General features: G+C 42.6%; 4 protein-coding genes across 14 annotated transcripts; 3 read left to right on the top strand and 1 right to left on the bottom strand.

Moving 5' to 3' along the window:
- Positions 1-5,095: 5,095 nt before the first annotated feature.
- Positions 5,096-41,963, top strand: SLC9A2 (solute carrier family 9 member A2). Its single transcript, XM_048857358.2, has 12 exons — positions 5,096-5,482; positions 13,640-14,103; positions 16,756-17,006; positions 25,427-25,644; positions 27,282-27,484; positions 28,363-28,452; positions 29,750-29,820; positions 30,851-31,012; positions 31,850-31,949; positions 32,847-32,978; positions 35,021-35,111; positions 40,431-41,963. Exons 1-12 carry the CDS (start codon positions 5,218-5,220, stop codon positions 40,799-40,801), a joined length of 2,418 nt encoding a protein of 805 aa, XP_048713315.2. The 5' UTR covers positions 5,096-5,217; the 3' UTR covers positions 40,802-41,963.
- SLC67A2 (solute carrier family 67 member 2) lies at positions 37,546-62,485 on the bottom strand. Of its 8 annotated transcripts, none has more exons than XM_048857418.2 (8): positions 62,348-62,485; positions 57,656-57,743; positions 53,370-53,413; positions 51,743-51,872; positions 49,529-49,738; positions 48,848-48,954; positions 47,943-48,094; positions 37,546-38,640 (listed from the first exon to the last, which is right to left on the bottom strand). In XM_048857418.2, exons 1-8 carry the CDS (start codon positions 62,459-62,461, stop codon positions 38,634-38,636), a joined length of 852 nt encoding a protein of 283 aa, XP_048713375.2. In that variant the 5' UTR covers positions 62,462-62,485; the 3' UTR covers positions 37,546-38,633. The 8 variants fall into 8 exon arrangements, with proteins under 8 accessions (XP_048713375.2, XP_048713397.2, XP_048713358.2 ...); XM_048857440.2 differs by having other exon boundaries at positions 47,949-48,094; XM_048857401.2 differs by lacking the exon at positions 37,546-38,640 and adding an exon at positions 42,067-44,556.
- Positions 62,486-62,736: 251 nt separating this feature from the next.
- TMEM182 (transmembrane protein 182) lies at positions 62,737-116,013 on the top strand. 4 transcript variants are annotated; one of them, XM_048857351.2, is made up of 7 exons: positions 62,737-62,818; positions 66,612-66,696; positions 73,707-74,181; positions 79,299-79,398; positions 79,876-79,974; positions 93,004-93,141; positions 114,260-116,013. In XM_048857351.2, exons 3-7 carry the CDS (start codon positions 74,173-74,175, stop codon positions 114,493-114,495), a joined length of 582 nt encoding a protein of 193 aa, XP_048713308.1. In that variant the 5' UTR covers positions 62,737-62,818; positions 66,612-66,696; positions 73,707-74,172; the 3' UTR covers positions 114,496-116,013. The 4 variants fall into 4 exon arrangements, with proteins under 4 accessions (XP_048713308.1, XP_048713305.1, XP_048713300.1 ...); XM_048857348.2 differs by having other exon boundaries at positions 66,612-66,733; XM_048857343.2 differs by lacking the exons at positions 62,737-62,818; positions 66,612-66,696; positions 73,707-74,181 and adding an exon at positions 74,199-75,359.
- A 23,086-nt stretch (positions 116,014-139,099) lies between these two features.
- LOC125629022 (uncharacterized) lies at positions 139,100-169,422 on the top strand. Its single transcript, XM_048834309.2, has 4 exons — positions 139,100-139,489; positions 165,289-165,496; positions 165,965-166,957; positions 169,379-169,422. Coding segments are annotated over exons 2-4 (1,038 nt in total). The 5' UTR covers positions 139,100-139,489; positions 165,289-165,495.
- The last annotated feature ends 76,264 nt before the right edge of the window (positions 169,423-245,686 follow it).

Raw genomic sequence — 245,686 nt, 5'->3', positions numbered from 1 at the left:
GAGGGACATTGCAAATGTACTATTGAAACATACACAACGATGTTGTCCAGACAAATGCTTTAAGGTCAGGAGAAAATTATACATGCAAATAAAATTGCAGATCACGTGGTTTTAGGGTCTCTCTGAAAATATGACTGAATTCTACAATATTGTGAGGATTCTCTCTTTTTAAATGTTTATCTTTTTCCACTGTGGAAAAAGAGTGAGCACAATGTTAACAAGTGAATATCTTTTTCCATTGTAAAGATAAAGTCAGCATGATAATAATCCACCCTTTTAAATCAAAACCTCTATCTATACTAAAGAAATGTATTGTTGCAAAGGTATGACTGAACTATCGTAACTTGTTCAGAATCTTTGCATTAACCATCGTGGCCAGTGCAAACCTATTAATCATGCCCAGAACCAGCACTCCCTCATATTCACCACTGCAATATCAATGCATTGTGGGTATCCTGCACAATTCTCTATAACTGAGGTAGCAATCAATATTTGTTTTTTTTTTAAACTGAAATGTAGGAATGACTACATATTTTGTAAAATTAAATGCCATTTAGTATTGCATTTTTTTAAACAAGGAAAGCCTGAAGATTTCTGTATTGTACCTTATAAAACAGACAATTTTTATGTATAAAATGACAGCTACTCGAAGCATGAAAATAATCAGAAACACAGGAGGTATTGCACGGCATGGCCAAAGGAGCGTGTGCAGGAGTACTGTGGCACTGTGCTGGAAGGGCCATTTGCAGTAGCACGGCAATGGTGCAGTGACCCAAGGCAAGATACCATAGCGGTCAGCCTTGCTCTAAAAGCAAATACGAATGCAGTGCTTGTGCACGGTTACACGTGCTTTTACGTGTGGACACAAGGACCCTTATGTCCGGAACCCCATAGACCTCAGGGGGCTCTGGAAGGGTGCAGAGTTCCACCCACACAAATCCAGTCACAGAACTGGAGGCAACATGGACGACCAGAATGATAGGTAATTACAACAGAGCAAGTCTCTAATGTTCAGAGGCTGTAGGAAGAGAGAAAGCACCATCCCATTTATCTCAGTAAACTGTGAGCATCAAAGCCTAACTGGGATTATCTAAATGCCACCATTATTACACAAAACATGCAATTGCTGTTCCTAAAAAACAAATGCAGGAAATATTTATATAGAGATTTCAATGCAACAATAAACGTAAACATAGCCATTTCCATTAATTCCCTTGTCGCCAGCTCCAATTTCAGTGCCTTTCCCTTTTTCTCACCTTTGGCTTGTAGCAATATGTTTCTTTATCACTTCCCCTCTTATCAGCCAGGTAAATCACTGGTCCCAGGACTTATGACAACACCTCCCGCTCCATGCACTGTCTTCCTCTCTCCTTTATACCAATTTCCATTCTTATCTGCTCCTCAGTTATATTTACATTAACTCAGTATGGGACCTTTGGGTCCTAATAGTTCTGAGAAATAGTTTAACTCACAAGATCATCTTTTTATAGAGAGAGTTCTACGACACTCAGGTAGCTAGTCCAGTAGTACACACTTGTAGGCATTCGTACGTTCCTCTCCGTATTTTCTTCTCTGTACTCTGGCACACCAACAGGCGGCTGATATTTTTCAAAACTTTGAAGAAAAGAAAATGTCAACAAAATAGGTCACACGCAAATGTGGCCATTTCTTTTAGCCAGCTCTACTTGTATCTAAGAGAAAGAATGGTCCAGTGCTTTGGGTGCTAGTGTGGTACTCAGAATTGGAGGGTCCCAGACTCTACTTTGCCACGTGACCTTGGGAAAGTCATTTAGGTTTTCTGTGCCTCACTTCCCCATTGGGGAATGATAGTACTGTACTACCACACAGGAGTGTGCTGAGGATACAATAAAGATTGAACCCCCCCCGCCCCCTGATGCTATGTGAATAGGGTTACCATTGATAGGTAGGGGTGGACGCCATCTCCTTACTACAGCTTTTTCAGGGAAGTTTGTTAAAATACTGCTCCAACTGGTGTAATGTCCTGAAGCCACAGAAACATAGATCCATCTGGCCTGGTAATGTCGCTTGGGTGTAGCAAGCTTCATTTGTAGGCTGCCCTTTCTTCCTACAAATGGCCAATGGATAGAGGTAATTTACTGGCATTGCACAATCTTTTCTTTCTGTATCTGTGTCTCCGTCCACGGAGAGTTCCTTAGTATGAACAGTACTCAGCAGTCCCTCTCTTAATTCAGGGAACTTAATACAAGAATCAAAAGCAACATTGCAGAAGGTTACCAAACCCAACCCAATAGTTGGAACATTTGTAGACTGGCTAAAAATTCAGACCTATTTTTTCCTTCTGTTTGATTTTCTAGATGATACATAGCTTTCTTCTAAAAAACCTTGGTTTTGATACATCATGGCCAAAAAATTCAAATTTGGGTACCTAGTGATATGCTCTTAAATCTATTAGAAACTTAAGTACAATGGCCAAACTTTGAAAGATGTTGAAATCAACGAAAGCTGCAAGGATTCAATTCTGCTTTTTATTAAAAGAATATTAGAGTTGGAAGAGACCTCAGGAGGTTATCTAGTCCAATCCCCTGCTCAGAGCTGGGCCTTAAAAACCTCTAAGGATGGAAATTCCACCACCTCCCAAGATAACCCATTCCAGTGCTTCACCACTCTCCTAGTGAAATAGTGTTTCCTAATATCCAACCTCGACCTCCTGCACTGTAACTTAAGACCATAGCTCCTTGCTCTATCATCTGCCACCACTGAGAGCAGCCAAGCTCCATCCTCTTTGGAACCCCCCTTCAGGTAGTCACTCTTCTCTTCTGTAGACTAAATAACCCCAGTTCTCTCAGCCTTTCCTCGTAAGTCATGTGCCCCAGCCTCCTAATAATTTTTGTTGCCCTTTGCTGGCCTCTCTCCAATTTGTCCACATCCCTTCTGTAGTGGGGGGACCAAAACTGGATGCAGTACTGCAGGTGTGGCCTCACCAGTGCTGACTAGAGGAGAATAATCACTTCCCTCGATCTGCTGACAATGCTCCTACTAATACAGCCCAATATGCTGTTGGCCTTCTTGGCAACAAGGGCACGCTGCTGACTCATATCCAGCTTCTCATCCACTGTAATCCCTAGGTCCTTTTCTGAAGAACTGCCGCTTAGCCAGTTGGTCCCCAGCCTATATTGGTGCATGGGATGCTTCTGTCCTAAGTGCAGGACTCTGCACTATTCCTTGCTGAACCTCATCAGATTTCTTTTGGCCCAATCCTCCAATTTGTCTAGGTCACTCTGGACCCTATCCCTACCCTCCAGCATATCTACCTCTCCCTACACCTTAGTGTCATATGCGAACTTGCTGAGGGTGCAATTAATCCCATCATCCAGATCACTAATGAAGATGTTGAACAAAACCAGCCCCAGGACTGACCCCTGGGGCACTCTGCTTGATACCCGCTGCCAACTAGACATGGAGCCATCGATCACTACCCGTTGAGCCCGACAATCTAGCCAGCTTTCTATCCACCTTATAGTCCATTCATCCAATCCATACTTTTTAAACTTGCTGGCAAGAATACTGTGGGAGACCATATCAAAAGCTTTGCTAAAGTCAAGATATATCACATAAACTGCTTTCCCCATATCCACAGTGCCAGTTGCCTCATTATGGCTTCACTCCATCTCCCCCAGATCCTATAAAAAACAAAGTATTTAAACACGGCAAAAGTAATTTTCCCCATCACTGTTGGAAGAAAAGAACTGTTACTGCTGTCTTTGTTAGTATTTGCATTGAACTGCTATTAAGAGCAAGAGAATGCCCGGTGAAGTTTCTATTGGTCTGAGTTTTGGAATACTGCATTACTCATTAGTGGGGAAGCCAGGAGAAAGTTATGCTGATTATCCCAATAAGTCTCAGTAAAAAATGTATTCCATAATATTGGGGTAAATCCTGGCCACTTTGAAGTCAATGGCAAATATCTTTGAAGTTAATGGCCTTCAGTGAGGACCAGATTTCCCTGTCATGTGCTCTGTATAACCGATTCACATTTTAAAATCTATTTAAATATATTGTAGTGAGTTACAAGAATACATTGGGACTGCTTTTGTAGCTAACCACCTGTAAAGCTCAATGTCTTAGGTCCCCACCCTGCAAACGCATATGTATGTGCTTTACTTTAAGCACAGGAGTAGTTAAAGTTATGTTACAGTTCAGCACATGCATACATGTCTGCAGCATCAGGCCCAGTTACCAGGAGCCAGGCTATAGGGGACTCAGACATAGGCAAACCTCTAAAATAGCCGCGGGTAGCTTGTTTTTCACAGATAAGGCATGCATATCACTGTCTTAAGATCTGTTAGCCTGGGACCTTCCGGGGCTAGGATCAAATGGCAGGTGTTCTGCTAGGAGGCTAGAAATCTCTCCTTTCAAGCATTGTGGGGGGCCAGGAGACATCACCAAGGGTGGAGGGGCATAACTGAGTACCTTCTGTCCCCGGCCTTGGGTCAGTGTATTTATAGATATTGGGGTGCGGGTGGGGGAGTTCCACATTTCCCTGGCTGGTTGATTTCTCAGAGTCAGCACTGGCAGATGAGGGAGGGTTGGGAGAAGCTGGGAGCGCTGGGAGAAGTGGGAGGAGGCCTAGTGGGCAGAGTGCAGGTGAGGTGGTCCCAGGAGGAGGAATCAGTGGCAGGATCCTGGGGCAGGTGGCAGAAGGCTGCCGTAACTGCAGCGGCCGGGGTGGGGCTCTGCCATGCGGCGCGCACAGATCGGGCTGCCTAGCGGCTCCCCCTTTCCCCACTTGTCCCCAACCCCAGCTTTTGGGCGGGGTCCTTCCTGCCCAGCCAGATCCGGAGAGCCGGGGCTGACTATTTCCTGGGCCCAGCCGCACCTCGCTCGCTGCCGCGCCGGGAGCGGGCTGGCCCCTGGGAGCCGGCGGCAGGTGCGCGGTGGCAGCCAGCGCCCCGGTGCCCGGGGCGGCCGCCGAGGGGCGTTGCCGGGGCGAGCGCAGGGCTGGCCCTCGGGCAGAAGCAGGCGGCCGGGGCAGGAAGGGGCGAGCAGGGGCGTTGCGCGGGGCGAGCAGCAAGGGGGCAGAGGGAGCGGGCGCCTCTGCGTCGCCCCGGGGCGGGGCGCATCCAGCCGGCTCCTCCAGAGCCCGGGGAGCGAGGCAGCAGCGGCCGCGGGTGCCCGGCCCGGCAGAGGGGGGCTCATGCTCTGAGTGGCAGGGCGGGACCCTGACCAGCCGCCCCCATGGGCTGCCGCTGCCCCCGGCTCCCTGCCGGGCCCCTGGTCCTCCTCCTCGCCTGGCTCCTGGAGCCCGCCGCGGTCTCTGCCTTCTCCGAAGCGGCGATGGGCATCGCCAGCTCCGACCCCGGCAGCTCAGGGACTCCGCAGCCGCCGAGCGGGACCCCCTTCGAGGAGACCCGGGTCCACATCTTCACCCTGGACTATCCGCACGTGCAGATCCCCTTCGAGATCACCCTCTGGATCCTGCTGGCTTCCCTGGCCAAGATCGGTGAGTGACCCCGGCCCGGCCCGCGAGCCTTGGGGCTGGCACCGATGGGGAGGCTGAGGCTGGGCGACTGCCCCGAGTCCTGTGTGAGCCAAAGGGAGCTTGGGTGGGAGCCCGGTCGGCGGGCGGGTGGGGGCAGTGCCCAGTGCACTTCACCGGCGGGGGAAAGCTGCCTGCAGGAAGCTTTACCAGTGTGGCAAAGGGCGAGCCTTGCAATGCACGCTTTGCCTGTCTATTTCGCTGTTAAAAACAGGCAAATATATGGGTAGATAATGTGGCTCTCCCTGTCTGTTTATACGCTGAGGGCTAGTGAGAATGCAAACACATAAGGCTACTGCTCACTCAGAGTCCCAGTACTGTTCAGAAACCCCTGAAAAGCAGAGAAAGTCCCCACGATATGGCTTCATTTATATATGCATTCCCTGATTGTTCATTTGGCAAACACCCACCTAGAGTCTAGATTTTAACTTAACCGTGGCTTTCACTTTGACCCTGCTGGTTTTTTAAGAGGAACAGTGAACAACACTGATTTACTAAAACAAATGCAAGTCACTGTGAATTACCTTTCAGTGTGACAAGTTCAGTGAAAACTGCTCAGATGAAAGATAAGGTGGATGAGATAATACATTTTATTGAACCAGCTTCTATTGGTGAAAGAGACAAGTTTTGTAGCTCTTCTTCGGGTCTGGGAAAGGGCTCAGTGTCACAGGTAAATACAAGGTGAAACAACAGATTGTTTAGCATATTTAAGGAACTTTTCCAAGTGAAGTGTCCCTTTTACACCCCTTCATGGGGAGAATGGAAAAGAGACAGGGAAGGCAGCTTGTGGGGGGTTGTTAGTGAGTTATACATTGTTGCAATTAACTGTAAATCCAGCATCTCTGTTCAGTCCTTGATTTGTAGTGTCTCGCAAAGTTATGAATTAAGCTCCCAGGCTAGTCTTTTGAAGATGTTGTGAAGATTTCCTTTGAAAATGAGGACTGATAGGTCAGGTACAGAGTGGTAGCTGACTTTTAGAGTTACTGACAAGTGACCATTAGATTTTCTTCTATTGCTTAGTGATGTAATTTGAAGCCTTTGGCATGATTTGGCTGACCGTTTTTTTGCTTCTTCGAGAGAACCAGTATGAAGGAGAACATTAGATTAAACTACCCTTAGAAAATGTCCCTCATAATAGGGCTCAACAAAACGTAAAGCTTAAAACATTTGGTTGCAAAATATTAAAAATGTAGCACTAAAAAAACGAATAGTTTCATTCATCCTTCTGTGTATACATGAAACACATTCCCTAGAGTCTCTAGATACATATTTACAAGAAGTCTATGAACACTGTATTCCTTTCCACAAAATATTACACTAGGTAATGGTAGGCAATTATATAATTTATCTTTAATAAAGAATTTCAGCGAAAGAAAATCGATGGCAAGGGACTGATGGAAAGCACACAAAAATGTTAATCAGTGTGGATTAAGCCTCCCCTTAGAATTTTTTTTTTTACCACTCAGCTGTGTCCAGGGAATAGTCTCTGAAAGATGAGGAGCACTGAGTGGTTAGAAAGGTCATTCATTCTCTGATGTGGGAAAAGTTTGTATTGCATAGTTTCACGGTGTTGTCTTCTGTTTATTCGGGAAATATATTTTTGTTTTTAAATTAACTGTTTTATTTCTTGTTACAATAAAATATGAATTTAAACTAGTAACAGAGTGATCTGGAAAACAAAGGATTTTAGGAACTGTGTAAAAATCAGTAAGACCATGTATAAATGATGACATTCTTTTAACTAGGTCTCTTTCTAAGCAGTCCTTGAGAATCTTAGCTTCGAAGAACCTCCTTTGAGGAATAAATGGGAAAACATAACATTACCATGTTTGTTTGACTTCAAATGCCTTTTTTTTGTATCACACATTTCACTGAAAACTATGAATACATTCATGTGGATAACTACTTATTGAGCCAAATTAGCTATCATTTACTTGTCAAACTTTAGTCTTCTACTTGTGAAATCTAGATATACAGAGCCACATTGTGCTTAGTAGCCATATAGCTCTGCTCCTGCAAACACTCTTAAGGCATGTGCTTAACTTTAAGAATAGTCTCCTTGACTTCAACAGAGCTACTACAATTTACACCCTTCCAATGGGACTACTTATATGGTTAACCTCAAGCATGTACATAAAGGTTTGCAGGTTCAGGGCCTATATATTTAATTTTGATATATAGAGCACCAATGTATTACAACTAATCACCTGATATAAACACATGCCATTCATTTTGTATCTATCTCTCCTCATTTAAAAGAGTACTGTAAAGTTGATTTAGGCCAAAATTTAGGTTTTGTAATAAAAAGCCTTGCAGAAGCTAAGACCAATGGAAATATTTTGGTGATTATTTTTATAATTCCAATTATGTCATTTAAAAACATAAATATTCTGGTGGACTGTTTGCGATCCAAATATTGCAGTACTTTGCTAATGCTTAAGAGTCCAGAAGGTGAAAAAGACTAGTCTAATTTTATTTTCTAAGATGAATGCAATGCAAAAAGTAAACAAACAGCATAAACTATGAGAAGTAAATTAGATTTTAAAAACTCTTTCAGATACAATAATCAAAAGCTTTATCAGTAATACAGAACATTGCTTTATTAAAAAATGCACTAAACAGTAAGACCCTTTCAAAAGTTACTCAGGCTCATAGGATATGACCAGATTTTATAACCTCTCATTGCACATGAACAGAACTTCATGAACCTGAAGGCCAAGTATATTTAAATGTGGTGTTATTACTAGAGCTGGTCAGAATATTTTTGACTTAATGTAGTGTTGTCAAAATATGCAGTTTTGTTGAAGCCAAAATGTTACGCAGAGAACTTGTCGATCTCATCAGTGTTTTCATCTGGAAGGTTTCAGAGGGTGGGGGTGGCTTGTGGTTACTGCAAATCAGAGAGAGTAAGAGAACCCAGAATCTAAAACCTGAGCTTTCTGAGTGAAAAATGGGCATTTTGACACAATGCAGTTTCACAAAAGGTTTTGTTTTGTTTCAACACAGAATGAAAACAATGGCTTTTTTCAAAATGATTTTTAAACTATTTACGTTACCAAAATGTTTGTTTTTATGAGCAATTCCATGCATTTAAAAAAATCAGATTTTTTAAAATAAAAAAAGTTATTGAAATGATTTTCAAAAGTTTTAATTTTAGAGAGTCTATTTCAATAAGGCATTTGATACTTTTTCTGATAAGCATTTTGAAAAATTCCAGAAGAAAATTCATGACAAATTAAAAAAAACCAAAACAAAACAGAAAAAATGGGTACACTTTGAACTCTTGGCAATGAAAACAACTTTAATGTTTCAGTTTTTTCTGAAATTAGCTTTTTCATGTCCCACCAGCTTTACTTTGTATTAATAATAACTATGGGGTTTGGCCTAGGGGGTAAAATTTCCAAAAGGGGGCCAGAGAAAGTGTGAGAATGACTCTGTAGCCTAGTGGTCAGTGCGCTCACCTGGGAGAGCAGGTTCCAGGTCCCTGCTCCAATGAATATTTAAATATTTTATACAAAGTGGGCCTATGCAGTCATTCTTACTCTCTCTGGCCCAAAGGATACTTAATTATTTATACCCAGTGAAACAGCTTCTGGAGGAGAAATTGATAGAGTACCATCCCAAATAGCTCTATAGGCCAGTGATTAAGGCATTTCTGGGGGAGATCTGGCTTCAGACCTCTGCTTCAAATTAGACAGGGGGGGATTTGAACTCCCACATCCTGCTTGAGTGTTCTAACCACTAATAGAGCCTCCTTCTGGATGTCTTTTGTGTGGTGTAGGTGTGCTCTGAGAATGCCTACCAGATTGGACCCCCCTGGCAGGATAGACAGGGGAATGCTTAGTTTGAGAATCTGCCAGAATTAAGCTGCTGAGCAGATTTGCAGTGTCAGGACTTGGGTGGCTTTGCACATTTGCACCAGCAGAAATTCAGGCACCTCCAAGGCTAAGTAGCTGAGCAGGGGTTTTGAAGATCTAAATTTTGTACTTGGGCATCTGAAGTGGCAGTTAGGCACCTCAGTCCCTTTTTGGATCTAGCCTATCACTTTTGGAAATGGCCTTTAGGCTCCTAAATCACATGGGCACTTTTGTAAATGTTACCCCAAATCTCATATAACCAGCTTTCAATATTTTAAGTGGCAGTAATAGCAGTATGACTACGACTTGGAATTTTCATTAATTAAAGTCTTTCTTTTCAGAGCTGACATACTGAGGTGCAGTTTCCATTGTCTTCTGCTAGTTTCAGTAAACCTTGCCCAATGTCTTTGCATACCCATACTATATAGTTCCACTTACCGTGCCATCCTGTGAAAATACAGATGCACAATAAAAGGTAATTCATGAAAGCTAGGAGTTGCCAGCTCTCCACCCTGATGCAATAAAAGGCATAGTTATGGTTTTATATTACCTGTGCAGAATCCAGGTGTCAGAAAGAAAAATTTTGATTCAGTTGACCACAACAAGCACGCAGGGCTATAACTAGCAGGAAAAATTGGAATCCTTCTGGGAGGAGCAAGCCCCAGAAACCTGTGAAACTTGACTCCAGGGGTCCGGTGGGATTTCACTCTCTTTATTGGAAAGTTTGGTCTTCTATCATGGCAGAAACCAGTGCGAAGCATGACAATTCAACATGGAACTGATTGGAAGGTGCAAAACACCACCTACGGTCCCCAATGGCTCGTTCTCATGTCCCTTAAAGCCCTTACCGGTGGTGACCAGGCAGCAAACTGGAGGTGTCCTAGTGCAGGTGGTACTGAGTGAGTTTGGCAGCTCTTCCACATTCACTCAGATTCTTATTCTTGAAATAAAAAAAAAAAATCTGAATTTACGTGCGCTAGATATATTTTGGAGGGCAAACTTGCTATATCGGCGCCCTGTAATAGAAAAAATAACTATGCTTGTGCCCTTTTAGTTTAAAAATATCTTTATGGTGTATAATAAAAAAGGCCTGAAAGGTTTTTGTTTGCAGTTTTTTTCTGTTTGCTTTTTACACAAGAAATTCAGACATGGGGCTTGTCTAGACGCACAGTTAATATTGTTTGAAATGGGAGTAGATCAGAGCGCACTAGGGAACTTTTAGTGCACGGTACCAAGATCCACACAGACGGGTAGTTTGTAGCATGCTAGCATGACTTAGATTTACAGCCCATCTTGCCACACACTCGCTGTTCATCAACCCATGCCCTTTGTCTACCCTAGAAGACTCTATGGTGAGCAGAAAACTAGTGAAATATGGTGTTATAAGATCAAAAGCTGGGCAACTGATGCCTGGTGTGCACAAAGGTTTTGTATCAAATTAACTATATTGTTTGTGGGTGTGAGTTTTACTGAAATAGTTAAATCAGTACCATCTGGAGTAGAGATGCAGTTATGTCTCTATAAAGGCATCTAAGGCCTGGTGTACACTAGGAAATTAGGTCGGTATAACTGTGTTGCTCAGGGGTATGAAAATTCCATACCCCGAGTGATGCAGTTAAACCAACCTAACATGTGGTGTAGACAGTGCTAGGTTGATGGGAGAATTCTCCTGTTGACCTAGCTGCCACCTCTTGGGGAGGTGGATTCCCTATGCTGATGGGAGAACCCACCCTGTTAGCATAGGTAGCGTCTTCACTGAAGTCGTTAGACAAGTTTAGACAAGACCTTATACTGGTTTAGCTTATTCCCCTTCCTGTATGGGAATAGCTATAGAAATATAGGGCCCTTTATCCCAGTGTAACTATACCCACAGTAGGGGGATTGTACTGGTTTAACTATACTAATATAGTGAAATTGGTACAATTTGTGTGTGTAGATAGCGCTGAGACGGGAAGGGATTGAAAGTCAGGCTGTTTAAAAAATGGTGTGTATGTTAACAGCCATTAAACTTCAGGGACTGAAGAACACTTTCTGGTTGTATTTGTTAAAGGTTCAACTTCTCCATCTCTTGCATTAAAAATGAGAGGGGCTACTAAAGAGTTCCCAACAGATCCTTCAGCGAAGCCAAGTCTGATCAGACTTGACATTCTTGATATTTTGGAGGAAAAATGAAACAGAAGAAACACACTTGCAAGGGGGAAAAAAACCTATTTTCTAAATACGAGTCATAAGCACTGACTCCGTGGGTGCTCTGGGGCTGGAGCATCCATAGAAAAAAAATAGTGGGTTCTCAGCACCCACCAGCAGCCCCATGGATCAGCTCCTCCCCCTCCCCCAGCACCTCCCACCTGCTGCGATCAGCTGTTCAGCGGGGTGCAGGAGGCACTGGGGAGAGGGGGAGGAGCGGGGGCAGGAAGAAGTGGGGCTGGGGCAGAGCGGGGGCAGGAAGAGGCAGGGCGGGAATGGAGGTTTGGAGGAAGGGGTGGAGTGGGTGTGGGGCCTGGGGTGGAGTAGGGGTGGGAAGAGGCAGGGTGGGGGTGGGGACTTGGTGGGAGAGGTGGAGTGGGGGCAGGGCCTGGGGCACAGTAGGGGTTGAGCACCCCCCTGGGAACTGAGGAAGTCGGCGTCTATGGAATGAATTCACAAAATGTAACATGAGGTGTCAGAGGCTCATTAAACCCTGATCTAGAGCCCATTGAAGAGAATAGGAGCCCTGCCATTGACTTCAGTGGGTTTCAGTTGGGACCTAAATCGGTTTATATTACCATATGTTCTAAGTGTGGGGAGTCAGATGATGTTTACTACCACATTCAAAGTTTACTATATTTATGAATGGCAAAACCAATTTAAAACCATTACAATGCTTTCCAGTTAGCCAAGAATTGTAGACCTTATGGGTGGGCTTGTTTGCTCTTGATTTTCAACAAGCCCTATTTTCCATTCATAAATAATTACAGGCATTAAATATAGCTAAGGGTGGTATGGAAAAGACTGGCATCTGCCGAACCTGAAATGTATCCTTGGTGTGTAGGAGGTACATTCATGTCAAATCCTAAAAGCAAAACTGAACTGTCTGGATGCCTCAGACAGGGCCGGATTAACTCTCCTGTGGGCCCGGGACTGTTAGATTTTGTGGTGTCCCTGTATACAAGTCTTTTTCCTGGGAGGAAGTTTGGTGCAGGAGGGGGCTGGGGCAGGGGATTGGGGTGCAGGATGGGGTGCGGGGTCTGGGAGGGAGTTTGGGTGCAGGAGGGGATTCTGACCTGGGGCAAGGGGTTGGGGTGCAGGATGGGATGCATGGTGCAGGCTCCAGTGGGGAGGCGCTTACCACAGGTAGCTCCTGAACGGCGGCTGGTGGCGCAGCAGGGCTCAGGCTGCCTGCCTGCCTGCCATAGCCCCACACCACTCCCGAAAGCGGCTGGCTGCTGGCACGTCTCTGCAGCCCCTGTGGGGAGGGGGGCAGGGGGTCGCTGTGCACTGCCTGCGCCCACAAGTACTGTCCCCACAGCTCAGCTGCGGAGCCGTCTCCCCACTGCCAGGGGCCGCAGAGATATGCCAGCAGCCAGCCACTTCCAGGAGTGGTGTGGGGCCGCGGCATGCAGACAGCCTGCCTGACAGCCCCTTTTAGCGGCCTGGAGATCACTGCCTGTGATTTATTTTTGCAGGGCCCACTTGAGTTGGGGCCCTGGTCTGCAGCCCCTAAAGCCCCTGCCTTAATCTGGCCCGGGCCTATAGGTTATGAAACCTTTATGTCACCACTGAAAGTCTCTTCCAAGAATTTTTCTATGTATTTGTACAGCAGACAGCACACTGGGCATTCAATAGAATTGTGAAATAATGAGGCACTAAGGCCCAGATTTTAAGAATTGCGAATGCAAAATGTTAAGTGGCTTCTTGCCTAATTAGAGTGCACAGTTACCACAACTGGTAAACTTATGCACAAATGTCAAGTCAGATCTCTTTCTGCTCATTTACATGTGTATTTACTGCATGGTCTGGATTTGCCTGGTGAATGGGTGGGTTGGGAGATGGCTATCAAATCTACATATCTGCCGAACAGGGCCAGTATTCTATCTCCACCTCTTGCTGCACAACAAGATTATGTGTGTTTGTTTTCTGCTTCCCTGAACATTTCTTTGAAGTGAAAATAAAGTTATCATGTGATTATTATTTCTTTAGTATAAAGAAGAAAATAACATGATATGCTCGTAGATTCTGGAGAAGTAACTATTTTACTTTCTTGTGTTTTGAACTCCCCTTGAAGGCTTTCATCTCTATCACAAGTTGCCCTCGGTCGTGCCTGAGAGCTGCCTCCTTATTCTGGTTGGATTACTGCTGGGTGGAATTATTTTTGGAGCCAAGGAAAAGTCCCCACCTGCAATAAAGAGTGATATTTTTTTCTTGTATCTCCTTCCACCGATTGTACTCGATGCCGGATATTTCATGCCAACTCGCCTTTTCTTTGAGAACTTTGGTACTATATTCTGGTATGCGGTAGTGGGAACACTCTGGAATTCTATTGGCATTGGGCTTTCCCTCTTTGGAATTTGCCAGATTGAAATATTTGGCTTGACTGATATCACTTTGCTGCAGAGTCTGCTCTTTGGAAGCTTAATTTCAGCTGTGGATCCTGTGGCAGTGCTGGCTGTTTTTGAAAATATTCATGTCAATGAACAGCTTTACATCCTAGTGTTTGGAGAGTCTCTGTTGAATGATGCCGTAACTGTGGTAAGTTACTATATAAACAATTACTGTTGCTGCTACATGACCACATGGCACCATCATGCCATATGTCTTTCTATCTAGTTGCCATTATCTACCGAGAGCCAAAGCCAGTTTATCAAATTCGTTCTTTACACTAGACCTACATGTTAATATTTAATGGAGGCATATAAATTTTTCATAGATTTTAATGTATGAAGTTTTTAGGTATTTATCATTGAATTTTTAATAAAAATTCAGAGGTTTTCCCCTGATGCAGAAATGTCTGTGTGGGAGGGGAGGAGAGAAGAGGTGCTCAGTATGAATTTTCATGGATACACCCAGAAAGAGTGCAAATCACATGGAGACTACAAGCACAGTTTCCAATTAGTGCTAATTTGATTTGGGCGCCTGCCCAGTTAGAGCTGCACTGAGATCACCAAATTATTTCCTATAGGACACCAAGTAGCTATCAGATGTCTAATGATTAACCAGCTGAGCTGAATTTCTTGTGTTGACCTAGAGATGAAAGTCTGCAGAGTCCATTACCCTTTCCCTGAGCCATCCACTTCCCCATGTGTAAATCCGCTGTCACTGTATTTCAAATATTACTGGCATTTATTCTTACCTGTCCTTATCTTTCCTGAAATCCTTACCCATGCATAAATAATCTCCTGTTATCATTCCTGTAATGTCCTGTTTTATGATCAATGTAACTCCAGTTTTCCACATGTCACAAGGACCAGACAGCTCCATGAATTGGAACCATCTCTCTCTCTTTTCTCCATTACTGGCTTCTTAATCATCTCATGCATGCATCCCATGAAGTGAGCTGTAGCTCACAAAAGCTTATGCTCAAATAAATTTGTTAGTCTCTAAGGTGCCACAAGTCCTCCATTTCTTTTTGCGGATACAGACTAACACGGCTGCTACTCTGAAACCTATTCATCTCCTAATTCAACAAAGAGTTGTCTTCCCGATTTTTAAACTTTGAAAGGATTTTCTCCAGTCTAGGTCACTGACCTCATCTCCCCCATCCACTCTATCTGATCCTTCAGTATTGGCCATTTTTCTTTCCCTTCCCATGATCCTCCATAGTTGGATCACTTACGCTTCCCAATCTACCTGATGTTATGTCCTTCCAAGCCACTGACTCACATCCTGTCTTTAAAGCTTTTCTTAAAGCCTGACTTTTCTTCTTAGTTTATAGCTGAGGCTCTCTATCCATGCCTATGATGTTATTAGGCTTGGCCAAACACAGTACTGCAAAAACAGCGCAGGCAAATATTAATTCCAATTCCAAATGGCTGTTTGGTTCAGACATGTCTATGCCTGTCTTTATTTACTCTTAACAATCATTCATGCAAAGACATTTCTGTTTGCATGAATATTTGGGGAATGGCTGTTCTCCGTGTTTATATGGAGCCTTCTCATTGTGTAATTGTTTTTATTGAAAACAATCACTCTTCAGCATCTAACCTAAACACAAATGAGCACACTTTGCCAAAAAGCCCACTGTTTCTGAGGCCTGAAATACGTGTGCCATGATCAAAATGACACTGACTTCCACCCACCATTCTGTGCATACACAGTGGTGGTGCTGTAACCAGACTGCAGATCTTTGATACAGTCTTCATGTTTGCCTACCTGCTGCTAAAGAGAATCATTTATCACAGAGGTTTTGAGCCTGTAGGGGTCAGATATAGAGGACACAATTTATGGACCTACCGAATGAGGCCAACAGACCTCATTCAGCAGATGAACCAACCATGCTAACAACTTCACCTTGCAGCTCCTTTGAGGTCTCTTGTTGGTCGTTTTTAGACATTGTTTGGGCTTCTATTTTTATCCAGAAATGTTTCAGAGTCAGAATACCTGCGGTCAATGGGAGTTTATAATCAATTCAGTTCCGCTTTCGAGCCCGTGAGAGTTTAAAGATATCTGAATGACTGTTAGAAGGCCCAGTATCTTGGCACTGGGCCTACTTATGGCTTCTGGTCATGATTTTGCACAACTCTAATCAGTTGATTGTATTCAAAATATAACCCAGGTGATCACATTCCATATTGTTCTAAACAGAAGTTGGCAGGAGCGGCATTGTGGCCATTTAGGGTTTGCATCTGTCACAGTTCGGCTGAGCAGATATGTTGTTTTCAGACCTGTTGTCCCACAGCCTCAAATGTCTAATGAAATTACTTGATTTGACTGGTGATCAAACAAATCGTTCTTTTTTTTTTTTGTCCCCGCGAAAATGTGAGTCTGGAAAATATTGCCTCAGGCAGGGAACATGTGAAATTAGGAAATCTGAAAATGATTGGCAGCATAGATGGGACACAGGAATTTCCATCAATCTGGAGAACTTGGTTTTACTCTTGGTGTGGCCACTGACCTGCTGAGTGACTTTGATCGAGTCAGATGGCCTTTCTGTACCTCAGTGTCTGCAAAATTAATCTGCAAAACAGGAATTTTGATATTTACACCTCTTTGTAAAGTACTTTGAGATCTATGGATAAAAATAATATATAAATATATATTATAAGTATATAAGTAGCATATTTTTAAAGTGAATTCAAGGTAAAGACAAAAATACAAAGTCTTCCATTAGAATGCAGGACTACAGTGCCACTGAGAGGAAATGGGAAGGCTTTTGAAAAGTAATGTGCTTTCTTTTCTCCGTAGGTCCTGTACAATTTGTTCAAGACTTTCTGCCAGATGCACACAATTGAGACCATTGATGTATTTGCTGGAATTGCTAAATTCGTTGTAGTTGGGATTGGTGGAGTGTTGATTGGAATCTTTTTGGGATTTGTGGCAGCATTTACAACCCGTTTCACCCATAAAATCCGAGTGATTGAGCCACTTTTTGTCTTCCTCTACAGTTACTTGTCATATATAACAGCTGAAATGTTTCACTTCTCAGGCATTATGGCGTAAGTACACAAAAAAGGTACTTTAGTAATAATAGTACCAAATGGCAACGCAAAATGAGACATCAGTGAGGGGGCTAGATTCTGCAGCCTGTACCTCACAACGAGTAGTAAGTTATTTGAATAAGTACTGTTGAATGGAGACAATGCTGTTCCATTAATGTTAAATGAAAAAACTTTCATTTACTAAATTGGGAGTAAGATTAGGACCAATGGGAGTAAGAATTTCAGAATCTTGTTCTAAAGTGATCTTATAATAACTGTTGATCTTTGCTTCTTGGGGCTAGATCAGTGGTCGGCAACCTGCGGCCCGCAGGCCGCATGTGGCTCATCAGGGTAATCTGATTGTGGGCTGCGAGACATTTTGCTGACGTTGACCATCCACAGGCACGGCCCCCCACAGCTCCCAGTGGCCATGGTTTGCCATTCCCGGCCAATGGGAGCTGAAGGAAGTGGCGGCTGGCACATCCCTGTGGCCTGCTGCTTCCCACAGCTCCCACTGGCCAGGAACAGCGAACCGCGGCCACTGGGAGCTGCGGAGGGCCATGCTTGCAGACGGCCAATGTCAGCAAAATGTCTCACGACCCACAATCAGATTACCCTGATGGGCCGCATTTATCCTGCGGGCCGCAGGCTGCCCACCACTGGGCTAGATTCATAAAAAAACGTAGGCGTGTTGACATTGAGGGTACGACTACACTGCGATAAAAACCCGGGTCAGCTGATGTGGGCTTGTGGGGCTCAGGCTGTGGGGCTATAAAATTGCATTGTAGATGTTCAGGCTCTGGCTGGAGCCCAGGAGCTGAGACCTTCCCTCCTTGCGGGCTCTTAAAGCCTGGTCTTCATCTGAGCCCAAATGTCTACACTGCAGTTTTAAAGCCCTCCAACCTGAGCCCCATAAGCCACAGCCAGCTAACTTGGGCCAGCTGGGGCTGTGATGTGGGTCTTTTATTGCAGTGTAGACATACCTTGAGCATCAAAATGCCTACTTTTAGGTGCCTAGAAAAATCATTGGAATTTTCCAAGCCAGAGTTTGCCACCTAGGCTCCCTATATAACTGGCATGGGGCTGCAGTGCACATGCAGAAACATAGGCACCTAGGGAACTTTTACTGCAAAAAATTAGGTGCTCAGCTTGTTTAAATGCCTACAGGGCTTGGAGGCAGCTGAGCAGGGGCCTTGTGAATCCCAGTGGCCATGTTTCTTGAATTTAGACACCTCTAGTGGCAGTTAGGCTCCTAAGTCATTTTGTGAGTCTAGCCCTTGGGGGGGTGGGGTGTAATTACATATAAAAATAATATTTTCTGTGTTATTTCTGACAGATAAAAGTATTGTTGTACTCCCCTATAGCACTTCACTAGGAAGAGCTAAGTCACCCTCTCTGTACTGCATAAAATGACCTGTAATGACCTCAGTTTTAGAAAAGACCATCATGACATCAAATAAATTAAAACAGTTTATTGTAATTCCAAGCAATATTGTGTAAAGAACAATCTTCTTTCACCACTTAAGTTTTGCATTGTTCTTGTGACAACCATGAGGCAGTCAGGTTTTAGAAGTGATAACATTTTATGAAACTTAAAAGTTACTACTTAGTATCTCTAATACTTGGTGAAATTGTTGTTGTTTTTAGAACCTTTTCTAGTATCTGATTGAAGACAGAATTGTTTATTTATCACTGGTGTGGTAATTTAAGTTTTTCCAGGGCCAAGAAGCAATTAAATGGGGAAAACAACTCTAATTATTTAAGTACTATAAACATAGAAATATTCTCCCCATCCCCAAAAAGAAGAAGAGAAAGCAGCGGGAGGCAGACTAATGGACGTAAGGAACTGAAGGGTGCATGTGTTTCTTTGTCAGATATGAACCGAAATAAAGTAATATACGAATCCAATTTGACCTAGTTCTGAAATGACCCATCTCTTCCACTGGTTGCTATTCATAGCATTTGTGTGGTTTCCAGTTTCCTTCTGTTCTTAGTGAAATGTCATTGACAGCATGTACTTAAAGGGCTTCCATATCAAAAAGGGTAGTGAAGCATTATATAAAAAAGTCATAATAGTTTGCATGAAAATGCTGAACTGGACATTGTGAGCCTAATATAAAACTAATTACAGTGCATGTCTCCTAATGTATAAATGGAATAAGCACATGGGGGAAGAATAATACTGAAAGTATACAGCTGTATCGATAAATATTCATTACTATGACAGCCTTAGTGTCAGCATGTGATTGGTCCCTGCGTGGGTATGAAAGATGGAGGCAGTGGTAGGTAGTATTATTACTATTCCAACTATGTGACCACAATATATTTATCATCAAAGGTATCTTGAATGTGTTTTTACTCTGAACTTGTTTCATATTGTTAAATATTTTACTCCTAGCCATAACATGCCATATCCACAATACTGTGCTCAGTCATTTCTGGAATAGATTAATAATGATCATTCATAGCCTGACCTGTGGGCCCATTTGGGGAGCAAGTTCCCTTCCCCCTTTATTCTTCTGTGGTGTCTACTTGAGCCTTCCGGTTGTGGATAGGGTAAGCAGACACTGTGCATCTATTTTTCCTCTCTCCCCCTTGAGAATATGGACAGAGGGTCTCTGGGGGCAGTGCAGTTATGCATTGCCCCATACACTGGGCAGAGGGCAAAAGCATATTCTACCTCTTAATTTAATAAAGCACAAAAAGCATATAGTGTATGGCATTGAAATAAAAAATGTACTAGCAGGTCCAGGTTTTCCTCTGTCATCTATTTAGTCATCCTGAACAGCAAAGACTAGAAGGTGTGGGTTCAGTCCCACATCAGGACTTGGGCTCCACAGTGAGTGCTGACCCTGCAGTGCAGTACTTGGAGAAGACAGCACTGCCAGACGTTTCATCATTTGTAGAAGACTTTAAACCCGGCCACTTTTGTCTATTTGCTGTCTAGACAGAAGTTATGAAATATCAGAACAGTCCTATAGTGTATTATTTAGAAAATCAGAATATTCTCTGTTTTGAAAATGAGGTTGAAAGTGGTGTTTACTCTATCATTCAGGTAGAAGTCTTGGATCCTTACATTGTGGGGAAAGGTGGTTGACATGTCTGAAGCATACATGATAGCTGCAGGTGCCAGAGATGATTGAACAGTGAATCACTGTACCAATGCAGATGGAAGGCTGTGTACATTTAATTTAAAACATGCTGCTTCAAAGATTAATTTCAGATTATTTTCAAAGACATTCTTCTCCCCGCCCCCCAGCTGTAGGTTTTCATATATCACAGCCACTTAGCCCTGAACTTCTAAAATCCAGATTCCATTTACCTGAATGGAAGAAGAAAAGGAGTACTTGTGGCACCTTAGAGACTAACAAATGTATTAGAGCATAAGCTTTCGTGGGCTACAGCCCACTTCATCGGATGCATAGAATGGAACATAATTTTTTTCTCCTGCTGATAATAGCTCATCTTAATTAATTAGCCTCTTACAGTTTGTATGGCAATATATATATATATATATATATCTTCTTACTATATGTTCCATTCTATGCATCCAGTGAAGTGGCTGTAGCCCACGAAAGCTTGTGCTCAGATAAATTGGTTAGTCTCTAAGGTGCCACAAGTCCTCCTGTTCTTTTTGCGGATACAGACTAACAGGGCTGCTACTCTGAAACTTGAATGGAAGAAACACTGAAACTGACATATTAAAGTTGTGGCACTGGTAAATTACTGGAAAGGAAAATGCAGCATTATCAAATAAATAATATCTATTGACCCTGTCTCCTCACCTGTGTGCAGCTGTGAAACTGATTGCAGTCAGAGGAAAAGAGGAAAAAAAGGAGTTAATGCCTTTTCCTTTTAACCAAAATATCCCATGCAACATACTTGTCATGGGGACAAGTGATTCTTGAAACAGCCATTTATAACTCCTGGCCAGATGACTCATCAAAAATAGTTGGTTGTAATGGATTAATCATCTCCTAGATAGTCCCGATTAGAGTGTTCTCCTCTGAAGGTGAGGACATGTATTACGCTGTAATTAGAGCTGGGCCTGAATCAAAACCATGAACGAGAAAAAGTCGCTGTGGAGCTGAACTTTTCAGGCTAGTGCCACCTCAAGTTATACGGCTACATTTTCTATTTATAATTTTTAGAAGGGCTGTGAAACAGCAGAACTATTAATGTGTTTCTTTTTTTGCAACAATGAATGAACAGCCTACAAGAAACACGCACTGAAACGACCGTTAAGTTTAGTACGTCAAAGAAACTTGAGGATTTAATACAGAGCTCTAGTTTATTCCAGCCACAACAAAACCTGCACTGTTAGTGCAAGTGGTTTTACATTCGTCAAAGGGAGACAAAATACAGTTTGATGGTAATCAGTCCTTTATTCTTTTCCTGATTTTAACATGGCAGAGTCAACAGTCTGAGGGCAAAGAATGCAGGAGCTACATGTAAATTGGATGTGAACAGGAAGTACAAAACAAAATGAAGAGAACACCCAGGCTTTCCCACTTGCAGATTATGTTGATGATATTAACCTCCATTGGAAAGAAAATATTAAAATAATATTTGTACTTTGCACCTTTTAGAAGTTTGGTAGCTATCTTGTAATTTCATTTTGCCAAATGAAGAAACTCACATAGGATTTTTTTGTTCAAACAGAAGTAACTAATCTAAAGAGCTATCAAATGCAAAATTACACATTGACTAATTGTAGCATATTCATCATTTGAAGATTAATGAAGATTTTTAGCACGACTCAATCCCTGTACATTACTGCATTAAGTCAGTTACTGACATTCAATAAGCGAAAGTAATATTGTATTGGAAAAAAATATAAAAAATGAGGATGCTGTCCCTTTAAATTTTAGTGGTTAAAAATATGAGATGTATTAAGTTACAGAGGGACAAATTAATCTGGTGACAGATTCTTTTCAGACATCCGCACACAGAGTCTCCATTAGCTCAGGATCCAAAAACAAACTGCTCCAGAACTGGCTGACTCACCCTGGAGTTGCAGGGCTTTCCTACATGTCTGTAATCATGATAAAAATTAAGTTTAAGAGGGTAATCAATAGAATCTAACACTTCATTTCATTTTCTATTTAGTTTGTACACTGTGATGGCCAGGCTTCCAATAAATCAGAAAGCCAGGAAGGTTTCAGAGTAGCAGCCGTGTTAGTCTGTATTCACAAAAAGAAAAGGAGTACTTGTGGCACCTTAGAGACTAACCAATTTATTTGAGCATAAGCTTTCGTGAGCTAGGAAGGTGAAATATTATATTGCTTAGACACCCTTCTTCACATAGCCTTCTGGGATTTGTCTCAGGCTAACCTTAGTGAGTCCTGGCAAAAGACAATGGCTACATTATCATGGACAATACATTCAAGCTAAACCAAAGGTGTTGAGGGGGGAAGAATGAGATCTTCACCCATTCTTCTCTGACAGGTCCTGGACTGTCATGACGAGCTCCTCTTTCCAAAGAGTCCCTCTGTAGGGACCCAGAGGACTACATCCTAGTTTCAGTTTTACTCAACACTGCATAAAAGCACTGGGGAGACAATGAGGAGATATTGACACAATCCTCACCAATGTCAAACTCATGCTCAGCACAGATGAGGGCCAGGGGATGCAAAGGTAACTCTAAACCAGCTTTATTCCTCCTCCATCCTAAACTTGTCCAGGGACAGGGACAGGCCTCAAAGCACATTAGAGGAGCCAAATGGCTGCTCCAGATTGCACTGACTGGTCTCTGTTTCATTAGCAATAAGTGAGCCTGCAGGAAGACAGCATTGTAGGAAAGAGATTGTTATTAAGCATGCTGGGGCCAGTATTGCACAATGAGGATCTGCTGTGTAAGTGGTAATGGCCTAGCCTAGCCCTAGCCCCACCCAACTTGCATTTTTGGGCACCTGTTTCTTCACCAAACTCATTCCCTCCTAAAACCTGACCCTCTTTTCCCAGTTCCACTCATCATACTGCACTCTCTTGGGGACCATTCCGCTAGTCAGGGATCAGCAGAGCACACAGCTCCAGCCCTGCCTGCCAGAAGGAGAGGGAAGAGTTGGATTCCCCCCCGACTGGGGTAAGACTCATCAGTCACTGATGGCTCTGGCTGTGCCAAGGGATCCTAGAAGAGTCAAGGACTTAATATAATCAGCTATTAGTTTTTCTCATCCAGAGCAAACAACACTGTCTCCCAGTATCTGAAGGAAATTGGAACCTGGACAAAAGATCGAGCTAAATCAGGAAATGATAGAAGCAGTTTTAGTAGGAGACGGTAACATTTTGAGAAAGTGTCAGCAACTACAACCTCAACTTCTCCCATTGTCATCTTCCCACAGCTGCTCAAAGTAGTGCATTATTCTGAAGTCACTTTGGACTCACTGCTGACTTTGGATGCACAAATAGGATCTATCACCAGAAATGCCTTCTTCCCTCTTTGGTGTTCAAGGACATTTAGTTTGCTCTTTCCACGAGAAGACAGTCCTAGTCCTGGTTATCCTGTAGTGCCACCTCCAGACTGGACGACTGCAGCATACTATGGAGCACATACTGTCTCATTGTGTTTGTACCTTGCATTGGCTCTCCTTTCAATTTTGGATGTGTATAACAATGCTGATTCAGATCTCTAGAGCCCTCAATGGGTTTGGCCTGACCTTTCTCTATGAGTGCCACTTCTTCCGTGCCCCAGAGGGGCGGTTATGACTGACAGGGATGATAAGGCTGTCTCAAAGGTGGGACTCTGTGACGAGGGGCTGAACATTCTCAGCTGAGTGCCCTCTGCCCTGAAAGTCTCCAACAGACAGACAAGAGGCATCATCCTACTGGAGAACAGAAAACCATGTCCCAAATACCAGAAGAGTATAGGTCCAAGTTTAGCCTGAATTTTCTGTGACTCTGAGTGTTGTAACACACATGTCAAACATATAAGGAATTGAATTATGGTCGCATGCTGGGATGTGCAGCTTTAGTACAGGCTATTTTTCAGGGTCCACATGCAGAAAGGCAAAATGGATACATGTCTTTCCATCTCTATCTGCAAACCACTGGGCTTCATGTGCTTTGACCAAAAACTCTTATGCAGGTTTATATGAAGCCAGTTTTTAATTGGGAAATCAGCAAAGAGCTGTATTGGTGGTAGAATATCCCCTTAAGCACAGTGGGGACAGCTGTTTGACAATCTCAGCTAGGGATCATGCTCTCAGCACACACACTTGAGGTAAATTCTTAGTCACTTAGCTTCCTACACTTATGTCCATCTATTTGGACATCACTGTGCCTGCTCATAAATTGGTTGCAATATTCCATTATGACATAAGTGCTGTGCGACTAAAGGTTTAGTTGAGCAGCCTGCTGAATACTGAAGGGACAGTACCATCTGAAAACTGGAAGACACCAGGGATACATCTACACAGCAAACAACACCCTGCATCAGCCAGTCTCAGAGCGTGGATCAGCTTACTTGGTCTCACGGGGCTTGTGCTGCAGCACTAAAAATAATAGTTTTCAGAGTAGCAGCCTTGTTAGTCTGTATTCGCAAAAAGAAAAGGAGGACTTGTGGCACCTTAGAGGCTAACAAATTTATTTGAGCATAAGCTTTCTTGAGCTACAGCTCACTTCATCACTTCACTTCAGTTTTTCCACTGCATGCATCCGATGAAGTGGGCTGTAGCTCACGAAAGCTTATGCTCAAATAAATTTGTTATTCTCTAAGGTACCACAAGTACTCCTTTTCTTTTTGCAAAGACAGACTAACATGGCTGCTATTCTGAAACGTTAAGATCTTTTTGAGATTTTTACCCAAGGCCCCTGTTTCAGAGTCAGTCCATGAACAGAAATAGATTATTATACTGAGTTATGACCATCATGGACAAGGACATAGAAATACCTGTTATCAGAGGACACGGAGGAATAAGGGAGAAATACGGATGTTGTTCTTTAATAGAGAGAAACTACTAGGTCCTTGGCTCTTGCTGTCTATGTCTGTCTTAGTAAGCTTTGCTTCCTCCCTCATATGTTGGATGGTTGTGATGAGCATCCCCATTTCAGTCACTCATGCTGGCAACATACGTATGCTGAAGGACAGGTGTGATGTCTTGCTTTGTGTTTCTTTGAAGGGGTTGTTTTGAAAACTCACCATTAGAATCTTGAGTGACCCTGCAGAGGGCCTTTCATTTTAGCTGTGTGGATCAGCCTGTGAGAAAAGATTCTCCAAACTAATACTTCTTTAGAAAACACATCTCTGTGAAAAAAAACCCTCGATAAATACATTCTACATATATAATTGAAAATAGGTAATTGGTAGAATTAATTATGCTTTTTATTTAAGAGACGACCAATATCGAAGGGAGTCCTTCCTAGCTGAACATTGCAATAGGGTTCTCTTTAGATGAGTGGGTTTAAAAAATAAACTAAATGCTAGTTTAACTTTGCAGGATAACAGCTTGTGCCATGACCATGAATAAGTATGTGGAGGAGAATGTTTCCCAGAAGTCCTACACAACCATAAAGTATTTCATGAAGATGCTGAGCAGTGTCAGTGAGACCCTGATCTTTATTTTCATGGGAGTGTCCACGGTTGGAAAAAACCATGAATGGAATTGGGCCTTTGTTAGCTTCACCCTCCTCTTCTGTTTGATCTGGCGTGCACTGGGTAAGAAAGTCTTGACATGCAACTTTGTTCTTGAGCATTCTTTACAAGTGAAACGTGCATTTAGGCACCTAAATCTCAGAATCAGGCCCTACCGGGATTCACAAGCCCCACCCCCCTCAGCTGCCACCAAACCCTATAGGTGTCAAACTTGCTCAGTGCCTGCGTTTTTGCATTAAAAGTTCTGTAGACACCCATGTTTCCACCTCTGCACATGCGCACTGCAGCCTCACGTTAGGTGTCTGTATGCCTAAACTCCGGAGTAATGCACAAACCAGAGGAGGATAGGTGCTTCTCCACCTAACTCTCCTGCAGGCCCAATCCGGTCTGCTTACTGAATCGGGCCTCACACAAAATGGGGGGAGGAGGAAAAGGAGGAGAAGCTCCCTCATAACCTTTAGCCCAGTGGCTAGGGTACTCATCTGGGATGTGGGAGATGTCCAGCTTAAGTCCCCTCTGTCCCTGAGAGGAGAAGGGATTAGAACAGGGATCCCCTGGCTCTCAGGGGAGTGTTCTAACCACTGGCTGTGGGGTATTCTGATGTGGGGCTTAGTTTCTCCTGTTGAAGCTGTTCCACTGTGGATAAATAGTTAAAGGGTCATTGGGCCAGAGAGAGTGAAAGCACAAGAGCTGACAATTGCTCAGTTATAGTCTGGTGTTTAGGACACCTAGTGTCCACCAGGGACGGGGGAGACCCAAGGTCCTCTCCTTCTCCTTCAGTACCTCTTTAATGATATGGAACAGTGGAACAGCTTCAACAGAAGAGTGAGGGAACCCCCGTATCAGAATGTCCCATAGCCCAGTGACTAGGGTACTCACCTGAGAAGTGGCAGATCCCCTTTTCCCCCTCAAGGGGAGGGAGGACTTGAAACAGGGGTCTTGCACATCCCAGGTGAGTATTGTGCCACTGAACTAAAAGCTACGTGGGAGCTCCTCTTTCTTCTCCCCTCTGGCTTCTTGCAGAAAACAACATAGGAATTTAATTTCAAGGGAGTTCACAGCTGAGAATCCAAAGCAGAGGGAGGTTCCTCTATCCAATGTGGATTTAGGTGTCTAACTCTTTGAGCTTGAGAAGGGTGGGGTTTAGGACACAACCCTCTCCTCAGCATCTCCCACAGGCTAGCTTGGCTGGGGAACTGACTGTGAATGCTGGTGATTTCTAGTTGTCTAACAGTTAGGTGTTGTGACACACAGCACCACTATGGCTAAGTTCCTTTGTGAATCTAGCTCTTAGGAGTTTAACTGAGCTCCCATAGACTCCCATAGGTGGGAATTAGGCACCTAACCAGCTTTCATGCTTATATAAATTTCACCGGGTGGACCTAGGTGCCTAAATAGTTTTGTAAATCTGGTCCTTAGGAGCTAAAGCCCATTCATTTTCAATGAGACTTAGCCACCGGAGTGCTTAAGTCACTTTTGAAGATAGGACTTGGGCTCCTAAGTCTCTTAGGAACTTTTGAAAATGTTACCAACATTTTAAATTAAAAATCTCTCAATCTGGTAAACAGACATTTCCTTTCTTAAAAAAAACAAAACAAAAACAAATAAACTCTGTGTCATAAAAATAAACATCAGTAATGATGAGGCTTTGCATGTCACCTCAATTTTCCCTAAGACTATTGTCTTCATCCTTTCCTCAGGTGTTTTTGTTTTGACTCAGATCATTAACGTGTTCCGGACAATTCCTCTAACTTTTAAGGACCAGTTCATTATTGCCTATGGAGGTCTCCGAGGAGCCATCTGTTTTTCTCTTGTCTTTCTGCTTCCTGCTGCTGTGATCCCCAGAAAGAAATTGTTCATTACTGCTACTATTGTGGTGATATTCTTTACCGTTTTCATTCAGGTGAGAACTCTCCTCCTGTCAGGTTTTGTTTCCCAGATGTTTTGTGAAGAAGCATTTGAGAAGAAAATCAAAATGTTTAATCTGCCTGAATGAGCCTTTTTCGGAGGGTTTTGTCACATGACCATACCTAAAAATGCAGTGTAGCCAGCAGCTAGGCAGCAAAGGTGTGTCAGGTATTTATTAACAGCTTATGTTAATGTGTAAGTAGCATTAATATAAAAAGAAGACATTTCCTCCATAAGTAAATGTTAAAAGCCAACACAGCATGTTGGGCAAGTCAGAAGTTGGTGCCTTCTCTTAAAATAACCAACTGAGGATAAATACTAACCAGAAATTCCACTGTCACCTACTCTTGGATATTAATTTCCATATTACTATTTAGTCAGCCCTGAATTTTAATTTCTAAAACAATAGCTGATGGAGAATGTAACAAATCTGTGTTTGAATTATGAAAGATTTGCTTCTGGTTTCAAAAGCTGATTGTTTTTCTTCATCGCGGAATTCTTGAAAAACTTTTACTGGAAAAAAATGGTTGCCGTTAGCAAGTGCCATGTCACTAATAGGATTTGTCAGATGAATGCATCCTTTTTTTATGGACATCAATCCTAGTTTGGAGATTCCCTTCATTTCTGATTTGCTAGTGGGGACTGTGTTATGTGAGAGAGCACTTTGCCGACTAAATGCAACACTTGCTAATTACAGGGGTGAATTCATATTTGAAACTACTGTACCATACTTGTCTTTGAGGAGCCATGAGGACCCTCAGGCTGGTTGTCACAGTTTTGACTGAAAAAAAAGAAGGCATATGATTGAAATGTATGTCTCTATTCCTTTATGTCTATGAGTAAACAAGGATTTTTTTTCTGTTTTCTGTACAGGGAATAACAATTCGCCCACTGGTGGAGTTTCTTGATGTTAAAAGATCGAATAAAAAGCAGCCAGCTGTCAGTGAAGAAATTTACAGTCGGGTATGCCATAACTTCAGCATTATAGGGTGAAATCCTGGCTCTATTGCAGGCAATTGCAAAGCTCCCATTGACTTCAGTAGGACCAGATTTGACCTGTAATAAGCCTGTGCCACAAGGAGATAAACTTTCTTTTATATATATATTAGCCTTTGGATTGTTCATTTTCTAAATTGTTGATCTGCTGTGCTAAAATTACATTCCTTTTACTCTTTATATATGAATTTGCTGCAGTTTTAGGACTTGCCTATGCTAGAACAGTGGCACATGTTTAACTAAACTGATATTAACTTCAACTAGTGAAACCAGTGCAAACCCTAATGTAGATACACTTAAACACGTTTAACCCTACCTTACATCAATTTCTCTCTGAATCTAAGATACATACTCCCATAGTTAGGTGCCTAAATACATTTGTGAATCCCACGCTGGCTGCATCACAATTTGTAACGTATTTACCCACAGCACACCTCGGAGCAGTAGAGAAGTGCTATTATCTCCATTTTACAGATGGAAAACTGAAGCACAGAGTGATGAAGGCTCAGATCCTCAAAGGTGTTCAGGTACCTAACTCCAGTTGATTTCAGTGGAATTCAGGAGCCTAATGCTTTTAAGGGCCTAAGCCTGATGATATGTCTACACTGCATCTAGGAGCGAGCCTCTGAGCCCAAGTCCACAGACCTGTGTTAGCGGGGATCACATTAGTATACTAAAATAGCCGTGTAGACTTTGCTGCTGGGGCTGGAGCTCAGGCTCTTAAGCCTCTCCCACACACCCCAGTTTGAGAGCCCAAGTTACAACATCAAAGCAACGTCTACACCGTTATTTTTATATACGCTAGCATGAATCCCGCTAACAAAAATCTGTGCCCCTGGGCTGTGAGGCTTGCTCCCAGATGCAATGTAGATGTACCTTAAGTGACTTGCCCCAAGGTCACACAGGAAGTTTGTGGTGGAGTAGGACATTGAAGCCAGGTCTCCTGAGTCCTAGGCCAGTGCCCGAAGCACTCGACAATCCTTCCAGTCAACCTAAAGCAATTTCAACACAGACTAAATTGGTTTAAGTGCATCTATTAACCCTTGCAGTCCCTTCTAACCCTGTGGTTCTATGATTCTACTTTACAGATTTGCACTGTTTTAACTCGATTGACTTTTGAATTGATTGAGTTAAACTGGTGCAACTTTTCTAATATAGACAAGACTTCAGTGATTTAACTAAGCTATTGTTAAAATGTCATATCTAAGAGCAAGCTAAATGATGTCTGTGGGAATTCATAATGAATCTGTATTTTTGCCTTTAGTTCTTTGATCATGTGAAGACGGGAATTGAAGATGTGTGCGGACACTGGGGTCACAACTTTTGGAAAGATAAGTAAGAATGTTATTTAAAACTCTTCACTGTAGAAGGGAGACTAAGTTGACTGAGTGGATGAGCTGGCCCACCAACTGCAAAAGCAGCCAGTCAGGCAGCAGATTGACGCCTCAGGGTTTTACTCCTGTTTGCTTTGGTTTTAGCATGCGTGGGTTACACCCTGAGACAAAACAGTTTTACAAAACTACAGGAAAACAGAACAAAACCCTAAGGCAAGGTAAAAAACCCAGCCCTCTGACCCATGGCTGTGGAATTCCATCACCTCACACTTTTCGTTCCCCATTTCTGGCTGTTTTTGCAATGTTTTCTGTATGGTTTTTGAGAGTCTGTCTAAACCTGTAGTCCCCAGCCTGCTTTGCTATTCCAGCCTGTATGGCTTTGTAATGTTGAAGCACAGGGTTAGCTCCTTGCTTGGTGGAAACCAGTCAGAATCCTTTGGCTCTTATCACAGGAAGACTCAGGAACTAGTTGACTTTGAGGTGCCTGAAAGAGTTGAATATCTGAACAGCGGATTGTCTGTTGCCCGGTTCTGGATGGTTTTATTTCAAACTTAGTAAGGAGAAGGAGGATCAATAGTGGTTCAGTAAGCATCCAATTGCTGCACTAGAGGCAAGAACTTCTAACAAATTTGAATGTTCTTTTTCAGGGGGCCATTAAAAGTTCAGAGCATGAAAGGCAGTGAGTTCAAGCCAAGGCCTTTTTGTAGCTATTACAGTAATATTTACTGCTCCCTTTGTCTTTTAGGCAAATGGCTAATTAAAAATAATAATTGTCAATAAGCCAACACAATTAAAAGCTAAAGGTCACTGTTAGAGGATGAATGTATGAGCCCAAACATAGGCCAGTCCCAGCAAAAAGAAAGATTTACTTGATCCTTGATTACCTCATTCAATGATATTTGATAGACATGCCAGAAATCCATCCTGCAGGGAGTAACCTCCATCCCCATCGCTGCAGCCATGGAATATTTGCTTTCCCAAACTATTTGTAACAGAATCTAACTGGTCGGGTTGGTTTGCCTCCCCCACAGGTTTAAAAAATTTGACAATAAGTTCCTGCGGAGACTTCTAATCCGGGAGAACCAGCCCAAATCAAGCATTGTTTCCCTGTATAAGAAGCTGGAAATCAAACACGCCATTGAGATGGCAGAAAGTGGGATGATAAGTACAGTCCCATCCTCAGATTCTCTCAAGTGAGTAAAGCCAGTGTGGATAAACCTCCATGTAGGTGTGTGGGTTTATTATACTACACCATTTGTGTACAGGGATCATCTCTTCTTTAAGGCTGGTATCCTAGTGTTGCCTGACACTGACTGTGCAATTACCATTTTCCCCACAATGAATCTGAAATGAATACTATCAGCGAGAGAGATGGCTGTAGCTTTGGGGTCGCTTGGGCACTGCCCCACTAAGAGAAGTGAAGGGATTCATTGTTGCTCAGTTTCACCTTCAGCCCACAGAGACTGAAGGTGACCTTTGCTCTTTCAGGTTGGAGAGCCTTATGGCACAAGTATCCCAGAGTGCAGCACATTCCCATAGGGAGCTGAGTCTAACTTTTGGGACAGTGCCTGGTCTTCTGAAAGCAGCTGGTACAGCCATGGCCGGATTTAGGGGCAGGCGACCACCCGGGGTGCTGGGCTTGGGGGCGCTGGGCTCAGGTTGCTGTAAGTTATTCAGAAGTTTAACAAATTGGGGTGGGTGGGTGTGTGTGGGGTCCATTTAGTCTAGGGCCAGCCCTGGGTACAGCAGCTGGAAAGGAGGTTTCGGGGCACTTTGAAAAGTACCTCAATCAAATCTGTAGTTTAATCCAACCTGTATAGAATTTTGAGAGAGCATGACATTTTTGGGTGAGTTTTGAACTTTGAGTCAGGATTACACCTTCATCTTGTAAAAAAAAAAAAAAAAAATCCCCCCTCCCATGTAAAATGTTATTTTTATCTCTAAGGAAGAAAATTGGTAATTTTAATTTGTATGATCAGGTATTAAGCATTTCTCTCTCTCGCTCTCTTTTTTTTTCTACTTTGCAACAGTGACTATCTGTTGGAAGATAAAGTAAGGCCGCTTTCCCCTGCTGAAATGGATAATATGCGAGAAATATTAACAAAGAATCTCTATCAAATACGACATCGAGTAAGGGTGAAGTTATACTTAATAGAATGTCCCACATCAGTTTTGAATGTAAAAGTTATCTGTAAAATCCATTCTCAGACCAGATTCTCAGCTGATGAAAATCAGTGGAGCTCCATTTGGATTTATGCCACTTGAGGATCTGTCTCTTTTATGTTCACAATAAGCCATAAGGGCTTTACTGGTGTTTATACCTTTGTATGGCTGCTAAATATTATTGTTACATTACATCCAGCTTATTTACTTTACTTTTGAAGGGTCATGTGCACATAGCCCCATGAAACCAAACTCCAGTTTTGTCCCAGTTCTGTCATGCCAGTGTTTTGGTCAGCTCTTGATGTGAGACTGCTCTGCTCATTTTCAGTGGTTGTGCGGTTGTTTCTATTGAGAGTACGAATTGATGAGCTGAGAAAGTCGTGAACTAAAAGCAAAAAGGACACGGTACTTACACCCTCCTGTGGCTAAAATGGCTCCTGTGTCTGTGTTTTTGGAAGGTGTTCAAATGAGGAGCTGGCTGGAGCTGAAAATATTCTCCCCCTTTGGTGACTGATCTTATCACCTTCAAACGAGTGTCCTCAATTGACACATTGAATGAGCTAGTGTGAGTCTGGCATAAACACTGTATGAAGCCATTTCCCCCCAATTCTTTTTCATGATAAATATTGGCAGATTTAACAAAGGCAGGTGCCGAACAGAACGCCTGCGGAACAGATGACTAAAGAAACATTGACCTAATCACTCAGATTGTTCTTAATCAATGTTTAATGTGATTTGGTTTGCAAGATATTTGTGACACTTAATAGAACATTAAAGCAAAGAGTGCACTTTGTGCTGTTTGTAAATCTTCAATGCATTTGCCATTGTGCTTCTGAAAATGTTACCACTGCCTTTATTTTTCAGACAATGTCATATAACAGACACAGCCTGGCTGCAGATGCAAGTGAAAAACAGGCCAAAGAAATTCTTATCCGTCGCCGGCACAGCCTGAGGGAGAGTGTAAAGAAAACCTGCAGCCTGTCTAGGGACAAACCGGTATTTGCATTTTAGTATGTTTGTAGAAAAGAACTCGTCATAGCTAAATATCATGCAAAATGTCCCCCTGAAACACAGGAAAATTTGAATGTGTAAGGGAACATGTAAAAATCAGTCATTTGTAATACTGACACTTAGGCTCTGATCTTGCACCTTGTTCTGTGCACGAGCCCTGGAGCTTGTGCGAAGCCCCATTTACCTCCACAGAGTGCCATGCAGTTGCATCTGGGTGGAACATGTTGTAGGGTGAGGTTCTATTGCAGCTGTCATCTGAAATGTCCACAAAAAGAACTTCACAAACTTCATACACATAGCATGACAGACACACAGCTGTATGCTAATAGAGCCTGCTTGGCTGAGATAGACAGTGGCACTGAGGCAGAAAATCTGTCCATAGGATGCTCTGCAACAATGTAAAGAGGAGAAATTTTGACCAAGCTCAGCAGACCAACCCCCTCATTTGAAAAGTGCCAGGCGTTCTGCAATATCCACAGAGGGCATATAAAACCTCCAGCTTTGAGGAGGCACATAAAGGACCCCTCTCCCCACCAAGTAAATTGCATGGTATGCAATTTATTCTGCTTCAAATGATGTGAAGGGCTGAGTCAACCTGTACTGAAATAATCACAAACTTCCGGTCATATCTGAAAGACTAGGGGGAAAGGGTCTTCCAGCAGAGGCCACACTGGTAGCTGCTTTGAAATCAATCCATCTACCCACTTTAGGAGAATGGAAAATTAACCATTCTTTGAATATTTATTGTTGCATTCCATGGTTACTTTGTAATTACTGTACTCATTGTTACAGCTGAGATCAGAGTGACATCTGCGAGAATCACTGTATTTGGTTATCATTATTGAGGCTACCATGGCATTTCGTGTAATACTGGATCTTGTTCTGGAATCACAGTATTTTTCTGTCCCTGCAGCCATGGCTACACATTGCCTTGATCATGCAAATAACTGATTTACTAGTCAGGGATGCCAGAGAGAAATACAGGACAAAGAAATTTTGTGGGTGGGAAAAGGAACAGGGGGTCCGAGTCAGATTGTCAAAATGCACAGACAGTAAATTTTAAAATAATTTTTCTTAAATAATGCTGGATTTTTTTACTTAACCAATATGCCTTCAGCTCAGTGCTCATGCGTAGCATTGCAGTATCCAGAGGACAAATGTCTGATAGGAAACGGATTTCAATTTCAAGTTTCTTTTGGGTACACGAGTGGGATGGGTAGATAGGAAAAGGGGGCAGATTTTAAAAGTTATATAAAAAATTCTCTTGACAGTGATTCACAAACTGGATTCACTTGAGAAATTGTAGATAAAAAATTAAGAGTCCTATGCAGTAAGCTACCTACCACCAGTTGCTGAGTGTCTTCAACTCCACATGATTTTAATGGCTCAGCACCTTGCAGGAGCTAGGTCTTTAGGCCCTCCTCTTGTAAACACTTACATGTGTTTAACTCTATGCAATGAGTTGCCCCATGACCTCACTGGGATTACTCACATGTATCAAGTTACTCAGATATATAGGTGATTACAGGATCAGGGCCTAGATTTATTCCTGCTCTGAGAGTTTGTAAGCCAACTTTCAACTTTGAGCTAATTTTAATAACTAAGTAATAAAGTTCTGAACAGGGATTGTGTATAGAAAGACTTTGGGTTTTCCTACATTAGCAAAAGTGGTTAAGGAAAGGTTGGGATTAATGAACATGTAACTAACTCTGACCTATCCAGACCTTTTCTCTAGTATAGATGCATATTAATATATTTTATTTCAATTTAGCTGGCTGACATTAACCTTAGGCTTCTCATTGGGTAGGGCAGGCCTCAGCCAGCTAAACTGAGGCAAAAGATTAACCCGGGTCTGTGGTGGGAAAAGATCATGATCAACTATCATGTGTTTGCTAACCTCAGCCTAACCTTCAGCTCTTTTCCTAAAGTAGACAAACTCTTTCAGACATCTCCCTTGTGTTTCTGGTGTTCATTATGTGATATTTCACTCTACTATAATTTAACACTTCCTGCATTTATTTATACAGGCTCTCTCCAAAGCAACACGGTTTCTGTCCCTGCCTAAAGACGCTAAACTGCCAGAGAAATTACGAATAAGGAATAAAACATCTTTTAGAGGTAATGCAACATGTTCTGATACCAATGGCAGCACGGCCTACTATATGGCATATTTGGGATGGACAGACTCCCCAGATAGGGCCACATTTACCCATATGAGTAATCCTTACACGTGCAAGCCATAGCGTTCACATCAACGTGATTACTCACATGAGTAAGGACTACTTGCTTGGGTGAGGATTTGCAGGATTGTGCCCATATCCTTGCTCCTAAACTACAGATTTAGTAACTTCTTCAGTTGTTTTTGAGACCTCAGCACTATTCAGCTGAAGAGGAAGTATTTTTGTAATGTCACCTTAGAGCAGTGGTGCCCATATTTTTCCTGTCACTTTCCCCCCCAGCCAATGTTCCCTCTAATTTTTGACACGTTATTTTGTGTGCGCAAAAAATTTCTTCTGTGCAAATTTTTGAAGCTTAGAAGGAACAGTGCCCCCAACCCCCTTACCAGGAATAGAATCTGTTCACACCAACCCCCCCATTACTGCACAGTAGTCTCAGCGGAGGAGCTTGGGCTGAAGGTGGTGCTGGGGGCTGAACTGGGGGTGGAGAAGGAATAAGGGCAAAGCTGGGCGTGGAGTGGAGCTGCAGCTGGGGGCGGAGTTGGGCTGGGAGCAGCATGGGCCTGGATGGCACTCCCTTCCTGCCCCCTGTGGAAGCTGGCCCAGACCCCGCTGCATGCCCCCCTGAATGTTCCTCCGCGACTGTCTAGGTGGGGCGTGCCCCACAATTTGGGGACCACTGCCTAAGATGGTATTGTGTTACTTTGCCATTGCAAATACTGCTCTTATGGGGCTATTAAGACATGCCAGTGCTAATTACAAATTAAGATGAAATAAGTTATTGATAATTAGCTGAATTAAAGTGGCTTTTTTGCTCCAATAAAGTTTGGTGGTGGCAGAATATATTTAATTTGGGGCGAGCTAGGGGGGAATGGTGAGAACAAGAGCCTGGACCCTGTGGGTGAAATCCTGGCCCTGTGGAAGCCAGTGGGAGTTCTGCCATTGACTGCAGTGAGCCCAGGATTCCACTCTCTATATTCAGTGGGTGGGAGGAAGAGAAAAGTGGTCACATCATTTGAAAAGGGAGTCAGAAGAAACAACACAAATAAGTAAATCAGGGCAACAAAGATTTGAAAAGCAAAATATTTAGGCCTCGATTCACATGTCTTCAAAATACAAACACCTTTCCCCCATGATTCCCTTTTTCTTAATACCAAGGGATATCTGCATTTAAGGCCCAATCCTGCAAACCCTTACTCATGAGAGTAGTCCTTACATAACTACTCCCATAAAAGTGAATGAGATTTCGCATGGTAGCAGTTCTGTACCACTGAAATCAGTAAGAGATTATGATTTAGTTCAGTGGGAACAGGCACATATGAGTCAAGCCTAGTCCTGTGAGTGAAGGTTTGTAGGATCAGGCCCCTGTTGTGTTTCGGTGTCTATGACTTTCTCTGTTTATATGTTCACCATAGGGATTATCCCCTTTAAAGATTCCCCCATAAAGATGAGGTTAGATGCTAACATCTGGCCTGCTTCTCCTTTCACCCCAAACTTTGATGCTAAAAAATGAGTATCTTCTCTGCATTACAACCCATACACAGCAGATCAGAGTCATTGTCACAGGCATTAGAAAGAATGAAATCTTAGATCCACAGACTATTGTCCAAAGAGAACAACTAGTCCAAACCAGGTGAACAGTAGCCATAACCAGCGGCTAGGTCATTGAACATCTGGCAGGAGTTGGGAATAGACTGTGAGTGTCCTAACTTTGCCACTGACCTTGGGCATATCAATGTGTCTTTCTGTGCCTCAGTTTCTCAATCTGCAAAATGGGGATACTACTTACTCTCTTTTGCAAAGTGCTTTTTGTGCTATAAATGAAGCACTATTAACAAGCTGAGTGTTACTATGGCAACTGGCTCAGAATGCTGGTCAGTGAATGAATTTGACTCCCTCTGGGTGATGTGTCTTTCTGGACATTGTAGTGTATTTCTGTCAAGGTTCCTCCCCCACTCTGAACTCTAGGGTACAGATGTGGGGACCTGCATGAAAAAACCTCCTAAGCTTATCTTTACCAGCTTAGGTCAAAACTTCCCCAAGGTACAAAATATTCCCCCCCGTTGTCCTTGGACTGGCCGCTACCACCACCAAACTAATACTGGTTACTGGGGAAGAGCTGTTTGGACGCGTCTTTCCCCCCAAAATACTTCCCAAAACCCTGCACCCCACTTCCTGGACAAGGTTTGGTAAAAAGCCTCACCAATTTGCCTAGGTGACTACAGACCCAGACCCTTGGATCTTAAGAACAATGAACAATCCTCCCAACACTTGCACCCCCCCTTTCCTGGGAAATGTTGGATAAAAAGCCTCACCAATTTGCATAGGTGACCACAGACCCAAACCCTTGGATCTGAGAACAATGAAAAAGCATTCAGTTTTTTACAAGACGACTTTTAATAAAAAATAGAAGTAAATAGAAATAAAGAAATCCCCCCTGTAAAATCAGGATGGTAGATATCTTACAGGGTAATTAGATTCAAAAACATAGAGAACCCCTCTAGGCAAAACCTTAAGTTACAAAAAAGATACACAGACAGAAATAGTTATTCTATTCAGCACAATGCTTTTCTCAGCCATTTAAAGAAATCATAATCTAACACATACCTAGCTAGATTACTTACTAAAAGTTCTAAGACTCCATTCCTGGTCTATCCCCGGCCAAGACGACTACAGACAGACACAGACCCTTTGTTTCTCTCCCTCCTCCCAGCTTTTGAAAGTATCTTGTCTCCTCATTGGTCATTTTGGTCAGGTGCCAGCGAGGTTACCTTTAGCTTCTTAACCCTTTACAGGTGAGAGGAGTTTTCCCCTGGCCAGGAGGGATTTCAAAGGGGTTTACCCTTCCCTTTATATTTATGACAATTTCACTCCCCAAATATCTCAGTGTTTGCCAAACCGGTGTTTAGGCATTTGGTTTCTCACCAAAATTTTTTTAATATTCCATGGAAAGTAGACAGCCTTTGTGAAAAATTTCGTTTTGTTGAAATCTGAGTTTTCCATAGAAAAATGGTTTCAATGGAACATCTCTGGCTTGCCCTCTATATTATTTTTATTATAATTTATAAGTAGATAGAATGAGCTCCATCTGATTCTCTCCCACGTAAAGTAACAATCAGGAGCTACCCCTGGGAAGATGCAATACATTTAGATTAAAAAGGAGTACTTATGGCACCTTAGAGACTAACAAATTTATTCGAGCATGTCTCTAAGGTGCCACAAGTACTCCTTTTCTTTTTATGGATACAGACTAACACGGCTGCTACTCTGAAACCTACATTTAGATTCAGTGACATTTCCAGACCATACTGCCCACCATAATTAGTGGAATATGACCCCCCCACAAGTTTAGCGATGGACCATGTCCTTGCAAGTTGGTAATTATGTCTTTGCTCTCCTGGAGTGTAGTGATGCCTTTTATTCTGTAGCTCTGTCTACAGAGGTCATCCACTGTCACCTAAAATTAAACACTGAAAAGGAAATGTGCCTCAAGATTATTCAATTGTCAAAAAATATATAATTTGACACATTTAGAAAAAAAAGAAATAAGCCTGCCACCAGAGATGGAGAAAGGTTTTCTTTCTGTGAAATTATGTGGGTGGATGGACAATTATATGAGGATATATTTTGTTGACCTCTTCCTCCTTTATGCAAGAGAAATGCTGTGAAGAGTACTAATGGGAACCATTCCTATGACAGTCCCACAATGTACTCCTCTTAAATACTATTAAAAATAGATTTAAAGCACCATAACTGACTTAAGTATAGAAAATACCACAATTCATTTGTAAATAGTAAATGCTATAAAATATGGAAGTATTAAAATTATGGAAAGTATGCAAATATTGAGGAAAATATTAAGAAATTTAAAGGAATGCTGCTAAACGGAAAATCATTTTGATCTATATCTATCTTCAGGAATATTATCAACTTAAACTACCAGACAGTGACCATTTAAGATTATTTGTTGATAAATTACCACAGCTTTCATTGAGACAATTTGTACTCTTCCCTGGGGAGACCAATGAGAAGGGGTCTGAGGGGTTGGAAACTGTAAGATTTACTACATGGTATTTCCTTGACATTGTCCCTTCTGGTGGTGTAGAGAGGAGGAGACATGACCTACCACCTCCACAGATCCCTAGGGAAGATCCTTTGTCTGGTGGAGGGTTGGTCCCTTCGTGCTGCTTCTCTGGACCTCCTCCACCCTGGGCCATGCAGTTCCTTCAGGAAGAAGTGTGCATGCACAGAGGCTGACTTTATAGTGATTTGAGTACTATTTACTTAGGCAAGGATGCCCAGTGTAATAACGGCTGCACAGAGAGGGCAAAACATCGCAAAGAGCAGCTCATCCACCCCTCTTGCCCATACAAACCCTACCAAAGCAATATCTGTGGAACATTCCCAGTGGGAGTTCTTCAGGGCTGGGGAGGGAGTAAATGCAGCAGACCTGACACTTTCCCAGTACGGACATTGCTACACTTTGAGCTGGAGGTATAAATTCCAGCTTGAGGAGACATACCCTCCAAGCTAGCTAGTGTGCTAAAAACAGAAATGTAGCCGTGGCGCTGTGGGAGGGGCTAGTTGCCCAAGTACACGCCTGGTATTTCAGATGGGATTGTACCGGAGCAGCTAGCTCATCCCACTGCTCACACTACTATTTTTAGCGACGCTATTTTTAGTGCATTAGCTCAATCAGAACTAGTGCGGGTATGTCTCCCCGAGTTGGGAATTACACCTCCAGCTCGAAGTGTAGATGTAACCTATGGATGCATCTACACTGCAATAAAAAACCCGGGTCACTGAGTCTAAGGGCCTGGGTCAGTTGGGCTCTGAGACCCCCCCCCCCCCATCACAGGTTTCAGAGCCTAGGCTCCAGTCTGAGCCTGAATGTCTACGCTGCAATATTTAGCCCTATGGTCCAAGCCCTGCGACCCCAAGTGCCCTAGAAGCCCCATCCATATGTCTGCATTCCCTTTCCCTCGTGTAAGTGGAAGGGAGCACATGGGACTGCTGTCTAGAATAACTGGAAATGTCACAAATGCTTGTGAAAAATTCAGCCAACTGAGCACAAGTGCAAAATTCTATCTGTGCAAATTTCTGGGAAAACAGGCAAAATGGCTGTGAATTTCAAAATACAGATAAGCATTTTTATTTCTTGTGGTTGATACTGTGCATGGCTCAATTATTTTGTTTTACAGCACTGTGTAGACAGTGATATTCTTCAACTAACATTTTATTTTTGTTTTAAAATTAACAGTAGGGGGTGCTGACAGCAGTGACTCTGAATTGGAGCTTCCTACCACAGTGCTCAATTTAAAACCCAGAGCACGAAAAATTTTGCGAGACCAGAGCCAGCACCAGCCACTGCGGCAATTTAGAATGGAGTGGAGAAACGAAGTTAATGGAGACCAGGATGGAAGGGTAGATCGCAGAGAAACGGACAATGAAGCTCAAGCATCCGGAGGGTTCAGGCAACCACTGCTATCGAGACCAAGATTTGGAACAGTGAGTGAAGAAAATTTGACTGAAGATGTTAGATCAACAAGACCAATGCCACCACCGCGAATAGTCAGGTGGGCATCAGAAGCTGAAAGGCATAAAAATACATCTCCAAATCAGCCATACTGAAAACAGCTGAAGTAGAACTATCAATAATAAACTACAGATTTAAATTAATATTCTAAACCATCTGACTGGACAATGGGATCTATTTTAAAAACTTGGTGTGGATCCTTTGGGTTGCATGCCCATATAATTAACTGGATGAAATACTACAGCAAATACTAAACCCAAGATGCAAAAGAAAACATCTTTTATGAACAACTTTTAGCAATGCTCTGACAATTATGTTCTTTTTACTACTAAGGGGAAAATGTGCCTTTTATCATCATCAGCTCTGGAACCATCAGCTCTGGAACCAAATAGCCCAAGTTTGATATTTAATTATCCAACTAAGAATGTTTTAAAAACCTCATACAATGAAGAGAATGTTTAAAAATATTCTAGTACATTTAAGATGTTATTTATGATTGAATTTTGCTTGTCTAGATCAGATTTTTAATGTGAATAGCACTGAAAATTGCACTATGCCCCTGTCCCATAGACCTTGCAAGACAAATACATTAATCAATGCAGATTATTGTTAGAATGGCCAGGATAGTAGGATGCGGTTAGGGGTTGTGAAGGCTGGAACAGGATCAGAAAAGGAAGACCTAGCTACAGAAGCAGATTCTGAAACACATTCAGTTCATGGAAAATGGGCAGTAAAGATAGGTGAAGGACACTAGCTCCAGAGTAATCCTATCAGCATTTTTCCCCCAGCATATAACCAGTGAAAGGTGCTGAGCACCTTCAGTGCAATGAATGCCCGCAACTTTCATTCATCTCAATGGGAGTAGATAGGTGCTGAGTGTTATCAGGATCGGGCCCTCAGAGGAGTTGATGCCTCCTCTGTCTCAGTTTGTGGCTGCTGTGGAAATGCAGCAGAACTGTTATAACACTCATCACAGGCTGAGGGCGGATGGTGTCACGGTGAGGCATGGAGTCGGATTCAGGAAATCTGTGTCCAGTTCTCAACACTGCTTGTGACTTTGGGTGGCTCATTTGGTCTCATTGTATCCCCTCAGTAAAATGGGGATATTAGTCCTTCCTTTGTCTGTTTTGTCTTTTCCTAGATTGTAAGCTCTGTGGGACAGGAACCATCTCTTGTTTTTGTTTGTACAGCATGTTGCACAATGGGGCATCAGTTGGAGTCACTAGATACTACCATAAAATAAATAAATTACTATTACTGCTGCTAAAACACCCATGTCTTTCTCATCTCAGTTTAGAGCTGGCCGTTTTAGTTTTATTTATGTTTGAGGGATGTTTTGGGGGTTTTTTTGGATGGCTCAAACTTTCCTAAATTTTGCTGCAGTTACTGTAATCCTTTTCTACTGTTCAGGTTATGTGGAGTTCTCGCGTCTGTCAAATGCAAATTCTCAATTGTATGCAGATGGAAAGATGATCTTTTTAAAGTCTCAGTCAAAGGCCCACGTCAAGATAATTTCTCTACTGTGAGACGTTGATTTTTGCAAAAAGAACTGTGGCCATGTTTAGTTATTGTGGGAATCAGTCATCTGTGCATGGCCATCTTTTTCTCTTTGGCTTATGATGGAGTGAGGTGATGCTACAATGTTAATTTATACAAATAATTTTGAATTCATTTTTCAACAGCATCTTGGTTTTTTTCCCTTTTACATCTATTTGAATGATCAGCATATACTCCCTCACTCTCGTCATATCCGAATTAGAAATGAGCCTGTGCTGGAATTTTCACATTTGAATCCGGGTCCAAATTTTCCCCATCATGAGATTATGATTTGGGGGTTTGCATTAAGTTTGAATTGTGACTTTAAAAAAAGGCGATAACATTATGCATGTAGAAGGTTAGTTTGGTTTACTCACTCTCTCTTTCCTTTGCTGATAAGGACTAAATCAGCGACTTTTAACTGAGCAAGTCACTTAGGGTCAAATTTCCAAAAGTGGCCCCTGATTTCTCACAACTCCTGAGAACCTGCATGTTCCACTGACTTCAGCTGGCATAGTGGGTACTCAGTCTGACTGAAAAGACAGCCCCAAGTGTTTAAATTGCATACCCCAAAACTGAGGCACCTAAAATTAAGGGCCATTTTTTGGAAACTTGGGTCTTAACCTCTTTGTACTTCAATTACTTAATTTATAAAACAGGATGATGCTTATTTTTAAATGCATTTTGAGATCTATGAATGAAAAGCAGTAAGTAAACGCATACCATACAGTTACAGACTCACAATATTTTGAAGTATGTTTCTTACTACCTTTTTCCCTACAGAGAGAAAGTAAATTGGAACATTATCTTTAAGACTTTCTAATCAGCACCTTCAGCTACAGCCTATAATGTGAATTTTGTCTTTTGTTATCCCATGTCAAAGAAAGTTCATGGGTGTTGGGAAATTAGAAGCCAAATAAATGTCTGTCGCCTAGCACCATCTATTGGCGGAAATGATGTATAGACTATAGACATGGTTTTCATTCCCTTCAAGAAAAACAAGTCTGCAATGACAGAATAATTTCTGTAACACAGAAGCAAAGGGAGAAATTTAGGGAGACAGAATTAAACTGAAGTTTGGCCAGGATGATGAAATTAACATACTTGTCCTTGTGAAAAATATTGTGGGATCTATAGTGATAGTGATCAGCACTTTGTTTACCTAACAAAGAGAATACTTCTTGCAGGTTAGCACAGATCCTCTAATAGGACATCACATTGGGGCATTAAATCCTTGGTCTAGTCCAGAGACAACTGGGACCTGAGTTCTGTCAGGTTAAGTAGTGGGGGCATATTTCAAAGATTGGAGACTGAAATTGAAGGGCTGGGGGAGATTAGCCATCTGGTTATAATGAAACTTTAAAATATTATCACTCAATTCACGAAGTACTTTCTGGAAGGCAAGCTGTTGTAATTCTACAGGATGTGATAGTGGGTTGGAGTAAATTCATACACAGAGAACACAAAAAATAAAATCTGGTTGAACTTGAAAGCTTATAGCAGTATCCTTTCACATGTATGCAACATTCAGCTACATGGAATAAAAACATTAGCTTGATATTTCTGTGAAGTGAAATATTGTGTGTTGCTATTTATAATATGATCAATAATTTCTGACTTAATATCCGATTGAATGTGTTCATGCCACTGGCTTCGAGCCATTGTTTCAACCTTAACTGCAGGCCTATTGAGTCAAAGCTGTGCTGTCTTAAGTTCAGAAAGCTCTCTTTACAGTCATATGGACTAGAAATAATGATTAAACATGGAAGCTTCAAGAGGTGAATTGCAAAGCCAAAAAACCCCCCAAGACAAGACTCCAGGCAGAAGAAAAGCAGTGAGGTGTGACTCATGGGATGGTAATAGTGAGAATGGCAAGATGCCAAGCTTATTTTCCTAGGCACTGGAAATCGTGGCTCTGACGCCCAGTCTCAGAACTTGCATTCCAGCTCTTTCCCCTCTCTTTCTTTGTTTCTCTTTTATCCATTGATGGCCCCTGCCTTCCTGGGTGAAGTAGAGATCAAATCCCATTTGCCATTAAGTGAAAGCTGGCATCTCCAAAGATAGCATTTAGCAGCAACTACCTTCCGCAGAGGGGAATCCAAACCTTGCAGATGCAGGCACTGCCAGGAACAACATGGAAATTGGGAGAAGAGTGTAGGAGCAGCCCCTAGTAATAACATCCTCCTGTGTAAAAGGGTGTGGTCAGGTCAGGGAGGTGCATAGACTGGAGCCAGAAAACAGAGGAGAGCTGTAGAGCAGGACTGGCAGGGGAAGCTGGTGACAGGGCGGGAGACATTACGTTCATCTCTGGGGACTACAGGAATAAGAGAACAAGAAGGTATTACCAGCAGTTCCTAAGGAATAGAGAACCCTCTTGCACTCCCTTCAGCTACCATATGCAACTGAACTGCCTTCTCAGCCCCATTCCCCAATTCCTTCTGCTCTTAGACCCAACTCAGGAAAGCACTCATGTTTAACTTTAAGTACATGCAGAAGGCAGTGGGATGTACATATGCATTTCAAGTTAAGCACATGCTTAAATGATGTCCTGAATAGAGATGTTTTCCTGAATGGGTGCCTAGCTGATCAGGCAGCAAGAGGTCAACTGGACCCAAGAAGTCAATCAGGCAGAGGAAGACTAAAGAACTGAAAGAAGGCAGTCACGGAAACTAAATACTGCATTGGATGTGCATCCCATCCAACTCCATTGACTTGGCCACCTGTCTTCTCAAGTGCATTACAAGGAACAATATATAAAGTTAACAGAAGACAATGACTGAAACATTAATAAAAATGGAATGTCATTTCACTTTATTGCTTTTTAAAAGAAAGAATTTTAGTGCAATTTTTGTAACTAACACTACAGAGAGTAATCCTTTCTAAAGTACTTCAAAATCACATTATATTATAAATACAGCCACTTTGTCCAGTAGCATCAGCTACAGTATGTCCCTGAGACCACATCTTCCACAGGCTTCTCACTCCAAATATTAATTTTCCATAATACAGATTTAGACAGTAAGAAAAATACAATATATCTTCCAAACCAAAAATCAATGTTAAATAAAAAAAATAAAAAAAAGGTTGTGGAAAGCACAAAGTGCTTCAGCTTGTGCATAAACATAAAAAGTGAAGTGTTGAGTCCTATCACCCCAAAGAGTGGTATGCAGACAATTGTTAAATCTAGTGTAAACTAATTTCATGGTGCATTTGGTCTAAGAAAGCCCCACACTTTTGTTATCAGTGTCACAAATTAGGATGACTTTCTATCTGTTGATTGTCGGGCAAGACGACCACCAAAGGTGTTAAATCCTTTATACCAAATACCAGTTCACTATGCTTTATTTCCACTTCATTCCAAGTGGCAGTAGCAAAGTGCGCCATTGCTGCCAAGAAGTCTAACAGCACACTGGGCTGCATTAGTAGAAGCACTGCCAGATCGAGGCAAGTGATTATTCCCCTCTATTCGCCACTGGTGAGACCACATCTAGAGTACTGCATCCAGTTTGGGGCTCCTGACTACAGAAAGGATGTGGACAAATTGGAGAGAGTCCAGTGGAGGGCAACGAAAATGATTAGGGGGCTGGGGCACATGACTTATGAGAAGAGACTGAGGGAACTGGGCTTATTTAGTCTGCAGAAGAGAAGAGTGAGGGTGGGATTTGATAGCAGCCTTCAGCTACCTGAAGAGGGGTTCCAAAGAGGCTATTCTCAGTGGTGGCAGATGACAGAACAAGGAGCAATGGTCTCAAGTTGCAGTGGGGGAGGTCTAGGATGGATATTAGGAAAAACTATTTCACTAGGAGGATGGTGAAGCACTGGAATGGGTTACCTCTGGAAGTGGTGGAATCTCCATCCTCAGAGGTTTTTAAGGCCCGGCTTGACAAAGCCCTGGCTGGGATGATTTAGTTGGGTTGGTCCTGCTTTGAGCAGAGGGTCGGACTAGATGACCTCCTGAGGTCTCTTCCAACCCTAATCTCCTATGATTCTATGGTAAAGGTCCCTGTTCTGGGGAATTATGTTTCTTTCCTTAGTGGAGGGAAAAAGGGCAAGGAATTAGTGAGGGCGATATTTTGAGGCTCTTGCTTAAATGGTCACCAGAGATAAAATTATCAAAAGTGACTTAGGTGCCTAAGTCTCAATTGAAAGTCAATAGGCACTTAGGAGCCCAAGTCCTAAGTCACATAGCAAAACTTTATCCAGGGCACAATTAAAAAAAAGATGAAATCTACAGTACATTAAAAATGAGAAGATTCCATTTTTTGCATGAAGCTTAACTCTCACACAGAAATCAAGGGTACCTCCCGAAAACAAGCACATATATAGACTAGTCTCATTGTGTCCGCCTATAAAATTTAAAGTTATTAAAATATATATATGTGCTCCCATGGTGCTCTTACTGAGATCAAAGAGATTTTGTCAGTGATTTCAAACAGGAGCAGGCACTCTGTAAGAGAAGAGACTTTAAGAAGGAGAAAAGTTGATTTAAAAACAAAATTACAAAATGCCATCTGTGACAGCTCTGACGTAAGATTTAAAGTTGCACGTGCACATCATATATGCTAAATTCAATTAAAAAAATCTGCAGAGCGGCTTTGTATACTACATCAAATAATTTAACGGGAAGTGCTATGAAACTTTCAGATAAAAGGCACTATAAGAACAAACTTTTTTTAAAAACAGTGGCTCAAACGTAATGCTCAAAAACGTGATGGGCTAGTAACGCTGACTTGAACCTTGTATAGTATCGGTCAGCGCTATGGAAACCATCTCCATAAATCTGTCAATGCATTTCAATCTTTACCCGCATCAACCTCCATTAGCTTTGGCCTGCTAAAATGCATGCAGACAAACGAAGATTAAGCTGCCAAACACACATTTTCCCTGATTACCTGAATTGGGATTTAAATTTATGTCTTCAAAGATGAAAAATAGTGGATTAATCCTACGTGGAACAAACACTTTAGAACATCACTAGATTTTCCAAAAAGTATCTTAAACAACCATTTAAAGAACAAGAAAGAGTGGTTATTCTTAAAATGAAGATGGAACAAAATTGCACAGGAAGTTCTGGGAGTTCCTTCAAATACTCACTTATGAGAGAAGGTTGCCAGATGGAGGTGTTCACTAGTCCAGGTACCACTAGTGCAAATTTCACTGTAATTTACATGGTCTCATCTTCAATCACCCTAACTCTGCACGATGGCATTTTCTCTTAAAATACCCCTTATATAGTATATATAAAAGAAAAATAAGCGCTAGAGCACACACAGCCCTATTTACCAGAAATATTGGGACAGAGGAGTGAAAGCAGAATGTCAGCTAGCCAGTTGGGAATGGCTAATTATGCTGCATGGGAAAGCTTCTAGGCAGAGCATGTGTCACAAGTTATATATGCAACCTCTGATTTATCAACAAGCCATTGTCACAGGAGGCCAATGGTTTATACAGGTCAGCCTTAATGTCTCATACTGATAAGTGCACATAACAAATTGTACATGTCTAAATAAAAAACTTCACTAGTCTGTCTCTCTCAGTCAAAGAGCCTCTCATTCTAACCGTCATGCTTCAATGTGGGGCTGCAAACTGGATTATTCATCAGCCATTTATATACTCAGAATCATTTTTCTTGAAGGGATTTCAACCTTATTAGCACAAAGAAAATACAATTCTCAATTTACGAAAGTTTTTAAATGATACCTGCACCTCTGAAAGATAATTTCTCTCTGAACTACAGCTCTGAGCATTCCTGTCTTGAGGTATGATCCTGCAGCAGATAAGTCTGTATGAATCTGAGGGCTCAGGCAGGCTGGCCTCCCCTTGAACTTGTACCATTCCTTTGAGAAAACAGCCTGTTGGTACAATACAGGTTTTTAGTGCTTTGCATTTTATTGATGATGCACCAGCCTGTCCAAAATAAGCTGCTATTCACTTTTTAATTTAGCAGTTCTACCGCTGCAATATCGTGGTGTGTTCACAAGCATTATCAAAATAGCTACCAGCGCCAGCCCCACACCAAGACTTGGAGGGCCACAGGGACTGAACTCCTGTGCAATTCCTGAGAGAAGAGGGGCAATTATGCGTCCCACAGATGTCACAGACTGACCAACTCCTATGAGCGTGCCACTGGCCTGATTCCCACCCAGGGTCAACTCAAGATCAGTGATGCAAGTGCGTCCTACAGTGGTTGAAAACGCTAAAAATGTTGACGATAAAATGACCGTCCATATGCTGAGTGCTGTGGAATATAGCATTATCAACACACAGGTGAGAACAGTGGAATGTAATAAAAGTGCATAAGTGTTATGTTGATAAAGTCTAGTTATTGGTCCAAGTAGAAAACCAGCAAGTGCTCCAAGGGTGCTACTATAGCTTATGAGGTACCCTGTGAGCTTAGGTTTCACCCCAAATCTCTCTTCAATTGCCAGAACAAAATTGCTATAATACAGCATTACAGCTACAGACATTAGTAGCCGTACTAAAAATACATCCCACAGATCAGAGCATGCAATGCTCTTAATCCTCTTCAGCACTGACCCAACTGGAATCCATAGGGACTGGAGGGGAGTATCATATTTCATTGCTCCATTAACTAGTGATTTAACCTGCAGGTCACAGTTTGCCTTTGCTGTCACTTTGCTGTTACTGGTGGTCTGTTCATTTTCATTACTATCTGTGTGTTCCTCACTCCATGGTAACATCCAGACCAGGCCTGTAGAGGTAATGAAATACGATCAGTTAATTGTAGACAGGTACACTCTTTACCCCATGCTCAAACATGTAAGTTACTGTTATGTTTTAATGGTGTCTCTAACTGTATAAATCAAAGACAAATGAAAGTATTTTGCACTTTGTTGGCAACATTTCATCTTAAAATAATCACAAAACAGTTTACAAAAATTAAGCACAACATAACCCATGTAGTTACTATTGGTTTCCCCATATTTAAAATGGGGCTCTATAATAAGAGAGAAAAAGGTTAAGTGACTTGCTCATGCAGCATATACATAGCAGATCTGAGAACTGAACCCAGGATTCAGACTCCCACTCTCCAGCTCTAGACACAAAAATAACACTCCATCTCTTGTATCTGGATATAAAAAAGAAATAAAGAGGGGGAAGGCTGTCTTAAATGAACTATTTTCAAAACGTGAGAAGTACTTCACATTGAAAGAGCAGTCTGAATGCACAGAACAGAAAGGGATTACAGTCAAATTACTGTACAAACAACACGAACACAAATCTCTTGAAAAAGCCTGAAGTGCAAAATACTACATACAACTTACCAGCGTTCAGAATGAAGATGAAAGAACAGACGAAAGATGTCAGGTAAAAGCCACTTTCTAGCTCTGTAAAGTAGCCACCAACCACAGGACCCAGGATGAAACCAACACTAGAGGCTGCATTGAAATGTCCTATTACAAGAGGGCGCTCTTTCTCAGAAACCAAGTCAGAAAGAAGAGCTTTTGATATGGAGAGAGTGTGTTTGAAAATACCTGAAAGTTAACATAAAAACATATAGGAAAACGATATCATATTTATTTAGCATAGGATATAATTTATAAGGTTGTGTTTAATTATTGTTTGAAAATTCCATAAGCTACAAATCGTCCAATGCCTGAGCTATAGGGGTTGTGTCATGGAAGTGGTGAGCTGGACGTGTGACGAGTTTGGCAGCAACCACTCCCTTGGCTAGTGGAATCATGTTAAACAGACATCTGCGTCAAGTGAGCACAACAGCTCAAATAGGATAGAAGCAGCACCTCTGATTGGTGGATCCCAGTGGAGGTGAGGCAACTACCAGAGACATCGCATCTTGTGGTCAGTGCTGGGGAAAGAATGATACAGCTGGCTACAGACACTTGCAATTGGTACAGTACAATCCCAGGTTGTTAACCAGTAGGTGTTGGTAGGCTGAGAAACAGCAACAATTAATATGAATTCTGGGCCATTCTAAAAATGCCACACGTGTACAATAAAATCTCTTTCTCTGCTCTTTCCTCACAAAAGGATTACCTTACACCACCACAGTCCACAACCACTGGCAATATAGGAGCATTACAAAAACTCTAAAGAGGTAGTTAAAATTTTAAAGATTTATCAAACAAACCACTGAAGTTTCTTTATCATACAAAAAAAGAACCAAAACCAACCCACTGCCTCCTCTATCAAGGAAACAAAAAAGTTTTCTTTGGAATGAGGCTAGATAGTCAGAATTTTAAAAACCTGTTATGAGAGTTTTATCAGACAGAGACGTTAATCATAGAATATCAGGGTTGGAAGGGACCTCAGGAGGTCATCTAGTCCAACCCCCTGCTCAAAGCAGGACCGATCCCCAATTAAATCATCCCAGCCAGGGCTTTGTCAACCCTGACCTTAAAAACTTCTAAGGAAGGAGATTCCACCACCTCTCTAGGTAACGCATTCCACCACCCTCCTAGTGAAAAAGTTTTTCCTAATATCCAACCTAAACCTCCCCCACTGCAACTTGAGACCATTACTCCTTGTTCTGTCATCAGCTACCACTGAGAACAGTCTAGAGCTATCCTCTTTGGAACCCTCCTTCAAGTAGCTGAAAGCAGCTATCATATCCCCCCTCATTCTTCTCTTCCGTAGACTAAACATCCCCAGTTCCCTCAGCCTCTCCTCATAACTCATGTGTTCCAGTCCCCTAATCATTTTTGTTGCTCTCCGCTGGACGCTTTCCAATTTTTCCACATCTTTCTTGTAGTGTGGGGCCCAAAACTGGACACAGTACTCCAGATGAGGCCTCACCAGTTTCAAATAGAGAGGAACGATCACGTCCCTCGATCTGCTGGCAATGCCCCTACGTATACATTCCAAAATGCCATTGGCCTTCTTGGCAACAAGGGCACACTGTTGACTCATATCCAGCTTCTCGTCCACTGTAACCCCTAGGTCCGTTGATGGAAACTTTGTGTTAGTGGCACTAACAAATATGCTTTTACACAACATACACATTCTGTTAAGCAGTGAGCTAAGCTTTTAGATGATATCCTATTTGGAAATATATGTTCAGTATGACAAAAATGTATTGAAGATCTTATATCATGTTATGTCGTGCACACAGACTAACTTTTTTAGAAGTTACTAGCGACTTTGCATGCTCGACTTGAGAAACGTTAAAGTGGCTGATTTTCAGGAAGTGATAAGCACCCACCCTTTGAAAAAACAGTCCCTGCACTGAAGTGTCTCAGAAGTTGTTTACCCCCTCCCACACCCTCAAAAAAACCCAAGCCCTGAAAAATCACTGGTCACATGGCTCATTAAAAAAAAAAATAGTAAAAAGATCAACTTAGAGGTCTTTTCAAAGCTGGGGTTCCATAGGTGCCAAAGAACCATTGTACCTGTGATAAGTAAAACTGTTCAAAGCTGCTATCTAGCTTGTCCCCACATCTAAATACCATGATTTCCCCAGCAATAATTCTCAAACCAACGTTGGACTAAATATAAATCCAAGTATCAAGTCAATTACTCACCTACAGGTACCCTAGCAATGGCAAATAACCACACACTGGTGGACATGCCAAGCAGCAAATAACCCACTGCACTGAAGAGGATACAGGCAATCAGGGAATACTGTCTTCCTATTACATCACTCCAGCAGCCCTGGTAAGACAATAAATGAGTGTTTTTTATAGTATTGAACTACCCATTGTGAACGATATGCATGTCTGAATTAAATCGATTACTTCTTTTCTCAAAAGAGAGGTCCCTGAGGGACCATCAGTGGAAACCTTCATAAACAGTTTAGATAATATTCATAATAGTATTGTGTCTAGATGCCAGAGGCTGGACATGATGGACTAAATTCAACCCTAAAGTCAATCGGAGAAGCACCTGCTTCCACCATGAATTAATTTTACTAGATGAGGTATGAAAGCCAAGCTTAATTTAATTTAATGTCTCATCTTAGTTTTATGTAAACCCATGACAATTTAGTGAAATATCATGGGCGACAGTCTAATGAAAATGTCATCACACCAACACTGACCATTATTATTTATATATGATAGCAACTACTGTGTGCTAGATGCCTGCCAAACACTCAAAGAGGGCAGTCCTGGCTTGAGGGAGCTATCAGTCTGAGGGCAGACAAACAGAAAGAGGTCACAAGAAGGGGAAAATTAAAAGATAACCTATATAAAATAAGTCAACTTAATTCACCACATGCAGCATGGCAGAAGAGGGTCTTTAAGTAGGAAGGGTAGGAGCCTTACACATAAGTTCAGGGAAGCTGCAACAGACAGAGGAAAAGGTGACTGTGTGCAAAATGTGTGGATGAAACCTAGGAGCACTGGCTCCAAAGTACAGATTTGAATGTTGGCAGGTACAGTATGCATTCCTGACCTATGGCATTGGGTTGTGTCCTTGTGCCAATTTGTTTTGGGAAAGGAGGGGAAAAAGCATACCCTATGGGGAAAAAATAAAGTTTGAGAGACATTGCATGAACTAAGGCCAATGGCAAATTACAATAGACTCCATATTAATCGGAGAATATAACAATTTCAGAGATCTGGCCTATGATACTATTTCTTGTATGGAGGCTACCGCGTTAAAGAAAACTGCTCTAATAACAACACAACATTAAACAGAATGTTACATGCCTGACACATAGTAATATTTGACTGCTTAAACTACTACTTTCAAATCTAGGCAGAGATTTGGTTTTCAGCTAAAAATTTCAACTTGTGTACTAGGATTTGATTAGTCCCTATAACTGAAACAAAAAGTCCACATAGAGTAAGAGCAGTTCCTCCAACCTCAAAGGCTTGTGTAAACACTAGTGTAACGCCGACAGACCCTGGTAGTCGAGGGCAGGATCAAACGAGGAACCTCTGGAGCTTAGAGCATGAGCCTCTACCACATGAACTAAAAGACAACCAGCTGTTACCTAAGGCTGTAGAGCAGACTCAGACTCAATCAATCTCTCTCTCTCTCAGTGGTCTCAGTACCACTAGATGTGACAGAACAGGAGGTGTGTGGGCTATGCTAGCAAATGTACAGTTTCACATTCTCCAAAATATTACCATTAATGTTTTTAATTTTCCTGCAAAGTTAATAGAAACACCAATATATATTTAAGATCCAGTATTCAAAACTTACCACAAATGTGCTGGAAAAGAGCTGCAGTAAACCATAAAGAGATCCTAAAATAAAAATAGTGAAAAAAGACACTGAGAATTAAGCATGAACAGACTTGTGAAACTGGCTTTAAAATGGTTCTGCAAAGTGGGAAAATTAACAAAATAATTAATTAGAAGTACAGGAAGAGGCAATAGGGAAAAGCAGAGGTGGAGTCCAGCATGAACAAGATTTTCACCACTTTGATGGATGAATTTTCCTCTTTTTCTGAGTGTCTGAAAATTGCAACACTATTCAACGGAGAAGAGTGAAAGCAGCAGTATGCTGCTTTGCCAGGGAAAATAACTGAAACTGGGACAGCTGGCACCCAACACCAAACATTATGACAGGGCACTGTAGCAGCAGGCCTGGAAGAAATTGCAAATCCTACCCTTCAAAATGAAGGGTAAGAACCTAGCAGCAATTGGCAGTAGGAGAGAAGGAACAGAAAGAAAACAACAATTCCAGCATGGAGTCAACAGTACAATATTTGTCAGCCTCTTTTACTGATTAAAGGACACCCCAGCTCCCTGGCTTTTTGAACGCTTAAGTCAATGCAAAGTGTAGAGATGATAATGTACTGTACACTAAAGTCACTGCATAAACAACATTTCTGTCAACCAAACTCAGAAATAGGATTAACATCAGAAGGAGTTCTAGTCCATGCAAACTGAAAAGGCAGGATATTAAAAATCTGGATATAAAGAAGACATTTATATCATCATTACGATTTCTAAACTGTGCACTAGACCTGTATTTGTGTTATAAGCCAGTACCCCAGTATCACTTTAATGGAGGAGAGGAAGCTACAGAATCCAAAAAGGTCATCATTTGGAACCACCATATAGTAGCTTCTGAAGACAACTATGAAGAAATTCAATGACTTAATAGTGGGACAATCATGATTATAAAGGGGAAGAATCAGCTGCAGAAAAATGTCTATCTTGCTTAGAGCTTGCCATTGTTTTCCACTGTGTGGCTACTGAAGGTTAGTTATGATACATACAGTAACTCCTTACTTAAAGTTGTCCTGGTTAACATTGTTACGTTGATGATCAATTAGGGAACATGCTCATTTGAAGTTGCACAATGCTCCCTTATGACGTTGTTTGCAGCCACCAGCTTTGTTCACTGCTTGCAGGAAGAGCAGCCCGTTGTAGCTAGCTGATCGAGGCTTGGGACCAGGGTGGACCGGCAGCCCCGCATCAGCTCCCCGCTCCCCTAAGTTCCCTGTGCAGCAGCCACCCAGCAGGCTATCAATTGCCTATCAATTGCCCTCAGTTCAGCTGTCCCTCCCCTCACTGCCATGTGCTGCTCCTGCCTCCTGCTTGCTGGGGGAGGGGGGGGGGAAAGAGGGGGACTAATGTCAGGGTGTCCCCCTCCCCCCTGCTCCTGCCCCCCCACTTACTCCTTCTCCATATAGAGCGGGGGGGGGGGGGGCGGGAGGACAACTGGGCTCAGGACAAAGAGAGCTTGCTGGCCACAGCTGCTGTCTAAACTTCCTGATATACTTAAAAAGGCAATGTACTTAGAGTGGGGTCAGAGTTCTTAAAGGGGAAATAGAAAAGGAGTACTTGTGGAACCTTAGAGACTAACCAATTTATTTGAGCATGAGCTTTCGTGAGCTACAGCTCACTTCATCGGATGCATACCGTGGAAACTGCAGCAGATATTATATACACACAGAGATCATGAAACAATACCTCCTCCCACCCCACTGCCCTGCTGGTAATAGCTTATCTAAAGTGATCATCAAGTTGGGCCATTTCCAGCACAAATCCAGGTTTTCTCACCCTCCACCCCCCTACACACAAACTCACTCTCCTGCTGGTAATAGCCCATCCAAAGTGACAACTCTCTTCACAATGTGCATGATAATCAAGGTGGGCCATTTCCTGCACAAATCCAGGCTCTCTCACCCCCCCTTCCCCCCCCCTCCCGGGACACACACACACACACAAACTCACTCTCCTGCTGGCAATAGCTCATCCAAACTGACCACTCTCCAAGTTTAAATCCAAGTTTAACCAGAACGTCTGGGGTGGGGGGGTAGGAAAAAACAAGGGGAAATAGGCTACCTTGCATAATGACTTAGCCACTCCCAGTCTCTATTTAAGCCTAAATTAATAGTGTCCAATTTGCAAATGAATTCCAATTCAGCAGTTTCTCGCTGGAGTCTGGATTTGAAGTTTTTTTGTTTTAAGATAGCGACCTTCATGTCTGTGATTGCGTGACCAGAGAGATTGAAGTGTTCTCCGACTGGTTTATGAATGTTATAATTCTTGACATCTGATTTGTGTCCATTCATTCTTTTACGTAGAGACTGTCCAGTTTGACCAATGTAAATGGCAGAGGGGCATTGCTGGCACATGATGGCATATATCACATTGGTGGATGTGCAGGTGAACGAGCCTCTGATAGTGTGGCTGATATTATTAGGCCCTGTGATGGTGTCCCCTGAATAGATACGTGGGCACAGTTGGCAACGGGCTTTGTTGCAAGGATAAGTTCCTGGGTTAGTGGTTCTGTTGTGTGGTATGTGGTTGTTGGTGAGTATTTGCTTCAGGTTGCGGGGCTGTCTGTAGGCAAGGACTGGCCTGTCTCCCAAGATTTGTGAGAGTGTTGGGTCATCCTTCAGGATAGGTTGTAGATCCTTAATAATGCGTTGGAGGGGTTTTAGTTGGGGGCTGAAGGTGACGGCTAGTGGCGTTCTGTTATTTTCTTTGTTAGGCCTGTCCTGTAGTAGGTAACTTCTGGGAACTCTTCTGGCTCTATCAATCTGTTTCTTCACTTCCGCAGGTGGCTATTGTAGTTGTAAGAAAGCTTGACAGAGATCTTGTAGGTGTTTGTCTCTGTCTGAGGGGTTGGAACAAATGCGGTTGTATCGCAGAGCTTGGCTGTAGACGATGGATCGTGTGGTGTGGTCAGGGTGAAAGCTGGAGGCATGTAGGTAGGAATAGCGGTCAGTAGGTTTCCGGTATAGGGTGGTGTTTATGTGACCATTGTTTATTAGCACTGTAGTGTCCAGGAAGTGGATCTCTTATGTGGACTGGACCAGGCTGAGGTTGATGGTGGGATGGAAGTTGTTGAAATCATGGTGGAATTCCTCAAGGGCTTCTTTTCCATGGGTCCAGATGATGAAGATGTCATCAATATAGCGCAAGTAGAGTAGGGGCTTTAGGGGACGAGAGCTGAGGAAGCGTTGTTCTAAATCAGCCATAAAAATGTTGGCATACTGTGGGGCCATGCGGGTACCCATAGCAGTGCCGCTGATCTGAAGGTATACATTGTCCCCAAATGTAAAATTGTTATGGGTAAGGACAAAGTCACAAAGTTCAGCCACCAGGTTAGCCGTGACATTATCGGGGATAGTGTTCTTGACGGTTTGTAGTCCATCTTTGTGTGGAATGTTGGTGTAGAGGGCTTCTACATCCATAGTGGCCAGGATGGTGTTATCAGGAAGATCACCGATGGATTGAAGTTTCCTCAGGAAGTCAGTGGTGTCTCGAAGGTAGCTGGGAGTGCTGGTAGCGTAGGGCCTGAGGAGGGAGTCTACATAGCCAGACAATCCTGCTATCAGGGTGCCAATGCCTGAGATGATGGGGCGCCCAGGATTTCCAGGTTTATGGATCTTGGGTAATAGATAGAATATCCCAGGTCGGGGTTCCAGGGGTGTGTCTGTGCGGATTTGATCTTGTGCTTTTTCAGGAAGTTTCTTGAGCAAATGCTGTAGTTGCTTTTGGTAACTCTCAGTGGGATCATAATATGCATCTCTCTCTCTCTCTCACACAGGGTGTGTCTCTCTATCTGCCATGCTATCTCCCTTCCCTCCATTCCTGCTACCTTGTAGAGTGGGAGGCTACATTAACAACGTGTTAACCCTTGAGGGCTCAGCCAAATGTTAGTTCATCATTTACCAGTAAGGCATTCCCTGGGAAATATCCCACCCTCTTCCACCCTCTGACTTCACCACCTCAACCAAGCTTCACAATCATCATTGCTGTGTACAGTATTAAACTGCTTGTTTAAAACTTATACTCTGTGTGTGTGTGTGTGTGTGTATATATGTGAAAAAAATTTTCCCTGGAACCTACCCCTCCCCTCCCCCCCCCCATTTACATTAATTCTTATGGGGAAATTGGATTTGCTTAACATCGTTTCGCTTGAAGTCGCATTTTTCAGGAACATAACTACAACGTTAAGTGAGGAGTTACTGTATCTGACTTCTACATCATGTTCTGGGTAATCAGTACCCATGCTGTACTCACCTACTACTCCTGCAACAGTTGGACTTGCTCCTAGAGACTTGATATGAAGGCTTAACAGAGGCACAACCATACTTACACCAAAGAAGTCCTGAAAGAATAGGGAGAATGGAATTTCAGTAATTGAGCATATTTACAAAGATACAGAAAGTCAAGATTTAGGAATAAATGATTCTGTATTTTAAAAGGGTTTTATATTTTAATTGAATAACAATCTAGGATCAGGTCTACATTTGGAAGGCTCCACCCACACAGCTATACCAGCATATTATACCGGTCAAGTGCTTCTAGCGTGGATGCAGCTTATTGCTGGTATAACTTATTCCAGCTGCCCTGAGTGAAACAAGCTGTACTGGTAAAAGCACAGCTTTGCTGGCATAATTGCATCAACCCTAGGGATTCTAGAAGGCACAGCTATGCTGATCACAAATCACACTTTCATCACACCCCTGACCAAAAGTTTGATCTGGTCAACAAGAAATAAAAAGTTTTGCATGACAGAGAATGTGTTATGTTGCATTCCATAATCCTTGCAATCTGAGTGGTATGTTCACAAATTACAATTTTTTACGCTAAAAACTGACAGGAACTACTTATCTTCTGAATGGTTCTAAATACATGAAAAAGGCAGTGCTACACTTTTTCAGAAGATCTAGTTAAGAAATATTTAATGCTTAATATATATAGGAAGTTGAATAATTATTCTGAATTTTCAAAATGATAGGCTTGCACTATTTATATTGCATTTTTAATACAGCAATATAAATAGTCTGGTGTATCATAGAAATAAAAAAAAAGCTTCTCTCTGTACAAATAATTAAGTTATGAAAACAAACATGTAAAGCACCGGAAAATGCATGTAAAGTGTAGCCTTTCAGTTGAAAAACATCATCTACAATGGGAAGAGAGACTTTCAAGACAGCCCATTCCTGTAAATAGATTACATTATTTTTCTTACATTACAATGGCAAAGTGTAGGATACAGCACAGAGGCAAGGCAAAGCATAAGGGAAGCAGAGATTTCCTCAGTAGCATCAGAGGAAGACGAGACAGCATGTGAGGATTCTTCACTCCGATACTGTACAAGGATCTCCTGGCCTGTCCTTTCAAATTTTTATCTTTTGTTAACTTACCACACTGACCTGCTAATTCTTTACTGTACAATGCTGCTTGCACGCCACTTCTACATCAGAGTAGAACTGTGCTGAAGGGGACTACTGAAGCAGTCTCACCTTTTATCAGAGACTACTGCAGTAGTCTCACCTTTTATCAGACTACTGCAGTTGCACTAAACATTCATAATAGTCCATCCAAAACTAGAATAGAGATGTCATTATAAATACCATCGAGTCACATGCTTCTAATATCTCATTAAGCAGTCATGATGGCTAATTTTTATATATACATACACTCACAAAACTAATATAGCTGATCCCTGGTACTCCTTAAGTAACACAATATTTAAGCCCAGTAATTGTTATTATCATTTGCATGTCAGTGAAGAACAGCAATTATTTCTTATTTTAAAGAGAGAAGTGTATGTTATTCTAAACTCTAATTTATTGGCTATGGGAAGGTTATGTAGCAGACAGCTCAGTGACATCGCTCAGCTACTATTCACAGTGGTCACCCTTAGAAATGTGCCAATTGCCTTCTATGGCAAAGTAAATTTACCTCAGTATTAGAAGGGTTCTAATTATTACCTATAATGAGCATAAGGCAGTTTATGAAACATTGCAAACACAAATGTAAGCTTCAGAGTAGCAGCCGTGTTAGTCTGTATACACAAAAAGAACAGGAGGACTTGTGGCACCTTAGAGACTAACCAATTTATTTGAGCATAAGCTTTCGTGAGCTACAGCTCACTTCATCGGATGCAGCAAAACAGACAAGCTCTATGGAGCACTATTGCCTACTGCTTTTTCAGACTTGTAAGAAAAAGACAGAGTTAAAGAGGAAGCACAAACAAAGGAAAAAAAGCAAAAATGAGATAGATTTATCAAAGGGGGAAATGATGGAAAACAATATAAAAGACATGAAAGAAAAAAGTCAGTTCTCTTTGGCTAGTTTAAACAAAAGTAACTTGCAGTAATACATACAAAAGCATTTTCCCGTTTCATCAATCTTAGATGCTTATTTCTGCATTAAACTATCACACTGGCTAGTTGAACTGAAAGCACTCAAAGTCCCAGACATGAATGGCTAGTTTGCCTATGTTAATAGAGACTATATTTGCATGAAACTGTAGTAAGATGAGGCCCTGAAACATAAACCCTTGGTATCAGAGGCCTGGTATGAGACCTAATGCCTGAGCTAAAGTAATGGTCAAGACTTTGCTGACATAAAGCAAAGTTAAGCTGCGAGCCAGAGGCAGGCCCTGCTCACAGAAGCTGGCAAGGAAAGGGCTGATGTTGCATAAATATATGCTGTTGCACAAACATGTATCTAAAGTGTATTGGATACCAGAGCCACACACAAATGGTACAAGAACATTCTTATACCGTCCACATAGATAACAAGGACAGGGGCAAAAGGCTAGTACGATGGATAGAGTTGTTTTGTTCGAACCAACATGTACAAGGTGAGAGGCAGCACCTTACTGCGTAGAAGGGTGGTGCATTGTTACGTAAAGGGGTTGCACCTCAATACGTCAGGAGTGTTATGTAACTTGTTTGTACCTGTGTATAAGAATACATCCCTGGGGGGGGTGTCTCTGTCCAGCCTAGGGGGCAGTGGAGTGTCCCGCCACTGACTGAGCGGCGTCCATTGCCAGGGAGCACAAATTCGTAGTATGCCCTGTAGAGTCTATAGGGAACTATTACTGTGCTTCGTTTGACAATAAACCTGGCTCGGGTTCCTTCATATCTTACTAGAGTCTGTGGTTTTTCAGGGTTCTCTCGGGGTCTGCTGTGTTAGCTATTTGCGCAGAGCTGGGGCAGCACACAGCAGGAACACGCATGCAGCCAACTGTTATCATCATCGAACAAGAGCAGAGCACCACACCTGTGGCGTCTGAGAACAGAAACCACTGTGGTACCACTTTCCAAGGGGCTGAACAGGATTTGGTGACTGCACTCCCCATTCAGAATACTCAGCTCAACAGGGACATGCTGCATGCAGGGGGAGATTTGGGAATAGGACAGGGCTGGAAGTTCTACAGCCAAAGCAGAATCAGACCCAGAAAACTTAAGAGACTCATCCAAGGCCACACAGGAAGTCAGTGACAGAACCTGGATTAGAGCTGAAGAGTTCCTGAGTGCAGCTCCCTTTCTGAGTCCACAGAAAAAAACCACTCAATCCCTTAACAAGAGCTGCTCAGAAAGCAAGATTTAACATGATTTAGTTCAATAAAAGTGTCTGACAAATTGTCTTCACTAAAATTTATTGACTAGAATATACATCCAATCATTTTTAAAAAAAAATAAGAAAAGTTGTTTAAAAAATATGACTTTGTAAACCAAAGATGTTCCTTTAGTCCCACTTTGTGAAGGTGAAGATATAATTTGAGACTAGGGTAGACCATATACATTTCAAATAAATGAAGGACAACTGTATGGGGGGGAAAAAAAACCTTATTTTTAGGAGAAACTATCCCACACTGTTTTAGTCAATATATAAATGCATGATTTTTGTATAACAGTGCATGATCCTTTGTATGGTTATTGAAAACATACTAAGAGTCACTCAGATAAAACATAACTCCTTATTGGATATGGGTCATAGGGAAGTAAACACTAAATAAATGATATGCCTTAAAATACTGAATGGATGGTCATCTTATTTGATGGGAAATAAAGGACAACAGCAAGGATAAGGGTATGCCTGCTGGAATGCAGCTTTTAGCCAAAGTGTCAGATCCTGGGGAAATCTCTTAGGCCTCAGAACTGCCTCTAAAATCTCCGGGTTTTCAGTAGTGCCATGGATGTGCTGAGTACTGAACAGAACAGAGATTGTCTTTGCCCATCCCTAAACTCAGACATTTGGAGGAATTTTTCAGTCCCTTAGGACTCCCTCAGGAACTTCAGGGTTTTTTTGGCCAGGTAGTTGCTATTGATGTCAAGGCAATGGGAGCTTCAACCATGACAATGACATTAAATACAAACACAGGAGAAATGGGTGGTGTCCGAACAGACTATAAAAAGGCAGCTCTCGAACCCGGATGCTCTAGGGTCATTTACAGTATGGGACAGATTATATTTTATATGTGGATTACACATATTTAAGGTTACATTTGTTATACATCCCCCATCAAACAGCAGAGAAGATCTGCCATGGGGTGCAGGAGTGCCGGGCAATGGAGCTGAGGATCGTTTTTCAGGGTTTTTTGAGTGTTCCAGTGGAGACAAGCGGCAGAGACACCATTGCGGTCCTGGTTCACCTACAGGCTGGATAATATTTGCTTTTTTACACTTACACACACACACCCCTCAGGGCAGGAGGTGGGACGGATTCCCCCCCGCCGCCGGCCAGGGCAGGAACCGGGACATCCCCCCCCCGCCGGCCAGGGCAGGAACCGGGACACAGCCCCCCCCCAGGGCAGGAACCGGGACACCCCCCCCGCCGGCCAGGGCAGGAACCGGGACAGCCCCCCCCCGCCGGCCAGGGCAGGAACCGGGACACAGCCCCCCCCAGGGCAGGAAGCGGGGGACCGAGCCCCCGCCCGGCAGGTCCCTGACGCTGCGGCCCCGCACTCACCAGGAAGCCCACCAGGTAGAGGCACCGCACGAAGCGGCTGAGCCCGGCCCCGCGCGGAGCAGGAGGAGCCGCCGGGCCCGGCCGCGGGGCTGGCGGCGGCTCCCAGGCCCCCATGCTCCAGCCAGGCCCGGCGCCGGCGGCCACAGCGGGGGAACGAGCATGCGCGGGGCTGGGGCTGGGGCTGGGGCGGGGCCCCGGCGGGGCTGAGCCCAGGCGGTCGGGCAGAGCCAGCTGGTCAGAGCCTCGGAGTCCGGGGTCGCGTATTTGCCAGCCATGATCTCACACGAGTGATAAGCGGGGGTGGGTGGAGGTGGCGTTGATTTGTCATCAGGGCTTGAAGCCTTTAAGGATCATGTTCCCCCATCTTTTTTCTCTCTCTCCCCCCCACGCCCCGTCCCCTCTGCCCAGCAGCTGGATCCCTGCTGGGATTGTCACAAAAGAACAAGATTCCCGGAGCTGGGGCTTTAAGAGGTGGGTGGTACCCGTCACCGGAGGGGACCAGTCTTGTCAGTGCCTTCCTGCAGCGTCCAGCCCCAGACTGCGCCTGTTACGCCCCATGAAAGGGCGCCATTGTGCGGACCCGTTCTCGCTTCGCGCAGTCCCGCTTTTGCCCCTCTGCCAAACGCAGGGGCTGCGGCTGTGCGGCTGGTCCCCAGCATGGGGTGCGGAGGTTCTCTGCGGGTCAGTGTGACAGCTCTGGCGTAAGGGCTGTGTCGGAGAAAAGAAAGGGCAGGAGAGGTCTTGGCCCGAGCACGCTATGCCACGGCTCGTTTGTAAAGGTGTGACAGCACACCCATGGGCCTTAGGAGCCGATGCATCTTAGAGCAGCCCTGGAGCCAAAACTCAAGGGGCACTAAAGATGGTTTAAAGCCACCCCTCCCCCAGCTCATACACACTTTTCTGCACCCAGCCCTGAAAAGAAGAATCTGACCACACAAACTATAAACCTTTAGCTGGCTCCTTGAGGAGAAATTCATGGAGGATAGGTCCATCAATGTCTGTTAGCCAAGATGGGCATGGATGGTGTCCTTAGCCTCTGTTTGCCAGAAGCTGGGAATGAGCGAAAGGGGGATCACTTCATGATTACCTGTTCTGGTCATTCCCTCTGGCATTGGTCACTGTTGGCAGACAGGATACTGGGCTAGACGGACCTTTGGTTTGACCCAGTATGGCTGTTCTTATGTAGAAAATTTCTCATGCCCTCCCACCCAGTAATCTGAAATGGCTCTCATCTTGTTGACCTGCTGGGTACACTGCAAAGCCCATTTGTTCAATCTGGTGTTTGAAATGGGATGAGATGGTCGAAGAGATGGATGCTAAGAGGTTTTGGCTTGTAATACAGGAGCTGTGCTGCTGTTTTGGCTCTGTATTTGTATTTTTGTATTGTTTATTTCTGAATGTCAAGACTTTGGTAGGCATTATTTTATGCTGCCTTTTAATTCAAATACATAAAATAGCGTTTGTAAAGCATTTTGAGATTCTCAAATGAAAATTGCCATATAATGCAACATATTATTATTATGTTAAAACCAGAAGAGGTTTCTTAATTCAGCCACTTAGGAATCACCCAGCAAGGCTACACTTTCTGAAAACTTAAGAAATTCGAAGGAAGAGCAGCTCAATATTTTTACATTAAGCATAAACTCTTTATAAAACAAAACCTATTTTAAAATATTAAAGTCTTGGACAATGCTTCAAAGCCTGCAATAATGTCTTAAGAAGAATTAGACTTCACATAAGGCCCCGCGCCACTTCCTGCAGCCCCCATTAGCCCGAAATGGTGAACCACGGCCAGTGGAAGCTGCAATCGGCTGAACCTGTGGACGCTGCAGGTAAACAAACCGTCCCGACCTACCAGCGGATTTTTCTGATGGGCCACATACCAAAGGTTGTCAATCCTTGACCTATTACCATCACCTTTCTAGCCAAAGCCTCTCTTATAGAATATGTCCTCCTAAATTCATTGTGTCAGTCCTTATCAGTTTATTAATTTATTCTAGCCAGTTGGTAAAACCAAGAATGATAGTTGATGTTTGACAAAAGAAATGAACAGTTGATGTGTACCTGCAAGCTTGATAAATTATATCTTCATGTGTTTTTAAATAGTTAGTTACAGAGTTAAGGTCTTGATCAAGAATAGGGTACACAATAGGAGATGGAGTTGTGTTTGTCTTCTGAGAACAAGACCTGAAGACCAGAAGAAGACAGTCCAAATTCCCAGATATGTAACCTTAAGGGCCACAGGCCTTAAGGGCCTTAAGGGCCACGGAGGCCCAGATGTGGGTGGAAAGCTGAAGATTCCCACCCTAAGATCAGGAACTGGTGTCTCTACTGCCCTGACAGAGGCAACGGGCTGGAAGTCAGATGCGCTAACCACTGCGTGGCCCTCTGAACTCCCATCACAGGCACATCCTAAAATTTAACAAAATTTTGAGAACATATTCAGTCCCTCAGCAAGAAAGACAAAATATTAAGCCTTATAAATTTTCATCTAAAGTTCTTAAAATCATTTTGTGAGACAGATCTAAGACAACGAATGCAATTTATTGCAGTAAATGGAACACATTCTTGAATTTGAGCATTACAAATAGGCAAGATCAAGACCCCCAAATGTACCATTTATCATCAAACTTACAAAATCTAACAATGACTTATTTCATTCTGGTTTACAACTTCAGATCACTAGAGTGCATTTAGCAGTCATTTCAACTTTTCATATACAGATTGAGCCCAGAAGAAAAACTTACAATCCACCAGTCCAGAAAATTTTGAGGCACTGTAAATGGATTGGAGTTTTAAAACTGCTGATCATACTAATAGTATCTGAAGAGTAATCTCTTCTAAAAGATCTGGGAATGAGCGACAGGAGATGGATCACTTGATGATTACCTGTTCTGCTCATTCCCTGTGAGGCACCTGGCATTGGCCACTGTCGGAAGACAGAATACTGGGGTAGATGGACCTTTGGTCTGACCCAGCAGGGCCGTTCTTATGTGCTTATTTACAGATCTGAGACATGAAAATTAGTCTTTTTATTGACTGCAACCTCAAAGCTATACACTTTGATGAGTGGTTTCAGAGTAACAGCTGTGTTAGTCTGTATTCGCAAAAAGAAAAGGAGTACTTGTGGCACCTTAGAGACTAACCAATTTATTTGAGCATAAGCTTTCGTGAGCTACAGCTGTAGTTCACGAAAGCTCATGCTCAAATAAATTGGTTAGTCTCTAAGGTGCCACAAGTACTCCTTCACTTTGATGAGTGTGACAGATAGGGTGACACCTTTTTCAAAAGGCAAAGTGGGATACATGCAGGAGGTCTGCCCCCACCTCCCTCGTGGCCCTGCCCCTTGCTCCTCCTCTTCCCCCTGAGGCCTTTCCCCCTGGCCAGGCTGGAAGCTGGAGCTGGGCTGTGGTAAAAGCTGCCTAGTGAGCCCAGGCCACTGTGGGAAGCCCCGGACCCTCCACCTGCCCTGGGCAGCACACCCCAGGAGGTGGGGACATGGGCTGGGGGGCTGCTCTCAGGCACCTGGCCCATCGCCCAGGGCAGGTGGAGGGTCTGGAGCTCCCCTCAGTGGCCTGGGCTCCCTAGGCAGCTTTTACCACAGCCTGGACCAGCTCCAGCTTCCCGGTCTGTCCGGGGCAGGGCCTCGCGGGGAAGAGGAGGAGCAGGGCCAGAGCCTTGTGGTGAGGGGGGCTTAGGCTCACCTCAGCCTCCCCTCTCTCCACCACCCCTGAGCCTTTGGTAGGTACAGAGCAGCACTGCAAGGAATCATGGACAAATGCTGTCCTGGCATCATTCAGCCTGGCACTGGGATTTGAACTTTGCATTTTGGGACTGTCCCATCCAGTTCGGGACTGGTGGTCACCCTAGTGACAGGGTGACTTAGAAGGGTTTCTTTTAAAAAAAAATCTGGTTAATGGAAGGAATTATTTCAAGGATATAGCCCAATTCAGCTTTCTCCACTCTTCTGTTGTTTTCACTGCTAGTGTAACTAGACAGGTTTCAGAGTAGTAGCCATGTTAGTCTGTATTTGCAAAAAGAAAAGGAGTACTTGTGGCACCTTAGAGACTAACCAATTTATTTGAGCATAAGCTTTCGTGAGCTACAGCTCACTTCATCGGATGCATTCAGTTAGTCTCGCAGGTGCCAAAAGTACTCCTTTTCTTTTTAGTGTAACTAGAGTTGAGTATAGCAGTTACCTTTGTCCTCTGTTTCTTTTTCTATGTCTATCAAAAATATTAACCAACATACTTCTGTTTTTTAGGAGTTCTGCATAAGGGAGGAATGGTGCCTTCAGAGAAATGACTGAGTGCCTTTTCGGAGTGAGGCATGATGAGAATCTTCCCTAGGTATAAAGAGAAATCCTAGCAGAAGAAGCTTAATTTGGTAGGCTGCAGACACGGAAGGGATCTAGGCCCAATTAGAGAACCAACTTTTGTCTCTTTATATATTTTTTTGTTTGTGTTAATAAGTTAGAACTATTTTTTTAAACAACACACCTTGAATCCGTGCATTTTATGCTTGGAGCTCTGGGTATCCTGCTGACTCCATGTCACATCAGAAGGTGGTATTTAGGGATCTCTGTAAGGACAACCAGGAAATCCTAGAGATCCAAGCATATGGTTAAGACTATGGAATGATGCTATGGTCCTAGAAACACCAAAGGATGTGCTTGTCCTAAAACAAAATTTGAGAACCTTGGCCACTTTTTCTAGGGCAGAGTTACTGGATGAGCAAAAATAAAATGTAAAAGGTAGCCTAAGAGTATCTTTGAAAGAGCAGCTTGGGTCCAAGTGATTGGTACATGATATCAACAATGTTTCAACAGTTGAGGTATGAGCTGTTGCAGGCCCTGCTTCTCCAACTACATTTCAATGAGATCATTAAGATTTCTAGAGCTTGAGGCATTATACAACATGGCCTGTTCTCTTGCTTGCTACAGATCTGAGGTAAATTTTATGTTACCTCTGAGATTAAAGAACAACAATAAACCCTCTCTGTCCCAGCCACACAAATCTGAACTAACTAGGCTATGTCATTTTGTTGATATACTAATTTATTAATTATTCATTTAAACAGAATATAATCCTTCAGGAAGGCAAATAGATTGTGTCACTTTTCAGACTTTCATGAACCATCTTAAGAACATCTTTGGATAGAGTTGTCACGATTACAGGGCTAGCTGCACTTTTGCCCTTTTTCTGGACTCTATGAGCACATCTTAGGCATCAGGCCTTATGCCTTTACCTATCTTGGGGTGGAATTCTACAATTTTCCCTCTCCTAGGCTGTGCTTGGGGGTACAGTTCCAATGTATCAACTGTGCTTACCAGCTCTGACTGAGTTCAAACACCTGTGATCTTCTTGTTGGGAGTCTTTGGCCAGCAGTATATAGCGATCAGACAGCCTGCTTGAACCAAAGTATTGTTTTTATTAATAATAGGAACAAAACATTTAGTGAGAAAGGACTTTAGAATAACAGTCTACACACGTCTTACCTGAAGTATTACTCTTCCTTGATGGTAACCCAGGCAGACGTCCCAGCACATGCCTGTATCTTAATCCGGTTCCCCCAAACAACTTGCCCTCAATCATTTTGAAACTGCTGTAGTCCTGTTCATCCTACATTCATTCATTCATTCAGTAACCAGGTCAGCACACAGCACTCATAAATTATTACAGAGCAGTTCCACTTCCATCACATGAGTATTAATGCCATCACTTGTCAGACACATATTGTTAACATCTGCCTTGCATATGACTATAACATGGATTCACACTGGAAAACTTTTCACCTGTCAGATAGTTAGTGCCCACAGTGGCACTGTGGGAGCAGTGCCTACACAAAATATTAATCCAGTTTATGATACCTATCTCATATAAACATATAGGGAAGGAGCCTGAGTCCTACAAAGATCACTTTGCTTCCAGACAGTGCCAAATGACCTTAAAGCTACTGCAAAGAGGCAGCTGAAGATTCCCCCAGCATCCCGGCTGGAGTGGGGTATACCAAGGCGGAGAGGGGATGTGACAGGGACAGGGCCAAAGGGTGATGTGCTCTGCTGATCTTCTGTTGGTGAATGAGCCCGAAGGGATCGTTCTAGTTGATGCATGTTAAAGCAGCTTTAACTTTTATAGGAGGCTGGTTTTGTGCCCAGGATTGGGGAAGAATAAAGGAGCTTCAGGGCAACCTTTATTTCTTCATAAGCTGCATCAGGTATGAGTTCAGCATGACTAAGGATTGAACCATTTGCAAATCCTTATGTGAACGGGTTACATTCACCCCGTTGCAAAGGGCCAGCACACAGCCTATGCACCACTTTAGTCTTGTTTAAGCCTTGTTGTAATGACTTGTGCCCTAACTCCATAGACATTAAGACATCCCTAGGCCAGATGATTTTCACCCAGTGTGCATGCCCAGTATTCTGAATATGATGTAATGGATACCATATAATCCAACTGGGGATGGTTGCTGTGGACTAGTTTCTGTATGAGTAAGCGAGAACTTCTAAAGCTATTTAACATGTCTTTCTTTAGCAGTTAATGGGCTATGAGATCCTCAGAGGATTCAGCTGCAGGAGCAATTTTCTCAGGAACTGCCATACTAGTTCCTTGGTATACGTTGAGACACAAGCCAGTATAAAATGCTGTTTTTAGATCATGGATGTATCTGCCAGCACAGATAAGGAGCTGCTTGCCAAATCTAAACATACACACAAAACATTGACTCAATCACACACAAACATAAACAAGCAAACAAATACCCCCTACCCTCCCCAATAAACTAATCAAGCCATTTCTCCTACTGACTGGGAAAGAAAAAAAGAGACAGACTGTTATTGTTATTTCACTTCTGAATTCTTGGGAGGTGTTCAGATGCTGCACTTGCTGCAGAGCCATAGAAACACATAAATAGATAGAAACATGCAGAGTTAGGAGTCAGTTGTAGGCTTATTCAAAACAGACTGAATCTTAAAAATCTTGTCAGTTTTCTTAAATGATATATCTGAATTAGTCCTTTGTATTAGGTCCTTTACTACAGTCTGCCACACTAAAAAGTAACAAAATCAGTTAACAAAAATTAGGCGTAATGAGAGAAATTGATCCCTAGAATAAACTCATTAAACTCAGTGGAATTTTTTATAGCATGGATGAATTTGGCCCAGTTAACTTTTGTTTTTAAAATCCTAGTCTTACTACAGACACTTATGGGCATTAGATATTATGAATCAGTGACTGACCTTACAGTAAGATTCAAAAGAATGATTGTTTTATTTTGATAAGACACACTTTTCTTTACCTTGATTGATTTTACTTTCTAGTGATGAACCTTCAGGGTTTAATGCAAGTATTCAAGTGGTGGACAACATGAATTTTCATTAGGACATAACAAGTCTTAATATGGCTTCTGATTCATTCCCAATTTAGAAAGGCATAATACCGAAGATGTTAGAGTATTTGGAAGATATGAAGGCCAGAGAACATGCCATAAATAACGAAGAGAATAATTAAATTAGGGCCTCTCAGAATGAACATTCTAAATTAAGAACCAAAACACGGCATGTACAGTATTTTAAAAATAAACAAATGACGTAGCTGTCAATTGAGTTCAACCGAACTAGTTCCACAAGTTACTCACATGTGGAAGTGCTTGCAGGATCAGAGCCATAGGTATCTCTCCTACTGTCTGCTACAAGCAGGGCTGGATTTAGGGACAGGCAACCCAGGAGATCACCCGGGGTGCAGGGCTTGGAGGGCGCCGGGCTTAGGGTGTTGTTTCTATTGTTAGCAACAAAAGGGAAAATATAATGTTTGAGGTAAAATGTTTCAAGTATTCCATATGTGGATTAATTTTCCACTAACCTCCTAGAATGTTGTGGACCTTTGTGGAACCTTGGAGAACCTAACAGACTTTTTGAGAACTACATTTTCCTTGAACCTCTTAGAATATTGTCATCCATGCCCTTGCAGGTATATAAGGGGCATGGTGTGGCGTGGCGTATCCAGTCAGTCAGTGAGATATAAGGATGAACTGAAGTGAAGTGAGAGCCCAGCTGCAATATTGTGAACCTTGTTTTATTGTAACAGCCGTGTTAGTCTGTATTCGCAAAAAGAAAAGGAGTACTTGTGGAACCTTAGAGACTAACCAATTTATTTGAGCATGAGCTTTCGTGAGCTACAGCTCACTTCATCGGATGCATACCGTGGAAACTGCAGCAGACTTTATATACACACAGAGAATATGAAACAATACCTCCTCCCACCCCACTGTCCTGCTGGTAATAGCTTATCTAAAGTGATCGTCAAGTTGGGCCATTTCCAGCACAAATCCAGGTTTTCTCACCCTCCACCCCCCCACACAAATTCACTCTCCTGCTGGGATAGCCCATCCAAAGTGACAACTCTCTACACAATGTGCATGATAATCAAGGTGGGCCATTTCCTGCACAAATCCAGGTTCTCTCACCCCCTCAGCCCCCTCCCAAAAACCACACACACAAACTCACTATCCGAAAATAACAGAACGAAAATAACAGAACGCCACTAGCTGTCACCTTCCGCCCCCAACTAAAACCCCTCCAACGCATTATTAAGGATCTACAACCTATCCTAAAGGATGACCCAACACTCTCACAAATCTTGGGAGACAGGCCAGTCCTTGCCTACAGACAGCCCTGCAACCTGAAGCAAATACTCACCAACAACCACATACCACACAACAGAACCACTAACCCAGGAACTTATCCTTGCAACAAAGCCCGTTGCCAACTGTGCCCACATATCTATTCAGGGGACACCATCACAGGGCCTAATAACATCAGCCACACTATCAGAGGCTCGTTCACCTGCACATCCACCAATGTGATATATGCCATCATGTGCCAGCAATGCCCCTCTGCCATTTACATTGGTCAAACTGGACAGTCTCTACGTAAAAGAATAAATGGACACAAATCAGACATCAAGAATTATAACATTCATAAACCAGTCGGAGAACACTTCAATCTCTCTGGTCACGCAATCACAGACATGAAGGTCGCTATCTTAAAACAAAAAAACTTCAAATCCAGACTCCAGCGAGAAACTGCTGAATTGGAATTCATTTGCACATTGGATACTATTAATTTAGGCTTAAATAGAGACTGGGAGTGGCTAAGTCATTATGCAAGGTAGCCTATTTCCCCTTGTTTTTTCCTACCCCCCCCCCCAGATGTTCTGGTTTAACTTGGATTTAAACTTGGAGAGTGGTCAGTTTGGATGAGCTATTACCAGCAGGAGAGTGAGTTTGTGTGTGTATGGAGGTGGGGGGGTGAGAAAACCTGGATTTGTGCTGGAAATGGCCCACCTTGATTATCATGCACATTGTAGGGAGAGTGGTCACTTTGGATGAGCTATTACCAGCAGGATAGTGAGTTTGTGTGTGTGATTTTTGGGAGGGGGGTGATGGGGTGAGAGAACCTGGATTTGTGCAGGAAATGGCCCAACTTGATTATCATGCACATTGTGTAGAGAGTTGTCACTTTGGATGGGCTATCACCAGCAGGAGAGTGAATTTGTGTGTGGGGGTGGAGGGTGAGAAAACCTGGAAATGGTCACATAAACACCACCCTATGCAGGAAATCTACTGACCGCTATTCCTACCTACATGCCTCCAGCTTTCACCCTGACCACACCACACGATCCATCGTCTACAGCCAAGCTCTGCGATACAACCGCATTTGCTCCAACCCCTCAGACAGAGACAAACACCTACAAGATCTCTGTCAAGCTTTCTTACAACTACAATAGCCACCTGCGGAAGTGAAGAAACAGATTGATAGAGCCAGAAGAGTTCCCAGAAGTTACCTACTACAGGACAGGCCTAACAAAGAAAATAACAGAACGCCACTAGCCGTCACCTTCAGCCCCCAACTAAAACAACCTATCCTGAAGGATGACCCAACACTCTCACAAATCTTGGGAGACAGGCCAGTCCTTGCCTACAGACAGCCCCGCAACCTGAAGCAAATACTCACCAACAACCACATAGCACACAACAGAACCACTAACCCAGGAACTTATCCTTGCAACAAAGCCCGTTGCCAACTGTGCCCACATATCTATTCAGGGGACACCATCACAGGGCCTAATAACATCAGCCACACTATCAGAGGCTCGTTCACCTGCACATCCACCAATGTGATATATGCCATCATGTGCCAGCAATGCCCCTCTGCCATTTACATTGGTCAAACTGGACAGTCTCTACGTAAAAGAATGAATGGACACAAATCAGATGTCAAGAATTATAACATTCATAAACCAGTCGGAGAACACTTCAATCTCTCTGGTCACGCAATCACAGACATGAAGGTCGCTATCTTAAAACAAAAAAACTTCAAATCCAGACTCCAGCGAGAAACTGCTGAATTGGAATTCATTTGCAAATTGGATACTATTAATTTAGGCTTAAATAGAGACTGGGAGTGGCTAAGTCATTATGCAAGGTAGCCTATTTCCCCTTGTTTTTTCCTACCCCCCCCCACCCCAGATGTTCTGGTTAAACTTGGATTTAAACTTGGAGAGTGGTCAGTTTGGATGAGCTATTGCCAGCAGGAGAGTGAGTTTGTGTGTGTATGGGGGTGAGAAAACCTGGATTTGTGCTGGAAATGGCCCACCTTGATTATCATGCACATTGTAGGGAGAGTGGTCACTTTGGATGAGCTATTACCAGCAGGATAGTGAGTTTGTGTGTGTGATTTTTGGGAGGGGGGTGATGGGGTGAGAAAACCTGGATTTGTGCAGGAAATGGCCCAACTTGATTATCATGCACATTGTGTAGAGAGTTGTCACTTTGGATGGGCTATCACCAGCAGGAGAGTGAATTTGTGGGGGGGGGTGGAGGGTGAGAAAACCTGGATTTGTGCTGGAAATCGCCCAACTTGATGATCACTTTAGATAAGCTATTACCAGCAGGACAGTGGGGTGGGAGGAGGTATTGTTTCATTTTCTCTGTGTGTATATAAAGTCTGCTGCAGTTTCCACGGTATGCATCCGATGAAGTGAGCTGTAGCTCACGAAAGCTCATGCTCAAATAAATTGGTTAGTCTCTAAGGTGCCACAAGTACTCCTTTTCTTTTTGTTTTATTGTGTAATTGTGAAAGTGTACTTGTGTTTTAAGAATTGAAGATAAGTAGCAACTAATAAAGGACATATTTAATGAGATGCCAGAGCTATCTATCAAACCCCTTTCTACACAACAATATAAAAGAAATACTGTTACTTCTTTTGCCATGCTTACCACGTAATGTGTAATGACTTTCTAAGTCTGTGGAACATAGACTTTTGCTCTTCCTCATACTGTCTGTTTCCCCCCACAGAAAATAAAAGATGCCCCTGAAGAAACCTTCAGGAGCTCCGTATAGGAAGTGAAAAGCTCAATTGCAATATAGTTTGCAGCAAGGGGCAAATCTGATGGGAAAATATTTGAAACAGAACAACATTGACCGTGCGTTAGGCAGGAGTGATCATCTCAGTGCAGAAGAAATTGAGGAGTGAAGCATAAATGATGGAAGTCCTATTACTAAAGAATTAGCAGATTTACCAAGGCTATGACAATGGTGTGAACACGAAGGGAAGAAACAGTGGCACCCAGGCAAGGATCCTTGTGCTGAATCTTTCTTCATGCCTTCTGGTTGCCATTCCCTTACCTGGTTGTGTCAGATGCAGCTTCATCTTCTGTAGATTCAGTTATCTCTCTTTGGAATACTACAAAGGATATACATCCTGTTTTCAGCATCAGCTATCAGGTGGAAGATCCTCACGGACAGTGTTACAAATCTGACCATGAAGCTGGTAAGTGACACTCTCTGGGAGAGCCGTATTGACAGCATAAGGCCAGTGAGGTACCAAGTGACTGAGGTCTATGACACCCTGATGGAACTAGCACAGTCAAGTAAAGCTGAGGCCAGAATCCGACACGAGGCGAAAAGCCTGGCAAACCAGATCTCTGACTTCAAATTTCTGGTCTCAGTTGTGATTTGTGGTTTGGCACAATATCCTGTTCCAAGTAATCATTATAAGCAAGGCATGGGGGGAGGGATAGCTCAGTGGTTTGAGCATTGGCCTGCTAAACCCAGGGTTGTGAGTTCAATCCTTGAGGGGGCCATTTAGTGATCTGGGGCAAAAAATTGGGGATTGGTCCTGCTTTGAGCAGGGGGTTGGACTAGATGACCTCCTGAGGTCCCTTCCAACCCTGATATTCTATGATTCTATGATTCCAAACTCAGTCAATGGACATCGCGACTGCTACTTCTTTGATGAGAAGCTGCCTTGATTTCGTTGTGGCCTACAGAGACAATGGATTTGAAGATGCCATCACTGCTGCAAAGGAAGGGTGGAAAACTTAGGAGTTGAGCCTGTCTTCAAGGAAACTCGTATTCATTGGAAGAAGAGACAGTTTTGTTACGAGGACAAAGATGAGGTGATGGGAAGCTCGGAAGAAAAATTCAAGAGGGAGTTTTTTTGCTCACTGTTGACACTGCTCAAGGGTCCATCAAAGAAAGGTTCAGACAAATGAAGCACCACGAAAAGATCTGGGGGGTTTGGTATGACATCAGTAAGCTGCCAATGGACAGGAAAACACTCTTGAACAATTTTATGGACCTTCATTGGATGCTGACACATGGGGAATGGTTGGATGTCAATGACAAAGATCTCTATATAGAATTGGACAACATCCGTCACATTTTGCCACACAGAAAGCACTCTCCACTTCAAGTTCTCCAATTCTTTCATGATGCAGAGCTGAAGGACACATTTTCTAATGTGTGGATCGCTTTGAAGATTCTGCTCATGCTGCCAGCTACGCAAGTGGTGAGCGTAGCTTTTTGAAGCACAGGCTCATTAAAACATATCTTCGATTGACAATGGCTGATGAGAGATTGACATTGCTTGCTATTTTATTGCTTGAAAATGCCATTGGCCAGTCTTTAGATCTCTCTAATGCTGTGCTTGAGTTTGTGAGGGAAAAGGTAAGAAAAGTGACCTTTGGAACGAAAGGAATAGGGTTAACATTCTAAGGCTGTCACCTACTGTAAAATTTTTAAATACTGTTCCACCCAATGTTGGTACACAGTTCAATTTATTGATGTTAGAATATTTTAGTTATTCTTAAAATTAAAAAAAGTTTCTGTCAGCTTAGAGGAAACTAATTTTTTTATTTGCATATATATGGCATTAATAAATACAGATTTACAGATCCTAGCGTCCACATTTATCTTCTTATATGACAGGGATAAATCATGGATGCAAATTGTGCATCAAAGTTGTGACATGGGCTACAAATGCAATAAAAAATAAGGTATTAAAAATTTAACAAATGGAGGGGTAGGGGAGGCACTGAAGACGCTTCTAGCCTGGGGCACCATTTGGTCCAGGGCCAGCCCTGACTACAAGTGTCTCTTGCACAGGCTTATATACCAAGAATTAAACTAAGTGTTTTATTACTTTCACAATTTGTAGTCCAATGGTTATGGTACAAAACTTAGGGTCTGGAAACCTGAGTTCTATTCCTTGCTCTGGCATTAACTTACTCTGTAACTTTGGATAAGTAATTGCACTTTCCTCAGTTGTAAAAATAGGAATAATTATGCTTATCTATCTTCATAAAATGATTTGAGATGTATGGAAGAAAGCAACTATAGACCAGGGGTCCCTCGTATATGTCTCCCGCTTATCCGTCATTTCACATATCTGTCACTCATGAATACGGGAATGTGTTCCGATTAATGTTGGTCCTGATCCACATATCCGTCGCTTCATCTTTTGGATGGCTTTTCTGTGGGTGCTTAGCACCCACCAGCAGCCAGCATCCCCCACCCCCAGCGCCTCCTGTCTGCCGGTGGCCCTGCTTCTCCCCATCCTTCCAAGCGCCTCCTGCATGCTGAGACACAGCTGTTTCCCTGCATGCAGGAGGCGCTGAGAGGTCGCTTTGATCTCTATCGCCCTTTTCAAGAATGCAACCCCGAAGTATACCAGGGACCCCCTGTAAGTATTAATATTATTATTTTCACTTAGAATAATATTGTAAAGAAGACCAAATTCAGGCTTGTTCACCTTCTCAATACAGGCCCCAGTGTTGTCCAACTGATATGTTTGATGGGATAAATTAATAAAATTGAAAATAAATTTATATTCCATAAAATTGGGAAATAATATTCTTTAAGGCAATCTATGATGTACAGCAAATCAAAATGAATTCCACATCAGCTCACTTTGACCTTTTGTGTCCAGTTATTAAATAAAACTTTACATTATAATAGATCGTATTATAACACGTGATCATTCTGAAAAAAAAGAATACAAATAATATAATATGTGTAAGACAATGTTGGAAAGTTTCACTTATGGTAGGAACTTGCATGACTTTAGATCCACCGTAGTCAATGGCAACGCCCTCACCCCCATTGACTTCAGTGATTGCAAGATCAAGATTTGTTGAGCTTTGGGCAAAAATGATTTGTAAGTTAATAGTTCCCAAGGTAATAGGATAACTTTGACTTCAAATAATTGTTTCATGACACTTTCCATGGTTCTGTTAGTAGAACACACCATTCTAATCCAGGACTAATCCCTTAATAAAAGTTGCTTTACTTTCTTTTATAGTTGAACCACATTCACTGCACATGCTTCTTTGTAGTGTGACAAAATAAATAGTATCAGTAACTCTAAAAAAAAGGAAATACTGACAATCTGTGATTGAAAAATGCATTTACTTTCATGTGTCTAAGTTGTTCAGTGTAAAAGGGCCAACGCCATAAAAGAATATCACACTTACATTTTGCGCTATTCTAACTTAATAAATATATATCAGGTTTGCAGTAAATATGTCTTCTAACAACCTGCAAATGTGGCATTGGTTAGATATACTAATTGTGTAAAATCTTATCCAGACGTTGAAAAACCTTTACCACTCAGCTGTGGGGTTTTCTGCTATGGGTTTGATGTTGGTTGGCACAGGGAGCCTCTTTCACTTTCTTTCCCCAAACATGCCTGTGTAAGATCCAGAAAGATTGCTGCCAGCAGTGTTCCTGTGGCGGGGTAGCTAGCTTATCCAAAATAATAGGGTTCTCTGGGACTGATCCTCTGCTGGGGTAAATTGCCATAGCTCCCTTAACTTCACTGCTTCCCAGGATGGGAAATCAATGGAGTTTTGCCTGAGTAAGGACTGGAGGGTTTGGTACATTGTGCCATATCAGAACCCATTCTTGGGAATGTTCCATGTACTCATGTTGTGTCATATATTCTTGGGAATGCTCACTTGCCATCAAAAGAGAAGGGTACTGGTAGGGCTTTCTCTGTGGGGGACTTGGGAACTTAGGAATTCATTCCCCTGTCATGTTCCATTGGCCTTCAGAGCGTGTGGCAAAGCTCCTTCTTTTTAGAACGGCTAACATTTATGCAGCAGGGATTGAGACCTGTGGCTGCAGGGATTTGATTCTCTTTCTGGTTTTGGAGACTGCTTTCTTTCTACAGTATTGCAGTTTAATATGTGTAGGGGGTGGCTGAGTGCCTTGGATAGGTGCTATTATCTGCACCTCTACCCCGATATAACACTGTCCTCGGGAGCCAAAAAATCTTACCGCGTTATATGAAACTGCGTTATATTGAACTTGCTTTGATCCACCGGAGCGCGCAGCCCTGCTCCCCCGGAGCGCTGCTTTACCGCATTATATCCAAATTCGTGTTATATTGGGTCGCGTTATATTGGGGTAGAGGTGTATTGTATATAAATCTGAATAAGTAAATAAAGCACTTGAAGACTTAATCTAGCATAATTAACTGAAGCTAATTGCAAAATATTCCCTTTTAAAGCAAACTGAATTTACAACAAAAGTTTTCATTCAAGTTGGGATTTTGTGCGTGTTCGCTTTCCTGCTAATGGCAGGAGAAATGTTCACTGCCAAATTTACATGTTGTAAGTGCTTGTTGTAACTATGTGCTGCAATGCAGCCCAGGTGGAATAATGAGGGCTCTGCAGCTTCATTTCCCTTTCACTGTTGCTGGTGCACCAACTGCAATAATATTTCAAGTCACTCCCTGTCTCTCTGAATAGTTAGGGGAAGGTCAGCTATTTTTGACTGGCTACGCCTTGATAGAGAAACAGAGTCAAGCTCTTCCATCAATGTCCTAAAATAGAAGGGCCTTTCCATTTGTCAGGCTGAAGTCAGCCTTGTGGAACACAAGTCAGGGAACACAAATCAACTCACAAGGCACAGGGAAAAACCGAAAGGCAAGGAAAGAGAAATTTTTTCAAACACAGGGTGCATTCTCCAACCAGCACCTATTGTCCACTTGCCTAATTTTTTACTTTGAGAGGGTTGATTTTTAAAATACTTAAAAAAATATTCAGATTCATTTGGAAACAAATCAATGATGAAACTGAGTGTGGGGATATTTTTTGGAGGCTTCTTCGGGGCGCTGGGAGTTTTGCTCTTTTTGGTGGCCTTTGGGACAGATTACTGGCTTCTTGCTACAGAAGTTGGAAGATGTTCAGAAGGTCCAAACAATACCACGGTTAGTATGTATATTTTTTCTTCAGAATAATAGCTGGCATTAGTTTCACAGATGTGTTAATCTCTTCTTCACGTAGAAAGAACATACTGTATGGACACTAGGTCTGACTCTGGTGTTTATGGGCCTGATCCAAAGCCTACTGCACTTAGTGGATTTTTATTTACTTAATTTGGCTTTGTTCAGGCCCACTGTGCTCAGAACCACGAGGTGCGAGCTGAGCTTTTGACAAAGGAGCTATAATTGTACAGGTTTTCTTTAAATAATCTGCATTCAGGTAAGATGCATTTTCAACTAAAAACCTGTATTTGATGGGATTTGATTCTGTTAGCTACCTGAAAAATACCTTGACTGTGCTCATGCATGCAGGCGACAAAGATTGTGTTTGTTTTGTGCAGGAGGAGGTGGTCACTTTCCACCATGAAGGTTTCTTCTGGAGGTGCTGGTTTCTTGGAGTTGTAGAAGAGGACACTAACAATATTTGGAAATTCTGGTACAGTAAGTGTAGTTTATATTTTTACATTACCTTTACCATGTTAATGCAAAGGCTGAAATTCTTTTTCTTCTTTATCTGGTGCAATATCTATATCTATGCTATTATCTCATAAATAAGGACTATCTCTCATCTCTCTCTCTCTCTTTCTCTCACACACACACACCAGATTCTGGCCACCAAAATGATTGCTTTTACTGCTTTGGCAGTGCAAATTACCCTTACAGCTGCCCTAATTGGGCATTCTCCTTAGGTCCAGGAATCCCCAGATGGCATGGAGCTGACAGCTGATATCCCTTACTCGGGCAAAACCCTCAGTGAGGTTAATGGGGCTTTTGCCTGAATAAGAACTTGGAGGCTGGACCCATAGAATTCAGTCTGCCACTTTAGAGAATGTGTTTAAAAGTGTTCTACTCAGCACAAATACAACTCATGATCATATAAATACCTGACATTAATGTTTAGGCTTTTTTTCCCCCTAGCCAACCAATCGCCGTCTAAGAATTGCACACATGCCTACCTTTCTCCATTTCCTTTTATCCGAGATGAACACAACTCAACCTCCTATGACTCTGCAATCAGTAAGTACTTTCTCGGCTTCAAATGTATACAGTGCCTATAGTTTCAGGAAAACAATTTGGATACTTCAGTATGAAGTAGCTTTATCATTTCACGCAGTTTAATTAATGGAGCTTTGGAATTTCATAGTCCATATGATTTTAAAATGTGTTTGGAAGTAAAAATGTAAGTAAAAATTCTATCATTTCATTTCACCAGGACTGCACTGCTCATTTCTGGAAGCCATAATATTTAGGTTACTATTCAGCAAAGACTTAAGCACATGCTTAACATTAATCATGTGAATAATCCTATAGAAGTCAATGGGACTACTCACATCCTTAAAGCTAAGCATGTGCTTAAGGCCTTTGCTGGATAGGGGGCATAGTTTCCAAATGTGAAATTTCCTTTTTAAGAATCTGTTCTTCTGTTTTTCCAATAAACAAAGTATCTTTCCCAAAAAAATCTTAAAATTGAAGATAATATAAGAATATAAAAGAACAATTTAGTGTCTTCAAAGAGAAGATTTATTTTAAACTCCACTAAACTAAGAGCCAGTCTCATAGAATTAGACTGTTCATGTGATGAATTATCCTATTGCATTTATTTATGCTTTTCTCTGATTGGTTGAGTTAGTGGTTCCCTCAATGTTTTTTTGTTCCTGTGTCTTTGTGTTGGGCTTTGTAATGGGGTTCGATCACTACTGGGATGCCTCCTTGTGCCTGGGTCTAGAGATCAGCTCTTGCTTGGTCTGGCACTCCCTTCCATTGGTTCCTTGTACTGTGCCCCTTCCCCCTGCTGGGATTTAGGGTGCTCCCTCTCCGTGACTCGGTCTTCCAGCCAGATCACTATTTAGTCCTCCTCTTCCAGGTGTCAGCATCCGACGGGACAAGCTGTCCATATCCCATGTCAGACAGTCTCTGGTCCAAGTCCAGGTCCACTGGCTGGTAGGGAACCCTGGCTCCCCACTGTCTCCAGGTTCCAGCCCAGGGACCCGATGCCTAGCAACCACCATCTGCTCAATCTCAGACCCCGTTGCTATTTCCCTGGGCACCTTCCTACCTCACTTCTTTGTCTTCTGCCCCACCTCAGGATTTACCAACGCAAGCTTCTTCTATTTGCAGTGGCTACCCCACCCCTCTTGGCTTCTTGCCACTCTGTAGTCCAGGGCTTACTCTCCCCATAGATCTCCTTCCCTCTTGCCAATTCCCTTTCTCTCTCTGGAGTGACTGCAGAGCACCTCCCTATAGCTCCCTCCTGCTCTCAACTTCCAGGCTTTATATAAGCCCCAGCCTGCTCCTGCCCAGGTGGGCTTCATCTTCAATTAGACTTTGTCCCTGGTTCTCCTCGAGATGCAGCCTATAAGGTCAATTGGCCATATTTAACCAGCTCATGCCTTGTGTGGGGTGAGTATGGATACCTTCTATCCTGGAGTTGCTGAAGCTGGGCTTGCAAGTCATCTTGCTCCATCTCTGGGTCACCCACCATGAGAAGCAGTTTACTCTTCTCTTCCGTGGTGTTCTGGTACTTCTGCTAATACTCTAAGTCTTGTGAAGCCACTTGCATGGCTTGCTCTACAGCTACCAACTTCTCTTGTAACTCCTGCCTTGGTCTGCTCTCCCTCAGCAGCCTTTCCCTCAGGATCTGAGTTCCCCACTGTATATTGGTTAGCCTCTGTAATTGTCCTAGTATCATTCAGTTTTATCTTCATGGGACCATTTCTTCCTTCTAGTTCCTTCCCACTTTCTGTCATTACAAACCTGTTGGCCTTCTCTGCTACTACCACTACTATGCCCCACATTGAGGGCAACTGGCTCTTTCTTTCTTGAAACCTGGCCCCTTTCCTGGCTATGTTTTACCTTCTTGTGAGGACTGTGCTTCCTCACATGTCCCAGTTCCTCACAGGAAAAACAGGCACCTCCCCTTCCTGCTCTTGCCACAGGTGGGACTCTTAGTCTGTCCTGTGTTCCTCCCATTAGGACAAACCTTCTTGTCATGAACTAGGTATACCTATTAGTAAGTGTTTTCAGGAGCTGATTCTTGTAGCATATACTGCTTACATAAGAAAATAACTTGTACTGTCAACAGTTCTGTTGACGTTTTAAAAATATTAACTAGTAGTCCAGGAGGAGGTCAAACGTGGCCAATCAAGGTCACAGGTCAAATCCATGACTTTACGGCACACCAGAGAAATTTGTCTTTCCAATGACATATTGTGGAACCTTCCTCTCCTAATACCCTAGGAGGAGTTTGCATTCAACTAATCATTCATAAATTCATAAGGAATCCCCAAATTACATTATATGATTACACAGAAGTCGACAAACAAAGAATAAGTATGGGAGAAAGGAACATCATCAACATTTCTTTTTAATTTTAGTTAATATTTGCCAATAGATCCATTGCTCAAATATAATTTACTTAGCAATATTTTATATTAGGAGATTAAAAACAGAGAAAATTGTACAATAGGTGATATCCCAGGAACTCTATATTCAGAGCCATCCCTACTGTACAAATAGATACAGTTGGATTGCTTCGGAGCTCATTAAAATTCTGGTAAGAAAGAGATTGTTTCTGCATCCAGTTCATGGCACACAAGTTCATTTTCAGCATCTGAGTCTAATTTTTTATTAGAGCAGATATTTACATTCAAGAATATTTTATCATGATCATAATAACCCCCTTTGCTATTTAATGCCTTTTTACATTATCATCGTTTTTGCTAGTACAGAAACTTACTCATCTTTAGTCTAGCACTTCCATATCCACAATATTTTAGTAGAACAAGCTTTTGACAACTTGCAGGATCAGCATTTGTTAAATTTAGAAATACTAGAAGTGTATCCTCTTATTCTTAACATAGCCTGGGTGAAATCTTAGCTCTGATGAAGTGGATGGCAAAACGCCTGTTTATTTCAATAGAGCCAGGATTTCACCTATTACTTTTTGTATCTATTTGGCAGTGTCCAATATTGTATCTCAACTAACCATACAACAAAAGGAAACTATTAAAATATTGATATTATTGCTTCCCTTTATCTGTGCTTCTACTGTTTGCTGATGGTCCCAGCTTACCTTAACCTCAACCTCAAGGTTGCAAAACAAATTCTATTATAACCCCCATTTTCACATGCTTATAACTTTCTCAGACATTCACCCTTGGAGGTAAAATCTTCCAGTTTGTCTCTTCCTGGAGGTGAACTATTTATTTTAGGGAATCCTGCAAGCCACATTTTAACTGTGAAACTGTGGAGGGAAAAAAAAATCACTTTTCCTTCTGAAAAAAATGCTAGCCACCCTTTTTGGAACATGCATATTGCAAAAGAGATGCTCTAAGCCAGTGGGTCCCAAACTTGTTCCACGGCTTGTGCAGGGAAAGCCCTTGGCAGGGCAGGCCAGTTTGTTTACTTGCCACGTCCGCAGGTTCGGCTGATTGCGGCTCTCAGTGGCTGCGGTTCGCTGCTCCAGGCCAATGGGAGCTGCTGGAAGTGGTGTGGGCCGAGGGACGTCCTGGCTGCCGCTTCCAGCATCTCCCATTGGCCTAAAGCAGCTAACCGCAGCCACCGGGGAGCCACGATCTGCCGAATCTGCAGATGCGGCAGGTAGACAAACCGTCCCGTCCTGCCAGGGGCTTTCCCTGCACAAGGAGTGGAACAAGTTTGGGAACCACTGCTCTAAGCTCAAACAAAAGTTATGGGATTGATGCAGGAATTACTGGGTGAAGTTTTATAGCCTGTGTTATGCAGGAGGTCAAACTAGATTATTTCAGTAGGCCCTTCTGGCCTTAAAATCTGTGAATCTGAGTAAAAACAACAACTGAAGTTTTAAAGCTAAAACTTGTGTGAAAAAATATATGTATGCATGTTATGCAATTTTCAAAAGTTTTTCTCTAAGCTATTTATTTTTCAAGCCAAGTAAAGGCACAGGATTTGACCCTGTATGTGCGATTTGACTTTAATGGGCTTTGCATCATATCAGAACAATTTGGTGCTAGCTGCAGGCTGTAGTAGAAACACTAATATTCATGCTTTTCCGGTCCCACACTGAGATCAGTTATTTGTGAACATCATTTCCAGTTTGCCCAGCTAAAGCTGCTCAGGCAGAGAAAAGAAAATAGTCTCCCAAGGCCAAGGAGTTTCTAAACCTGGAAGATTTAAGTAGCACACAGGAGGCCAAATTCCCTGCTGGGATAACTCTGTTAATGTCAGTGAAAATTTGGCCCAAAGCATTTAGGGGCAACAGTTCAAAGGTGCCTCAATCCACCCTCCATTTGTTTGCTTATTCCTTTGCATGCTCAGTTTTCAAGCTGCAATGCTTGTATGCTCAGTGACAGTGATCAAAAATGTGCATGCAGATGGAGGCCTTAGAGTTTATGGCTGTCTTTAAACACTGGTAGATACATTTAATATACAAGTTTATAAAACATCAGGCACAGAGACCAATTCATTCTGCTGCTGAAACTCAGGCTGCAACGCCTTCAGTGGGCAACTCGGGTAGAGATATGGTGACACAAGCCACCCAGAATCTTGGCTTTTTCGGAGATTTAAATGTACATTGTAGTGTTCCTGGTTTTCTTGCATTGTTGCCCACGCTTACATGATCAACTTTTAACAGTTAGAGTCACAGCTTCAAAACTGTAACTTGTTACACTTTATACAGTCATCATTATTTTGTGCTACTTTACACGTTCACTTTTGTAAACACCATATGTCTTTCGGTGATAGAATGACAGTTTACAATGACAGTGTGCAGATAATAGGCAAACACCTACAGACTCTCGCTGTACTGCCACTGGATCCACTTGCACTGAATTTTATAAAATAATAAAAGTTACAAACGAACAATGAAAGAAAACCAAAATTATTCTGTGCATAAATAAATGAATCAATCGTCAAAATACATTAATCAGAAACTTGTACGCTCATTTTTAGCCACGTAATTCTCATGATATTGGTGGGAATCGCACAGATAATGCTGAACACTACTTTGAAAAAGTAAGGATATGGTATTAAAATAGTAATGCAGTGATATCATTATTAATGTATTCTATCTCATGACTTATACCAGATCACTTAACACCAAAGTTCAAGTAGTATCACCTATGTTGTCGAATAACTTGCTACAACGTGTTTTTTGAATTAAAGAAATATTATTATTATTTTTTCAAATCTTCAACTGATTGTGCAGGTCTTGCAATGCAAATAGTCCTAATTTGCACATGTAATCCCATTGGCCTCTTTGGGACTCTTCCCAAGAATGAGGGTTGTAACATTTGGTCCCTAGTCAAGACATTCATTTGATTTTAAAATTGATATTTCCAAATTGATTTGCAAATAAAGAGCCATTCCTCAATTGTTTTAAATCGGCATAGCTCCTTTGAAGCCAACTCAGAAAGCCACTGAATTTATACCATCTGAATAATCTGACATGTAGCTGTCATAAATATAAAGGGAAGGGTAACCACCTTTCTGTATACAATGCTATAAAATCCCTCCTGGCCAGAGGTAACATCCTGTTACCTGTAAAGGGTTAAGAAGCTCAGCTAACCTGGCTGGCACCTGACCCAAAGGACTAATAAGGGGACAAGATACTTTCAAATCTTGTTTGGGCGGGGGAAAGGTTTTTATTTGTGCTCTTTGTTTATGGGGTTGTTCTCTCTTGGGACTGAAAGAGGCAAGACAGAAATCCATCTTCTCCAACCCATCCTAATCCAAGTCTCCAATATTGCAACCAGTATAGGTAAGCCAGGCAAGGCAGATTAGTTCATCTTTTGTTTTATGTGAATTTTCCCTGTGTTAAGAGGGAGATTTATTCCTGTTTTCTGTAACTTTAAGGTTTTGCCCAGAGGGGGATCCTCTGTGTTTTGAATCTGAATACCCTGTAAAGTATTTTCCATCCTGATTTTACAGAGATGGTTTTTACTTTTCTTTTTTTGTAATAAAATACTGCTTTTAAGAACCTGACTGATTTTTCCAAGATCCAGGGGTTTGGGTCTTTGATGATTTTGTAACAAATTGGTTAGGATATTATTCTCAAGCCTCCCCAGGAAAGGGGGTGTAGGGCTTGGGGGGATATTTTGGGGGAAGACGTCTCCAAGTGGTCTCTTTCCCTGTTCTTTGTTTAACACGCTTGGTGGTGGCAGCATACAGTTCAAGGACAAGGCAAAGTTTGTACCTTGGGGAAGTTTTTAACCTAAGCTGGTAAGAATAAGCTTAGGGGGTCTTCCATGCGGGACCCCACATCTGTACCCTAGAGTTCAGAGTGGGGAAGGAACCCTAACAGTAGCCCTTACTAGCTTTTTTTCCTCATCCTATCTATTTATAGTCTGTGTTTTGTACAGTACTGAGCACACACTGTCAGCACTTAACATAATACATAATGATATGGATGCAGAATGACCACAGAGATTAGGAGAATTTCAGTTTTTTCAACTATTATGTTTTAATGACTGAATCAAATTTTTGGCAGCTGTGTTCCTGTTTTGAGACCAACCTAATAGAACTAGCATACATGTCTAGTCGATTAGTCTGTGAAATATTAGCCCTGGCATTTGAAAATAAAAACGTCATATGTTACCTCTAAGGTTTCTATCTCCAGGGCAAGAATTGTTTTGTATAATATGGGCACATATTTGAGCCCAACAATCTTCCAGCTATACATTTCCAAGGAGAAATATTTAACAGAGAAATATGTCAGCAGCATGAAAATTGTGTTTATTTTACTGTTAAGATTCAGTGTTTTGTTTTGTTTTTAAAAGAAGTAATTATTACTCAGCGGTAATTGCTGGTAATAGAAATCTTATGAGAAAAAACTGTCTGGCAAGATTTATACTGTTTCCAGCTGGGTCTCAGAAAGGATTAGCCCAATACTCACAGGATGGGCCCAACTGATCTCCCTTACATTGGTTTTGACTTCAGAGGAACCACTCCTGATTTACACTGCTGTATCAGGCCCTCTACGTCTAGCTTTTATTTTATATTTTTGGGGGGACATTTTGATACTTCTGTCCCTGGCAGAACACAAGAAGGCAAAGAAAAACAAAGTTTAGTTCAGTATTGGAGTTTGTGGGTTAATGTTCAGGTCAATTCTTCTCCAAATCAGTTAGCACTCCTTTTTCATGATTGCATACACCTGTACCCACACACATGTCAAAAGGGCTTTTGGCTTTACAGTATTTTAATACATGTATCTTTTGCTTTAAATTGTTGCTTTCTATAGACAAGTGGTTCCCAGACTTGTTCCGCCACTTGTTCAGGGAAAGCCCCTGCCGGGCCAGGTTAGTTTGTTTACCTACCGTGTCCGCAGGTTTGGCTGATCGCAGCTCCGATCACGGCTCCTAGTGGCCGCGGTTCGCTGCTCCAGGCCAATGGGGGCTGCAGGAAGCAGTGGCAAACCGGCCCGGCCTGGCAGGGGCTTTCCCTGAACAAGCGGCGGAACAAGTTTGGGAACCACTGCTATAGACTATCAGAAATGTATTCAGTATGTTCTCTGAATGGACCAAATTTTAAGGCATTTGCAGCTAGAATTCTAGGTGTTGCAGAAAGATTAATAAAATAATTGGTATAATTTCATGAATTTGGTATTAAGATCTCCAGCTAGAGATCTGTGCACACCCTTGTTACAGTTGTATCCTCAACTAGCCTATGCCAGAATATCTTATTTTATAGATTCTGGGGTATGCATCGCCCTTGCACATGATGTGTGTGTTGTGGACTATTCAAGTCCTGATTCTCTGCATAACATTTCACAATATATTTGTCACCAGTGATACTTTGGATGCCCTCTTTCTTTGGAAAATCCTCTCACATCCCTTGACATAAGCTTTAAAACAGCTGAGAGTAATGCTTAATGAAGCCAGTATGATCATGTCCTATCATGTTTCTCTACCTCACTGACACCGTTGTACTGCTGTAGTTACATTAGGCACCCTTTAAGTCTTCCTAGATCAAACATACCACTACTTTTCTTCTCTATCTGTAGTACAGGTATGCATTAAAATACCAGATCATGAATTCCTTTGCTAGCAGGGGTAGAGAGCTATTTCCCCCAGCTACCACGGGAACCATTTCTCAATATTCAGTTCACTGATGAAGACCAGCCACTTCAGCTAATTAATAAATGATGTAGAGAAGCTCTGAAGGGAATCCCCTTAATGCTCAGTTGGTGGGTTGATAGGGTTTTTGGAATAAAGCAGGCTAATAAGGGAACAAGAGAATCAACCTGAGTGCTTCACTAGTGACTGAAGATGTTGTTCTTCAGGAAAAATAAATAAAAAGACAAAATTACATGCCAAGCAATTTGGAAAACTGGTAGCACATGAAAATGTTAATGTTCCTGTGCTCTATTCTGAATGGAGCAGAGCACAAAGACAGACAGCCTGTTCTCCTGTTTTGTTCCAAGCACAATTATATTTTCAGGCTTGCCTGACACTCCCAAGGGAAGTTCTGTGTCGAGATGAAGGGAAAGTTTGCTGAACTGATTTATGGAACTGTTAAGTTTTAAATTATTGCACCATAAAATGGTGGTATGTAAGATAAATACTGTCTATAGGGTTACCTCAGAATGTGCAGTATTCCCTTGTACTTTCTTACTTTGACTTAAATACTACAAATACAGTACTGAAGTTAGCTAACTCAGTACATCTGGGAAATTAATTTACTTAGGATCTGATTCTTCCACCCTGGCTACGGTTGAGTAGTACCTTACTTTGAGCCAGAACATAGCCTATCCTAAGCACTGTCTCAAGGGAGTAGAAGGGGTGTAAGACTCCCTTTAATCCCTTGCACAGGCACACAATACTATCGCTTCTTGCAAGCAGTCCCCTCTGAACTACTATGTCCCTCCTTACATAGGTGTAGAGAGGGAGGGCATGTGGAGAGCTTTGACTCTGCTCCCTTCCCCACAAAATGCCTGGCAGCACACTGGCATGTAGAGGAATGCACGCTGCAACCCTTATAGACCGGTTGTAGTTTACTCACTCTCCAGAGCAGCAGGGAGACAGAGAGATAGTGATTTGGGGAGTTATAATCTCCCCATCCCAGGCAGCTTCAGGCAGCACAACAACATACTGTCCCTTTCTATGGGCTGTTTTGCAAACTGATGTCCAAATTCCTATGAGTAGTAGTGGTTTGACTTTTGGCGTAAGGTATTATTCAGTTTGAGTAAAGACTGCATAATTTGACCCTTAGTTTTCCCAGGTGGTTGGCAAGTTTTTATATATCATTCCTGTGCAATTTGGGAGTATTTTGTAATTTCATTTTGGGCACCTGTGGTAGCACATGTCCATGGCTCAAAATGCATTAATGCAGAGTACTCGTTTTATACACAATCAGTCTAAAATAAAATGGCAATGTTACATGTAAATCAAGTTTTGAAACATTTAAGTTTTTGTTCTTAGACAGGCCCATCAATGTGGTTTCTAAACATCTTCCAGAGTTTAAAATAATGACAAGAATGTGTGTTACATAATCAGATAAAGATACTCTCTATTCTGCCCCCAAGGGGAGTGAGTTAGGTGGGATTTGGTGTATTTATTCCAGAGATGCCAATAGATTAAGTGTTGCTGTGTGGGAAAGCAAGGTCAAAGAAGTGGGATATGCATTTGGATCTGAAGGTAGTGAGGTTCGTGGTCATCCATAGTTCCCGTTGGAATGTATTCCAAAATCAGTGGTCCACCACCAAGAATGATCTGTCTCCTGCACAAAGAAGCCCTTAGACCGTTGCATTGTTATTGAGAAGTGGAGTTGGCGAGATCTTGGAGAATGAGGGAGTCTTTTAGTTATCCTGGGTCTAAGTGTTTAAGGACCTGGAAAATGAATACTGAGGTCCTAAAGTTAACTCATTGTTCAGTAGGAACCCAGCGGAGTGGAAAAGTACTGGGGTACTGTTGCTGACAAGGCAAGCTACTCCATTCTGACCTGTTATAGCCTTTTCAAAAGATGATGGTTTCAAGCCACCATATATGGAATTGCAATATTCCAGTCTGGAAGTAATGAAGGAGTTCATGGACACCTGGCCAAGTTGGCATGGTGTTTCCTAGCTAGTGATTGATGAATGAATATATTTTTTGTGGTTGACACTATGTGGGAGGCCAGTTTCAGTGGACACTACAGAAGGACTCCTAGACTTCTGACTACCTTAAAGTCTGGGGGCAAACTTCCTTGACTAGTGGAGACATCACATAGTGACAAGCACTGTAAAATCTTTCCCTTTAACTACCAGAATAAATTCATTCTTGCTTGAGTTTAACTTCAGCCAACTCTTTCACAGCCATATGCTGATCTTGGCTGGATAGTGGAATAGCTGAATGACAGAGGGCTTAATGGATGAAAGATAAACAGTTGAGTATCATCTAAACATTGTTGGCATTTGAGTCCATAGAGACTCACAGTTTGTCCCCATGCCACTTGTAAATACTGAATAGGCTAGGAGAGTGGTCTGAATCCTACAGAACACCACAGTTGAGAGCTCTGGTACCAGGAGAGAAGTTGCCTGTTACCAGCTTTTGGGTGCAGCCCTTCAGGAAGAAGGCACACCATTTTAGAGTGTTTCCCCAGACAAGTACCACAAATGTCATTGACATCTGAGTATTTCATTACCGGTAGTGCTTCCCTCCATGTATTTTACTATGACTTCTTCTTTTTCCTTTTTAAGAGACAGTGGTTTGGCAAATAAATAGTGGATTTGAAAAATCCCAATTTTTGATTTTGCAAAGTTATATACTCTTGCCTGTCAGACTTTGCTTCACTTTCTAGTGTGCAAAATTGGCAATTAATGTGTTGTTGGCTGCAAGAAAAGAGTTTGGGATCGTCATAGAAGTTTGCCATTATTTTTACAGGCATCATAGGTAAATATTTTAAACAAAAAACCTGGAGCCATATATACAAATGTATATACACACACAAACCACCTGTCACATGTAGATGTTAGCAGTATTTAGTTTATACTAATAAGAAAGTTATGTTAGTAGAACTGGGAAAGCTTTCCTTACTCAAGTGAAGGTTTTAATGAATCTGAATTAGTTACATTTGTACTCCCTTTGTGTTCATTTTCCATGAACATTTAAGCAATTCAAGGTCTGCTCATAGAATTTTCACACAAAGCAAATTTCAAAGCTGCCTGTATGAGTAGTTCCAGAAAGTAAATATTCAGATTACATACCAAAATTTTTATGCTGGAGGTGCTTGTGTTCTTGTCCACTCAGAAAACAGAAACAATTCCATGTGACTTTTCTGACCAACCATAAAGATACAGAGGAAAGCTTTTGCCAGGTATGTTTTTGCCAATATGTCCTTCTCTATATGTGACTTCCAAGTCTCCTGAGCCATCAACACAAAATAGTTGGGTGGTTATAGACTAGTTTTGCAGCTTAGGTTTTAAATGGGGAAGAAATGTCCAATGGGCCTGCAGATTTTCATGAAACTTCCTGAACTACCCATGTGAATATCACAATATGACACTTCTTCAAAGGCCCAAGACTGAAGGCCTTGAGAGATTTATTCCTTCAACCCGTGATTCACTGTCCATTAAATAAATCATGTAAGTATGTGTTTACCTTTAAATATGTGCTTCAATGCTTTACTGAACTGGGGCCCTAGTTCCCAGGAGATCTCTCCATCAATGTTTATCTGTGAAGGAAGAACCCTTTGCGCTGGCTGTGAACCTAAAAATACAGTTAGCTGCTCTGATAGCCACTTTAGGACAGATGATGGAAGGGCAGTCCTTCCTACCCCTGAGCTGGCCCATGGATGCTACAGGAATATGATTACCTTTCTGAAGATTTGTCTGATTAATATTTAAATCTCTGTTAACAAGAAGGTATTAGTTAACATATTATAACTAACACATTCTAAAAGTCTACCATGGACAAGGCAGTGTAAACTTCAACACAAGCTAAGCTGGTCAAGTTAAAGCCTGTAGACTTTTAGAACATATTACTTAGAAGGTGTTAACTAACACCCAACAGTGCACCTTAAAATCCTAGTCTAGACAAAATCGGAGTGACTCCAGAGTGGCTGCTTCTAAAGAGCTGTAAATTTGAAATTTTCAGTTTACAAATCCAAATGTAAAAGCTGCTTAGTTGTGTCATGCCAACTAATGGTCAATGGTACTAAGAAGTCACTTTTTCTTCGATGTTATCTGGTTTGCATGCTTTTCCTTGGCCAGGTATAAATATTTTTACTGACTGAATTTCCAGAGCTCTGCAGTTTTCAGATCCAGAGTTAGAGATTGTAACAACTCCTAATTTGACTAATGGGCTGCATTAGTACACCTCTTCTTAAATTTACAAGAGGAATTAATTTTGCTATATTAGCCTTTGTCAAATGATGACTTAGCTTAAGAGACGTGCAATTAACCAGTTAAAAAATCATTGTTAGAAATACTTTTTTGGCCCATGTATCACAAAACTCTTAGCCCATTTATCACCAGCTTCATCCATTAATTCAGCATGGATTGTCCTTGACTAACAGGGTTTTCTGAAACTTTACATTTTGAATTTAATAAAGTACAAAGAGCTTTACTGACAGAATGGGTCTGATTAAAAGCACTTAGTTGTTCTTCAGAAACATCATTTACATTTTTGCTGTGATAGGTTTCTTAAAAACTATTCAGGGCCGGATCTTAGATTGTTGAGTGGTGATATTTCAATATGTTACTACTTTTTCCCCCCTTCAATTTGGTAGAACAATTGTACCCAGTCAAGCTGAGCAGTGATCCAAACGTTTCCTGGCTACCGTTTTGGTGCACCATTTTTTAAAGTACTTAAATTTGGTCAAGTAAATGAACTTATTAAGCATACATACATTGTGTAAATACAGAGTTCCAGGGTTTCATACCCCTCTATTATATATTTCGTGATCACCAGATAAAATCTAGGGTTCAAAAGTAATTCAGTCCATATGGTAAAATGTATACTCAATGGAAGCAGTCCTGGAATGACTGTTTGGTTTGATAATAAGAAAAATGGAAATAGAAAAAAAATCTTTACTACAAAACCGTATTTGAGTTCTAAGGATGTTTGTGTTCTTTCCCTCTTTTCTGGTTGCCAGTTTATCGTGGTATCTGGACTGTGCTCATGCTCCTGGGGGTGATCACTGTTCTGGTGGCCAGCTTCTTCATCATCTGTGCAGCTCCCTTTGCCAGCCATATTCTATACAAAGCAGGAGGAGGCATTTTCATCGCTGCAGGTGGGTATCATGTACACTCAGTCAATGGTAGCTGTCAACACAGTGAGGCTGTTTTCCCCACTTTTAAATATCTACCTGATTAGCCCCAGTAGTAAAAAAAATCCTATACTTCCGTGCTCTGGGTACGTCAAGGGCCTCACTTGGAGATGCTATTTCCAATGTTTCTTAGACATACATCTGTATAAAAGTTACTTTTGAGTTAAGATAAAGACCCCAAGATTTAAGTTAAATCACACAATTACATTTCAATTTTAGACTACTTTTCACAAACAAAATGAAATAATATTTACTAGTGCTGCCCATCGTAACGTGATTTCCGAGTACTTGATTTAAGGTGATATTTTTGCAAGAAAAACGATCATAATGGACTTTGTTGAAGTTGCAAGCCCCAGTACATTCATATGAGCATTATATCAGAAAGATTTTGAATGAGATTGGAGTGCATGGGAGTATTATTTGTAAAGTGAAACTTGAATAAATAGTAGCTCTAAAAAAATTATCAACGAAGGATGGCTTATAGCTGACTTCCCATCTCCTTGTGAAATTGTAACCTTAAAGACTCTTCTGACTCTCTGGTGTCCCTAAATATGTCCCCTTGTTAAAGTTCATGTGTTGATTTAGATTTCATTTGTTTCACACTTAGCATATTGTCCTTTTTTAACGTTTTCTTTATTGAAAATGTCAATTACTATCCAGGAAATATGATGAAGAGCAAAATATGACTTGTACAGGAATAGTAACAGCCCAGGTAAATTGAGCGGAACAATAAAAAACTGGAGAAGTTTTTGTGTGTTTCCATTGGTTCTTGCACATCAGAGTACAGAAAGAAAATTTTCCAAAGGGATGGTGTCCAGATGTATAATATACATTAAAATAAACACAAACAACATATATTCAAATATGCTAAGGCAAAGTCCATTTAGGCCTATTAAACTGAGGACGGATGTGTGTTGAGAAAATTTCAAAACTATTGGCCAAATTGCAAGGTGAAAGTGTCCACTGCAATGTAAGCCCAGGGTTAGCTGGGACATGAATCAGATGACCTGTGTTAGAGAAACTGGGGCTTGAGTGTCTACACTCATTCTTAACCCTACATTAAGACTTTTCTAACTGGGGCTCGAATTTGGGGCTCTGGCATCTACACTACACTATGCAGACCCGAATCAAACCAACCATATCCCAGACTCCCTAGTGCCTTTCTGAAATGTGGCTACTGTGGTCCTTTTGAACATGGTTCAAAACCTGGTCTTTTTGAACATGTGGGAAATCTTTACTGCCCACCTTGCACGTTAGAGGAAGTTTGAACAGCCTGCCAGTGCAGCCTGTCGAGCAACATGGAGATCCCTCTTCAAGAAGTTCTCTTGCTTGCGCTTTCACTCCTGTGTGAGAAAACAGGGAGAGGTGCTGGTAGACATTTTGGCAGCTTCTTCTGACCCACCAAAGGCACCTGATAGAGCTTTGGAGGAGGAAGAGGAGAAGGCAGAGGAGGAAGAGTCCACTGGCATGGCAGACTAGCACTGTCTGCTGCTGCTCAGTGCCCTTATTATAGCTGCTGATGCCCGCTGCTTAGACCAGCGCTTCTGGCACAGGGTCACAAGCACAGACTGGAGGGATCACATCGTCATGCACACCTGGGATTACCAGCAGTGGGTCCAGAACTTTTGCATGAAGAAAGCTACATTTCTGGAGCCTTGTGAGCAGCTTGCCCCTAGCCTTCAGCGTAAAGATACATGCATGAGGCCTCCCTTGCCGGTCCAAAAGTGGATTGCTACAGCCATCTGGAAGTGGCCACCCGAGGGTGCTGTAGGTCCATTGCCAACCAGTTTGGTGTTGGAAAGTCGACTGTGGGTAAGGTGGGGGCAGAGGTTTCTGAGGCAATCAGGCATGTCCCGGATGACTGGAAAAAGGCTAATGTAGTGCCAATCTTTAAAAAAGGGAAGAGGAGGATCCTGGGAACTACAGGCCAGTCAGCCTCACCTCAGTCCCCGGAAAAATCGTGGAGCAGGTCCTCAAAGAATCAATCCTGAAGCACTTACATGAGAGGAAAGTGATCAGGAACAGTCAGCATGGATTCACCAAGGGAAGGTCATGCCTGACTAATCTAATTGCCTTCTATGATGAGATTACTGGTTCTGAGGGTGAAGGGAAAGCAGTGGATGTATTGTTTCTTGACTTTAGCAAAGCTTTTGACACGGTCTCCCACAGTATTCTTGTCAGCAAGTTAAAGAAGTATGGGCTGGATGAATGCACTATAAGGTGGGTAGAAAGTTGGCTAGATTGTCGGGCTCAACGGGTAGTGATCAATGGCTCCATGTCTAGTTGGCAGCCGGTGTCAAGTGGAGTGCCGCAGGGTTCGGTCCTGGGGCTGGTTTTGTTCAATATCTTCATAAATGATCTGGAGGATCTGGAGGATTGCACTCTCAGCAAATTTGCGGATGATACTAAACTGGGAGGAGTGGTAGATACGCTGGAGGGCAGGGATAGGATACAGAGGGACCTAGACAAATTGGAGGATTGGGCCAAAAGAAATCTGATGCGGTTCAATAAGGATAAATGCAGGGTCCTGCACTTAGGACGGAAGAACCCAATGCACAGCTACAGACTAGGGACCAAATGACTAGGCAGCAGTTCTGCGGAAAAGGACCTAGGGGTGACAGTGGACGAGAAGCTGGATATGAGTCAGCAGTGTGCCCTTGTTGCCAAGAAGGCCAATGGCATTTTGGGATGTATAAGTAGGGGCATAGCGAGCAGATCGAGGGACGTGATCATCCCCCTCTATTCGACGTTTGTGAGGCCTCATCTGGAGTACTGTGTCCAGTTTTGGGCCCCACACTACAAGAAGGATGTGGATAAATTGGAGAGAGTCCAGCGAAGGGCAACAAAAATGATTAGGGGTCTGGAACACATGACTTATGAGGAGAGACTGAGGGAACTGGGATTGTTTAGTCTGCAGAAGAGAAGAATGAGGGGGGATTTGATAGCTGCTTTCAACTACCTGAGAGGTGGTTCCAGAGAAGATGGTTCTAGACTATTCTCAGTGGTAGAAGAGGACAGGACAAGGAGTAATGGTCTCAAGTTGCAGTGGGGGAGGTTTAGGTTGGATATTAGGAAAAACTTTTTCACTAGGAGGGTGGTGAAACACTGCAATGCGTTACCTAGGGAGGTGGTAGAATCTCCTTCCTTAGAAGTTTTTAAGGTCAGGCTTGACAAAGCCCTGGCTGGGATGATTTAATTGGGGATTGGTCCTGCTTTGAGCAGGGGGTTGGACTAGATGACCTCCTGAGGTCCCTTCCAACCCTGATATTCTATGATTCTATGTGGTTTACCCCAAGATAATAAAATAATGTCAGTGTGAGGTGGCCGTGGAAAATACACCCTTATCCAGAGTGTGACTACCTACATGGGGTTCCTGCTTCAGAAAAAGTTTGCAGCTATCAGCACCCACGATTGGGTCAGAATTCATGTAGGAATCAACAGGATGCTGCGCTGGCTTTCCACCTGGCTTACCCTGTTGTGGCTTCATGCAAACATGCAGACCTCCACACCCTTCCTTCGCCCTGCAGCCAGCACATTTCTGGATAAAAATTCAAACTACAGTCATTTTTGAGACACAGGATTTTGTCACCTATGGTTGGCATGGACTATGTCTAATTGAAATGAACTCGTTCTGGAAATGGAAAACATTTCCCCAAACATACTCACAGAGTTCACTGTTTCCAGGCAGCTCCATAGACTGTTGCGGATTAGAGCAGGAAGCTTAAATGCATGACAATGTGATGTTGTTATTTTTAAGAACCAGAATGGCCCTAGCAAAAATTTGTGTCTTTCCAGTAAAAATACTCTTTAAAGGTATACTTGACTGTTTGCGTTTCTCAGGCACCTTTTGAACTCCAGGTGGTGGGGGAGGGGGAAAAGGAGAACAACAAGACACTAGCCATTAGCAGATGCCGTGGCTTGCAGCATGTTTCTCATACCTTTTGCATTGGTTCTTAGAGTAGTGCCACCTCCCATTAGTGTAGCAATTAACATTAAATTGGAGCCAGGAACTTACTGGGATCAAGGGTGGCTTCTGTCCCTTCTGTGTCTGCTGCAGACTCAGCAGTGGGATGTTCCTTGTGGGAGTATCAAACAGCTCCTCTGAGTATGGACCCAGAATTTGCTGCTGATCCTGTTCCAAAGCCTGCTCTCAGACCAGTTTCAGCAACAGAATAACTTCCTGGTCCTCAGTTGGTGCCTGCTGCTGACTCCCATCAGTCCCCATGCTGGATTCTGGGGCCAGCAGGGCGTCATCCTAGCTGACCAGGTCATCATGCACCATGATTGGCTCTTTGCTGGGTACAGTGCCCAGTACCCAGTCAAACTCCTCATAAAATGAGAAGTTTTTTGGTGAGTTGCCTTAGGTGTGGTTCTGATCCCTGGTCTTCCAGTACTTGCTCTTGAGCTGCTTAATCCACTCCCTGCACTGGTTACCGGTCTGGTAAATGTGTAAAGCTGCCGGCTTCTTCACTATCTGCTGTATGCATGCTCATTCCTGGTACTTTTACTAAAGGCCACAGTTGTGCTAGCCTCAGACCAGAGAGTCACCAAAATCTGGCTGTGCTCCCATGACGATGAAGCAGCACATTTTGCAAAAGGCTTGTTCTGTTCAGTCTCCATTGCAAACACAGAAGGCTCTCTGATGGTGCGTTTGCAGCTCAGTGGTCAGAAGACAATGGAAGGGTTAATGCTGTTTTTACTTGAGTTGATTGGAGATTGTTGGGATAGAGAGGACAAAGGAAGTTGGCCCATGGTATTGTGAAATACTTTTGGTGGACTCTCAGGACCTGATTCAAGCAGGACTCCATCTACACTACACATCAATAGGGCTTGAACCCTGAGTCCTGGCTTGATATGGGCTCAGACCCTCCACCCCTACAGGATCCTAAGATCCTAGTTCCAAGCCTGAGTCTGAGAGATGTGTGCAGATGGCATTGTGGTTTGGTGGCTTACATTGCAGTGTAGACATACCCCCAGGGACTCTAAGCTGCTATGAAAATACATGAAGGGTGCCGAAAAAAGGCATAAGTTTATAGCAACTTAGAGTCCCTCTAAACGTATCTCTGAATTTGCCCTAAATATACTCTTCTATATTCCTGCCAGTTTTCTGTCTCCTTTTGTACTGGTGCCTACATTTTACATAAAAGAATAAGCAGTGTTATGCTATTCCCTCACTTATTGACTCCCATAGCTCATTGGAACTGGTTACCATTTTCCATCAAAGTACTACTTTCTCAACAAAAATAACACTATGTTGGCAGGTTATTAAGTTGCAAGGGTATTATCTCCTTCCCCCACTACACTTCATCTGCTCCTCTTTAATGGTATAATGTAAATATTACAAAAGCACAAACACTCGGAGCTGAAGTTGCAACTTTTACTCTTAAACTCATATATTACACAATATATAGTCTCCCAATGTACAAGTGCACAATTGATATGGGCATCGTATTGAAGCATTGCTTTGTCAGTCTTGGAGAGTATGAGGTATCATTTTGTAGTAGAGAGGGGGAGTATGAAGCACTGGGCCTGGTGCAAGATCTAAGGCCTAAGCCAAAGGCTGTAAACTAAAGTCAGGCCATGTATTAGAGCAGATTCTTAAAGGTTCACTGTCCAGTATATGAACTTGGCAAAGTTGTTGCTAGCATATTAGGCATTAAATATGTAAATATATTTCAAAGTTAGTACAGATACACCACAATTTAGTACAAGATAAGATGGTTTGACAGAACAATGAATAGGGATGTTGTGTCCAATATATCGGGAACAAGGGAAGGTAACAAACAAATGTCATGAAACATGTAAGGTGGTACATAAGTTATGTGTCTCAGTTATTTGTTTCAGTCTATAAATGTTGGGGTACCCAACAAGTTTTATTTTGTACAAAATCTGGAGATAAATTCTATGAGGTAGAAACCAAGAGCTCTGGGCTCCATTTCTGGCTCTGCTATTGCCCTGCAGCATGACCTTGGGCAAACCACTTTATCTATCTATACCCTGGCCCAAATTCTGAGTAAAATGGTGATAATAATCTCTACATCCCTTTAACAGACTTTTGAGATCAACCTAAGGAAAGCCCTGCACAAGTACTAAGTATTTTATATTATTATTATTATTGATTATTAAAAAAAACCCCAAACATTTGCATTTGTTCCTCTAGCTCCCACATAATCATTTCTTTTTTAAAAGTTAAGAATTTATACGAAATGATAGGTTATCTTTCCTAGCTTTAAATGCTTTGTAAATCTTTATGCAGTAGTGGTGTTGTGATATTAGAGAGGCAAGGTGGAGGAGGTAATGTCTTTTACTATCCAATAAAAGACATCACCTCACCCACCTTGTCTCTCTTGTACAGCTTTATTCTTTTACACTCTAAAAATCCTTGGAAGTTCTGCTCTTTCTTTCTTTCTTTCTTTCTTTCTTTCTTTCTTTCTTTCTTTTTGAAGACATTAGTCTGGACTTGCGAGACAGCAGAATTTTTGCATTTGTGACGAGGTAGTAGGAAAGCAGTATAAACTAGTGGATAGGGCCCTGGATACAGTTGGGTTGTATTCTTGACTGATACTGGTCTAGTGAGTGACCTTGGACAAATCACTTCACATCTCTCCATTTCTTCTCCCACCTGTTGTCTATTTTAATTGTAAACATGTCAGGGAAGACACTACCTCTCATTATTTGTTTGTACAGTACCTAGGTCACTAGGGACCTAGTCTAGGCACTACTGAAATATCAATAATAATGAAGAAAAGCTGAGAAATTGGACAAAATCCCACTCTGATTTACCAGGAGTGCTACCGAAGAGAATGACTTGTGATATTATCTGGACTGGTACATTTTGAACCAAAATATGGCTGCTAGACCCAATAAAGAACAAGTGTAAGTATGTGTGTGTATGTGTGTATGAGCGAGCAGTGTGGAGGGAGGCAGTATGTCTGTGTAAGGAATAATGCCTGCTGGATGCTTGAGGAGGTGTGCTGAGAATGCTGACCTTGCAGCCAGAGCTCCTCCTTCAGCATTACAGTGCATGCAACAACAGTGGCTTTCATAGTGCAGGCAGTAAGTAGCATTATGGCTGCCTCCTGTGTGAATATATTACAGAAGGGGAATGGGTGCATTCCATAACATACTCACTGACAGCAGTACAGCCTATAATTACCATGGGCGTAATCCTGCAAGGTATTGTGCACCTCCTGGAATGAATTTATAGCTTTCTTGATGGGACTCACTGGTCCCCGTGAGACGCACAGCACGTTGCAGGATCAGGCCCTTGTGGGCACTTGAGATCAGAAATGTATTGAGGATTGTCATAAATATAAAGGGAAGGGTAAACCCCTTTGAAATCCCTCCTGGCCAGGGGAAAGCTCCTCTCACCTGTAAAGGGTTAAGAAGCTAAAGGTAACCTCGCTGGCACCTGACCAAAATGCCCAATGAGGAGACAAGATACTTTCAAAAGCTGGGAGGAGGGAGACAAACAAAGGGTTTGGGTCTGTCTGTGTGCTGCTCTTGCCAGAGACAGAACAGGAATGGAGTCTTAGAACTTTTAGTAAGTAATCTAGCTAGGTATGTGTTAGATTATGATTCCTTTAAATGGCTGAGAAAAGCATTGTGCTGAATAGAATAACTATTTCTGTCTGTGTATCTTTTTTGTAACTTAAGCTTTTGCCTAGAGGGGTTCTCTATGTTTTTGAATCTAATTACCCTGTAAGATATCTACCATCCTGATTTTACAGGGGGGATTTCTTTATTTCTATTTACTTCTATTTTTTATTAAAGGTCTTCTTGTAAAAAACTGACTGCTTTTTCATTGTTCTTAGATCCAAGGGTTTGGGTCTGTGGTCACCTATGCAAATTGGTGAGGCTTTTTATCCAACATTTCCCAGGAAAGGGGGGGTGCAAGTGTTGGGAGGATTGTTCATTGTTCTTAAGATCCAAGGGTCTGGGTCTGTAGTCACCTAGGCAAATTGGTGAGGCTTTTTACCAAACCTTGTCCAGGAAGTGGGGTGCAAGGTTTTGGGAAGTATTTTGGGGGGACAGACGCGTCCAAACAGCTCTTCCCCAGTAACCAGTAATTGTTTGGTGGTGGTAGCGGCCATTCCAAGGATAACGGGTGTAATATTTTGTACCTTGGGGAAGTTTTGACCTAAGCTGGTAAAGATAAGCTTAGGAGGTTTTTTCATGCAGGTCCCCACATCTGTACCCTAGAGTTCAGAGTGGGGGAGGAACCTTGACATGGTGGCACAGTGGTGGGATTAACCTGAAATCATCTGAGATCCAGTTGAGATTTTTTGAACTAGAAATACAGATTTTAAAAAGGAAATTTTTTTTTCTTTGGAAAGAAAGTCCAGAAAGCAGCTTTGAAACTTTGGCCAAGCAGAGACAAAAGGGGATTATCTTGTGAATTGCAGGTTTTTTTGCCTGGAGGCAGGGTACTTAACTCCTGCAGGGAAATTCACAGTCTTCCATCCCATTGTTTTTTTTTTTTTTCTTTTCTTCCTAAAAGTAAATAGGGGGTGTGTGTTCTACCCATTTGCTTTTTCTTTGGGCTGGGTAAGCAGGTTTCCAAGCAGTTGGAGGTTTTTTGCTTTAATTTGGGCCCAGAGCAGAGACAAGGGAATTGTCTTTTTCTGTAGGCTGACAATCACTATCAGAGAATAGGTATTCTATTGCAGCACAGCAAAATTTTACAGCCAAGTTTTGTTTGTTTATTTCTAAACCTCGGGTGTAAAGTTAGTTAAAAACAGAGAGATTAGAATGACCAAATCCTCAGCTCGACTACAGCTGGAATTAGCCAAATTTCAGGCTGAGGAAAGACAAAGGGAACATGAAAGACAGATAGAACTCATGCAGCTGAAGAAGGAACAAGAAAGGGAGGCAGCGAGAGAAGCAGAACAACACCAAGCAGCTGCTCACAGGAGAGCTATGGAAGCGAGGGACAAAGAACTGGAGGAGAAGGAAAAAGAGAGGAAGTATGTGGAGGAGATGGAGAAGATAAAGGCCCAGCAGAATATACCAACAAACCCTAGCAATCCTTCTCCAGGTACCACTTCCCATCCCAGAAAGTTCCCCACCTACAAGGCAGGCGATGATACTGAGGCCTTCCTAGAAAACTTCGAAAGGGCCTGCCTTGGGTACAACATCTCTACTGACCAATACATGGTAGAGCTGAGGCCGCAGCTCAGTGGACCCTTAGCTGAGGTGGCAGCTGAAATGCCTAAAGAACACATGAACAAGTATGAACTGTTTAAATCCAAGGCAAGAGTCAGAATGGGGATAACACCCGAGCAGTCTCGTCGGAGGTTCAGAGCCCTAAGGTGGAAACCAGACATGTCATTTACCCGACATGCCTACCACATTGGGAAACATTGGGATGCCTGGATATCAGGAGCAAGTGGTGAATCTCCAGTAAATTTGCCCTTCCTAATGCAAATGGAACAATTCTTAGAGGGTGTTCCTGAGGAAATAGAAAGATACATCCTAGATGGGAAACCCAAAACTGTAATTGAGGCAGGAGAGATTGGAGCCAGATGGGTGGAGGTGGCAGAGAAGAAGAAAACTGGTCGCAGTTGGAGCGGAGACCAGAAGGGACCACCCCAGACCACACCTTATTACCGGGGGCCGCCCAAAGCCCCACCTACCTCCCAAAGAACCCTCCAGACCCCTTATCGTCCCACCACCCCGTTCTCCAGCAACCCTCCTCGCCCCAGTGACCCGTCAGCTGGACGATGTTTTAAGTGTAACGAGCTGGGGCATGTAAAGGCCAACTGCCCCAAGAACCCCAACAGATTACAGTTCATTGCACCGGAATCACACCAGAGGTCCACAGGCCCAGATACCTCCCAGATACCCTTGGAGCGGAGGGAAACTGTGAGTGTGGGCGGGAAGAAGGTCACCGCGTGGAGGGACACCGGAGCACAAGTGTCAGCTATCCATGCTTCCTTAGTGGACCCCAATTTAATCAACCCAGAGATCCAAGTGACGATTCAACCCTTCAAGTCCAACTCTTTCAATTTGCCTACAGCCAAGTTGCCTGTCCAGTACAAGGGCTGGTCAGGAATGTGGACTTTTGCAGTCTATGATGATTATCCCATCCCCATGCTGTTGGGGGAAGACTTGGCCAATCATGTGAAGCAGGCCAAGAGGGTGGGAATGGTCACCCGCAGCCAGGCTAAACAAGCCGTGAGGCCTAGCTCTGTTCCGGAAACTTCTATCAGGACCCAGTCAGAGGTGATGGACCTGGACCCCAGGCCAATGTCTGCAACAGCAGTAGTGGATCCAGTCCCAGAGACCCAGACGGAACCAGTCCCAGAACCGGAACCAGCCGAACAACCAACACCAGACCCCGTGTCAGCACTGAATCCAGTACTTGCAACCTCAACAACAGAGGGCCCCACCGAACCTGAACTGGCAGCAGCCGATAACCCGACCCAAGAGGCTCAGCCGGAGCCTGAATCCCAACATAGTGCACCAGCGGAGAGCGGTTCACAGTCAACAGAAACAGCTCCATCCCCTATATCGCTTCCAGAGGGACCAAGCCTAAGTCCACAATCCCATGAGGAACTGATGTCTCCAGCATCAAGGGAACAGTTCCAGACCGAACAGGAAGCAGATGAAAGCCTCCAGAGAGCTTGGACGGCGGCACGGAGCAACCCACCGCCTCTCAGCTCTTCTAATCGATCCAGGTTTGTTGTAGAAAGAGGACTTTTATACAAGGAAACTCTTTCTGGTGGACACCAGGAAGACTGGCATCCTCAGAGACAGTTGGTAGTTCCAACTAAATACCGGGCCAAGCTCTTGAGCTTAGCCCATGATCACCCTAGTGGCCATGCTGGGGTGAACAGGACCAAAGACCGGTTGGGGGGGTCATTCCACTGGGAGGGAATGGGCAAGGATGTTTCTACCTATGTCCAGTCTTGTGAGGTGTGCCAAAGAGTGGGAAAACCCCAAGACCAGGTCAAAGCCCCTCTCCAGCCACTCCCCATCATTGAAGTTCCATTTCAGCGAGTAGCTGTGGATATTCTGGGTCCTTTTCCGAAAAAGACACCCAGAGGAAAGCAGTACATACTGACTTTCATGGATTTTGCCACCCGATGGCCGGAAGCAGTAGCTCTGAGCAACACCAGGGCTAGAAGTGTGTGCCAGGCACTAGCAGACATTTTTGCCAGGGTAGGTTGGCCCTCCGACATCCTCACCGATGCAGGGACTAATTTCCTGGCAGGAACTATGAAAAACCTTTGGGAAGCTCATGGGGTAAATCACTTGGTTGCCACTCCTTACCATCATCAAACAAATGGCATGGTGGAGAAGTTTAATGGAACTTTGGGGGCCATGATACGTAAATTTGTAAATGAGCACTCCAATGATTGGGACCTAGTGTTGCAGCAGTTGCTCTTTGCCTACAGAGCTGTACCACATCCCAGTTTAGGGTTTTCCCCATTTGAACTTGTATATGGCCGTGAGGTTAAGGGGCCATTGCAGTTGGTGAAGCAGCAATGGGAGGGATTTACACCGTCTCCAGGAACTAACATTCTGGACTTTGTAACCAACCTACAAAACACCCTCCGAACCTCTTTAGCCCTTGCTAGAGAAAACTTACAGGATGCTCAAAAAGAGCAAAAAGCCTGGTATGATAAACATGCCAGAGAGCGTTCCTTCAAAGTAGGAGACCAGGTCATGGTCTTAAAGGCGCTCCAGGCCCATAAAATGGAAGCATCGTGGGAAGGGCCATTCATAGTCCAGGAGCGCCTGGGAGCTGTTAATTATCTCATAGCATTCCCCACCTCCAACCGAAAGCCTAAGGTGTACCATATTAATTCTCTAAAGCCCTTTTATTCCAGAGAATTAAAGGTTTGTCAGTTTACAGCCCAGGGAGGAGACGACGCTGAGTGGCCTGAAGGTGTTTACTACGAAGGGAAATGTGCTGGTGGTGTGGAAGAGGTGAACCTCTCCATGACCCTTGGGCGTATGCAGCGACAGCAGATCAAGGAGCTGTGCACTAGCTACGCGCCAACGTTCTCAGCCACCCCAGGACTGACTGAACGGGCATACCACTCCATTGACACAGGTAATGCTCACCCAATTAGGGTCCAACCTTACCGGGTGTCTCCTCAAGCTAAAACTGCTATAGAACGGGAGATCCAGGATATGTTACAGATGGGTGTAATCCGCCCCTCTGAAAGTGCATGGGCATCTCCAGTGGTTCTAGTTCCCAAACCAGATGGGGAAATACGTTTTTGCGTGGACTACCGTAAGCTAAATGCTGTAACTCGCCCAGACAACTATCCAATGCCACGCACAGATGAACTATTAGAGAAACTGGGACGGGCCCAGTTCATCTCTACCTTGGACTTAACCAAGGGGTACTGGCAGGTACCGCTAGATGAATCTGCCAAGGAAAGGTCAGCCTTCATCACACATCTCGGGCTGTATGAATTTAATGTACTCCCTTTCGGGCTGCGAAATGCACCCGCCACTTTCCAAAGACTTGTAGATGGTCTCCTAGCGGGATTAGGAGAATATGCAGTCGCCTACCTTGACGATGTGGCCATATTTTCGGATTCCTGGGCAGACCACCTGGAACATCTACAAAAAGTCCTTGAGCGCATAAGGGAGGCAGGACTAACTGTTAAGGCCAAGAAGTGTCAAATAGGCCTAAACAGAGTGACTTACCTTGGACACCAGGTGGGTCAAGGAACTATCAGCCCCCTACAGGCCAAAGTGGATGCTATCCAAAAGTGGCCTGTCCCAAAGTCAAAGAAACAGGTTCAATCCTTCTTAGGCTTGGCTGGTTATTACAGACTATTTGTACCGCACTACAGCCAAATCGCTGCCCCGCTGACAGACCTAACCAAAAAGAAACAGCCAAATGCTGTTCAGTGGACCGGAAAGTGTCAGAAGGCCTTTAACAAGCTTAAAGCGACACTCATGTCTGACCCTGTACTAAGGGCCCCAGACTTTGACAAACCGTTCCTAGTAACCACAGATGCATCCGAGCGTGGTGTGGGAGCAGTTTTAATGCAGAAAGGACCTGATCAAGAATTCCACCCTGTAGTGTTTCTCAGCAAAAAACTGTCTGAGAGGGAAAGCAACTGGTCAGTCACTGAAAAAGAATGTTATGCCATTGGCTACGCTCTGGAAAAGCTACGCCCATATGTTTGGGGACGGCGTTTCCACCTGCAAACCAACCATGCTGCACTAAAGTGGCTTCACACCGTCAAAGAAACTAACAAAAAACTTCTTCGGTGGAGTTTAGCTCTCCAAGATTTTGATTTCGACATCCAACACATCTCAGGAGCTTCTAACAAAGTGGCTGATGCACTCTCCCGTGAAAGTTTCCCAGAGTCAACTGGTTAAAATCGTCCTTGAGATGTGGAAAATATTGTTAGTCTTTATGTACTTGGTAGTATATTTAGAGATGCATGTGTCTTATTAACTCTGTTTTTCCTAGAGCTCCAGGAAGAAATCCCAGCCAGTGTTTCACCCTAGCTGAGATTTGGGGGGCGTGTCATAAATATAAAGGGAAGGGTAAACCCCTTTGAAATCCCTCCTGGCCAGGGGAAAGCTCCTCTCACCTGTAAAGGGTTAAGAAGCTAAAGGTAACCTCGCTGGCACCTGACCAAAATGCCCAATGAGGAGACAAGATACTTTCAAAAGCTGGGAGGAGGGAGACAAACAAAGGGTTTGGGTCTGTCTGTGTGCTGCTCTTGCCAGAGACAGAACAGGAATGGAGTCTTAGAACTTTTAGTAAGTAATCTAGCTAGGTATGTGTTAGATTATGATTCCTTTAAATGGCTGAGAAAAGCATTGTGCTGAATAGAATAACTATTTCTGTCTGTGTATCTTTTTTGTAACTTAAGCTTTTGCCTAGAGGGGTTCTCTATGTTTTTGAATCTAATTACCCTGTAAGATATCTACCATCCTGATTTTACAGGGGGGATTTCTTTATTTCTATTTACTTCTATTTTTTATTAAAGGTCTTCTTGTAAAAAACTGACTGCTTTTTCATTGTTCTTAGATCCAAGGGTTTGGGTCTGTGGTCACCTATGCAAATTGGTGAGGCTTTTTATCCAACATTTCCCAGGAAAGGGGGGGTGCAAGTGTTGGGAGGATTGTTCATTGTTCTTAAGATCCAAGGGTCTGGGTCTGTAGTCACCTAGGCAAATTGGTGAGGCTTTTTACCAAACCTTGTCCAGGAAGTGGGGTGCAAGGTTTTGGGAAGTATTTTGGGGGGACAGACGCGTCCAAACAGCTCTTCCCCAGTAACCAGTAATTGTTTGGTGGTGGTAGCGGCCATTCCAAGGATAACGGGTGTAATATTTTGTACCTTGGGGAAGTTTTGACCTAAGCTGGTAAAGATAAGCTTAGGAGGTTTTTTCATGCAGGTCCCCACATCTGTACCCTAGAGTTCAGAGTGGGGGAGGAACCTTGACAAGGATTATTTCACTTTTTTGCGGATAGAGACAGAATATGTGAAGGGAATTGTCTTCTTTTTAGCTGCTCAATTATGGCCAAAATCTGCCCTCCGATGTACATGCCAACCCCATTATTATTCTACGTGAGATCTGGTGCGCATATCTAAGAGCAGAATTTGTCTGTCACTATCTCCTATAAAGGTCCCAGGAGTGATAATGACAGCGGTTAGAGTGTGAGAGAAGCCTGAAGTAAACCTGAGGACAAAAAAAAATTAAAATAAAAAAAAATGGGATTATAAAAAGTTGCCTTCAAATTAGAGGGGTTCTAATCTCCTAGGCACAAGCAAAAGGCTCACATCATTCTGTCCAGCACCTGTTGTCTTCATGTCTATGTAGTGAAAGATTTGTGCTATAAACAGACATTTTCCTTTGACAAGTGAAAGGCATTTCTACGAGGGAAGAATGAGTATTAAAGGCCAAGAAACTGCCTCTTGAATTCATAGACATTTCTAAAGGTTCGGTATACTTTTTCTTCTGCAATATGCAAAAGTATTTGTTTGAAAGAAATTCAAAAGAACAAATGCTAACGACAGAAAAGAGTGACCTCAGAGAAGTCCATGTCTTATCACACTGCACAGTGCTGTGTATCAAACATGTGTGTTCTTAAAAAAATAAATGCAAAATGGAAAGAAAAGGGGGGGAAAGTATTTATTTATCCTAATCTCTCTCAGACATATTTCATGTTCTCGAAATAATTTCACCCATCATTCCTGATTCATCCAACTGCTGTTTTGTTCTATGCTTTGCAAGGGCAAATGGACACCCACACCCTTTGCAAAAGGTCTACAAGCTGAAAAATGTAGAAATATACCACAGTCTGAAATGTTGCTAAAAATATCTGTTTCATGAAATTGTGAGGGTTTTTTTTTTTTAATCTCAGTCATTTTGGCTGGAAGCTTGGCCAAGAGAGTTCATGACAGATGGTCAGCATAAGATTTCCCCAATAAAGATATTCATTTTGCTACATTCTCCTTTGTAATGAACTGAGATTCGAATTACACTTTGAATGGATGCTTGCTAGATTTTTATTGGCATGGCTAATATTTAGAAGGAGAGAGATGAGCTAGTGGTGAAAATTTGTGTATATAAAAATAAGATGGAGCAGCCACAGCAAATTATTTAACAGGAAATTATTTTCTGCAACCTTCCACAAGTGATGTAAACTTTATCTAAATAAATACTCATTACAAATGACGCACATAATTCTGATTTCACTCATATAAGGTTTACATTGACTTTGTTATTTCTTGTGATTTACACTAGTGAATTAGCTTCAAAATGAGGCCCAAAGCTTGTACATATCAGGGAATATACAGCATTATGCTGATTTAGCTTGCTGTCTCAAAGCTTCAAACACCAAAACAAGTTATGTTTTTCTTATTATCTTATAGAGAAACTTCCTTTAAAATTATTATATTCCCTGTATATAAAATGAAATACTTACATACAATGGTAATAGGTGCCTGTTTAAAACCCTTAAGCAAACAGCTTCTCTTTGAATCAATATCGCTATCTGTTAAGTATGGGTAACAGGAGGAAAGTCCCATTAAAGACAATGAAATTTAAACATGTGCTTAAAGTTTAGCACACACGTGTGGATTCCTATAGGGATGGTTTACTAAAAGGAAGCCGCCAACCCTAACATCAGAAGTTTCCAAGCAGATGATTTAGCAATAAAGCAAACACTATGCTGATGATTTGCTCCTCAGATCCTGACATTGCTATTAATAGGGTGTTTTTCTCTAATATTTCAGAATACAGGATGAAATGAGCAAAAAAGTGGGGTTTTGCCTCTTACTAAATTCTGCTTCCCAACCCATTTTATGTGTTCTTTTCTGTGATGGAATGCACAAGGATTTAAGTTCTGACTTTAATTCAGCAATAAACTAAAAGGTAGAAAACTTATTAGTCCTTATTACCTGCTGGGGGCACTTAGAAATAATAAAAATGGTCTTAGTGCCTCAGTTAACAAATGTGGTTTATATGTGGTCCCTTTCATTTCCTTCTACCTTTTCCGTAAGTATTTTTCTCTCTGCTTAGGTTACATTTTCTTAAGCAGGTTTCCCTGCATTACAATTTGGCACACATAAGTCTCAATGCCCTGCTCTGAAATCACATGATGATATCTGTCTTAGTCTATGTTGCTTCACTGCTTTTGCAGTTTTTGCTCCCCTCTCTGCAGCTATTCAAAGTTGGGCCCTTACTTAACAATTTATAAGGGTTGTTCACTATTGCTGTGAGTATGAAGGGTGTTGATAGTAAGAGATCACGTTTCACGGTGCTGATAGTAAGATATCACATTTCAGGAATCAGTCATTTTTAATACCAGAAGCTCTAATCATGTTATCTAGTACATAGCTGCACAGTGCACTGGAGATTGAAAGTGCTAGAGGTCTATAAGGACTAGTTATTTTTAGCTGTTGTTACAATAAAAGCACCTATGTCACCACTTCACCTTTTTACTTACTCTGGGTGAAACACATCCCTGTGGAGAGGGCCAGCACAAGGCTCATGTGCCACTGAGGTCGTACTTGCACCCTCTTTTGAGGGAATTAAAATGATATGTAGGTATGGTGTTGATATGATGTGTAGGCCCCTTGGTAAAGGTCCCCTGTTCTTTGCAAACAACTCTTGTTTCAGACTTAACAAACTCACTGCACCGAACACATCTCTTCCAGGTTATTTATCCAGAAGGGATAACATAAGGTATCCACAGAAAGCTTATAACTTATCGAAACTCATAATCATTGTGAGATGTGTGTATCGATAGTACTTAAGGAATAATGTAACTATAGTGAAAGTATGCTTTGTGGACTTCAAGTAAAAGTCAGTCACCAGGGGATAATGTCGTGGTGCAGGAGGGAGTTGTCACCTCTGCCTGGTTAGCTGGTGATGTAATGCAAAGTTCAGTGGGCTAGCCTTGCTCCACCCCAGGACTATCAATGGAAAACCATCAGAGACAACTGCAAATAATCAAAACCACTTGGAGGTAAAAAAAAAAATATTACAATAGACAGGGGATCACCCTGCCTGTGAATAAAGACAAAAGACTATTTCAGTATAACACACAGTGGGGAGGGGCACTCTGTATCCATTAACGGAGGAGACATTATGGAGCAGGGGTGTTTTCATGAAAGTTTGCATCCTGGTTCCTATAAAACCAGTCGGCTCTCCGATAGACTGAATGGTGAGGGGAACACCTACTTTACTACATAGGAAAGGTTTCAGAGTAGCAGCCATGTTAGTCTGTATCCGCAAAAAGAAAAGGCATGTCTCTAAGGTGCCACAAATACTCCTTTTCTTTTTACATAGGAAAGGTGACTGTTAATAAGTGTAGGCATTTTATGTAGTTCGCATTTTATGATTTTGTTTTGTATCATAACCACTTATTTCTACCACTCATTTGTTTCTAGTGGAATCTCTATTCCTTCTTAAATAAACCTTCTCTTGTTTTATTACAAGTGCTGTGTGTTATACAGGCACAGTGATTCAAGGTAAAACTAGTAGACGAGGGTGAAGTGCTACTATGGGGGCAGAGGATCTGGGATTTCTGTGAGAAGCCAGTGTCAGGGGCTGGATATCACAGGGGAATGCTTCAAAGGGATGTGGGGCGCACCTATTGTTAACCTGCAAGGCAAAGACAGAGCTGGCATAGCTCAGAGACTAGTGCTTGAATGGCAGACAGGCTGGTGGTGTTAGGGAGCTAACAATCCACCTGCTACGGGCAAGGCCACCTCTCACTAAAGGCAGGAGGTAACAAGGTGACTCCAGTCCTGGGTACCCCAAGGACAGTCACAGTTGACCATCTGCCGAGAGATAATTTAATCTGTGTATGGATTTTGTCACATTATTATTAAGGCATCTTTCAATATTTGGGTACTGTCTTGGGCTAGTGCCATCTTTGCTGTACTCCATTAATGTATTTGGCCCTGAGACTTTTCTCCCGTTACACAGAAAAATACTAGACTGTGTCCTCTATAATTCTGTTCGGTTCCAATTTTGTGCTAGTCCTCTACAGTATCTGTTGTTGATAGGTGTTCTGTCACAAGATTCTCTTGCTCAATTTCACATTTATTCGGAGAATCTGCAGTTTGATTTCTTCTTGTGCATGTTTTGCGCTAAGGTATCCTCTATCTCAGATTGTTTCACTAATACCAGTTGTATGTCTAATACAACATCAGTACTACATGTAATCAAGGTTTCAGAGTAACAGCCGTGTTAGTCTGTATCTGCAAAAAGAAAAGGAGTACTTGTGGCACCTTAGAGACTAACCAATTTATTTGAGCATAAGCTTTCGTGAGCTACAGCTCACTTCATCGGATGCATACTGTGGAAACTGCACGAAAGCTCACGAAAGCTTATGCTCAAATAAATTGGTTAGTCTCTAAGGTGCCACAAGTACTCCTTTTCTTTTTTCATGTAATCAAGGTTGACTTTATGCAACACTTTGCTTAAAAGATTTTAAAAATTTAATTTATACCTTGTAGAGTTGGGGTTTTTGACTTTGTCATGAAATCAAGCATTTGGAAAATAAGTAATCCTGAATGTGTATTTCATAGATGGGCAGTGTGTATAGAGACCTGCCTCACTCTTTATATAGCAGTTCTGCTTGCCTTCAATCTCATTAAAATTGCAGATCCTTTGGGAATTTAAGTCATGGTTTGATTATGCCTCAGGTTAACCACTTTAGCTCTTTTTTGGTAGTCTTCAAAGTCTAGTTTTCATAAACTTTAAACAGTTGTGAGCTATCGCCTGTCAGATGTTCATGAGGCAGTATAAATGTATTGTGTTTTGACAATAAAGCACCATGTCAGTGCACTTAACTCTCTGAATTTGGGTTGACTAATGATTCATGAATACAATTCAGCTGGTTTTAGGCCTTTTATATTTAACTACTTGATAGCAATTGACTTCATACTAGGAGACCTGGAAAACCAAGCTCCTAGTAGAAAATAATTGGTCTCCAGTTTTCACAAATGTGCTACCACATTCCAAAAATGAATGTCTGGCTGGAAACCCCTTTATTTATTTAATAACATATAGCACTTGTCTTTTCAAAGGGTCACACCAACAGTAAGTCTCTCAATAAACCTCTGAAGTAGGTAAATATTATCCCCATTTTACAGATGATGCACAGAGAAGTTCAGGTTAAAATTTTACAAAAGATTTTGTGTGCCCATCCTTGGTCTGATTTTTCAGAAGTGCCGGGATATGCCACACCAATTGAAATCAAAGGAAGCTGTGAAAATTAGTACCAAGGTGACTCAAATTGGACACACAACATCTCAGTATATTTTAGCTTATGTTACTTTGGCAGAGTTTGGAATAAACACAGAAGAAGCCTTTGACTCCCACTCCCCTGCTCTTTTCTGTGCAATCTATTGATTGTCATATTTTGTTGCAAAGTGCCCATGAATGAGTATTTTTAATATTACTGAACAGTGGAATCTTCATATTAGCATAATGGAATGGAGACTTAATAAGTAGAACATCCCTCTAACATTTTAACATTTGAACAAATGGAAGGCAGCAAACTGAGGGCTTGATCCTGTAATCTCAGTATACCCAGAATTCCCGTTGTCATAAATGGGAGTCTTGGAGTGTGCAAAAAATTCAGGATCAGGTCCTTACCTTAACAGATGATCCCCAACTCCAGTCTGGCATCCATGCTGCAAGGTCATATTTTTGAAATACTAATATTCCATGGAATAAAATGTAGTAGTGGGGATGTAACCAATACCTCAGCCAGCACTGGTGGTGCATTTGGCTCCATCTACCTGGTTCTGGTACATAAAGTAGTGGAAAAATGATTAATAAAGTTTACAGGACGTGTGTTCCTATTTTTCCATTTGTAAGCAATCCAAGGGATCTCCAGAATGGTGACAGGAGGAAAAGGCCATTTGTATTATGGTGAATTCCTTTCAGGAAGCTATTGTAAATCTGATGTAAATATTAACATACGACTTCATTTTTATTATTAAAATTTTAATTTTTTTCATATTGCAGTCTTATTCCAGAGGGAAATTTTGGGGACTTTTCCAGTGTGATGCCACAGGATTTGCCCATAAAATGATTGAGTGGAATCTCTGAACTGAATACATTCTAAATGATGCCATTGACATGAGGTACCATTGTGAAGTGCCTTGGCGTGGACATATAAAAGAGGTGAAGGGAATGCAGGAGTCTCCCTCCCACCCTCTTGACATCCTGCACAAGATCAAGACACAGAAGCAATCCCTGAACTTGGGGAGCAGAGAGTTATCTCTAGAGCCCTCACAGGTTCAAGTACAATACAGTGGATACCCAGCCAAATCCAAGACATAAACATGTTGCTGTTTTGCTTCATTGTGGCTTTGAACTGCATACCAGAACCAGCAGCACTCTTGCAATTGGCTCCCTTTGGGCTGATGCTTCCCTGTGCCCCTCTGGTGCAATTCAGAAACAAAAAAGGGGCACAGAACAGCAGTAAGCAACAAATATGTGAAGATAGCTAACAGTACTTAGCAAACAGGACTCGATCATTGACTGGTTCCAAGGTGATACCATAATCGGTAAATATAATAATTATTTATTTCATATCCATTAACAGTAAAACTCTCATGTTTCTTTTTCAGGCATCTTGTTTTCACTGGTGGTCGTGATGTATGTCATCTGGGTCCAGGCAATGGCTGATCTGGAAAACTACATGAATATGAAAAAAATTGATTGCCCAGACTTTGTTGCTTATGTGCACTATGGCTGGTCTTTCATACTGGCTCCTATAGGAATATTTTTTGCTTTGATTGCAGGAATGCTCTTCCTATTAGTAGGGCGTACTATTCACCTGCACTCTGACTTATCACACATCTAATAATGGGTATACTGGGATTGTGATAAAACTTTTAAACTGGAACACAAATTATGTACATTATTGCCGCTACTACTATATAGCGTTTGTAGAGGCACTTCTAGAATTGCTTACGTTACTTGTTTAATTGAGACGTTCCTATGGGACATAAAACTCAGTATAGGGAAAAAAATAACTTCATTCCTATCCAATTTCTTTAAGTTCTTTAGGTACTACATGGAATGGTTCTCCACATAACATTAGTTGCAGCATTAGATCTCCCTGCAAACACAGGAGGGCAAAAAATCACCAACAACATAAAAATGGGTCAAATCAGGATTTTCTACATTTGTCTTAGCCATTTACTTTGTGCCACTGTCAAAAAAGTCCTTGTGGAGAATGGTAAAGACAGAGGAAAACAAGTGTTCAACAGAGTAATTTAATCCACCTCCTCTCCCCCTTTCCAAAACTTTCCTTTGCTTTACTATGAACAAACACTTCTGCACTTAAAAATAGAGTACAGTTGTTCATGCAGTATCCACGTGAACTGGGCAGTAGAGAAGATGATTCCAGTGAATAGTGATTTGGGGCTAGTATCTACATGTAATAGCTTAACTGTCAACATGATATGTTTTACTGCTATGTAAACATTTGAAAGCCGTATTCTTCTATATTCTGAAATCTGTGTTCATTTGTGGCATGGTTCTGTAAACCAAAATAATATAGTTAAACTACTAACTAAAGGTATGCCAAAATTATATAATAACACATATGGTGTACATTTTTTAAATCAAGTTTTTACCAGGACATTTTGTAGGTATGTTTGATGATTGGCTTTTTCAAACATTATCCATGATTTACATACTTTAAATAGTGAAAAATTGCTGTATAATGAGATTTTTAATTAAAAATGTTTATTATGAACACAATATAAAGTGCATGAACATGTATGTCTTCTGCAGCCCTCAAATGTCTAAATATTTGTATATGAAATCTACAACATGATAGACCAAATCCTGCTTTCCTGCAAAGAGCCCCAATGAAAGCAATGAGACTACTCCAGTGAGGAGGGAAGCAGGATTTGGACCTACATTATGTAACTGGGGATAGCTGGCTGTGTGTATTTGTGCCTGCATGCATGAGTGTAGGTGCTTGTATTCCTAAAGCGGAGGGGGTAGAGTTCTAATATTAGGGAAATTTCTTTCGCTTGGGACTAGTTCTGGTTGAAATTCAATTCATCTGAGAGCATGGGTAGAGTCTGCACTTTGTAACTCAGTGCAAAGTAGTCTTGAGTTGATGGAGAAACATAAAGATTGTATGTTGGTTTCTTCTAGTACCCAGTGCTTCATTCCACAGCTGTTATGAGTACTAATGGCATCTCTAACTGGCAGGAAAGCAGTGACCTCTTAGAAGATGTGGTGGGATAGATTGTCTGTTGCTTCCAATCCAGCAGCAATCCAAATTAACTCTTCCCTCCCGCCCCCTGCCGATGTATTATGATCCTGTCCTGAATTACATGATCATATGCTGTTTCTCAAATAATACAGTATGTCCTCTTTTTTTCTCTATAACCTTAGATATTCAATGGCAATTGTGCGAGTCAATTTGATGATCAAGAGCTATTTGACTAGAAAACATTGGCAAGCCCTGTCCAATGCTCCCCAGGAAGGAATCCTTCTCCACAACCCCTTAGGAGGTCCGCAGGGGTGACACACTTCTCTGCAACCCTTAGAAGCTGTGGAGTGCTGAGAAGCCTCAGAGCGGGGCTCCTTCCTGTAAACCTTACAATGTATGCAAGAGCAACTAATAGATTCTTCAAGGAATGAGCCAAAGGCTCCTGGGGAGCCCTTAATTCAGCCTATGAGCATTTTCAGAACTCTTTCTATTATGTAGCTAAATTGGCTAGCTACCTACATGCAATTCAGCTTTCCTTAATGGTGCACTCTGGGCCAGACTGTGGCATAATCTAAATAGGAGGATAAAGGAGAGATGTACAATATGTCATTCCCATACCTTTCACTTGAAAATTCAGTGCTGCCTTTTTACTGAACTTTGGAATCTTGCCTTTCTTTGAATGGATTATGTTGCTCATGTCTCAGCAGCATGATAATTTTTAGTAAAGGCTTGAATATTCCATTTAGCTGGTTACCCTCACTTTCTAGCACCTTTGTGCGTGTACTAAATGGCTGAGTTTCAGGACATTTTCACTCAGATTCACACTTTGGAATTATTTTACCATTGTGATGTAGCAATTACTTCAATTTCCATCATCTTTTCTGCTCTTATGGCAGAACTCAGGTGGCAAGGGGAAGAACGGTGGCTTTTTTTGGTTGAAACCCATTTTTCTCATTTATTCAAATTACAGTAGTCAGATATTTTGTTGAGACATCATGGGCCAGATCCTCATCTGGTGTAAAACAGGGTAGCTCTATTAAGGACAGTGAAACTCTGCTGATTTACACCACCTGAGGATCTGATTTGGTTGTTTGGTTCTACTGCCGGTTGAGTAGTCTCTCCAATTTCCATAAAAAAACATTGGGGCCAGATTGTCACTACAAGCCCATACAAGGACTAAAGAGAGAGTAAGACCCCACCTTACACCTGTCATGCACGCTACTTGGGCTAGTTGGGTTGAGAGGGGCTTTGTTTGCACACACTCCCAATACAGCAGTCGGAGGGTCTGAGCCACTGAGCAGAATGTTATGATATGCTGCTGTTGTAGACCAGCAGTAAAGTGGGGGAAAAAGGGAGGGAATGGTGCTCAGAGGTGCTGTTTCCTGACGCATCAAGCTAAGAACACTGCCTTTTTCTCAGGGCTGTGCCTAAAAGCCTTTGGTACTTTGGTTTTCAATAAATTTAATTACAGAGAAACATCCTTTTAAGGACTCCAGGAAGGGCAAGCTAGCTAGAGAGTCTTGCTCTGTGGTATTCTTCAGATTTAATGTTTATCTGGAAACGCTGGTGGAGACACCAGTATTTTTGTGATTAGAGCACAGTAAAAGATTTTTTAAAAAGGTTAAATGCCTTAATCTAAATATCTGGTGAAATTCGTCAAATGAATTTTTCCCAACCGTATCTGTATTTTAATTGACCTCTCAGCTGACCAGTCTGTGGGAAATAGTGAGAAAAAAATGTTTATCAACTAATTTATCTGGAAAAAGATTGTGAAAGGGGACGAATAAATAATAACAAATATTTTGTTACCAGATCTTATCACAGGACTATGTTGGAGGCTGGAGGTGTTACTAGGAATCTTGGTCTCCAGCGAAAAGGAGGCTGCAAGGGGCATTCACTTTGTGGAGAACAATGCAGAGGCGACACTGTGGAGCAGTGGCTCTGCCAGCCATTTGATGCAGCTGTTATTGGGTCCAGAAGAAGGGACTGACACAAAATGGCAAATGCTGCTGTAGCTGAGATTACAATGAAAGATTCTCCCTAGTTTATTCTAGTTTCTAGGCAGGTTGCTGGAGTTCCGGCTGAGCATGATCTTCATTAGGTTCCTGGTAATTTATTAATATTTAAATTAGTGAGACAAAGGAATTATCTCCTTTGTGGAAACAAAGAAAGAATCTGGTTTTATTACTCTGCAGGGTGTTCAGCTATTAGTCACAAACTCCAAAAAAGCCCCACGATGTGTTAGCAAACTGTTAATAACAGAACATGTGAGTAATAGCTGTGCTGCTTTCCACATCCTTGAACAGCTGCTTATTCTCTTTGAATAGGTGATCCCAAGTTACAGGTGTTAGGTGATAGGTTGTCACAACCCTTACTCAGTCATGCAAGGAAGTGAGGCAAAGTTAAAAAGCTGGGCATGCTTGAGAAAAGAATACTGAGCAGGGACCAGATAACAGTCTACAAATATGTTATAAAGAGTATCATGATCAGTTGTTCTCCATGTCCACTGAAGGTAGGGGAAGAAATAATGGACTTAATCGGCAGCTAGGGAGATTTAGGTCAGATATTAGGAAAAACTTTCTAACTATACAGATAGTTAAGTTCTAGAACAGGCTTCCAAAGGAGGTTGTGGAATCTCCATCACTGGAGGTTTTTAAGAACAGGTTGGTCAAACACCTATCAGGGATGGTCTCCAAACTTTTTACGCCCAAGATCACTTTTTGAATTTAAGGGCAAACCAGGACCTACCCCTCCCCTTCCATGAGGCCCTGCTCCTTCCCAAAGCCCCACCCACCTCACTCCATCCCCCCCCCCGTCACTCACTCTCCCCCACCCTCACTCACTTTCACCGGGCTGGGGCAAGGGGTTGGGGTTTTTAAGGGGGGTGCAGGCTCTGGGCTGGGGCCAAGAGGTTTGCAGTGTGGGAGGAGGCTCTGGGCTGAGCTTGGGGGTTGGGGTGCAGGAGGAGGTGATGGGTGCAAGCTCTGGGAGGGTGTTTGGGTCCAGGAGGGGGCTCTGGGCTGGGGCAGAGTGTTGGGGTGCAGGAGGGGGTGTGAGGTGCTGACTTTGGGAGGGGGGACAGGGCTGGGGTTTGGGGTGCAGGAAGGGGTTTGGGGTGCAGGAGGGGGTATGCAGTGCTGACTCTGGGAGGGGGGTCATGGCTGGGGCAAGGGGTTGGGCTGCAGGAGGGGATTTGGGCTGCTGGCTCTGGGAGGGGGCTCAGGGCTGGGGATTGGGGTGCAGCCTGCCACTGGGTGGCACTTACTGCAGGCGGCTCCCATTGGGTGGCACAGCAAGGCCAAGGCAGGCTCCCTGCCTGTCCCAGCCCCACGCCACTCCCGGAAGGGGCCAATGCATCTCTGCAGCCTCTGGAAGGAGGAGCGGGGGGGCACGTGGCTCTGCACACTACCCCTCTCTGCAGGCACCACCCCCAAAGCTTCCATTGGCCACAGTTCCCCATTCCTGGCCAGTGGGAGCTGCGGGGGCAGTGCTTACAGGCAGAAGCAGCACATGGAGACCCCTGCCAGCCCCCCTCCCCCGGGGGTTGAGGGAGAGTGCTGACCACTTCTGGGAGTGGTGTGGGGCCGTGGCAGGCAGGGAGCCTGCCTGAGTGGCAGCCCTGCTACACCACTGAAGAGTGCGATCGACTGAGAGAGTGCCCAGGATCGAACAGTCGATCACGATCAACGGGTTGGTGACCACTGGTCTAGGAGGTTTGGAATACATGACCTCTTGGGGTGCCGGCCAGTCACACATTTCTATGATTCTAAGCAAGAATCAGTAAGCTGCCCCCCACCCTTACTCCCCTGCATGGTCCTGCTCAGATTGTGTCCCCAGCTGAGGAGTAGGGAAGAGAAAGAGCTACGTATACAACACTCTCCTCTGTAGGTGGGCGGGGGGCGGGGGGGATGGAGCCAGCGTCTCCATGAAGTCCACCAGGATCTTTGATATTTCTAATTGATTTTACAGGAAAGATACTGCACTGATGGGCAGCGGCATAAAACCTTAAAGTAGGCAGAGTGGAAAAAGCCCTGCTTCTGTGCCCCACCTCTCCCCACTTGTCAACCAGAGTAGCTGGCCAGGTGCACAGGGAGTGTAAACTGCTCCATTAAAAGGATGAAGTAATGAACTCTTCCCCATAGCAAGGGGGAACCGTGATCATTTGAGTCATAATTCAGTCCCTAGTCTGTTCCTGAGGCAGTGCAGCTGTGTGCTGCTCCTTACTCAGGACAGACTGTAAAGTTACAATCCTAGCCCCTGTGAGTAACTGCTCACCAGTAAGAATAAGGGGTTCACAATCTGGACCTAAAGGACTACAAAATATTCTCAAAAAGAAAAGGAGTACTTGTGGCACCTTAGAGACTAACAAATTTATATAAGATATATATACATAAGCATAAACTCTAATACATTTGTTAGTCTCTAAGGTGCCACAAGTCCTCCTTTTCTTTTTATGGAAACAGACTAACACGGCTGCTACTCTGAAACCTGTCAAAATATTCTCACTGCACAAAGCTGAAATTCACTGTCCTCTTAAATGGGAATAGCTTTACTTAGCCCCACCCCAAGGCTGGAATTTGAGCTAGTAACAGCTGAATTCAGAAGGCTGAGGCACTAAAGTCCAGTGATTTATGAATCAGACACTATGCCACAGTCTTGCCATAGAGGATTGTAATGTCTTGAGCATGCTAGCTACTGAATAGCTTGAATCAAATGTACCATTCTGCGGGTACAATTAAGAATTCTTTCAAATTGAAACAAGGTACATACCATGTTGGGATGCAGACTTCCACAAACTGGCTTGCTTGCACTGTTCAAAAAATGTGTTTATGTGTTCAAGAGAGAGCAAAACCCTGCCTCAGTATACTAATTAGAACACTAACTTATTCATAGAGTCATAGATTTTAAGACCAGAAGGGGCCACTGTAATCAGCTTGTCTGACCTCCTGTATATCAAAGACCATAGTATTTCCTTGTTTTAATTCCTGCTTCATGATCAATAGCTGTAGTTGAAATAGAGCATAGCTTTTAGAAAGACACACAGTCTTGATTTAAAAATTACCCGTGATGGAGAATCCACCACAGCCCTTGGTACGTTGTTCCAATGATGAATTACCCTCAGTTTTAAAACATTTACACTTTATTTCTAGTCTGAATTTGCCTAGCTTCAACTTCTAGCCACTGGTTCTTGTTATACTTTTGTCTGCTAGATTGAAGAGCCCTCTATTATCCAATTTCAATTTCTCATTTAGGTATTTATAGACTGTCATCTTACCCTTTAACTTTCTCTTTGATAAATTAGGTAGATTAAGTCTATCACGATAAGGTATATTTTCCAAACCTTTAATCATTCTTATCGGTCTTCTCTGAGCCATCTCCAGTTTATCAACACCCTCTTTGAAGTGTGGACACCAGAACTGGATCTAGTGGTTGTATCTGTGCCACTTACAGAGGTAATATAATCTTCCTACTCCTACCTGAGATTCCTATTTATACGTCCAAGGAGTGCATTAGCCCTTTCGACTGTAGAATTGCACTGGGAGCTCACAGTCGCTGATTATCTGCCATGACCCCCAAGTCTTTTTCAGAGTCACTGCTTCCCAGAATAGAGTCCTCCATCCTGGAAGTGTGGCCTACATTCTTTAGTCCTAGATTGATGACCTTACATTTGGTGAAATCCCAAACCAGAATTTCAGGGTCCAAGTGGGAAAGTCCTGACTGCTGAAATTCACTTTATTAGAATCAAAATATACTCTCAGGTACACTGGAGTAAATCTAGTGTAGTTCAATTGGAGGCAAAGGAGTTATGACAGAACAGAAGTTGGTACTTATTGATTAATGGTGTCGGAAGAGATGAAAAATGCAAATATAACTGTATCATATTGTCCTTCAGCCCTCCCCTTTCCATTATATCCAGTTTAAGTGGGGAGAATTTCCCTCTCCTCATCAGCTTGAAACTGGATCATAGGACCTACCTAAGAGACTGCCTCTCTCCCCCATGCCTCTCTCCCCCATGCTGCCAAATAGTGTTTAGTGGAGGCACCTGAGCTGGAGCCCCACTGTTCTAAGAGATAGTGGGGGGCTGGCAAGATGTTTTCCATTAGTGCTCCTCAGCTTTGGATCTTGTTTCTTACCGGGTCTGTAACAACCTCAGGTGGTTAGTCTTGGGCCTTGGGGCATACTGCCAGGCCCATCTTTTCTCCCTTGGCTGTGAGGAGATGCGTGTTGTGCAGAACTGAGTAGTGGTGATGTGGGATGTGTGGGGAGGTTGATTAGTTTGTTGCTCTCATTGGTTATTAGAACTGGGGTAATTTACAGGTCATTTATTATTTATACATATCTAAAAGGTGCTCAAGGGTGGGCAGAGCTCTGGCTGGGTGTTCTTGTATTGTAGTTTGTACAAATCAAAACAAATAAATAAAGCATAGGGTGCTGTGATGGGATTACAGACCCCACATGAAGGCAAAAGGAGTGGCAAATCAGTATTGGGCCAAGAAGGCCCTTCCTCTCAGCTGCTGTCAGGCATGCTTCCTATGGAGGGCCTGCTTAAAAGGGAGCTCTACCAGTCTGGCAAGAGGGAGCTTGGAGGAGAGACTGGCTGAAAGAAGGCAGACAGGCTGTAGCCACTGAGGTAGAGCAAGCTATAGGTCAAGGACTGTGACTGTGAGTAAGACTCGACTGGGATCCCCCTTACCACTGACTAACGGGGGGGGGTTGGGGGGACAACTGAACTGTGAGGATGAGATGGGAAGCATCCACCTTCTCCCAGCAGCTGAATCCCTGAACTACTGAGACTGTGAAAGTAGAAGGCTGGGGCCATGCCCCACATGGAAGGGAAAACAGGGAATATAGGAAGCGGCCCAGGGGAGGCTGATTATGAGTGACAGTCAGAAGGAACTGAGCCACCCCTCGCCTCTCTCCCCTTGGGCCCTGGACTTGGATTAAGTGGAGAGAGAGGGCCTGGGTCCCCCTATCCTTCCCCCAGCATCCTGGGAGATCCTGCAGAGTCTGGGGTGGGGGACAACAAACTGTGGCTTGGTTTCTGGGCCCCTGGACTGTCTGGAAGAGCTGCCTCAAGGCTGAGAGAGACTGTTTGGCTGTGGCTTGACTACGAGGCCTGCTGTCCCCAAGCGAAGCCCGCTACAAATTGGTGGAGAATGCGGGCACACTAGAGAGGAAGAGGAACAAGCAAAAGATGGATTTTGACAACCCATTGAAATGTGTTATAGACCAGCAGCAACAACAACAGCAGCCCCAATTATATTATTTCCCTATGAAATGGGAAATAAGGACAACCTGGGGAGTTACAGACCAGTCAGCATAACTTCAGTAGCTGGATAAGTTCTAGGTCTGGTTCCATTCAATATCTTCATCAATGATTTAGATAATGGCATAGAGAGTACACTTATAAAGTTTGTGGATGATACCAAGTTGGGAGGGGTTGCAAATGCTTTGCATTAAAATTCAAAATGATCTGGACAAACTGGAGAAATGATCCGAAATATATAGGATGAAATTAAATAAGGACAAATGCAAAGTACTCCATTTAGGAAGGAACAATCAGTCATACAAAATGGGAAATGATTGCCCAGGAAGGAGTACTGCGGAAAGGGATCTGGGTTGTGATTCAACAGTGTAACACTGTTGCAAAAAAAAGCAAATCATCATTCTGGGATGTATTAGCAAGAGTGTTATAAGCGAGACATGAGAAGTAGTTCTTCCACTCTACTCCACGCCGATTAGGCCTCAACTGTAATATTGTGCCCAGTTCTGGGTGCCACATTTCAGGAAAGATGTGGACAAAAGATGTGGAAGAAAGTCCAGAGAAGAGCAACAAAAATGATTAAAGGTCTAGAAAACATGACCTATGAGGGGAGATTGAAAAAAACTGGGTTTGTGTAGTTTGGAGAAGAGAAGACTGAGCAGGGACATGATAACAGTTTTTAAGTGTATAAAAGGTTGTTACAATGAGGAGAGAGACAAGTTGTTCTCCATAGTCTCTGAGGATAGGACAAGCAGCAATGGGCTTAAATTGCAGCAAGGGTGATTTAAGTTGGACATTAGGAAAAACTTCCTAACAGTCAGGGTGGTTAAGCACTAGAATAAATTGCCCAGGGTGGTTGTGGAATCTCCATCACTGGAGGTTTTTAAGAGCTGGTTCGACAAATACCTCTCAGAGACTTAGTCCTGCTAGGAGTGCAGGGGACTCCTCTTGAGGTCCCTTCCAGTCCTACAATTCTATGAATTAATCTAGCAGTTGGCCACCCAACAACAGCAGCAAGCCTTGCAGCAGCAACAACTCATCAGGGAATTAGTGGCCCAGCAAAGAGACCAACAGCAACAACTGGTGCAGCAGATGGCCACACTGTTTCATCCCCAGGGCATTTCAGGGAGTTCCCCAGCAGGCAACACCAGCCTGGACCTGGCCTCAAGTCATCCATTGAAAGAAACAAAAATAGAGAGGTGGGATGACCCAGAGGCATTCCTGGTAACCTTTGAAAGGATGGCCCTGGTGGCTAGCTGGCCTGCAAAGAGCTGGACCACTCTGCTAGCATCCCTTTCCACAGAGGCAGCCCAGGCTCTGAACTGGGGTCTCAACGCGAGGGCTGAACAAGACTTGCTTAAGACAGCCAACCTAGGCACCTTTGATATTTCTGCAGAGACATACTGCCAGTGATTTCAGGGGCTACCTGGGGCACAACTATGGATGGTGACCCAGGACCTGAGAGAACATTGCTGGCAGTGGCTCCAGTCCTATGAAAATAGCCAAAAGAATTGTCCTAGAACAGTTCACACAGATTCTCCTGGCTGGAGGATGGGAATTGGTGATGTGCCAACATCCTGAAACCCTCTCCAAGGATTACCTTGGTGAAGGATTACCATTTCTCCACAAGGCCCAGGTTGGAACCCCTCGGGTTGGTCCAGTCCCACCTCAACTGACCCAGGCGACAGAAAGGGAGAGTGGGGGCGTGGCCCAGAAGAACAGGGCTACCTGAGCCCAGCAAGGGTGGGGGGCAGATCAGGAGTAGAAGGTTGGGACACGCTTCCTCTACCAGAACCAGGACATAAGACAGGTGAGGGACCTGGGAGCCAGCCCCTCCATAAAAGTGTCAGGAGACAAGATGGGGCCCTCCTTGGGGACAGGGGCTTGTTTCATGTGTGGGGAGCCAGAACACTTTTGCTGTGTCTGCCCATACGTGGACTGCCTCTACAGCCAAGTGTGGGTGGCCGAATTAAGGCCCATAAAAGGGGGACGGGAAAACTGTTCGAGCCCATACAGGTCAATGGCATGGAGGTGCGAGGATTGACTGACTTGAGTTGCTGCCAGAGTCTGGTAAGAGAGAATCTGGAGTGGCCTGAAACAGTTCCCACAGGGACTGTCTCTTCGCAGTGCATTCATGGAGATATGCATCCTTACTCCACGAAGAATGTACAGCTGAGGATGCAGAATCACAATGAGGAGATCTGTGTGGGGACAGCCCTGAACCTGGCATATCTGGTGATAACTGGGTGAGATTAGAGGGCTTTTAGAGATCTGATGAGGTCTGAGAATGGGGAGGCCCTATGAGGGACCAACAGCAACACTGGAGAAAGGGAAATGGCAGAGCTTCAAGCCTTAGCAGGTGAAGGCAGGAAGGAAGACCCGGGAGAAGCAACACTGGCCCCTGTGGACGATGCCTCAGCTGGGCGGGACAGACTTTCCCCCAAGGGGATAAATGATAGGAGAAATTAAGTGAGCTGGCGCTGACTGAAATATTTTTGGACAATGTGGATTTAGTTGAAGAACAAAGAAACAACTCAACATTGGGACAAGCCTATGAACTACTTGCCGGGGTGAATGGTGAGGTGGCTGAACCTTGATTCCTGAAACAATGGCCACACTTTGAGCAAGCTGGAGAGAAAATAGAACAGTAAAGGACCATCAGATGAGCGAGATTAGAATGCACTCGCTTGTCTCAATTAAGTACCTACAGGAAATACTAGGCCTGGCACATGACATACCCTGTGGGGGACATGTTGCTCAGGAGAAAACTCTCTACTGAGTGAAGTTTTATTTCTGTTGGCTGGACATGAGGTACAAGAGTAGTGTGCCTCCTGCCTGGAATGCCAGTGTGATTCCCTGGGGCTTGCTGATATACATACCTGTGGTAGGGACTCCATTTGAGAGGATTGACATGGACCTGGTGAGCCCATTGGAAAAGAGTGCAGCCAGCTTCCAGCACATACTAGTCATATTAGATAATACCACATGGTATCCTGAGGCAATTCCACTCTGCTCCACGAAAGCGACAGCCCTTGCTCCAGAGCTCATGAAAGTGTTCATCCAGATGATTATCCCTCAGGAAATAATCACAGATCAAGGCACCAACTTTATGTACCAATTTATGAGGGAACTGTATAGCCTGGTCAAGATAAAATCTTTAAGAGCACAACCCCCACTCCGATGGGCTGGTAGAGAGATTAAATAAGACTTTGAAAAGTATACTGCGGAAGTTTGTAGTCTTGGAGCCTCTCCACTGGGACCAATTATTTCTGCTACTCCTGTTCACCATCTGCCAAATCCCTCAAGAGTCAACAGGGTTCTCCCCATTCAAATTACTGTATGGGAGACTGCCAAGGGGAATACTAGACCTCCTTTGGGAGATGTGGGAGGATTGAAGTTCCATGCCATGAACTTGGTACAGTATGTTCTATGACTGAGAGAGATGTTAATGTCCTTAGAAGAGTCTGCAAGAGAAAATCTAACCAAAGCACAACAGGGGCAAGCACAAGCATACAACAAGGGAACCCATGTCCAGGAGTTCCAATTGGGGGACTGGGTGTTACTCCTTTCCACCTCAGAATCCAAACTGTTGGCTAGATGATAAGGCCCCTTTGAAGTGATGAGATGAACGGGGGCAGTAAACTGTGAGATTTGTCAACCGTACAAGAGGAAAGACACTAACGTGTACCATGTCAACCTGCTAAAGGCTCCTGGTAATGCCGTTTCCCCCAAAATTGGAACTCAGGCCCCAGACTCCTGCAGCTCCACCCAAGTCCCAGTGGGAGAAGATCTGCATATGGAGCATAAGCAGCAGATTCAAAACCTCACTCAGTTCTTCTTGTGAGTCTTTGTCACAGTTCCAGGACAGACTCACCTAGCGTTCCATCACATAGAGACTGAAACAGGGAAAAACGTAAGAGAGAATTTTTAGCCATTGCCGAGGCACACGTGGGAAGTGGTACAGAAGGAACTGCAAGCTACATTAGACCTTAGGGTGGTCGCAGAGTCACATAGCAAGTGGCGAAGCCCTGTAGTGTTGATATCTGAACAGGAGGGGTTGACCAGATTCTGCATAGACTTCTGGAAGGTCAGTGTGTCCAAACTTGACGCCTACCTGATGCCGAGGGTTGACAAATTGTTAGAAAAGTTAAGAGCCATCAGATATATCCTCATCCTTGACATAATCAGCGTTTACTGGTAGATTCCTTTGACCCTGGAGTCCTGAGAAAAGACGATCTTCTACATGTTTGGCCTGTACCAATTAAAGATTATGCCATTGGGCCTACATGGCATGGCGCCACGTTCCAAAGGCTGATGGACAAGGTGATTTGGCCTCATGATCAGTATGCAACTGCATACATAGATGACATCACCATCTATAGCAAGTCCTGGAATGAGCATTTAAAACATGTTGCAGTGGTCTTGTAGGCACTCAGAAGTGCTGGACTTACAGCTAACCCCACCAAGTGCCACCCAGTTAATTGAGAGGTGACGTACCTGGGGTATATAATGGGGAGCTGATGCCTGCACCCTTTGGTAGGAAAGGTCCAGGCTTAGCCAGAATGCCTGAAACCCACCACAAAGAGTCAGGTACAACAATTCCTGGACTGCTGGGTTATTATAAGTGGTTTATCCTAGATTTTGCCATGATTGCAGCCCCACTGATGGACCTAGTGAAAGACATAGCCCCCAAGATGGAGCGGTGGTCTTAGGACTGTGCCACAGCCTTCAAGAAATAAAAAGATCAACAGACTTGGGAGCCTGTTCTGTTCCATCCTGATTTTTCAAAACCTTTCATTCTGCAAATGGATGCCTCCAACATTAGCCTGGGGGCTATGTTGTCCCAAGAAGTGGAGAGAGAAGAACAACAAATCGTTTACCTTAGTCAGAAATTGTTCCCCTGGGAAATGGCATACTTAGTGATAGAGAAGCAGGCCTTAGCACTAAAATGGACCACTGAAACGCTCTTCTATTACTTGTGGGAACAGCCACTCCATCTCATGACGCCTCATGCACCCCTCCTGTGGCTGGACACTGTGAAAAACCACAACCTGTGGATTATGTGCTGTAACGCTCACTACAGCCATAGAAGTTTGAGGTCCTGCTCTAAGTGGGATGTGACCACAAGAACACAGACTTCTTTTCTCAGGATAGAGGAGACCTGTCTGCACAGACTGATCTTGTGATGCTCAGTGTGTGGGGTTAGGTGAGTGATGGGGTTTACAGACCCCGCACTAAGGTAAAAGGAGTGGTGGAACAGTACTGGGCCAAGAAGGCCTTGCCCCTCAGCAGCTGTCAGGCATGCTCCCTGTGGAGGATCTGCTTAAAAGGGAGTTCTTGCAGTCTGGCAAGAGGGAGTGTGGAAGAGAGACTGGTTGCAAGAAGGCTGAGGCAGAGCAAGCTGCAGGGGAAGGACTGGGACTATGAGTAAGACTTGGCCCGGATCTCGCTTCCCCCTGACTATGGAGGGACAACTGAATTCTGAGGCTGAGCTGGGAACCATCCCCACCCTCCACCTCCAGCTGAAGCTCTGGAGTACCCTGAGTGTGTAGGCAGAAGGCTGGGGTCACACCCAAACGGAAGGAGAAACGGAAAGTAGGAAGCTCCCCAGGGGAGGCTGCTGATGACTGGCAGTCAGAAGGGACTGAGTCACCCTGTGCCTCTCTCTCCTTGGGCCCTGGGCCAGGACCTGATGGAGAGTGGGACTCGGATTCCCCTATCCTTCCCCCTTCCCCCCAACCTCCTGAGAGATCCTCCGGACTCGGGAAAGGGGAGGGGGCCGAGGAACTGTGGCTTGGCTGCTGGGCCACTGGACTTCCCAGGAGAGCAGCCTCAAGGTTTGGAGAGACTGTTTGGCTGTGGCCTGACTACTAGGTCTGCTGGCTCCTAAGTGAAACCCGCTACAGGTGACTTGCAGAATAGGCAGTGATGTAAAACTGGATAAATAGAAAGGGATGGTCTCTGTGATGTCACTTCTACATACAGCAAACTATTCTTTCCCATACAATGCCCTGAAGGAAAGCAGAGAAGGATGGCATGGGCATCATCAGTAAAGCAGGGAGGGGACCACACAAGGACATTTCCCTCTAAAATAACTTAGGTAGGATTGAGACATCAGACTGGGCAAGAAAAATCTCTGAATTAGTGTCCCTTTAAGATGGAAACAAAAGTAAATAAGACAGAAACCCAGAAACAGAATGAAAAATGTTTCCTCTCAAATTGACTTATCCTCTGTTATGCGGCTTTACTTTGAAACAGATCAGTCTCACTGCAACACGTTTAATGCTGCCAGCCACCACATGCTTATTTGGCAGCTATTTAAAGTTCATATCATATTGCTTTGTTGCAATGCTAGGAACCCATGTTCCAACTGGTATACAACTGATCTAAACAGAAATCAGCTTTGGGTTTTGTTCTCTAAAATTAAATGTGATGGCATGATCTCTGTGATCCTTTCTTTTGTTTTCTTTCTTTCTTTTTTTTTTGCATTATTACTTTTTAGAACAGTGTTGTGCTAGTACCACAGGGGAAATTCAGTTGGGTTGTCAGTCTGATATACTGTATTATCAGATACATTAGCTTTTCCTCCCTCTTACATTTGCTTAAGAGCTTATAAACCACAGAGAATAAAAAGTGCTAAATAGAATGAAATGACCTGTCAAGGACAGATATAGTATTTGTGAATGACTTAAAAAAATGAACCAGCTTCAGGCACTCCAATCTGACTCAGTGTCTATGTTATCTTGAAACTTGGCCTTTTTCTTTTTTTCTCCTAAGTAAAGGGTTTTGATGGTCATTGATCTTTGATGGTTGCTTCTTGAAAAGGACCCTTTTTGTCTTCCCAAATTAAGTCCGAGACCCGGTTTTTGTAGCAGTAGAGGGCAAGGATGCTTAAATGGGAAATAGATTTGAATCCTGCTCTTAATAAAATGAGTCTGATCTTGAATGTTACAAAACATTCAACAAAGTCAAGACAAGCAACTCCCCAAAAGGATTAACCAATAAGCACTTCGTACAGCAGGGGATTTGGAGGTTTTATTCGCGGAGGATAGGAAGATTTTCTATGTGGAGTAAAGTGACCAATCTTGGCTTTATGCAGCTGTTAACCCCAATGAATAAATTGAACTGAGGAGTTTGGGTGATCAAGTTACATTTAACCTATCTCAGAAAATATGTGGTAATGTTGTACGCTGAAGCATCAGAGGAATGGTAGGTATTGGTAAGGACACTATATTTTTGGATGCAGTTCTCCTTTTTTCTTTTTTTTTTAAATGTGAGGCAAGCAACAGTCATGAAAAGGAGAGCAGTTAACTCGGAAATCTTTGCAGGTTGTAAGGCTTTGGCCATGGGTGGTTTGGAACAACCATTGGGTGGTTTCAGCAATGTCCTTTTTCTGGAATATTCCTGAACAAATGATAACGTTTACCTTAAGTTGCTTAGGTGAGATCCTCACTCCTACTGTGGCTCTTTATGCCACATATGAGAGTCAGAGCAGCAAAAATTTGGCCCTAAAAGTTCCAGTTCCAACTATAGGAAAATTCTCCCTGTGCAGGCACCCTGGAAGACAACCATGTAAGGCCTTCTGAGGGCTCCTTTGCTCAGGAGTGGGTAAAGGTGGCTTAAAGCCAACGTAGCCCCTGTCTTCCTGTGCTGCGAGTTCTATGCTACACGCACATCTAAGACACACAGCACAGAATCTCAGCCATCGTGTCTAGGCAGAAAGGCAGCTTAGAAACACTGACTGTGGTTAAACAGTTCAGTGCTACAGAGTCTTCCAAGAGAAGCTAAGGCCACTGGAGAAATAAATGGTTATGGCTGAGGTGCGGCAAGGATTGGCGTTGTGGGATTCAGTCTCTCCCTCTAATGGATCAGATGCAGAGAGAGAAATAACAAGTAACATAAGTTGTAGAGCAGAGACCTGTTATTCTAGTTCCACCTTTGAATAAAATAAATGTATTTAATCACAACACAGCCAGTGGAATTCCTTATCACTAGATATTGTTAGGGCCAAGAGCATGGTGACATTCAAAAAAGGATGAGATATTTGTAAGGATATGTTCATCAACAGTTACATTAGATAGAATCTTTTTTTTTCTTTTTTTTTCAGAAGGGCTATAAACCCTCATGATTCAGAGAAAGAAATTCCGATAGATTATTTCATAATTTTCACACTTCATATGAAGCACCTGGCTCTGGCCACTGTCACAGAAAGAAAACTTGACTCGATGTACTATTGCTCGCCAGATTTCGCCAGTCTTAATCACATTGGGTGGTACCTTATTCTATGAATAATCCCATTGAAACCAATGGGGCTACTTGCTAAGTCTTACTCAGTATGAGTAAGGGTAGCAGAAACAGGCTCTAAATTCATAAGGGCCAGACTGTGAACCCCTTACTCAACATACTAAGCAATTACTCAACCGTGTAGTCCCAGAAAAATCAATTAGACTATTTGGGTAACTACTTACTATTGTGAGTAAGTGGTTCACAATCTGGCTTTATTAGAATATTTCTTAGTTATTATGCAAAAGTTGTGTCTGGCTTCTTTTGAACAGAAAAGTGCCTGAAAACAAAATAAGTATTGCTACACATATTTCAACTTCTTAATAGTTTTTTTTTTTTTGAGAAACATATAGCAAGATAGAGGATCTGACAAACAAACTTGAAGAATCAGTTATGCCAGAAAGTCTTTTTTCTCATTTTTTTAGACTAGGTCTACACTCAAAAGTTAAGTCGATACAGCTATGTTGCTCAGAGGTGTGAAAAATCCACACTCCTGAGCGAGGTAGTTCAGCTGACCTCACCCCTGGTGTGAACAGCGCTAGGTCAATGGAAGAATTCTTCTGTTGACCTACCTACCACCCCTTGGGGATGTGGATTAACTGTAGCAATGGGAGAACCCCTCCTATCACCAGACTAAAGTGATTGTCTACACTTAAGTGCTACAGCGTTTCAAGTGTAGACAAGTCCTTATGTTATACACTGATTAAGCAACTTAAGAGTTAATAAGCAAATGTAATTGATATACAATACAGGCACATCCAGAGTGGTATCCTTGGAGAACCATGCTGAAACTGTTGCATGGTAGAATGACACTTTTCAGATCTCTTACACCACTTTCATCTATGTTTAAACTCATCTTTTTTCCTCCAGAGCTGGCTTTGCACATGGATGCTGGTCTTAAAGATAGTACTTCCCTATTAGTTTTGGCCTCCATTCTCAAATTAAACACAATGGGACAAGTTTTTGAGAATGGTTAGGTTGCTGGTGTACTGAGTCTGCTGCCTATCAGGCCAGCCAATAGTGTCTCGTTGTTTCCTTGCTCCCTGTGTATCTGTATCCATCTCATCTTTTGTCTAATACATAGATTGTAAGCTTCTTGCATCAGGGGCTGTCTTTTTGTTCTGTGTTTGTAAAGGTCCTAGCACAAAGGGATTCTTGTCCATGTTCAGGGCTTCTAGCTGCTACAGTAATACAAATAATACATAATACATTTTTCTTTCAGTAAAACCCATTCAAGTTAACTTGCCTGACTTGATCCAAAGAGCTTTAGACTATTTGCTCTGTGGCCCACTGCTAACAAATGGAGCAAAAAAGATACACCCCTTTTGTCCCAAAATGCATGACACAAAGCATAAGAAAATCAGCATCCCCATAAATTAACCACACGGCGAAAAACAAAGTAGTTCCATGACATTTATGCAACCCCTAAGTTTGTTAGAAAACAGTGTTACAAGTCCATGCCCATGTACCAACACATACATTATGGCCATCAGCTAGACAGCGCATATTACTGCTGCTTGAGCACCTGAACTCAAGAACTATAGACCTCTGTTACGTCAGCTAAATGAAAATCTGCCTTGGAATTGAGGCTATCAGATTAGTGGGACAGCCACCAAGTAAGATAATTCTGCCCCCAGTTACAGCCATTCACTACTCATCATTTAGTGCTTCGGGGAGTATGGTATATATTCTCTTCTTGCTCTGGATTTATAACCCACACTAAAGTTATTAGAGTGTAATCATTAATTTTACAGGGAGTTGCATACATTCAGAAAGAGGGGGAATTTAGTTCATGAGTTAAACCAAACAGGAGCCACAGATAAAACACGAATTCTCCAGATCCTGGCATATATGTCTTTTGAACACATGTTCTCTGACCAGTCACGTTGCAGGTTCATTGGCTCTGTTACTAGTGTAGTACCGAGTGCATAGAGATATTACGTTTATCATCCAAACAGCTGCACACAAGGGTGTGTCAAACAGAGCAGTGAAGGAAAAATAAGGCGGCGATTTAACAAGAGGATTTAACCCATGCTGACTTTTTCATCCTAAAAGTCTCTGCACCAAGATATTGCTGGCAAGCAATTTGAGAGATATAGTTAAAGTCTACAAGGAGCACTTATACCACATGAATTCCTGAACTTTTGATCCTTAGAACATGAGGCTTTGGAAACTAAACTTTCTGTCCTATGTATAAATCTACACACATGCGACTTTATTTGTGTAAGATGAACTACAGTATCTATTTCATACATCTACACTCATATTTGATATGTATAACATACATGAGAAATCTATATAAAATATATCACACTCTGTAAGCAAGATAGAAATATTGTCAGTCTATATGTGCAACTGTCAGTGAGACACTACTCTGACTCATTAAATGGAGGCAGAAATTTCTCTGTAGAGAGGTGGAGTATTTGAGACCAATTCTCTTGAAGCTAGTTTTATGACGAACCAAAATGCAGTCCGTGATAAAGGAGAAGTAGTAGGGTTTTTGCAAATGTATAGGGAAATGAGCACATAATTGGTCTATGGAATAGAAGCAAAGAGGGAAATGCAATTTAGCCTGATTTACAGTGAAATCCAAATTCAGCTTCCTTAGTTTGGAGAGAAAGAAAGACGTGTGTTGTTTTTTCTATCAGGGCTCAAAAAAGGAATAAAAATGTGTGCTGCAATGCTGCTATCTGTCACCAGAGGGCATCATTTCATCTGTAAAAGAAGCTTTTTGCTGAAAATCCTAATAGGTCTGTGACAAAATCTCACTGATGAGCTACTTAACAAGAAAAAGAAAGCTAGAGCTTTTTTTGATTAAAATATGCTCTATTTTCTTTTCAAATGTCCTTATCTTTGGTTGAGATTTCTCCCAGTTGGTGAAATCTCATTGGAGCCATCAGAAGTTGGAGGATTAAAGAATATGGGCCCCAAGAGCCACCACTGTGGAACGTTTTAAGACTTTCTTGGTATAAAGGCTCCCATTGTTCATCGAATGGCCTGTGGTCCAGTTTCTAGCACCTTCAGGCTGGCACTGGAACCAAAACAAACAGCAGGAAGCATCCAGGTCAAACAAGGGACATGGGCATGGAAGCTGGTACTGCTCTGAAGAGAAAAAGGAAATATACTGGAGGGGTTTGGAAACTACCCTGCTATAGTTAAGCTGTTTTGGGATCACTGAAAAGCTAAAATGAGGAGGAGCAGCAAAAAGCCAAACTACCAATTAAAGGAACTGAACATTTCCTAGATCGCGTACAGCACAAAGATCTTTCACAGCAATCAAAAGGGATTTCTGTCCTTCAGCCGAGAAGAATATTCCCAACAACAGGGGGAGTTAAAGCTCTAATAAGAGGCTTCTAATTTTAGAAATTCTCTCCTCTTTACAATCCCTCAATTTTTCCAAATTTTTTCTAGATATGACATTGTATGAACTCCACACTGTTAAAGATACATTACATAGCTCACTATCCTGCCTAATGTTCTGGTGTTTGTCATTTATTTCTATAACATTTTGGCACTTTTCTTCTAAAGTTATCATTTCCCTCAGTTATGGGGGGATTTTTCAATATCCCTTGTCATTATGTACATTATACTATTGCAGTCCTTTATGCAGAAAACATTTCCAGGGCCAGACATGCTGGTATCAGGGAGCCAAAGACTGAATAAGAGCAGTGGCTAAAGGCACATAAGGAGAAGGGGACATAACACAAAACACAATGTCATGAGTTTGGGCACAGTGGGGCAAATTCATCCCTGCTTTAATCACATTGACACCTGGGATGAATTTGGCTCATGAGTTTGAACAATCCATCTGATCTATTAGACTCTTTTTTCTCCTTCAGGTCTCTGGTTGAAATACTAGCGCTGTTTCTCAGGACTGTGGAGTTGTGCAAAGAGTTTCTGGGTATTAATCATGCTGGCATAGATCCGTTTTCCTTGTGATAAGAGAAGAGCTAAATCTGGAAGAAAAGGAGGAGAATCAATCTGCCTGATTGCCATAGACTCTTCATTTTGCACTCCACAGCCCCTTGCCAAGCTAAGCAGCAGGGGATCCTGTCTCTGATCAGCTCAGTTCTTCCCAGCAGGTGTCACTGTGGAATGGGGAAATGTGTTTCGAGTTCTAGTGAACTGATTTCCAAACCACAGATTATGAGCCCTAACTGCAGCCAGAGAGTACACTGACAGAGCCATGAAGATAACAGGCCATTAGATTTGAAAAACTTTCATAATGAGATCTGATACATAAGTAATTTTCACCCCCTTTTACAAAGACAACAACAGTAAATACGAGTGCTGAGTTTTAAAATATTTCTGAGAAATGACTAAGAGATACACAGTTCACAGATCAGTACACTGGGTAGTAACACAGTATGCTGATAGGTAAAATTTCAGAATTTTTGGTAATTACTGATAAACCCAGTTCTGGTCTCAGTTACATACAAAGCTGGGCAAACAATGGAAAAATTAATTAGCAAGCGTGTTTGCTAAAGCTGGCTAGTGATTCCATCTGGTCACGTTTCTGCCCTTTTTATTCCCTTTGCACAAACATTTGGATGGCCAGTTTTTGTTGGCACCTATGTTTGGAGGAGGAGTTTTAATTTGTGCAAATACCAGAACTCACCCATGGTTATGGGCCCCTTTGTCAGCAGTGCTGGTACACTCTCCCTTCCATATACTGGCTTTGTGTGCTCAGCTGTGAGGATGTTAGGAGGCAAGGGGAGAGTTTTAAAATCATTGGCTCTCTCAAACAATATCAGGGAGAGCAGCAGTGGGGAGAAGAGGGGGAAAACAGGAGCTAAGGAGGGGGGATGTTTGAGGAACAGAAAGGACACTTGTCTGGAAATATTTTGCATGTGTTTCAGGCCCAGAACATGTAGCAATGTGCCTTCAGTGAGAACACCTAGCAAAGTGATGGGGAGGGAAAATCAGCACCCCAAGAAAACTGCCCTGTGGAGCCATCTCTGCACATGGCAGAGGGCTGTATATATGGTCACAAGCCTTGACAGTGACCTGCTGCTACAATGCTGGGAAGGCTGTTGACAAGGAGGAGGCCCATCAGCTCTGCTGCCATCATCCAGGCAAAAAGAGGGCCAGCAATCAGCAGCTCCAGTTAGGGAGGAAGGGAGGCCATATTACTTCCTATGATATGCCGAGAAAGACTCAAATATGCCAAGCAGACAATACATCTGGCATATATCTTGCACCCTCCCTTAGTCAGGAGGGAACACAGCTATTTTTAAATGTAGGGTCCATGCATGTAGACAAATATAACCCCCTTTTGTGTACAAGGGAGAATAGGAACAGTGTTTCACTGCTCACCTTCCACAGCTCTCTCCCTGAAGTGCTCCCACATTCTCCCTGAGGGTGAGAGCCCCAGCATTTTCTTCAGGAACTCTTCTTGTCCATAAATATTAGGTCATCCAATCAGAGGGACAGAAGAACACACCATGTGACTTCAGCAATCAATAACTGGGAGGTGTGCCAACAATGAACAGTTTGCCATTGGCCCCAAAGCATTCAGAAATATCTGCAGTGGAATGAGGCCATGAGCATAGAATGGATGTGAGCCACCAGTTGAGAATATCAGGATCGTGTTTCAGACCCTTTGCAAAAAAAAAAAAAAAAAAAAAAAGCACCAAATCTTATTAGTATTTTGTTAGCAGTGAAAGATTTGGTGGGCTCTGGTAGTTACCTACTCTCCCCAGGTGATGTTTGGCAGATTGACTCGCCAACCCATCCCCCAACTACATCTCGTCTGTGCACTGTGGCACAAAGAGTCCTGATAGAGTTGTGTACCATTCCAGGATATGTGGGCCCCCGCACAGGCTTCCAGAATCCTGCCCGTGCAGAGAAGCCATAGGGGTTCCATTTTATCCAGGCTCCTCTGTGCACATGGAGGAGGGTACGTGAAGGTAAAGAAAATATATTAAGAAATTCAGTCGTTTCACGTGCAGTTTTCTGGTACTGTAGGTCTATAATTGATCTCTGTTACACCCCTCCTGGAACTAGTGTTAGGAGAAATGCATCTCTAAATGGTAATTTTCTGTTTATCTTGTAATTGCTGGATGTGAGCTATTCTAATTGAATTGTGAAGCTCTTCTATAGTGAGCTCAAATGTAGTTGGAATCCACATCAGGCATTACACAAGCCTACGTCATTTCCCTCATGCTTTCTAGTGAGCTCATAAGCTGCTCTAGTACAGGGAACGGGAAGTAAAGGGCTAAGATCAATCCCATGGACGTTAGCAGAACTGAGAGCACACTTTGGCTGAATGTGTCAACTGGCAAATCTGAGTGGTATCTTGCTTTAAAGAACTTATGTAAAGATTGCTTTAGAGATTCAGCCTCAGGGAAGTATCAGAGGGTAGCCGTGTTAGTCTGTACCCACAAAAACAACAAGGAGTCTGGTGGCACCTTAAAGACTAACAGATTTATTTGGGCATAAGTTTTCATGGGTAAAAAAAACATTTCTTCAGATGCATGGAGTGAAAATTACAGATGCAGGCATTATATAATGACATATGAAGAGAAGGGAGTTGCCTCACAAGTGGAGAACCAGTGCTGACAGGGCCAATTCGATCAGGGTGGATGTGGTCCACTCCCAATAACAGATGAGGAGGTGTCAATTCCAGGAAAGGCAAAGCTGATTTTGTAATGAGCCAGCCACTCCAAGTCCCTATTCAAGCCCAAATTAATGGTGTTAAATTTGAAAATGAATTTTAGTTCAGCTGTTTCTCTTTGAAGTCTGTTTCTGAAGTTTTTTTGTTCAAAGTGTGGCTACTTTTAAATCTGTTATAGAATGTCCAGGGAGATTGAAGTGTTCTCCTACTGGCTTTTTAATGTTACTATTCCTGATATCCAATTTGTGTCCATTTATTCTTTTACGTAGGGACTGTCCGGTCTGGCCAATGTACGTAGCAGAGGGGCATTGCTGGCACATGATGGCGTATATCACATTGGTAGACGTGCAGGTGAATGAGCCCCTGATGGTGTGGCTGATGTGGTTTGGTCCTCTGATGGTGTTGCTAGAGTAGATATGGGGACGGAGTAGGCAACGAGGTTTGCTACAGGGATTGGTTCCTGGGTTAGTGTTTCTGTGGTGTGGTGTGCAGTTGCTGGTGAGTATTTGCTTCAGGTTGGGGGCTGTTTATAAGCGAGGACTGGCCTGCTTCCCCAGGTCTGTGAGAGTGAGGGATCATTTTCCAGGATAGGTTGTAGATCATTGATAATGTCCTGGAGAGGTTTTAGGTGGGGGCTGTACGTGATGGGTGGTGGTTTTCTGTTATTTTCCTTGTTGGGCCTCTCTGTAGTAGGTGATTTCTGCCGTGTTAGTCTGTATCCGCAAAAAGAAAAGGAGGACTTGTGGCACCTTAGAGACTAACAAAATTTATTTGAGCATAAGCATAAGCATCCCATGAAGTGAGCTGTAGCTCACGGAAGCTTACGCTCAAATAAATTTGTTAGTCTCTAAGGTGCCACAAGTCCTCCTTTTTTTTAGAGGAAAGGAGTAAGTCATACTCTATATTCAGTAGAAAAGTCCAAGAAACCAATGCTGCTGCTTTACACAGCGTGGGAGGGCTTGGGTCATCAGAGTTCCGCTGCATGTGATACAAAAAGAATCCAGTCGCCAGTTGGTCATTTGCTGTTAGTAAATTAATAAGTACTCACTGAGCAAGCAGTTGCTCCTGGTTAGAGTGCACGGTGCACAGACAGACACTCTGCAACTACTAGTGTGGAACTGCAATACATGCACATTGCCCGATGGCAGCTGATCAGAGTACTGGGAAAAGCTGTACAGATCCACTGCACAGTAGCTGTGGAAGGAATCATTTGATTGGGAGAGTATATCTTTCCACAGGCCCTTGTTCACCGTGCGATGTGCCAAGGGGGTATGGATACCGGTGGATAGATTATACAGCATCATTGTGATTGGGTATTCAGGTCATTTGATACTCCAGGGTGAACCATGCAACCTTGCAGCACTCCACCCCAGAGGTGCCATGGAAGGAAGCCCCACAAAGTCAACCGGCAATCTGGAGTTGGGAGGTTAATTTCCTGCCAGAATTCAGAGGCAGCTCAGGTAAGAATGCACAGCTGGGAACGTAGTGGGTGCAGTTGAGTCAATTTAGACTAGGTTATTCTCTGGAAGCAAAGAGATGCTGGGGCATTGAGCTGATTAGAAACCAGAGCAGGAGGCTCTGGGGAAACACAAGAGTTACCTGTGTGGTTTACAGATTTTGCTTGTGTGTTTATTGGAGCTTACTGCCTGTGATCTTGCATGAAAGGAACGGAGCCAGAGACCCAGGCCAAGTTTGTGCCATTTCGGTTAAATGTTAACCTTTGAAGTAAAACTGAACAGACAAAAAGCATTGATCTTCTAAATACCATAGAGGATCTGGGCCTGAGCCTCCTAATCTGGCCTTGCCATAGCCTCCTTTGGGGACTCCTGCCATTACTTGCTTCACAAGTCCTGTTACTGCAGCAGAGAGCTTTGAATAATGGTCCTAGACAACAACATGCACTTGTAGGATGACACAGGATGGAAAGCTAGAGGGAGGAAGGGAAGGAGTGCAAGAGAGGAAACACCAATTTTCCAGACTGGCATATTCTTTTTTTTGTGCCCTGCATGATCAGAATAACTTGTTTCAGTACATGGGCTTTGGGGATGCTACCGCAGCTAGTTAGTGTCGAGCTGTAGCTCACGAAAGCTTATGCTCAAATAAATTGGTTAGTCTCTAAGGTGCCACAAGTACTCCTTTTCTTTTTGCGAATACAGACTAACACGGCTGTTACTCTGAAACAACTCTCGGTGTTTCAGTACAAGAAATAATGTGCAATAGCCTGGCTTAGAGGTTCTGCCTTGTCTGCATACAGAGTCATAAGACTGTACTAAATTTGTACACTATACAGTGCAGACACTTCCCAAACTGAAGAGGGGTTGCTGTGATTGCTGCCATTGGGTTTTCTTTCATAGGGGGGATGTCTGCTGTTTAGCCTGCGCATGATATTATTTGAAGACATTTGTGACAAGGGCATTGAAATGTGGAGGATGGAGTGGAAGCAATAAAATCTTCATAAGAACATTATAAACCATTAGAAGAACCAAACTATCCATATTTGGCTGATGAAGTGTAATTTAGGGACTATTGTTGTCCTTTATTTCTGATTGCTAGACGGGGATTTTGGCAGTAGATCTGCTTTTTTCCTGGACAAGGTGAAATGACTATTTGGTTTAGTGGCAAAAAGCCACTGTTACAGCACAGCATAGATACTGTTATTTAGGGCATAATTCTTTGAACCTGGCCCACAGAGATCTCTCAGGTACACCAATGTAAGTGAGGTATAACTTCACTGAAGAAAATAATGCCATTACATGGGAAAAGGCTATCTGTGTGCAGGGTTTGATGGCTCCAATTAATTTTAAAGGGTTTTCCTCATGAATAAATAAGCTATCCCCAACTGCCCCCAAACTAGCCTTGACTATCTCTGAACCTACCAATCACTGGTTCATCCATTTCTTGTAGGAATCATTGAAGATGTGGGACTTGAGGAGGGATTTGAAGGAGGAAAGTCAAGCTAAGGAAACGTTAATGTTATTATGGGAACCATGACTCACCCACCTTGCACATATAGGGCCTAATTCTATCCCCATTTATCTGGTGCATTGGAATAAAATTTGAGGATTAGGAAAAAGTCCCGACTAATTTATTGTATGAATGTATTTAACTATGTACAGAACTAGCCCAATAATGAAAGTGGTTATTCCCAAAAATGCATCAAAAACACTCTTGGTGAATATTATTCTGAATCTCAGCCATTAACAATATTGAGACGTGCAACAAAATATAAATATGTATGTGCTATCAGGGGTCTGGCAGATGCCCTGGAGCCCAAGTAATATGCACGCAGGTTGGATGGTCATCACTTCTGCAGCAACCTAGGAATGGACATTCCTAGAGTTATGTGCTACTCCCTGGTTTTCTTTGGAGCTAGACACAACACTGAGGTGGTGTCTGGCTGGCTTGACTGTAGGGTGTAGCTTGGAGCTGGAAGCCACGCAGACTAGCTAATTAGCTTTTACTCAGTAAGTGAAGGAAGAGATCAGTAGGGAAAACTGATACATCCTGAACAGGTTGGGGTTTCAAGCTATGCCTCTTCTTCCTGTGATACCTGAACGATTAGAGGAGGAGCACTGTGAATTCCCACAAGAGTCTGACAAAGCACCAAAAGGATGTCTCAAAGATGACCTCAGACTGTGGTCTGTGGTAGTTGACAAGACTGTAGTCTGTGCTAGTTGACAAGACTTCTTCTAGACATAGATTTAGCTGAGGATTTAGTGAGCATTTTTGGTTAGTATCAGATATTCCCTATCATCCATAACGCATATTTTTCCAGTATATCAAAAGGATTTTCTTCTCTTATAAATATACTTAAACTCTATAAACCGGGGGGGAGGGGCAGTATTTTGCACATACTGCTTTATCTTATACTTAGAAATTTACAGAATGAATTATTTTTTCTCATATTATCTCAGTTGTTTATAACCATCATAAAGGAGGGAAGGAAACAGTCTAACATGACCATCATCACAATACACAGCTATCACATCCTGGCAGGAAGGGACCCTATTATTGAATATGGAGCCAATCTTTAAGCCAGAACACTGAATAACAAGACTGAGGGTGTTCGGTAGTAACCTACAAGGAGACTAAATACTTTTGGGGATCTGGGTCCAAGTTCATTAAGACTTCTATCCAGCTAAGAGCTCTACAAGCATGGACACTTACTTTTTCTCATTGTCTGTTGGCTTTACTAGGATTCAGCACAGGAGTAAGGGTTTGCACTTGTGGAGCTATCTGCAAATTTGAGGTCTAAACTTCCAGCCAAAATTAAAACTACCTGGTGCTGTCAGCTCTGGATGGGAAGAAGCTGGCTACCGTGACACCTGCTTTGATAGATTTTCTTTTCTTTTGGTTCAGCTGGTAATCTCTCTCTCTCTGGATGATTTGCAGGGTACTAAACCTGTGTAGTCTGCGTCCCACGGAAGTCAATGACAAAACTCCTCTTGATTTTTAATGGGTTCAAAATTTTGTCCACATTAGTCACCCCCTGTGTACCAATGCTGCAATAAGATGACGAACTAGTTTTGTTTAAGGATTTGGGAGAGAGACTCATGTTTCCCCACGACAAAGACCATACTGTGTAGAAAAAAAAAGGGAATATATTCATAATAGAATGCCTGCAATTCTGTTATAGGCAAGTGTAAATAAATAAAAAAATATATCCAGGGCCACATTCTGATACCTTAGCTGAAACTCACATTATAACATGAGCAGTGCCATTGATTTCAGTGGGACTATTTGCAAAGTAAGGTGCTACTAATTGTGAGTGAGAAAATCTGAAGCTGTCCCCAGTGCTTAATTTGTAATGAAAGAGGTGCCAGGACTCAAGCAATTAGGTGTCGATCTCAAGCAATTTTTTTATGTTCATAACCATTGGGGCAAGCCCAGAAGCGCTGGGGCTATGAACTGCCAAGCTTGGAGGTCCTGGAGCTCAGCCCGGCACAAATTAGGCACTGGTCAGCGCCTCTCAGCCAGAGTGCATGTTGTGGACCCCTCTCTGACTGTTCCATGAGCCTGCTCTGCGTCCCCCAGCGTGGCCATGCCCACAGCGCCAGGCTGCCTCCTGGAGCTTCCCTGCCCTGGTGTCCATTTCCCCCGCCCCACACTGTGCCCTGGCTGCTTGGTCACCTCCCCACTCTCTGGCAGCTCGCCTGGTTCCTCACTGACAGCACTGGGGAGTCTCTGCCTCTCCTGGGCCCCTCAGGGGGCAGCGGCCTCCTGGCAGGAGCCCCCCCCAGTAAGGCAAGGGGGCGCTGGCGGAAGCGCTGCTGGGGGGTGATGTCCCCGGCCCCAGAAGACTCTCTGCCCAGGATGTGGGAGCTCAGCTTGTGCCGATTTAGCCACAGCCACTGGGCATTGGGCAGGCTTAGCGCGCTGCTGGCCTCGCACAGGGGTGCAGGCGAGGCGGTGGCGTTGGAACTTGTGGGCAAAGCGGCTGCAGCCCCAGAGCAGAAAGGGAGCTCTGTGGCCAGAATGAGTCTCCTGCTGTACCCCAGTACCGGTAACTGACGTGGGAAGCCCAGAGGTGCTGGGGCTACAACCTGCCAAGCTAGAGGCACAAACTGAGCCCCGGCGCAAATTAAGCACTGGCTGTCCCCTTGCGACTGGGCATAAAGAGTTGCCACATTAATGTGATATGAAACTAGTATAATTCAACATTTGATGCTTTTCTGTGTGACGTGCTGACAGCTGCTGTCATGCACTGTCTTTTGGTTCTAGCAGTCTAATAGACTACAATTATACCTTACTTAACATGATGTGACAGAAGAGGTGCACGTGTAAGATAACACGTCAGTCTCACAGGTAAAACAGGTTGATAGAAATGGTAACTACTAGGGCTGTCGATTAATGACAGTTAACTCACACGATTAACTAAAAAACATGAATCGCGATTAATTGCACGGTTAAACAATGGCATACCGATTGAAATTTATTAAATATTTTGGATGTTTTTCTACATTTTTAAAGACATTGATTTCAATTACAACACAGAATATAAAGTGCACAGTGCTTGTAATTGAAATCAATGTATTTGAAAATGTCGAAGACATCCAAAAATATTTAAATAAATGGTATTCTATTATTGTTTAACAGCATGATTACTTTCACACTTAATCACGATTAATTTTTTTAATCTCTTGACAGCCCTTGTAGCTACAATGTGGGGTAAAACCTGTTCCCACAATCCCTGCACCCAAGTCTATGTTGATACAGAACCTTCTTTCATAGTCAGTTTTTCCAATAAAACTTTTTACACCCACCCAGCCTATCATGTATTTTCATCTCCCCAAATGCCACAATTGCTGCTTTTGGTTGTGCCTTCTAATGCTGTGCCAACCACAGTAGGGGGCAAAAGGTAAGGAGTGTCTTGAAGAATAGCTGTGTCACTCACAGCTTCTGGATTCACAGCAACTGGCAGCCCAGCACCTCAACTGGTACAAATGTCTGAGTTTCATTTTTGCTTTCAGCTATGCCTCCAACAAAGCATGATATGAAGTCCATCCACTAGGAGGTGGGTGGCAGTGAAAGCCAAGACTGAACTAATCTTCCTCATGGGGAGACTGCCAGCATATTTTAGGCCTTTAAACTTAGGTTTTGTTAATTAAGAAAGAAAAAGCTGCAGAAGTTTGTACCAAAAGAAGTGTTTGGAAGCAATCAAAAAAAGTCACTTTCAAGAGTTTGGAGGTGAAGCATTTCTCGGTAGTGTTTGCCATCCAAACGTTGTAGGACATTGCTGGGATGTGGAAGTAACTAGAAGTTGACTATATGCAAAAGAGAAAATGCTGGTCTGTTTCCTTTGGCCAAACTGCTCTGTGTGGAAGAGGTGAATAGTTTCACTAGCGAAGTGGCTTTGTTTAAAAAGCATTTCAAGAACCATTTGCAGGGCTTAATTGGTTGTGGGGTTTGTATACTAAATAGTTGTGAGCTATTTTCCCTTTGAGCTTTACGGGGAGCTGTTTGAGACCTACATGCAGGGTTTTCAATACCATAGTCCCTGGGGCTGACTCTGTGGCCGGCTTTCTGAAAAGGCAGACCTGTGGCCTGTGCAGCAGCAAAGAGCTAAGCTGAAACGCAGGCGTGGGAGTGCAGTAGTGGCTGTGCATCATTTGCCATGACACCTTGGCCAGCCTTCCTATTTCCTCCACTTTCTAACACGGAATTCCCATTAAGTTCCCCAGCTATCCTCATTACTTACAATACATTTCTACTTGACGTTACATAGAATCGTCGCATGTATGTTTATTCACTTAACCTATTTTCTCTAACAGCAGCAGATGATACCCTTCTGGGGGGATACGTACGTGACCTCCTCCCCCTCCTCTTCCTCCTCAGGATGAATTGTGGGTTGTTACTTGATTTCCTTCCTACCAAACCATCCTATCCTGCAGCCCTCACTCAACCCCATCAGCTCTCTCCCTTGTACCCCTCTAATGTCTCCCACCCTAACACTCTCTGAGAGCTATCTGTAGCTCCTGACACCACCTCCCCGAAGCTAGTCAGTCTGTCTGGTTGTCACTGACTCAGTCACAGAAGGAAAGAAAGAAAGGAAGGAAGGGGAACCAGAGTGGTTCCTATTCCAGCACATCCTTTTTGTGCTTGTGCTGCATGCTCCTCAGCCAATGGGGAGCGGATTCTGAATCAGTTTCCACCTGCACCTAATTAATTAGATATGTTCTGACCACACCTGACTTTTAAGTGTCTAATATCTACCTTGGGATGCCCCTGCCCAGCTTGAAAGTCCTACTTGGATGCTTATGTCCTTGAGCATGCCCACAAGGACATACACAAATGGCACCAGAATATTTAGCCCTCTGCTTCTTTTAGATCCTAACAAGAATGCAATGCATTAGAGGAAGCTATAAAAAGGATTCTTTATTAAAAAAAAATCTTTAAAAAGGCTAGTGTATTATTTTGCAGTTTTCCATGTTGTTTATTGTGTACTGCAGTGTAAGCAAGAAATGAATGTAGAATGAACGAGGGTTGGAAAGGAAATTCAATAAATACGAATATAATGCCACTCTTTCCTTTAGCATCATTGTTTTGGGGATTTTGTAAAGCACCTTTGGGCTATAGGAACACAAGTCCCATTGAAATGCAGTGGGATTTGAGCTCCTAAATCTCCTTTTAAAATCTCTTCCTGTAATTTCTTTATGGTCTTTAAGGCATTCCTGCAATAAAGGCAACAATGGTGCATATTATATTATATGATAAATTGCAATTCCTCACTAGGTCACTAGGGTTATACTTGGATCGGTTTTGATAAATTTGATAGTCTAACTGACAATGGCTGCTTTGTGATATTTTTTGAAGTTAAAATTAATCCATTGCCACACCAGTGTGATTTTTCTCATCATCTTGATCAAACAGCACAGTCATTGTGACGACTTCCCTCTTGTATACACCAAGGGCATTACAAAATGTGACAACTTGTTCCGTGCAACAATAATAGTGCACAGTTAAAGGAGCAGAAGTAAGGAAATGCAAAAGTTAATGTTCCAGCAGCCAAGTAAATTGTGCTATTCTGTATGTTGAAGGGTATAGAATGCATTACACATAACGAGTAACCTATTAAGCTACAACCTAACAAGAAAACATATGCCTTTTTGGCTGAGTTAACGCAACAGGAGCCTTAACTTTTGACTTTCCTGATTTTTGCTATTTGGCTTGCAGAGCAAGCTCTGTAAACCCAGTGACACCCGAGATTCCCAAGGACCCACAGCCTTTGCTCCCATGGAGCTCACCACATGCATAGTGCTCCCTTGACAGAAGCAGTGCTCCCATTGGTTTCCTTGTCTCCACCTGTAAAAAGACCCCATCACTGAGGGAAAAGGTTAAGTAGGGTGTGACAGTTAAGGCTGCTTGAAACAGCAATGCATCCTAAATAAATATCTACTTGGATATCCTCCAAGTCCGCCAGGGAAGCAGACCATAGATGGCATGTGCTCATGTGGCCTCTCCTATCCTGGGATGTTCCCAACGTTCAGAGTTACTGCAAGGGGCTCTCCATGGATTTTGAAAGCAGGAAAGCACGTGACATGCTTTTACCCGTGGCATTAGAGAACATTCATTTTCAGTGTCTTGACCTAATGGTTAGCCGATAAAACAGTACAAGCAGCAAGAGAAACCTTTCTGTGTTGCCAACTCTTGTGATTTTATCATGAGTCCCTTGCAATATTTAGTGTATTTCTTAACCCCACCCCTCACCCCAGGTCCTGGAGCCATGAACTTATGTGAGAACCTCCTTTTTTTTTTTTTTTTTAAAGTGAGTTTCTAGCCTTCATGGTTATGGAGGAAAGCCTGAAACTGTGTGACCCCTGAAGGCTCAAAACCCTGGAGACCTATAATAGATCCAGAAGTTATGATTTTTTTTTCAATCATATAGTTTTAAGCCAATTCCTTCATTTTAGAGCCTGACATGATCTGTGAATGCTTGGGTTTGACAGTCATATATCCGGGATAACAAAGGCAATATCCAGTTTGACCAATTTACCAAGACAGAGGCTAACAGGAGGAAAGAATTTGACCCTTACTTAGGGACTTTGAACTCTGGACTTGATCTTTTCTTCCAGGAGTGAATTTTCTGTTCTAGACATTACATTATGGTTTCCAGATCTTGAAAATAAGTGAAATAACATCTCTGTGTGGCATATTACACCTTCCCATTTGGCCTTCACAGTTGTGAGTTGCAATTTCTTTAATATAAAATATGCAAAATCTGTGAGAGAGACACACACATAGGCAAGCAGATGGATAGAAAAACTGAGCTGCTCTGGCACATCAGTATTTTTGAGCCTACGTGAAGTATCTCTCTGTGGTCCCACACATAAAGATTGCTTTAAGGAGCACTTTGATGAATGGAGCCATTCAATTTTTTAAAACCCTTTTAAAAAATATTGAGTGTTTGTGAAATCAGATTCCCTGTGAAATCAACAGTTACATTTTACCTGCTTTACAAACTCACACTGAGAAACTGGGGTTCTCATTAAACTGTGTCCTTCAAGAAGCTTCTTTCTTTCTTTCTTTCTTTCTTTCTTTCTTTCTTTCTTTCTTTCTTTCTTTCTTTCTTTCAAGTTGCTGGCTTAAAATGCTCTTATCAAGAGGAAATCTATCCATGCGAATTCAGAAATGACAGATGCCACTTGTATATTTTAGTGGAAAAACAACAATGCACAGCAAGAGTTCATGATTTTCTCTCTCTCTCATACTTATCTTTTTTACAGGTACACTCTGCAGTATTTGGTGCATTTGTCTTTGGAGATGAAAAGATACTTTACAGGGATTGGAGTCGATTTCTAATGGCATTACTATGCCACAAAACGGAATGCTATGAATGACAGTCACCCGGGTTTTCATAAATGCAGCTCTTGTGTTGCCAAAACACAAAAGTGATTTTTGTTTGTGATGTCCTTTTGAAGGCTGTACTAATCCATCCTTATTCTTTTAAAATAATAATAATATTGTTGCCAATTATATATTGAATTTAATTTTGGGCATAAGATCTCTCAGAACTCTAAAAACTTGCCTTAAATTAATTAATTCCACGGATTTGTCAAGGGCAAGGTCAGAATCAGAATCCTATTCAATTTCTAGAGGATACAGGGTTTCCTTAATTGTTAAAATGTTATCAGTGGGGGATGGGGGAACCAGCTCTTTTGAGTTTCTCTCAGCTGAACACAACAGTATACTCTTTGTCTGCTTAACTCAGTGGGCCATTTGAACTGTACAAATCATCAAGACCCAAATACCTCCCACGCTAAAATGGAACATTTCCCCTAATGAAAGTACAATAATCTTATAAATCTAATTTGGGATAGATTCAGAGGGTTTTTCTGAGCAGCAAGTTATGTAGGGATTTTAAATGAAATCACAGAAGGAAAATCAACCTTCCAAGTCAATTCGGGGCTTTCTTTATATTATTTTTCCCTTTGGACATAAAATACTTCAAATAAAAGTTCTATTAACTAAAGCTCTAACCACAGATTAAATATTTCTGCTGACATTATTTGACTGATAATATCCATTTCAAAGTTCAAATTTTAATAAGGTATTATAAAGCATAGGAAGAAACAAGCTAATCAAGCCAAGTTTCATATTCCCCCTCTTTGTACAAAATGATAAGTGAATTTAAAGCTATGCTTTGTCTCTTTAATATCTGCTAAATATGGATGAATTACTGAATATATATTTATTCTTAGACTCATTTGAAGGCAAATATTTACAAGGCTTTTCTCTTGTAATCTGATTTTAATATCTCAACTGAAAATAATTCATAACATGTGGCTTCAAATACCCTGTAGTTAAAGAGGCCAAAAATTAATTAGCTGAATCTCGCAAGGGTTTCTTGAAACTGACCTTGAAAGAAAAAAATTGTACTGTTTAGCAGATTATAGTACAGTGTTGTTACCAGTGCTAAAAATTTCAGTAGTAAATAACAAAGACCGAGAACAACCCTATTCTGATCTATGGTATTGATGCTTGCATATCCTTTGGTTTTCTATGGATCTTGAATGAGCACTTCTGTCGTCCAGTGCGTTCTGACCTTTTCGCACTGAAATTGTTCATATGTGTGTTGGTACGTACATGAAGATCAGTGTGTTTTTTTTGCAATCGAGGGCAAACACATCCTTTTCTCCTTCTCACCAAATTACATTCCAGAAGGTACAGAAAAAGTTACAGTGTTACTGACCCTTATTCTACATCCTCTACATGTGTCTAGGAAGCCAAGGAGAACAGAAATACCTACTCAGTACTAAAAGAACAGGAGTACTTGTGGCACCTCAGAGACTAACCAATTTATTGGAGCATAAGCTTTCGTGAGCTACAGCTCACTTCATTGGATGCATAAAATGGAACGTATAGTAAGATAGATAGATATATAATATATACATACAGATAAGCTGGAAGTTACCAAGTCTGAAACCTACTCAGTACTGACCACCCGACCTGAAAGACAAGTCTCCTTTTGAAGACAGTTACTCTTCTCTCTCTGAAAGAATATGTTGCTGCTGCTGAGTATATGGGGAGGAAATGTTTTTTGGCAGCTGGAGTTTCTGGTGCCTTACTCCAGTCATTTCATGATGGATTTATGCACTATTGTGCCTACTAATGCACAAATACATATTTTATTCAGTATAAATACAGTTAAGTGGGCCTGATTCGCCACTGCCTTGCCCCTGGTATAGTCAGCCATGGCTGTGTAAAGGAGGCCCTTTCAAGAACTGCTATATTATTTTGTAGGAAGCATTTATGGCATTATACTAACTCTAGCTTTGCTGATGTGCATATAGTGTTCATCTTATTATGTAATCGGAAGTATTTTAAAACATCCTATTTATTTTCTCTATTCTTTGGCTTCTGTTTCAGAACAGTAGGGGCTAAATTCTGGCCCATCAAATGGGTGCGCAGTGCTATTGTAACCCCCTTGCACCTGGCCTGGAGCAAGAATTATCTTCATAAGTGTGTGCATGTGTGTGTGTGTTTGTGTGTATGTGTGTAATTTCCATTGCTGGATTGGCAGGTATACCTGTGCAAATCACTGTCTCTACTCCTCAAGCTGACAAAAGAATTCACCTCTCTGATTCCTGTCGTGGATGGTCTGTGTGGTGATTGGAGGAAGCCAGAATTAGGCAAGAAACACTGACCTACATGCTCCCACACTTCTTGCTGGTGTTCTGGTTCACTCAAAGGCACAGAGCTCAGCCAGAATTCAGCTCTGGAGCAGAAGAAAGCAAGCAAAACACTTGGCTTGTTTCAGCACCTTCTGCCTGCCTGTCCTCATCTTGGAGGAAGTTCTGTGTCATTCAAGGTGCAATGTCCCAATGATTACCCCGATGGCATTACCATACTGACATCATTTAAATGGCAGAGGCCTGTGGCAGCATGTCTTCTCATTTAAATCACGTGGAAATCTGAGCAGGATCATGCTTGCATAAATCCATCTAAGCTGCCTTCTTCTAATGCACTCATTGACATTTTTTTCTAGGTGCTAATCATCTTCCAAGGAATCAAACAGCACAAAAATATTTGCCAGGATTTTTTCAATTTGTTTTTTAAATGAAAAATTGTAGAGCCAAAGCTCTATTTAGGCAAAAGAGTCCCTTTGCTCTGTGGAAGAACATTTGAATGTGGATGAAGTCTGCTGGCTGAATTCTGAATATACTGTAATGTCTTTACTGAAGCCTAACCCAAGCTGGCTTTCAGATTTTTATAAAAGGCATTGGGAAACTGACATGACATCAGGGGATGTGACTGCTAGAGAAGTTTAGCCTAAATACTCAAAATATTGTTTAAGATTTATGGCTGGGTTTTTCAGTGTTGGCTTGCCTCTGCTCCCACTGAAGTCTATGGTAAAATTCCCATTGATTTCAATGGGAGCAGAGTTAGGCCAAAAAGGAGTATTTTTGAAAACCCTACCTGAGGTGCCTAGAGCTGCAGCATCCCTCATGTTTGGTAAAGTTAGTTTATTCCAAAAATACCACTGTCATATGAAACTGAAATAAATACTTAGAGCAGACCCAGAGAGTTATGTACACACATCTTATTTGGTGAGTGTGCATGTGAGTGTGTGTGTGTGTGTCTCATAGGCAACCTTGAATACTTGATCCCTTGGATCATAAAAACAACAGAACAGGCCAGGGAGCCAATGTCAGAGATGAAGCTGAGGTGGTGTGCAAATTCCCTGTATCCCTAGGAGTCATTACTTTAGGTATCCTACCATATGGTGCTTGATTTGTCTGCAAGTCTTCCAGACTGGCTAAAGCGTCATATGTTTAAATGCATTTCTGGGATGCTGCCAGTCAGCATTCTCCAGTGTTACACTTTTCAGAGTAGCAGCCATGTTAGTCTGTATCCGCAAAAAGAACGGGAGTACTTGTGGCACCTTAGAGACTAACAAATTTATCTGAGCATAAGCTTTCATGAGCTACAGCTCACTTCATTGGATGCATTCAGTGGAAAATACAGTGGGGAGATTTATATACACAGAGAACATGAAACAATGGGTGTTACCATACACACTGTAAAAAGAGTGGTCAGGTTAGGTGAGCTATTACCAGCAGGAGAGAGAAAAAAAACCTTTTGTAGTGATAATCAAGGTGGACCATTTCCAGCAGTTGATAAGAACGCGTGAGGAACAGTATGGGGTGGAAATAAACATGGGGAAATAGTTTTACTTTGTGTAATGACACATCCACTCCCAGTTTTTATTCAAGCTTAATGTAATGGTGTCCAGTTTGCAAATTAATTCCAGTTCAGCAGTCTCTCACTGGAGTCTGTTTTTGAACTTTTTTTGTTGAAGAATTGCAACTTTTAGGTCTCTAATCGAGTGACCAGAGAGACTGAAGTGTTCTCCAACTGTTTTTTGAATGTTATAATTCTTGATGTCTGATTTGTGTCCATTTATTCTTTTATGTAGAGACTGTTTGGTTAGCCAATGTACATGGCAGAGGGGCACTGCTGGCACATGATGGCATATATCACATTGGTAGACGTGCAGGTGAACGAGCCTCTGATAGTGTGGCTGATGTGATTAGGACCTATGATGGTGTCCCCTGAATAGATATGTGGACACAGTTGGCAACGGGCTTTGTTGCAAGGATAGGTTCCTGGGTTAGTGGTTCTGTTGTGTGGTGTGTGGTTGCTGGTGAGTATTTGCTTCAGGTTGAGGGGCTGTCTGTAAGCAAGGACTGGCCTGTCTCCCAAGATCTGTGAGAGTGATGGGTCATCCTTCAGGATAGGTTGTAGATCCTTGATGATGCGCTGGAGAGGTTTTAGTTGGGGGCTGATGGTGATGGCTAGTGGCGTTCTGTTATTTTCTTTGTTGGGCCTGTCCTGTAGTAGGTAACTTCTGAGTACTCTTCTGGCTCTGTCAATCTGTTTCTTCACTTCAGCAGGTGGGTATTGTAGTTGTAAGAATGCTTGATAGAGATCTTGTAGGTGTTTGTCTCTGTCTGAGGGGTTGGAGGAAATGTGGTTGTATCGCAGAGCTTGTAGACAATGGATCGTGTGGTGTGGTCTGGATGAAAGCTGGAGGCATGTAGGTAAGTATAGTGGTCAGTAGGTTTCCGGTATAGGGTGGTATTTATGTGACCATCGCTTATTAGCACTGTAGTGTCCAGGAAGTGGATCTCTTGTGTGGACTGGTCCAGGCTGAGGTTGGTGGTGGGATGGAAATTGTTGAAATCATGGTGGAATTCCTCAAGGGTTTCTTTTCCAGGGGTCCAGATGATGAAGATGTCATCAATGTAGCGCAAGTAGAGTAGGGGCATTAGGGGTCGAGAGCTGAGGAAGCGTTGTTCTAAGTCAGCCATAAAAATGTTGGCATTCTGTGGGGCCATGCGGGTACACATTGCAACGCCGCTGATTTGAAGGTATACAGTGTCCCCAAATGTGAAATAGTTCCCCAAAATAATGCTTTTAATGGCAGTTCTTCTGGCAGCGATGGGAAAAAAAAACAACAACCAGCAACTGGTTAGTGCCCTCTGAATTCAGACTTACTGTAGCCCTGCTATTAAGAAGTATTGCGGCATTGTAAATGCGTGAAGGATCCACACTTAGTCTAGTACTTTGGATCATTTCAATTCACATCTGAAGCAAGTAGTAGTGCTTTTATCAATGAATGGGTCCACTTTAAAAAGGTATTCTTCATTTTACAAGAGTTGTTCCTGTTCCTGACATAACTGGAAACCTCACATCTTTCCTTAATCAGAAATGACTTCTGCAAATGCCGGTTACATTTCATTTGTGAATGAAGTCAAGGAATGGTTTTAGCCAGTCTCACGTACTTAGATAAAGGCTGTTATATTCTCTGGCGTAAAAGCTCCTTCTGTATACAGCTCCATATTGTGCACTTTATCAGTGTGATGTGATCTTACTGCCACAGTAAAGAATGACTATCATAAGTATCTGGTAATTGCTACAGTACAACGTAGCTTGGCAAAACCCCACTTGTAATTGCTAATCTTGGGCTCAGAAAACACAAATTCAAAATATATGAAGTTGTTTTTGCCAAACTTTGTTTTGTAACAATGTCATTGAAGACTGAACCGTTAAAATCCACCCCCCCCTTACCTTCTAATGCTTTTACAGAAACAAAGACAGTAAAATTTGGAGTGGGTGATGCTTTATGTACAGTGTCTATCTTAGGGTTTAGTATAATGCTCAGAACTATACTATCTGCATTCTTTACCTTTCATCACAGGATCTTTACTGTCTGCCACACTTGGAATGGCGTGTATTTCCTCTCTCCTTGTCGGCGTCAATATGGGTCTTTAAAGAACCATTCTTCACCAGACACTTTGCTCGCTCAATTCAAGCTCATAATGAAAAATATATGCCAGAGCAATAACAGGGACCTTGCTGCAATCTTTGAGAGATTTTTCACTTGTGTTTGCTGCTATAATACTCTCCCTTCCACAACACAACCCCTCCCCACAGCCATCTTTAAAAAAAAGAGTGTATTTAATTGCAATGCTTTGAAAATCAGGTTTAGAAGCTAAGGATGTGGATGGTTAAACTGTTGTGACAAAAATAGCTCCAGGGAACTATCTAAATACACTGGGCGAATTGCTGTATCAATCTATGGAACTTGGATCCAGTCTCTGCTGGTTTACAGTATTAGCAAATTCTACTACAGAGTTTACAGCACAGTGTATACACTCCAAGGCTGTTATAGCCGTAATCCATTTTTTAATGCTTTGTGTCAGGCATCCCTGCTGCTCTCTAACCATTCTTTAATAATAAGACAAAAGTGATATTTTAGGGTAACAGTTAATAAATAACGTGACTTATCCAATCACACCTTTCACGAAAATATTATTATCTTTTGACAGATTCATTACTGTAGAGACATCGGGAACTGATGAAACATTCTCTAATTCTACCACTAGTACATTTTCTGTAGTTGTCTTTCTTTTAATTTAATTCGCCTACTCTGAAAGCATACTGTCCATTGCAATTATCGAATGAGCATTTAATCTAGCATAACTAAGGCATTTTAATCTTTTCTTATGGAAAAACGATTAAATGGTCATAACATCGCTATGATGTGCGTTCATTTACTTGCGACTTAGAGAATCAAAGTTTCCACTGGTCTAATAACTGAACTGCAAGTAAAACTAAGGCTTCAGTGCTGAGCATTGGCTGATCATGCTTCAGGAGGATTGTTTTTTATTTGATAATATTGCACAGAGTGGGGGAAATATTTTGTTATCACCTACTTCTGGCATAATTGTTCCTAGAGGGGGGCAAACCCAGCATATGTCAGTGTGTTTCTCTGGGTGAGCTTTGTTTTATTATTTCTTAAACTAGAGCTTTCTGTGATGTTTGTGTAATTAAGGTTTACCGGCACAAATGTCCATGGAAAGTGAATTTAAAACTTACCCACATGAATATTTGCAGAAAATGAATGTGTAGTTCACATGTTTACTGGAAGTCTCTGCACACTCTTCCATTCAAGAAGCAAAAGCAACACCAGATGACTTATCTGTGTCATCCAAACACATAGATCACAGATCATCATGGCGCAGTGCAGTGATTCTTAACTTTTTTCATATTGGTACCCCCATTCCTATATAGGCAGGATCCCCCTTCGAATTAGCCATATGGTAAGGGCAGATTGGTGATTACTTGCATCTGTGCAACCCCCAAGTTGAGAAATCCCTGAATATGAATAGTGTATACTATCTAGCAAATATTTGCAGAGAACTGCTTCAAATCAGTCCTTAGATTTAAAAAAGGTAAAATAATTTTAAATAATAAATGTATTAGAGGAAAAGGAGGCTAAACTTGTCAGGTAAAATATTTGTTGTAAATTACTCACTCACTCTAGTCTCAATGCCTGCTGCTTTTTACTGGCATGTTATTTTGTTTTTAAATGACTGGGTCTATATGCTTTAAAATAAAGGATGATGTGGACTCCACAGCTTTGGAGCCTTTACCCAGATACTAATCAAAAACCTTTGGGGATTATTATGCCACCGTCTTTGCACACAATTTAGAGACATGGAGAAAGTGGCTATATTAGACGTAACATTCAACAAACCATAGTACATTCACTTACATAAAACTTGGCTATGGCAGAGTTCAGATTGCAGTCCAGAACAGTACCATGTTCTAGGACAGGTTGGAAAATGCCTTTTTTCCCCCCCAAAGAAAAACATCTATTTTTCAGCAAAAAATCTAACCCCCCAAAACTTTTGGGTAAGAATCAAAAATTTTGACTTGGAAATACTGTTGCAGTGCTTCTTGTGAATTGTAGTTTGGGTGTCTCGTGTCCTCGTTCTCCTTAAAGCCTGGACTCCCTGACAATACAACCATCCCATGGTGCATTAAGGTCTCTTCCCTCTTGCTGAGCTTCTGTGCTGCATCATGGGAGTCCCTAGCCACAGAGCATCATGGGATTCTAATCCAGTGTAGGACCATAGTGAGAAAAGTCATTTCCATCGCATGGTTGTTCATTGGCCAGTGTGAAATGAATTTATGGTCTGAGCCCAGTTTCTAGAAGATAGATGTCCAATCCATCAAACTTCACCATCACAACTGGCAATAGTTGGTGCTGTGTCGGCAGCCTCAGAGAGTCCAGTTACTGAATGAGCATGGAGATTGGAATACCATAGCATCACCAGAGCTGGTTGCTCCAGGTAGAGTTGAGACATACTGATGGACCAGTTTGGAGAAGCTTAGTTCATACTTCCACTGTCCATTCTGCGCCTGTCTGTAAATAGGGCACTTCAAGTGCAGACCAAATCTAAAAAGTGGCTGTGTAAAAATGACTATGCGGGATTCCATCTTTATGGGTTATCAGTAATGCTAGAACAAATCTACTCAGTCTCTGAGTAAGAAGATATTTTTCCTAATTGTCACTGAAACGAGTTCAGTCTGGGATTTCAGAGGAAAGCGGTATCTTTTTTGGCTCATATACCAACCACAATGAGGATTCTGCCAATGGAACTTGTTCTTGTTAAAAATTCTGTTGATGTTGTGGGCACCAGAAAAATATCCACCTCACTCTTTCATTTTGTTAACTAAGACAATGTCTATACTGCAGTGACAGGGTGCGAGTGCAGCTTGAGTAGGCACACTTGTGCTAGCTAGCTCAGACCCTGGAGCAGTGAAACCCTTTAGTGTGGGTTAGCCTAGGATTCTGGGCTGGCTTGTAGCTGCAATCATATCCTGTGTTTGCCATACAGACATACCCTAAGAAGGTGCCATTTTCATAGTCACTTTCTGACCTTAACTGCACAGTGGCTGGGGCTGTCAATCCAGCACCTTTCACAAGCACAAAATTCCTATTGTTTGGTTTTGGAGTATATGTACCTTTTAAAGACATTTACCGAAACATTTTCTAACATGGTGGAGATGGGAAGATCGCTGGGCACCGTTTGTTTTAAGGAATGGGCCTTTGTTTCTTACTTGATGTGTCTTTTTCCAGATCAATGTTGATATAAACAGTGGGCCCAATTTTCGTCTGATGTATAGCTGCATAGATCTGTTGAGCTCATGGAGATATTCTGACTTACCGGATGGGAATCTGACTCAGTTGACAGAACTATTGTTCTCCTTGCAGATAAAAACAGTAGCTATTCTTTAACAGGAAAGATGGATCCTCTTGGACTTCAGTACAGTGGTAGCAACTTGGGGTGTGGCAGGCTACTCCGCTTCCTGATTAGTAGGAATGGGGAAATTCACTTTGCCTAATTCTGGACTTGCTCAAATATAAGGGGTTTGCAAGATCGACTCAAACTCAAAGGTTATAGTGTCTACATCCTACAGTAGAGACCATGAGACAGGAAGCAGAGAGGGGAAAGTAAAATATCCTATTTGTTCTGATGTCTTGAGGGCAAGGCAAGCGGCACCTGTAGCCTCCAAAGTGGGTGGTGCTGCTTGGAGAGAAGTGTGGTCAGAGCAGATGGCTGTTAGAGTACATCTTTTGGGCATCCTCTGCCAGCAGGGGGACTGCAGTGCAAACATTGCCTGCCCTCCCCAGAGTAGGATCTTCTACATCTTGGGAAAATCCAAGACGCCTTCAACTTAGTGAAATCTGCACCTCCTGTTGGAATCATTTGAAGTTTTATGAGAAATTTAACAAAATCAAGATATTAATACCCAGACTTTGGGGACACCATCTTCTTTCCCGCTTTACATTTTCATCATCTTTTCTGCTGGGAGCCAGGGGAGAAAACTGATGTCTCCACCAAGTGCAACTCTTGGTGTAACTCAGGGGAAAAATTTGATCCAAGATGTATTTAAATGAAACTCATCTCTAACAATAAGTGTACCTGCAGCCAGCCCTTCTCCCCTTCAGTAGAGTCCACAAGTTTTGCAATAGCTTTTTAGGGCCCAATCCTATAAACTGCTCAAGGTAAAGATCAGTGTGAGTAAACGGTGCTCAGTGCATCACAAGAGGTGCTTGGTACTTTGCAGGATTGGGCCTTATTGGCATGCCATATACTTCTAGCTTAAAAAAAATGTTAATTGACCTTTTAAAAGTACAGGAAAATCACGTACTGACCTTGAGACTGAGCTCATACATTCTGAGAGGGTGAGAAAATTGTAATAATTAACCATATACTTGACCTCCAAACACTGTGGAAGTCCTGGTCCATCTGTTTTTATAACAACACTGCAGGTTGAAACCTGAACTCCTGAATGTCATGGGTTATCTAACTGTGGGAAGCTAAAGCAAGCAGCAAGCAATAACACTCCTGCCCACCAGTCAAGGGATTTGGCAAAGCAGTAGTACCATTGTGTCATTCAGATAGAAATGAGAAGAACTGAGGCACCATCACACACTGAGACTATCTGGTATTAATTTGGGGTTTTTCCCGAATGTATTTTTATTCTTTGCTTACTATTTCTTTGTTATTTATTCATGTTCTGGTCTGCTGGCCTGCTCAGTGGCCACCCTGCCCATCTGCCCGAGCATGAAAATAAAGGAGATCCAGGCCACCTGAATTCCTTTCAGACTCTGCTCTCCATGCTGGGGAAAGGTAGAGCTGTGGAAGAAGTCCATCATGGCCAAAGTGCTGCCCCCATAGCCAATCAGTAGGAGTGTGGGAGGGTACTGCAATGCTCCCTTGTTTGCCCCCTGTAACTCCTGCAGTACCACACCAAGTGCTGTTTGGTGGTGATGCAGGGGTTCACATTGAGCTCCATGGCTAATTGCCTCACACACCACACATGTGGCTCCATGGAGTTTCTACATGCGAGTGAGAAGAAGACTCAAGGATCATGGCACTCACTGTGAGATGTCTACATGGAGCATGCCACTTGCTTTTGGGCCTCCCTGGGTTCCTAGTGCAGAGCAACTGAGCAGTGGATGTGACAACCACTGAGCTTGACTTTAGCAAAGCTTTTGATATGGTCTCCCACAGTATTCTTGATAGCAAGTTAAAGAAGTATGGATTGGATGAATAGACTATAAGGTGGATAGAAAGCTGGCTAGATCTTCGGGCTCAATGGGAAGTAATCAATGGCTTGATGTCTAGTTGGCAGCTGGTATCAAGCAGAGTGCCCCAGGGGTCAGTCCTGGGGCTGGTTTTGTTCAACATCTTCAGTGATGTGGGTGATGGGATAGATTGAGCCCTCATCAAGTTCACGGATTACACTAGATGGGGGGAGAGGTAGAAAAGCTGGAGGGTAGGGATAGGATCCAGAGAGACCTAGACAAATTGGAGGATTGAGCCAAAAGAAATCTGATGAGGTTCAGCAAGGAAAAGTGCAGAGTCCTGCACTTAGGACAGAAGAATCCCATGCACCAATATAGGCTGGGGACCGACTGGCTAAGCGGCAGTTCTGCAGAAAAGGACCTGGGGATTACAGTGGATGAGAAGCTGGATATGAGTCAACAGTGTGCCCTTGTTGCCAAGAAGGCTAATGGCATATTGGGCTGCATTAGTTGGAACATTGCCAGCAGATCAAGGGAAGTGATTATTCCCCTCTATTGGGCAGTGGAGAGGCAACATCTAGAGTATTGTGTCTAATTTTGGTTTCCTGCATGACAGAAAGGATGTGGACAAATTTGGGAGAGTCCAACAGAAATGATGGCAACAAAAATGATTAGGGGGCTGGGGCACATGACTTATGGCTGTGGGAACTGGGCTTATTTATCTGCAGAAGAAATGAGTAAGGGGAGATTTGACAGCAGCCTTCAACTACCTGAAGGGGGGTTCCAAAGAGGATGGAGCTAGGCTGTTCTCAGAAGTGGCAGATGACAGAACAAGGAGCAATTGGAGAGCCGGAGGGAGCCATTGGAGTGCGTAGGAGCTGGAGCGGGGCCATGCTGTGGCTTCCAGGAGCTGGGTGGTGTGGCACCCGACCCAACACCCAGGCTGGAGCGCCAGAGCAGCCCCCAACCCAGCGCCCATTCTGGAGTGCTGGAGTGGGGCTGAGCCATGTGGTGTGGCCCCCGACCCAGCGCCCCAGCTGGAGCACCAGAGCGGGGCAAGCCACAGACCCCCACTCCCAAGCGGGCCGGCTTAAAACTGTAGTTTGCCCATCCCTGCCGTAAGGTGTTATTAGTCCCTAAATGATCCCTGAGCTCGGGTTAGTATTGCTCTTATTATTGTTATGCGCTAATATTATTAATCCAACTTCTCCAATTACCTTTTGGGGATTTTCTTTCTTACAACTTACAACTTCTTACAACTTGTCTTAATGAATCTGTGCACAAGATATCGTTAACATGTGTCTCATATGGAATATTCAGTTGTAACCATATTTTCTACAGAATTTGAGGACAACTAGAATTCTATAAGAATTTTTTGAGGGTGTCAACACACGTGGCTAAGGGTGATCCAGTTGATATAGTGGACTTTCAGAAAACCTTTGACTAGGTCTCTCACAAAGCTCTTAATCAAAGTAAGCGGTGGTGGGATCTGAGGGAAGGTCCTCTCATGGATCAGTAATTGGTTAAAAGATAAGAAATAAAGGGTAGGAATAAATGGTCAATTTTCACAGTGGAGAGAGGTAAATAGCGGAGTCCTCCAAGGATCTGTACTTGGAACAGTGCTGTTCAACACATTCATAAATGATTTGGAAAAGGGGGTAAACAGGTGGCAAAGTTTGCAGATGACAAAAAGTTACTCAAGCAAGTTAAGTCCAAAGCTGACTGTAAGGTGTTACAAAGTGTCACAAAACTGGGTGACTAGGCATCAAAACATCAGCTAAAATTCAACATTGATAAATGCAAACTAATGCGCATTGGAAAACATAACCCCAACTATACATACAAAATAATCAAGCCTAAATTATTTTTTACCACTCAAGAAAGAGATCTTGGTGTAACTGTGGATAGTTCTCTGAAAACACAGCTTGAATACTGAATGCAGTTCTAGTCACTCCATCTCAATAAAGATATATTAAAATTGGAAAAAGTACAGAAAAAGGCAACCAATATGATTATTGGTATGGAACAGCTTCCATATGAGGAGAGATTAAAAAGACTGGGACAGTTCATCTTAGAAAAGAGATGACTTAGAAGGTCTATAAAAATCACGGATGGTGTGGTGAAAGTGAATAAGGAAGTGGTATTTTCCCCTTCACATAACACAAGAACCTGTGGTTACCCAATAAAATTAATAGGCAGCAGGTTTAAAAAAAAACACAAGGCAGTACTTCTTCACACAACACACAGTCAACATGTGAAACTCGTTGCCAGGTGATGTTGTGAAGGACAAAAGTATAACTGGATTGAAAAAAGAATTAGATAAGTTCTAGGTGGGCAGGTCCATTAATGGCTTTAGCCAAGATGGTCATAGATGCAACCCCATGTTCTGGGTGTTCCTAAACATCTGACTTCCAGTTGCTGTGACTAGACAAGAAGGGATGGAGCTGTCGATAACTGCCTTGTTCTGTTCATTCCCACTGAATGAACAGAACCAGCCACTATTGGAAGACAGAATATGGGCTAGCTGAACCATTGGTTTTACCGAGTATAGCAAATCTTATGTTCTTAACTTCTGATCTTCCACATCCTAATCTCCATAGATTTAAAGACCAGAGGGATGACTATAATAATCTAGTCTGACCTTCTGTATAACTCAGACCATAGAATTTCACCAGTGATTCCTGCATCAAGCCTGTAACTAGGGAAGTGACTTACCCAAGGTCAAGGCCAGAGCAGGATATAGAACCTGATCTTCTGTCAGTCCATTGGGTTAGCCATTGGACCGCACTGCCTCTTGTTCAAGGGTCTGCACAGGTCTGCTTCTGCTTACATCTGGTCTCTTATCCTTTGCTTTTGCCCCGTGCTCTGTCCACTCCGAACACTTTGTTGCACTCTCTTTCCCTGCATGACTCCATGCCTTCTCTCATGACACCTCCTGTGCCAGGAGTATCTTCCCTGTCCTTCGCACTGCACTTCACCCCTTCACATTCCTCCTCAAGACTTTCTTTTTACTATCCTTTGAAAATTGACCTCCACTTCAACATACTTGCCTGCTTGCAGGGTTCCATTCCTTCTTAAAAGCTGAATATACTGGAAATCTGGTCAACTACTGCAGCGAATGAGATGAACATTCCTCAAAGTCCAAAAGCCCCTTTTTATTGATTAATATCCATGTGAATAGGTCTTTGTTCACTTGTGCATTTAGGGGATGGCAGTTTTTCATAGAAATGACTGTCTTTGCATTCTGCTACCTACCCTGAAATTCGCTTACAGTGTGATCTGTGACATTAACTAGCTGACCAATTACTGCACCTTCTCTGATCTCTCAGTCTCTCATAAAGTTATTGCAAAAGTGGCAGAGAGCCACCTCTCCAGTATGTCAACTCTACCTACTTTATCAGGCAACACATTTAGATGGGGCAAGGCAGGTGGTGATGAGAGATGAGAGATGAGATGTAGGTAGGAGCTGGGTTCTGCAGAATCTGAAGCATGAAGGGTGAAGATTTAAACTTTATGCAAAAAGAGATGTAGAAGCCCTCTACACCAACATTCCACACAAAGATGGACTACAAGCCATCAGGAACAGTATCCCTGATAATGTCACGACAAACCTGTGGCTGAACTTTGTGACTTTGTCCTCACTCATAACTATTTCACATTTGGGGACAATGTATACCTTCAAATCAGCAGCACTGCTATGGGTACCTGCATGGCCCCACAGTATGCCAACATTTTTATGGCTGACTTAGAACAACGCTTCCTCAGCTCTCATCCCCTAATGCCCCTACTCTACTTGCGCTACACTGATGACATCTTCATCATCTGGACCCAGGGAAAAGAAGCCCTTGAGGAATTCCACCATGATTTCAACAATTTCCATCCCACCATTAACCTCAGTTTGGACCAGTCCACACAAGAGATCCACTTCCTGGACACTATGGTGCTAATAAGCGATGGTCACATAAACACCACCCTATACCGGAAACCTACTGACCGCTATTCCTACCTACATGCCTTCAGCTTTCACCCAGGATCACACCACACGATCCATTGTCTACAGCCAAGCTCTACGATATAACCGCATTTGCTCCAACCCCTCAGACAGAGACAAACACCTACAAGATCTCTATCAAGCATTCTTACAACTACAATACCCACCTGCTGAAGTGAAGAAACAGATTGACAGAGCCAGAAGAGTACCCAGAAGTCACCTACTACAGGACAGGCCCAACAAAGAAAATACCAGAATGCCACTAGCCATCACCTTCAGCCCCCAACTAAAACCTCTCCAACGCATCATCAGGGAACTACAACCTATCCTGAAGGACGACCCATCACTGTCACAGATCTTGGGAGACAGGCCAGTCCTTGCTTACAGACAGCCCCCCAACCTGAGGCAAATACTCGCCAGTAACCACACACCACACAACAGAACCACTAACCCAGGAACCTATCCTTGCAACAAAGCCCGTTGCCAACTGTGTCCACATATCTATTCAGGGGACACCATCATAGGTCCTAATCACATCAGCCACACTATCAGAGGCTCGTTCACCTGCACATATACCAACGTGATATATGCCATCATGTGCCAGCAATGCCCCTCTGCCATGTACATTGGTCAAACTGGACAGTCTCTACATAAAAGAATAAATGGACACAAATCAGACATCAAGAATTATAACAAAAACCAGTCGGAGAACACTTCAGTCTCTCTGGTCACTCGATTAGAGCCCTAAAAGTGAGAATTCTTCAACAAAAAACCTTCAAAAACAGAGTCCAACGAGAGACTGCTTAATTGGAATTAATTTGCAAACTGGACACCATTACATTAGGCTTGAATAAAAACTGGGAGTGGATGTGTCATTACATGAAGTAAAACTATTCCCCCATGTTTATTCCGCCCCCCCCCCCATTGTTCCTCAGACGTTCTTGTCAACTGTGGAAATGGCCCACCTTGATTATCACTACAAAAGGTTCCCCCCCACCCCCGCTCTCCTGCTGGTATTAGCTCATCTTAAGTGATCACTCTCCTTACAGTGTGTATGGTAACACCCATTGTTTCATTTTCTCTGTGTATGTAAATGTCCCCACTGTATTTTCCACTGAATGCATCCGATGAAGTGAGCTGTAGCTCACGAAAGCTTATGCTCAAATAAATATGTTAGTCTCTAAGGTGCCACAAGTACTCCTTTCCTTTTTGCGAATACAGACTAACACGGCTGCTACTCTGAAACCAGTAAAAGAGGATGTTTTGGTCACAATAAGGACAATGTAATGGAGGGTTGAAAAGAGGAGGTAAGAGAGAGGAGATACAGTAGTAATAATAACGGTATCCCACATTATCATAACACATATCATCGGTAAAAATAAATATACATTTGTGGAGAGAAGAACATGCCTGCAATTTAATCACTTAGGGTCAGATCCTCAAAGGTATTTAGGGCTCCGACATTCTACAGAAATCAATGGAAATTAGGAGATTAAACACCTTTGAGGATGTGGGCCTAAGCATAATAGATTAGTTCTGACAAAGTATTAAGCAATTCTCATTTATGCTAATGCTTTTCACACTCTATCCATGAAAAGGGACCTGAAAGTGAGTGTAAATATAATTTACTCTCACTGTAGGACAACTTTACAGTGCCAAAACAGGCCTTAGTGCAAATAAGGATCAGATCTATTATTTTAATCATGTCAGATATTGGATCTCTACTCATGCCTTTCAATCTTATTTGATAAAAACAAAACAATTGTAAAATGTCATGTCAGGATTTCTACTCTTTTTTTTTTTTTAAACAGGACTGAACCTGAAATCATAAATATGTCCCAGCTCATCTTGTTACTTTATTTTCTCTCTTTTTTGGAAAGGCTCATTGGCTAGATTCTCAGATGAGGATGTGTACCCTACAAGATTGTATCCATTTTTTTCCAGTTGCCATGAAGTCTCCTAAGAATCTACTTCAAGCTTACAGCATTGGACGTACTAATGGTCCACTTCTGCCACCTTTACTCGGTTTGGCAGTACCTTACTGTGCCATTAGTTGATCCTATTGATTTCCAAGGGACTAACTGAAAAGTAAGTATCAGGGTGGACAGCCGAAAGATGCTCTAAATTGTGTCGGGGTTACAGGGAAAAGGCACTATGTTCAGCGAAGCCATTACCACACTTATTTATATGTCCTCATTGACTGAACATTTTTCTAAATAAAATTTCTGTGAATTTTCTAAATAAAATTTCTGTGAATCAAAGTGAATTGAGTGCTAGAGGTGTGAATTTGCAGTTACACAACCCCTGATGATGCAGCAGAGTTTGACTGGAAGTTGAGTAGTGTGAAGGCCATTTTTATATGAATAGATATAATGATTTACTAGCCTAAAGCTAGCAATGTTTTTGGTCAATCAAACCTTAAAAATATGTCAGTGCTTGTGAGGAGGTGCTAAATGGATATGGAAGACATCTTTATACCTGGAGAACTACTTTATTTGGGCCAAAAATATTCTGTATTAACAATAAGGTATTCCTAAATCTTTTCTGTTATTCCAGTGGAAACTGTGAGTGTGGGCGGGAAGAAGGTCACTGTGTGGAGGGACACCGGAGCACAAGTGTCAGCTATCCATGCTTCCTTAGTGGACCCCAATTTAATCAACCCAGAGATCCAAGTGACGATTCAACCCTTCAAGTCCAACTCTTTCGATTTGCCTACAGCCAAGTTGCTTGTCCAGTACAAGGGCTGGTCAGGAATGTGGACTTTTGCAGTCTATGATGATTATCCCATCCCCATGCTGTTGGGGGAAGACTTGGCCAATCATGTGAAGCAGGCCAAGAGGGTGGGAACGGTCACCCGCAGCCAGGCTAAACAAGCCGTGAGGCCTAGCTCTGTTCCGGAAACTTCTATCAGGACCCGGTCAGAGGTGATGGACCTGGACCCCAGGCCAATGTCTGCAACAGCAGTAGTGGATCCAGTCCCAGAGACCCAGACGGAACCAGTCCCAGAACCGGAACCAGCCGAACAACCAACACCAGACCCATTGTCAGCACTGAATCCAGTACTTGCAACCTCAACACCAGAGGGCCCCACCGACCCTGAACTGGCAGCAGCCGATAACCCGACACAAGAGGCTCAGCCGGAGCCTGAATCCCAACATAGTGCACCAGCGGAGAGCGGTTCACAGTCAACAGAAACAGCTCCATCCCCTATATCGCTTCCAGAGGGACCAAGCCTAGGTCCACAATCCAATGAGGAACTGATGTCTTCAGCATCAAGGGAACAGTTCCAGACCGAACAGGAAGCAGATGAAAGCCTCCAGAGAGCTTGGACGGCGGCACGGAGCAACCCTCCACCTCTCAGCTCTTCTAATCGATCCAGGTTTGTTATAGAAAGAGGACTTTTATACAAGGAAACTCTTTCTGGTGGACACCAGGAAGACTGGCATCCTCAGAGACAGTTGGTCGTTCCAACTAAATACCGGGCCAAGCTCTTGAGCTTAGCCCACGATCACCCTAGTGGCCATGCTGGGGTGAACAGGACCAAAGACTGTTTGGGGGGGTCATTCCACTGGGAGGGAATGGGCAAGGATGTTTCTACCTATGTCCAGTCTTGTGAGGTGTGCCAAAGAGTGGGAAAACCCCAAGACCAGGTCAAAGACCCTCTCCAGCCACTCCCCATCATTGAAGTTCCATTTCAGCGAGTAGCTGTGGATATTCTGGGTCCTTTTCCAAAAAAGACACCCAGAGGAAAGCAGTACATACTGACTTTCATGGATTTTGCCACCCGATGGCCGGAAGCAGTAGCTCTAAGCAACACCAGGGCTAAAAGTGTGTGCCAGGCACTAGCAAACATTTTTGCCAGGGTAGGTTGGCCCTCCGACATCCTCACAGATGCAGGGACTAATTTCCTGGCAGGAACTATGGAAAACCTTTGGGAAGCTCATGGGGTAAATCACTTGGTTCCCACCCCTTACCACCATCAAACAAATGGCATGGTGGAGAAGTTTAATGGAACTTTGGGGGCCATGATACGTAAATTCGTAAATGAGCACTCCAATGATTGGGACCTAGTGTTGCAGCAGTTGCTCTTTGCCTACAGAGCTGTACCACACCCCAGTTTAGGGTTTTCCCCATTTGAACTTGTATATGGTGAAAGTTAACCGTGAGGTTAAGGGGCCATTGCAGTTGGAGAAGCAGCAATGGGAGGGATTTACACCTTCTCCAGGAACTAACATTCTGGACTTTGTAACCAACCTACAAAACATCCTCCGAACCTCTTTAGCCCTTGCTAAAGAAAACTTACAGGATGCTCAAAAAAAAGCAAAAAGCCTGGTATGATAAACATGCCAGACAGCGTTCCTTCAAAGTAGGGGACCAGGTCATGGTCTTAAAGGCGCTCCAGGCCCATAAAATGGAAGCATCGTGGGAAGGGCCATTCACGGTCCAGGAACGCCTGGGAGCTGTTAATTATCTCATAGCATTCCCCACCTCCACCCGAAAGCCTAAGGTGTACCATATTAATTCTCTAAAGCCCTTTTATTCCAGAGAATTAAAGGTTTATCAGTTTACAGCCCAGGGAGGAGACAATGCTGAGTGGCCCGAAAGTGTATACTACGAAGGGAAATGTGGTGGTGGTGTGGAAGAGGTGAACCTCTCCATGACCCTTGGGTGTATGCAGCGACAGCAGATCCAGGAGCTGTGCACTAGCTACGCGCCGATGTTCTCAGCCACCTCAGGACTAACTGAATGGGCATACCACTCCATTGACACAGGTAATGCTCACCCAATTAGGGTCCAACCTTAAAAACCTGGATTTGTGCTGGAAATGGCCCAACTTGATGATCACTTTAGATAAGCTATTACCAGCAGGACAGTGGGGTGGGAGGAGGTATTGTTTCATGATCTCTGTGTGTATATAATATCTGCTGCAGTTTCCACGGTATGCATCCGATGAAGTGAGCTGTAGCTCACGAAAGCTCATGCTCAAATAAATTGGTTAGTCTCTAAGGTGCCACAAGTACTCCTTTTCTTTTTGTGAATACAGACTAACACGGCTGTTACTCTGAAACCTTTCTAGGAATGCAGTATATCTTAAATACAATTTTCCTGACTGCTGTTTTGGTTTAAACCCCTCCTGCTAATAGCAATGAATAAGATTTTTTTTTTTAACCAAGAAAACACTTCCTAAGGTTTTTGCTGTTGGCATCTCCCCCCCAGCCCCACCTTCCTTTCCTCTTATTTCTCTACTGCTAAGTTAAACTGTGCTTTTCTTGATATAAATGGAACATTAGCATGTATTAGTTATGTTTACAGTACAGAAGCCATTAGATGGATATAGAGTACTTGGGCACATTCAGATACAGAGACCCACCTGTGGGATGTGGGATGTTACAAGCCTCTCACTTGCTTATTATATTGTACAGCAGAATATAAATAGAAAGAATAATATTATGTTAGAGTTCAGTAAGAGCCATAACCCACCTGGTACTTGAGAGTGGGAGGAGTTGGGAAATGGACTGACCTGAACTTTAATTTCAATGACTTGTACACAATTGCATTTTTAGGGATAAAGTCTCCCTCAGCAATAGCCTCTGACTTTGCACTCATCATCAATTGCCACCATAATATTAGAAGCTTGGTTAAAAATATGATCCTTATACTCTCACTGAGGAAATTCTAAATCTAGCATAGGTTTCAGAGTAGCAGCCGTGTTAGTGTGTATTCGCAAAAAGAAAAGGAGTACTTGTGGCACCTTAGTGACTAACAAATTTATTTGAGCATAAGCTTTCGTGAGCTACTCTAAATCTAGCATAGTTATCTTATAACAAAAACAAGCAAAATCAGCTATCAAAACCAAACAAAAGCTTTTAAACACACTGCCAAAAAGGTCCAAAGGTATCTTTCATTTTCTTTTGTTCGTTGTTTTTTTTCACATTCAGTAGTTTGCTATCATTTAATCTTTGTCCTCAGGTTTCGTTTTGGAATATGGATTAAGAAGACTGTCCAAGGAGTAGATTTTACTGTCATAAAGATCAGAAGTCATGTAAATCCAGTGCATATGTTTTAGGGGACAAATTGACAACAGTATCTTAGCCTTTTGATAATACAATAGCCAGCAGGTAGGTGTAAAGAAGACTAACGGCAAAATTTGATCCTATTTGTTCACAGCAAATGGCTGTTTAAACATATGAAAACTATCCCAAAGTTTTGCTGATTTTAGATGCCTCACTCCTATGGCTACAGGACAAAAGACTGGGGAAAAATTAAAATTTTCCCCATGAAGAGAATTTTCTTTTGATGACAAAGTCTAAAATGGCAAAATCAGTTTAATTGTGTTTGTGGATTCAGTTTGGAGAGATGGTTAATAATCCCAATGCTCTACAAAGGTGGGCTTATTATTCTCATTTCAATTTTTCACCCAAGATCACATGGAGAGTTATTGCAGAACTATTAATAGAGTGCAGGCTTCCTGACTTCCAGTCCAGTACCTTATCCACTGGACCATGCTGCCTCTGTGTACTCTGTTCTCCTGTTGTTTCCAGAGAGCATGAACTGTATTTGGCTTGATTCCCAGACATTTTTGGTTCAGAGCAATGTTTTGGCCCCTCACTGGAGACGAATGTCAGTACAGTGACAACAAAAATGGGTCCAAATGAAATCTCTGAATTTGAACACACCTGGGAGGCCATAAGGATGGACGATATTTGCATATAGAATAACATTTTGCTAATAGGCCCCATTTTTATAGTAGGCCAACCACAAACCTTGGACCTGAACACTCCTTCAAGCCCAACATAAGGATGTTTGAAATCTGGATCCAAATTCTGTGGCTTGAACTTATCTTTAAGAGCTCACTTCCCTTATTTTGAACACTGAGTATTCTTGTGCAGTAGTAATGTCTTCCAGATTTCCAGAAACGATCTTCCATTTACTCTCACAATAGTGGCAAGTAGGGCAGGGTGAAAAGTGGTTTACCGCACTGTCAACATGTTTGAGATTTCACCAAATGTTCCCATTCTACATCAGGATGAAACTGAGACCCTTTGAAGTTTTTTGATGAAGAACCAGAGAGAGGGGGGTAAGGCACTCCTGGGATCCGTTAGCCCCAGGTTCAAATCCTTAAGTGGGAGCATTGACTTGCACATGAGTGTCCCCAATTCCAGGTGATTGCCCTAACCACCAGGTTATTCTACTCTCTCTGTCTTGTTTTGACCAGAAATTCCATCCTGGAACTGAGAAACCTTTCCTATGAAAGTGTCATAAAAAGTGATGTGCTCCTATGAAAAGTTTCAGTTTTGGCAAATTGGCATTTTCTAACAAATACAGTTTTATGGAAAAATTCCTGTCCAGCTTTAGTGGCAAACCTAGTACAAACTCCTCCCCTACCCTGTATACCTTGAGGTAGTGAACAATACTGTTACATAATCTGTGTTTCCAGGCATTGACTAGACCAGAAATGATGAAGAGGAGTAACACTATAGCACTCATACTAGCAAGATCATCGGCAGCCCAGTGGCTGGTGGTTTCCAGTACAGACTCTTAAAATAAGTCTTTTAAAATAACTCTTATGTTCAGTTGAAACAGGCTGTTGCATGGGACATTTAGCTTAAAAAGAAGAAGCTAGTGTGTGTGTTTGTCTCTATTTACTCTTCCCCATCAATTTAAAATAAAGGCAGGCCACTGGCACTGCCTACATTTTTCAACCCATAGAGGCAGAGCTGAATGACTCTTGTTTCCTTTGCTTGCATGTCAGGTATAAAGATGTCTTCCATAAGTTGTTAATACTGCTGTGGCATGGAAAGGATACTGGTATCCTGGCAGTCTTTCTTCACCGTGGAATGGTCTTGTACCCTGAAAATGGCATTGTTATCTATTCTCAGTTAGGACACCAGATACTCTAAAATGGGCCCATTTTAAGGAGGCATGGGGGAGGCCTCTGAGAAAAGATGGCTATTAATAACATAATGTGGGGAGAAGAGGAAGCTGGTATCATATCAAGTGGGCATTCTAGTGTGATAGCCCTGATCGAGTTCTGCTGCTGATCCTGAGCGATGGTCACTATATCAGCCCTGTATTTGCCACCTCTCCCAGGGTGTCTAACTCTTCCCTTCATCAAAACCTTGAGTTAAAGCACCTCAGGTCCCTGTGCCGCCTTTTGTGCTTATATCAGGCACTGTCATCATCTTGACTGTCCTTATCTGCAATTGAACCCTCCACTCACTGACATGCCTTTCCTCCCTCTCCATGAACCCCTCTCTGCCCTTTAACCCCGACTGTCAGCATAATGAAGGCTTGATTTCAATACTTTCCCTCATTTCTCTGTTCACTGCTCTGCAGGTTAATGCAGATTCCAAACTTCAACAAGCAGCTGTTAAACATGTCATTAACACTGCTTCGGCTGCAAATGAAACTCTGCTATTGGGATTATTCTGGGAGCTATAGTTTTGTGATGAGCTTTGTCAATCACAGCTGACCTGCTGTGTACAGAATGAAACTCAGATTATCTACTTTCTTCCTCAGACTCTTGTCATTTTTTCACAAAGAATTACTATTCTACTCCCCGAAAGATTGATTACTTGCACAAATAAGAGAGTCTGAGACATTAATACAAAATTCACAGGCTTTTCTTTATCTCAGACCTGCAACTCCCTCTACATTTCCTCCTGGTAATTATATTAGAATTGTGTACACTAGGAATTGCCATCTGATTATTATGAAACTAGTTTTGTCATGACAAAAATGAGCTTAAGTCTTGTTTTTTTGGAAAATGATCAGTACAGTGCACTGGATGAGAGAGAAGGAGATTAAATCCAACTTGCTTTCATCCATGAATGCTTTCATCTCTTTTTCAAACACAGGAAATGATTACCACTGCTATAAGCTGCAGTTCATATGAGTGAAAAAGGATAAGAAAATATTGAAAATTCTGTAACCAACAGAAGGATATAATATAGGTCCCTGGTACCCACTGAGAGACATGTACTTTATTTTTCTATACTGGCAATGTCAAGGGTTTCACATTTTAAGAGTTGCCGTCTATTGAGGTGTCATTAAGTAGTGGAGAATATGTTAATTAATTGCAATTTCTCCAGGTTAGCATTTTCTTTTATTGCAAGAAAGATAAATATGAAAAAAAAAATCCTTCTCAAATCTGACTGTCCTCATCAGTCACTTAATGAACCTCATTCTTTGCTCTTCTAGTGGAAACCTCTGTGTAGCTCCAGCAAAGATTAAATGGTTCTTAGGGTTTTGAATATAATGAAACACTGGACCTTTGTTGACAGTGTTTTGGAAGTATTGGAAATACAGGCGCAAAACACTTACAACTGGCCTAGTGGGTTGACTTTGCGTCTTTATTGTCTCACTTTAATCTCTTGATCTAACCAGTTCTTTGTTTCCAATTCCAGAGCAGGGAAACTGCATGATCCCCTATAGAACCACGATTGTTCTTTCATTAGAAATGTGAATCCTAATGAATTGTGTCCAGTATGCTATGAAAGTCAATATTTAGAATGGGACCGGTCTTCATGCAGGGCATGTGTTTAAATTCATGTGGCTGTGAACTCACCTCCTTGAATAATATACGCTGGTAAATAAAAGCACTTAGAGGTTCATTCTGTTTGTCCAGCAGATTTCTGCTTTGCAAGTCTGAATTTATCTATTGAGCTTGTGATGGAAAAGTAAGTCCAGTCATAACTTCCCCCCAACTGCCATTAGAAATCCATTTTACACCCAAGACTGTACAAAATTCAAACTCTTGCAATCATGGAAGTCAACAGAGCTGCTAAATGTAAGGTCACATTCAAAACAAAATCGTTGCCTCATGAATCATGATGACATTCTGAACAGATGAGAGAAAGGGAGTGTGTGTGTTTCAGAGAAACTGAAGCCTAAGGCCAGTATCAACGAGAGAAACTGAAAGAGTCAGAAGCATGTTGGACAAATGCAGACAGCCCCCAAATCCTGGAATTGGCACCATTAAGGTTTTTTTGTAACCCCAAAGCCAGAGAAGAAAGAGAAAGCAGGTGGATCATGGAGTGAGCGACAACATATTCACCAAACAAAACCCCACAATGATTGGTAATTGAATATTTCATATTTTGATTCATTCAAGGTTTGTGAGCCCCAAATAGCACTTTTAAGGATTCAGGTTTTTTTTAGTTTAATTAAGCTTGCCCCAGGCTGGCAATCCTAATGAACGTAGAGAATGTTTTTATAAAGGAGCAAGCTTTCTACCAAGGCAGATCTTTTCTTGAGCTCATCCAGCTGTCATTTAAATTCAGACTCTTATTATGTCATCAGGTACAATCTTTGAAATATAAGATACAGATATATTAAACTGCTGCACCATAAATATTTTCCACTTGGTGACTGTGAAAATTACCATATTATTTCCTGAGTCAGATATGCCTGATGAAACCTAGTATCAGTGATAAGTGGATGTATATACAGTAGCTTCTGTATAGGGACTGGCACTTACCGCTTTAATGATCAGATATACCTGCATTAATGTATCTAGTTGCCTGTTGTTTGCTCCTCCATCATTTTACCATTACTGCAGTAGTAACAGAAGTATATCCCTATGACCTTAAGATAAGACCATATAGTAGTAACATTTCCTCAATATCACAGTGACTCTTGCCTGGTAGTATACAATGTATATATGGTTTTCCCTCATTGTTGCACTAGGCTAATAAAATGCTCTGGATGCCAGTCTGTACAGATGTAATGGAGGCCTAGTGCATTTGTGTGCTAACTGAATTTTCTTCCTTAAATGTTATCAAAGTTAAGTCCATTTGGCAACTGTTCTCACCTTACTGAAGTAGTAAACCTTTCCAGCACAGTTATTGAAGTAGTGTATCAACTTCTTCATAGAAGAACAACATCTGATGTTTGGAGCAGCAGCAATTCAAGTAAATAAAAGATATGTTTAGATATTTGACGGACCTTTATGGTATACATTGGTTTCACCGGAGGTAAGTGGCTAATGAACTACAGGTCCAATTCTACTCCCAGTCACATTGACGTAAACCAAGAGCAATTTATCCTGGGTTAATCCAGAACAGAATTTGGCCCAGTCCCTTTATTTTTTAAAGGATTTTTACAGGATTTTAGCAAACTATCTGAATGACCAGGATTTCCATTAGGCCCTCCACAATACTTTGATTTCATGGGTTTGCATTTATGGGTCAGATTCTCAGTTGTTGTAAACTGGTATCTCTATTGACTTTGTTGTAGTTCTGCTGATTCATACCAGCTGAGGATTTGGCTCTATAAATGAGGCAGGTGAAATGAACATATATAAGTGCTGATGAAAGTGTGAGAACGATGAGACTGGTTAGAGCCAGACATTCAGGGCTGAATGAATCACTTGGCCTGTGCACAGCCTAGTGCAGGCTGCAGGGACCAAGGGAAGGCAATCTGTACCTCCCTGCTGCTGAGGCTGTCAGAGACGGTGCAGCCTCCAATGCTGGTAAGGGCAGCCCTCAGGACCATCCCAAGTGGCTCCCAGCTGGCATGGTCCCCATAATGCCTGCAGCAGTCAGTTAACAGTTGAGGTACGGAAACACTTAAGACATGTTCCCGCTGATCTGCCCCAGAATATCCCCACACATGTCCATGGGATCTTCTGTGGTGTGGGGACACAGAGCTAACTCCGCACCTGCCCGGAAGGCTGTCCTGCTATGCCAGTGCAAACTGGCTACAATGCAGCACTAAATTCCTCTTTGTGGACTTGATTCATCCCACCTTATACCAGTTTGAGTCAGGTGTAATTCAAACAGCACCACAGCAAATGAAAGGAGAGTCAAGCCATTAAATGACCAAGATAAAGGTTGTCACTTTACCCTCATGATGACCTAAATAAGCCTCTGCTAGCCTTGCCCTGGGTCTGTCTGGTACAGACTTTCAATTATTCTCAGTGAAGTGGAGTTCAATGTGAACAGCCATTTCCACTAGAGACTAACCTAAAGTCAAACTCATTTTATCTGTGACCTAAATCAGATGGGAATCCACTTTGTCATAGGCTTATCTATTATTATTGTTCCTACTGCATAATTACAAATTTAGATTTATACACAATATCCTTCAGCGAGTCTTCAATTCCACGGGCCAAAACTGTGTCTCGTCATTTGCCAGCAAAAAAGCATGCTTTCCTGTGCTGTTGCTATACTGCCGCAGAAACAACTGACTCCCCCAAAAACCACAGCGGATTCTGCTATAGAGGATCTGTTGTAATGGGATGAGCAGTCAGTGGTGGGACACTGCAGTCTGTATAGTTCAATGTGGCTATAACCACGATGTGCATGATCACATGCCCATGGTTCTTCTTACTAGCAGGAACCATCTACGTATGAGAGCTGTGCATGGCTCTGCTGCTGGGAACGTGGTTTCACAAACATTAGCAGAATGCATGTGCCCTATTTTATGGGTAGCTGTTCTGCTTTTCCAACCAAGCTAGAATGTGGCCCCATATTCATTTGAGTCAATACCAACATTTTTTTTCTTGAATAACAATTAATTTTCACAGGAAAGGACATGGTCACGCCAAGCCTGATTCTGGGCTGCCCTGTTTAAAGTAATCCCAGTGAAGCCAATAGGAGTTCTGCTCACAGAGCAGCGAACAGCACAGGGTCACTGTGTGGAATTCTGAACCATTACCCCTTCCCGAATGAGATTTCAAACTTTATTCAGGGAAATGGGGCCAGTTTCATTTCAAAAGTCAAAATAAGAGAAGTGGGTGACCCCCTTCTCTGAAATACTCAGGAGTCTGAACACTCAATTTCTGATCATTGCCAGCCTGTAACCTCTACTGAGATTAAGCAGCACAGTCAGCAGTGACTCTGCCGATCACCTCCACATTATTGGTGTAAGGCCAAGGCCAGGGTCTGAATTTTACTAGAGCAAGCAGAATTTTAATGGGCCTCCCACAGATGGCAGAAATATATAAATAAATACATAAAAATATATCCATGTGAATTAGTGAGACTTTTTTGTCTATTGTCTCCGTGCTAGCAGTGACATATTTGGGGTCATCCATTCTAATAGCTGTAATCATACCAAAATTATTCAATGGCAATTTATTTGGCCATTTCCTATATCAAAAGGATGATGTATTAAAAACAAGTCACAGACAATTCTTTTCCTGTAAAGGGCAGGGATTCTCGATGTACATTCAGAGCCATACACACAAGTGCAAATAAGTCAACTACCACAGCTATTTAATCAGGAGCGTCTGTTGATTTGAGCAGAGCCCCTATGCTGTGAAATGAAAAAAGAAAACCAAATTTTCTTGAGCAATCTTGCTGTTCCCTGCTTCAGGTGCTAGGCCATTTCACTAAAGCAGCTCAGACGAGAATGTCATTAGTTCTTAAGCCCCAGGTGAATTTGCCACTGTTCCACATGATTAAGCCAGATAATTGTGTGTTGATAGCGAATGTGGTTGGTGAAATACAATTTCTAGGACCTTCCTAAACAAACACAATGTACAAGTGAGTCAAAGTGCTGTCATTTCAGTCCTTTGTCACAGGCTTTGCACTTGCAGACATCTCTGGTGAGGACGGGCGAATAATTCCATAGCGTGATGCTGTGCTCTTAAAGGTGACCTGTGCTCAGAAAGTGGATCATATGTCTTTTGGCATTCAGTTTAGGGAGAGGGGGAAAAAAACCCATCTTGTTAAAGTGACAATGAACAATGCAGATTTACTACTTTTAGTGTGTCTTAGGCCATAAATGTAAATGATTTCTTGAAGTTTGTCTTAAAAAGCTTTCATGATTGCAGCAGATACTTCTTAAAGTGATTAAAAACCCATTAATAACATTAAATAGTACATTCTGAATAGCAAAATACAGTAAACTTGTAAAAATCTTTCAGACAAGAGCACTTATATATGCAGGTTTCTTTCTGTTTCTGGCACAGGAGAGGAGAGGCAACCAGGGATCTGGTTCCCTGATTACCACAGCCGAGAACCAACTTAAATCCAAGGCAGCTTTAAGCCATGCCACTAGCACAGGATATCTAGCACTAACCAGTCTCATCGTTCCCACACTTTCATCAGCACTTATATATGCTCATTTCACCTGCCTCATTTACAGAGCCAAATCCTCAGCTGGCATGAATCAGCAGAACTACAATAAAGCACAACTACAATAGCTTTAAGCCATGCCACTAGGGTCTTTAATGGGCTCTAAACCAGTGGGAGACTGGGTGTAATGGAGCTTCCCCACTCCCCCTCCATACCCTCAGCACAACTCCTAGGCTGCAGGGAACAGGCAATGGAAGTGTAGGAACCGGCTGCAGTGCAGGTACACCCAGTTGGCAGAGGAACGTAGGTAGGGTGTACCACATGGTAACCGAGTCTGAGAATGTGATTGCTTATCTTTTGTACTTGGCTGGAAAAAGCCTTGGATAATTTCATACTGAGAAGAAGGGGAATTGGGAATCAAGCCTGGAAAATTAAAGTTTTTATTTCTTAGGAATAATGCCCAGAATGCGCTCAGTTCTGCACACAGCTAGAAGAAGGCCTGGACTCCGCACTAAAGAGTTTGTATTCTAAAAAGACAAACAAGAGACAAAAAGGTGGGAGAAATGGGAACACCATATAAGCTGAGTGGTCAAGCTGATCCATGACCACATCTTGATAACCTTTTTAATAAAAAAATATATCTATATATATATATCTATATCTATATATAGGGCGACTTTCAAAATGGGGACTGCTTGCAGGGGGTGGAAAGCTTGTGCCTATTCCCTTCTCTCCCACACAGCATTTGGCCTCAGACGCAACAGTGGTCAAAGAGGCGTAGAGTTAGTACAGAACGCCCAGGAAGTGGCACTTCCCCCTCCCTGGAGCTGGCACTTTGCAGTTGAGGAGCAAGAGGAAGGGCCTGAAACGGAGCAGTGTGGCTGGATTGTGTCATGACCAAAGGGGGCAGAGCAGAGGCTGGGCCAAGGTCCCAGGAAGAGGAGGGAAGGAGAAGTTGCACCTTCTCAGCCTTGCTCTGCCTCTTGCTGTGTCCTAGTGACTGCAGAACTTTAATGGTTTGTTTATATGGTTCTCAGTGGGTCCACTTCTAGGCTGTGGCCTGCTACTTAAGAAGTCTCAGTCTAGGGAGTATGAGAGAGGATTCAAGGATTGCATCCTGGCCCTGCACTTGACTTTCTATGTGACTACCCCCTGCTCCACACAGGATAGCCACTGGGTTGACTGAGAAAAGACCTGCTCACCTAACCTCTGTGAGTAGTCCAAGTAGTCCGCTTCCCGCCCACTCTCCTGCTGGTAATAGCGCACCTTACCTGATCACTCTCATTACAGTGTGTATGGTAACACCCATTGTTTCATGTTCTCTATGTATATAAATCTCCCCACTGTATTTTCCACTGAATGCATCCGATGAAGTGAGCTGTAGCTCATGAAAGCTTATGCTCAAATAAATTTGTTAGTCTCTAAGGTGCCACAAGTCCTCCTTTTCTTTATGTGACCTTAGGCATTTTTACAAAGGGCTGATTTTTAGAGGTGCTGCTGTGTAGGTGGTGAACAACTCAGAAAATCAGGCCCTTCACCTGTGGGCCTCAGTTTGCCTAGCTTCAAAATGGGGGTGACTCACAGAGGTGTCAAGGAGCTTATGTAATTAACGTTGGTAAAGTCCTTTTAGAGGAAAGGTGCTACTGATTTTCACTTACACCAGGAAGAGGAGGATGAAGATGATTAATCTTTGATGAAGACTCATCTTTACAACAAACAAACAGAAGGAAAGAGATGTAGTCTGGTGAGAAATTGTCCCTAATCTACACGTTACTTCTTTTATAGCCGGCGGTGCCAAGTGTGTCTCTCCCTTGGTTTTTTGATGTGTGTGATTTACCCCCTCCTCCAACATTTTGAATAGCTTCTGGGAATGAGAGAATTGTCCCACAGAAGTGGCAACCTGTCCCAGATCTAGTTTTATGTGAATTATGGACATGCATGTAAAGAGTCCAAAAGATTTTGTGTAGACACCTTTCAAACAAATACCAGACTTAAAATATTACCTGCCACTCTGTGTTTTTCCAATAGTCAACAGAAGGAGCTGATGGGCAAGTAGGGAGGAAAAGGGGATACAGGAGGAGAAGAGACTATGTCTCCATTTTTTTAAATACCAGGTGGACATTTCTCAGTTTTTTAACACTCTCATGTCACTGAATAAGCAGCCATGTATTAGATAAGGTCACTACCCTGTAATATTTGTTTTCAGTTTCTCAGGGGGGCGGTGGGTGGAGAGGAAAGGAGATTCACTCTCATGATTTATGATGCCATTAGATATAGGTTGTTTATCTATTTGTGCAAGTTAAACATTTCCAGCCATGCATTCTTCATTTTAGGGACCCATCTTCCTCACCCTCTCACTCATGAACCCTCTTTCTTAAATTGTTCTGGTTATATATCTTTTTTTCCCTCCAGACAAGAGGAAAAAGTAAGCAGCCCCTCATAAGCCAATTTCAGCTTCACCTTATGGCTGGCAGAAGCCTCTCTCCACCTCTCAGATTACGGTGACCAGATGTCCCGGTTTTATAGGGACAGTCCCAATATTTGGGACTTTATCTTATATAGGTGCCTATTACCCCCCAACCCCATCCCGATTTTTCACACTTGCTATCTGGTCACCCTATCTCAGATGTGCGTCTTGGTGAAGTAGCTTCGGTGCAGGGAGTAAGAAAGGCCTAAAGTTATCACCCCCAGCTCCACACAGGCTAGCCACTGGGCTGACTGAGAAAAACCCTGCTCATCTAACCTCTGTGAGTAGTCCAATGCAATTCAAAGGGGAGCAAGGTAAGCAGGATCTGGCCAGGAAGGTATATACATTTAGCGAGCTGATCCAGCTTTCCTCTAATGCAAAACCAAAATAGGACAAATTGGGTAGGTTTTCAGTGTGGCTAGTGGGGTTTTAACTGTGTGACTCCAATTAATTTTAATTAAATTAGATTAAATGGGAATTTTAATTTTAATGGAAGTCACAGGGCTAAATCACAGTGCATTACACTGAATCTTTGCTCCTATATGTTTAACTATGCTGGCACCTGAGGTTTGGAGAAATTATTTAATAGGTTTATCCATTTATGTTGATACTGAGTTGCTCCTTAGGACCTCCATGGGGACCAGAAGACCCTAGAAAATGGGTGGGGGGCATATTCTGCAGAGAACTGTAGATATGTTTAATTAATTACAAAAACAGGGAAATTGTTAGACTGCACCATGAACATTGAGTGCATGACTCCAGATGAGAAGAAAACATTTCTAGCACCTAATGTTTTTAAATGCAGCATTTTGGTCTGTTAACATTTTGGAATGTAAGTACAGCCATCAGTGTCAAATGGCAGATGATTCTCTTATTTTTTTTACCTGTTAGATATTAATAATATTTATTTCTTAATAGAGCAAGAGAGCTATGAATCTAAAATGGCCAGTAGGTTCCCTAAAATAACTAAAACAAATGTCAAAAGAAAAAGAGAAAAAACCCTACAGCCTACAATCCTGTCAGAGCTGCCCCTAATGGGATCACAATGTGCAATTTAGGGGAAAGCAGAGGCAATTTTTAATAATTTTAAATAATTGTGTGCAAATAGCCTTGATCTCCCCTTAAACTGCTAAATCTTTTTTATGTCTCTCAAAAAAGGCTCCAAATGGGTTTAAACAGCTTTGATGAATGTGAAATTTATCTCTGTGCTTGTAATATTTCCAGAAATAGTGCTATTAAGTTGATTTGTGCATGGACACAAATCATTAGTAAATTGGCCCCTTTGTGTTTAAAAGGTTTTAGTCAGTATTTAACTCTTTGAGTGAAGAACATGCTCTAAACACTCTTAAAATGTAGATCTTGAGTACTATAAAACAAGGCATTGATCTCTCTTACCCTTAATATTCAGTGTCATGGCCACCACATGTCAGACGCTATTTTGGTCACTGACATAACTTGCCTTGTGCTTAGGCCTGAGGGATGTCAGCATGCTTGCACTGAATGGTCTTTGTACGCTGTCAGCTACTCCTTAGGCAGAAAAGGCTTTAACTTCTATCACCTGTAATCTTTTCCGCTTATTGGATGTGATCTATTCCCTGAGTTTACATGGAAATAGCAGGCCTCAGCCATAACTGAAATATCCAACCCCAAAGAGCTTCTGCCCCAAGCCATTCCACAATTTACAGTAGCTTACTGCTTCCCCTCTTCCCTGTCTTCATTTTGGTAAGGCAATATTAACTTTGGGTATTCAGCACCTTAGTCCTTATTCATTCTTTCTCTCTCTTTACTGCACAGCAGCAGGACTGGGTGTTTCAATATCCATCTTTATACAGCAACATGGGGACGAGAGAATAAAACAGTCCGCAGCTGCCGTGTCACATTCTCTTTATTCCTGTTTAATTACTTGCTGGCTTTTTCTGCTAAAGAAAAACAATCATTCTGCTTTCATAATATTTCAACAGTGTTCCATATTGAAGACTTTTATGTCACAGTTTCTTGAATATAAACTAAATGAGCTAGAGCCACAGATCTAGTCAGCTACCTTTTTGTCTACTAGATTCAAACAGATGGTACCAACCAGTTGGAACACTCTTAGTTATAAGCCATTAAGACGAGCAGCGGGTCAGAGACTTAAAAAATAGGCAAGTATGTATCTGTGCATAAAATGAGTTTCTAACTAGTGAACAGTATGATTTAGTAAAATGGAGGCAAACCTATCTCTGTTATGAAACCGCTGGAATACCAATTTCCAACTCTAGTGATCAGAGCCTCTCTCATTTTCAGTTAGCTTTATTGTAAGGATAAGTGAATTAAAAATTAATGCCTTCCTTTAATTTATCTCAGATATTCCTCAGACATCCCAGAAATTGGATCTCACTGTTTAAGGACTTGACCCAAAGCCCTGTGACATCAATGAAAGAACACCCTTTGAGTTCAACAGGTTTTTGGTCAGGCTCCAAATGCCCGCCCCACTGCAGTACCACTGAAATGGGAGTGAAAGATAGCAAGAACAGAGGTTTATTAGGAAAAAATTAAGACTATCAGCTAAAGCCTCCTCTAGTTCTAGGTTACTTAGACTATAAGTTTTTCAGGGAAAGGACTCTCTCTTACTATATGTCTGCACAGTACTTAGCATAAAGGGGCCCAATACTTGGTTGGGGCTTCTAAAGTTCTGTTGCAAAACAAACAACATTAACGATAGACATCAATAACTCAGGGTGCATGGCAAAACCTGGCTTTTGGACGGTAGGCTGCTCAGGGCAAGGACTGACTTTATTTATGTCTTGTATACCATCAGGCTTGTTGTCAGTGGTTGACAAAAAAAACCCCTCAATAATAAGCAGGTCAATAAAAAAAGAATTGTAAGCTCAGTTTTCTGCCTGAAGAAAACACCATGTATGGTTCAAAGACGAGTGCGCAGCAATTCCTGTTGCTGTACAATATCATCAGCTACTACTGCTGTACACTATTAATAGTCCTGTTAGTCATGTATTAAAAATTTCTTACTAGATTAGTAGTAGCTGCTATCATATTACCAGTTCTGGTGCTGCATTAATTATCTACTAATCCAGCTATGACAGCGATACAGAGTCACAGTAGTCAAACAGGTTTCAGAGGAACAGCCGTGTTAGTCTGTATTCGCAAAAAGAAAAGGAGTACTTGTGGCACCTTAGAGACTAACCAATTTATTTGAGCATGAGCTTTCGTGAGCTACAGCTCACTTCATCAGATGTATACCGTGGAAACTGCAGCAGACTTTATATACACACAGAGAATATGAAACAATACCTCCTCCCACCCCACTGTCCTGCTGGTAATAGCTTATCTAAAGTGATCAACAGGTGGGCCATTTCCAGCACAAATCCAGGTTTTCTCACCCTCCACCCCCCCACACAAATTCACTCTCCTGCTGGTGCTAGCCCATCCAAAGTGACAACTCTTTACATAATCAAGTCGGGCTATTTCCTGCATAGATCCAGGTTTTCTCACATCCCCGCCACCCCCATACACACACAAACTCATTCTCCTGCTGGTAATAGCTCATCTAAACTGACCACTCTCCAAGTTTAAATCCAAGTTAAACCAGAACATCGGGGGGGGGGGTAGGAAAAAACAAGAGGAAACAGGCTACCTTGCATAATGACTTAGCCACTCCCAGTCTCTATTTAAGCCTAAATTAATAGTATCCAATTTGCAAATGAATTCCAATTCAGCAGTTTCTCGCTGGAGTCTGGATTTGAAGTTTTTTTGTTTTAAGATAGCGACCTTCATCTTGCCCATAGCCTTAAATAACTAAGTCTATGTCTGCACTGTGCCATGGTACAGATTATGGGGGGGAGGAGGGGTGAATTGCACATACCAAAGTGCAGGGCTGTAACTGCCCTGTGTGGGTTCTGCTGGTGTGAACTAAAAGGTATCTAGTTTGCATTAACATAGTCCTCTCTGAAGAGGACTATGTTAATGTGAAATAGATACTTTTTAGTTTGTGACAGAAGAGATTATTATTTATGTGTATTACAGTAGGCCTAGTGGCCAGAGTCCCACTGGGCTATGTACTGTACAAACATATAACAAAGATATAGTTCCTGCCCCCAAAAGCTCACAATCTAAGTGTAAGACTATAGACAATAAGTGGATAAAAACAGACGGGGAATGCAAGGGAACAGTACTATTATGCTGGGGGACAGCATGACGAACAGTGGTTGTAGCAAACCAACTGCTTAACAAATGTCAGTATTGACGGCCTTGACTAGAGCTTGTCAGGCATATTCCACCAATTTTTTTGTGTGGAAAATGCAGTTTGCACAAAATTTAATTTTTCCCATAATTTAAAAAATTGAAAATAAATATTTTGTTTAGGGTGAGGTCAACTGAGACCAAAACATTCTGGTTTGTTGAACCAAATCGCAACTTTATTTCAGATCAGTACAATATTAATCTGTGTCCACCACCACTGGCTCTTGGGAGTTGTTGTTCATATGCCTCGGGCGTCTATGGACCAGAGTTCCTGGCTGGACTGTATCTCCCATGATGCACCATGGTCCCTCATCTGGTTCATATATTCCATTATGGGAGTCACACGAGTACAGTGCATCAGCAGTGAGGTAGTCTAGCTGGGAAGCCTGGCCCACAGGAAAATGGAGATATAAGTCACCTGAACTACATCTCCTATGAGGGACTATAGTCAACTCAAGGGGACACAGATTGATACTGAACCAAGCCAAAACACAACATTTCAGTTTGGTTTTACAAACCAAAACATTCCAATTTAGAAATAGTGAAACATTTAATTTAGATCGGAAATATTGAAACAAAACAATTAGACATTGATTTATGGATTCTAAGGCCAGAAGGGACCACTGCGATCATCTAGTTCCATGTCTCAATTGAAATTTTTCAGGGATTTTCTGTTCAATGAAATATTTCAATATTTTGATATTTTAATCCAAATTTGGAACGAAAACAAATATCAAAATATCAGAATTTTCTGTGGGGCAGAAATTCCAATTTTCAACCAGCTCTAGCTATGTTCCTGTTTCATGTAATAGAAGTTTCAGAAATTTAAATATGGATAACTGCAGTTATGCTGGTCTCATTCATTTATGTAGGCCTCTGCTCATTATTCAGCTACTTAAGAAACTGGATACTTATGCATGTGAAATATTCACCAAGAATATTCACCAAGTCTGGTTGGGAAGTTTAGTTTCTCAGGAAATGACCCTTTGATTGCTTAGAAGTCCCCCTTTGATCCTCTGCTTACCCATTGGCTAGGCAGAGGTGGTTGGGTCCAGCTGATTGGCTGCTGTGTGCCCCCCCTTGCCTATTTAAGATAAACCTGGGCTTTTCGTCCAGTTTGGGGATTACACCAGCTCTAATACCTCCTTCAAAAGCCCCAGTGTAGAGTGTGGAAAGGATCAGGGATGTGGGGGTTGTGAGAGCACAATGGCTATTCTCAGCTGGTGGATGGTCCCTTAGGTACTATTACCAGCTGGTGCAAGGTAGAGCGGTCTGCAGATTCTTCTAACCTGGGAAGGAGCTGTGACAGAGACTCAGGGAGTTGTAATTGGTTCCCTGACAACTCCCAAATACTCACTGCTATGCTTGAGCACAGCAGAGAATCTGGCTTTCAGTGTCTTCCATCATGAAAACATATACTTCATACTGGGTAAAAATGTATGTTAAGCACCTCTCCTTTTTGCTATGCAGTCAGACAGCAAGGGACATAAAACCAGGGCAGCTAGTTAGATTTGCCAGAGTGCACACCCACTAGGAGGTAGTGAGATCTCACTGATATACTTCTATAGAGGTGTTTCTCTAAAGAATCAACTCTCTCTCATACATCCAGCAGGTTGAATGTCTGTCCTACTCCTCTCCATAGGGACTGGTAAGTATAACAGGGAGAGACTATATAAGTAGTCATGCATGCACAGCTCCAATGAGGTAAGCAGATACCAGTAACCTTTTATATAATATTATATTGGAATATTATAAAACAGTGCATGTACAAACACATACAGACACACACAGACTCACACACAAAGCTTGTTTTCCCCCATAAAGTTGCAGGCTATGTTCTATTGTTCTTCATTGCAAAAAACACAGTACAAACTCCCTGGGAATCACAGAGGGCTGAGTGATGTTCAGCAAGGAACGGCGCTTTCAAGATGAGCTGGGAAAACTGCTATGCTTTGTGGTGAGGGAGCAGATTAAAGTTGTCTAAACACCACCTTTCCCTGTGGGGCCCAACTATTTGAGAGCAATTCAAACTCCACTGCCCCAGGGAGAGTAACTTCACTTCCACGAAATATTGTCGTTCCTCTCCCCACCTCGGGCTTCATCAAATTTAAGTAATCTGTATCCACCAGGACGGATATATTCAGTTCCTTTGTACTCTTTATCCAACAATGGATGTTTATGAATATACAGGTGCACAGAGTATCAGTGCTGGGGGAGGAAAATGATACTCAAATAAAGTCAGACTGTATTCAGGCAGCATCCCCGGCTGCCCTGGAAGAGAGCTTCCTGAACATGTTTTCCCATTCGGAATTACCATCTCATAGAATCACATTCATGCAAAGTTCTGATGGAACAAAAACCTTAATAAATCCAGTTGCCGATGATGCACTCTGCGGCAGTGTTCATTATGGCACGCACTGCATACTTCCTCTAAATCAGGTGAAAACCGGGTTCCTTTCTGTCTGCCTGATGTACAGCTCTGCGCTAATGCGGCACCCAGTCTGAAAAGTCAAACACTCTGCAGTTGCAAGGTAACCCCCACTAGATCTGTACAATTAAACTTGTACTTACACATCTGGAAGATCCTCAACATCTGAATTTGCTAACAGACTGGTGATATCCGGAAAGTCTTTTAAAAAAAAATGTTGGAGGGGGGTTCACATGTTAAGAGCACTAGTCCTCAGTCTTGATGGGAAAGTAGTTTTTAATACCCATTTAGAGTGTGGATGAAGGTGAAAGTTGTCAGGCTGTGAAAAATGGAATCGGTGTTGGCTGACCTGAAATAGGGCCGTAAAGTTCTATTCCTCACAAAGGCAAGATATATTATTCCTGTAACGCCATTATTCCGCTCCATCACTTTTAAACCTTGTTCCCATTATCTGCAAGTTAAATATAACCCTATGTAAAAACAGGAAGGACAGTGCTAAGTTGTCCAGCTTAACAGCACACACTTAAAACATAATAGAGCACTTGTTACTGTATTTTATGGAACGGAAACTCCAAATGTAAAGATGTATTAAGGAAATATCTCAAAGTTATTAGGGAAGGATATTTACAATTACAGATTGCTTTATATTATGCTTTTATGAACATCTCAGGAAATGAAATAGCCCTCAGCTGTAGAGAGTGAAGAGGGAGGTAATTTTCCTTAATACGGGTGATAAAATTAATCTGATTGAAATCGCTAGCGATTATTTCGCAGAATACTGAGTGGCAGTACAATCACTTACACTCTTTTATATTTTTTTAGTCAAAGCTCGTGTAGATGAAAGCTAATTACAAAGTAGTGATGTGAAGCGCTAAGGAAATAGTTTGTATAGCATAGAACAGGCACGGCTAATTGGGGTTTGTGATTACACAGATTGTTGTTAGGGAGAATTAACTACCAGCAGTCTCTCCTGCAAAGCTTCTCATCAAGGGAAAGTAAAAATAGACACTGGATCTGTTATTTATCTAATTATGCCATGAATATTTTCACAAGCATGTTACACACTCTCAAATGGTTTAAACTTTCAGTCCCATGCTGCTTGTGATCAAAGTATCAATATGGAATTTTTGACAATGGGTTTTCTTCAGCTTACTTTACCAAAATCCTCTTTTGCACACCCCACTGCTTCCTCTCCATAAAGCCATTCTTGGGAGCCTAAAAACTATGGTAAAGTATGTTACAGAAACTGACTGGTGTAATAACACTGAAGACAATGGAGGTATGTCAGGGATGCATTTGACCCAGGGCCTTTTGCCAATCTTTGTTTAGCAGAACTCAGTGGCAACATGAAGCCCTCAGTACGCTTATTATCTAAGGTAACCTAATAGGCAGCCATGTGGTAAGGGAACAATTTAATAAAAATCTTACTGGGTTTCAGTTAATGTTCAGTCAATTTCTGTTGTATTATTGTTATTTAGACAGCGGAAGAGCCCACAGAATGAGATGCCCTTTCCAAATACACTCGAAGACAGTCTCTGCTCCAAATTGCTCACAGTCTAAAAAGACAAAGACAGATGAAAAGTGAGGGAAGAGGCTGTTACATACAAAGGCCCTGATCCTGCAACTTGATCCACACGGGAGGACCCTTATATTCACAGAGTTCCACTGAACTCATTAGGAGTGTGTGGGGGTGCAATGTGATAACAGATGCATGGCTTCTTTGTTAGATACTCTGGTTTCCATTTTGCTACTGTCCTGTTTTGCTGGTGCATAATAACTTCAGCAGTTTTGAAAACTCATGTTATAAAGTCCTACAAACAATAGGGAAGAAATTATGCAGAAAGCGAAAGAAAGTCCTAATCACTATATGAGTTAATGCATACCTAATAACAGAGTCAGCAAACTTTGGACACCACCAAAAAGAATAGGGGAGTATGGATGGAACACTCTGAAAATATATCAGGTAGTTTGGTACACTCACCTCTGTCAGAAGCTCCAACATGTATTTTTGTCAGTCATGGATACATCCTCTGGGAAAGAGTACTTCCTGGAATGACCTGGCAATGTCAGAAAAACACATTGGCCAGCACTAACTCCCTTGATAAGCAGCACTTCATGGAATAACTTTGCCTCAGTGGAAATCCTGAGATGTTGATGGTGATATTTTTCACAGATGTAGTGTCTTGCAAAAGGAGCATTTGAATAGAGTACCAGTGAGTATTTGGAAGATATCTGAGTATACAAAATATTTTCCATCAACCTAATTGCAATTTTGCATTTTACCCATTGTATAAAGAATGCTAAATCTTTTAGAACCAGATTACAGCTTTAAGATTAATGGGCAATATGTGTCCATTTAATAAATCATACAAAAACTGGGGCCAACATTATCAAAAGTGGCTTCTGACTTTGGTGGCCAATTTGAAACACCTTGGGGATGACTATCAGGAGTGCTGAGCTCTCAGAGACCCCATTAACTTGAGGCCCAGAAACTGAGACACCCAAAACACTAGAGGTCTTTTTGGGCAATTTTGGCCTGAGTTTTTCCTTTGCTTTCTTTTTTTCTCAAAGTTCCTTATGTGACAGTTTGCAAAGACAATGAAGTTCTATGGGCCATTTACAACCCCTCCACGTAACTAAACTCAGAAGGATCTGAGATGTGACAACAGTGAAACACAGGGAAGAAAACGCTGCATCTCACACTGACAAAAAGCAGCAGCACTTTAAAAATTATCAGAAGGAGCAAGTGATGTGGCTAAAAGCAAAAAAAAAGCGGCTGAGAAGATACATTGCCTATGAAAGGCAGCATTAATCACACACAACATGGCCCAGAATCCACTCATCCCTTAAGAGGAGATGGCACTATTGTCCTAGTGGGCATGCTTAACACTGGGATTCTGTTTCAGAGTAGCAGCCGTGTTAGTCTGTATCCGCAAAAAGAAAAGGAGGACTTGTGGCACCTTAGAGACTAACCAATTTATTTGAGCATAAGCTTTCGTGAGCTACAGCTCACTTCATCGGATGCATTCAATGGAAAATACAGTGGGGAGATTTATATACCCAGAGAACATGAAACAATGGGTGTTACCATACACACTGTAACGAGAGTGATCAGGTAAGGTGAGCTATTACCAGCAGGAGAGTGGGGGGGGGGGCGGCGGGGAACCTTTTGTAGTGATAATCAAGGTGGGCCATTTCCAGCAGTTGACAAGAATGTCTGAGGAACAGCGCAGGGGGGGAAAGAGGGGCGATAAACATGGGGAAATAGTTTTACTTTGTGTAATGACCCATCCACTCTTTGGTCACTGGATTACAGACCTAAAAGTGGCAATTCTTCAACAAAAAAACTTCAACTCAAAAAAACAGACTCCAACGAGAGACTGCTGATTTGGAATTAATTTGCAAACTGGATACAATTAACTTAGGCTTGAATAGAGATTGGGAGTGGATGGGTCATTACAGAAAGTAAAACTATTCTCCCATGTTTATTCCCCCCCCCCCATTGTTCCTCAGACGTTCTTGTCAACTGTGGAAATGGCCCACCTTGATTATCAGTACAAAAGGTTTTCTCCCCCCCCCCCGCCCCCGCTCTCCTGGTGATATTAGCTCATCTTAAGTGATCACTCTCCTTACAGTGTGTATGGTAACACCCATTGTTTCATGTTCTCTGTGTATATAAATCCCCCCACTGTATTTTCCACTGAATGCATCCGATGAAGTGAGCTGCAGCTCATGAAAGCTTATGCTCAAATAAATTTGTTAGTCTCTAAGGTGCACAAGTCCTCCTTTTCTTTTTATTGGGATTCTGGAAACCCACATGTTGTAACTCCATCACCATTGCCACCATGGCAACTTTCAGGGGCTGCGTATTCAGGGTCCAATGTCAGAAGTTAATAAAATGGAAGTGTAAATTATACATCAGCAGGGGTGCTGGAACAATTTGTATAGCTGGGGTGCTCAGAGCCATTGAACTGAAGTGTAAACCCTGTATATGATGGAAACCACTTCAAGCCAGGGGGTGCAGCAGCTCTTCCAGCACCCCTAGGTCCAGCACCTATGCACATCAGTTTAAAGTAGTGTTAGTCAGCATAAGTGAGTGTAAATTGACCAAATTCACTCAGGATCTGTGGTAACTTCTGCTCGTGCAAACCTTGGTATATGGCTCCATCAGCAGAAAGTCCTTGCAGAAGGGATTGTGCGATGTCAAGAGAACCACAATTTGCTTTCCCCTGGGGGGCCTGTAGCCAGCCACTGCAACTCCAGAAATAGGAGATGCTGGCTGGGGAAGAAACATAATTGGAACACCCAGGGCCAGTGCCGATACAGTGGTTCTGTTAACGGTTCACTCATCGTTGGGTGTTGGCTTGTGGCCGTGTCTGGGGATTAGCTCCATTCAAGTCAGATGCCTCCCTTCTAACAGTTGCTTACATCACATCTCTCCTCACTCTCTGGGACTTGCGGAGCTCTCTCTTCCTAATTCAGGGTTCTCCCTCTTCATGGCTTGGCCATCATCACTATAGTCTTCCTCTTTCAGGGTATCAAAGTCCCATTGGGTCAGTTGTCCACAGGGTTGCCAACTTTCTAATTGCACAAAACCAAACACCCTAGTTCCACCCCTTCCCCAATGCCCTACCCCTTGCTTGCTACAGTCCCTTTCATTCGTGGGTCACTCTCCCCCAACCTCACTCACTATCACTGGGCTGGGGTAGGTGGTTGGGGTGCAGGAGGGGGTGAGAGCTCCAGCTGTGGGTGAGGGATCTGGGTTGGGGCTGTGGATGAGGGATTCGGAGTGTAGGAGGGGGCTGCGGGTTGAGGCAGGGGATTGGGATGTGGGTAGGGTTGCCAAGTTTCTATTCACACAAAACTGAACACCCTGAGCAGCCCTGCCCCCTGCCCTGCCTCTCATCTGAGGCCCCGCCCTTCTCCGCCCGCCGCTCACTCCATCCCACCTCTCTCTGTTGCTCTCTCTCCCCACACTCACTCATTCTCTCATTTTCACTGGGCTGGCTCAGGGGGCTGGGGTGTCAGAGGGGGTGAGGGCTCTGGGGTGGGGCCATGGGTGAGGGGTTTGGGGTGCAGGAGCAGGCTCTGGGCTGGGGGGTGGAGTCGAGGGGTTCGGAGTATGGAAGGGGGCTCCAGGTTGAGGCAGGGGGTTGGGGTGTGGGAGGATGTACGGGCTCTGGGCTGGGGGTGTGGGTTCCAGGGTGGGACCAGGAATGAAGCTTTGAGGGTGCTGGAGGGGCCTCTGGGCTGGGGCAGGGAGTTGGGATGCAGAGCGGGTGAGGGCTCTGGATGGAGGTGTGGGCTCTGATGGGGGCAGGGAATGAGGGGTTTGGGTTGCAGCAGGGTGCTCCAGTCTGGGATCGAAGGGTTCGGAGGGTGGGAGGGGGATAAGGTCTGAAGCAGAGGGTTGGGGTGCAGGGGCTCAGGGGTTCAGGCTATGGGTGGCTCCCAGAAGCAGCTCCCAGAAGCAGCGGCATGTCCCCCCTCTGGCTCCAATGCTGAGGCTCAGCCAGGCGGCTCTACGTGCTGTCCTGTCTGCAGGTGTGGCACCCACAGCTCCCATTGGCCACGGTTCCCAGACAATGGGAGCTGCAGGGGCAGCGCTTGGGGCAGGGGCAGCGTGTGGAGCCCCCTGGCTGTCCCTAGGCATAGGAGCCAGAGGGGGAACATGTCGGCTTGGGAGCCACGTGGTGCAGAGGCTAGCAGGGAGCCCCCCAGGCCCTCCGCATGGCGCCTCCAACTAGACAGTCAACGGCTCGGTCAGAGGTGCTGACCGGAGCCTCCACGATCCCTTTCTGACTGGGTGTTCCCATTGAAAACCTGGTCACCCTACCCATTACATGTTACATCGCCTGACACCAACTGTTTATTTACTTTTCCCCTGCACTCCCTACCTTCTATCTTCTTGCTACATACTCTACAATTTACACTCCCTCACACTGACTTACAATTGTAAAACTTATATCACTATCACCTCAGTTTGACCCCTTGTCATTCAACCACCTCTGTGGTGGTGGTCCCTTTCTTGCACCTCTCAAGTTAATGCTGCTAGGAACAAGATTATCTGTGGTGCTGTTTTGTCTGCTCCTAATAATATTGAAGGGTAATATATGGAGCTTGCACGTTGGGTCCTGATTCCTCCTAATGTCCATATGATCAGGTCCTTTCCTCAGTGTGTGAGCTAGCTGTGACTATGCGTACACTGGCCTGATCATCGTTTATCTTTGGCTGAATTAACCGGCACTTAACCACACGTTATGATTGCGGTTGGTTCCATTTTGTTGTAACTTCCAACTTTCTTCTTCCCTCTGCATGATGGCATAAGAAACAGAATATTGGATATTACACATAAGGATAGTCAGGACATAGGCATTGCCATGCTGGATCAGACCAGTGATCCATCTAGTTCAGTAGCCTGTATTTGAAAGTGAGCAGCTTTTGCAGCTGCTTCCTCAGAGGAAGATTCAAGAAACCCTGCAGAAGGCAGTTATGGGCTAACCTGCCCACAAGGAAAATTAGAAAGGCTGCTTTATGTCTGTGGATTTACATCCCTTCCACAACTGTTGGATTTTTTAATCCTTACTCTGGATATTTTTGTTATCCATATAAATGTCCAGTAAGTACAATATTCCAGTATAATATTCTGCACCAGTACACAGTCACATTCGTTCTTTATTTTAACATCTTGCAGAATAATAAGAGTGAAAAAGACAAAATATGAAGGATATTATTAATATACTTCTTTCCCCATAAAATAAGTTATTCTTAAATGACTATGGCTATATTGTAAATTATATTTTTCACACTATTATTAACAGCTTGCCACTAGCAACACACTATAGTCCATATATGTTATCTGCAATTTCACTGCACTTCTATATGAAGGGAAGATAAAAGTTATACTGTATGCAGGTACGCAAATGATGAAGACTCTGGACCTGTGCTTAGAAATTCTCATATGCTCCTGTACTTTGTCCACCTCGACTGACAGGTACTGAAAATTAAATGGTTTACAATAAAAATTCTGTAACCTGAAATGAATCCCCACAGGATAATTAAAGTATCTGTCTCATAAAAAGTAATCTGCTGCTTGTGAAGAATCCTCCATAGCTGAGCAGCAGCCCCGGAGCTCTGGTCAAGTCCGACCTTTAATACTCATAAGATGTAACACTCACCTGCCCTTTATGGGCAATAAGGTATCCTGTGAGGGGCAGCAAAGTGTAGCACTACCAATTCCTTAATGGAAAAATGTTTCCGTGAACACACTTAACAGTTTCCCAGGTTGGCACCCACACCCCTACTCTGACTGGCAGGGGATCCCTAAGCCCAGCTCCTGTTACTCCAGAAGCCCACACCACCCATTCTCAAATTCATACCTTTCCTGCACAACAGCTGTGCTCTAGGACAAACTGTGCCCTCAATGAACTCTGAAAATTCTGCTACCCCTCTAGCTCTACTGAAATCAGGGGGGGCATTCATGCCCATGATGCAATAGATAGCACAGGTTTAACCCCAAGAACAGAAAACCCAAATATTTTATAACCTACTTGAGTCAGGACTTCTTAAAAAGAAAAGGAGGACTTGTGGCACCTTAGAGACTAACAAATTTATTTCAGCATAAGCATAAACTGTAGCTCATGAAAGCTTATGCTCAAATAAATTTGTTAGTCTGTAAGATGCCACAAGTACTCCTTTTCTTTTTTCGAATACAGACTAACATGGCTGTTACTCCAGAACAGGACTTCTTAAGTTAAACAAGAGAAAAAAACGTGTCTAATCAAAATCCAGCATTGGCAGCTACACATACACAATAGCACCTAGTGGCCCCTGCTTACACTGTACAGATAGTGCTAGACACTGTTCAAACACATAGTACAAGACATTTCCATATCATGTATCATCTACATAGACATGACAAACGACTGAAAAAATCAAGTACAGTCATCCCCACTTAGATATAGGGAACTGAGGCACAGAAAGGTTAAATGCCTTGCCCAAGGTCATATAGGAAGTATGTGGCAGAGCTAAGAATGGAACCCAGATGTCTTGGGTTCCAGTCCAGTGCCAAGTAACTGATTTACTGTACAGTACAATCAGCACAACTGGTGCTTTGATTTCAAACCTTCTCAGATTTACTAAACTATTGCCCCTGAAAAACTACGGAGGTGAAACATTCTATATTCCAGCATGTCCAGGGGCAGAAAAAAACACTGAACACAGACACATTGATATGGCAAACATACAACACACTAATACATGTTGACAACAATCCTGTACAGTATTCTGTTCTTGCCGCAATATTCTTTATAAAACCTGATAGCTAGATGTGAGTCCTTCAGATTAAAAGGCTCAATAACAACTGCAGAATTTTGGTAACTAAATAATTAAGTTTGCAACTTCAATTTGGTTTAGAGATCATAAAGAAGTATGTGTCAATTCCAAATTTTCTGAATATATTTAAAATTTGATTTGTAACGTATGTATTAGGGCTAACAATTAATCACAGTTAACTCATGCGATTAACTAAAAAAAATTAATCGTGATTGATCGTACTGTTAACAATAGAATGACAATTGAAAATTATTAAATATTTTTGGATGTTTTCTACATTTTCAAATATATTGATTTCAATTACAACACAGAATACAAAGTGTACAGTGCTCACTTTATATTTATTTTTGATAACAAACATTTGCACTGTAAAAAACAAAAGAAATAGTATTTTTCAATTCACCTCATACAAGTACTGTAGTGCAATCTCTTTATCATGGAAGTTGAACTTACAAATGTAGAGTTATGTATAGAAAAAAACTGCATTCAAAAATAAAACACTGTAAAACTTAAGAGCCTACAAGTCCACTCAATCCAGTTCAGCCAATCGCTCAGACAATCAAGTTTGGTTAAAATTTACAGGAGATAATGCTGCCCGCTTCTCGTTTACAATGTCACCAGAAAGTGAGAACAGGCATTTGCATGGCACTTTTGTAGCCATCGTTGAAAGGTATTTACATGTCAGATATGCTAAATATTCATATGCCCCTTCATTTTTCAGCCACCATTTCAGAGAACATGCTTCCATGATGATGCTCGTTAAAAAAAATGCGTTAATTACATTTGTGACTGAACTCTTTGGGGGAGAATTGTACGGCTCCTGTTCTATTTTACCTGCTTTCTGCCATATACGTCATGTCATAGCAGTCTCAGATGATGACCCAGCACATGTTCATTTTAAGAACACTTTCACAGCAGATTTGACAAAATGTAAAGAAGGTACCAATGTGAGATTTCTAAAAATAGCTACTGCACTTGAACCAAGGTTTAAGAATCTAAAGTGCCTTCCAAAATCTGAGAGGGACAAGGTGCGGAGCACGCTTTCAGAAGTCTTAAAAGAGCAACACTCAGATATGGAAATTACAGAACCCAAACCACCAAAAAAGAAAATCAACGTCTGCTGGTAACATCTGACTCAGATGATGAAAATGAACATGCGTCAGTCCATTCTGCTTTGGATCGTTATTGAGGAGAGCCCATCATCAGCATGGACGCATGTCCCCTGGAATGGTGGTTGAAGCATGAAGGGACATATGAATCTTTAGCGCATCTGGCACATAAATATCTTGCGGCACCAGCTACAACAGTGCCATGTGAACACCTGTTCTCACTTTCAGATGACATTGTAAACAAGAAGTGAGCAGCATTATCTCCTGCAAATTGTAACCAAACTTGTTTGTCTGAGCAATTGGCTGAAGTAGGACTGAGTGGACTTGCAGGCTCTAACATTTAACATTGTTTTATTTTTGAATGCAGTTTTTTTTGTACATAATTCTGCATTTGTAAGTTCAACTTTCATGATAAAGAGATTGCACTACAGTACTTGTATTAGATGAATTTAAAAATACAATTTTTTTTACAGTGCAAATATTTGTAATCAAACATAAATATCAAGTGAGCACTGTACACTTTGTATTCTGTGTTGTAATTGAAATCAATATATTTGAAAATGTAGAAAACATCGAAAAATATTTGAATAAATAGTATTCTATTTTTGTTTAACAATGCGATTAATCACACGATTAATCAATTTTTTTAATTGCTTGACAGCCCTCATTTGTATGTGAAGCCTGCAGTAATGCTAACCTCTTGGAGCCAGTCAGATCTCACAAGCCAAGTGAGGTTCAGCCACCTCTCTACTCAGATTTGAGACACATGGGGAAACGTAAGAAGTGGTGTTGCTGACGTAGTATAAGGCACTCTTCCCCTTCAGTCATTAATGCATCTATGCCCCAGCACGATGCTATAAGCCACTGTATTACTGGACATACTAGCTTTCAAACAGATGTAAAAACATTGTTGTTGCCGGCACCCAGTGTCGAGAGGCTGAACAACAGCTTGAGTTGGTTCGCTACCCGGTGTGCTACACCCAATAATCACAACGGGGTAGAGAAGCAGAAAAGTTTATTTGAAGCTTCAAATAGGTACAGGGAGATTTGAATCTCAAATCCTGTACACAGAGCAGGAAGTTACACAGGCTTTTATACATCCTTTTTCCCAGCATACTTATCCAATAGCAAGCTGCCCCAAGTATCCATATAGCCAGCCAATCCAGTTCCCAGCTAGTTCCGTGGTTCTCTGTATCATTTGTTAAACTATACATAAAGCTGCTTTATTCAGCATTGTTCTTCCATATCTGCCCTGTTTGGCCTTGCTTAGGTTCAGGCAGTCTGACTCTGCAGCATATTGTTGCAGATCCTCAGCATAACTGCTGTGAGTGCCTCCAGGCTGGGGGGCCAAGGACACTTGGGCCTAGTAAGCAGAGTTGCTGCAAGTGCCTCCAGGCAGGAGGGGGGGCCAAGGACACCTGGGCCTAGTGCGAGGGGGCTTCATCGACACTCGTGGTCTTCCATCCCCTCGAGTTACCTAGTGGCCATGCCCCAGTGTCCCCAACATTGTAATTTGTTCAACCAGCAAGCAGAAACACAGCAAAATTAATGCAAACATATTCCTGTATTTGCATTTTGGAGGTGCACACCTGCTCACATGCACACATACACACACACTATTTATTCTCAATTCCTGAGTAACTAAGACCTCTTCCACTCCTGGCATGCCTTCAGCCATCCAATTCTACATCTTGGCTTGTCTTTCTGACATGTCCTCCTGCTGTTTTGCAATTAGCTTCAATGTAACTTGACCAAAAATGAACTTCAAATTTTCCTTCCAAAATTCTCTTCTCTACTCCCATTTTCTGTCACTGCTAGCCTCCCCAGAAGATGAGTTTCATCTCTGAATCCACTCCCTCCCTAACCAGCCTGGATTCTGTAAAGGAAAATGAAGTTGCTTACTTATCTATTTTTCTGGATATGTCAATAAAATAGCGTATAAAGGGAAACTGGTTGATATAATTTATTTGGACTTTCAAAAAGCCTTTTTTTCTAAGTCAAAGAGCCCTAAATAGTCATGGAGTGATGGGTAAAGTAATGTAATGGTAAGAAACAGAAAATAAAGAGTAGGAATAAATGGACATCTTTAAAAAAGGGAAGAAGGAGGATCCAGGGAACTACAGGCCAGTCAGCCTCACCTCAGTCCCTGGAAAAATCATGGAGCAGGTCCTCAAAGAATCAATCCTGAAGCACTTGCATGAGAGGAAAGTGATCAGGAACAGCCAGCATGGATTCACCAAGGGAAGGTCATGCCTGACGAATCTAATCGCCTTTTATGATGAGATTACTGGTTCTGTGGATGAAGGGAAAGCAGTGGATGTATTGTTTCTTGACTTTAGCAAAGCTTTTGACATGGTCTCCCACAGTATTCTTGTCAGCAAGTTAAGGAAGTATGGGCTGGATGAATGCACCATAAGGTGGGTAGAAAGCTGGCTAGATTGTCGGGCTCAACGGGTAGTGATCAATGGCTCCATGTCTAGCTGGCAGCCGGTATCAAGTGGAGTGCCCCAAGGGTCGGTCCTGGGGCCGGTTTTGTTCAATATCTTCATAAATGATCTGGAGGATGGTGTGGATTGCACTCTCAGCAAATTTGCGGATGATACTAAACTGGGAGGAGTGGTAGATACGCTGGAGGGGAGGGATAGGATACAGAAGGACCTAGACAAATTGGAGGATTGGGCCAAAAGAAATCTGATGAGGTTCAATAAGGATAAGTGCAGGGTCCTGCACTTAGGATGGAAGAATCCAATGCACCGCTACAGACTAGGGACCGAATGGCTAGGCAGCAGTTCTGCGGAAAAGGACCTAGGGGTGACAGTGGACGAGAAGCTGGATATGAGTCAGCAGTGTGCCCTTGTTGCCAAGAAGGCCAATGGCATTTTGGGATGTATAAGTAGGGGCATAGCGAGCAGATCGAGGGACGTGATCGTTCCCCTCTATTCGACATTGGTGAGGCCTCATCTGGAGTACTGTGTCCAGTTTTGGGCCCCACACTACACGAAGGATGTGGATAAATTGGAGAGAGTCCAGCGAAGGGCAACAAAAATGATTAAGGGTCTGGAACACATGACTTATGAGGAGAGGCTGAGGGAGCTGGGATTGTTTAGCCTGCAGAAGAGAAGAATGAGGGGGGATTTGATAGCTGCTTTCAACTACCTGAAAGGGGGTTCCAAAGAGGATGGCTCTAGACTGTTCTCAATGGTAGCAGATGACAGAACGAGGAGTAATGGTCTCAAGCTGCAGTGGGGGAGGTTTAGATTGGATATTAGGAAAAACTTTTTCACTAAGAGGGTGGTGAAACACTGGAATGCGTTACCTAGGGAGGTGGTAGAATCTCCTTCCTTAGAGGTTTTTAAGGTCAGGCTTGACAAAGCCCTGGCTGGGATGATTTAACTGGGAATTGGTCCTGCTTCGAGCAGGGGGTTGGACTAGATGACCTTCAGGGGTCCCTTCCAACCCTGATATTCTATGATTCTATGATTCTATGACATTTTTCATCATGGCAAAATGTTAACAACGGGGTGCCACAAGGTTCCATTCTAGGACCAGTGTTGTTTAATATATTTATTAATGATCTGAGAAAGGCATTGGCAAAATTTGCAGATGACATAACATTAAATCTGAAGAGGCGTGGACAAAATAATGAATAGTATAGTGAAGGTAGACTAGGAACCTCTGTTCATCCTGCCACATTATACAAGAACAAGCAGCCATGAACTGAATCTAGAAAAGTAGGAAATTTACAGCTGATGAAAGGAAATAATTTTTTGTGCAATGCACAATTAGTCATTGGAACTCATTGCCACAACATATCACTGAGGCCAAGAGCTTAACAGAAGTCTAACCTGTACTGGATATTTATATGGATAGACTATTCAGAGCTGTAATAGTAAATATTAAAAAATAAGTGAAGTGGGAAAGGGATAGTGAGGACTGTTGTGATTATTGGATCTAAAAAATTACCCCAATTCTTCGTTCAAATGTAAAAAGTAAGTGCAAGTTCATACAATGTCACAATAACATATGCAGTGTTGTAGCTCACAAGCGTGTCTTTCTCACCAACAAAAGTTGGTCCAATAAAAGATATTACCTCACCCATCTTCCCACAATAACCTGTAATTTTCTGCTTGCTTAGAAATTAACCAGGGAACATAGGTCAAGTTGTTTTCAGTAATTAAATGTTATAAAACAGGTGCAAGAAAACCACACAGAGAAACTAGATTAGTTCAAACAAAAAAGGACCTACTGATACGATTCAAGGATTGTGTTAAAATTTGCTTGTTAAAAATAGGAGATGTGGAGCTAGAAGTTAATGAATCAAAATTGGTGTGGCAGATATTAGGCCTACCTGTTGGACAAAATAATGAAGATGAACTATGCTACCAGTTTCTTCCCTTTCTGGGTTTCTTAAAAAGTTTGAAAAAAAAAAGTTCTGTTCTCCCGTCCCACCTTGAATTCCAGCTCATCTTTTTCATCTTATCTTCCCTGACCCATGATAGAAGGAGCAACACAAACTGAAAGACTTTCTTCCTCAGAGGAAGGTCACTATGTCTTGCTCTGTTCAAAGAACTTTGTTTTTCACTTGTGAGTCCTGAAAATAATAGCATCATGACAGCCAGTCCTCAACCCATCAGTGGGGATACCCACTAGTATCCCCACTAATTGCTAGCACTGCGAAGGTATGTACGATCCTGTTCTGTTCCCTTCCTTTTGTGTTGCTTTCCCCACACTTTCTTCCTCCTCTCCTCTCTTTTATTCTCTGGGCTTTTTATCAAATCCTGAAATCAATGGCATAGCATCAGCACAGTGAGATGAGATGACCACAATCCTGTGCTGTCTAAGGAAAAAAGACTCAACCAGATGATGTCCCTGACCGGCATGTGTACCAGGGTCCAAGAAACTGGTGCCATGGTTGACTGGCCATCCAAAGTATCTGTTCATGACCATCCATCCATCCAGTTTTCTAAAGACATCAACAAAAGCCATATGTTCCCCACCTTTTCTATCCTATCTCCCCTTCACCTTGTGTTGGTCTGTTTGTTAGAAACAGGAGAAATAAATATGCTTTACACATCAGGACTGAAAGTAAAATTAACCCCGTCCTTTTAATCAAAGAAAGGTTGCTGGTTGCTCTGATATTTTATCTCCAGAAAAGAGAGACTTTAAAGATTTTGACCGTTTGTCAATTTCAGGTTTTACTACAAATGCTTGTTTTAATTTCTTGTTCTTTCTTGTGTTTGATTGAGAAACTTTCAGCTAAGGCTATCAATTAATCACAGTTAATGCATGTGATTAATGCAAAACAAATTAACTAGATTAAAAAATAGTCACGATTAATTGCAGTTTTAACAATAATAGAATACCAATTTAAATTTATTATAACTATTTTGGATGTTTTTCTACATTTTAAAATATATTGATTTCAATTACAACATGGAATACAAAGTGTACAGTGCTCACTTTATATTTTTATTTTTATTGCAAATATTTACACTGTAAAAAAGATTTAAAAGAAATAATACCCCTCTTCAGTGGGGCTCCAACTTAAGCACTCCTAGTGGCTGCACCTGTTGCAATATTGCATGGGGAGACATATAATCTCTCAAATAGGCAGAGTCAAAACTATGTAGGGATTTATAAGTCATAAAGAAGACATTAAACTCCACCCAGAAGCCAATCAGCAACTAGCCCAGATCATATAGCACTAGTATCCCATGACCCCAATGAGATAAGCTAGACATCACATTCTGCACCAGCTTCAGTTTGTGGGTGGATTCTCCTGAAATAATGCAATATTTTCCCTTATCCACTGACACCAATGGCTAGTGGGACATAAATTAATTTCCTGACCCTGTCACAATGGTCTGGTTACTGGTATATTTGTATAGTCTGTTAATCTGTTTATGTAATACATTCCCTTCTCCCTACAGTATATATTTTAATAATTTTCTCAGAATTCATGTATTGTATAGTTTCTTTTCAACCAGCAGAATGCCCTTCCTTAGATGCAATTCTGGGCATGAGGCATTTAACATGAAAATTAACCTAGTTGTGTACATCTGCACAGCAAAGACTTAGGTACAAAAATTGATGGGACAAGCCAATTAATTATCAAGTTAATTTAACTGCAAATATAACTACCCTATACATGCCAACAAATGTTCTCATTTACTCTGTATTTTGTATATAAAATCTGTAGAAGGTATATTGCAAATAGAGTGTTTTAATATGTTATTTTCATGGACGCCTCTGGCACACTCAGTAGTACACATTACTATTAAAAGATGCTACATGTGTATCTAAGACTGTAGAAGAATTTGTCCTCACCTCTTCTATTGCAAACAGTATGTGTAAACTCCGTAGCATGGAACTATGTGGCTAGACGCCAGCAGAAGACTGCTCTCCCATACAGTTTAGGAGATCTGCAGACTCCTGAGCGGCTAGGGAAGGCACAAACAGTTAGAAACGGAACTGTTTAGGTGACCCGTCTGGCCATAAGAGGACTTCAAAACTTCTCCTGCATGCAGTGATTTAAACTCTAAGCAGATTAAAGGAGTCAGTGCACATTCAACATAATCCAATCAAAGAAGTTTTGTGTGCACTTAATTTACCAGCACAAGTATCCCCCGTCAGCCTGCTTGGACATTACTGTGATGGAGTTCTTTAAGAGCCCCTCTGAACTCCTTAGCAGCCTGACACCTGGCTGGTGGAGCTCTTACGGTCCTGGCAAACCTCTGAAATGCTTCTAACAAGGCATCTATCTGTGGTATGCAGCTCCTAAGGTGCACTGGGGCATTCGCAAATAGGAGCCATTGTCTCAGCCCCAGTTGTGCCTAATAATTTGGAGCAGTTCACTGCCTAAGTTAAATTAGCTAGCTGTACATGCAGGCACAGCATACCCTTCCTTAAGGATACACTTAAGTTGAAGGGAGGGAGGGGGGTTGGAATCTACTGCACTTTCTCAATCAGCAACTTTTTAAGGCTCACAATTTCTTCAAATAAAATCAATGTACTCTGGAATAAGACAGGCCATGCACAACTCCTCAGTGAGGTTATTTTCAGGTGTTTCAGCTGTAGGGTTATTCATAAAGCTCAGAAAGATATTTTTCTATAGGGAAAAGTGTATTTTTTCACCCTTGAAAAGAGACAAAATCATGTATGCACAATTTTTTTAAATCACCTTTGTGGAGACACTGAGGGCCAAATTCTCACCTGCATGAAAAACCCATTTGGCATGGCAAGAAGAGGTGGAGGAGAGAGCCCTGTGGGCTAATCTGCACTGGTCCAGCCCTGGAGTGACTTAGAGCAGCCTAGAGGCTGATTTAACTTGCACTAGTGGTACATGGTCCTTAAAAACAATGCTGTGTCACGCCCCGTCCCACTTTCATCATGCCCTCTGCACTGGAAAGGGGTTGGAAGGCTGGAATCTGCCAGATTGACAGCACTGGAAAATTCCCCTCCACCAGATAAATTATCCACTGGGCTGTTATGGCCAGAATCCAAGTGCTTTTCACTGCCTGAATGGCATGAATGGGGCAGAACAGAAACCAGAAGTTGGACCCAAGGCTGGAAAATTTCATCTCAAAGCTTGAACATTTCAGCAAGTACTGAATGGGAGGTGACATAGAAACTCTTACACATCTTTAACTGTAGTGGTCTCTGTCAGACGCCAATGTAAAACCCACTTTAGAATAACTTTCCTATCCATCCTTGTACTATCTAGAATAAGGAATATCCTGCTCCTGAAGGTTTACAACTTTTTAAAACTGTGGCCTGCTGCTGCTTCTGACGACAACCAGTATGCCAGAATCCCAAGTATTGGAGGCAACAAACAGAGAAGAAAAGTCTTCAGTTAATTTATGGATTACCTTTTGCTGGTTTTCTACAGATTTTCAAGATACCCATATCCACTGTTGGATTCTGGCTGTAACAGCCCAGTGGATAATACAGATAGTAACAATGAGGAGGCAGTTGCTGTGCATATATGCAGGCGTGAAAGTAGGTTAGAGGACTTACTGGTACGCCGGAGTCCTGAGCAGGGGGCATGGCCTCAACCGGAAGAGGCAGGGCCTTAAATCCCTGGGCCCTTTAAATCGTGATTTAAAGGGCCTGGGGCTCCAGCTGTGGTAGTGGTGGCTGGGAGCCTGGTGCCCTTTAAATCACACCCGAACTACCAGCTGCAGAGGCGGCTGGGGGCTTGGGGATGATTTAAAGGGCCCAGGGCTCCAGCTGCTGCTACCGCAGCGGAGTCCCGGGCCCTTTAAATCATTGAGGAGCCCTGGGGGCTCCCGACTGCCACTGCTACCCCAGGGCTCGGGCAGCAGGACTCACGCAGGGATTTAAAGGGCTGGGGCGGTAGCGGCGGCTGGAGCTCTGGGGCCCTTTAAATTCCCGCCAGAGCCCCACCGCCGCTACCCCAGGGCTTGGGCAGCAGGACTCAGGCATACCGGTAAGTCCTCTAACTTTCACCCCCGCTAGCAGGGCTCATGCGGGGATTTAAAGGGCCGGGGCGGGAACGGCAGCTGGAGCTCCAGGGCCCTCTAAATCCCCGCCGCAGCCCTGCCGCCACTACCCCAGGGCTTTAAACTGGCGTCTGGGAAAGCCAGTCCCGGTCCGGCGCACTGGCTCTTACCGGTATGCTGTACCGGGGCGTATAGGCTTACTTTCACCTCTGCTTATATGCCTACTTAAGTTAATAGGGGGCATGCTTGCCTTGTCCTCCCCACACCTTTGTTTATTTCACCCACCTGTTCTTTTTGTATCATCTGTATAGATTGTAAGCTGTTTTTGTCAACAACTGTCTTTTTGCTGTATACATAGAGGTACCGAGAGCAGTGGGGCCCTGATCTCTAGACTGGCAGAAAATAACTAATAACAATAACAATAAGCTATAATACTTTGTATTTGGAAATGAAATATACATTCATGAATATGCAGCAACTCACTTCAGAACTAGCAGGTGGCTATTTCAAGCAAATACAAGTAATTATACAAATACACATATCCACACATATATGTATTTATGGTAAAAAGAGTACTCAGTGTAAATTCATGAAGAATCCAGACATATGCTGCACTGTGAATATTCCCAATATTTTAAATCAACCAGTCTTATGAGTATGCATGTCCCATCCTAGTATGGGAAATATTTCCAACTACACTGTATGCTGCTTAGCAAACACAAAGGGCAGAGGACAACAAATGCCAGGTGCTGAATGGAGAACTGTATTTCATACACTGCCGGATGAAAAACATATCAGGAAAATTCTCAAGAACAATGTTCTGTCAAAACTAGAAGTATTATATTGTATGTTGTTCTGTCAGAATAAAATACAAATAAGTTAGTACAAAATATGTATGGGAGACTAAAAACAAATCCATATTGTTATATCAAGATCACAGGCCTATGGGTTTGCTCTTCAGGGCAGACATCTATTTGGTGGCATAGAACATAAAAGCGTCTGCAACGTATACTCTCAACAGCTAAGCATGCAGGTGGGCGCAGAATGATTTGAGAGATACTTTTAAAATGACACAGTTAAGAATTTGCACAAAATTGAAGGCGCTGTGCACAGGGGGGATGGTTAGGCTGATTTTTTCCTACGAGGCTAGAGTCCGTGCAACAAAGCAGCCATCTAAATGCCATAAAATGGAACAGAAGAGTGGCTTAACCCAGTCAGTCTAAAACTGGACTGAAAGCCATTGTAGATGAGATGATTGAACAAGTGCAAGGTGTACAGGCACATACTGAGTAATTGGGCCAGTGCATTCTGGAAACCTAGAGTGACCAATTAGTGGACTATCCTGAGAAGCTACTCAATGAAATGTCATGTTTTCATCATGCAGCTTTTTGTACCAAAGGGTTTTTACATTTAATAAAGAGGCTAGTTAAAGGCACTGGTTTACAATATAGAAAAGTAACTCTCATTTTATGTTTATAAAAGTTGTAACCACTGAGGGTAAGGATTTCAAATATAATGCAGCTCTTCAGTGATACTTTCCCCTTAATATTAATACTGACTACAAATGTTTGCTCTTGAGTTTGTCTGAACATGAAATGAATTTGTGTGATGTCCAAACAGCTTTAGCTTGTCCCTGTAATTGTTTACAGTGTGCACAGTTTTGATGTGCTGGGCCAGATTGTCCTTTCAGTTACAGCAGGGTAAAGCAGGACTGACATGACTGGAGTGAAGGAGTTATCCTGGATTTACCTCACTGTGACTGAGCAGACACTTACCCACTGTTTTATTTTGCAAGCTCTTTGGATGTTTTTGTAAAACAGAAAATTAAACGAATCCAGGGAGCCAACTGAAGGCAAATCCTCCATTCCTCCTGCACCAAGCAAGAGCTGCCAGGCTTGGTATAGGGGTTTCTGCAGGGGTGGAAAGAAATTCTCCCTCAGAAGCTCTCCATATATCAGATTTCAGAGTAGCAGCCGTGTTAGTCTGTATTTGCAAAAAGAAAAGGAGTACTTGTGGCACCTTAGAGACTAACAAATTTATTTGAGCATAAGCTTTCGTGAGCTACAGCTCACTTCATCAGATGCATTCAGCTGTAGCTCACGAAAGCTTATGCTCAAATAAATTTGTTAGTCTCTAAGGTGCCACAAGTACTCCTTTTCTTTTTGCATATATCAGAGTGTCTGCAACTTAACATCTGGGTACCTGTAAAGTAACATCCATATTGTGTCATTATGGCAGCACTTACTGCATGTCTATATTGCAGGCTGGGAGTAAGCCTCCCGGTCTAGGTTGCTTTGCTCAAGCTAGTGCATTAAAAATAGCAGCATGGCTGTTCAGGCATGGGCAGTGGCTTGGGTTAGCTCCCTGACTGCAAATGTGCCTACCTGCTGGGCCCGAGCTTGGGTGGCTAGCTCGAGCTGCCACCCATGCCACAATGTGCGTACTGCTATTTTTAGAACATACTAGCTTGAGCAGAGCTAGTGCGAGTCTAACTACCTAGGCTGGGAGGCATGGTCTCTGCTGCAGGCAAGATCATGACCGTATTGTCCTAGGCCAGGGATCGGCAACGTTTGGCATGCGGCCTGCCAGGGTAAGCTCCCTGGTGGGCCGGGCCAGTTTGTTTACCTGCCGCATCTGTAGGTTCGACCGATCGCGGCTTTCACTGACCGCGGTTCACCGCTCCAGGCCAATGGGGGCTGCAGGAAGCGGCGCGGGCCGAGGGATGTGCTGGCTGCCACTTCCTGCAGCCCCCATTGGCCTGGAGTGGCCAACCATGGCCAGTGGGAGCCGCGATCGGCCGAACCTGCAGACGCGGCAGGTAAACAAACCGGCCCGGCCCGCCAGGGGGCTTACCCTGGTGGGCCACGTGCCAAACATTGCCGATCCCTGTCCTAGGCAGTTAACAAGCACATGATAAGGGACAGTCTCTGCAGTGTAAATAGCAGTCTAAGCCAGACAGAGAGGGTGGGAATGAAAACAGAGAGGTGAAATGACTTGCCCAAGGTCACACAGCAGCAAAGCCAGAAAGAGAACCCTAGCTCTCTCAATTCCCAGTCCAGTGGCCTGTCCACTAGATCACTCTGTTTGTCTGTGAAGAGCTAGTAGCTATATTTCAAACACCAATTTCTAGAAATATATTATTCAGTCAATACTATTTATATAACTTAATAATTTCATTATGCACAGCCTCCAATATTGTTAACAATTTGCAGCCAAGTATTTACAAAATAGATAACTACACAATTAGATTAAAATCCCGTTAGTTTTGCCTCCAACCGTACGGCTTTTTCTCAGTCTCCAGGGATGTTAATTGATATATCTTTGTAAACAAATGCGTGATGTTCTCTGTAGACTGATGAAACAATACCCTTATTTTTTAAAAAACGGATTTTAGATTCAAGCACCAACTTCCCCTGCACCTTACTTACACTTACATGCCTAACCCTGCTATCTGTAGGACTGGGATATCTCCGACTAGAAGGGAAAAATATTACTTTATAATTTAATCTTCAATTTTATTTGGCTTTCAAATGTATAAAGGAGCCTTATTTAACTATAAAGAACTACTCAATATTTCTATTGAAAGAAAATTCAACCTTGTAGAAATATGTTATGTAAAATGGTTGAATTTGTTTGCTTTTTGTTCACATTATTCAGTGGAAAAATACAAAATGCTGTAATGACCCCCCAAATCTGACTTTAAAATTCGGTTTATTTAGAACGCAAAAATGCACATGAAATTTAATCAGTATCTCAAGTCACATTATGTACTACAGGAAGTGAGCAAATAAATTAGCTGAACTGGGACATTGTCCCAGATCCACCCTTACTTGGTTACAGCACCCTTTCCTAGGAACTTCCAGCAGGGGAAGCTCTTAGCACGTCAGTGTCTCCACACTTCTTTAAGAGACAGCAAAGTTTAGTCAAGACCGGGCAAAGGCAGAAAAAAAAAATCAATGAAAAAGCAAACGGCAATGTAATAGCTGTATTGGCAGTTAATAAGAATATAGTCCAATTAAATGCCTTTGCTGTGTTTTAAATGTCTTTATCACCTGTATAGAAAGTTTTCAACTTTTTTTTTTTGTATATAAGTCTGAGGTTCACAAAAGTCCATCAGTGAGAGAACAGTTGTCCACTTCAAGGTTGACAGCCAGTCTTCAAGCTTTATGTTTTGCACACTAATCCCTCATCTGTGGGTTACTGAAAACTACTTGCATTTTTGTTCCCAGTTCACCTTGGTGAAAAAACCCAATTCCATAAATGATAAATCCAGTGTCTGCAGAAAGACAGTCACCTAATTGCACAGTGAAGCAGAAGAAAGCCTTGCAAATGGTATACAATTTTCAAAGTGTTCCAAGCCTTAGGCAAAAGCCTTTCAACTGTGTCTAAAACTGAATGATAAAATATGTTGTACAAATTATCTGTGAACAGGAAACATGTGGTAGTGGCAGGGGACTGAAATGTAACACTTGTAAAGAAATAGGAACTGCCAGTCATTTATACCCTTTTACTTTTCTTTCAGTTGCAAGTTCCATCATTTTTTTTCACCATCAGTTGTTGTTCAAGTTTATAATAAAACATTTATCAGATCTCACTAGGCCAATTACAGCTTTTGTATCAGAAACAACAAAAAATAATACCCTGCATGTGGCTAAAGGTTCAGTTTCGTCCCTTTCTACATACTCTTAAAATGTTTCTGTGTAATCATTTTGAGAATGCATGTGGGATGGAATTTTGAAAAAGCCTGAGTGCTCCAGAAATGGATAAGATGCCAATCCACAATATTTTGGACCCAGGTAATAATAAATTGAGAAAAATGTCTCAATTCTTGTCTATAAAATAAAAATAATAATAAATAATAATAATTTAATAATAAATGTAATGCACAATTACTATTCAACAAGAAACAGAGAAGGCTCTTTTCTGAAAGCTCATTTGTGCCGCCTGACTCTAAGTTCCGACAGTGATGGTGTATCCTATAACAGCTCCTGTTTTTTAAAGATGTAATTCTTATCACCAGTACCAACCCCTGTGCACAGTGGTCCTCACTTATGGAATTTTTAGTTTGTCTCTAAAACAACACTTCAGGGTTTTAAAAAAATGTTTCTAGTTTGTGCTTCACCTTGCAGAAAAAAAGTAAACTTTTACCTAGTTTCAGAAAATTATCTGGGGAAGCAGAAACACTAGGAGATTTAAATCTACTACATAAAAAAAATCCACTTTCAACCACTCAAAACCGAAGTCCTTTATGACGCACTTTGAAGGGGTTCTTTGGGCCTTGATTTAGCAATGCACTTATGCATGTGATTAACTTTAATCATGTGCTTAAGCTCATCACTGCTCAGCAAAGTGTTTAAGTGCTTTGCTGAATGACAGCCTTAGTTTTTATTTTAAAACCTTGCTCTAGGCTTTTGTTACTTTGCTGTGTATTACCTGTCTAATTAGATCACATAAGGTGTGCTCAGTCTACTGTGGTGTTGATGCCTCACCATCATGGTAGCTTTACTCAATGCATAGAGGTGCTCTTTGTGGATGGAAACATGTAAACCGGTGCACTGAGATATGTTGATAGGACAAATTGCTATAAAGCTAAATTATATGGGTAGGATTTTTCAGAAGTGCCCAGTGCTGGCCTAACTTTGTTGTCATTGAAATTGATTGTAAAACTCCCACTGACTTCAATGGGAGCAGAGTTAGGCCAATTGCTAAATATTTTTGGAACTCCCACCAATAATAAGTAATATGGGGAAGTTTACACTTCCACTCCCTGGGCTGTGGATCAGCAGAGAACTTCTGCTTTGGTTGGGAGGTGCCAGTCTGGCACCTTTTATGAGCACTAAATTTACCTGAAACTTGGTTTTAAAAAAAAGGAAAGAAAAAGAAACAAACCACTGTCTGGCCTGGCAGACCAAAACACTGAGTGGAGACAAATTCAGATCCAATGCAGTCCCCAACTCCTCAGGCTGTGAGAGCTACTTGCTTCGACTGGGTGCTCGGACACTAGGGGTAAAAAACCTTATATTAGCTGGTTCATGGAATGTAGCTAATTGGCTAAGAAGGGAGCCACATCCAGTTGAATTTATTTCTTCACACAAAACACAGTCAACCTGTGGAACTCTTTGCCAGAGGATGTTGTGAAGGCCAAGACTATAACAGGGTTCAAAAAAGAACTAGATAAATTTATGGAGGATAGGTCCATCAATGGCTATTAGCCAGGGTGGGGAGGGATAGTGTCCCTAGCCTCTCTTTGCCAGAAGCTGGGAATGGGTGACAGGGGATGGATCACTTGATGATTACCTATTCTATTCATTCCCTCTGGGGCACCTGGCAATTGTCCACTGTTGTAAGACAGGATACTAGGCTAGATGGACCTTTGGTCTGGCTCAGTATGGCCATTCTTATGTTCTTATGAACAGATGACTGTCAAAAAAGTCTTGAGAAGTGAAGGGAAATAAAAGGCAAGGACAAAGAGAATTCCTGATCAAACAGGTACCCCCAAATGAGTACCTGTAATGTGTTTCCACAAGCTGCCATTGACTTGCCTCTATAAAAATATAATGTAGTTTAATGCAAATTTTCAGGATAATTTCTCTTTTAGATTATAAACCCCAGTTTGAAGGAATGCTGCTCCTGAGAAAGAGCTGTACAGCACAGTGGGTTTGCATGTTTTCATGATAATAATAATTTAGGTTTCAGAGTAACAGCCGTGTTAGTCTGTATTCGCAAAAAGAAAAGGAGTACTTGTGGCACCTTAGAGACTAACCAATTTATTTGAGCATGAGCTTTCGTGAGCTACAGCTCACTTCATCGGATGCATACCGTGGAAACTGCAGCAGACTTTATATACACACAGAGATCATGAAACAATACCTCCTCCCACCCCACTGTCCTGCTGGTAATAGCTTATCTAAAGTGATCATCAAGTTGGGCCATTTCCAGCACAAATCCAGGTTTTCTCACCCTCCACCCCACCCACACACAAACTCACTCTCCTGCTGGTAATAGCCCATCCAAAGTGACAACTCTCTACATAATGTGCATGATAATCAAGGTGGGCCATTTCCTGCACAAATCCAGGTTCTCTCACCCCCTCACCCCCCTCCAAAAAACACACTGTTTTTGGAGGGGGGTGAGGGGGTGAGAGAACCTGGATTTGTGCAGGAAATGGCCCACCTTGATTATCATGCACATTGTGTAGAGAGTTGTCACTTTGGATGGGCTATTACCAGCAGGAGAGTGAGTTTGTGTGTGGGTGGGGTGGAGGGTGAGAAAACCTGGATTTGTGCTGGAAATGGCCCAACTTGATGATCACTTTAGATAAGCTATTACCAGCAGGACAGTGGGGTGGGAGGAGGTATTGTTTTATGATCTCTGTGTGTATATAAAGTCTGCTGCAGTTTCCACGGTATGCATCCGATGAAGTGAGCTGTAGCTCACGAAAGCTCATGCTCAAATAAATTGGTTAGTCTCTAAGGTGCCACAAATAATAATTTACATTTTTATGCAGCCTTTCATTCGAAAGCATCCCAAAGTGCTTCATAAACACTCTCCATAGAATGCCACAGATATGCAACCAAATAGAGAATGACAAGGGGAAAACTTGTTAATGTAAAGGGGAAACTTTGTGAAAAAGAGGCAGGAGCAAACCCATACTCTCATGAAAAGTATTATGTGATCTTTAATGACTACATACAGAAAATGGAGCCTCATTTTTTTAAAGATCTCATCCAAAAGAGTCCCCCATATGATGTGCAATGAACCAAATATATCCATTTGAGAAGGATAAAGACTGAAACAACCACAATGAGATTTGGGCTTTGTGGCTTTAAAGTTCCCCAACTTGAAAGTTAGGCTTTAAGTCAATTCCTTCCAAAATTTTTCTGATATGAACTAAAAGCCAAATCCTGAGGTCCTACTTCAGTCTTTATTGTGTCCTACTTCAGGCAAATCTCACTGAAGTCAATGGCAGTTTATGTAATTATGGACTGAGTAAAAACTGAAGGCCATCTTCCTAGGGAAAATCCTCTGGAATGGGCCCCAGAGGGTGGGAAGATATGGACGACTCCCCTCACAGAGTTTCAATGAGGTTGTTCCATCGGGATGGGGGAAGGGAAGATGGGGAGTTTCCAGTCTTATCCTGAGGAGTGAGCAATGTGGGGTTAACCTCTAAAACTCACTGATCTCAGAAGGTTCCACTCAAGAGCTCAGCCACCTGCATGAGAGCCCTGGATCACCTTACTGGCTCTAGAGCGTCCCAAATTATGTGTCCATGTGGCATATAGCAAAGAAATTAACTGAGATTTATGCCTTAATCTGGTGTTTCAATTCAAGGTCAACTGAATTACCGTCCACCTACCCACAGTGTAATTCTCCCTATAGTTCCAACTGTGAATATTATTTCTTACTTCCCTACATTAAAAAAATTATGCAGTGTTGCTGGTGGAGAAATGTCTGCTTTCCTCCACCCCAGCAGTGGCTGCAGTGCTCAGTGAATGATCCCTCTGTTTGCAAAGCCGTTATTCCTAATGTTATTTCCACGCTGATGCTTTCCAGTCATCTCAGTCAGGAGGGCTTTATCAGAGCTGCTTTTTCAGTCAATCACTCCTTCTGTAATCTTGTGCTTTTAAATATAATTTAAAGTTAAAACCCACCTTGCAGTCTAGAGCTTCTGCAAAGAAGCTGTCGATTAAAGACACCATGTGGGAGTAAAGATCGGTGAGTCCAAAATCAACTCAGGCTGTGGATTTTTCTGCAGGAGGACAGGAAGGGGGGGGGGGAAGCATGGCCCAGGGATTAGGGCAGTGGTTTGGGATCTGGACAATCTGGCTTCAATTTCCTGATCTAGCACAGGATTCCTGTATGACCTTGGGCAAGTCACTAAGCCTCATTGTCCCTCAGTTACCCATCTGTCCTTCGAGAGGCAATGGGCACTGCTACAATAAAACCTGCCCATTGAAACATCATGAAAATTACTGAGTTGGTCACAGGCTACACACCCAGGACCAGGAGAGACTATTCTTCAGCTGGTACAACTGACTAAGCAGAAGGGACAACCTATTGTCCTTTTTACTGATATCTGAAAGAGCTCATACTAGGCTGGTATATAGTGCTAGCACAGAGAGCTAGGGTGAAGATTTGAGAGAAATGTAGGATTCATCTGCTAGGCACTGAGGAGGTAGTGATCTAATAGATAGGATGTGATCCAGAAGACCAGGGTTCTGTTCCCAGCTCTGACATAGTCTGTTGTTTGACTCTGACCTTTTCACTTTTCTGTGTTCTTGTTTCCCTTCCCACCGAGAATCAGTCTTGATTATTTATCTTGTCAGCTCTTTGAGGCAGGGACCAACTCCTACTACAAGTTTGTTCAGTGCCTAGCACAATGGGGCCTCAATCTCAGTTGGGACTTGTAGGTATTACTATACAAATAATAAATAATACTGGTAGTAAGTTATGTTGTCATGGCTATAGGGCAAACTGCACCTCAGACTCTTTTTAGTGCCTCTCAAGTGCACCCCCCAGGTGACAAGCCTGGACTCCTGCACCTCACTGTGGGTGGAACCATGTGGCCCGAACACTGTTAGACTGGACATCTGGGCTGCCACCCTTCTGGTTTCCAAATGTATTAAAAAACAGGTCCAACTTGGTTTTGGCACCTCTGTGAGTTTCCCTTTGGGACCCTGTGCCAGCAGACATTTGCAGTGTCTTCAAACCAAAGCTATATTTATTCATTCCTCAAAAGATACACAACATGTAGAGCAAATGGTAAGAACAAGAAAGAGACTAAACAATGGGTATTCCTTATTCATTTGTTAGTTCCCCTCAGCTCAACTAACCCCGCCTCTGGCAAGGAGAAACAGATCACGCTTGCTCACAATATCTGTGTCTCTCTGTGTTTTAGAAAGTCTGTCATCTTTCACTGATACTCTGGGCCATCTCTCTGGTTCACTCAATTTCTTTCCCTTTCCTAGTGAGTTTGAGGATTTTTTAAAAATCCCCTTTGATCCCTTGAGAAGTGTGTCAGAGGTCAAGTCAAGTGCCAACTCTTGGCCACTCACCAGACTGCTAAATGGGATCCAGTCAGTGAATCCCCAGATGTTTTAAACCTCTGATTCATTCCGGTTGGAAAATAAAGCCTCTCAACAGAATCCAGGCATTATCTCTGTCTTGGAGTCCCTAGGCACACTTTTCAGGGTGCAGACCAACTGTGTAGCACCATGTCCTGAGAGCTTAGACCACATGGTCCACTGACCAGCCCCTTGGAATAGTGCTGGCCCCTCAGACTTCTCCCAGAACTCCACCCAAAGGTGTGAGCCTTTTGACTTACCTTTGCATGGGGCCACATGGTAGGTGCAACACATAATGTACACAGACCCTTTTCACAGAATTCTAATACCATTGTGCTTTACTTAACATATAAAGCATGGAGAATACAGACCATATAGAAAACAACAAACATCCTGAACCCAATGCCTCTCTCTCCAGTTCACCCTTTCCTTGGGAATCCTTGGGGGGACCAACTGAGTTCAGGTAGGCAAAGTTCTCCCTTGCCTCATTAGGCTTCTGCAGCAGCTTCTGTCTGCTTGAGCTGGTGAAAATGGCCGAAGCCCCTGAATAATCGCAGTCTCTCTGTCAGGTGACTCCCATATCAGACTCCTCAGATGTTTCCAGACTGTGACCAGGTGACATTGTTGCTAGGTGACCTCTCCCCTAATAAACCAGTTCTCCTGGGTGGGAACCAGCCTATTGTTTAGAGCTATTCCATTTCAGTGGGAGAGTACTGAAGTCAATAACTCTCTATTGTCATCCCTTTGCCATCAGCCTCTGGAATTCCAGTCCAACATGGATGTAACAGGACAACAGAGAAGGTAAAGAGCCCCACATCCAAAATGGAGTCTGCAGTCCAACACAGATACACTTAAAGAGCCCCCAATATCAAACAGAATTCATAGGTTGTATGTATGGATTACACAAATAACCAGAAAGAGTAGACCATTCTAATTTTCCCCCCATGGCCAAGCCATTGCTATCTTAAGTCCTTTGAAGCTGTTTACCTCAGGAGTCTTATCTTTGCCACTGTTTCATTTCCTGTGGGTTTCCCTATGACAGCTTCCCTTGAATTAACTCCATTCAAGCTGGATAATATAATCCAGATAAACTGAGGTGCATATGATATTTATAAAACATAATACAGATATTTCCCAGTTCTCCTCATATGTACTTAAGCCTTGTCTATACTAGAGAGACTACCCATTGCTGATATGGGTATCAGTAACGTGCACCTGAACTGGTGCTTAACAGCTATGAGCATAGCCAAGGACAGAGAGCTACACCTGAGGGTCAGAAATGGGGAATTCTTGCAGACTAGACACGCCCTTAGGTATTATGGTTATAGGAACCTTACAATGAGAGAGAGAGAGAGAGAGAGAAACCATAGAAAATAACCAGTGGGGAGTAAAGACACCACATAAAGTAGATACAGCAAAACCATTAGTAATGGGTAACAGTAGGACAGGGACCTAAAGAACATTGGTTTTAATAGGAGCACATTCCAGCCATTAATGAGGATGGGGAAGGCATTAAATTTCAGAGCCCTAATGAGCAATGAGCCATTTGGGTAGCAGCCACCAACTACAGAGAAGATGCAAAGTAACTGCTACTGTAAACTCTGAGAAAGAGATGCCCCAGTTCTCTCATGGAAGATGAGCACTCTCAGGGAAAAGTAGTTTATTAGAAGTCTTTCTTGTAGCTGTGAAAAGAAAAAAAGGATGGTTAGATACACCCTATGTCAGTTTTGTTGTTGTTGCCATCAGAAGAACCCTAAAAATAATTAATAGTAAAGGTAACTTTTTCAAAGGGTTTCAGTGCCAGGGTGGCATTTTATTTCATCTGAACTCGAGCTGATGTTCCATGTCTCCACTGAGGGATCTCCAAACCATGTATGCCCCATGTATACCCCAAACCAAGGGTAAGATTACTTATGTGAATAGTCTCCTTGACTTCACTGGAACTAGCCATGTGAGTGATGTTACTCATCTGCACATTTACAGGATCTAGCTCTAAGGCATGGATTACACTATATGTTCACAAACTGATCATTACGCTAGCCACTTTGACCAGTCAAATCACAGGGGTCTAATGTTCATCTTAAATGTGAATCTAAAGCACATCAATTTTTGTTTTTAACCCTTTGTTGTTCTTTGAAGTTTAGGGAGACACCCATATTTTTTTTCCAAAAAGCTATTTTTCATGGTTTTATTTATTTTCAATTTTAAAATAGCAGGTCATTACATTGCTAGAGAACTTTGGCAAGTTATCTGGAGTGTCCAAAGACTGACGACAAATGAGGCTGTAACCAGAATGACTGTTCTTCCTCTTCCCCTAAGTAAGGCTGGGGGCGGGACAGGAGGTGGTGGAGGGGAGGCATATGGAGCTAAGCCCCAATGACAGAATGGATTAAACTTGTTGGACATCACCTACCTTGATCCAGTGTTGCTTTGGGTCACTCCTTTGATGAGCTAGAAATCACTCACAATGGCATGGAGAACTCGTCAGTCACTACAGAACCACAAAAGAAATAGCCCATTTGAATCTTATTTTCGAATGTGCTTTGAAGCTTTGAGGTTAACAAATCCTTTAGTCACATACGGTACTGTCCTAATGAAACCTCTTTCTGTCTGGACATGCAGAGCATATCTTTTTGAATGAGACCTCGACTGAAATGAAAGGGATATTGGCAACCCAAAAAAATCACACTTCTGTCTGAAAATATTTTACCTGCTATTGTGAGAAGTAACTCCTAAATGTACTGTAACTGAGACAGATTAGAGATTTTCTTTCTTTCTTTCTTTCTTTCTTTCTTTCTTTCCTTCCATTTTGTTTACTTTTTGCATTTGACAGTACTTTGTGTATAACCAAGTTCACCATTTCCTCTGTTAATGTGGCTCCTTTGCACAGCACCAGCAGAGAAGGAAATACTTTTAAAAGAGAGAATGTCATTGTAACCCCCAAAAATATGGGCAGAAGGACTCCAGATCAGGTGTAGTACTACCTGAAATTACTTTAAACTCTTCTTTTAAACTGAGTAGATTTAAAGTGACCTAGTCAACATAAAATGTAGATTCCTTGCCAGACAACATAGTTAAGAAAATAAATGGATGAATCTGTTCCATTAAAATCAAAAGCAACCCAGACTTTTACTTAAATTCAAACTGAACCCAAATCTTTCTGAAGTCTGAAAAAGCTTGGTTCACTTTTATTCTAAATAACGTTTCAGTTTGGTGCCCCTCTGTATATCCTTCTTCGAGCCAGCATCTGAATTGTAAGGCCAGAATACTGCAAGAAAACCTTCTCATATAATTTTACTGCCCAGTTTATTAGAATCACGAGATTTGGGTAAGCATCTGAATCTTAAGATGCTTATCCATACCAAATTTCTCTCAACCTATATAGAGTTTATCTCATCATTTGCTCTAAGGAGTCCTTTTGTGCCAATTATTTCTGACCCTCCAAATTTAAATATTTCAGTATGTACATATTTCTAACTGCATTTACCTGCAGCTGCCCCCCCCTCCTTTTTTTTTTTTTTTTTACAAAGAAACAATGCTTAATTACTAGGGAATCAGCTTTTCTCGCATTGAATCATTTTTAGATATCTGGGGCTTGAATCTCATCTCACACTGATTTATATCAAATGTAGCTCCCTTGAGGTAGACACCCTGAGATGTGGCATCACACCCTTTTATTTCCTTTTATCTTCTTTCTCTCCTCTTTTCCTTCCCTGATTTCTTTCTCTTCCTCCCTCCTCTGTTTCATTATCATTCTCCTCCTCTATCATACTCACATTCTGTCTTTCACCACACTTTCTCTCATGCTTCTCTCACTATTCTACCCCAGTGAAACAGACATATTAGAGCTACTTAGGCTACATAATCAGCTAAGCTGATCAGTAGAAAAGAGCACTCTGGGTAAAATATCTAATAGGAAGTCAGCCAATGCTTTTCACTGTCTGGCCATGGCTCTGGGAAAACAATGGATGCATTATGAGACTATAGGCAAAATTCTCAGCTGGTGTAAATGAGTGTAGCTCCATCGAAGTCCATGGAGCTATGCCAAGATATACCAGCTGAGTATATTTATTCCAAGGTCAGGGTGGAGCCAGCTGAGAAACCAAAACACACATCTGTAACAAGTCTCCAAAACTCATAGTTACATGGAAGGTAAATTGCATGGAATCTTACACCCAAATATAGCTTGCAAGAACAAGTAGTTAATGTTAACTATTAATGCTTGTACAGTTCTTTGAAAGAGTATCAAGTACTAAGTATCATTAACTACTCTCAAAACCCATTGTGCATCCTAAGGGCCAAACTGTACAATCAGATCCTGGGGGCAGGGGGGAAGCCTTGCCAGTGAGCATCTTTTGGAGATATGTACTCCAGAGAACAAAACAATTTTAGCCTTTAAATTGCACAACTGGTATGTGGCAGCTTCCTTGGATGTCTGATCCTTTTATTGCCCAGAATGAAAATCAGCATTTTAGCCTTGTTACAGCCTATAGGCTCTTACTGACAAGCAGCCCAATTTCAAGATAACTCTTTATTATGAGCAGGAACTACGTACAGAAATGAGGTGACAAAACTTTCTACAATTCTGTGTAGCTGCAGCCTCCCACTGCTGGCTTGGGCTCCTCTTTTTCTGCTCCAGCAGGAAGTGTATCCTGGCAACCAAAGAAGGCCGCTAGACTGCACAGGAAGAGTTCAGCAGGTGACTTTCCAGATTGCTGTAGTATAGTTCTATAGTTGAGTAGTGCTAAGTATGGATCTTCTGTTGCATCCATTGCTCTTTTGAACAAGCTTTTTGCTACACATACTCTACATTCAGATAATTCATTTGCTTGAGGATATCTGGGACTAGGTGCCTCATAATGACAGTTACACATTTTAGCAAAGTGCAGGAATTTCCTACTCTTGATCGGTAGTCCGTTGTCATTTATTGGCTTTCTTGGAATTCCATGATGTGCATTATTGTTGCTGCTGTGGTAGCCTCAAGTATGTCTGCTTCTGGAAAATAGATAGAGTTACACCCGGCTGATCATGTCTTCCCAAGTTGAACATGTCAATTCCAACTTTGTCCCAAGGAATTGCAAGTTATTCATGTAGTATCAACGGTTCTTTCTGCTGGAAATCTCTATACTTGACACATTCCACACCTGCTCACTCTTTCTCCAATGTCACTATTCATCTGTGGCCAGAATACAAACTGCTCTAGCTCTCAGTTTTGATTTGGTCATTACCGGGTTCCCTTTGTGTATTTGTTCCTATATTTTCCTTCTGCGCACTGTTGGAGCCACAATTTTTATTCCCTTCAAGAGCACTACTGAAATCACGGAAAGTTCGTTTTTATACTGGGACTATGCAGTTGATTTTATCCTCTTTTACTTATTGCTTGTATCACTGCTTGTACCTTTTCATCATTAGCTGTTTCTGTCTCCAATTCATTCTATATCCTTGGATATACAGCTTATCATCCTTTTATCATGTTCACATGTATATTTACTGCTTGTTCCTGATTATCAGGCTGTGTATTGTCAGATGGGGCATATGACCCGAGATTGTGTCTGTAAGTGGTGTTCAGGTTGGAGATCTCAGGTCACAACATCTGTTTTTTTTCCCCAAAGTAGTCACTGTATCATTGGTTGTGCTTCTCTAAGTCCCTTTTTGTGCACTGCAATCAGAGGTTTGTGATCAGTTTCTGCTTTGAAGCTAAAACCATAGAGAAAATCATGAAATACTGTACATCCATAAACCAGACCTAGTGTCTTTTTTTCAGTTTGTGCATACATCTTCTCTACAGCTGTCACAGTCCAAGATGCATATGAGACTGGCAACCAGTAAGTTCCATGACACTGTAACAGTGCTGCTCCCAGCCCTCCTTTTGAGGCACTTGTGGAGAGTTTGATGTCTTTAATGCGTCAAAAAAAAAAAATGCAGCACTGTAGTTGATGTCAGAATGTAAATCACTGAACTCTTTCATGCTCTGGCATCCATGCCCATTTGGTGACCTTGTGGAAAAGATGTCTTAGGTAAATTTTGCAATCTGCATAGTTAGAGATGAATGTGTTGACCTAATTCAACATGTCTAGCAGCATTTGAATTTCCTTTTTATCTTTAAGTCTTGGCATGCTCAGTATTGCCTGGATCTTTGATTCCCCAGGTAAGATTCCCTTTGTAGTCAGTCTGTCTCTCAAGTATGTTATTTCCATTATTTAAAGCTGTCACTTGACTTTATCAATTTAAGGTTATTAGTGCTCACCATTTCTGTACTCTCCTTGTCATTCCTGATAATCAATGGTAATGCTGCCCCAAATTATTGGGTCATCAATATACACTTCATGCATGCTAGACCCTGAAGCATATGGCTTGTTGTACAATGAAATACTTCTGGAGCTGAACATATTCTGAAAGGCAGTCTTAGGAAGCAGGAAGTGGAGTGTGGAAAGTGCAGATCTTGGAATGCTCATTGTCCAAGGGGATCTGCCAAAATCCACACAATGCATCTAATTTGCTAAAGAATTCAGATCCTGCCATCTCAGACAATGGCTCACTTTTTGTGGGCAAGTGGAAGTGTTCTTTTTTATGTTTTTGGTCAGCTCCATAGGGTCCATACACAGCTGTCGCCCCCCTCCTTTTCTACAGTTATTAAGGCGTGAACTCAGTCTGTTGGTTCTGCTATTCTCACTTGCTGTCTCATTTTGCAGTTTTTCTTTCTAGTGTCTTTCTTAAAGCATATACAACTTTTTGCTTTGGATGTAGCACAGATTCTGCATTTTCTCTTAGCCAGATCTTATATGTTACTTGGTGGCACCCGTTTTCTATAAATACATCTTCATATAATGATATTAACACTTTCATATCTGGTTCTATGCTGCCTGTCTATCTCTCTATGGTATACATCCTCTTAACGAGATCAAGCACCTCAGACTGTGTAGGCCCGAGAATGATTGCTTGCCTTTGTGTACCACTACAAACTCTTGTTTTATCATCTCCTCTGTAGTAGTATTTAAGTGTCAGTGAACACTCTCCCAACACTGGAATTGTTCCTCCATTAAGGTCTTTCACAGACACTTTTGACTTTTCCACTTTTATGTGCTCCTTACATTTTCCTATTTCAGTTTCTGATATTACATTTACTTGTGCCCCAGTGTCTATCTTGTATGTAACATGAGTGCCATTTGTGTACATTTAATTAGCCAGTCTTTTGAGTTTTCAGATTCTTCCATTATTGTACTTAAGAACAGCTTCTCCTCTTCACCTGAGGAGTCCCCTTCTGCACTTAATACATACACTTTCCTGTTTTCTCTGCACATTTTAGCATAATGGTTAGGTTTCTTACAGTTTCTCCATATTTCCCAGAATGCTGGGCATTTCCTATATTCCTGCTGATTACCACATCACTGGCATTGTTTCCTGCTTCACGTGTTTCTATCCTTGGCCAATTTAATTTTTGCAAACTTTTCTCTTGCTATGGCACTCACAGGCATGTGCTCTGTGCCTTTCTTTAGGCTTTTTATTTGTGTTTCTGTTTGTTCTGCTGTTTGACATGTTCATACATCTTCCATTTGTAACCATTCATGGACTTTTTTATTGTTACACTCTAAGACAGTTCTGGTCTTTAATGAGAGAGTCTTTCATTATGGCATATTCACAGGACAGACTTTTTCAGTTTTAAGTTTGTGACCAACTCATCTATTGTTTCTCTTTCATTCTGAGTTCTCTTCCCAACATAGGTCTCTCCTAAATAACATTTTTTCTAGCGGTACAATGATCCTCAAAGATTTTTATTATTTCTGCAAAGCTTTCCTCTTTCTTGCCACCTCCATTTGTATAGAATGTATTGTAGTCATCAAGGGCTTCTATGCCTGACCCTGTTCAGAGCAGAACAATCTTTTGCTCATTCTCCAGTTTATTTGCCCCAGTGGCTTTCCTATACAGCTAAAATTGCTGTTTGAACCATTTTCAGGCATCTTTAGCATTTCCCCTGAATCTCAGAGCTGGTGGGGCTGTTACATGCAGTCACATAGGCTCTGTAGCAGCCCTTGCCAGTTACCTCTCACTGGGTCTGCTAGGAAGCTGTACCTCCCTTGCCTGGCACTGCCAATCAGAGCACAGTCAAGCTGAACCTATTATGAACAGAACTGCATATAGAAATGAGGTAACAAACTTCCTATTACTCTGTGTAGTTGCACCCAGCGCTGCCCTGTCCTGGGATTCTTTGTTTCTGCCCCAGCAGGAAATCTCACTGAGAAGCCAGAAATTGTATTTAGAGAATACAAGAAGCATAGAAGGACTTCCCGGAGAACTTACTCTACAGCATACAGCCCTCTCATAAGCAAGAGTCGTTACTGCAGTATTATCTCCACCAAGGAAAAAGGATAAAAAAGAGCCAGACATATATTTTGTAGTTTGTCCTTGAGGAAGCAATACAATGCTATGCAAAGAGAGAAAACCACCGGTCTGAATTTCCAGAATTCTGAGCACGCACCATGCCAATTAATGTCATTGGGAGCTGTGGAATTCTGTAGCTGAACACCAGGCCCAGCATTGTGACGGGCTCAATCACGAGCCAGCCTACACATCTGCACAAGGGATTAAGGAGTTGCTATGTGCTCCCTTACTCCCCTGCATGTGCTATGTGCATCATGGTTAAGGCTACATTTTAGTCACGTGTATTTTTAGTAAAAGTCATGGACAGATCACAGGCAGTAAACAAAAAATCATGGCCCGGGATCTGTCCATGACGGTTACTATACACCTCTGACTAAAACTTGGGTGGGGGCGCAGCTCGGCGGGCAGCCCTGGGGGCACCATGGGTGCTTGTGGGAGGGTGACCTGGGGGACACCGTGGGTGCTCAGGGGGGTGGTGGCCCAGGGGGCACCATGGGTGCTCAGGGTGCAGGGGGTGGTTGGCGGTTCGAGGGCAGGCTCCCTACTCGGCACCTGGGAAGCAGAGACCGCCAGCTCCTAGCTTCATGTGCTGCCTCCAGTCTGCCCCAAGCCCCGGTTCTGCAGCTCCCATTGGCTGGGAACTGCGGCCAATGGGAGCTGCGGGGGCGGTGCCTGCAGGCGGAGGCAGCACATGGAGCTAGAAGCTGAGGGAGGGAGTCTGTGTCACCCTTTCGGGGAGCCCCCCCACCAGGTAAGCACCGCCCCAGACCCAAACCCCCAGTCCTGAGTCCTCCCACACCCAAACTCCTGCTGCTGGGGTGCACGAGACTGCCCCAGCAGCAGCTGGTACGCCTGGCCCGCGGGTTGTCCGAGCTGCTCAGGCAACCCCGGAGCCAGTCGCATGGGCTGCTGCAGAACTCACAGAGGTCATGAAAAGTCATAGAATCCATGACTTCCGTAACCTCCATGACAAACACGAAGCCTTAATCATGGTTCACAATGAAGAGGCAAATGTGGCTGCTGAGCTGACGCTATTACCCTGCTATACAGGTGGGTGGGCAGGAACAGGGTGTGGGCAGAGCCTTGGCTGTGCTCTCCCGGCATGCCAGCCAGTGCAGCGGATCTGGCCTAGAGAATGAAGTAAATTGTTCCAGAAAAGAGCTGGCAGATTATTTTCCTCCTTGAGCAAAGAGGAAGCAGGCACTAAATTGTGATTCAATGAGGCCTTGTCTTCACTGCAGAGTTAACTTGAGTTATAAATTGAGCATCGCCCCTAACTGGAATCTAATCCATGCGCACCTCTTACCTCAAGCATGGTAGAGTTTTTAACTTAAGTTGGCTGCCCCGTCAGGGAGAATAGTTTTCAACTTGTTAGCTGCTCAGACACTCACTCTGTGCTGCTCAGATAGTGTGTGTCTCAAGTGTTATTTCACAGTGTGGCCACTCTCTCTCAAGCTAGGGTAACTGGAGAGGAGTTAACTAAAGGGTAGATATCTCAAATTAACTCTTCAGTGGAGACATGGCCTGTGTCACAATTGGGGCCTTCCTGTACTCTTGTGGCAGCACAACTACACGCAGCCCCTTGCTCATGCCACACTGGAAGGTGCTGATCTGGCCCTAGAAGGCTAGGAAATAAGAGAATACAGTTGTAACGAGCAAAACAAAAACCTAGATTATTATATGCAGCCATCACAGACTTAACGTCTTGACATTTTCCTCGGTGTCAGAGGTAATTCTTCTAATAAAAAAAGACAAAGAAAGGCTCATTATCAAATAGATGAGATGTCCATTTGTAGTTGGAAGAGAGTTTTAGACATAAGCCAGTGTGGTTGGATGTTTGGCTGCATGTGTGTGTTCTCCCTGTGTGCTGCCCCAGCTCTGCGCAGACAGCCAACACAGCAGACCTCAAGCAAACCACCCAATGACCACAAAATTCGTTAAGGTACGAAGGCACCAGGCCAGGTTTATTGTTGACAAAGTATGGTAATAGCACCTGGTAGACTCTACGAGGATACTAAGACATGTATGCCCGTGACAATGGATGCTGCTCAGTGAATGGTGGGACTTTCCATTCCCAACTTGGCTGGACAAAGACACTCCCTCTGACATACATCTTTATACACAGATACAAACAAGTTAGTACTGCCCCTGCCAGAATTAGTTACTGCCCCCTGACGTGGCTAGTTGTTACCATGTACATGTTGGTTCAATTAAAACATTTTTATTATGTACTGTCATCCTGACCTTATCTTTTAGGAGGGTTCAGTGTGTTCCTGTTATTCTTGGGGAATGTTTTTGTACCATCCTTGATATCGGGATGTTCTGGTACCACTTGATATCAGGATGTGTTTGCGTGAGTATTCTGTGACTAGCACTTCTTAGGAGTGTGTATATTTGCAATAACAGCCCTGTTCTTGTCCGATTTTGTGAACAAGTCCTTCTTCATACTAGGCCTCTAATAGAAGGGCTTATGTCTTAGACTTTCTTCCTACTATACATATGTTACAAAAGTTCCATTCAATATAACAATCCTTAAACAATGAGACACATAAACGTTTCCATTTTCTTAAGATTAATATTTTTGTGCCACCTTAGGCAAGGGAAATGATAGTTGTAACAAGATTTTCTAGTTTCACGATTTGTTATGTAGCAAACTTAGTCCTAGGTTCTGCAATTGGATCTCTTGTTTAGAGGTCTAGCTCCAAAGGATCTCATTTCAGGACCTGAAGATGAGCTCTGTGTAAGCATAAAAGCTTGTCTCTTTCAGCAACAAAAGTTGATTTATGAAAGACCTCACCATCTTGTCTCTTTAATATCCTCGGACCAACACGACTACAACAACACTGCAAACACTGATTTCAATTATGTTAGAAACCTAAGTACCTTTGAGAATCTAGGCTATGGTGTCTGCTTGGCTGAAATGTATATTTCCATGTTGCATCCATGCCACGTATCAAGTTTGCCCACAGATTTAATAATGAACATTGCCATATAATAGGCATTAAATTGTCACCACGGTTTTCAGATCTCCAGTATACATCTTTGCCTACTAAACCACATTTAAATAAGTGTGGAAGGGTCCAGTAAACTCATTGTATAATTGTGGACTGTTGTAATCTAATTATGGGTTCTCTGGCACTTTTCTGTGAGAAAATTTAACTCAAAACGGCCACAATTGATCACGTTGGCAAAGCAGCACTATCTGCTGATTACCTTAGTAGAGTGGGTGTGTCCATTCAAATGTGGTTTGCTCCTGAAGTCTTTTCTCTCCAGTTAATCAATAAATGTCAGGGAAGAGCTCTTTCAGAATCAATTAATATCTGGAAAACACTGAAGGAAAAATTAGTGCAGTCTATGGCCCAGCTCCCTAACTGGGGCAAACAGCAAACAAATGGAGGCCGACTGGCCTAAGGTGAATAGGCGGCCACCCCAGGGATGAGTTTGGCAGTAGGGGGACCTGGGCCTACCCTGCTCCACTGGGTCACAGCCCAGGATCCTAACAGTGGCAGGGAATCCCACCACTGGGTTAACGGGGATTCTTCCAAAACACTCGGACCATGGCTTCAGCAAACACAATTGGACTAATGTCTGGTTTCCCTGGGCTACTTCCTACACCTACCTGTTCAAAGGGCTTCGTCGCTCATGGGCCATCAAGCTCTTCAGGGTACTTGGTAGCCGGCAGTTCCAGTATCTCCTCCAGATATTCCTACAGAGGCAAGGGTTGATAGAGCTCAGTCCCTGGTTCTGGGGCCGGCAGCACCATTTGAGTCCCTCCCTTGCTCTCCCACAACTGAGCTGGAGGCCCCGCCTCTTATACTTCCTGTTTTCTCTCCAGTTAATCAATAAATGTTAGGGAAGAGCTCTTTCAAGCACAAAGGCAGGGCCCAGCCCACCAGAGGGTGGGGAGTGGTTCCTTCCTGTCTGTATCAGAGGGAAGCCACTCCACCTCACTACATGGGGTACTTCACTTCAGTCATTTTCATTTTGGCACCTGTATATAAAGTTACAATTTAAAAATGGGTTTCACTGGGCCAACTAAGCAGGTTCAAGGGGGATAATGTGCCATTTCTGCAACTTCTAAAAGAAGCCACATTGGAAGGTTTTAATCAGATCCAAGGGACATAACTATTTTCATTAGGCTAGTGGCAATGTAAGGAAGGTATATGGCTTAGGTCTTCCCACTCAGGGGAAAAACCTTATGGACATTTCCTTGCGACATGGAAGGAGTTTGGGACTACGAATTTAGTGAAATAAAAATAAAATAATTGAGTGGAATTTTAAGTGGTAATTCAATAGTGGAGCTGTTGTCATTTTGACAATATGGTATAACCATATTATGAAAACAATGAATGAGTTAAAGGACTTTCCTCTCTCTCTCACACCTTTGATAACCAAAAGAATTACTCCAGAATTGGAACAAATTGGAATCCAATTACTCCAGAATTGGAACAAAAGCAGGACTTTATTTATTCCACCAATTTATTTTCTAAACCCCCATATTCTGTTAAATCAAATCAGACTGGGCTTGTCAACAGTAGGAGGAGCTCATCTGTGTAATAAAAAAGCCTTATGTTCCACCTCCAAACCACTGGTCATGATTCCAGAAATTCCCAGATGGCTCCTAACAGCCTGTGTCAAAAGGCCTAAGGCCAATATGAACAAGTATGGCAATCAAAGGCAGCCTTTTCTGCCAAACTCAATGGATTTAGGTATTATTCCATTATATGGGGTTGGCAACTTGTGAGTAGATACAGACAATACAGATATGTGCAAATGAATGGTAAATCCCAAAAGAAGTACAGCCAGCACAAGAATCATTAGAACAGTCGTGTATGTCAGGGTAACAGCAAGGACACATCACAAATACTAATGGAGGGCACTTGAACTCAAGCATTAAGCACTGGACTTGGGATCCAATTGCCATTTGTAACAGTGCATATTTAAAGCTAAAAGTGGAAGAAAACATGTTTTTTCCTTGCAGAGGAGGGCTCGTGATCATTAAGACACAACACAGAAAAAGAAAATAATTGTATAAAATGCCCAGAGGTACTAAGAAATATAGAGTATGAAATCTCTCATGTGTAGAGGAGATTTTACTATGGCCATTTTTCTGGGGAAAAGGAAAAGCACTTAAAAATACGTATACAAGATTAGAAATCCATATGTAATTTTTGGGAATGTTAAATGGCTTTACTGTGGCACAGAACTTTGTCTCTGCTTGACAGATGGCATGCCTTGGGATAGGTTAAACCCAGAGCTCTGGCTAGTGTAAATGACACCATTGCAGACATATTGGCCTCCAAGTCCCCTCACAGAGGCTAGCACTGAATACAGTAGCACATTGAGCTTTCAGGAAAGTATAATATAGCTGAGCCCATGCAAGTATGAGCAAGACTGCACACAGTATCACAGTGTAAAATTATCACAGGGGAAGCATACAAAAGTTTTATTCTGGCCCCAGCTCAACAGAAATTGGATTAAAAAAACCTGTCTCAATGCAACGAACACAAGTTTAATCTCCAGCATCTCAGTAATTAACCATACAGAAGCAAAACACAATGTTTTTAGGTAGCAGATTTTGAAGGGGAAAAAATGTTCCATGTATAAGGGAACCTACAGCAAAATGTACCATATAAGACTTAGTATTTGATAGGATCCTGAGAGATCAAGTAGTTGGAAAAACTATGTTGATTTGGAATGACCCCCCAACCCTGGACTGATCTGTGATGTTTAAGCACCACTGAGGTTGGTATGGAGGTTCCCTACCTCAAAAGGAGCATCAGAGGTACTGCACCATCTCTCCTGGTGCTGCTACTTGTCCCTAATAATAGGTAGTGTACTGGGGCAGATCATACTGCGGCACACAGGCCCCACTGCACTGGCTGGTGTGTGGTGGAGAGGGAAGTTGTGACCCTGCCACCCCCTGATCTCTTTCTGCTGTCGTATTCCCCAAGGAAACAAAAATGAGTGCTTTTTGTGTTCTTCGTAGCAGAGAGAGAGAGTGCAGGGGCTGCTGTTGTGAGAAGGTGCACAACCACGCAAATTGCTAGGGGACGCAGTTGCGTACTCCATGCCTCGGCAGCCCTTCAGGGGCCACTCAAAATCTGACCCTGTATTCGTACCTCTGTTTGCAAAATGTGGCGTGCTTCAAAACAGAAGTGTAAGCAAACACTACAAGCTCATACATAAAGGATGAATCAGTCTGCAATGAGACAGGGCTTGTTGGCTGAAGTGGTGCAGCAATGGGCTTGGGCTCTGCAGCACCAAACTCATCTCGTAGCTACCTGTAAATGTTTGGTGTATAATGTAATGTGTAGGGTTCTGGTTTTACTTATAGGAAGACTGTTACAAATTTCTCAAATCACTAACATTAAGTATCTTCCATTGAGAGTTTTCAGGTGCTGTGCTAAGACTTGTGAAATGCAGAACAGGTCATTGGCAGTCTTTCTGTTATCATTTTCATATAGGCTATGGGGCATGAAGACCTTGCTATGGTGCTCTTGGATTTAGTAGTGTAGAATTTGGCTAGAAGATGTCATTTTTCTACTATGATCAGTTCAGACATTCCCACTGCCAGCTGGCGCCTGTTCTGTCACCAGTGGAGATGATTGTTCTTTGGTTATGCATTGGTCAGCTCTTCTCCACTCTAAGCATTTGTTCTGATAGGTTTTATGATTTAAAATACACACTCCTTTGTTTCAGTGTTTGGATTTCTAGAGTGTAACATAGACCTCAACATGGCGAACAATCGAGCACATGAGTTCAAAGGGAGAATGTTTGCAACACTGAGCTGAGCCCTTATTTCTCAATTTCTTTCAAAACAGATGGCAAAAGGCACAAGCAAACACTTAGAACTAGTATTACTGCCAAGGTTCATTCTTAAGAAGTAAGCCTGATTTCTTTATGTTAGGCAGGGTTAAAAAATATCCCCTCAAAATAAAACAGGTCTAACTGGAAAAAGTCAAAAATAAAGTAATAATAGTGTGTTCAAAACTGCATAATTAAAATATCATTTTTCTTGAAAAGTGAGTTTCACTTGGAAGACTATTGATACGTGGCCAGCTGATCATATGCTCTTTCATGGCACATTTGTAAATTAAGTGGTTGGAAGGTTGCTATTTCAAGTCTGCACATAGAATTCAGTATTCTGTATCCTGTAATGTTAGCCTTTTTCAGCCTTGTCATCACTCTGATAGAGTAGTGTAGGTGATCCCTATGCTACAGTAACTCTCTCAAGGCTCAACAAATAGACTCAGCAGGGGTTAGCCAGCAGGATGTCCATAGCAGAACAGAATTTCCCATCCTTTAAAGAAGCAACAGACATTCCCTCTTTTCATATGTAAGGGAAAGTGCATACCCTTTAAAAATACATAAGGCTAGAAGGGACAGGAGTACTATAGAGTTTATTTTAAACTCTCCCCCTGACAAATTAATGATGATACTGAGCAATTGACAGATGTTTTACCTGCCCACTTTTCCTATTTCTTGATTAAAAGACATAAGAACTGGGCATACACTTCCTTGGAAGTCTGCTGCCTGCTTTGGAATGCTGGGTCAGGTATCAGCTTGGAATGCATAAGCTAGAAAGATGTTAAGGATATGTCATTTAAGGGTGGGGGTAGTACCTAACCTCATTAGTTTAACGAAAACTCCCCATTATAAGCCCCTGTTCAGTAGCCAAACATTAACCATTTGGGCTAAATTTTTCCATGCTTACTCTCTGCCTCCAGGTGATTTTCCTTTTGCATGTGGAAAGCTTATGTATAGATTGTTGTATTTAACAATTTAAAAATATTCAGCTTTGAAGTTGAGCAGGAAGCTGCTATTCAGAATTCAGGACCTAATTCCTGGAAGTAGCCACCACTTTCTTAATTTAAAAAGAAAAGGAGAACTTGTGGTACCTTAGAGACTAACAAATGTATTTGATCATAAGGTTTCGTGAGCTACAGCTCACTTCACAAAAGCTTATGCTCAAATAAATTTGTTAGTCTCTAATGTGCCACAAGTACTCCTTTTCTTTTTGCGGATACAGACTAACACGGCTGCTACTCTGAAACCTTTCTTAATTTACTGTAACATGATAGAGTTAGGGTCATTACACAAAGTAAAGCTATTTCCTCATGCTTATATCCCCCCCCCCCCACACACACACACACTGTTACTCTCACCTTCTTGACAACTGCTGGAAATGGGCCATCCTGATTATGACTACAAAAGGTTTTTTTCTCCTGCTGATAATAGCTCACCTTACCTGATCACTCTCATTATAGTGTGTATGTCAACACCCATTTTTTCATGTTCTCTGTGTGTGTATATATATATATCTTCCTCCTGTATTTTCCACTGCATGCATCCGATGAAGTGGGTTTTAGCCCACAAAAGCTTATGCTCAGATACATTTGTTAGTCTCTAAGGTGCCACAAGTCCTCCTTGTTCTTGTTGCTGGTACAAACTAATGCAGCTACCACTCTGAAACATGACAAAGTTACCAAACTGCTTTGCCTTTTGTTTTATATCAGTTTTTTTGTTTTTTTTTAACTTATACTACAATTGTGCTCCAGGGCTACATTCAGGACTGAGGCCCAGCTGTATTGGAAGATGTACAAACATAGAGAGGACTTACTCTTTTCCATTTGTGCTTGGTTAACTTTGAACTGTAGAGTAGTAAAACTGCAAAATGGAAAAAAAGGATTTGCCAAATATATTGACAAATATCTCTGCTTCTCCACTACTCTGTCTATTCACTGGTCCCAAAAGTTTTACAAATGATTATCCTGAAAACTTGTACCAGAAGTGTTATTTGCTATTAGTAATTGTTTATTTGCTTTAACAAAAAAATGCAGTCATCCAATTAGGACATGGGAGCAATATGTGACCAAGGTGACCAGTCACACATCATGAACTGTTGAAGGCATCAGTTCATAAACCATTCCCTAAGCTGAAATTGGCTTACCATAAGTAATCACCAAATGCTTGAGAGTATTGAACACATTTTAAGAAATCAGGATTGCTTCATGAATGATTTGTGAGGGAAAAAAAGGCTAAATTTACAATGAATATTATTTGCAATGAATAGTTCAACCAGTTCTAATTATTTAGCACCTGTAGAGGGGAAACAGGGAAATACATATGTTAATGTGGATGTTGTCTTTTTCCTGCCTATCAGGTCTTGATGAAGAGAGTGGCAAATGTCTGTCACACAAAATGCTTGTAGATGAGTTATCAGTCAGGGAAGAGGATTTAACTGGTCAAAGCTAGAGATATCTTTCTTTGTTAGAAGAAAACCTGATGCTTGTGTATCTAAAGACTTTTCTAGAACAGCTCAGAACACCTCAGTCGGCTGTGACACATGAGTAATTGAGGGCAAATTTCTGCCCTTAGTACATATTTCCTACCCAATTACAAATGTGCCTCCTCCGCAATCAATGGGGGAGGAATTTTGGGTAACTACAGGGGAAGGATGCAGCACTGAGGTGATTGTGGGGGCTGAAGTGAGAGCGTGTGTGTGGCTAGGAGGAGGGGTGGGGCTGCTGTCCTTTTTTCAGGTCTTCTGCCTTCCCATTGGCAGGAGGTGGGGCAATGGGCTAGCTGTTGGGCTCGCATGGCCCTTTCCCCTTTCTTATGTAAGCTTTTCCAGTGCTGTGGCCAGCTACCTCACACTCCTTCCTCTTAGCATAGGGTTGGTACTGTGTTATTTATAGGGCCTTACCAAATTCACAGTCCATTCTGGTCAATTTCACAGTCATAGGATTTAAAAAATCATACATTTCATGATTTCAGCTATTTAAATCTGAAATTTCCCAGTGTTGTCATTGTAGGGTCATGACCCAAAAGGGGGGTTTCAGGGTTGCAAGGTTATTGTAGGTGGGGTTACGGTACACTACCCTTACTCCTGCGCTGCTGCTGTCAGAGGTGCTGCCTTCGGAACCGGGCAGCTGGAGAGCAGCCGCTGCTGGCTGGGATTCCAGCTCTGAAGGCAGCGCCGCCGCCAGCAGCAGCGCAGAAGTAAGGATGACATAATACAGTATTGTCACCCTGACTCCTGCGCTGCTGGCTGCAGAGCTGGGCCCTCACTCAGCAGCCGCTGCTCTCCGGCCACCCATTTCTGAAAGCAGTGCAGAAGTAAGGGTGGCAGTACTGTGACTCCACTTAAATAACCTTGTGACCCCTCTGCAACTTCCTTTTGGGTCAGAATTCCCAATTTGGGAAACACTGGTCTCCCCTGTGAAATTTTAAAAGCACAGAAAAGATCAGATTTCATGGTCGGAGACCAGATTTCATGGTTGTAGCGCATTTTACCTGGCTGTGAATTTGGTAGGGCCCTAGTTATTTACGATGCTGCAGGTCTGACTGATTGCCCATTCTGTGATCAGGAAGGAATTGTTGGAGTTTCATTGATGAGAGGCCTGATGTTTTTTTCACCTTCCTCACAGCACTGTGAAGGCTCAGTTAGGTTATATCATTAAGACTTAATGTTTGGAAAAGTAAGAGTTTTAGTTTGTTGTGACTTGTGTTTGGTGTCCAGCGTGGAGAAAGATAAAAAAGGAACAGCTCTCAGAAGCTGATGAGACCCAGGATTGTGCCTATGGGAAAAGGGTAGACTTGAAGTCTTCACAGACTGATGTCCTCCCTTGGGAACCTGTCCCCCTCTCCCCTCCTCCCCCGCAGGGAGGTGGAGGGGATTTAAAAGTGAGCAGATCATAGGATTTTATTTAGGCAGGTTTACCCAAGTTATTGGCGGTGGGTGTACTGAATGCTACACTGGACCTAGTAATATGCCTGGTATGGAAGTACAAGAGGTGGTGCACAGACCTCCTCCCTCCCCCCAGATTAAATAAGGATGTGTTCTGCAACTTAAAATCAATCCCCTGAGTCTGTTGTTCATTCACATGGATGACCTGATCAAAGTGTCTTATACACATTCTAATACAAGAGCTTAAGGACCACATATTCTCTGAAGTTACACATTCAACTATTTCCATGTGTAATTTAGACAGACACACAGGGGTGGCTCCTCATGTAGGGTAATATGTCATGTTGTATGAAGTCATTGTGCATTTGTGTACAAAACTTGTGGGCTCATTGTGTTTGAAAACTTTGCCCTACGTTATTAAAGAGATTAAAACAACATCAGCATAAGACCACAGCTAAAAGGAACATACTGTCCCTAAGACATTCTGAAATTAATTTTAAAAAAGTTTAAATTTAAATCCTATTGATCCATTTAGAAAATAAATTGTCTGTTTTTTATCCTTATTCCCATCTTTTGCCGTACAGGGGTGAGTCTCTTTTCTGTTACAGTACCTTTTGTTTAAGAGTGAGATAAGGTGTCAATCTTTTACATTAAAATGGCTAATTGTGTTGTGACAGACGTAATTAATCATTGGACCACTCACTGTTCACTTTCATATTCACGCTAGTGTGGAATGTTGCTCTCCCTGAGGTTTCTAGAGTTTTGAGCGCATACAAACCTGTGGAATACACGATCACGAAAGGCACATCTGAAAAGGGAGAATGTATGGGTTCTTTTTTTTATTATAAACACATGATTTTGACAATTTTGCACTTAAAGTAAAAGGAGCGGATTCTGATATTTGCAAGTTCCACAAAAAGCCAAACCCCACAAAATACAAAACAACCCCCCCAAGTAACCCCTTGTCCCCCCAAATCAAAAAAAGCCGCAACAAAATCCAAGATCTCTCACGTTTTTCACAGGAACTGTTTTTTCCCCCTAATTTTCTTGACCAGACCTAAGCCTTATTGGTTTTTCCCCCCCACCAGGCAATTGAGCAACACAGCATAATATTCCTGGTGCAACCACCACAGCTGAGATTTTTCAAAGGAATGAGGGGATTAGGTTGAATGGAAGATGCGTGGCTAAATGCTCTGCACAGCTTTGGAAACATCAACTCCTTTCTTTTTAATTGTGAAGGAAACTGGGGGTGTGGGGGAAGCATGAGAGTTTCTCACTGGTTTTGTAAAAGGGTGAAACTTATTCAATAAGAGAAAAATGGGGATTTACTAAAAAAAATTATCTGAAAATAATATTACAACTGTAATATTTTCCAGTCAGGTCTGTCACATCAGAGAATAATAGTACTAACATTAGCAGAAGCTAGACTTATGTCTTATATAAACTTCAACTGGGAAAATGGTAGACGCTCTCTGGACATTACTTTCAACTTAATTACTCTATTTATTTTTTAAATCTTCATTTGGAAGAGGAGAAGTTGGTCTAGAGTCTCAGCTGCTCCCAATATCCTCCAGAAATAGCTGAGGCAGTGGCTTGCAAATGAGCCAGCTCTGTCACACTGATCATGGGCTGGTCTTCCAGTAGCCCACTGTCCAGCGTAGTTTAGAGCAGCTTCAGGGACAGCCGGTAATGGATCCGAAGGAATGGTATACTGACTGGGGATTGCAGTGGTTTGCCAGTCATGTCCCCAACACGATCCATAGACAAAAGCTGCTGGGGAAGCAAAGCAGGATGTCAATACCAGCTGGAGATTTCCCCATCTTGGCAAACACACTGGATATATAGGGCTTGAACTCTTTGCTTATTGAAGTCAATGGCAAAGATTTCATTAACTTTAGTGGGGAAGGATTAGAGTCACGTCTCCTTTGTACTAGTAAATTGTAATTGCAGATAAGAATCTGGACTCATGTGTCTAAACTGTTCAGTTGGATCAATTCTTTCCCCTTTCTCTATTTTGCTGCCACACTTTTAATATATGCATAAGTTACTCATGCCCTTTTTGCTCCCCCATATCTGGCAAATTTCCCAAGATTCATGCCAAATTCTAAGAAGAACACCTATAGTATTGCCTCATTTATTGGAAACCATCAATGACTTTATGCCATTTTGTCTTTGAAATTGCCTTTAAATGCAACCTTCCCAAAGTGGAACCTGAGCTGAGCATGTAGATTAAAACAAAATCCATAGAAAATCTTTCAAAATAGAAACAATTAAAGTTGTGAGGCTGTACTGAAAGCACATTTTAAATGAGAGAAAACAATTTTTATACAATGCTGAATGCAGTAATGTTTTGCTGACAACTTTGGAAAGCTTTGCTCACAGACGAATAAAAGGGTGGTTAAAAGAAATATTGATATGAAATATGCTTTCATGAACATCTTACCTTCTCTGCTTTTTTTCCATTGGCCTATCATAACTGTGCATCATCCTCTTCAGTATCACTGAAGCTTTCATATGGCTTTAGATTTCAAAGCTACAGGTGGTCTACAAGTGTTGCACTTCAAAGACTGTTTTGATTAAATGAAACAATGTTTGTGTAATATGGAGCCCAGGTCTTTGAACTTTTTTCCATTCAATTCATCCTACAAAGATTCTATTAGGGGAGATCAGAAGACCTGCTGCCAGCCATTGTTTTCATCAGTCACTCAGGGTTGTCTTTTCAAATATCTTTCATGTAAACCTAGGGCCAACCATTTGTTTTGATTAAAATAATAAAATAAAATAAGAACAACAATAATAATAATAATACATATTTCTAGCTGGCAATGTCCTTTGCTCAAAAACACGGACTAGAACTATATGACTAGTATTTTAAGCGAATATGCACATGATGGCACAGATTTGATGAATCATCTTGTTATTACTGTCTTACTATTGATAAGCCACCCTTCCTGCAACAAACGAAGGAGCCAGATAGTTACGCCTCTTGATGAGTATGTAAGTTACTGAAGCTGATTTAACTTCTTGTTGTATCTTGTGGTTTTTTGCTTTCAGTGAAAGAAAAACTGATCCTAACAGTTTTAAACTTGTTAATTCGAGCCATATGTCAGACAGCCATATGGTGCATCACCACCTTATATTTACAGGGTGCTGCTTTTCAAAACATTATTCTAAAGCTTTATTTGCCCCACAGTTAATATGTGGTATTCTGTGCTTTGGAGATTTTTCAGATATCTTGAGTATCTAAATCACATGCTGATGTAGCAAAACCTCACTGATTATTAAAAGCTAATTGCAGCCTGTTTTATTGGCAAAAATGTGCTAATCAAGTCCCCGAGTCAGAGTGTATGCTAAAAAGAAGTGTGTTGTTAATCCTCCTGTCTCCACATATGGCAAAAGAAAAATGAGATGTAGAAGGAAAAACCATAACCTTGTTGATTATAAGGACTGTTCTATTTGATGTTCCTCTGTAAAGTACCCAACGGTACGTCAGAGTTGGAGGCAGTAAGAAGGGCTTTACCACCTTGGTCCCTTACAGAAAATGAAAGAAAACGCATTTTTGGACAAAAATGTAATAAGAAAATGCAGTGGGCTAAAGAAGTCTGTTGGTTGCATAACTGATACTTCTCATTTCTCAGTATCCAGCTCTTCTAATGGACCTAAAAGGAAGTCAGTCAGTTTTTAATATCGAAAAATTATTTGGTCTAGATTGTGCTGCCGCAAGCTGCCCTATGTTGAGCATAGCTGTATCACCCCAGGAACAGCACAGGAAAGGATCTGTGCTCTTTGAGGCATGGTGCCTTTCCTGGTCCCTTTCCACCCCCTTGATCAGGTGTATTAATCTGCTATGGGCAGAAGTAGATTACTACTCCCCCTTGTGTCAGTTTATCTGCTCTGCACAATGTGTTGGAGACAGATGAGTCATCACCCACTTCCCCACCCATTTGTCTGTACAGCGCCCCCTATACACAGCCCCGGGTTCAGGAAAAACACTTCCGGGCAATGGAGGATGTCGGCTTATTCCCCTTATGTGCTTGTACAGGAACATAGCATGGTTCACAATTTAGCCCTGGGTTTGGAACGTTGGGCAGTTGGTGCATGGTTATGTAAACCAATTTTGTTTGATCAGTGGTGACAGAAAATGTATTGGGGATGTAATATTTATATTATTAAATCTGTGCTGTATATGTTGTAGATATGAGAGATTAATTTATCTGACTGCCGAAATTCCATACTTGAAACTAGTAAACATTTGTTTATGTATAGGTGGTAAAGTGTGGTAAATGTGTCCCCCCTGCTTTAGATCAATTACAATGCAATCGGTTTGTTTATTTTAATAGGGACAAATCACTTCAAGCAATGACCTTCTCTCCACCATCTAAAGTCAATGACTCCACTCATGCTCTCCTTTATTATTTTTGTCCCGTTAGTGCGCTTTCACAGACTGCATAATTCTGCCACTTGGACTCATATCGGTTAATACCTTACTCAGCAAGCAGGCTAATGGATTTGAATGGCATTCCTTATGGAGTAAGGTACGAGTCAGCGTAAATAAGAGTGACAAAATGAAGCCCTGATTCTTCATTCCATGTCATGTATGGAAACAAGTCAGGCATAATGCATCATAGAATCCTTTTTGTGTTCTCTGGTTAAATAAGGGAATATTCAGTTTCTTTCATGTAGGCTAATGACTGTATGAATTTTTACAGCCACATAGTGCATTATTTGTCCTGAAAAGTGATCCACAAACCTTCCACTATCCTTAAAGAAGTCTGTAGACACACATGAAGACAAATTGTCCTTTCAGTTACAGCACTGTAAATCCATTGGCATCCATGGCGCTACTCTGGGTTTATACTGGTGTCGCTGAAAGCAGAATTTAGCCCTATAGAAAAAGATATTTAGTTCATAATCACCCAGAAAACTTGCTAAGAGAACAATCCTACAGGTTTTCATTACTGCCTTGATAATCTTATGAAAAACCAAACTCTGAGTTGCACACAGAAGAGCTTTTGGTAGAAAAAAACCCAGGCAACATTTAGTAAGCAGTCCAGCATATTGCACTTTAATAAATTCATATTAATACTCTCACAGAAACCCATGCAAATAAGCACAAAACACAATAGCATTCTGAAATTAAAAAAAACCCCACACACAACTGAATGAAATGGTTCAGTGTATAATACCACTACTAAAAAATACCTATTGTGTTCTGTAGCCTCCCACTTAGATTAAGCTACCAACCAATCAATCCTTTCAGAGTACACAATGCCTTTTTAATACGGTGGCCTATGAATGGGTTGGTTTAAGAATGATGTATTGTGTATCATTTGAATACATTCCAAAGAAAATGAACTCAAATACAGAAATAAAATTCAAGATATAAACCAAAGATAAGTGTTAAGGTGGCCCTATTTGTTAAAACCCAAACCCCAAGGGTCCAGTACATGGAATGGTGGCCTTCATCATTTGCAGATGGCCTTCCGTAAAAAACTAAAATAGTAATATGCTATGATTTACAATGGCAGATTATTATTTCAGTCAGGAAAGGTGTCCTTTCAGATAATAGCTCAGTCAAATTTCTTCATGTGCTGTTAAACAGCAGTATATATTTTGTATGCAAGTTTTGCCAGCTTCATTAGCAGTGAAATTAAGAAATTTAATGCTTATGTCACTACCAATAGAGAACTAGATTGGCACAGTAATCTCTTACAAACCGGTCTGAATTTTTGAAAAATATCTTTTTTTAAACTTGTTTGGCTTTCAGTAACCTCTTATGCCTGGTAGGCTACTGAGGAAATCACTAAACATTAAACCTTGACACAAGTTTTTTTCTTTTAAAAATATTTAAATATTTTAAATAAATATTTAAATATATCAGATATTTTTTATATCAGACTCATGATAGATACCACATTCAAGTCCCCATGTGGTACTAAACTCTCATACAAACTAGCTCTCGTCCTTGAAAAAACAGACAAAAGTGCCAGAAGAGAAGGGTGGTCTTATGGTTAAGTCTATTGGACTGCAGCTCAAGAGATCTATGTTGAATTATTCACTCTGCCACAGACATTGGGTAAATCACTTAATCTTTCAGTGCCTCAGCTACCCCTTTGTGAAATGGGAATACTAACCATATTTAGTTCCTTTCTCTCACTTTTTGCTTCTCTCATCTATTTAGACTTCAAGCTCTTCAGGGCAGGAAGTGTCTTACTATGTGTGTGTAGTGTGCCCACTGCAATGGGGCCTCAATTTCAATTGGGTCCACAGGAAATTACTGTAATGCAAGTAGTAATAATAAAATGATGCCACTAGCATAAGTTCGGTATAAATATATTTATCCCTATCTGTTATCCATTCCATCTGTCCTCAGCTTCATTATTGTGTGATGCATGCCGGAATGCTCTTGGACAACCTTGGTCTGACTTTGCACTGAGACATCTGGTTGCTTGCCCATCTTGTTGAAGGAGGGTTAAGAGGATGTGGAAGCTATTTTCCCTCCCCTCTTCTCCCTGCCCGCCTCCCACCCACATGAGGGAGAGACGGGATGAGTTGGTTTGGTCAGTTTTAATAGCTATTTGAGGGCCTCGTGTTAATTCTTGTGTGCTTAATAATATACAGCGCTTTCCCTTTTTGTACCTGATATGGTGGTTGAGTAAATTATATTATTTATTGAGGCTAGCCACTTTGAGGGTTTGCAGCATAGTTCTTGGAGGGGAAATTTGCAACAGGGGAGAGGTGGCATTTGGCTATATTGGGAGATTGGGGTATTTGACATTTTAGAACAGTGAAACTCACTATACAGATTGCTGTGGGGAGGGAGTGTTGGCCTAGGGTTACTCTAGCCTTCTTTATGAGGCTGGAGTGTTTGCAATAAAGTCAGTTGGCCAAAGGTTTTAGGTTACTTAGCCAAGTTGATTAACAGGCTGGCCAGAGAGAATTTTGAGGTTCTCTGTGACTGCCCCCTACTGCCTTTGTTCCTCCATCCCCATTCATTATTATTCTCATGGGTTTTTTTTTAAAGTGGGGACCTGACCTGTTCCTCTCAGGAAACATCTGGCACCATAACAGAAAAGCTTTGTAAAGGCAACTTCAGTACTATACAATGTTTAGTTAAGTCCCTAGAGGTCACAGCATGATTCTCTCAGATTTGTACTCTGGACCATGTCATCCAGAATTTCTGGGAGAATCCAGCTACTGCTGGAAAGTTACCAAGCTGTCTCCTAAGCTGACTCACTTAGGACATGCTAGGTTAACTGACCAGCATCATTTATCCTACAAGATACATTACTTCTATTGAATTGGCACCTATTGTTAGTCTCTAAGGGTATGTCTACACTACGGAATAAGGTCGAATTTATAGAAGTCGGTTTTTTAGAAATCGGTTTTATATATTCGAGTGTATGTGTCCCCACAGAAAATGCTCTAAGTGCATTAAGTGCATTAACTCAGCGGAGCGCTTCCACAGTACTGAGGCTAGAGTCAACTTCCGGAGCGTTGCACTGTAGGTAGCTATCCCACAGTTCCCGCAGTCTCCGCTGCCCATTGGAATTCTGGGTTGAGATCCCAATGCCTGATGGGGCTAAAACATTGTCGCGGGTGGTTCTGGGTACATATCATCAGGCCCCCGTTCCCTCCCTCCCTCCGTGAAAGCAAGGGCAGACAATCGTTTCTTGCCTTTTTTCCTGAGTTACCTGTGCAGACGCCATACCACGGCAAGCATGGAGCCCGCTCAGGTAACCGTCACCCTATGACTCCTGGGTGCTGGCAGACGCGGTACGGCATTGCTACACAGTAGCAGCAACCCCTTGCCTTGTGACAGCAGATGGTGCAGTACGACTGGTAGCCGTCATCGTCATGTCCGAGGTGCTCCTGGCCATGTCGGCTGGGAGCGCCTGGACAGACATGGGCGCAGGGACTAAATTTGGAGTGACTTGACCAGGTCATTCTCTTTAGTCCTGCAGTCAGTCCTATTGAACCGTCTTATGGTGAGCGGGCAGGCGATACGGACTGCTAGCAGACGTACTGTACCATCTTCTGCCAGGCAGGCAAGAGATGAGGATGGCTAGCAGTCGTACTGTACCATCTTCTGCCGAGCAGCCATGAGATGTGGATGGCATGCAGTTCTTCTGCACCGTCTGCTGCCAGCCAAAGATGTAAAAGATAGATGGAGTGGATCAAAACAAGAAATAGACCAGATTTGTTCTGTATTCATTTGCTTCCCCTCCTCCCCCGTCTAGGGGACTCATTCTTCTAGGTCACACTGCAGTCACTCACAGAGAAGGTGCAGCGAGATAAATCTAGCCATGTATCAATCAGAGGCCAGGCTAACCTTCCTGTTCCAATAAGAACGATAACTTAGGTGCACCATTTCCTATTGGAACCCTCCGTGAAGTCCTGCCTGAAATACTCCTTGATGCAAAGACACCCCCTTTGTTGATTTTAGCTCCCTGAAGCCAACCCTGTAAGCCGTGTCCTCAGTCGCCCCTCCCTGCATCAGAGCAACGGCAAACAATCGGGCATCTGAGAGTGCTGTCCAGAGCAGTCATAATGGAGCACTCTGATGGGGCTAAAACATTGTCGCGGGTGGTTCTGGGTACGTATCGTCAGGCCCCCGTTCCCTCCCTCCCTCTGTGAAAGCAAGGGCAGACAATCGTTTCGTGCCTTTTTTCCTGAGTTACCTGTGCAGACGCCATACCACGGCCAGCATGGAGCCCGCTCAGGTAACCGTCACCCTATGTCTCCTGGGTGCTGGCAGATGCGGTACGGCTTTGCTACACAGTAGCAGCAACCCATTGCCTTCTGGCAGCAGATGGTGCAATACGACTGGTAGTCGTCCTCGTCGTGTCCGAGGTGCTCCTGGCCACGTCGGCTGGGAGCGCCTGGACAGACATGGGCGCAGGGACTAAATTTGGAGTGACTTGACCAGGTCATTCTCTTTAGTCCTGCAGTCAGTCCTATTGAACCGTCTTATGGTGAGCGGGCAGGCGATACGGACTGCTAGCAGTCGTACTGTACCATCTTCTGCCAGGCAGGCAAGAGATGAGGATTGCTAGTAGTCGTATTGTACCATCTTCTGCCAGGCAGGCAAGAGATGAGGATGGCTAGCAGTCGTACTGTACCATCTTCTGCCGAGCAGCCATGAGATGTGGATGGCATGCAGTCCTTCTGCACCGTCTGCTGCCAGCCAAAGATGTAAAAGATAGATGGAGTGGGTCAAAACAAGAAATAGACCAGATTTGTTTTGTACTCATTTGCCTCCTCCCCTATCTAGGGGACTCATTCCTCTAGGTCACACTGCAGTCACTCACAGAGAAGGTGCAGCAAGGTAAATCTAGCTATGTATCAATCAGAGGCCAGGCTAACCTCCTTGTTCCAATAAGAACGATAACTTAGGTGCACCATTTCTTATTGGAACCCTCCGTGAAGTCCTGCCTGAAATACTCCTTGATGTAAAGACACCCCCTTTGTTGATTTTAGCTCCCTGAAGCCAACCCTGTAAGCCGTGTCGTCAGTCGCCCCTCCCTCCGTCAGAGCAACGGCAGACAATCGTTCCGCGCCTTTTTTCTGTGCGGACGCCATACCAAGGCAAGCATGGAGGCCGCTCAGCTCACTTTGGCAATTAGGAGCACATTAAACACCACACGCATTATCCAGCAGTATATGCAGCACCAGAACCTGGCAAAGCGATACCGGGCGAGGAGGCGACGTCAGCGCGGTCACGTGAGTGATCAGGACATGGACACAGATTTCTCTGAAAGCATAGGCCCTGCCAATGCATGCATCATGGTGCTAATGCGGCAGGTTCATGCTGTGGAACGCTGATTCTGGGCTCGGGAAACAAGCACAGACTGGTGGGACCGCATAGTGTTGCAGGTCTGGGACGATTCCCAGTGGCTGTGAAACTTTCGCATGCGTAAGGGCACTTTCATGGAACTTTGTGACTTGCTTTCCCCTGCCCTGAGGCGCATGAATACCAAGATGAGAGCAGCCCTCACAGTTGAGAAGCGAGTGGCGATAGCCCTGTGGAAGCTTGCAACGCCAGACAGCTACCGGTCAGTTGGGAATCAATTTGGAGTGGGCAAATCTACTGTGGGGGCTGCTGTGATGCAAGTAGCCCACGCAATCAAAGATCTGCTGATATCAAGGGTAGCGACCCTGGGAAATGTGCAGGTCATAGTGGATGGCTTTGCTGTAATGGGATTCCCTAACTGTGGTGGGGCCATAGACGGAACCCATATCCCTATCTTGGCACCGGAGCACCAAGCCGCCGAGTACATAAACCGCAAGGGGTACTTTTCGATAGTGCTGCAAGCTCTGGTGGATCACAAGGGACGTTTCACCAACATCAACGTGGGATGGCCGGGAAAGGTGCATGATGCTCGCATCTTCAGGAACTCTGGTCTGTTTCAAAAGCTGCAGGAAGGGATTTTATTCCCAGACCAGAAAATAACTTTTGGGGATGTTGAAATGCCTATATGTATCCTTGGGGACCCAGCCTACCCCTTAATGCCATGGCTCATGAAGCCGTACACAGGCAGCCTGGACAGTAGTCAGGAGCTGTTCAACTACAGGCTGAGCAAGTGCAGAATGGTGGTAAAATGTGCATTTGGATGTTTAAAGGCGCGCTGGCGCAGTTTACTGACTCGCTTAGACCTCAGCGAAACCAATATTCCCACTGTTATTACTGCTTGCTGTGTGCTCCACAATATCTGTGAGAGTAAGGGGGAGACGTTTATGGTGGGGTGGGAGGTTGAGGCAAATCGCCTGGCTGCTGGTTACGCGCAGCCAGACACCAGGGCGGTTAGAAGAGCACAGGAGGGCGCGGTACGCATCAGAGAAGCTTTGAAAACCAGTTTCATGACTGGCCAGGCTACGGTGTGAAAGTTCTGTTTGTTTCTCCTTGATGAAACCCCCCGCCCCTTGGTTCACTCTGCTTCCCTGTAACATAACCACCCGCCCCTCCTCCCTTCAATCACCGCTTGCAGAGGCAATAAAGTCATTGTTGCTTCACATTCATGCATTCTTTATTCATTCATCACACAAATAGGGGGATGACTACCAAGGTAGCCCAGGAGGGGTGGTGGAGGAGGGAAGGAAAATGCCACACAGCACTTTAAGCACAGCACTTTAAAAGTTTACAACTTTAAAATTTATTGAATGACAGCCTTCTTTTTTTGGGGCAATCCTCTGTGGTGGAGTGGCTGGTTGGCCGGAGGCCCCCCCACCGCGTTCTTGGGCGTCTGCGTGTGGAGGCTATGGAACTTGGGGAGGAGGGCGGTTGGTTACAGAGGGGCTGCAGTGGCAGTCTGTGCTCCAGCTGCCTTTGCTGCAGCTCAACCATACACTGGAGCATACTGGTTTGGTCCTGCAGCAGCCTCAGCATTGAATCCTGCCTCCTCTCATCACGCTGCCGCCACATTTGAGCTTCAGCCCTGTCTTCAGCCTGCCACTTACTCTCTTCAGCCCGCCACTTACTCTCTTCAGCCCGCCACCTCTCCTCCCGGTCATTTTGTGCTTTCCTGCACTCTGACATTATTTGCCTCCATGCATTCGTCTGTGCTCTGTCAGTGTGGGAGGACAGCATGAGCTCGGAGAACATTTCATCGCGAGTGCGTTTTTTTTTCTTTCTAAGCTTCACTAGCCTCTGGGAAGGAGAAGATCCTGTGATCATTGAAACACATGCAGCTGGTGGAGAAAAAAAAAGGGACAGCGGTTTTTAAAAAGACACATTTTATAAAACAGTGACTACACTCTTTCAGGGTAAACCTTGCTGTTAACATTACATACATAGCACATGTGCTTTCGTTACAAGGTCCTATTTTGCCTCCCCCCACCGCGTGACTACCCCCTCAACCTTCCCCCCTCCCTGTGGCTAACAGCGGGGAACATTTCTGTTTAGCCACAGGCAAACAGCCCAGCAGGAATGGGCTCCTCTGAGTGTCCCCTGAAGAAAAGCACTCTATTTCAACCAGGTGACCATGAATTATATCTCACTCTCCTGAGGATAACACAGAGAGATAAAGAACGGATGTTGTTTGAATGCCAGCAAACATACACTGCAATGCTTTGTTCTACAATG

Source organism: Caretta caretta, chromosome 1, assembly GCF_965140235.1.
Source record: "Caretta caretta isolate rCarCar2 chromosome 1, rCarCar1.hap1, whole genome shotgun sequence".
NCBI lineage: Eukaryota > Metazoa > Chordata > Testudines > Cheloniidae > Caretta > Caretta caretta.
Note: the sequence above shows the minus strand (reverse complement) of the source record. Positions and strands in the feature narration are given on the sequence as shown.

Excerpts from the sequence above, each read along its gene's own strand:
- SLC9A2 (XM_048857358.2), top strand. The coding sequence starts at position 5,218 with ATGGGCTGCCGCTGCCCCCGGCTCCCTGCCGGGCCCCTGGTCCTCCTC. Across the intron at positions 25,645-27,281 it reads TTTGATCTGGCGTGCACTGG|GTGTTTTTGTTTTGACTCAG; the intron begins GTAAGAAAGTCT and ends TCCTTTCCTCAG. Across the intron at positions 35,112-40,430 it reads GAATAAAACATCTTTTAGAG|TAGGGGGTGCTGACAGCAGT; the intron begins GTAATGCAACAT and ends TAAAATTAACAG.
- SLC67A2 (XM_048857382.2), bottom strand. The coding sequence starts at position 62,461 with ATGGGGGCCTGGGAGCCGCCGCCAGCCCCGCGGCCGGGCCCGGCGGCT. Across the intron at positions 57,744-62,347 it reads TCTACCTGGTGGGCTTCCTG|GACTTCTTTGGTGTAAGTAT; the intron begins GTGAGTGCGGGG and ends CTATTCTTTCAG. Across the intron at positions 51,873-53,369 it reads TCTTTTCCAGCACATTTGTG|GGCTGCTGGAGTGATGTAAT; the intron begins GTAAGTTTTGAA and ends TTGTCTTACCAG.
- LOC125629022 (XM_048834309.2), top strand. Across the intron at positions 166,958-169,378 it reads GGTGAACAGGACCAAAGACT|GTTTCGTTTTGGAATATGGA; the intron begins GTTTGGGGGGGT and ends CTTTGTCCTCAG.
- TMEM182 (XM_048857336.2), top strand. The coding sequence starts at position 78,760 with ATGATGAAACTGAGTGTGGGGATATTTTTTGGAGGCTTCTTCGGGGCG. Across the intron at positions 79,399-79,875 it reads TATTTGGAAATTCTGGTACA|CCAACCAATCGCCGTCTAAG; the intron begins GTAAGTGTAGTT and ends TTTTCCCCCTAG. Across the intron at positions 93,142-114,259 it reads AGGCATTTTCATCGCTGCAG|GCATCTTGTTTTCACTGGTG; the intron begins GTGGGTATCATG and ends TTTCTTTTTCAG.